Genomic DNA, 283446 nt, shown 5'->3' on the forward strand with positions numbered 1-283446 from the left:
GTTTCGGTTCTGGGGTTGGCTTTTCAGATGGACAAGTTGTCGTTGGTTTTTGAGATGGACAAATTGACGTTGGTTTTTCTGATGGACAAGGTTGGACAGGAGCCATGCTGGTTGGTGAATTTCCGTTCTCCTCCACGGGATCCATATTTAAGTCAAAATTTCTAAAGCATGCTTCTGATGTCTTGCCAATGGAAGGCTTCACGTCATGTTCCGTACCAATTTCCATGCTTTCATTGCTGTGAGTGCGCATCAATGCATCATTATGATGATCATCTTCAGATTTGACATGTGCATTAATCTCTCGATCTGTTGTTCTACTTACTCGGCCACGACCCCTGCCTCTGCCCCGTCCTCTTCCCCTACCACCAGCATGATGTACATTTTCTGCCTGCAAATCATGAAAGGGTACCGTACTCAGCAAAAGAAAGGAAATAACATCAAACGGTTCAAAATACTTCATATAGTAACACTCCTCAGGCAACCAATTCACCTCAAGTGCTAAAGCTGATAACAATTAAGAATGAAATCCAAAAATAAAATCAAGCAAATTCAACATATCAATTTAACTAAATAGTTGGTCTCCAGGCCTCTTTACGGGCTACCAAATTAACATATCAAAATCATGATCAAATAAAAATAGTATCCTAATCCATCTAGGAGACTGCAGGTAGACACCAAAAGCTAGGCTGAAATGCCTTAAGGAAACACCCATCATTTTAATCACTTATATTGAAAATTACGATGACACCTATTGATATGTGCAATCATTAGGAATGGTTTTAAAAAATAATAAATATGGAAAACAAAAGAGATTAAAATGTTACATTTAGAACCAAAGCAATTCGCTCAACTAACTCGTACGTTTAGCATTGGAAGGAGTATTTAAAAAAAAAAGAGAGAGAGAGAAAGTATGCTAACCCATCTAGGGTACTAAAATGGGACCATAAAACTGAGGACCAGATGCCTTGGTTAATTCCAGTAGCATCCAAATCCTAAATTGACCAAATTGCGAAACAAAAGATCCATAAAGTGACTAAATAGATTCCAGTGCAAACTCCATGGCCAACAGTTTTGACAGGAAACAGGTTTATGTCTTTAGGACAATGGGACCCAGAAAGGAAAGAGCTTGGGCATCAATTTTAAGTGACTACTGACTACCAGAAAGAGTAATAGCCCACTTGAAAACTTTGCTTAACCTCATCACTAAATAAGATTCAACATAAAGATAACCACATAGTGCTTTGCATTATTCACTCAATCACAGAATCAGACATTCCATGCACAATTGACAAGAGTTTGACGATAAAATTTGGAGAGAGAAAAATTGCCTTCTTGAACAAAAACTGAAAAAAGAATTGATATGTTACCATCTTATTTCTTTTGGCATCATCGTCACTGTCATTTCCATCATCATCAACCTTCCTGATAAAATAGTTTCCAAAAATCAGCATACAGAAAGGTTTTTCCAGTAAAAAGAATCTTCTGACCAATAAAAGAAAACCACAAACCTTCTTTTACAGACAGTGCGGTCATCTCCAGAAGTAACGTGGCCACCTAAATCAGGAACCTTGCTGACAATATCTTTCAGAAAATCGAAGACATTAAAAGTCTGTACACATTGTTTTCTACAAAGGCAAAGATACAAGAAACTTAAGCTGTTAGATACAGAAAGGAGAAGGAAAGGCAAATAAACAGCAAATTTTCCAAAAGCAATACATCCCAACTTCTCTGCCTTTTCATTTGCAAATATTTGTTTTCAGATACATATGCAGAAGAATTGATGCAGGGAATTAAAGATAGGAGTGTATTTATGATTTTAGGCATCTTGAATCCAAAACCAGAAAAATCCAAAGGCTTATATGGACAAAACACATCATCATTACATTTGGAACACTCCCATTCTTGCTAGAACTTCATTAAAAACAGCAACATAAAATTGAAAGAAAACATTTTTGTGTACCATACTTACAAAGGGAACATACTAGAATTCATTGAACCAAAATTAATCAGTATAAACAACACTTACAAATGAAAAGAATTCATTGTCTTTGCCCCTCTTCTCAATGTTATTTCATACGTCCGATCACATAAATCTTGCAGGAAGAGCTCTAGTGCTTTAGCTGCAAATAGTTAAAACATTATCATAAGCAAGAGATAACTTGCCACATATTCCCTACACTATGTGACAAAAAATACCATGACTTAGACAGAACTACTCACAAACAAGAAGAGGCACGGCCATGGCAATCTTCCCTACATCCTCATCTGATTGCATAATTTTCTTAATCCGAGCCTGTCAATGATGAGTCCAACTAGTTAAAAAAAAATATGGAAAAAAATAAAATAAGAAAATAATTCGGTTTGATTGAAAAAATGAGTGAAATGGCACTTGGACCAAGAAAAAGAAAAACAGTGACATCACAACTAAAGTTTTTTTTTTTTTGGGGGGGGGGGATATCAGATAAGAATGTTATGGAACAGCTAGCTGTCCTGCTCTAATTCTTGTAAAGGCATTATCAACTTTGATCACAATCAACCACACTGTGTTGTGAAACAAGGACAGAAAGGATACCACGTTCAAAATCTAATAACATTTGAAAATAAACCAAGAAACTTTTCCTAAAAAATAACCCAGAAAATAACCAATCTTAATTCAGACAAATCCATAATGAACTTAAGTGAAAGACACTTTTCGTCGACAAGATAGCCAAACCTCTTATTTATTAACACAGCCAATGAATATAAGCATAAAAATCATCATCTCAAACAAATATCATGTCCAGGGGCAATAGCAAATGTGTAGAGAAAGCATGACAATCCGGTAAGCCCCCCAACATAGAGAAGAAATTGAATATATTAAGCGAATTAAAAAGAAAAAACGAAAAACCACAGAAAGCGCATCCCTCATGCGTGCCATACAAATAAATTGCACCAAGACAACAACCCATCAACATACGCATGTTGTCAATAGACACTTACAAACACCGAAAACCCAAAATATATGAAACCCCAATGAGCAGGAGAGGAAAAAAAATTATAAACCGAATAAAATGATAAGGCGAAGATATAGAACATACGGCAGGGAAACGAGTGTCGAGTTTCTTCCTCATGTCGTCGAACTCTTCTTCAACATTCAGCCGACCGGACAACCGAAAACAGCCGAAAACCCACAAGAACAGAGAAACACCCAGAGAAACCAGACAGTCGCGCGCTGTTTATATAAAACGAAACACCCAGAAACAGGACGTAGAGGGACCGACCATTGAAAGAAGATGAAGACGAAAAGGGAAGTTTTTTTTTTTTTTTTGGGAGGAAAAAAAAGTCGAATCGATTTCGATTGTGGCTGGCTTCCCCTTCCTCGAACCGCTATTTTCGGACCCTCCTACGGTAGAGAAGGGAGGATAATATGGTCTTTACAACTTCTAAATTTGAACATTCTACCATTTCTATTTCTGTCCTTCTTATCCGTGTAACGTGAATGTTACCTTTGACCGCAATATTTTTATCTCAATAATAATTATTTATTTATTTATTTTATTGGGGTTTATTTATTTATTAATATATCTCTGCGCTGTATGGATAACATAGATAGTAATTTATAGAAAATTTTGAATGGAAAATTATTAATTAAATTGTATATGAAAAATTTAAATTTAAATTCAGATTCAGACCAAAAAAATAGACGGAAATTTAAAAATAATATTTATAAAATAAAGAGAAACCATTTAAATTGTACTTGTACTAATAATGTATGTATAAACTAATTTTATTAATTTTCTTGTAGTATAATATATAAAATCTCGCATAATTTTGTTAAATTTGTTTTTAAAAAAATGACATTTTTATACTTCTAGGTAATATAGTGAATATATTAATTTATAAGTTTTATACTTGTTCAATGTTAATTAAATAAGCATAGGCCTTTTAAATTAACTTTTATACTTATTAATGTTAATTAATGTTAAATTTGTAGTATTTCCATTTAAGATAATGAGATATAAAAAATTCATATCTAAATCTACTTTTTCCCATATAACATATCTAAATATACTTTTTAACTGGTTAAAGATATTGATAATCGTCTTTTTCCATTAGTTTGATAATGGTTGATATTTGTATTTGAACAGTAAGAAGGAAAAAACTGTTAATAAACATCAAATTTTTTTAAAAAAGAAATATTCGTGAAATATTTTGAGATGACTTGGGAGCAAAAGAAATAGCATTTGTGAAAAAGAAAGTGAAAGCTGACTAGACTTGTCAGATCCTATTATAGGAAAAAAATCACATATGTCAATATCTATATTAAGTCAGTCATCAAAACGAATTAAACTGGTACAACTGTACAGGTACGTAATTAAAAGGTTTTTTTGGGTCAAATATGAATTTGAAAGGTTAGGACTTATAAGATTATATTGTTAAATTCAATGAAAAAATCAGAAAACTTAACTAGATTATTTGTTTACCAAAAAATTAACTAGGTTATTAGTTCAACTAGTTTAGGAAAATTCTTTTTTTTTTGGCTATTTTTTTTATTTTTTAGTCATTAGTGATTATTTTTTAGATAAATGTTTTCTCTAAGCATTATAATCTTATATAAGAATAATGTGTCGGGGGATAGTGATGATAGCCATTTTATACACGCATGAATGGATCTTGATTTTAATTAGTTATTTTTTCTGTTCTAAATATAAAACCCTTTTTATGGTGTATAATTTTGTCATTCGTGTTGCATTGCAGGCAGATCATGCATGTTTTGATGTTGAAAAACACCTCACAACTGATCATGAATACCATACTATTGCTGCCAATGATGGGCAAAATCCTTATTTTGGATTCGATTTCAAGTGTTTTAATTATATTCAGTTTATAGTTTCTTAATCATTGTTTAGTTAGTACGTTGGCATAATAATTGGATGATATGACGGTTCCTGTTAATGTATCCCTTCATTAATTGAAAGTAATCATGTTTGTGTAAAATATCTCTTCTAATAAAAATTCGAATATGGATTCTTTATATTATGTGGACTAAACACATTTCCATTGAAATTTGGTTATTCACCATGCACAAAGATCCTTACTAAGCGTCCATGGCTGAATGGTTAAATTCATTAAGTTCAATCCTATTTGTTTTGACGTACTATTTATGTCGTTGCAGATGTGATTGGATATGTTATAGCAGTTGGTCAATCAATTAGACTTCTGTTCTATCACTCGTGTAAGACAGCTTATGGTGGACATAGAACTAATTGATGAAGGATAAGTAACATTGCTTTTTAATTTTGTTTGTGCGCGTGTAACTTTTGCTTTGCGTCATGATGTCAGTCAGCTGTTGCAGTGTGTTAATTTAATATATTTTTTCGATACATTGATTTACAAATAGAATTAATACTTCTATCCTTAATAAAAGACTAGTTGAATAATTTGAATAAATTAAAAAATTATTACCTCCGGTCTTTAATATAAGATCCAATTTAACTTTTAATTTGGTCCTAATTATAAGACCCTAATCCATTTTGTCTCTCATATTTATGTATTTTTTTTCCAAGATAGTCTTTTTAATAATAATAGTTCTAGCCAATACATTTAATTAGCAAGGATATTTTAGGAATGACAACACTTATTTATTACAAATAACTAACTTAACTTACTTCCTTAATTTTTTCAAATTAGTCAACTAGGTCTTATAATTAGAACTGGAGGTAGTAGTTAAATTAATTATCTATAATAAATAGGTTTTTTTTAAAATACTCTCACTAATCATGTATATTAGTTGAACTATCATTTGATGAAAACTTTAACATATACAACTATTATAAGAACTATTTTTTAAAAAATGTATAAAAATAAAAAAAAATAAAATAGATTAAAATTTTATATTTAGAACCAAATTAAATATTAAATTAGTTTTTTAGTTAACTTTTTAAACCAACAGCCAAAAAATAGAGTTGACTTTTTAAGCATGAAAATCGTTTTATAAATTACAAAAGCTGAATCAAACTCTTTTTATAAAGAGTCATCCCTATGCAAGATCAAGAAAAAATTAAAACGAGGATACAGGCCGATAGGCGTATAGACAGACACGCTCATCAAGCCGTGCACATGTCAGTAAATTTGGTCGGTGGCAATAAATTTACCAATAATTTATATTGTATTATTCTTTCAAAATTGTCCCTAAAGCAATGATTAAAGAACCGGACCGGACCGGACGGTCGGACCGGTTAAACCGTCACCCGGACTCGTTAACGGCTTGGTTTGGACCAAAAAACCGTTCATATAGTTGAGCCGGATTGGACCGGAGTTGAGCCGTTATTAAGCCGGAAACCGGAGTTGGACCGGGAACCGGAACGGTTTTCAAAAAACCGGACGGTTTTTTAGCCTGACTGAAAAATACTAAAAAAATTTCAAAAAATAGAAGAAAAATAAAAAAAATTGATCCCCTTAAATATCCTAATATATTTTTAGACTAGTTATAACCATATAGTATTATTTCATTGAAAATTTCATATATTGTGGTGTTAAAATCGTGAGTCGCTAGTCTTTTTGTTTCGATATTTGATCTATCTTTTAAAAAAAATATTTTGATTTGAATGAATTGATAATTTGTAATATCATTAAATATTTTAAACATACATAAAATTAAATATATAAGGTTTTAGTCCATTTTCAATGATTTTATTATAATTTTAGATTATTTAATAATTTGATATTTTTCATATATACTAATTACATGTATATAATATTTTTTTAAATTAATTATTGCGTCACCGGTCTGACCGAACGGTCCGACCGATCCGACCGATTGAACCATGACCCGTTGATCTTTACGGTTCGACTTCCGGTCCGGCTTTTAAAACATTGCCCTAAAGCTATTGAAATCTACTACCCCCCCCCCCTCACCTCATAACTAATTAATGTAGCTTAATTAATAACGACGATTTTTATTAAGAAAATAATTAAACGGACGTCTTCCTATGTCTTCAAAATTTTCTCTCTTCTCACTATCTTTTTTAGTTTAAAATTACTTTTGTTTTTTTTTTGTCTCGATAGTTTAAAATTACCTGATAGATTCTCTTTTTTTAATTTAAAATTACTTGATAAATTCTTTTTTAATTATTTTGTTTAACGTGGATCTGGCATACGTGCACGCAACTCAGCCTCGGACCCCACAAAAAGAAAAATGCTGTGAAAAATTCGACTTTCAAGAGGATCCTTCATCTTTCCGCCGTCGAACCGACCTTGAAATTCAAACTTCATTTACAGAAAGTGAGAATTTCAAAGTAGTTAAAGCCCAACAATCTCAAAATATGTCAGAAAGTCGAACTTATCACAGCAACGCCCGAAAAGAATTAGATGCTTGCAAGCTTACCACCAACATCAACACTGGCATCATAACCAACATCAAATCCACACATTTTTTTCCCTGTCATCTTTTCATTTATTTGATTTCTCTCCCTCTCATTCTACAGCGAAGGAGAAGAAACAAACTGTCTGGGTAAACTGAAAAGATCTTTCCCTTCAAATGGAGAACTCCATTCCCTACTAGAACCACCAGATGCTTCAGCAGAAGCTATTCCACCATCCTGCAATCCAGGCAGGGGAACAATGCTCCTATTTGAGTGTGCTGATCTCATTGAAGGCTGACCGCCAAACCCAGAAGCATTTGAGCTGCATATATTAGAACAACTATCCTTTGTGAATGGTGAGAGCCCTACCCATAATGCATTTGACCTTGGTGAAGATAAACCTCTATCTAAAGACCAGTCTATGTTGGCATAATCAAATTGCATTGACCCTCCAGTGCTCCAGTCTATTGGAGATGATGCCCCGGATGTGGCTGCTGATCCTAACCCCGAAAAGAGTCCGAGAGAAGCGGCAGCTGCGAGTGTTGGTGAAGCACCTGTTCTGTTCCCTAGGCTAGTGGCTTGGAGATCTATTGAGTTGCTGCTACCAGGGACAAACTGCTGCTGAGGCTGATAATGAAGTTGGTAGTGCATCTGATTTGAACCGAGATAGCTTGCATTGAGGCTTCTAGTGCTAGAAGCCTGCGGTAAAAAGCCATTGGACCTTATTCCCTCACCGTTCGGATGCCAACTTGCAGCTATACTGGAAGAACTAATGCTTGTGGCTGGAACCTGCTTTACATTTGCAGTTTGAGGCCGTTGCATGACCATTAAGGGTTCCCTAGCTGCTCCAGGTTGAAGGTTTTTGTAATCACCTCCAGCAGCCATATATCGGGCTTCAGACTTACCAGATGGGGCCGCTGCCACCTGCAAAGGTGATGCCAATGAATACGACACAGAAGGATTAGATGACGCACTTGGCCACCTTTTGTCGGCCAGTATAGGAGCTTGGTGGGGCTTGGCCCATTCTGACTTAGGCTGAATTCTCTTTAAAGGCTGCACGCTTTTATTACTGGATTCTGAAGACACCCCAGCCATAATTGCTGCCTTTGTGTAGTTAAAATCCTTCTCATCCTTTTTGAGTTGGTTGGGAGAAGGAATAGGCTTTGTTTGTGGCCTTGAATTCTGACTTGCAACCCCTAACTGCTTACCATTATTAACACTTGGAGTATCACCATTTTCCTCCGGCTTTGGGGGAGCAAATGGCGGGTCCAGCTTTAGTTCTCTCAAGGAATCCGCAGCTTTTTCTAGATCTCCTTCACAGGCCACAACTACTCTTTCTACCTCCTGTTTTGAGCAACTAAACTTGGTTTCCATGTCTGCAATCCTAGCAAGTTCTTCTGATATGTCAATTTTTAAATTACTTCCACCTATGTTTTTATCCTTCTGATTGTCTGTTTCCTCACCCGCTTCAAACAGCCATGCGACTGATTCTTCCATCTTTCCTTCATTCAGAATCAATGCCATTGTTGCTCGTTCATGAGAAAATCCCATAGCCACGAGCTGTTGAGCTAGGGCCTCCAGTTTCCTTGACATAAGATAGCCACTGCAACGTTCATGTAATTCTTGGGCTCGCCTTTCCTTCTGGCGTTGATGTTTTCTCTCATTTTTCTGGCGGATTTTCTCTCGCTTATCAATATCAGCTCCAGGTACTGTTTCCAATTGAGCAGGAGGATTGGAGAGCTTCTCCTTGTGGTCCTCTGACTCACCAGACCAACTATCATTATTTGAAACAGAATCATAATCAACACCAGCAATCACTGACACCCCAGGACGCTCCTCCGTCTCATCCACATTGCGAAAACGGCCATTAGAATGAATTAGGGAAGTAGATAACACTGGTGACATTTCAAGAGTATGAAATGTTCCTAATAATGGGTTGTATGCACTAGCTGGTATAGCAGCCCCTGCATTAACAGATCCTGAAGGCTTAGCAGAACCCTTCTGGGCTTCCTTACCTGCCTTCTTGTCTTTGGACTTGGAACGGGAAGCAGGAGACATGTCAGCTGAAGGCATAAAAGGTTCTGCAACAGTAAAAGAAATAATTTAGAGACTTCATCTAACTTCAAATCAGGAGAATAGCAACATACGACAAACCAAAAGATCAAACATCTTTAACAGTCAACATTTTAGTTAATATCCACACCACTGCATGCAAGCACAGATCTGCTTGCAAGAAAGCATAGTTAAAGGATAAAAATGAATGCTGCAAGAGTGGCAGCACATCTCAGATAATTCAGAACCTGCACCCCCCTCCCCAAAAAAAAAAAAAAGGCGATTGTTAATTGTAAGATTATAATTATAAGTAAGCCAAGAGAGAGGAGGGTGAAATCATTGTAGGAAACTCATACCTAGCTAGAGGGTCAAGAACAATAGTGTTGATTTTTGTACAGTGTAGAAATTGTCACTAATCCTTGTCTAACGCAGCAAACCAGAACAAAGACAAACTGGTAAACTAATAGCAAAGAAAGAAAATTAAAAAGATAACTAGTCTTTCTCTCAAGGGAGAAGAATGAGAGGGAAAGGAAAAGGCAGTAGGGACTTCCTAACTATTCCAAATCCATATCTGCAGTTTCACGCATGAATAAAATAACTTAATCATAAGAATAATAGGACCCTTTGATGCCAGTGACAGGTGGCTTCATTCATGTGCAGTGACCATGGTTGATGCATAGACCCAGTCCCATAGGCTTCCTGTGACATGGCTTGGTACTTAACTACCTAGCTGTATGTGTCCAGTGCTAACGCAGAGTAAAATGAGATCAGATTATTGCAATACCCTATTCTCTCCTAGATACTACCGTATAAAACGAACTCTGGCTGTTTACTCCATTTATAGTTTTACATAACTCACCTGAAAGTATGAAAATGAGAACCTATCCAAAAAAACTGGGCAGGAACATGGTAATTGAGAAGCTTTTAAACTGACTGGCAGCCATATAGGTAGATCATATCTTTAGTCATGGTTTTGAAAGCATGGAACTGCTAGTGCATGAACTACATACTCTACGGCCTACGCATGAATTTCCACATAGACACGGACTTGAGAGCAGCAAGTTGTTAGCGCATGAAAACCCTAATTTAAAACAGTAAATATTTTAACTTTTAAGCACCACACCAAAAATGTTTCTAGCATCAATCAATAGCACTAAACTGCTAGTAAGTTAATACCCAGTTCTCAGTTCTCTGATTCCTTCTCTTAATGTAGCCAAAAACTAGTGGCCAGAATTAACTCTGGCTTCATAACACTCACTTAAACAGAAACATATAACATCTGATTACTCCATATTCAACTTATTGCGTTACTCCCAAACCAATGAAGATGGCCTGCAGTTTAAAAAATAAGCCCTCCAATCCTTTTCTTAAGAGAAAATAATGTTAGATGCTGAAAGACATTGCTCAGTTCTACTAAGGTAAGGTGATCCAAGAAGAAAAGGAAAGAAACCAAAGTGAAACACAGGAGAAGATCATAACAGCCCTAGAAAACCACCTATATCTTAAAACCAGTAAACAGAGAAAACAGTAATTAATTATTCTAGTGAAAAGAACGCTAGCAATCGAACAAAATGCCACCAAGCAGATAAAATCCCGACATGGCAATACATAAGATCAGCGCAACATAACCCACCCACCATCTCATTCAAATTAATATGACAAGCACAACCATATCAGAAATGAAAACAGTCCAAATTTGCAGATTATCAACCGCAAGATATCTGATAAAATTAATTAGTGCCCATTCGCATTCTTCAGCATTTCTATGCCTCCAACAGTTCAACCAAATAATCAAAACAATTTCAACTTTCTGCCAGAACTCTCATCCTACCATTCATATGAAAGAATTCATCTCAGCCCCACCGAATAACTTCTTTAACCATGTATAAAAAGTAAATTCAGAGAAATCAATGGTGGGGGAAAAAAAACAGAAGGATGTAGCAGTTGCAGTGTGCGTCCTATCATCAACAAAATGAGGCATAAAACTGAACTTTCTATTGAACAGAATCTAAAGGCATCTTGTAAATTGCTGCAATGTTCAATGGTAACCTTCTAATAATCTAGTAAACAAAAGAAAACAAGGTAGGGAAGAGAAGAGAGGTGAAATGGCAGAGGGAGAGATATTCTGACACAACACAGCAGATGGACATAGATGCCCACTCGAAGTCTAAGTTAAAAGCCAAATTCATGTTCCGCCTGAAGGCCCCCAACACATTTCCGGCTATCATCTCATGCAATTCGACGACAAAATTAATAAATTCGGCAAGCAGCAACGTCATTGCATTTCCTCAATAGCATGCATAATCAACTCAAATTCCGCCTTCACAATGTCAACCGATCGCTAATGGTTGCGCAATAGGAGAAATTGGTAACCGTAAGATTGAAAATCACAACCATCTCCCAGATGAGGAAAAAGGATGAGAACCAAAGTATCGCAAGCATTTCGCGCTCTACAGGATCCATTATACTTCGCGCTCTACAGGATCCATTATACTTCATCCTATTAAGCGAAACCAATCCAAACTGACCCAAAATTTCTAATTCCCGACCAGCAAATTCGATAATCAATAATGCAGGATTTGAATCACCAAGTTCAACGATCGAACAAAAGCGAAACAAAAAACACACAAAATTCATCCTCCGTCAATCACCAGAGCTGCTAATTTGACGAAGATCATATAACGGATCAAAATGAGGAGAAACAAAATCAGATTCAGTTAAAAGGAAGAAGAAGAACCAACCTTCGGCTTGATGGAAGTTTAGCTTTGACGAAGACGATAAAGGGATCAAGGCGTTGAATGACAAAATCGTTGAGAAGTTTAGAGGGAAGAGAGAGAGATAGGTTTTTCGAGGCTCAAACTGATTTTGGCAGAATCAGGGTTTTGAGGAACTGAAGATCTGGAAATGATAAATAAAAGTGAAATAATATTTTTTTTTCCCTCTTTAAAGTATTATTTTGTCCCCTATATTTTTTATATTTTTATTTTTTGGGCAACATGTTTTATATGTATATATTTTTGGGACACTTACTTTCATTTTCTTTCCAATTTTCAGGTTACCTTTTCAACTGACGTGTATCTTACATCGTGCCTAAAGATGAGCCGTGCATGTTAGAAAAGAAATTACATTTTTTAATACAAAAATCTGTCACCTGTACAAAAATTACTTTTTTAATTACTCATTAATTTTTTTCTCCAATATTACATTCAGCTCTTCAATTTGTTTAATTTTGATTCCGTTTCTTAATTTTGTTTCATCCTACTATGCTCCTATTTATAGCATAAAGAAAGATTTTTTTTTGTTCTATTAATAAGTCATTTCATTAAATTTTTATCATGAATATATTATATTGTCCTTTATTTATTATAATGTGAATAATTATTTTTTTAAAAGTATATATATTAAATAGGAATAGTATTGAAAAGTTACTATATTTTAATAAAGAATTAATACTGTTTAAGGTTTTTTTTTATTTATAAAAAATATTTTAAAAATACCTTATAAATAAGATTAGATAAGCATCTTGGATTACGTGTAATTTTGATTTAGTCCACAATTTTATTTCATATTTCATTTTTATTCTTTTATTTCTGCCTTTGTCTTTGAATGCTTCTTAAATACTACTTCCGATCCTTAATATAATATTCTATTTGATTTTTATTTTGGTTCTAAATATAAGACTCCAATCCACTTTATTTCTCATATTTCAAGATAGTCCTTCTAATAATTATAGTTCTAGTCAATACATTTAATTAATAGGGATATTTTAAGAAAGACAACACTTATTTAAAGCAAATAACTAATTCAATTTACTTTCTTGATCTCCTCAAATTAATCAAATGGTTCTTATTATAATCAGGACTAAAGGTAGTATTTTTGGAATAAATGTTACTTTCGCTTTGAAAGTTTTTACGAGGAAGCCCTTTTTTTTTTTTTTTATTTAATAGCAGTGTTGCCTTGAAAAGTTGCAAAAAGGGAGCAATGGGGATCTATTTGGACGGAGACCTAACAGACGTTCTCCGTATAGGAACTTTTGCTGCGCAAGGTTGGAAGTTTTGCCACGTAGATGAGCCCCAGTGGATTAGCGATCCCCATCATCAATGTCAGACGAAATGCCGATTTCCCTTCAAGCTTTTTGGTGAGGATTGTATTCGCTAGGGCGAGTTTAAAGGCACCACGAAAGTCCACCAACCCACTGGTGGAGAAGAGCATAGAAGAGGAGAAATGGGAGAGTTCTATGGGTATCAAAATTATCAGCAAGTTCGTGTTGTTACTGCTCTGTTATAAGCTACGTTAGAGTGATATATAACGCTCTATTTGCAATGAACAAGGAGGGGGCTATGGAGATTTTCACTATTATGATGAGCAGATAGGAGACAGGGTGATAGAGGTGATAAACGAGCTCATGGGCATGTCAAAAGGTTGCATGAGGAAAATACTGGACAGAGGAATAGATATGGCGATATTGAGGCAATAGTTGGTGAGATGAAGAAGAATAATGGCCTGAAGGTTTTTTTTTTTTTTAAATGCGAAAGTAATGTATGAAACCTTGGTTGTATTATTTGGAACTAGGAAAGTAATGTATGAACTTTTGGTGAATCGATTGATTTTTATGTATGTATTTCCTTCTATCTCTTAATCAGTTTAGCTTTCAAAATCTCTAAGAAGTATATTCTTTGATTCAAGGAATTAAAAATTGGACCGGCTAATGAACCGGTCAAGATAGTGGATTAAGGGTTAGTGAATAAGATTGAGGTCAAACCAAAATCAGACCGGTTATAACTAAAATAATAAAAGTTTTAATTATATAGTAAATATTTTAAATAAAAAATAATATTAGGCCAAAATCATAATAATTTTTTTAAATAATAAAAATTAGTGGCCAGATAAGATTTTCTTTTGCTTCTAGACGGCTAGACCTATATTTTTTTTTTTTCAGTATCCGTTGGACATATATGGTTATACCCATGCATTTAATATTATTAATTTATTATCAACTAAGCAACTAAATTGCATTGGAGGTTGGAATTAAAATTGCATTTATTTGTTTATGTAGCTTTTCAGCTTTGTATTTTCGCCATACAGCAGCAGATTTGACATTGATGATATTACGTTCAATCCCCCACACAAACCCTTCTTTCTTCTTTCAGCCATTTTCTTCTTTTTCTTTTTCTCCTCTCCTTGTGTTCTTTCATCTTCTGCAAAAATCTGGCTGGTGTCTTATTTTTTGCCCTTCTCATCATTGTTCTCCTTCTCCTCTTCATTATTGGTAGGTAATTTCTTTCATGTTTTTTACTTTTAAATTTGTTCTTCATTTGCACACTTCTCTCTCTCTCATTTTCTTTTGCAAGCTTTCGTTTTTCTTTCTCTAGTGAGGAAGTGGTGTCACGGTTGGGAGAGAAAAGGAAGCAACCCAGGTAAACCGCCAACCCAATGGATTAGCCGGGTTCTATTCGAGTTACAGCGGTCCAAAACAGTTTATTTCGAGTTAGATTTTTTCCGGTTTTGAAAAGAATCGGATTGAACAAGTGACTGGTTCGCCGATTTCCGATCTAAATTGACCGGTCCGACTTGATTTTTAATACCATGTTTTGATTCTAATCCATCTCATCCTAATCATCCTTATAATTATCATGGTTATTTTCACCACTATTATTTTCCTCAACACACTTCCCTTCCCCCTTACTTGCCTCAACTTCTCCTTTCTTGTTGACGCCCTATGTACACTTCACCCCACTATCGACAAGAGATGACCCATATGCTATAATCAATTCATAACCCCTTGCATAGACACTCTTTTTCTCTTTCTTCTTCTCATTAAACTCATACAACAAACTATCCAAATAACACTAATAATCAAGACTAGATTCGAAACCATCAATGAGACCACTCTTTCCACTATCCGATGCCATTACCATCTTAAATAAGAGAGTAATTAACCAAAAAACAACAACTAATTAACAAATAAGCCAACTTAGTCTAAAACAAACAAAAGGCTAATATGAACTTTACCTTTTGCAAAAGAAGAAAAAAAAAAAAGTGTTTCCAACCACACTTTTTTACATGGTAACACTAAAAAAGATTCGATTCTTACCTACCTATTGAAGAATCTATGTGCTCATCTCATCCTTTCCTTACTCATACGCCATTGAGACTCGCAACAGTCTACCTCCACTCCCACTTCACACTTCCTCTAACCTTAGCAGAATGACTACTTTTTGTCAACATATAAAACTCTCAGAGTCCTTTTGTCTTTCTCCCTCAACATCTTTTTCTTATCCTTATCTAATTTCTATTTCATTTTACATGTGTCCATCCTACCTCCATGTTACCCATCTAACTAAATGCCACGTCGTTCCCAGGATTCCATCTTTGTGCGATACCATGTCACTTAATGAAAAACATTGGGTCTCCTTCCAAATAGGTCTACGGTGCTCCCTTTTTGCAACTTCTAGGACAATATTGCTATTAAAAAAACTTCCAAGCAATTAGTGCTTCTTTGTAAAAGCTTTCGGGGTAAAATGACTTTTATCCCAATATTTCTTAAAGGATTTTGGGGGATATGTGGGATCCAATAAGCAATTCGATAGATGTAGAATTACAAAACGAATGATACGTAGATATACAGCAAATACACTGACAAAATGAAAGGAAGAAGACAAAAGTTATATGGGAGTTATTGTTCAACATATAAAAACTTACTCCCCCAAATCGTATATAATCCCATGACTCACTTATGGGACGTTATCACAATTTAAATTTTAAATTAATAGATGCATCGGAATTTTTTTTTAAAATTAATAGATAAAACTCTTTATCTAGACCCATATTTTATTTTTATTCACATAATAGCCCCACTTATATTGGATTTGAGTCCTAATCCTCCCAAGGTGGACTTGGTAAAACCCAACATATCTCTTCTGCTTTTGGGTTTTCAATTGGTCTATACTTCCATCTAATTTTTTTTAAAAAAATATAATTATTTTGTTTCTTAAATAATTTAAAATAAAAAATTAGAATATAATGAGAAAATTTAGTTTTAATATGTATTAACCATCTATATTTTTTACTCGGGACTTCCTATGTATTATATATTATATATATTGGCTAATAATTTTCTTAAACAATTTTTTATATGAAGGTTTGGTTAATAATATAATTTTTCGTGACTTCACGTCAATGATGTGAATTAAAATTATTAGGACAATCACAAAATATTTTCCTCTTAATACAGCATGCCCGCGTTCACCTTTTTTTTATATACATACATGATGGCCATTACATTTTATGTACATAAAAATTCACAAGTGTTTTTTAAAAAAACATGACAAAAAAACTGTGAAAATTGTAAAATCATAAATAAGACATTTTCACAAAAATGTGTTATTATATGCAAATCAATTATTATCAAAAACCCAAGTGTCGTAACTGATTTGAAATTTTGTAATTTTTATGGTTTTTATTTATCTTTCTTTCTTTTTAACTAAAAAATTCATAAGTGTTACTGTTGCAGAATGGCGACAAATTTTCGCTTTTTGTAGTTTTATTTGTTCAAAAGGATAAGAACATGCTGCCCATATGGATCCAAGATGTAGCCTTTTTGGGTTTCTTTTTAGAATTAATATTTGGAAACTTTCAATTGATGACGCCCCGCAAGATGGATCTACGCTAAAATATTCAGTGTTGAAAATGTCACAATATCTGACAGAAGCAAAATATAGAAGGGAGATGATATTTTGTATATCTTTTAAGAACCCTTTTTTTGTTTTTACCTTTTAAGAATATTAATTATAATATTAAACACTAAGGTAAGATCAAAGTCTCCATCTACACCTAGTTTTTCTCCCTCTTTCAACCAATTATTTTTGTGTTTGGTCAGGAACACGAATTTGGGTGCTCTGAAATCTACCTTGTATCGATTGTGGGATGTTTGAATTATATTTAAAGAGTGTAATAGAGCTTGTTTATGAAGTTTAAACAGATTTAATCAATGGAATTATTGCGATTTCGAATTTTTGCTGTGAATCATAGATAAAGTGTTGGGGGATTGGCTTTGGGTGTTGGATCTTGCTTTTAAATTTTGAATAATTATTATAGGTAGCTTCAACATGCTTAGTGGGCCAAGAATATGTGACTTGATTGGGAGTTTTGTTAGTTTTCTTTTTCTTAAAAAAAAATTGTCAAATTTCCAGTAAGATTTTGAGGTGTTTCCAATTTAAGTACTCTTCTGGTTTTAAATATAGGATCTAATTATTGAGTTAATTTTGGTCATAAATATAAGACCTATTTATCATATTTATTAATTTTTTCTAAATTACCTTGTGAATACTCCCTCAACCATAATTAAGTAGAAGAAGGAGGATGATATTAATGAAGATGATTATAGTAGTTTAGAAAAAACATGTCATATTTTTTATAATTAACTAACTTACCTAACTTTCTTAATCTAATCAAATTAATTAAATAGATCTTATATTAAGAACTGAAGGAGTAACTTTGGCCATTGTTTCCCACTAGTCCATGGTTGAAGGGTTGAAGGGCTGAATAATTTCAATTTGACTCCTGAAATAAGTTCAATTTGACTCCTGAAATAGATGCAACGCCGGGGATGCATCTCTTATCCTGAGTAAAGCATGAAATTTGAAACTAATTTTCAACTTTACCTCAATCAATAATTTAGGCACATCGAAATTACTTAAATGGGTAGCTCAACTCTCTGCCTAAAATTTTCACGTCTAGAATAAAAGGAACCTTGTTTTGATTGGGAACCTTCTATTGATTTTCAAATCTAAAAAAAATTGAACTTGTTTTGATTGGGAACATTTTATTGTTTGATTCGTTTTATAATTCTTACATAGCATACCAAGTAAAGTATCTTGGCAATTGAAATGGACTTGAAGTACTTCAAGCCTACTCAAATGTTTTACTCATTTGATCTTTTATTTGACTTTGGGTTCTAATTGTCCGTGGCCTGTGATTGTTGTTCGTTAAATCTTGGAATGCTAATTGGGCCTTGTTGCATTATGTGGTGATTGAATTGGATTGTGGCTTTGGATTTGTGTAGGGTGTCGGACTTGTTGGCTATTTTGCTGGATTGCATACAGGTGAAGTTGAAGAAAATCCCAATTTCACTATTTTTTGGAAAATAGATTGATAATTAGAATCGTTAACCACACTATAAAAATTAAAAATTTTTCAATTTATTAGGTACCCAAAAATTTCTCAAAGTCAAAATACTTTTTAGATTACATAGTGAATAACATCATTAAAATCGTTAATATCGTTACAAGAGTAGGTGATCATGTTACCAAAATTACAAAAATATCATTTTTACGATTTCTTGGAAAATAGGTTTCTTTCTTTTTGGAAGGGGGGAATACAACAGGCAAACGTTAGCTTGAAAAAGGCATTACCAAAAAGTTATATATGATCAGTTGATTTCTCTACAATATATCGTTGATCTTATGAAACTCTATTCCTACAATATGAAAGGGTGCTTGGCAAGAGAACGGTCTGACTGTTGTCGTCATGTGCTGCCTTGGCCAAGCAGTTTGCGCAGTCTATGGTTCGCGTTGAATTTGGAAAATAGGTTTCTAATTGCTTTAATTGATAATACTATTGCATGACTTATCAATTATGTTATGAAATTAGAAAAATTTCTGTTTTATAAGGCAATTAAAAATACCTTAGAGTCAAAATATCTCTCAGATTAAGTGGTAAATAGTATTATTAGAGTTGTTAATAGTCTTATTAAAGTTTAAAAAAAATTCATTTTCACAATTTTCTAGAAAATAAATTTTGGCAATTTTATTATCAAATTTGTTAATATTATTACATGACTTATACTGCAATGCAATTACATGAAAATGTGATTTTTCTAACTTAAGTGACACAATTAACAATTCTTATAACAATATTAACAATTATAATAATACTATTCATTACATGATTTGAGAGGTATTTTGATTTTGAGAGATTTTTCAGTGCCTAACATTGAGAATTTTTCAATAAAATAATAGCATTGGAGATTTTAATACTCTCTTCATTTCATAATATAAGACGTTTTTAACTAATTCACACGTACTAATAAGAATAATTAAAAGCATTAAATTTGTGAGGAAGTTTAAATGATTCTCAATATAACGCTTATTAACTGTACTAAATTTCACCATTATATTAATTTCTACTATTTCTTATTATCCTCATCAAATATGGCCATATATGGAAAAAATATTTAATGCGAATATCTTTCTATCTAAGTTTTCTACTTGGGCACCGTTTGGATGCACTTGCAAACCATGGTTTGGAAGCTCAAACCATGGTTTGCACAAAATGCTATCCAAACACCCCTCTCAAAAACCAAAACCATGGTTTTGGAAAAAGCAAAATTTTTTTGCTTTTGGAGAAAAAAAGGAGAGTGTGAGAGCCTATAGGATATGTATCTTATTATTTTTTTTATAAACATATTTTTTTATAAACATATTTAATCTTATATTTTATAAATATATATACATATTAATTATTTATTAATTATATTATCTTATGTATTATTAATTATGTTAATAAAAATATTATTAACAATTTTATTCCTCTAAATTAAAATATATCATAAAATGTATTTTTTCTATAATTATCATATTAACTTATTTCTTTTTTTTTAATAATTTGTATATATAAAAAGTGCTTCTGATAATAACTATCCAAACACTCTCACTTCTCAAAATCACTTTTTCATTAAATCTATTCTTTCCAGAATCTATTCTTCCCAAAATTTATTCTCTAGAATCACTTTTCTAAACCACGGTTTGGTTTCATCCAAACACACCCTTGGGATCTGCAATTAACTTTCCCTATTAATAATATTTTCTGGGTAAATTTTACCTAAAATTATTAAATATTTTTTCCACTATTACTGGATTGCTAGGGCCCACATTATCTCAAAGAATCCGACGTGGGAAGCCCCTGCTTTCACTCACGCTTCCGACTTCCCACTATGGCTCTCCTGTTTTTTCAATTTTTCTACTTCCGGAATACTTGGAACTTTAAACTTCCAATTGAGCTTAACAATTGATGATGTTTTCTTCTTCTCCTTCTTCCTCTTCTCCCACTTTTACTCCTCCTTTCTCTCAGGTTCCAAGAACCCTTTTGATCCCACCAAGAAATCAGCCGCTACCGTGGAAGCTTCCTCCTACAATTCCCCAATCAACTCCTCAGCAAAGCATTTTCACTCCTGCCAGTTTTCTTCCCTGCGCTTTGAGCAGAAACCTCCTTAAATGCTTCGTGCAGAGACAGTCCCAATCCAATGAAGAAAAGGAACAAGAGCGAGATGATCAAGAACTCGAAATTGAGCGGCTATTCTCGAACCTCAACCAAGCAACGTTGAAAAGGGAACCTGGTTGGTGATCTGCATACTCATTTACAATTTCGTTTTTGATATATGAGCTTTCTAATTCTAGTTTCTGAAATGCTTAATGCATCAAATGTCGCTAAGTTATCAATCGGCTCAAAATTAGTTTGTCATTCAAAGCACGCTATTGGATGCTTCATAAGTAATTCAACTACCATTTGACTGCCTTATGGTGTCTTATATCTAAATTTTTATTGGCTTCATTATGTAAATATTAAAAAATACCTTTTGTTTCACTTGAACATTTTTGTCATGTCTTGAGTCATGAGCTGATATTAAATGAGCAGTTTCAATATTGGGATGTTAGGTAAATCCTAATAGCAGCTCTCAAGAGGCGTTACAGATGATCAAAAAAGTGAGATATACTTTCAAGGCTAAAGTTGTTCATCGTCTTAAGACTTACTTTGTGTATTTAATAGCCACAATGCTACATGCTGGTTATATGATAACTGAACAAGAACATTAGATTAAAATAAAAAATTGTATGCTTATACGATTTTTATAATTATTTTTTTATATCCTCAATTATTTGATAAATAAATTTTAACTATTTGAAAAATTAAAATTACGACCTTCTCTCTCCCTGATCATTTACCTTCTGATTTATTCTGTTTACATACGCCATTATGTTATTCTATTCTTTTTAATGTTGTTATAATCCATAGTAAAACCCTGTTTTTGCTACTATCTGTATTTTTCTCGTATTCAAAATTTCCCCTTTCGTTGATATTTCCAGGAAGCTTATCCAGTGCAATTTTCCTGGTTGCAGGCACCACGGTGCGTTAGTTTTGCTTCTTTTTACTGTTGCAAATTTTATTTTATTTCCTGTCTGCATGTATTTGGGCACATATATTTAGAATGGTACTAAATGCCAACTAACTTGGTTGGCTCTTCAAAGAAAATCAAAGAGGAAGAATCACATTCTCCTGTAACTGGAGGTGGCTGATAGTGACTTTTGGTAGCTATTGCATATTGTTAATCAGTATCCTTTATACCCTGGACTTGTCTTTATATTTCTCTGAAATACAGTCTATCCCAAAAAAAAAAAAAAAAGTAGTGATGCTCATATTTGATGTTTACGCTAGATGCGATGTGACACTTTAAATTATGCTGTGTTGTATCTTGTATTTGTGTTCCGTGCCCGTGCGATGTTCATTGTATGGGCCCCTTTTTCTTAGGCTCAAGTCAAAAAAGCCATGGGCTCATTAAGTTAAAATCTGTATCAATATATATAAAATTTATAGGAAGTCGCTTGTCCAAAAATCATAAATAGTGTGAATAATTTCAGGCTCTGTGCAAATGCGCGGGGCCTTCTCTAGTTACTAGAAGGGTTCACATACAAAAACCTGTGTTTTTCCCCATAGTGGCAAAAGTTTGTATTCAAACAAGATAATCTGGATGTCTGCAGCATTTAGCATTATACAATGTGAACCAGCTTAGAAGTAAGAGAATCCAAATGATCTGATTAAAAGATAATAAGAGCCCAGCATGTCAACATTAATTTCAGTTGCTTCAAGCATAAAGAAATGGTACTTTTAAAACATCCTTCTCAAACCTCTCTTGAGAGGAACCTGTTTCTAGAAGCTTGCTTATATATTATAGTCATGAATGGGCAGTAATACTGACAGATGCATATAGATAGAACCAGTGGGCCCCCAGTTTTACGCACAGATTTCAGGGAAGAAAAATGAAGGGAGAGAAAAGAAGAAAAATTGAGAGACAACAGGAACAAAGGGCACTAAGCCCCATGCAAGCTGTGCTTATGTGATTTGTGATTAGTTTTTTGGGGGGAAGTTTTTGTAGGTTATATACATAGATTACTAGAATTGAACACGGGCATCAATATCATCATATGAATGTTAAGGACGGAATCTTCATGCTCCCTTAAACCTCTGCAAATTCATAGCTACAGTGGTTTGACAAAATTTTATGTTTTTTGTTTGTGTTTATTTGATTCATTTAACCATTCTGATTTTCCATATATTTATATGAAAGAAATATCACAGGTGGGAGCTGGAATCCTTGCAATTCCTGCTGTAACACAAGAGTCAGGCTTTTTAGCCTCTGCTGTCGTATGCATCCTCTGTTGGCTATTCATGGTAATAACCCTTGGTGATTTTGCATCAATTCCAAATTATTTGGTATAACCCAATGTTCACTTTGCTGATGAATGGTAATGAATGTTATTGATGGTAAAATCATATGTTTATTTAGATCAGTTTTGCCAGCATTTTCCATTGTGCAAACATATAACTCATTCAAAAAGCTTCAGTGTATATTTTTGCTTTGCCTCTTGGACGAAATAATTCAACTCATTCAAAGGGGAGAATGCATGAGCAAGTCTAAAAAGAATTTATGCAGGTTGTGACAGGTTTGCTCATCGCCGAAGTTAATGTCAATACCATGTGTGAACTAGGTTCTGGTGGTGTGTCGCTGGTAATTTCTCCTTTTTTTTACTCATATACGCTAGCAAAGATTTCACTTGTCTGAAAGTAAGGTTCTTCTCTATTTCCGAAAAGCAAATATAGTTGTCAGCTGGTGGCTGACCCCTTCTCCATCCTAGTTCCTACTTTAGGATCGATGAAGAAGAATTTAGTGAAGGATTCCTTTTATTGTGATTATAGATGTGTAAAAGGGCTATATGAAGTGTCATTGTACTTAAAATATTTAGGTTCTATTCTATTTAATTGCCTGGTTAGTATCTTGTTTTAAATTAATTTCAGGTATCAATGGCCAGGAGAACTTTAGGGACAGCAGGAGTTCAAATTGCATGGTAGGTTCATATATATAATCTAGTATGAAAAAGTGAGGTTGTGTACTATGCTAAGTCAACGTGCAGAATTAGTCAATGCTTCATGGATTTTTAACAATCCTTAGTGGGACTACAAACCTGCTAATTAGTTCAGTTGCATTGGAGCACCACTAACATCCAGTCATAAACAAAGTGACAGTTAAATTATGAAGAAACCTATATTTCATGTTTGTCCGTGCAATTTGACTTCTTTGTTTTTGGTTTTAGTCATTTTATATTTTCTTGTTTCAATCCCAAAACTATCTAATCACATGTTTAAAGTGGTCTGAGCAACTTTCATTGGCATTATTATGTTTATATATATGATAATTCTCATTTTCTTGCAGTTGGTCATACATCTTCATCCATTATGCCCTCCTTGTTGCATATGTAGCTCGTTCTTCAGATATATTGACAAATTTTCTTGGAATTCCCTCGTATGAGTCACAATATCTTCCTTCAATTATTCTAAATTTTGCCTGCTCTTTTGCCTCCCGTATCTATAGTCATGTGACCAGACTTAACTTTTATGTTCCGATTAAATCTAGCACACTTGCTAGATGCTGATAGTGGCATTTTGGCTGCAGATGGGGAAGTGCTACTTTGTTTTCATTGTTTTTCGGAGGCGTATGCTTTTTTGGAAGGTTGGTGTGTATTTCATCAAAGTTTTCACTTTCAGCTTCTGTCAACTCATACCCTTTCGATCGTGGGGATAAAAATAGAAAAATAACAGAAAACATGAGTGCAGATTGATGTAATATTCTCAAGAATATCTCAAGATATTCATCATGTTTAAATTCATAAAGTGTTATCCGAGGGGTTGATTAATTATCACATATGATAAAATTTTAGTAAGATCAGTTGATTGCATTTGAAAAAGGAACCAAAAGAAAATGAGTAGGTTTTCTGTGAATACTCACATTTCTTTTAGTCATAGTTTTTCTATATCTAAGGGTAGCAATGTTAACAAAGAATTCTTCTCAATCTGTAGCCAGCGCTTTATAGGTGCAGTTAACGGGACTCTTGTCCTTGGAATCGTTAGTTCTTTTGCAGCTCTTTTGGTAAGATTCTCAAATCAAGAACTTGAACTCATGCTTTAGTTATATAGTATCTTAATCTTTCCATGTGTATGATCGAAAATCAATTGCAAGAATATATGACGGAAGGTGATAATTGAGAATGAATATTCATTCATGTTATGGTGGAGATTGAATTTTCATTCTTAGGCAGTGGCAAGTGGGGAACTGCACTGGGATGCTCTTCTTAAGGCCAACTTCCAAGCAGCTCCTATGAGTATACCTATTATTGCGCTTTCTTTTGTTTACCAGGTAACATCAACAATCTGAAGTTGTTGAACAACTTGAGATAATCTTAACGCTTTGGTATTGCTTATCCAGAATGTGGTGCCTGTTCTTTGCTCGAATCTTGAAGGGGATTTATCAAAAGTAAGGTGACAAATTTCACTGTCATTTTTTTTTTTTTTTGTGTTTGCTCTAATACATCAAATTTTACTGACTTTGGGAGTCTTCAGTCATGTTGGGGAGAACTTAAAATAATAGAATGAAATATGAAGCTTTAAAAACAGAGACCTTTTATCTATGAGATGGCTAAGTTCTACATTTAGTAGCATGGGATGCTCAATGGAGTATTAAATGTGTAGGTTTTCCCACCTCAATAGTTAGTTTTAGAGAGATGGTCTCTATCTTACTTACGTGCCCATTGTCTCTCTGTTTTTTTTTCCCTCGGTCTGAGATCAAGTTTGAAATACAATGTACGATGTGCAAGACTGTAAAGGGCTTGAAACCTTTTGACACCGAGATATATGACGGTGACTTGTTATCCAAATATCAAAATTATTCACATATCAAAATTAATATCATAATGGTCTGAGATTAACTGCTCACTTGTCTTTGGCTCTGACTAGACCCTTAACTTATGGGCCCACTGCCGACAAGTGGTGGAGCCCTCTGTCTACTCAACTTTTCCATATTAGGCCAATCAACTGGCTCATTCACCCAATCATATGATCCTGTTTATATTGCTTATTAATAGACAAACTCGTGATTGTCTCTGTTCCTCTATCTTGTGTCTTTTTTGGTCTGAAATTAAGTTTAAAATACAACGTACGGGAGGTCTCTGCTTTGCCTATTATTTCAGCCCAAAAAATCTTTAGTGTGAGGGAGCATATTAATTAACAAATTACAACATAACTATCTATGGTCTTTTACCTGCCAACTTATGCTTTTGGTTGAACTGCTCAGCGCATTCTAGATGAGGGAATGCTCTAGATATTCTCTACCCTAAGGATTCTCTTGGCTTATATTTGACTTTTCTAATAATTGCAGGAGTGCAATTGTCCTAGGCACCGGTATACCTCTTGCTCTCTTTCTGGTCTGGAATGCTGTTATCCTTGGAACTGTTGGTAATAATGAAGTGGGAATGGACCCATTAGAACAATTGAGATCCACAAATGGAATAGTTGGAGTAAGTCTCTGCAAAATTTGATACATTTTTTAGCCTGAACTATAATAAAGACACCTGAAGTTTTGGTATCCGACTGTTGAATTTTTGTTCCTCCTCACAACCTGATTCTGCAGTCTATAGTTGAAGCATTCTCGCTTCTTGCAATTGCAACATCTTACATCGGATTCGTTTTGGGTTTGTCAGACTTTCTTGCAGACTGTAAGTGTTCTTTTTTTTTTTTTTTTTTTTTTATGGGTTCGGTAATAATGTAGGGTTGAGAGTTTGATACTTTTTTTGTGATTATCTCTCTTTATGTTTCACTATATATATATGTCTCACATTTTTTAATAGCCTTGGATCCATTTCTTCGTTCCAATAGATGTCAAATAATGTTTAGGCCTTCAGGATTGGATTTTCTGCAGCTGAAATGAGATCTCAACTTTTCATATGCAATGAGGTCCTTTGTTGACTTAAATAATGAAAAGGTCATTTAGGCTACAAACTTGTATAAAATAGAGACCGTCTATATCTGTACTGAAATTTCAAATTAATTGAGTTATGCTGCAACTAGGATTGACCTCTTAATCTTTTGTCCATTCTTTTTAAGTTAAAGAGGTAGATACTAGTGACTTGAGATTTTAAGCAGGATCAAACCTGTGACCTCCTAGTTATAGGGGAGCATCCATGCCATTAGGTTACATGACCTTTAGCATCATTTCTCCATTCTAGTGCATAAGATTGATGAAGAGCTATATAATTTTTCTCATGTTCATCATCTGGATTTTCAGTGTTGCAGTTCCCATCTGGTCAAAACAAGCCCCTGCCATTCGTTTTAGCTTTAGTCCCACCGCTGGTACTCTCATTGTTGGACCCAGAAATATTTTTCAAAGCCTTAGACTTTGCTGGAACCTATGGAGGTATATCTATAATGAATGCCTGGGCATGTCTCTGTACTTTTGTTTGTCGATTATTTTTATCGTCAAGTTAATGTCCAGCCTGAGAAACGGAACTATGTTTATGATTCATTTTTTTCTATATAATTCATAGTTTTTTTTTATCGGGGATTAATTCTGGTGCAGCAAGTTTTTCTCATAGTTTCATTTCAATTTGTAGTGTTGGTGCTTTTTGGAATTATTCCAGCAGCAATGTCCTGGTCTGATAGGTACTCAAATTCGAATTCAGATTCATCTCCACCTGTGAAACTACCTGAGCTCGTTCCCGGAGGGAAGATAACTCTACTTCTGGTTCTTGGAGGTGCTGGATATGTTGTTCTTTCTGAATTGCTTGAGAACTTCCAGAGCCTTCAAAAGATTTAATTTTCTTTTTTCCATTTTTCGACGATAAATGAAGTATATCTTACTATAATGTAAAGGAGTGCCTTGGAATGAGTGGTTCCGTACAGATTTCATCCATCTCTCCCCATCATCTTGCACCCCCAGGCTGTTTCGAATATTTGCTTTGTTTTGTGTCCTTGAAGCAAAAGGATTCAACAGGAACTTAGGTTTTCTTAAATTTATATATTCCTCTGTTTTTTATTAGAAGAGCTATTTAATTAATTTGAGTAAATTATATAATTTTAACAAATGTGATTTGATTTCTCTAAAATAACCTTATATCCAATATAAGTTAATAAGCTAGATAAATTAATTTGAGGAAAAATGATAAATATAAGAGAAAAATTAGATTAAGATATTATATTTAGAATCAATATAAACTCCCCAACTAACTTCTACATTTAGTAACAGAGGAGTATCTTTTTAATGAGAGCATAAAAGAAAAATTTTAATAAATATTTCAAATAAGAGGACAATGTTTCTTATAAATAAGACCAATAGAACTAAATTTTCTTATAAAATGACTCGAGGAAGTACTTGTTTTTACAAGAGCTAGGTTCAAATCTTGTTGTGAAGGTAAGAGCTATATTTGTGAGTAATATTTTGATATTTTTCTAGAAATGTTTCTTATAAAATTTTTTTATTTCCAGAAAGAGGGAAAAAATCGGAGTTTCTTATCAAAAGGTGAGGCGGCGAAGCCCCCTTGCCAATCATCATTTCGAAAGCCTTATGGTTAGCCTATCAATGAATTATTAATTAAATCTTGTTAACAAGTCTTGGCCAAAAAAGGACGAAAATCTTGCTACTAACTTACTCATTTTTTGTTTCAGAATTGAAAGTAATTATTTAAAGAAAAAGCGTATCATAATTTATTTTCTTGAACTTTTGTTGGCAAAACTTTAACTTTTATTTATTATCATTTTCCATTAATTTTTTTTTGTTATTACTCATTAGCAACCTCAATGAACAGTGATAAGACCTGAATAGGTTTGAAGGTTTTTAGTTAAAGGAGATAATGAGCGTGTGTAATGTCCAATTAAACTTTATTTGATTTAATTATTATATTTTATTTCTCCATTCTAACCATTTATTTATAATAGTAATCTATTGTAATAGTAGTCACAAAAGTTACGGTCAGAGTTGGGGGCATTTGGGGTTGGGGTCTTATAAACCAATGATACCAAACATCTCTTTAAATTTTTTAAATGTGTAGTAGCGAATTTAATTTTTTTATGGGCATCTTGGTTGTATAAGTTCTTTTCATTAGGGGAAAGAAGAAAAGGAAAAAAAAAAAAGAGTTGGAGGGATTTGGGCGCGAGCCAAACGAACCACAGGACATGCAAAGATAAAATATATTACTCAATGTATGTTGAATATATAGTGGTGCAAGAAAAGTGAGTATTGCAAGTATTTGAAATCCAAGATACAGATGAGATTTAATGAACATGATCATCTCTACTATGTCTTTAGAAGTTTACTTGAACAAAAAAGGTTCTTGAAAGGTAAAGTATGATAAAAACACATGCCCAATCAAAGTTAACACAAATAGGGTGACCTCAGAGAGTTACATGTCTCAATAGTAACTATACTTAAAAAGCCAAATACATCGCCAGGTTTTGAGAGGTCATCCTTCACACTGGCCAAGCTTGCTCTTGCATCACTAAGTTGTTCTTCTAATGTGCTAATTTCAGACTCCAACTGATCCAGCTGCTTCAACTTGTTATCATGTTCAGCTTGCATATCCATCACTCTCTGGCGAATAGACGCCAGCCACATCTTGTCAAAGCCAAAATAATCCAGGTCATAATATAGATTTGCAAGTTCCACCATCTTTGAATCATCCATTGTCTTAGGAGTCTCTGATTTTAAAAATGCCAACATGTCAGCTAAGGATTTGTACCCCACCTTGCAAATCCTGAGACTCCTTTGTGAGAGTTTCCATTCACATAAATGTGGATATTTGACAAATGCCTCGTCAAGTAAGCGAGCCCGTCTTTCCTTAAATAGACCATGAAAATCAACCAACTGCTCGGCAGGAGCGTGCTCATTTGTTGAAGATGAAGTCAGTGCTTCTGCAATTAGGGGAGTGGTAGTGATGCTAGTACTTGGCGAAAGCACTGTTGGATCTACATGCAGAGGAAGAGACACTCCTTATAACAATGATAACAATTTCGGTTTAACTATTTAAAGTTGGAGAAAGTGGGGAAGTCATAACAATAAGTTGCAATTTATTTGAAGCTTGGAAACATTTTCAACTGAAATTTTGAACTTGTTGCATTATGAGAAACCTGGCAAGATATACTAATTCTTTTGAGCAATTCGAAAGATACCTTTGTATTCTTGAAGAGCTTGTAGCGGGTCCCTCCCAATCTGAGGTTGTCTGTCAATCAACACCTGTAATGGAACCAAAAATCATAGCCTTTTAGGTACTCTTTATGATGTTATCCCATCAAGAAGCAGGTGAAGTTACCTCTGATGGAGTTCTGACTGTTGATTCTTCTGCTGCAGAATCTTTTTGAAAACCGACCTTTGCAATTTCCGTGTTACTCTATGCATTAATTGACAATTGATATATACTAGTTTCTACGTTTAACTTCAGTGATTAACTTAAATTTTATACACCTAAAATGAAACTAATTTATTGATGTAAATGAAAGTAACAGGGCTCGAAATACACCTCTCTCGGGTTCATTGAACCAACTTTTAGATCAAATTCTGATTGAGGATGAACCTCTACAGCGTCTTGAACCTTTGCAACATTTGCATTAAGTTCAACCTGTGGTTCTTCACTGATCAACTCCTGTGTACCAGCCACCATTTTTAGCGTTTTACATTGTATTCTATAAAATGTTATTGCTATAATGAAGAGGGTACTGAGCCTACCTGTGTTGATGTTCCCACTTTTGATCCTTCTAGTCCAGTATCTTTATGAGAACCTCCCTTTCCTATTTTTGTGCAGCTCTGTGCAATAATTTCCAAATGAAAAATTTCAGTTTGTGAGTTACCTTCATAAATGAACTTACTTTGATAAACCTAAAGAAGAACGCCTCAGGTTAAATTATACTCATAAGGTTTAGAGGAGGGAGTTAATACGAGCTCTGAATACTATGGATAAAGCTAAATTTTTGGTCCACATAATTCAAAAGGTCTTAATTGAGCTGTTATAGATGGAAAAAAGAAGTTGATTTAGTGTTTAATTTGCTATTATATTTCTGGCAGTAATTCCTTATTTTTAATATACAAGGCTTACTAGATTTCATCTTATTCATATGTGTGTGTGTGTGTGTGTGTATATGTATGCATGTACAATCCAAATCAATTAACTCGAGTTACTTAAAAAAGTTTGCATCACAAAGCATGTAAGGAAGTTAAAGTTACTTCAGTACCTACTTTTGCTCCGTTTGTTGGCATAAGTCAGACACATGCATAACATCAAAATTCCATATGATTAGATGCATCAGTAAAATTTAGAGTAATTTTTTGGTGTCATAAATCATTCATGTTCATGTCAGGGATTAAATTAACTTGTTAATATATATGGGGGCATAGTTAACAATTGAGTGAAACTACAACAACCACAAGAACAACAATGAAGAAAGATAGTAATAGGAATCAGGATAAACCTCTTGCAGGTTCATTGAATCAACTGGACAGAATTTCTGCTTTGGAAGGCCTTCTTGAGTGCCAACAATTTCAATTTCTTGTGAGTGGGGAGGAACCTCTGCAGCTGCTTGTACGTAGATAAAAAAAACAAAAGAAAAATTCGTATCCATGAAGATTACAGATGGAGGGGGCAAAAAAAAAAAGAACAATTAAGAAATTCATACCAGTAGCATCCTGCTTGGGCAAATGAAAATTTGAACCTGTTGCGATGGATCCACTTTAAATGTCATTATTGCCCCTCTGATTATCTTTATCTATATTAACATCTTGAACATTAGAAGGACAATAGCAAAGATTATATCTTCATTTCAATGAGTTGATCCAGCTTGTGATGGTGCTTCTTCGTCTTGGTGGATGGCAACAACTTCACTCGGATCTAAAGCCAAGGCAGGTGACAAGGAATCTACAGATGGATTTCCAGCAGCTGCCACATCAACTTCTTTGTTTTCTTGACAGCTTGTGGAACTGTGCTCAATCACATTACTGTTGTCCTCTAGTGTTGCATATTCTACTTCCTTGTGTTTTTCTTCTCTCCTGTCCATATCTTCACCATCATCCTCATGGTAATCTTCTTCTTCTTCTTCTGATTGCTATTTTAGAAATAAAAAATTAATTTAGGAGAGAGGTCATATATTCGTATATGGCAATTAGTCACTGCATTGTCTCATTATGTAAAACCGTTTTGTTCCCCTAATTTTTTCCATGGAAATTTTGAAAAGAATCGTTCACCTGGGCTTTCGTACTCTTGTAGCAAGTCGTCTGGCTTCCAAACATGAGCTAATATTTGTTTCAGCTTTGGACAGTCATGCACGTGACATAGCTCACATTGCAACTTAATGCCTCGTTGGATAATGATCAGACTTGGTAGCTTCACTAAATGTAGAACATCGAGCTTAGGAAGCATTTCTTCTGCATCACCTTGGGCAATTTCCTTACTCTTGCCTTTTATTACGTATTCCAATCCAGAGCACTCTGTTATCTCCAAAGAGTTCAACCACGTTAAGGTTTTTGCAGTTGATACTATGAACAACAATCTCAGCCTTGGACATGATTTTACAGTCAGGCTTTGAAGATTAGATAGATTGAACGATTCTGGAAGCATGACACCTTTTACAGCTTTTAACTTATCCCCTTTGCACATATGGATGAGCTCTGGTAGATTTTTCAAACTTAGGAAGAAAAGACTTGGAAAGATAGCTTGTCCACCATCTTTTTCAACTATTGCCTTCCTTTTATGTGCTTCAGCACTATCATCTTTCAGTAGAACTTTCATTCCAGGACACTCTTCTATCTTCAAAGTCTTCATCAATCTCAAGGTTTTAGCAGCTGATACAGTGAACAATGACCCTAAGATCGGACAAGACTTTACTGTTATCTTTTGGAGGTTGCAGTTATCGCTAAATGGCCCTGAAAGTAGTCACACATAGATTCTTTTATATCAGATGTACAAAAATAACATTTATCATTAATCAAGCAAGTATATATGTATGTTCTTTTTTTGTTGCTTTTAAAGAAAAAAGGTGCATATTTAAGTGTACCTGTGTGCTCGCCATCGTAATACTCATGCTCAATGATTTGCTCTACCTGAGAACAATTTTCTATGATTAATTCACGCAATGCTGATGCGTATGTCATTATACGGAGTGAGAAAATGCATTTTAGCTCTCCACATTTATATATTTTCAGTCTTCGAAGGTTGTGAAGTTGTTTGTGATACTCACATATGTACCTCAAATTAGGTAGATTCTCCATAACCAAATTTTGGAAGCATGATAATGATAATGACTTTGATTCCATATCAGTCGTAGGTTCGGTTAAGTGAAAACTGCCTTCCATTTTGTATTCTTCAAGATGAAGGTCTCCTGCTCTTTGCACAACCATGTCGCTGCTTTGTTTTGCTGGAAGTTCCAACTCCTACAAAATTACACACTTGATCAATAAATTAAAAGTATCATGATGAAGAACAAATAATTAACCATTTAAGATGCATTATTCTTATATATATGTGTCTATTCAAACAATCACACGTTAGCATTACCTGCTCCCTAGACTTGCCACCACCTTGCTGAATCGCTACTTTTGAATCTGAATCAGATATGATGCTCAATTGTGGAAGGCCACCATGAAAAGATGCTGGTATGATGAATTCCAAATGTGGACATCCCTGGACGCAGACTTGTTTCAATTTTGGGAAAATAGGCCCTGCTTGAGTAAGTGCATCTTCCTCCTCATCTTTTATTATCTGCTTCAGGGAAATGCAATCTCATACTTTCAGGGTTTCCAACAATACCATAGTTTGAGCGGTAGTATATGTTAAGATACATGTCAAATTTGGACAATCCTCCAATTGCAAGTGCTTGAGATTACAAAAATTCAGCTTGCCCACGGAGACAATACAGCGCAATTCGCTACATTCCACTATAAATAGGTCTTGTAAATTCTCGAAAAGATTGAAAGGAGGCCGACCACAGCTCAAGGCCTTAAAGCACTTCATCGTTCTAATTTTCAGCTTCAGCAACCTCGAGAAAACAGTTGTAGCCTGATTTGTGGTGTCAATGAAGCATTCTATGTTGTCAGAATCATGAAGTAAAATTTCTGTCAACTCGTTCATACACTCTCTTTCTATTGGAATCATGTCAGGGAAGATATTTTTGCAATCTCCTTTGATATTTTCCAAAAACAGAACTTCTGATTTTTCCGCCATATGCTTCATTTCTTCATTTGAGGTAGGGATGTTAAAACCATTTACAGATATGAATTTTGTGATCAAATAATTTTCCAAAGTATCTATGAGACTTCCAATTTCAAGATGATACCTTTGCAGTACCTTAGAGGAGCCAATCTGGTAAAATAATTCAACAACATTATGATCATCTGACACCATTTCTGGAAGACTATTCTCAACAAAATAGAGCTCTTCAAGTTGGGAACATCTGGCTAGCACCTCAAAAGGATTGCTCCCTATTATGCACCCCCGCACTTCCAACAAACTTAACCTTCTTAGTTCTGCTAATTCTTTAGGTAGCTCTGTTATTACACAATACACGAGTTCAATAGTGTCAAGCATCTCCAGTTTTCCCAACATAGAGATGTTGTTCAAGGGCCATCCTCTCAAGCAAACAGTTCGAAGCTTTTTCAACCCAGCCACTGATTGAGGCAAGAGTAGATCTGGGATTGTCCATGTAGATGTATTTATTATGGTCAGCACCTTGAGCTCTCTCGTCTCAATGAAAAAAGTATCTGAAAAATCTGATGTACACCCACCATCATGAGAAACAAACAGAAACTCAAGTTTGGGGAAATTTAATTGATTTGTGTATTCATTTATATCATGACAATATAATCTTGTTGTATCCACATAAACCCTCTCTAGTAAGTCTGTTTGGATCCGGGCCATGATCACTTGACTTTCCCGTGCTAACCGAAAGGCTACGTTACGCACCATGTCATGAATGCACATGTATTGTCTTTCTTGGTCTTCCTGTAGTACCAAATTAGAGTTGATGAGTTTATCAATGATGGCTACCACTTCGATTCTAGCTCTTTCATAAGAGTCAACATCCTTAAATATGCCCAATCCAAATGCAAATCTGATCAAAATTTCCCGAGCGATCTTTGAATCTTCTGGAAAGAGGGCACATAAAAAGAAAAGTGATCTCGCTTCATCATCACCCAAGTGATCGATACTTAATTTCAGACATGTATAAACACTTCCCATCTCACTTGGTATATTGGTTGTTTCATGATTTCTCAATGTCATAAATGCTTCCTTCCAAACATCTTCATCATCACCCAAGTGGTTGATACTTAATTTCATACATTTATAGACATTTCCCACGTCACTTGATATATTTGCTGTTTCATGATTTCTCAATGTCTTAAATGCTTCCTTCCAAACATGTTCTGGTTTGTCTTTGGCCAAAGCAATAACTGAAAGAGGTAATCCTTGGCATTCTCTTGAAATCAGAAGCGCCAAATATTTTGATGTATCTTGTATCAAGCTCGCATTGCTTTCGAATAAAACCCAAGCTTCCTCAACGTATAGGAGTGATAAATAGGTCACTCTTTGACACTCCATCAAGGTATATACACGTTCTGAACGGGTAGTCAAAACAACCTTGCCATTTCTGCCAAGGGGAATCCCAACGTCCTCAAGTTTAAGCACTTCCAATATATCATCCAAAACTAAGAGAATTTTGTCACCATTATTTGATCTCATGGGTAGTCTTTTAGCTCTTGCAGTCTCATCCATGTCATAATCAAGTCTGAAACCTAAATGGCTTGCAATTTGACCTTGAATTCTTCTAATGTCTAGAGGAAAGGACACCGCGACAAAGGCCACCTTATCAAAGAGTTCCAAGCTCTCCACTTCATTGCATATTTCTTTGATCAAGAACATTTTACCGCAACCCGGCATTCCACAAAGACTAATCATGTAAATCTCATCATTTTCCAATGCCGCCAGAATTTCGTTGTACGGCCTTTTTCTAGATTCAAAGATACTGACATTGTCACGGCGCGTGATTCTGGGTTGAGATGGCAAACTGTTTGGTGTCACTGTTAACCTTTCATTGAGCTGGTTCACTGTTTCAGTCATTTCTTCGAAATGCTTGCCTACTTTATATCGAGACAACCAATTAGGAAGAACACCATTACAACAGCTCTTGCTTGCTTCTCCTTTGCGTTCCAACTTCTCCACTTTTTCTATAACAGCTCTTGCTTCTTTCATTTGCACCTGCTGCAGAGGGTCTCCCGATGTCTTAACGCCCGCTAATTTTGACATTAACATGTCATTTTCCTTTCTGAGATCTGCAACAAAAGTATTGAATCGATAAAAATAGCGAGCTTGTCGTACTATTGCTTGCACCAAATCTTTTGCAGACCTGACCCTTGTATTGAATCTCAAGTCTCCAACACTTCCCATTGAAAGCAACTCAGCCCGAATACAAACCATAATACTAAGTACTACTTCCGGTCCTAATTATAAGACCCAGTTTACTAATTTGAGGAAATTAAGGAAGTAAGTTAAGTTAGTTATTTGTAACAAATAAGTGTTGTCATTCCTAAAATATCCTGGCTAATTAAGTGTATTGATTAGAATTATCATTATTAGAAGGACTATCTTGGGAAAAAAATATATAAATATGAGAGACAAAATGGATTGGAGTCTTATAATTAGGACCAAATTAAAAGTCAAATGGGGTCTTATATTAAGGACCGGAGGTAGTAATTAGAAAGTGATTGATGCAATTGTTAGGCTAAGTTATAATAGCGTGTGTGAGTTACCTGCTTCATGGCCTCGTCTCCATCTTCATGTCTCACCTCTGAATCTAAATCAAACATGCCACTCAACCCTGGACATCCCGTTATAATTGCTTTTTCCAATGGCAACTTGGGATCATAATTTTCTGGGCAAATTCTGATGATATTTGACAAGTTAATGAGCTTGAACAGTTTCACCGCTGAAAAGTCAATGCTGATCTCATTCTGGTTTTCATCTTTTTCATGATTATCTTCGCCGAATACATATTGCAACTCAGCAGCATCTTCTATTTCGAGACTCTCCAGGTGCAAAAGACCACTCGCAACAGAGATCGGCAATATGCATTCCAGATTTTCACATCTTTTGACACGGATTTGTTTCAAGTTTGAGAGCGCAGGCCCCACTAACATATCTTCATCATCATTTTCAACTTTTATCATGTACCTCAATTTACCACAATCTGTTAGTTTCAGCGCTTCCAACATCACCATTTTCTTAGCAGTGGATTGTGAAGAGTGATGCCAATTGGCTACAGTTTGTTATAAATAGTTCCTTTAAATTCTCAAAAAGGCCAGAAGGAGGGGGACTTTGGCATAAGGCCTCCAAGGGCTCCATGGCTTCAACTTTCAACTTTTGCAAGTTGGCCAAGAGGATTCTAGTCTGATATAGTTGATCATTTGCGGTGTCAATCAGCCATTTTATGCGATCAGAATCACGAAGCACAAATTCTTTTAACTCCTTCAAACATTCACCTTGTATTGGAAACATGCCAGGAATGATGCTTTCACTATCTCCCTGAATTTTTTCAAAGAAAAGACCCTCTAGCGTCTGGGACAATGCCTGGAATGCGTCATTTGTAATGGAGGCATCAAAATTATTTATAGATATGAGTTTAGACAATGAATCATCCTTGGGAGTATTTATAGAGCCTCCAGTTGCCAGATGATACCTTTTCAGTACCTTAAAGGAGCCAATTTGGTGATAAAATTCAGCAACGTTCTGACCAATCTGCATCAGTTCTGGAAGATGATTTTCAACGAAGTAGAGCTCTTCCAAATGTAAACATTTGGCAAGCACCTTATAAGGTTGCCTCCTATTTTGCAATTCGATACCTCTAACAATTTTAATGCCTTCAAGTTCGCTAATTCTTTAGGAAGCTCTTTCATTACACAATCCAGTAGCTCAATAGTGTCAAGCATCTCGAGCTTTTCAAACATAAAGATAATAATTAATGTCCATCCTCTCAGGCAAAGAGTTCGAAGCTTTTCAAGTCCTTCAATTGATGGAGGTAGCAATAGATTTGGTTTTGTCCCAATTGATGTATTTTCTATGGCCAGCACTTTCAACTTCGTCATCACTTCGAACAACATATCTGGGAATTTCTATGCCATGGCAATATAATCCGTTTGTATCTTTCATATAATCCGCCCGTATCAGGTCTACAATCTGTGTAAGCCCCATAATTACTTGAGTTTTTTTTATTCGCTTCCCATAAAGCCAAGGAATGGAACATGTCATGTAATTTAACGTGCCGTCCTTCCTGCAGTAACAAACAATGGTTCTTGAATTTATCAATGGTCTTACGCACTTTGGACCTAGCTCGTTGATATGAATCAATATCTGGAAATATGCCTAACCCAAATGCAAGTCTGATCAGAGCTTCAATTGCAATTTCTGAATCGCTGGGGAACAGAGCACATAACAAATAATGTGATATCTCTGCCTTATCCTTCAACTCATCAAAAGTAAATTTGAGACCCCTATAAGGATCATCCAGTCCTTTTTCAATATTTAGCGGCTGTTTACGATCTTTCAATGTATCCAGTGCATCTGTCCACGTAAAAAGTTCTCTGCCCCTCGAAGTACTGGCCACAGCTTTGATTGCAACGGGTAATCTGTGACATTCAGCAGTGATCTTTCGAGCCACTTCTTGCAGGAATGGTCCTTTTATTTCACCAGCATACTTTTGGAACAATTCCCATGCTTCGTCTGGCGTTAAAAGTGATAGATAAATCGGTGCATCAAATTTCATCATGTCAAATAAATGTCGGCGCCGAGTACTCAGAAGAACCTTGCAATTTTCACGAACAGGAATCCCTATGGCTTTGAAGTCAAGCACTTGCCACACATCATCCAAGATTATAAGATATTTCTTATCCTCTTCAAATGGCATGGACAATCTCGCAGCTTGATCAGTTACATTCTTCTCCGTCTCAAATACCAAGCCTATGCAGTTCGCAATGCTGTCTTGAATAGCTATGTAGTTTGGAGTATTTGACACAATGGCAAATGCTGTCTTGAGAAGTTTACAGTCTTCCACTTCCTTACGCACTTCTTCTAACAAGGACGTCTTACCACAACGTCCCATTCCATAAAGCCCAATAGTTATCTTCTTATCATCTCTCAGTGCCATTAAGATTTCATTGCACGCCTCTTCTGTGCACTTCAATAGAACGAAATCTTCTGATGGGGGCAGATACTTAAGTGATAAACGATGAGCAGATGATAGCTTTTGCCTCAACTTGCCATTAAGCTGCTTCATTGCTTCCGTCTTCTTCTCTGCATTTTCTTTCCAACAAGATATCGGCATATTCAGTTAGGAAAAACCCCATGGCAACAGCTTTGCTTTACTTCTGCTTTCTCTTTCAGCTTGTCCACTTTGTCTAATAGTTCATTTGCTGCCTTCAACTGCAGCCGAACGTCTCCTGTTGGCTCTTTGCTGTTGGCTCTGTCTTTTCTAAATTGGACTAGCACGCCATCTCTGGTAGCTATTAAGTTTTCTTGTTCATCAACCAGATCTGTAACAAGCTTGCCGAATTCATAAGAATAACGAGCTTGCTGTCCTACTGCCTTCACTAAATCTACTGCAAGCCCAGCCCCAAAATTGACTCCAAAGTCTGTACCCGCCATGGAAAGCAACTCAACCTCAATAGAATTGTAAAAAAGTAAGCCATTTATGCAATAGCTAAGCAAGTACAATAGGGGGAAAAAAATCCCTAGACATCAGAAAAATATAAATTGAAAGCCAATGATATAACAAAGATGTATCTTAATTTATTGGTCTTATTATATATCGAGATTTTAGTCATGCGATTATTTTTTAGATTTTCTGGGGTTGAATTAAATGATAGGTTTGTACTACCTCCCATCTTAAGTAGAAGCAAAATCTAACAAATTTTTTTTTCATTTTTATGATAAGCAAAAGCTACCCATGTTAAGTTGTATTAGTTCATGTTCCCAATTTGACCTCTATTCAAAATTACAACAGATGAATAGTTAGAATTGCGACAATAAATAATCATCATTACTGATGGGGTGTTTCAAGAAAAAAAATCTATCTCATGTACATAATTAAGAAAATAATTAACTTTCTTAAACCTTGTGTGTGTATGTGCATGTAAAAGAGTGTTCACACGTGTTGGTGGAGTTTAAGAACAAGATAAAGGAAGATACACAACGCAAATAAAATGAAACAAAAAAGAGCATACTAACCTTGCTTATGTTTTAGATTTTTGTTGATGGGTAGAAGAACAAAGCAATTAAACCAGAGAAAGCTATATCCAAATACCAGCAAAACAGGCTGCCCAACAACTGCAAAACAAAAAGGTCGAGAACTTCCACAAGAGTCAAGGCACAAGGGTGGATACAAATCTTTGGTATGAAAAAAAAAATGAAAATATATAGTAAAGTGAAATTACTAGCTAGCTAGCTAGTCTCCATGTAAACTATATAGCACTTCCCATCTTTTTAATAAAATGTACATAATTTAATTGCACAGATTAAAAAAAAAAAGGTTAAAATTGATTGAAGGCAGTAAATATGTCACCCATGCAACTTGATTTTCAAAAACACTTTTGTTTATGAAGAGAGAATGAGCAAACCAGTAATTAATATGGAATGAGACTAACCAATAATTAATAACTAGAAAATAATAAAAAATTTTAGATTGACTATAATTGTCTCTTATAAATAGGAGTATGTCATGCTTAAAAAAATTCTCTCATATATAGGATTAGAGGGAGTATTAAACATATTACGACAAATAACAATAATGTACACAAAAGGATGCGAAAATTCATCCAAAATTTATATTTATGTTATAGGTGTTAAATTATGTGGATGTCCATAAACTTTATTAACTCTTGGCTTTTCATATTCTACACTCCTTGGCATCCCTAACAAATAGTTTTTAGGGTTTTCATTCCCTAACTCAAATTTGTAATTGTGCATTTGTGTGAATTAATTTTATTATTTATATTATGCAACTCTTGATTGGATTTAGAAGACTATGAATAGAAGAAGATGCTATGCAATACACATAGGGCACATCTAAGTGAATAAGTTACTCCCTCTTTTCCTTCAATTCTCTCTTATCTTGCTTATCTCATCCTACATCTCTCTTATATTTTAGTACTTTTATAACAATTTACCTCTTCTTTGGAGGTCTTAACTCTGGTGATGCCTGCAACTGAAAACATTGACAGAAGAAGGACAAATAATTGACCGAAACAAAACTGAAAAGAATGGAAGAATCCAGATAAAGAATATATTAGACCATGCTGATGTCAAATTAGAAAGCATAAGCATGTATACATGTACATACGTATGTGTATGTATGTATATGTACATATGTATGTATATAAAATTATACGCTTTTTCCTTCTGTATAACAATAGCACCAACATGCATTCACACCAGGCAAGTTTCATAAATGGAGGTTTCCATATAGTTTACGAGTAGTGTGCCTTGCTGGAGATTTTACTTAACCCTAAGAAGTGCTAACATGTCATGAACACAATACACACTAAATGCATAATAAACATAGAGGATATCGCCAACTCGTGAACTTAACTGATACAAAGCTATATGATAACACCTAATTATTCTGATTTGGTAGTTTGATCTATGCCATGATTGATCATCCATGAACGTTGATAAGATCCTTCCATTTAGCAGCACCTTAATATTTAAGGGTGAGGTTCAAAGGAGGGAAGGCTTATGGTGGATAACACATGAGAAATAGTGATATGATGAATACAATAAAAATATATGCTAACCCTTTTTTTTTTTTCCTCCTGAGTCTTCCGCCCGTGCTTGTCGATAGGGAAGTCTCCTTTTTTTGTTTTTTAAATTTTTGTTGCTTTGTGGAATATCAAAGCAATCAACGAAGGGGAAGCCAATTAAAATGAAGATTCAAAGTGCAAAGCATCCTTAACGTAAAAAAGAAAAAAAGTACAAAGCAATCAGGACGCACAAACTGCAAAGCCAAAGGGAAATATTCGGTAATGAGTATAATACATAACAAGCATGAACAAAAGAACGTGTAAGTAAAAGATGATACATTCATTATTTTTCAGTCTCGGTGTATAATTGAAAGATATAGTACAAGTCAAGAATAAGAATAGTACAGCAAAAGCAGAGTAGCTCCTCATGAAGGAAAATGAAGTGCTGAAAACACAACTCCGGCAACCTTAATTACCGGAGGGAAAGAACAGAGCCAGCTAGAGAGAGAGAGGCGAAGACGAAGATGAGTGAAAGGGAAAGGAGACAAGGGTGTACAATAAGAAAGGAAATATCGTTGTAGCCAAGCTCAATTTGGAAAATTCATAGTTGAAAAGGGAAGCAAAACAAGGAATAGCTTGCCATGTCAACCTTAAAAACAACCCTACATCTCCCACTTTACCCCTAGGCTTTCTTAAGTTCTAATGTTTGCCCTCTTAATTACTGGAGACCATGAAGTCAAATTTCCAAGTCTTTCTTTTAGTAATTTTGTTGACGTATTCTTTGGCTTCTCTCTATATTAATAATAGTAGTAGTAGTAAAAATAATAATCTGTTATTTGTCAATTTGTTCACATTAGTTGATTCCTGCTTGTTTTGGCTTTATTATACCTCTTGCAATATAATAATCCATAGTCACAGGGAAATCATTGAGTAGTAAATTATAATTTCTTCCCATTTCCTTTTCCCCCACTTTATTAATTCAGGTTGTACCATCCAGTATCCACTGAACGTAGAGATGTCATTTTTCTGACGAGGTCATGTTCAAAAAATGGATATATCATGCTAAATTTATAAATATGTTGTCCCTATTTATTTTATTTTACATATTTTTGCTCCTTAAATATAATCGTTACATCAATTTATTTTGCATCCTAAATTTATAAATTTTTTAACCTATCCCCTATTGATTGTACATATATCAAACTGGTCTTCATCGATGGGCAGAGTAATAATCAAAAGGATATTTTAAAAAGAAAATTGACATATATTTATCATAAATAAGACACGCATATCAGCTGCAAATTTTCTATGATCTTAAAGCCTGTCGACATGAAAGTGATAGTATAAATTAATCTATTATTTATTCGTATACAAACCACCGGCTCCATATCCATAGTCTGAAATATTCCGTTTATTTAGTGTCACCATCGTTTAAAAATTAGGGGGGAAAAAAAATTCTTCACATTTCATTGTCCTCCTTTCTGAGTCTCCTGACCCGGCATTAGACAATCCATTTTGTGTGTTTCGTTCAAATAAAGCCATTCCATTCCAATACCAATCCAGATTTCAATGATCAAAAAATTACCACTTATGCTTGAAGGGGTTGTTTTACTACTACTAAATATTAAACCATAATTTCTTTTATTTCTAGTATTTTTTTTTCAAAATATTCTTATTAAGTATCAACAAGCAATGAAATTTAAAATATTAGTATCACTTTTGGCAGTTGCAAATTTTCTATCATCTTGGAGATCATGCAGCCAATCCACATGAAAGCAATATTTTAAAAGTCAGAATCCAGGAATGAAATCACACGAGGCCGATGACTTTGGCTACATGGACCCAACTTCAGGAACTATTTTCCAGCTATATGCAGAATTCTAATATGTAATATTGTGTTTTTCAAAGGGACAAAAATAAGAATATAGAGGTCCCACATGGACTAGCACGTGAAACAAACTATACTATATAAAAACCTTACACAATTGGCAGCAGGCGGGCGGGTGACCCTATCTTGTAACATGAGTGGGGGTATTAAAGTGATGAAACATGGCTCCGGCAACAGCTGGGTTGGGTTGAAGGAGGCAATTAGATGGCCTGCCCGTTCCAAGCGGAGATCGGAGCCATGGGTCCCAAGCGAATGCCTTGGGTCTCGCGTTTTTCTAGGCAAGAGGGCACCGCGTGAGGCTGGTTTCACAGAGGAGCGACAACCTCTGGCTCCTCCCGGTGGAAGGATCGCAGGCTGCTGCTTCTCCAGCCCGCTATGCCTTGTAGGCCTAGCTGCTTGAGCCGTCACTTTTTTGTCCCACCGCTCTGGTTCTTTATTACTTATATATTATTTTACACTTTGCAGAATTTAGACAAAAAAGAACTGAAGGAAGAACGAGATTTTTCTTTCCTTTATGCATGGTGAGCATGTTATCTGCTTGGACCATCACAATTTCTTTGGACCTCCCAGCGATGCTCTGTTATTGCGATTGCTGGTTCTGATTTTTAAAACTCCAAAGATATCAGCTAAGGTTTTGTCCCCGCATTTGCAGAACCTGGAGGTCTGTTGTGGGAACTACTGTTCTCTGTAGTTTTACACATTTATTCTTCTTCCTTGCGTTGTTGTTGTTGTTCTCTTTTCAACATCATCATCATGGTAACGTTCTTGTTCCATATATTAAAATGAACTTGCAAATTTATGAATCAAATACCAATAGTTCAAACTATTGTTTATCAGAAAAGCCAGAAATAGGTCTCGACCAAAATGCAAGGCTTCCCAAGAACCACATGTATATCTTCTATTTTCAACTTTAGCAACCTGGAAAATAGAGTTGTAGTACTGATCAAGTTGAAGATTTGTTGCGTCAAATCAAGTATATTTCACCTCGTGACTATGATAAAGTAGAAATACGGATTAACTCATTCATACATTCTCGTTTTTAATTTTGGTGCTTTCACTGAGAGTAGAATATCAAACTTGACTTAAGAAATTACAAGCTGGTACGAAGAAGACCAATCTTAAGCATTTTCGATGATGCCAAAGGCCGTTTTGATTACATTGAATGGTTATTATCAGAAGTCCCAATAGCGGAGAAAATCGGCTTCCATTGAAAATATAGAAATAAAATTGAAGGAAATGTGGACCAATTTTAATCCGAATGATCTAAGTTTGGTGCTCATCACTACTCAAACTGAATCCAAGTGGAGTATTGCAATAGGGACAACCTTAAAAAATATAATTAGTATCTTAGTCATTTATAATAATTGAGGACCACCCATTACTAACTTTTTTTTTTTTAATTTCAGTTAGTCAAATAATAACACTATAATTCCTTTTAATTATTTTAATAAGCTAGTGAGGAAGCGTCTTAATTTATTATTAAATAAAGGTCATATGAAAAAACAGAGGTGTTATTAATTCAAATATTTTTATTTATTTTTTACCGGCGATTAAAACATTTTTATTTAGAACAAAAATGAATTCGATACAGTTTGTTTTGTATTTTACATGTATGATTTTTAATCAATGCATGTCACGTGTCTTTTTTGGATTTTTAAATGCTATATCTTTTTCTAAACAAAATTAGAAAGACACATGCCACGCATGATTAAATACCCGTGTGTAAAGGATATAACAAACTCTACCTAAGTTTTGCCCTTTTATTTAATCCCCTCTCATTATGGAATAGTTAAGAGAGACGAAGAAAAGTAAAATTAATTAAAAAAAAAGATCATAAGTGAGAAGGGGCTATACAAAAGAGAGATAATTCTGAAATAGTTCTCCTTTCAAGTGAGGGCATAGTACAAAAAAGAATTGATAATGTATTGGATTTGTGAAGGTAAAAGTTGCGGAACAAGGCAATATATATATATATATATATATATATATATATGTATATAAATAAAGCAAGGGAGGATGATGGTATCAACCAAAAGATATCCTAAATTCTAGCAAAGGTGAAAACTATAATGTGACCCAAAGACTTTTATCCAAAAATTTAGATCTACCATGAGAGGTTAAATATTCCTTTTGATTCTAAATGTAGGACATGGATAACTAATGCATATAAATTAAAAAAATTAATTAATTTAATTATTTATAATAAATTTGTTAGTTTTTTTGAAACACAGCTTTATTGATTTGCATTGGAAACTGCCATTACCGATGAAGTCTTCTTTTAGTATGTGCAATCTATAGGATAAATGTTCGGAAAAAGAATTATGAATTTTTGAGACAAAATGGATTAATATCTTTTATTTATGATTAATGCAAATTCCTCAATCAACTAACCCCTACGTTTTGAATTGAAAGGAGTATATGTCCCAATGTCACATTGTAGTTGTATTTTTCCTTAGCTTTCACAATAGATATAAGTCAAACAAGACCCAAAAGACAGTAAAAAGTTTTCCCCCATTCCATTAACGATCGTTGGATTCCAAACATGCCCTTAAAAACAAAATGACTTGGCTGAAAAGAATTGGAGGTATTCTTCCTAAAGCGGTTGTTTCAATTACTGCAGCATGAATTTCAGATATTGAGGTCTTTTAATCTTAACTAGAATCACAACGTATCTAATAGAATCGTGCGTCTCAAATCGAAGGTTTTTAATAACGTAGAGAAATATGATACACGGGAATAACACGTCGAAGATTCAAATGTGAATCAAAGCGTGTGAAGAAGCTTCCCGTTGAGTTCACTAATTAGAATAATTTCAAATTTTGTTGAAGTATCTTGAATGAAATGACTCGCAACAACCACCTAATTAATGATAAAACTTAGACAAGTATTATAATGACATGAATAGTAACAGCACAGGAATTGTGACATTATAAAAGGGCAGCGCTCGCACCTGTACTCTCTACACCAACAGATGATCAGACCAATATCTGAAGACATGAGAGCTCTAAGAAGTAAGCTGGTTGCCAAGTTGTTAGTTGTGCTTTTCATTGCTGTTGAGTTTCTGATCCCAATCTTTCTTACTGATGCGGCGGAGCATCAGGGATTCTCTGGCCGGCCACCTCGAACTCGAAGATATTATATTCGTGAGTCACAAACTGAGGCAGAAGGCGGACTTCCTGAACTTCCATACGGACAGTATAAACCTCCACCTACAGGAGGCAAAATGTGAACACTTTCCTCAGTGAAAATTCGAGCATTGATTTATCACGTTATAAGAGATCAGGTCCTTCCACTATACCCAACCCAACCCCTGTTGGTAGGATAAATATTTATTGTTAGTTAGGATTTCATAAGTTCAAGGCGTGATTGTATTCCGTTGAACTTGCCTATATATGTATTGTTAGTTAGGATTTCATAAGTTTAAGGCGTGGTTGTATTCAGTTGGACTTGCCTATATATATAGAGCTTAGTTTGCAAGACTGACGTGAAGTGTAATGAATTTTTCAGCTAAGCACAGAAATCCTGTTTGAGATACGGGCACTAAATATAAGCATCTGTAATGAATTAATGAAAATTCATTCAGGAATTATTTTGGGCCTGTGCAAATTATCAAGCCCACCACCCTAACGACCGCCAAGAAGAAAGCCGCCAATCATGCTTGAGAATGAGGCTCATGACGAAAGAATAACTCCTTGCTCTTGTGTAATGGGATTGTTTATGGTTAAAGTCGCTTCACAAGTGTGCTTGTTAAGATTTTTTATCTTCTGTTTTTATTCTTAGGAAAAAGATTGTTTACCATCTCAGATAACAGTTTGTCAGTGTGTAATGTTCTTCATATATAAATATAAATATATATATAAAAGTAGTGCGTGCTAGTTTTTTCATTTTAAGCTATGTTCATATTTATTCTCAAGAAGCTAATTTGAACACACATAACAAAATTAATAGTTAGCATCATTCTAAAATTATCAATCTTGATAAACAATTACAAGAAATTAAAGAATAAAGAAAGAGAAGAAAATTCAATTTGAAAACCCTCCAATTGGCCCCAAAACCTTAATTAAAGTTGAAGTTTTTCTTTTTCGCGTTTGCTGTGTGCTGCTTTTATCTTGCACGGGTCGACGCGACATATTTTCTATTCCTTTTTAATTATAAAATATGTAGTTAACTTACCCGCAAGCAATCTGCATGATTAGTTGACTGAAAAGTAAACAATGATGCCTCCCGTAATTAATGTAAGAGTTAAATAATTAATTTATAGATATTAAATAAATTAGTTAAATTAGTTATTTTTAATAAATAGCTATTGTCTTTTCTAAAATACTCTTATTAATCATATGTATTAGAACCACTTCTTAATAGAAACTTCTTAACATATGTAATGACCCTATGTTAATCGCGTTTGCCATGTGCTTCTTTTACCTCGCACGGGTCCACGCGACATATTTGTTCTTCCTTTTTAATTATAAAGCATGTAGTTAACTTAACTGCAAGCAGTCCGCATGATTAGTTAACCAAAAAGTAAACAATATCGCCTTCCATAATTAATATAAGAATTAAATAATTAATTTATAAATATTAAAAAAATTAGTTAATAATAAATGGATATTGTCTTTCCTAAAATATCTTTATTAATTATGTGCATTGGAATTATGTTTTAATAGAAACTACTTAATATATGTAATAACCATATGTTAATCGTGTTTGCCATGTGATTCTTTTATCTCGCATGGGTCCACGTGACATATTTGCTCTTCCTTTTTACCTATAAAATATGCAGTTAACTCATCCGTTAGCAAAGGAGTCCGCGTGATAAGTCGACTTAAAAGTAAACAAGATTGCCTGCCCGTAATTAATATGAGTTAAATAATTAATTTACAGATACTAAAAAACTCAGTTAAATTAATTATTTGTAATAAATGGATATTATTATTATTTTAAATATCCTTGTTAATCAGGTGTTCAAAGATTGTTACAATAACTGGATAGCGAACTGGTTCAAGTCTTGCTAGTATACACTGTCTTTAAGAGTTATTCCGCAACCATAGGTAAATGTGAATACGGCACTCTCCAGGATTAAACGAATCCCTCCTGTAGCAAACAAGGTGACAGAAGAGCAGAAATAGAGGTATAACTCAACAGCAAGAAAAACGAGAGGAGAAAATCGCAAGGGAGAGGATGAATGCTCAAAAGCTCAAGAGTGGTGCATCGAACACTGTATCCTGAACCTTCTTTTATAGGCCACAGAGTATTTGAATGTTGGACACCAACATATGATAATAAACACGGTTAAATCTTCAATTTCAGATGTTGGCAGAATAAACACTATTTATACGTTCAGTTATAAACATTAGAGGCACTCAAAATTGAATTTTTGTATATTGGCAAGCATTAACCCATGGAAAACGGTTTAAGGATTAATGAAGGGATAATCTCGATTTAATGAGGAAGAAAACTCTAATGTTTAGTAACCTCCAGGTAATAAAACATAAACTGACAAAACAAAGGTTTTCCAGTAAGCTCTCTCAACACAATTTAATAATTTATTTTTGTAAAAGTGTTCTGTAAAAGGTGCCTAATGTTGTCTTAACTCGTGCACTGGGGGGGGGGATTGCCAGTTTTCAGATGCGTTTTCCCCCGAAAGACTGTTGTCCTGTGTGCAGGATCCTTCTTCTCCTCTAGGCCCATTCATTAGTGATTTGAACCTTTTTAGTCGCCTTGGGTTAAATCAAAAATAAAACCAAATTATGTAGTAAAGCACAACTCGGGTCATATCTCTTGAGGAGCCTTTTATTAATTCCTAAGTTAACTAAGAGACAAAAGAAATAAAAAGGAGGGGTTTGAAAAAGGATTTTTTTAAATAAAACTAATTATGAAAATAAAGAAATAATTATAAACTACTTTTTTTTTTTGGTATTTTTAAGAAAGAATGAAAAATGCAAATTTGAATTGTAAGAAATCAATAACGAGAATGCTCTTGAGGAATGAATCAATGACTATCCTAGCTTGTTTAATGATATGGGAGCAACTTAAGTGGTTAGGACTAGTTTATATAAGTTATTCCTTTTAAATTAATACTCAACTAGAACATTAATTACTTGTTAAATTCACTTCAAGCATAATCTCTATACAACTCGCATAAAAATCATACTAACAAAGGCATAAACATAAATATATGTATAAACCAAGTACTCAAACTTATAAATACTAATCCAAATCTCAGCAATTCCAATCCAAACCAAGAATTATAACTAGCAATTCCTAGCTTTAAACCAAATATAACAAACTTCAAACCAGAAATCATCAACAAAATAGTCTAAACTAATGACTAGAATTAAACTCCCCTTTGTAGCTCTCAAACTCAAGCCATTGAATTCAATCCCAAAGAGCACAGTGAATTCAGCCTCTCATAGCTCTGAACCCAGTCACAACACGTCCTAAGAATTCAGCAGCCATAAGAGATGATGATGATGGTGGCGATGAGGTATGGTTGCGTTTTTGCCGAAGGAAAAATATGAAAACTGGAGATGATGGATTGTGGTGTGCAACGGTGGTGTATGCGTGAAGGAAAGGGTATTGATGAATGGAATTAAAGGGTGGGACATGAAAAACCTGTTGTGTGCGTGAATGGAATTGAGGGCTGTGTGAGTGTGGTGCCCCTCCGTTTGTGTGTTGCGGTGGTATATATAGAAATAATTGAAGGAGGCGGCGTGGTTTCTATCTTGGAGCTGAAGAAATAGATAGATATGTGAATCAAATATGAAGATATAATCATCTGATTCTTGATGCCCAAGTTGTATTTCCAATTTCCTTTTTTTTAAGGCCTGTAAGAGATAAATTAAGATTCTATCATACAATCCAAAATTAATTATTTAAAAAGATATAAAAATATGATAAGATTTCTTTTTAAATATATAATTTCATGCAATCAGTATTTAATTCAAAATATTCATAATCAATGTAATTTATCTCACTTTAATTGATAAATATCCCCAAAAAGATATTAAATAATATATTAAAATAGGGATTTATCAATTAGCCCAAGAATATGAGATGGTTTATATACACTTGAACCTCCTCTCTCTTGAGCAATGTGGGACTTCACTTTTGACGCACCCACTTATATTCACAACGATCCCCCGCATGTGTCAAAAGGGAACACCAATAGCTAAGTTACACATGGATATAACAGCTTCGAGTCTAGTGTCTTTCAGACTATGAAGCTGACCTTGACCAATAATACTTAGCATACAAAAATGTTAGTGAAGCCTGCTTCTATGAACTAACAACTCTTGGTGTGTACTAGGGGTATTAAGAGGTTCACTACTGATGGTGTTCTTGCACGTTATAACAACCATGTTCGTGCCCAGTTCTTAATGAATACTCTAGAGATTTTGCCACGATTTCATGGGAGCAGCCTCACTCCATATTTGTAGAGGTGATTTCATTAAGTATACCTGTAATAAGCACACCATCGCGTAGGATTATGATGTCATTAAGAGTTTTCAATTAGCCTTACTAAGAAATGCATCCTAGCACTTTCTCACATCATAGGAAAAGACCGTGATTTTATATTAGTGCTAGCGGAACTAATAGACGACTTGTTTTTCTCATTTAAACCTTCTTCATGGGGTCTCTAATCACAAAGATTAGGTTTCCATCATTGTTAATTTCATATTGGCTTAAGTCACATTCCCCTCGATGCTTCAATAATATGTTTCTTCCCTAGGGGTTTCGTAAATAGATCTGCTAGATTCACTTCTGATCTCACAAAATTGATTAAGACTACTCCATCTTTCACCAGCTGCCTCATAATGTTATGTCTCAATCGTATGTGTCTACTCTTACCATTGAAGGTTCTTGTTTCTCACTATAGCCATTGCTGATTGGTTATCACAATGCAAAGACACTGATAGTAGTGGTTTTTCTCCTAATAGGATATTGGCTAAGAAGTTTTTCAACCACTCAACCTCTGCACCAGCTAACTCCATAGCAATTAACTTAGAATCCCTTAAGGACTTAGTTAAAATATTTTGTTTAGCTGACCTCCATGATATTGCACTACCGCCAAGGGTAAATATATAACCACTAGTGGATTTGATCTCCTATGAATCTGACATCTACATAGCGTCACTGTATCCTTCTAATACAGTGAGAAATCCACTACCATAACTTATGGTACCTTTCAAGTATCTCAATACTCTTACCAAGGCAACCTAGTGTTCACTACTTGGATAGTGAGTATATCTGCTCAATCTGCACATAGCGCATTTGCTATGTCGAGCCTAGTGAAGTTTGCTAAATGCAACAGACTCCAAATGATCTATGCATATTTAGATTGAGCAACTGGTTTTCCTTTGTTTTTGAATAAATTCACACTAGAATCATAAGGAGGACTCAACGGATCATCATCACATCCAAATTTTCTAAGAATTTTCTCAACATAATGCTCTTGAGATAGTATAATGCCATTTTCATTTTTTATTTTCTTAACACTCAAAATTACTTTTGCTTCACCCAGGTCTTTCATATCAAAATTAGAAGCAAGGAAATGTTTAGTTTCAAACACAACATCTAGGCTAGTACCAAAGATAAGCATGTCATCCACATACAAACAAAAAACCACACAGTCATTGTTCACAAGTTTGGTATATACACACCTTTCTAGCTCAACAATAGAGAAACCACAATTAGTTAAGACTTGTTCCAATTTTTCATACCACAGTTTAGGTGCTTGTTTCAAACCATATAAGGATTTCACAAGTTTACAATGTTTTCTTGCCCAGGAGCAACACACCCTTCAAGTTGTACCATATAAATCTCTTCTTCTAAATCACCATTTAGAAAATTCGATTTAACATCCAATTGGTAGATAAAAAGCTTATAAACCAAAGCTAAAGCAATAAGAATTCTTATGGAAGAAATTCTCATTACCGAAGAAAAGGTATCAAAATAATTAACTTTTTTTTTTTTAGTAAAAGCTGTTGCTACTAGCCTTACTTTATACTTATTGATAGAACCATTAGAAAAATATTTTTTTTCTTAAAAACCCGTTTGTAATCAATTGGTTTTGCTCCTAGAGGCAAATCAACTAAAACCCAAGCTTTGTTTTGTTTAGAGAATCAATTTCAGCTTGAATTGATTCTTTCCAAAAAGATGCATCCAGAGAAGAGGTCAGCTCATAAAAGTTTATGGGTTCATCTTGTACTAAATAAGTGTAGGAATCATCCCTAAAGGAGATTTCTTTTCTTTGCCTCTTACTCTTTTTTTTTTTGTAAGCTTTCTGCTACATTTTTGTTTGAATTTTCCTCAGAAGAATTTTCAACAACTTTAGAAATACGTCCAGCTTTCAAAGGAAAAATATGTTGAAAAAACTTTGCATTTTAGTTTTAATAGTGGTGTTTTAACCCAAAACATCACTTTTTAAAACTATAAAATGATAAGCTGTACTTTGCTGGGCATATCTGATAAACAAATAATCAATAGTTTTAGAACCTATTTTTTGCTTTTTAGAGTCACGTATTAAAATCTTTACAAGGAACCCCCACAATTTTAAATAATTAAGATTTGGTGCAAAACCTTTCCATGACTCATGACGAGTCTTATTTGTTTTCCTATGGGATATTCTATTTTGTAAAAAATAACCAGACAAAATGGCTTCACCCCATAAGTTATTTGGTGTAGCAGAGCTTATAAGTAAATAATTCATCATTTCTTTTAAAGTTCTATTTTTTCTTTTCCACAACACCATTTGACTCTTATGAATATAGAGGGGTCACTTCATGAATAATTCCCTCTTTTTTGACAAAAATCATTTAATTGCGAAAATTCTCCTCCTCTATTAGATCTAACTTGTTTATTCTTTCTTTCTAATTGATTTTCTACTTTAGCTTTATAAGAAAGGAATTTTTCAAAAGCCTCATCTTTATTTCTTAACAAATATAATTTTGTATTCCTTGAAAAATGATTAATAAAAGTTACATAATATTTTTTACCACCTCTAATCTCTTTTTGTTTCAAGTCACCTAAATCGATGTGTATTAAGGATAACAATTTAGTTTCTCATAGTAGAAAAATATGAATTTTTAGTTTCTTTTGTTTTTGCACATACTTTGCACTTATTAAAAACATTATTTTTAATTCCTGATATTAGCCCAAGATGATAAAGCCTTTTTATATAGGATTTACTTATGCATGTCCTAATCTAGCATGCCACACATCAAAAGAATCAATGTAAAACACAGGCAAGAAAGTAGAAGGTGCATTATCATTCATTTCAGCAATGGTTAGTACAAACAATCCCTAATTACAGTAACCCTTTCCAACGAGAACATTATTCTTTATCATTACGATCTTATCATACTCAAATGACATCTTAACGCTAGATTTCCTAACAAAGCTATAGAGATCATATTAGCTCTAACATCAGGTATATACAGAACATATTTAGTGCTAAGGTCTTTTTACATGTGAGTTTTAGGACAACTTTTCCTTTTCCTAGAACTTTGGTGGTTCTGGACTTAGCTAGATAGATATGATCTTCTCCTTCTTTAAAGGAGGTGCCTGGTAGCATCTAAGTCTACCACTCACTTTTTCACATTAGAGATCACAAGGGTTGGGGAGACAACAACAATAATCTCATCATTATCAACCAAATTCACATTTAGCTTAGGAGGATTTCCACCCTTATGATTACTGTTTTTACCAACCTTTTTCCCGCACTGAGCTACATGGTGACCTGGCTTTCCACAAAAAAGCAATTTCTTTTCTTCTTGAATTTGAGGTTAGAATCATCGGGCTTGTAATCAAAGTTTTTATTTCTAGTTTTAGGGTTATACCTCTTTTCATGTAGATTTACTTCTAACAGATTAGAGCCTTTGTTGCCAACTCTTTTTCTTTAGTTGTCTAGATTACTTTCTAGCTTGTGTCCTCGATCATGGTGTATGTAATTAGGTCTGATAGTGACAATTGCTTTTGCTTGTGCTTTAGTTGTTGTTTATAATCATTCCACAAATTTGGCAGCTTCTCGATGAAGACCTCAGCTATGAACTCATCTGGCAAATTGATCTTCTCAGCTCGGAGCTCTTCCAGAAGCTTATGGTATTCATTGATTTGAATTTTTATATCTTTATCATCATCCATCTTCTATCTATAAAAGTTTCCCACCATAAAATTTTGCTTCCCAGCATTCTCAATAGTATACTTCACGATCAGTGACTCTAGTACCTTATATGCCTCCTTGTACACACAATAGACATCGAACAAATCATTAGATAAAGTGCTAATGAGAGTGTGTTAGCAAACCTTATTTGCATTCGTCCAAGTATTCTTCTAGGCTTGTTCAGCATCTACAGGAGGCTTAGGCTGGGTTAGAGTAGTAGCAACTCCATGCAAGTTAAGAATAGTGTACACACGTTCCTGCCACCATCTAAAGTGCTTTCCAATCAAACACATCAATTTTGGAGACCTCTAGAAATGGTTTGGGAAGCAGCACCGTAGTGAAGAAGGAAGCATGAGCAACATTGATGTTAGGATTAGTATTCCAAGTAGCAGCATCATTATGGGACTCCATAATAACTCTTAAGATTGTTGAAAGATCATTGAAATAACTAGATAGTGAACTAGTTCGAGTCATGGTAGTAGACACTGTCCTTAAGATTTATTCCAACGCCTTAGGTAAATGTAGATACGACACTCTCCACGATTAAACAAGCCTCTCCTGCAGCAAACAGGATGACAGAATAGCAGAAATACAGGTATAACTCAGTAGCAAAGAAATGAGAGGAGAAAATTACAAGGGAGAGGATGAATGCTTGAAAGCTTAAGCGTAGTGTCTCAAACACTCTGTTTTGAACTCCTTTATATAGGCCACAAAGCATTTGAACGTTGGACACCACACTTGTGACAATAAACATGATTAAATCTTTGGTTTCAAATGTTGGCACAATAACACACTATTTACACCTTTGCTTATGAATGTTAGAGGCACTTAAAATTGAAATTTTGGACGTTGGCAAGCATTAACCCATGGAAAATGGTCTGAGGACTAATGAAGGAATAATCTTGATTTAATTAGAAATAAAACTTTAACATTCAATAACCTTCGGCTAATAAAAATAAACTAACAAAACAAAGATTTTCCTTAATTGGCGCACCAAGAGGGGATCGCTAGTTTTCAATTGCGTTTCCCCTTGGTGGGCTGTTGTCATGTGCGCGAGATTCTTCTTCTCCTCTAGGCCCATCCGCTAGCCCAATAATATTTATATTCACTTGAACCTCCTCTCTCGAGCAATGTGGGACTTTACTTTTGACACATCCACTTATATTCACAACATCATATGCATTTCAACTACCTCTTAAGAGAAACTCCCTAACATATGTAATAATCATAGAGATTCTTGGGAATAAAATGAATAAATATTGAAAATAAAATGAATTGGGATCTTATGTTTATAACTAAATTGAACCTCCAACTAATTATTATATCAAGTACAGCATGTAGCAGAAAAACAAAGATACAGGAGGAGAGGAACATGAGTGGTGATATAATATCTCTTACATTGAAATTGCAAAATTATAGTAAGTGAACATAATATCAATAATTACTGATAGTTTTTTTTTTCAAATAAAATTTCAGCAATTTTACTCCGATTTAAAAATAAAATCATGAATTGAATCTTTTGAGAAACTTTGTGAACTATTCTTAGTCAAAAGATTACTCGAGATAATTGTGAGATTTTTCCACAAAAGGGATGTACGGACTTAGATTTGAAAAATTTATGTAATATGCAAAGAGCCATAAAGAAAAGACCGTACGTGTTTGTTAGGAAAGGAACAAAATAGGGAAAACCAAAAAAGCATCCTCGACATGGAACTACAATACTGGCCCGGATTATTCTCAGACGTTAAACTACGGAAATTTTAATGAAATTTATGGATGCAATACAAGTAGGTGGATGGGAAGGACACGGAATTTCGTTTTCTTAATTTCTTTTGACCACTTGACTGAGATATGAAAAGATGTGGTGGTCAAAAAGAACAATGAAAAGATGTGGTGGTCAAAAAGAAATATGAAAGCATGATATGAGAACATGTTTGAATAGGATTCAAACATGTTCGATTTCTTTAAAATCTATTTTCAATAATGCCATCGCAGGCCCCCACCATCCCTTTTATAATCAATCTGTGTTTTGAATTGACTAATAAATTAAGGGTTGTTAATGTTATTTTAAAAAAATGGGTTGTTAAACAACTAACTTCCTGTTTTTTTATAATCAATTTGTCTTCTTATTTCATGCCGCGTCCACTTAATATAAAAATTACTAAACTAATTTGGATTGATTGAAAAAGTAAGATAAATAAGCTACTTATAGTAAATATGACATAATCTCCCTAAAATAATCCTGTCTACTTATAAATGCGACGAGGAGCATTTTGAATTTTGGCTTCATTACTAGTTATCATGGGAAACCTTATCTTTCATTTCTCCTTCATGCTCTTCATGCTTTATCTCATGGTTTGCCCATCTTTATGTCACTCCAATTTTTCTTGCGATGAATTGGCGCTTTTGGCTCTCAAATCTTCTGTTAGGGATCCTTACCATCGCTTGGAAAACTGGTCCAGTTCCTCTTCCATATGCAATTGGTCTGGGGTTACATGTGATTCTAGGCATAAGAGAGTTAGAATACTGAGTCTTGCTAAAATGGATCTCAACGGCACCTTACCGTCGCAGCTTGGCGATATGTCCTTCCTTGTAAAACTTGATCTCAACAGCAACAATTTGTATGGTAAGTTGCCAAAAGAGTTGTTTCAGTTGCAGAGGTTAGAAATTCTGAACCTAAGCTATAATGCATTCAGTGGAGAAATCCCAAGTTGGATAGGAAGCTTATTTAATCTTCAACACTTGATTCTTGGCAATAATAGTTTTGGAAGTATCATTCCTCCAAGTATATCCAATTTGTCTATGTTGGAGACCTTGGATTTGAGCTCTAATTCTCTCCAAGGATCTATTCCGTTTCATATTGGAAGGCTTCAGCATCTCAAAACTTTGCGCCTTTCTGTGAACAAGCTTTCAGGAATCATACCTCCACCTATTTCTAATATATCCTCACTTGAGCGCATCTCTCTGTCTGTCAACGTCCTACAAGGTATGCCTTGCATAATTAATACTCATCTCGTCCTTAATGTAAAACCTATTTAACTAATTTGATTACATTAAAGAAGTCAGATAAATTAGTTAATTATAAGAAATGTGACGTATTTTCCTAAAACACCATAATAATTGTTCTTAATATCTTCTCTCTCCTTCCTACTTGATTATGGTTGAATGAATATCAATAGTAGTTTAAAAAAAATGATAAATATGAAAAATATGTCTTGTATTTAATACCAATGTTAACTCAACAATTAAATCCTATACTAAAGATAGGAAGAGTATGTAATATAAAGCATTTATTCGGTTTCAAAATTCATAGAACGTTGTCTTCTTCAACATTCATTTCACACCATTCTGTTTATTATATCAACCACAGTTCATTCCCTTTCCTTTAAGTTACAAATGAGTTAATATGAAGAGGGGGGAAAAAAGAGTACTGTACTGTAGCGATCATGTAATTTTCTGTCGTATTGCAGGACCTATTCCCATAGAAATGAATAAGCTCACAAAGCTGAAAATTATATACTTGGAAGATAATAAGTTGACTGGCCAAATACCAAGAAGTATTGGAAGCTTGATCATGCTTCAAGAATTATATCTTTCAACCAATAACTTACAAGGTAGCGTAAAATTTTTAACTCATCATAATTTGTCACCATGTTTTTCTTTTCCTTTTAAGGATTTTCTCTATGCATGTCTTTTTTCTTTTTCCTTACTTTTTTTGCCAACAACTCTGCACATGCGTCATTAGGAGCAAATATACATTGATCTTCTTTAATAATATGTGGGAGTTAAAATATATTTATTTAAATGACAATAAATTTTGGTGATCAGCATCCCTTGAAATACATGTCAAGTTGGATGCTAGAATGCAAGGAATTGGGGTAATTATTGACCTTCTATTAGATTTACTAGACAGAATGAGCTTGAATGCTCATCAAGTTGAACATCCCAAGCTCATTAGATATTGGCCATTCATATCTGAATTGGACAGTCCAGATGTGATGATTTTTTTGTTCTTGTTCTTAAAAAATAATTGTTTTGATTGGTATAGAATCTAAATAAAGGTAATCTCTTAACTATTATTTTTTTAAAAATAATTAATTAAAAATTTTAAATCTAGCAAATTTGATGAGTTTAGGGTGTTCATTACCTTTAAGCACCTAAACTGGTTCCTTTAGTGGACACACCTCTGGTGACATTCCAAATTTGACTATACCTGGTTATGTATTAAGAAATTTAATAGATAATTAAACAAATTCCTCCCTCCCACAAAAAATATAAATGATAAACAATATTAAAAAGCAGTGTGCATATATATAACTAAATATCTCTTCACTATCACAAAATAGTTATTAAATTACAAGATTCACATGCCCTCACCTTTGTACAGATCATGAACTATCATAAATTTACATATAGAAACTCAATGTCTCTTATATTGGTCATACTGCAGGAGATATTCCCAAGGAAATTAGCAATCTTACAAATGCTAACAAAATATACTTGGATAACAATCACTTGTCTGGTCACATACCAAAAGGCATTGGAAAATTGACTATGCTTCAAGAGCTATCTCTTGCCAACAATAACTTTGAAGGTACGTGTGTGTGTGTGTGTGTGTGTGTGTGTGTGTGTGTGTGTGTGTGTGTGTGATTTTGTCAAACTGTGAGCGCTCTCCAGTTTTCTTCAAGAGTTAGTGCTTCTGTAACATACTTCCTCTGATCCTATATATAAGATATAAACAACTAAATTATGTAGATAATAAAGTTGGTTAAAAATGATTGACGATAATAAGTATGTAAAAAAATATTTTTTATTTTTGAGAAATTCCTTATTTATGGTGAGAGTAAAATGAGAGATAGAGAATGAGCAGAAAAATGAGGTTTTTTTTTTTTTTTTTGCTTGCAGGAAATATTCCCATTGAAATTAGAAGCCTTACAAATCTGAAAATTATAGACCTGTCAGTTAATCAACTATTTGGCCATATACCAAGAGGCATTGGAAACTTGACTATGCTTCAAGATTTAAATCTTGAAATCAATAATTTGGAAGGTACCTTTCCACCCCCAATATAATGTGCTATTATCATTTTTATATTAATATGATATTCTAGGCGTTAGCATCATATCAATAGTGCTTTTCCTTCTTTTCTTCCCCCCCCCCCCCAATAATGCAAGATATGTTCATTTATGAATATTTTTTGGGGACTATAATATTAGGACTACTTTTCAATAGTTATATTTCTTGTAAGAGATATAATGGCTGCATGACCAAGACATTGACAACATATATACAGTACTAATTAAGTAATAACAAAATGAGTAGCATATTGTTCCACGAGAAAACAATTAAGTATAGTAAGCATACAAGTTGTGCATTAATTGGTGACAAGTGGCTGGTGTAGAATATTCACTTTCTACGTCCGTTATACAAAGAAATCAACATGTTGGCAACATAAAAGTTTTTTTTTTAATTCATAAAAGGTATTATTTTTAATATGTCATCATTTGCTTTCTTATTAAACTACTCTGCAATTAACCAACAATAAAGCTAGCATCTAGAACAAGCAACAGTAAAAACAAACAATATGCATCAAACCAGGAACCAGCAACAATAAAACATGCGTGTATACGAAAAAAAAACAATAAAACATATATGTTTTATTACAAAATCAATAACCAAAGACTAAAATAGTATGAGGTGAAGAAATCTGTAAATTATACTAAAAAAACCAATTATATTCTAAACCATATACAATATCCAGCAACTTAACTAATTGCATTTCACTAGTCGAATGCAATATTTTACTATACCAAGATCAGTTATTGTCCTCTTATACTCATGTTTGTAACGGTTGAATTCAATAGTTGTTCCCCACATAGCAACATATATCTATCTTTAAGATGTCATTTCATTCCCAGTATTCTCAAGATGAAATATATCAGGTTTTCTTCATCTCAGATCACTCGAACTGCTCTTTAAACCCATAACCCCCTATCGAGGGTCAAATTTCTACTTCTGACATCGGACACTTAGAGTGTTTATCCAATGCCACATTGAGCTCCACTTATTGGGTTCAGGAGGCCCAACAGGCTCACCATTAACCATATATTAACAGATCGACATTAGTGATAAAATTAGAGAACAATCACTCAATACTGATTATCGAAAATAGGAACATGACGTCTTAATAGCTAGACATTGTAATTCTATTCACAGCTTTAGTTTTTTTTAACTGCTTCAAACATTATTTTCACTGGCATTTCAACTAAAATTTGTATTCAGGTTCAATACCTATGGAAATAGGCAATCTTCAACAACTTGAAACGTTATTATTATCTCAAAACAAGTTGAACAAGTCTATTCCATCAGAAATTTTCAACATCTCAGCTTTGAAAGTCTTGTCTCTCTCAAACAATTCTCTATCAGGAAGTCTTCCATCAGATTTTGGATATGGCCTTCTTAATCTACAGAGTTTATATTTATGGGGCAACAAACTATCTGGAAGGATCCCAAATACTATATCCAATGCTTCCAAGTTAACCATTCTAGAATTAGAGCAAAATAATTTTGAAGGGGTTTTGCCAAGCACAATTGGGCATTTAAGATACTTAGAAAATCTGTGGGTGCATGATAACAATTTCTCCATAATAGATGATGATTCAAATTCTGAAACTGGCTTTTTTAGCTCGTTGTCAAATTGTAGACATTTGAAAACCCTAATTCTCTCAAAGAATCCATTGCAAATGAAACTTCCCAAGTCCATTGGAAATTTGTCTGATTCTCTACAGACACTGATGATTGACTTCTGCGGGATTAATGGTAGCATACCATTAGAAATTGGGAACCTGTCCAACTTGGTTCAACTATCTTTTGCTGGAAATGTTTTAAATGGATCAATTCCAACAACAATTAGCAACTTACAGGATCTTCAGTATTTGAATCTTGTGGGCAATGAGCTAGATGGCTTGATTGTTGATGAGCTTTGTGACGTTAGAACAATTGCATACTTATATTTATCTCAAAACAAATTTTCTGGAGCAGTGCCTTCTTGCTTAGGAAATCTTATGTCCCTGCGGGAGCTTTATTTGGGCTCCAATAAGTTGATCTCCGAGATACCTTCTTCCTTTTGGAATTTAACAGGCATATTGAAAGTAACCTATCTTCCAACAAGTTAGTTGGAAATCTTTCATCCAACATTGGGAACACGAAAGCTCTCATTCTATTAGATTTATCAAGAAATCATATTTCAGGCACCATTCCGACGACCATTGGTGGCTTGCAAAATTTGGAAGTTTTCTCCTTAGCACATAACATAATGCGAGGGACGATTCCGCGATCACTTGGGGATTTGCTAAGCTTAGTAAATCTAGACCTTTCCCAAAATAACTTGTCTGGTGAGATTCCTAAATCACTAGAGTCAATTACGTCCCTTAAGTTTGTCAACCTCTCATATAACGAACTACAAGGTGAGATCCCAAGTGACAGGGTCTTCAAAGATTTGACAGCTGAATCTTTCATGGTGAATAAAGCACTTTGTGGTGAGCCAAAAATGCAAGTGCCTACATGCAGAAAAGAGGAAAGAAAAAGGTCAATAGCAAAACTGATTTTGCTGAAATTTATACTACCCATGGTTTTGTCAACACTTTTGGTTGTTTCAGGCATTATCCTCTTTCAATGTAAACGAATGAATTCTAGGAATACCATAATGAAACAAGAGTTATCAGCTTTGGGAATGCCTAGAAGGATTTCATATTTTGAAATTTTGGATGCAACCAACAAATTTGATGAGAGTAACTTACTGGGAAGTGGAAGTTTTGGTTCTGTATTTAAAGGAAGGCTTTCAAATGGAACAATGGTTGCTTTTAAAATATTCAATTTTGATTCAGAAGCATCGTCAAAGAGCTTTGAACTGGAATGTGACACAATGCGTAATGCACGTCACCGCAATTTGGTGAAGATCATAAGTAGTTGTTCCAATGTTGATTTCAAGTGTTTGGTAATGGAGTTCATTCCCAATGGGAGTCTTGAAAAATGGTTATATTCTCATAACTATAGTTTGGATTTTCTGCAAAGGTTGAATATAATGATAAATGTTGCATCTGCTTTGGAATATCTCCATCATAGCTTGCCAACACCAATAGTCCACTGTGATTTGAAGCCAAGAAACATTTTGTTGGATGATAACATGGTTGCTCATGTGAGTGACTTTGGAATTGCAAAATTTCTAGACAAAGGAAAGTCTAGGACACTCACAGAGACAATACCTACAATTGGTTATGTTGCACCAGGTAATAATCCAACACCTTTGCTTCTTTTTTCCTTCAATATGAATAATCACGAATTCTTATATAACCAAAAAGCTTGGCTCTTGGGTATTTACTTCATTTTTAGTATATGTTTGTCATTCCTTGAGGCTTAATCTAAGATAAATATAACTTTTGATCTTTGAACTTTTTCTCAATTATTGATTCTGCCTTTAAACTTCAATCTGAAATAACTTAGAACAAGCCAATTCTTATGAATTTTTTTGACTCGAACTAGCCTAATCCTTGCAAATCTTTACAGCTCAATAAACTATAACGGCTGAATTGATTAAATTCTTATTTTGCAATTTGTTTTACGAGATAGTTGATTTTTTTTACTTGGTGGAATCAAATCATATGCAGAATATGGATCTCTTGGAATTGTCTCAACAAAAATTGATGTGTACAGCTTCGGAATAATACTAATGGAAGTATTCACAAGAAAAAGGCCAACAGAAGATATGTTTGTGGATGGCTTGAGCTTGAAGAGTTGGGTAAGTGAATCAATGTCGTCCCGTTCACTAACTCCAGTCATAGATTCCAATTTATTACAAGGAGATCATGATGAAAAATATATTGCCAATATTTTGACAACTACATCCACTATTCTTGAATTGGCCTTGAACTGTTGTGCCAACTTTTCACAAAGGCGTTGCAATATGTCAGAGGTTGTGGTATCATTAAACAAGATCAAGAACGTGTTTATTCAAACATGCCATTTAAAGAAATATTGAACCTATTTGCAATTAATTTGCATTACTGTCTATCTCTCATGTTTAGAAAATGCTGGATGCGATACCTAGTAAGAAATTAATGGAGATACACTGAAGCCAAATATATGAGCTGTAAATTTAATTTATTGTTTTTTTGGATGAGCTGTATTATATGGATTATGAGTGTTTTGATCAATGAGATGTAGGAATCCATATTCTCAAGGTCTCAGAGAAGGTACTGAAGTATTTATGTTCTCTCTCATCATTCCAGTATATTTAGTTCCCTAGCTCTTTTTTGAGGATGTTTCTTGATGCTACATTATATGGTGATTTTTTTTTTATATTTATAAATCCTTATTCGCATTATTATTTCATATTTTGATTATAATACTTTTTGCAAACAAATAACAAAGGTTATGGGAAAGCACTTATAAGTGAGTTTGACAATTTTGACGAGTTAAAAAATGTCATTCAACAACTTTTAAGTAATGTGCTTATCCCTACATTATATATATATATATAAAACTTTGTAATGCACCTACGTAATTGTTCTTTTTTTTTTTGTTGTGCGTGTGAATAAACAATAATAATATTATTTCTTTGAAAAAATACATGTTTTCTGTCAAACAAGATTTTTCCTATTAAAAAATTAATATAAAGGTTTATAAACCTGAAATCATTCACCATAATCAATATATTTTATCATATTATTGAGGTGATTGTAAATTTAAATTTTTTTAATGATTGCTAATTATTTTTTAGTTTTGCACTACTTCTGTCTCTTTATGCAAGTAAAACGCAGTTGTCAGACTCCTGGATGCCATCAAGTTCGTAGGTGTCTGCTTCTTTTCCTTCTTCTCGTTCCCGCCCTTAATCATTTATTGGGATGTATGGGTCATATATAATCAAAAAGTTGAATGTACAAGCCTTCTAATTGTACAATATGACTAACGTAAAATTTGTATGAGAAATGAAAGAAAACCGCTGTCCAGGAAAATCCCTCTGGTCTATTTTTTTTTTTTTTTAAAAAAAACATCATCTTGTAAATGAAAATACAATAGGTTGATTACTTCTGCTCCATGGAACCAGCCTCACGAAATAATTTCAACTATATGTAGAATTCTAACATGTAGGATTGTGTTCTCTATAGAGGCAAAACTAAGAATATTTATTGCAAAACTTATTACTTAGGCAAGTATTTCGAAAAGAGTCGCACATCGAGTATTATAAAAGAAACAAACCAGACGATAACACTCAAGAAGTCGACGCCGGCATGAAACTCAAATGGGGGTACTGAGATGATGGAATATGGCTTTGACAAAGGAACCAACTGCTGGAACCATCGCTTTTTTGTTCTGGCCACCTGCAATGTTATGATTAGTGAATATTTGAAACACTGAATATTGTTAGGAGTTTCTCAGGACATGGAGCGTTACACCATTTCATCATGGAAAACTGAAGTTGGAATATAAGAATGGTAGCCTCAAGTGTTACATGCCTTAATAGAAACCAATAAACTTAAGAAGCTAATCACATCAGGTTTTAGATAGATCACCCTTTATACCACTGGCCAGTTCTCACCTCCGATTCCAATTGAAGTAGTTGCTTCATCTTGTCATCAACTACTATTCGATGAATAGATGCCAAACAGTCGTTCTCAAACCCAAAAGACTCCAATGTAACACAGATCTTCACGTTCCATTATTATTGCGTTTGCTGATTCTGATTTTGAAAATCTCTTAACATGTCAGCTAAGGTTTTGTATTGATCCCTCTGTCCTTTTCTGTAAACCCCAGTTTTGAAATTCATCAATGCCAATGTCCTCTTTTCTTCCTTTTTCATTCTTTCCTATCCTACCCTTGTTCATTTTGTAGGAGTTGGCAAAAAAAAAAAAAAAAAAAAAATCATTCCAGAATTATGAATGGTGTTCTCTGTATTTAAGCATCAAGAACAGAGCAATAACAAGAAGCGAAAACCCAGAATCCTAAAAGTTATGAACCGACAACAGCGAAGCATTCCATGTCAGAATGTGTCGTTGAAGTTAAACTTATCTCCCCATTGATAATGACCCGTTCCTTTCTGCTTGAGGCATTACCATTGATTCTGCCAAATGAGCCATCTTGTTCGATAATAGAAGTTGCGATTGCAAAGGGACTGAATCTGGCCTCTCTGGCACAGGGAGGAGAAAAGAGAGAAGAGGAGGAGGAGGAATTCAAAGAAGAAAATGCCAAGACCGAGTCACTTACATCCGAAGGTGGTCGTTTTGGGGATGAGCTAGCAGTTACGCTCCGGCGTTGCATATTCTTCTTGCTCATGTTTTTGTTGTACTTCAATTTAATTGTAGCATCTCCTCTTCTTGATACAAAAATTAAATAACTAATTTAAGAATATTAGGGTTAATATAATTTTTTATCTTCAAATTTACTCTTATTTTAGTTTTTATTCCCCAACCTATGATTTGAAATGTGAAGAACCAAAACTAAAATGAGAATAAATTGAAAGAGAAAAGATTATATTAACGCTAAATATGATATTACTGTGGCATGCGCGAATTTCTTGGTCATTGGACGGCATGAAATGAAGGAAACTATTTACAAGATATTCATTATGTAAAGTTCTTGAATCACACCTAACCATGTATTGTATTTTTTTTAAAAAATTCTTTTGATCCTATTTACAAAAACTTTAAACTATATTAACTCTTTAAAATATAATAACTTTCTAAATTAATATCTACTCAATATATACACCTTTAAAAAATAATTATCTATATTGTAATAAATAAAGGACAAAATAATATATCCATATTAAAAACTTAATGAAGTGACGTGTAAATAGAACAGAAAAATATTTTTTCTCTACTATATAAGTAGGACCAGAAGAGTTTGACCATTTGTGATTAAAAAATTTGTCATAATATGTGTGCGTATATATATATAAGTAACCTGATGACCTAATGGTACTCAAGACCTTTTTTGAAAACTTAAAAATAAGAACTCCTACTTTTTTTTTTTTTTGGGGGCCAACAGGACTCACACATGTCATTGACCAAAAAGTCCCACAATCCATATATTACAGATCATCCATATCAAAAAGCATATCCATAATTTCTCACTAGGCGTTGCATCCATACATTTCTAAGTGACGACAACGCAAATTAATTACAAATAAGTTTAATATTTGTCTAAGTGACGTCTTTGCATAAACATGTCCTTGATCTTGTTCAATGGTGCCACAACTTGTGATATATTATGTAAACATCTTATTTTTTCCGGGCCCACTAAGTAATAAACAACAACATTAAGAATAATAGAAAATTTCTCTTTGATTCATTTTTGGAGGCCAAGTTTTAAAATCTTCCCAAAAAAAAAAGAAGAAAAATCAAGTAAGAATATCTTTTCTACCATAATGGATAATAAAAAGAGAAGATGTGGTTAATTGTTTATTGACCTCTAAAATATCTTTTCTACCATAATGGATAATAAAAAGAGAAGATGTGGTTAATTGCTGATTGACCTCTAAATTAGAAAGTATGAGGTGGACACATTAAAGAGAAAAATCAGAAAATAAAAATAAAAATAAAAATAAAAATAAAAATCTCTTGTTTAATTTGATTGGTTCCCGAATTGGAAATATTCTTTGGAGCCACAATTATGGAAACAATAAAAAGCAAAAATTAAAATGAAAAATGACAAATTAATAATGATTTGGTGCTTAAATAGGAAGTAATATTATGAGTCATAATTCAGAAAAATAAAAAATAAAAATAAAAAAGAAAATGAGAAATCCCAGCTGAAGTTTATAAATAGGAGGGTAAGGGTTGAGGAAAAACTAACAAGGTTTATGAGAGAAAAGACACCAAGTGAGAAGGCTTCATCTCAGTAGGGTCACATCATGTGTATGGTTCTTTCTTTTCTCCTTTGATGATTTTTGTGCATTCCGTGCTATTTCCTTGCTTCTTGGGTGTTTAACAAAAATGGAAGTATTCAGAAGATAGGCAATATAACGGAAGAGAATAATTTGGTTGTGAACTTATTTGTGGCTTATGACTCACCTTTTTTTAGCAAGCCATAGTTGGGGTCCTCTCTTTTTCTATTCTATTGTCTTTGATTTAATAATTTTATGATGAATTGTTTTCAGTTGATCTTTCTTCTTCCTCTTAAAAGTGTTTCTTTTTTTCAGATCTCTACCATGTGAGGTTTTAAAAACTCTACAAGTATCCTGATTTATTAGTAAACCGTGTAAAATTATGAAAGTTTTCAAGTATACGAATGGAGTTGTACAAATTTTCTTTTTAAAATAAATAAAAAAGAAGTAAAATAATTTTGGCCCAATGTTCATAAACCAAAATAAAATAAAAAGTCCTCTTTTCAATTAAAAAAATAACATATTTTCAAATTAATGTTTTCTTTAGAGCCATGTAAAGTTTTTAGAACCTTTAGAAGCTTGAACAATTATTTTTTCTGTATAAGATTGTAAGAAGCTCCGTAGGAAAATCAAAAGCTCTTTCAAAAATTTTTTTTTCCAAATACCAACAAAGGAATTGATTTTATCAATTAAAAATTACAAACCAACAATAAATATCTTTCTTAAATAAAATGAATAAATATTTTCCTAAAAGATATCAATCAAGTGACACTTATTTTTACCCCCAAATTACATGGACTTTGACTTCTCTAACAGGTACATAGGTCCTAGGTTTTTATTCTAGGTTAAGTTGGCTTTGTAAATAAATTATTTTTATTTTATTTTTTCATTTTTGTAAATAAAAAGTTTTTCTTCTTATTGTTTTTTATTTCTTTTTTAGGGTAATTAAAATATAATAAAAAGCCATATTAATTTTGAATAGCTTCATGAATGGGTGCTGCTTAATACTCCCTCCGTTCCTTATTATAAGAGACAAATAACTAAATCACGTTGATCAAAAAAACAGTTAAAATTAGTTGGGAACAATTAATATGTAAAAAGTATAATATTTTTTCCCATAATGCCCCCGTTAATAAGGAGAGAGAGTATAAGAGAGAACAATTAAATTATTAAAAGAAAGAGAAGTGAGAGGGAGAGAGAGTATGAGTTGGAGACAAAATAAATAGGGGTAAAATAGGAAATCAATACAAAAAAATAGAGACAACTTTTAAGTGTCTCTTATATATGGGAACATACCATAAGCATCAAATGTCTCTTATAATAAGGAACGGAGGGAGTACTTTTTAATGCACAATCGACTCTTGGACCCTCACAGCCATCCTTTTTAAATTTTGGTGGCAACTCTTTTTTCTTGTTTCAACCCCAAAATTGTCTAATCACATGTTTCAAGTGGTCTTAGCAACTTTCATTGGCATTATTTTGTTTATCTATATGATAATTCTCATTTTCTTGCAGTTGGTCATACATCTTCATCCATTATGCCCTCCTTGTTGCATATGTAGCTCGTTCTTCAGATATATTGACAAATTTTCTTGGAATTCCCTCGTATGTGTCACAATATCTTCCTTCAATTATTTCTAGATTTTGCCTGCTCTTTTGCCTCCTGTCTCTATATTCATGTGGCCAGACTTAACTTTTACATTCCGATTAAATCTAGCACACTTGCTAGATGCTGATACTGGCATTTTGGTTGCAGATGGGAAAGTGCAACTTTTTTTTAATTGGTTTTCGGAAGCCTATGCTTTCTTGGAAAGTTGGTGTGCATTTTATCAAACTTCTCTCTTTTCTCGTGTCAACTCATATCCGTTTGATCAGGTTTACTCATTCTCGTGTAGTTTCCATGTTAAAATTGATACCATTGTCTTTCCAATAAAAAATGATAGTGTATTATTGTTTTTGGCCTGAGAAAATGACACCGTATCATAATTGAGTACAAATGCAAAAATTTGTCAAACTACAGTATTTGTAGTAGTTCAATCCAGTCATATTACGTCAATGGTCTCAGAACATCAACGTATATTTAATTATGAGACCCTATGACACTTGTAGATAATCCTTTTTTCTACTGTAATTCTTTTTGGGAAGAAATTTCGGTTTCAGCTTCATATTATTCATGCTTCTGGTTAAGCAGTACATATAGGCCATAGTATAGCAGTCTTGACTGATCAAATAAGAAGAGATAAAAGAAAAAAATAAAGAGTTTTAAAACTTGAAATTAATGGGGATAAGAATAGAAAAAATAACAGAAAAGATGAGTAACGGTCGATGTAATATTCACAAGAATATCACAAGATATTTGTCATGTTTAAATTCATAAAATATTATCAGAGGGCTTGATTAATTATCCCAGATAATAAAATTTTAGTAAGATCGGTCGAATGCATTTGGAAAAGGAACCAAAGGAAAATGAGTAGGTTCTCTGTGAATAATTACATTTCTTTTAGTAATAGTTTTTCTATTTCTAAGGGTGGCTATGTCAACCAAGAATTCTTCTCAATCTGTAGCCAGCGCTTTATTGGTGCAGTTGACGGGATTCTTGTCTTTGGAATCATTAATTCCTTTGCAGATCTTTTGGTAAGATTCTCAAATCAAGAACCATGAACTCATGCTTTAGTTATACACTATCTTAATCCTTCCATGTGTGAAATAAAAATCTTCTGCAAGAATATATGACTGAAAGTGATAATTGAGAATGAATATTCATTCATGTTGTGGTGGAGATTGAATTTTCATTCTTATACTACTAGAAAAAAGACCTTTAACGTCGCAAACTAACGGCAGTTCAGCAGAAAAACGAAGTGGAAAAAAACGCGATGGCATTTTTGTAAATAAGTTGAAAGGTTTATTACTTTCCACGGCGGTTCTTTAAAGAATTTAAAAAAAAAAAAATTTTAACGGCGGTTATACATATAACCGCCGTTTAAAACCCTTTTCCACAGCGGTTCTATATTTAACCGCCGTGGAAAGTCGACTTTCCACGGCGGTTCTATAATTAATCGCCGTGGAAAGTTGACTTTACACGGCGGTTCTATAATTAACCGCCGTGGAAAGTTGACTTTACACGGCGGTTAACTATAGAACCGCCGTGGAAAGTCAACTTTCCACGGCGGTTAAAAACCGCCGTGTTTTCCTTGCCTTTCAACGTCGCCTTTAACAACTACGCCTTCAAAACCGCCGTTAAAAGCCACTTTTAACCGCCGTTAAAAGCCTTTTTTCTGGTAGTGTTAGGCAGCGGCAAGTGGGGAACTGCACTGGATGCTCTTCTTAAGGCCAACTTCCAAGCATCTCCTATGAGTTTACCTATTATTGCGCTTTCTTTTGTTTACCAGGTAACATCACCAATCTGAAGTTGTTGAACAACTTGAGATAATCGCAACGCTTTGGTATAACTTATCCAGAATGTGGTGCCTGTTCTTTGCACGAATCTTGAAGGGGACTTATCAAAAGTAAGGTGACAAATTTCACTGTCATGCTTTGTTTTGTTTTGTTTTTTTTTTTTTTTGGTATTTGCTAATACTTAAAATTTGACTCACTTTTGGGAGTCTTCAGTCATGTTAGGGAGAACTTACAATAATAGAATGGAATATGAAGCTTTGAAAACAGAGACCTTTTATCTATGAGATGGCTAAGTCCTACATTAGTAGCATGGGATGCTCAATGGAGTATCAACTGTGTGGGTTTTCCCGCCTCAATAGTTAGCTTTAGAGAGATGGTATCCATCTTACTTAGGTGCTCATTGTCTTTTTTTCTTCAGTCTGAGATCAAGTTTGAAATACAATGTATGATGTGCAAGACTGTGAAGGGCTTGAAACTTCTTGACACTGAGATATATGACGGTGTCTTGTTATCCAAATATCAAAATTATTCAAGCCCCGGTCGCATAATCGTCTGAGATTAACTGCTTACTTTTCTTTGCCTCTGACTAGACCCTTAACTTATGGGATATTCCCATTGCGTCCAACAATTGGTGGGGCCCTCTGTCTACTCAACGTTTCCATATTAGGCCAATCAACCTGGCTCATTCACCAAATCATATTATCCTGTTTATATGGCTTATTAATAGACAAACTCATGATGGTCTCTGTTCCTCCATCTTGTGTCTTTTTTGGTCCGAAATTAAGTTTAAGATACAATGTATAGGAGGTTTCTGCTTTGCCTATTATTTCAGCCCAAAAGATCTTTAGTGTGAGGGAGCATATTAATTAACAAATTACAACATAACTATATATGGTCTTTTACCTACCAACTTATGCTGTTGGTTGTCTACCCTCAGGTTGTCTTGGCTTATATTTGAATTTTCTAACAATTGCGGGAGTGCAATTGTCCTAGGCACTGGTAGTGCTCTTTCTCTTTTTGGTCTGGAATGCTGTTATCCTTGGAACTTTTGGTAATAATGAAATGGGAGTGGACCCATTAGAACAATTGAGATCCACAAATGGAATAGTTGGAGTAAGTCCGTACAAAATTTCAGGCATGTTTTAGCCTGAACTATAACAAAGACACCTGAAGTTTTGGCATCTGATTGTTGAATTTTGTTCCTCCTCACAACCTGATCCTGCAGCCTATAGTTGAAGCATTCTCGCTTCTTGCAATTGTAACATCTTACATCGGATTTGTTTTGGGTTTGTCAGACTTTCTTGCAGACTGTAAGTGTCCCTTTTTTTTGCGGGGTTCGGTAATAATGTAGAGCTGAGAGTTTGATAATTTTTTCGTGATCATCTATCTTTATGTTTCACTATATATATATATATATATATGTATGTATGTATCACACTTTTTAATAGCCTTGAATCTATTTCTTTTTTCCAATAGATGTCAAATAATGCTTAGGCCTTGCGGGTTGGACTTTCTGCAGCTGACATAAGATCTCAACTTTTCATAAGCAATGAAGAGGTCATTTAGGCTACGAACTTGGACAAAATAGAAACCGTCTATACCTTCTACTGAATTTTCAATTTAATTGAGTTATGATGCAACTAAGATTGACCTTTAATCTTCTGTCAATTGTTTTTAAATTAAAGAGGCAGATATTATCAGCTTGAGATTATAAATAAGATCAAACTCGTGACTTTCAACTATCCATGCCACTAGGCTATATGGCCTTTAGCATCATTTCTCCATGAGTGCATAAGACTAATGAAGAATTATATCATTTTTCTCATGTTAATTATTTGGATTTTCAGTATTGCGGTTCCCATCTGGTCAAAACAAGCCCCTGCCATTTGTTTTAGCTTTAGTCCCATCGCTGGGCATGTCTTAGTACTTTTGTTTGTTGATTTTTTTTTTCCATCAATTTAATGTTGAGCCTGAAAAATGGAACTGTGTTCATTATTTATTTTTCTATATAATTCATAGTTTTTTTTATTGGGAATTAATTCTGGTGCAGCAAGTTTTTCTCATAGTTTCATTTCAATTTGTAGTGTTGGTCAAAATATAGCAGTTGCTCATCAAAGAGTCAGGTGGCAAAACTCGCTGAATTTGTCAACCATCATTTGAAAAATTATGTTTAGCCTATCAATCAATTATTATTTAAATCTTGTTATTAGGGGTATGCAAAAGTCTGATAATCTAGTTCGGTCTGATTTCAACTCAAAGTGGTCTAGTCGAGTCCAGTCTAGTCCAACTAAATAATATGATAAAAGTAGACCAAACTAGTTGGTCAGATTGGACTAGGTTCGCCATCAAGTGGCTAGATCACCTAAACTAGTTCATTTTGGACTAGGAGATTTTTTTCAAAAAAATATTTTGTAAATTAAAATGTTGTTTTTTATTGTTGCTTAATATTGTTAGAAATTCTTATGATTTATAATTAAGTCCTAATGTTTTGGGATGATTTTTATATGATTATAGGTTTTTTGTTGTCCTAATTGGGAATAATATAATTTTTGGTCCTTCAAATTTGCCTTCATTTTAGTTTTAGTCTCTCAAATTTTAAACTATAAGTTTTGGTCTCTTACTGGGTAAAATGGTCCAGATTTTTACTGGATTATAAGGGTCAATGTTTTAACTTAAAATAAATTTGAAAGACCAAAACCTATGGTTTAAAGCTTGAGGGACCAAAACTGAAATTTGGGTAAATTTGAAGGACTAGGGAAAACTAATCTAACAATCCTTATAGTTTCATCATGTTTTAAATTGGGTCATTGTAGTTTTTTTCTTTTTTATTGAATCCTTAATGTTTGCACCGTTAATAATTCCACTCCTTACTGTTAATAAAGCCGTTAATCTAATTGAGGATGGATGATATCGCATATGAGCCTTTCCTCTCCCTCAGTCGACCTCCTTTAGCTTCTCTCTCTCTTCCTCCTTCACTCAATCTACCTCCGTTCCGCACCACTATCTGCGTGCAATTATCCCTTCCACCCTCACCACTCTTTCTCCCTCCTTATAACTTCTCCACCACCCCTAATTCTCACTTTCACTTCCTCTCAAAATAAAAAATCGGAATGAGAGAGGTGCAATGAATTCCGTCTTCCCTTCTTCCTCCCTCTGCTGCTTTTCCTGATGCTTATGTAACGTTGCAGAAGAAGAAGACGCCCAAAAGTCATGACAGCATTGTTCTTCTCTTTTGCTTGGCCATCACTTTTATGGGCTTATTTTTAAGGAATTCAAGTATTGCATTTCTCAGGTGCAGAAATAAATCCATACTACCATAGAGACAAAAAAAATAGACACATGTCAAGCTATGATTTGAAACAAATTATTGTCACCATCATCATCCTAAATAAGCACAAATCCTCGAAAGTGTTTCATATAAGAAACCATAGAAACAGCAAGACTCTGACTTAACATGATGCAAAAAATTCTCTAAGCTTTGGGCAACTGGCCTCATGGCTATCACTATCCGATTGTCATAATTCAAACATCCCAGGAGGATCATGTTCTAAATGGAACACCTGACTTTAAGAGAAATGAAAGAATCACCACGACAATAACATCATAATAGTTGTGCGGGAGCAGAGGTGGACCGAGAGGAGGAGGGAGGGAGAGAAGCTAAGAGAAGTTGATTGAAAAAGACGATGACCTCAAATGCCACGTCATCCATTAATAGCTTTATTAACAGCAAGGGGATTCAATAAAAAGGAAAAAAAACTACAAGGACTCAATTCAAAACATGATCAAACTATAAGGACTGCCATATTAGTTTTCCCTAACCTAATTGTGTTAATTAGTATGAAATCTTGATTCATAAAGGAAAAAGTGAAAAGAAAAAAATTAAGGTTCTGGACTATTTGGACCAATCCAGGTAATCCAATAGACCAAGTCTAGTCCAACTTGACCTTGGATTACTATTGGACTAGACCATTTTACGGACTGTCAAACTCAAATCAGATAAGATTTTAGGTTGGGTTCTGATCGGGTCCGATCTATCACTTCTACTTGTTATCAAGTTTGGACCAAAAAGGGGAAAGTTTTACTACCAACTTGCTTATTCCCCCACCAAAAAAAAAAAGAAGAAGAAACAAATTGAGAGTAATTATTCAAAGAAAAACGTGAAATTTACCCCAAAAAAATCAGAACTTTTATTTATTAGTATTTTTCCATTAATATTTTTTCTCCTTATTACTCATTTGCGCCTCAATCAATGGTGAGACCTAAACAGGATTGAAGATTTTAGCTAGACGAGATAGAATGATATAATATATATATATATATATATATATGTAATATCCGATTGAAGTTTATTTTGATTTAATTATTATGTTTTTTTCCCCCTCCATTCTAACCATTTATTTATAGTAATCTGTAGTAAAAGAAATAACAAAGTTAGGACTTAGGATGATAGTGGGAGGGATCTAGGTTTGAGGCATAAGAACCAAAGAACATGCAAGTATAAAATATACTACCTCCGGTCCTAATTATAAGAGCTAGTTGACTAATTTGAAGAGATCAAGAAAATAAATTGGGTTAGTTATTTGTCCTAAATAGATGTTGTCTTTCCTAAAATATCCCTGCTAATCAAGTATATTGGTTAGAACTACTATTGTTAGAAGGACTACTTTGGAAAAAAAAATGTATAAATATGAGAGACAAAGTGAACTGGGGTCTTATATTTAGGACAAAAATAAAAGTCAAACAAGGTCTTATATTAAGGACCGGAGGTAGTATTATTCACTGTATGATGAATGCATAGCGGTTCAAGAACAGTGATTACTACAAATATTTGAAATCCAAGATAAGATTTAGTGAACATGATAATCTCTGTCATGTCGTTAGAAGGTCCTGGAAAGGTAAGGTATGACCAAAACGTACACACGCCAAGTCAAATTTCACGCAAATAGGGTGACCCCAAAGAGTTACACGTCTCTATACAAACCATGCTTAAAGCCAAACATATCGCCAGGTTTTGAGAGATCATCCTTCACACTGGCCAAGCCAGCTCTTGCATCACTAAGTTGTTCTTCTAAGCTGCTAATTTGAGACTCCAACTGATCGAGCTGCTTCAACTTGTTATTATGTTCAGCTTGCATATCCATCACTTTTTGGCGAATAGATGCCAGCCACATCTTGTTAAAGCCAAAATATTCCAGTTCATAACATAGATCTGCAAATTCCTTCATCTTTGAATCATCCATTGTCTTTGGTGTCTCTGATTCCAAAAATGCCAACATGTCAGCCAAAGACTTGTATCCCACCTTGCAAATCCTGAGAGTCCTCTGTGAGAGTTTCCATTCCCATAAATGAGGATAATTGCCAAATGCTTCTTTGAGTAAGCAAGCCCGTGTTTCCTTAATCATAAAGAGACCATGAAAATCAACCAACTGCTCTGCGTGAGGTGAACATGAAGTTACTGTTTCTGCAGTGAGGGGAGTGGTAGTGATGCTAGTACTTGGTGAATGCATTGCTGATTGCCCAGGCAGAGGAAGAGACCCTGCGGATAAAATTGATACCAATTTCATTATACAAAATTGGAGAAAGTTGGATACTCTAGTTGTAGTTTGCAGCTTATTTGAACCTTGGAAACATTCCTACTGATATTTTGAAGTTATTACATGATGAGAAACCAGGGGAGATATATTCACACTTTTGAGCAATTCGAAAGATACCTTTGTGTTCTTGACCAGCTTGTTGTGGGTCGGTCACAATCTGTGGCTGTTTGTCAATCAACACCTGGAATGGAACCAAAAATCGTAGCATTTTAGGTTGTCCTCTTCATAATGCTATCCCATCAAGAAGCAAGTGATGACGTTACCTCTGATAAAGTTCTGACTGTTGATTCTTCTGGTGCAGAATCTTTTTGAAAACCGACCTTTGCTGTTTCCATGTTACTCTGTGCATTAAATGACAAGTGATATATATTAGTTTCTAAGTTTAACTTCAGCGACGAACTTAATTTTATACACCTAAAATGAAAGTAATTTATTGATGTAAATGAAAGTAACAGGACTCAAAATACAACTCTCTCGAGTACATTGAATCAACTATTACATCAAATTCTTTTGATCGAGGATGAACCTCTGTGGTGTCTTGAACCTTTGCGATATTTGCATCCAGTTCAACCTGTGGTTCTGTATCGATCATCTCCTGTGTGCCAACCATCAATTTTAGCCCATTCTACAAAATGTCATTGCGATAACGAAGAGTATAATGAACCTACCTGTGTTGATGTTCCCACTTTTGATTCTTCTAGTCCAGTATCTTTATAAAGGCTTCCCTTTCCTCTTTTTGTGCAACTCTGCAACAATTTCCAAATGAAAATTTTCAGTTTCTAAGTTACCTTCATAAATGAACTTACTTTTATAAACCTAAAGAAAAACGCCTAAGGTTAAATTGTAACGTTTGGAGGAGGGAGTTGATACCAGACCTGAATACCATGGATGAAGCTAAATTTAATTTGGTCACTATAATTCAAAAATTCTTAATTGAGAAATTAACTCGAGTTAAAAGAGTTTGCATCACAAAGCATGTAAGGAAGTTAAAGTTACTTCAATATCTTCTTTTGCTCCATTTTGGCATAAGGCAGACACATGCATAACATCAAAATTCCATATAATTAGATGCATCAGTTAAACTTTTTTTGGTGTCATAAATCATACATGTTCATGTCAGGGATTAAATTAATATGTTACTCCTCCGGTCCTTAATATAGGACATAATTGTTGAGTTGGTTTTGGTCCTAAATATAAGACCCATTTCTCATATTTATCAATTTTCTCTAAATTACCCCTATAGATACTCTCTCAACCATAATCAGGCAGAAGAGGAAGAGAGGGTATTAAGAAAGATGATTATGGTATTTTAAGAAAAACGTGTCACATTTCTTATAATTAATTAATTTACCTAATTTTTTTAATCTAATCAAATTAGTTAAATGGGTCTTATATTAAGGACCAGAGGAGTCATATATATAGGGGCATAGTTAACAATTGAGTGAAACTACAACAACCACAAGGATAGTTTACTAGGAGAAATTCACCAATGAAGAAAGATGGTAATAGGAATCAGGACATACCTCTTGCAGGTGCATTGAATCAATTGGACAGAATTTCTGCTTTGGAAGGCCTTCTCGAGTGTCAACAATTTCAATTTCTTGTGAATGGGGAAGAACCTCTGCAGCTGCTTGTACTTCATAGGGTAAATATTCAGGGAGCAATCATTGATAAGAAGTCGCAGTACCGCAAGTAGATTTTTTTAAAAAAAATAAGGGATTAAAATAAGTATCCATGAAGATTACAAATGGAGAAAAGAAAAATAATAAAAATGAAGAAATTCATACCAATACCATCCTGCTTGAGCAAGTGAAAATCTGAACCTGTTGCGATGGATCCACTTGGGATGTCATTATCGCCCCTCTGATTCTCTTTATCTATACTATCATCTTGAATATTAGGAGGGACAATAGCGAAGCTTCTATCTTCATTTGAATGAGTTGATTCAGTATGTGATGGTGCTTCTTTGTGTTGGAGGACGTCAACAACTTCCCTCGAACCTGAAGCCATGGTAGGCGACAAGGAATCTACAGATGAATTTCCAACAGCTGCCTCATCAACTTCTTTGCTTTCTTGACAGCTTGTGGAACTCTGCTCAATTACATTACTTTTGTCCTCTAGTATTGCATATTCCACTGCGTTGTGTTTTTCTTCTCTCCTGTCCATATCTTCACCATCATCATCATGGTAATCTTCCTCTTCCTCTTCCTCTTCTAATTGCAATTTCAGAAATCAGAAATTAGCTCAGAAAAGATGTCACACATGAGTCACCGCAATAAGTCAATGTATTGTTTCATAAGTTATGTAAAATGGTTTTTTTTTTTTTTTTGCCCAAATCTTTTCCATTGAAAAATTTGAAAAGAATTGTTCACCTGGACTTTCGTATTCTTGAAGCAAGTCGTCTGGCTCTAAAACATCAGTTGATGATTGTTTCAGCTTTGGACAATCATGCTCGTGACATACCTCACATTGCAACTTAATGCCTCGGTAAATAATGATCAGACTTGGTAGCTTCACTAAATATAGAACTTTGAGCTTAGGAAGCATTTCTTCTGCATCACCTTGAGAAATTTCCTTACTCTTTCCTTTTACTATATATTCCAATCCTGAGCAGTCTATTATCTCCAAAGAGGTCAACCACATTAAGGTTTTTGCAGTTAATTCTGTGAACAATGAACTCAGCCTTGGACATGATTTTACAGTCAGGCTTTGAAGATTGGATAGATTGAATGATTCTGGAAACATGACACCTTTTACAGCTTTTAACTTGCCCCCTTTCCACACATGGATAAGCTCCGGTAGATTTTTCAAACTCAGGAAGCTAAGACTTGGAAAGATAGCTTGTCCACCATCTTCTTCAACTATTTCCTTCCTTTTATCTGTTCCAGCACTATCATCTTTCAGTAGAACTTTCATTCCAGAACACTCTTCTATCTTCAAAGTCTTCATCAATCTCAAGGTTTTAGCAGTTGGTACAGTGAACAACGACCCTAACATCGGACAAGATTTTACTGCAATCTTTTGGAGATTACAATTATCGCTAAATGGCCCTGAAAGTAGTTGCATAGATTCTTTTATATCAGACCTACAAAATTAATTCTACCTCTAGTCCTATTTATAATACCTCGTTTATAGTTTACAAAAGAGGCCTTATAAATAGGACCTGAGGTAGTAGTTATACATTAATCAAGCATGCATGCATGCATGTTCTTCTTCTTCTTCTAAAGAAAAACAAAAGAAAAAAGGTTGCATGTTTAAGTGTACCTGTGTTGTGGCCATCGTAATACTCATGCTCAATGATTTGCTCTAGCCGAGAACAATCTTCTACGATTAGTTCACGCAATGCAGATACGTATGTCATCATCCGGAGTGAGAAAATGCATTTTACCTCTCCACATTTATATATTTTAACTCTTCGAAGGTTGTGAAGTTGTTTGTGACCCTCACTTATGTACCTCAAATTAGGTAGATTCTCCACAATCAAACTTTGGAGGCATGATAATGATAATGACTTTGATTCCAGATCAATCGTAGGTTCAGTTAATTGAAAAATGCCTTCATTTTTGCAGTCTTCAAGATGAAAGCCTTCTGCACCACTTTGCACAACCATGTCTCTGCTTTGTTTTGCTTGAAGTTCCAACTCCTATAAAATTACCCGCATGATCAATAAAATACAAGTATCATGATGGAAAACAAATAATTAGCCATTTAAGGTGCATTCTTCTTAGTTCCTATATTTTTGTGTCTAATAAAAAATCACATTACCTGCTCACTAGACTTGCCACCACCTTGCTGAATCGCTTCTGAGTCTAAATCAGAAGTGATGCTCAAATTTGGACATCCCTGGACGCAGACTTGTTTCAATTTTGGGAAAATAGGCCCCGTTGGAGTAATACCATCATCTTCCTTCTCATATTTTATTACATGCTTCAGGGCAATGCAATCTCGTACTTTCAGAATTTCCAACAATGGCGTAGTTTGAGCAGTAGAATATGTCAAGATAGATGTCAACTTTGGACAATCCTCCACTTGTAAATGCTTGAGATGACAAAATTTTAGCATGCCGGCAGAGTCAATACAGTGCAATTGGCTACATTCCACTATAAACAGCTCCTCTAAATTCTCAAAAAGATTGAAAGGAGGCAGACCATAGTACAAGGCCTTGAAGCACCTCATGGTTTTGATTTTCAACTTTAGCAACCTGGAGAAAACAGTTGTAGCCTGGTATAGCGGATGATTTGTGGTGTCAATGAAGCATTCTATGTTGTCAGAATCATGAAGTAAAAATTCTGTTAACTCGCACTCTCTGTCTATTGGAATCATGTCAGGGAAGATGTTTTTGCAATCTCCTTGGACATTTTCCAAGAAAAGAACCTCTAGATTTTGTGCCATATTCTTCATTTCTTCATTTGAGGTAGGGACGTTGAAACCATTTATAGATATGAATTTTCTGATTCGATAATCATCCAGAGTATCTATGGAACTTCCAATTTCAAGATGGTACCTTCGCAGTACCTGAGAGGAGCTAATTTGGTGAAATATTGTAACAACATTATGATCACTTGACACCATTTCTGGAAGACTGTTTTCAACAAAATATAGCTCTTCAAGTTGGGAACATCTTGCAAGCACCTCAAAAGGATTGCTTCCTATTTTGCACCCTGATACTTCCAACAAACGTAACCTTCTTAGTTCTGCTAATTCTTCAGGTAGCTGCTTGATTACACAAAATAACAGTTCAACAGTGTCAAGCATCTTCAGTGCTCCCAAAATAGAGATGTTGTTTAAGGTCCATCCTCTCAAGCAACAAGTTCGAAGATTTTTTAACCCATCCATTGATAGAGGCAGCAGTAGACTCGGGGTTGTCAATATAGATGTATGTATTATGGCCAGCACCTTGAGCTCTATCATCTTAATAAAAAAATCATCTGAAAACTCAGGTAAACATCCACCATCATTAGATAAAAACAGAAGCTCAAGTTTGGGACAATTTAATTGACTTCGGTATTCCTTTATATCATGACAATATAATTTTGTTGTGTCTTTCATATAACCCCTCTCTGTTAAAGCTATTAGGTTCTCTTCAGGCCCCATGATCACTTGAATTTTCTTTTCCAACATAAAGGCTGCTTCCCGCACCAAGTCGTGCATGCGACAATATTGTCCTTTTTCACCTGCCAGTAGCAACAAAGAAGAGGCGATGAGCTTATTAATGATTGCGCGCATTGCGATTCTAGCAATTTCATATGAGTCAGCATCTTTGAATATGTCCAATCCAATTGCAAATCTGGTCAAAATTTCCAGAGGGATCTTTGAATCTTCTGGAAAGAGAGCACACAAAAAGAGAAGTGATCTCGCTTCATCATTGCGCAAGTTATCGATACTTAATTTCAGACATGCATAAACACTTTCCATATGACTCGATATATTTGTTGTTTCATGATATCTCAATCTCATAAGTGCTCCCTTCCAAACATCTTCTGGTTTTTCTTCCAAAGCTCTAGCCACAGCAATAATTGCAGCAGGTAATCCTTGACATTCTCTTAAAATCTGCAGCGCCAAATCTTTTAGTTTATCTGGTATCACGCCTGCATGCTGTTGGAATAAAATCCAAGCTTCCTGTTCGGGTAGAAGTGATAAATACACCATTTTTTGACCACCCATCAAGATACACAAGTGTTGTAGCCGCGTAGTCAAAACAACTTTGCAATTTTTACCAAGGGGAATCCCTACATCCTCGAGTTTAAGCACTTGCCAAATGTCATCCAAGATTATGAGAATTTTTCCACCACACTCCAAGCTCAGTTGTAGTCTTGTGGCCCTTCCAATCTCAGTCTCTTCTTCCATTCTCAATCCTAAGCAGTCTGCAATTTGACCCTGAATATTTCTAATGTCTGGAAGATTGGACACCACGGCAAAGGCTATCATATCAAAAAGTTCCAGGCTCTTCACTTCACGACACACTTCTTTGATGAAGACTGTCTTTCCGCAACCCCCCATTCCACAAAGCCCAATCATGTAAATGTCATCATCTTCCAATGCCGCCAGGATTTCATCGTACGACCTTTTTCTAGATTCAAACATACTGACATTGTTACCACGCCTGATCCTGGGTTGAGGTGCCACCGTCAACCTTTCATTGACCTGCTTCACTGTTTCAGTCATTTCTCCTAAATGCTTGCCTACTTTATATCGAGACAACCAATTAGGAAAAACACCATTACAACAGCTCTTGCTTGCTTCTGCTTTGCCTTCCAACTTCTCCACTTCTTCTATCACAGCTCTTGCTTCTTCCACTCGCTCCTGCTGCAGAGGGTCTCCCGATGTCCTAACGCCTTTTAATTTTGACATTAACAAGTCATTTTCCTTTCTGAGATCTGCAACAAAAGCATTGAATCGAAAAATATAGCGAGCTCGTCGTATTATTGCTTGCACCGAATCTTCTGCGGTCTTGACCTTTGCATTGAATCTCAAGTCCTCACCACTCAACATTGAAAGCAATTGATCAGCCTGAATAGAAACCACAATGCTAAATAATTAGAAGGTGATTGATGCAGTTGTTAGGCTAAGTTATAATAGAGTGTGCGAGTTACCTGCTTCATAGCCTCGTCACCATCTTCATGTCTCACTTCAGAATCTAAACCAAACATGCCATTCAACCCTGGACTTCCCGTGACAACTCCTTTATCCAATGGCAGCTTGGGATCATAATTTTCTGGGCAAAAGCTGATGATATTTTTCAAGTTAATGAGCTTGAGTATTGTCACAGCGGAAAGGTCGATGCTGATCTGCTTCTGATTTTTATTTTTTTTATTATTACCACAGCCAAATACATATTTCAACTTAACAGCATCTTCTATTTCGAGACTCTCTAGCTGCGAAAGACCCCTAGCAACAGAGATCGGTAACATGCATTTCAGATTTTCACATCTTTTGACACTGATTTTTTTCAAGTTTGGGAGCAGAGGCTTCACTGATATATCTTCGTCGTTTCTAACTTTTATCATATACCTCAATTTACCACAGCCTGTTACTTCCAGTACTTCCAACATCACCATATTTTGAGCAGTGGTTGTGGTGAAGAGAGATGCCAATTGGCCACAGTTTGTTATACATAGCTCCTTTAATTTATCAAAAAGGCCAGAAGGAGGTGGACCATGGCATAAGGCCTCCAAGTGCTCCATGGCTTCAATTTTCAACTCTCGCAAGTTGGGGAAGAGGATTCTAGTCTGATATAGTTGATCATTTGTGGTGTCAATCAGCCATTTTATGCAATGAGAATCACGGAGTACAAATTCTTTTAACTCCTTCAAACATTCACCTTGTGTTGGAAACATGCCAGGAAAGATGCTTTCTTTATCTCCCTTAATTTTTTCAAAGGAAAGACCCTCTAGTGTCTGGGGCAATGCTTGGAATGCTTCAATTGTGATACAGGCATCGCAGTTATTTATAGATATGAGTTTAGACGATGAATAATCCCTTGAAGCATTCATGGAACCTCCAATTTCTAGATGATACCTTTGTAGGTCCTTAAAGGAGCCAATTTGGTGAAAAAATTCAGCAACGTTCTGAGCAGTCGGCACCATTTTTGGAAGATGATTTTCAACAAAATACAGCTCTTCCAGACGTAAATATGTGGCAAGCACCTTATAAGGATTGCCTTCTATTTCGCAGTTCGATACCTCCAACAATTTTAATGACTTCAGGTTTGCTAATTCTTTAGGAAGCTCTTCCATTTCACAATCCAGTAGTTCAATAGTGTGAAGCATCTCAAGTTTTTCAAACATAGAGAAATTGATTGATGTCCATCCTCTCAAGCAAAAAGTTCGGAGCTTTTTCAGTCCTTCAATTGATGGAGGTAACGATAGATTTGGTTTTGTCCCAATAGATGCATTTTTTATGGCCAGCACTTTCAGCTTCTTCAACTCTTGGAAAAACATATCTGGGAATTTTGATGGGCATCCACCATTATTGGACACAATTAGTATCTCCAGTTCGGGGCAAAACAACTGATCCCGAAATTCTTCTGCACCATGGCAATACAATCTATTTGTATCTTTCATATAATCTGCCTGGGCTACAAGCTGTCGAGGCCCCATAATCACTTGAGTTTTTCCCTTTGCTTCCCACAGAGCTAAAGTATGAAACATGTCATGTAATTTAACATACCGTCCCTCCTTGAATAATAAACAGTGGTCCTTGAATTTATCAATGGCTGCACGCACTCTGTTCCTAGCTGCTTCACATGAATCAATATCATGAAATATGTCCAACCCAAATGCAAATCTAATCATAGCTTCAGTTGCAATTTCTGAGTCACTGGGCCACAGAGCACATAATAAATAAAGTGGTCTCTCTTCTGCCTCCAACCTATCAATACTATATTTGAGACATCTATAAAAATCTTCCAGTCCTTTTTCAATATTTAGAGGCCGTCTACGATCTTTCAATGTGTTCAACGCATCTTTCCACGCATAAAGTCCTTTGGGTTTCAAAGTACTGGCCACTGCTTTGATTGCAACGGGTAATCTGTGACATTCATGAGTGATCTGTTGAGCCACTTGTTGGAATGGGTCTTTTATTTCACCAGCATACCTTTTGAACAATTCTAAGGCTTCCTGATTTGTTAATAGTGAGAGATCAATCACCGCATCAAATTTCATCATATCGAATATGTGTCGCTGACGTGTACTTAGAAGAACCTTGCAATTTTTGTAATTTTTGCAATTTTCACTAAAAGGAATCCCTATGCCCCTTAAGTCAAGAAATTGCCACACATCATCCAGGATTACAAGATATTTCTTATCCTCTTGAAATGCCCCTAACAATTTTGCAGCTCTATTACGCACACATTTCTCCGTCTTAAATGTCAAGCCTATGCATTCTGCAATGCTTTGTTGAATAGCATAGTAATTTGGATTATTGGACACAACCACAAATGCTGTCTTGAAAAGTTTACGGTCTTCCACTTCCTTACGCACTTCTTCTAACAAGGAAGTCTTACCACAACCCGCCATTCCATGAAGCCCAATTCTGCTCTTCTTATCATCCATCAGTGCCTTTAAGATTGCATTACGCGCGCGTTCTGTGCACTTAAATAGAATGAAATCTTCTGATGGGGGCACGTACTTAAGTGATTTACAACGAGAAAGTGGTAGCTTTTTTCTCAACTTGTCATTGAGCCTCTTCATTGCTTCCGTCTCCTCTTTTGCATTCTTTCCAACAAGATATCGACATATCCAGTTAGGGCAAACCCCATCGCAGCAGCTTTTCTTTGCTTCTGCTTCCTCCTTCAGCTTGTCCGCTTTGTCTATGAGTTCATTTGCTTCCCGAAACCTCCTCTGAATGTCTCCTGAAGGCTCTTTATTGTTAGCTTTGTCTTTGTCAAGTTGGCGTTCCACATCATCTCTTATTGTTATTAAGTCTTCTTGCCCTTTGCCCAGCTCTGTAACAAGATTGTTGAATTCATAACAATAACGGGCTTGTCGTCCTACTGCCATCACTGTACTTACTGCAAGTCCAGCCGCAAAACTGACTCCACAGTCTGTACCCGCCATTGAGAAAGCAATTTAACCTGAATAGGATCGCAAGAACGTAAGCCATTCATGCAATAAAAATCCATAGACAAAAGAAGCATTTGAAGTTGAACCTATGTGTGATATATCAAAGATATGCATCTATTTTATTTTTCTTGGCCAACAAAGATATGTATCTTAAACTTTGTCTCTCTGTTTTTGTTGGTCTTATATATGTCTTATTATATATCTAGATTTTAGTCCCGCAATTATTTTTTTTAGATCTTTTGGGGTTCACTTAATGGACAGATTTATATTTAATCCCATCTTAATTACAGGAAAAATTTTTATTATAAGCAAAAACTACCCAGTTTTAAGTTGTATTAATGTATGTTCCAAATTGGACCTCTATTCAAAATTACAACAGACCCGGTGAAAAATAAAATATAACAGATGAATAGTTAGACTTGTTATAAATAATCATCATTTCTGATGTGATATTTCAAGGAAAAAGAATCAATTTCATGCATAATTTAAAAATAACTAATTTTCTTAAATCTTATGAGACAATTATTTTTACTTCTATGAGATTGGAGGGGGTATTTTATTAATAAATAATAAAAATACAATTGAATACGATTAGGAAAAAAAATTAATGACACAAAATATTTTTAAAAATACTAAATGACAAATCAAGGTAAATGAATTTTAAAATCCTAAATCAGACCTATTAGTTTGCACTATCTTAGAATTTTTAAATATTGTAAAATGAGATGAGTACTTTTGTATGACCATTGACTATTCTAATTTTGTTATTGATTATTTTTGTTTTCATAGCTGTAGAAACGATTTTTGTATAGTTACTATTTTAATATTATTTTCTTTTTCTTTTAATTTGGAGCTCCATGAGTAGTCAATTAATGAAAAGTTTGTTCTAGTCCTTAAAAAGATCATAATTTTTTATTTTCATATTTACTAATTTTTTTAAAACTACCCCAATCAATTTCACATAATAATATGTCTAATTTTTCAGAACAGTTTACAATGTAATTCATTAAAAGAATGAGTATTTTTTAAAAATTAATATATTTTTTAACAAATAACTAATTTTACTAATTTTTTTAATTCTCATAAATTAATTATCAAGTTCCTATACTTAAAACTAGACATAAGAGGGAGTAGTGTGTGCGTGTTGATAGAGTTCAAGAACAAGGCAAAAAAGAAGAAACACAATGCAAAAACAAAAAGAAAAAAGAAACAACCAAAGAGAAAACAATTGGAGCATACTAACCTTGTATTAGGTCTTTGTTGATGTGTAGAAGAACAAAGCAACTAACCCAGAGAGAGCGAAATCCAAAATACCGACAAATCAGGCCAGAAAACAACTACAAAACAAAAGGGTCGACAACTTCCATAAGAGTGAAGGATGGATACGAATGAATGTACACAGAAGGATATGAGAAAATTATTTCAAAATATATATACACCTCTTCTTCTTGGACATTTCAACTCTATTTGGCGATGCCTTCAACATAAAACGTCCACAGGAAAAGGAAACGAAATCCACCGAAACAAAACTGAAAATAATTGAGGGATCCGAATAAGGAATATTATTAGACCATGCGGAATATTGCTGATGTCCAATAATAAGAAAGCAGAAGCGTGTGTGTGTGTGTGTAAGCTTTCATTATACGCTTTTTCCTTCTGAAATGATAATAACTGCATGCATTTTCTTCACAATAGGCACGTTTCATAAATGGACGTTTCCATATAGCTTACCACGAATTGTGGGGAAAGGGCTTCTCCATTTCCCTTTCATTCCATTTCGATCTCCTTCTCATCTTTAAGATTGCAATTTAAACGGTTCAAATTTTTATATTATAAAAAATAATTTTATAAAATATATTTTATTTTTAAAAAATTATTACAGCTAAAATTTAGTAATTTAATTTTATTTATTTACTTTTTTAAAAAATTAACAATGTATTCATAGTTTTATTATGAAATCTAAATCATTTAAATTACAATCGTGTAGTTAAGATGGGAAGTGAAGGAAAATTGGGAAGGGAAGCGGAGAAATCTCTCTCCCCAAATAGTGTGACTTGCTGGAGATTTTATTTATATCTAAGAAGTGCTACCATGTCATCATGAACACAAAACACCTTAAATGCATAATAAACATAGAGGATATAACAGAAGAGAAATAATGGCGATATGAATCCGACAAAAATATATGCTGACCCTCTTCTTTTTGGAGTCTTCCGTGCCTCTCTCGATCGATGGAGAAGGCTCCCTTTTTTGTTTTCTGTTTTTTTTTTTAATTTTTGTTGATTAGCTGAATATCAAAGTTGACAGAAATCACGACGCACAAACTGCAAAAAAAAAAAAAAAAAAAGGAAAATATTCAGTCTGTAACCACAGGGGGTCAGTTGCCCTTGTCATCTACATTCCCAGCTGCCTTTTAATTTTGGGATTCTTTTTAAATTTTTTTTAGCTTCTTTTTTAACTAGATTTTATATAAAATGAGTAACATTTTAGTTTTTTATTTTCAAAAACTTGTTTCATTTTTTAATTTTCTATGATTTTCAAAAATTTAATACTCTGAGTTTCTTCAAACAACAAGGAGCTAGGTCAACTATTCAATCAAATAATATTGAGCATGTTTTCCATCTTTTTTTGAGAAATAAGTGAGCTACTTCTTCGCAAAATTGTGCTCAGAGTATTCAATATGTAAAGAGAGGGGACGGTCAGTTGCCCCCGTCATCTACACTCTCTGCTGTCCCTTAATTTTGAGATTCTTCTTAAATATTTTTTAGCTCCTTGTTTTTATAAAATTTTATGTAAAATGAGTGACATTTTAGTATTTTATTTGCAAAATTTGGTTCAGTTTTCAATTTTCTATGATTTTTCAAAATTTCATGCTATACTGAATCAGAGTATTAGATCTTTGAAAAATCATAGAAAATTAGAAACTGAATCATTTTTTTATAAATAAAATGTCACTGATTTTATATAAAATCTAATAAAAAAGCTCAAAAAAAAATATTCAGGAAGAGTTTCAAAATTAAGAGGCAGCTCGCGGTGTAGCTCACAAAGCTGACGAAATCCAGCTGACACCCCCACTGGTAACCACAATGATAATAGATAACAGGTATGAGAAGAAAGAACATGCACGTAAAAGATTATATACTATTTCTAGTCCTAATTATAAAGCCTCATTTATAGATTAAAAACTGGATCTTATAATTAGGACAGATGATATAATTCAATGATACTATAAGTCAAGAATCTCAAGATCAAACAACAATCTTTAGAGCTAGCAAAAGCAACAAGTAGCTCCTCATGAAGGAAATTAAGGTGCTGGACACACAGCTCCGGCAATGCTACCAAAGGGAAAGGACAGAACCAGCTGGAGTGCCTTGGATGGAGAACGAAAGAACTGAACCAGAGTTTGGCCAAAAAAAGAAAGAACTGAACCAGAGAGAGATAGAGGTTGAAAACCGAAAGGGAGTCACGATGAAGATGACAGAAAGGGTATACTGAGGAGGGAAGGGGATACGATGAGAAAAGAAGTATCCCTGTAGCAAGGGTAATTTAAAAAATTCACAGTTGACAAAAACGAAAAAGGAAAAATTACAATAATGTAAAACATATTTAAAATAAGTTATAATAAAGGAACAATTTGTAATGATAAGTTTCAAAACAAAAAAATAATAATCTGTTTGAACCGATCATTTATCATTAAAATTTTTTAATAATTATTTTTTTATATCTCACTATAATTCTCCTTAAAAAAAACAAAGGGAGAATGGCTTGCCGTGACAAACTTTTAATTAAAAATAATCCTAGAAAAAAAAGAGCCTACAGTATCAAGTTTTAATGTAGGGGGAATTTCACTGTAGGACCGCAGAAGACAATTAATATCAAAGAGCCCCCAAAACTTTCTGAAACCTCACTGCAGGACCAAGGGACCAATCTGATATTAATTTTTAGAGTGAGATTACAATAATACCCCTCCCTTTTTATTTTATTAAAAAATAAATATTTACCGGAGTTACTGTTCCGGCCACCAGTGGCCGGAACAGTAACTCCAGCGGGACCTCCGGTGGCCAAAGGCTTTTTGTTTAAAACAAAGTCGCCAAGGGAGGGTTTGAACCCAAGATCCCTTGGCACACCAAAAGACTTGAAACCACCAAGCCAAGCAACCCATTCAATCATAAAATGCAAATAAAACTATATATAACAAAATAAACGCAACAGTCCAAATGTAAGTGAACAAGTGAAATTAGACGATTTACAAGTGGAATTCAGAAATTTGCAACAAAAATTAGGTAATTTACAAATAACATAATAGAAGTCATAACCCAAAATGCAAGTATTTAAGTGCAAATGAGCAAGTAAAATTTGAAGATTTACAATAAAAGTTTATGGATTTACAACCCAAATTTGGTAAACACAAGAGAATTCACAACCCAAAATGTAAGTGTTTGAGTGTAAATGAACAAGTAAAATTAGACGATTTACAAGTGGAATTCAGCAATTTATAACAAAAATTAGGCAACTTACAAATAACATAATAGAAGTCATAACCCCAAATGCAAGTGTTTAAGTGCAAATGAGCAAGTGAAATTTGAAGATTTACAATAAAATTTTATGGATTTACAACCCAAATTTGGAAAACACAAGAGAATTCACAACCCAAAATGTAAGTATTTAAGTATAAGTAAACAAATGAAATTAGACGATTTACAAGTCGAATTCAGCAATTTACAACAAAAATTAGGCAATTTACAAATAACATAATGGAACTCACAATCCCAAATACAAGTGTTTAAGTGTAAATGAGCAAATAAAATTTGAAGATTTACAACAAAAGTTTATAGATTTACAAGTGAAATTCGACAATTTCACTTGCTCATTTGCACTTAAACACTTGCATTTGGGGTTATGACTTCTATTATGTTATTTGTAAATTACCTAATTTTTGTTGTAAATTGCTGAATTCCACTTGTAAATGGTCTAATTTCACTTATTCACTTACACTCAAACACTTACATTTTGGGTTGTGAATTCTCTTGTGTTTACCAAATTTGGGTTGTAAATCCATAAAATTTTATTGTAAATCTTCAAATTTCACTTGCTCATTTGCACTTAAACACTTGCATTTGGGGTTATGACTTCTATTATGTTATTTGTAAATTGCCTAATTTTTGTTGTAAATTGCTGAATTCGACTTGTAAATCGTCTAATTTCATTTGTTTACTTATACTTAAATACTTACATTTTGGGTTGTGAATTCTCTTGTGTTTTCCAAATTTGGGTTGTAAATCCATAAAATTTATTGTAAATCTTCAAATTTCACTTGCTCATTTGCACTTAAACACTTGCATTTGGGGTTATGACTTCTATTATGTTATTTGTAAGTTGCCTAATTTTTGTTGTAAATTGCTGAATTCCACTTGTAAATCGTCTAATTTTACTTGTTCATTTACACTCAAACACTTACATTTTGGGTTGTGAATTCTCTTGTGTTTACCAAATTTGGGTTGTAAATCCATAAACTTTTATTGTAAATCTTCAAATTTTACTTGCTCATTTGCACTTAAATACTTGCATTTTGGGTTATGACTTCTATTATGTTATTTGTAAATTACCTAATTTTTGTTGCAAATTTCTGAATTCCACTTGTAAATCGTCTAATTTCACTTGTTCACTTACATTTGGACTGTTGCGTTTATTTTGTTATATATAGTTTTATTTGCATTTTATGATTGAATGGGTTGCTTGGCTTGGTGGTTTCAAGTCTTTTGGTGTGCCAAGAGATCCTGGGTTCAAATCCTCCCTTGGCAACTTTGTTTTAAACAAAAAAACTCTGACCACCGGAGGTCCCGTCGGAGTTACTGTTCCGGCCACCGGTGACCGGACCCCGACGGTGGCCACCTGAGCGCCAGTGGCCAGACCTCCGACCTCCGGTGGTCGGAACAGTAACTCCGGTAAATATTTATTTTTTAATAAAATAAAAAGGGAGGGGTATTATTGTAATCTCACTCTAAAAATTAATATCAGATTGGTCCCTTGGTCTTGCAGTGAGGTTTCAAAAAGTTTTGGGGGTTCTTTAATATTAATTGCCTTCTGCGGTCCGACAGTGAAATTCCCCCTTTAATGTATCATGGGCGTCCTCTCCATTATTGGAGACGATGAAGTCAAATTTCCAAGTCCATCTTTTAGTAATTTTATTGAGAGTTAATACAACTTTTCATCTTTTTAAGTTTATTTTTATTTGGTTTTGATCTCTCAAATTTTAAATTATAAGTTTTGATCTTTCAATTTTTTTATTTAAAATATTAGTTCTTATAATCTAATAAAAATCTAGATTATTTTATCTTTTGAACGATCAAAACTTATAATTTAAAACTTAAAAAATAAAAATAAAAATAAATTTAAGTGATTAAAAATTATATTAACTCAGTTATTGACGCATTCTTCAGCTCTTTTCAAGATTAATATAATGATCTGCTATTTGTCAGCGAGTTCACATGAGTTGATTACTACTTGTTTTGGCTTTATTATACCTCTTGCAATTTAATAGTCCATAGTCGTACCAAAATCATTGAGCAGTAAATTATAATTTGTTCCCATGTCCCTTTTCCCCCACTTTATTAATTCAGCTTATACCATCTACTGAGCATTGAGACGTCTTTTTTTTTTTTGACAAGGTCGGCACTTTTTTTTGTCAGGACAACATCATGTTAAAAAGACAGATACATTATAACGAATTTATAAATATTTTGTCCCTATTTTTTTAAATTTATAATTTTTCAACACTTCTCTATTAAACTATACCACTCCATCCCTTATTATAAGATTTTTTTAATAAAATTATGCGGTTTAAAAAAACAGTTAAAATTAGTTAAAAGCAATTAATATGTAGCAAATGCAAGTTTTTTTCCAAATATACTCCTATATATAAATGGATAAATGTGAGAGAGTAATAATAAAATAAATGAAGAAAGAGAATGTATTAAATGCATTAAACTATAGATAAAATAGATAATAATACATTAAATGTTCAGATAAACTCAAAAGAAATCTTATAAAAAGAGACAAAACTATTCAAAAAATTAAATCTTATAATAAGGGATTGAGGGAGTATATTATATAAAAAAGGGGCCTTTATCAATCACAGAGTAATGATTAAAAAAGTATTTTAAAGATATCAACGTAGGTTTATTATAAAATAATTTATTTTCTCAGGAAATGAGATAATAATAACTTGTAGTTTTATTTTATATACTAACTATGGTTCTAATTATAAAAGCCACTTGATTAATTTGAAGAGATTAAGAAAATAAGTTAAATTAATTATTTGTAATAAATAGGTGTTGTCTTTCCTAAAATATCTTTACTAATCAAATATATTGACTAGAACTACTATTATTAGAAAACTATCTTGAAAAAAGATACATAAATATTAGAGATAAAGTAGATTAGGGTCTTATATTTAGAATCAAAATAAAAATTAAATAATATTTTATATTAAGGACCGGAGATAGCAGTATATATTTGTATTTGCTATGTTCCTATTTATAAATCATTAGTATTCTAAACCTATAAACAAAGGAATACAATATAATAGCAATTTTTTTACTTTTGTCTTTGTTAAAAAAAATATTGATGTGTTTTATATTTTTTTCTCATCCATTTACTTTATTTTTCTCTGTAGTTACTCTATAAATGAATTATATTTAGAAATATTTTTTTTACAAATAATTTATAAATAGAAAGAGGGCAGCAGATATCAGTGGCAAATTTTCTATAATCTGACAACTTGTCACAATGAAATTGGTGATGGTATAAATTGATGTTTATATTTCGTTGACCCACCCTTTGCCGACTCCGTGTTAGGCAGTTCTTTTTCACTCCCGATGGAAGATTCAGGAACGAGCAGCTTAGGAACCCCATCTCAGACCCAAAGTATGCAAAGCTCAACGAATATAGTTGCCCAATACTACCTATAATACTTAATATAAAAGTTAGTTAATTAATTTAAGTAGATTAAGAGAAGTAGTTAAATTAGTTATTTGTAATAAATATATATTATTTTTTCTAAAATATCCTCACTAATCAAGTTTATTAACTAGAACTATTATTGTTATAAGGACTACATTAAAAAAATAAATAAATATAAAAATAAAGTGAATTAAAATCTTATTTATATGAGATTGGATGGGGTATTTATTAACAAATAATAAAAATAAATCGAATATGATTAAAGCAAAAAAAAAAAGAAATTAATGACAAAAAGTATTTTTAAAAATACTAAATGACAAATCAAGGTAAATGAATTTTAAAATCCTAAATCAGACTTGTAAGTTTGCACTATCTTAGAATTTTGAAATATTGTAAAATGAAATGAGTACTTTTATATGGCTATTGACTATTCCAATTTTGTTATTGATTATTTTTGTTTTCATAGCTCTTATGACTGTTTTTGCATAGTTACTATTTTAATATTAATTACTTTTGCTTTTAATTTGGAGCTCCATAAGTAGTCAATTAATGAAAAGTTTGTTCTAGTCCTAAAAAAGATCATAATTTTTTATTTTCATATTTATTAATTTTTTTAAAACTACCCCAATATATTTCACATAATAATATGTCTAATTGTTCGGAAGAGTTTACAATGTAATTCATTGAAAGAATGAGTATTTTTTAAAAATTAATGTTCTTTAACAAATAATTAATTTAACTAGTTTTTTTAATTCTCATAAATTAATTATCACGTTCCTATATTTAAAACTAGACATAAGAAGGAGTAGTGTGTGTTGATAGAGTCCAAGAACAAGACAAAAAGAAGAAACACAATGCAAGAACAAAAAGAAAAAAGAAACAACCAAACAAAAACAATTAAAGCATACTAACCTTGTACTAGGTCTTTGTTGATGTGAAGAAGAACAAAGCAACTAACCCAGAGAAAGCTAAATCCAAATGCCAGCAAATCAGGCCAGAAAACAACTACAAAACAAAAGGGTCGAGAACTTCCATAAGAGTCAAGGATGGATACAAATAGCAATGTACACAAAAGGATATGAGAAAATTCTTTCAAAATGTATATATATACCTCTTTTTTTTGGAGATTTCAACTCTGTTTGACGATGCCTTCAACATAAAACGTCCACAGAAAAAGGAAAAAAAATCCACCGAAACAAAACTGAAAATAATTGAAGGATCCGAATAAAGGAATATTATTAGACCATGCTGAATGTTGCTGATGTCCAATAATAAGAAAGCAGAAGTGTGTGTGTGTGTAAGCTTTCATTACACGCCTTTTCCTTCTGTAATGATCATGACTACACGCATTTTGTTCACATTAAGCAAGTTTCATAAACGGACGTTTCCATATAGCTTACCACGAATTGTGAGGAAAGGGCTTCTCCACTTCCCTTTCCTCCTATTTCTATCTCCTTCTCATTTTTAAGATTGCAATTTAAAAAGTTCAAATTTTTATATTATAAAAAATAATTTTATAAAATATATTTTATTTTTGTAAATTATTACAGCTAAAATTTAGTAATTTAATTCTATTTATTTACTTTTTTTAAAAAATTAACAGTGTATTCATAGTTTCATTATGAAATCTAAATCATTTAAATTACAATCGTATACTTAAGATGGGAAGTGAAGGAAAATTGGGAAGGGAAGCGGAGAAATCTCTCTCCCCAAATAGTGTGACTTGCTGGAGATTTTATTTATATCTAAGAAGTGCTACCATGTCATCATGAACACAAAACACGTTAAATGCATAAAAACATAGAAGATATAACAGAAGAGAAATAATGGTGATATGAATCCGACAAAAATATATGCTGACCCTTTTCTTTTTTGAGTCCGTGCCTCTCTCGATCGATGGGGAAGGCTCCTTTTTTTGTTTTCTGTTTTTTTTCCTTAATTTTTGTTGATTAGCTGAATATCAAAGTAGAAAGAAATCAGGACGCACAAACTGCAAAAGAAAAGGAAAATATTCAGTATGCAACGACAGGGGTCATCAGTTGCCCTTATCATCTACACTGCCAGCTGCCCCTTAATTTTGGGATTTTTTAAATGTTTTTTCAGCTCCTTTTTCAATTAGATTTTATATAAAACGAGTAACATTTTACCATTTTATTTACAAAACTTGGTTCAGTTTTTAATTTTTTATGATTTTTCAAAAATTTAATACTCTGATTTAGAGTATTAAATCTTTAAAAAAATCATAAAAAATTTAAAACTAAACTATTCTTTTGTAAATAAAAGTTATCTAATAAAAAAACTGAAAAAAAATATTTAGGAATAGCCTCAAAATTAAGAGTCAGTTGGCGGTGTAGCTGACAAAGCTGACAAAATGCAGCTGACACCTCAAGTGGTAACGACAATGATAATACATAACAGGCATGAGAAGAAACATGCAAGTGAAAGATGATATATTATTTTCATATGTAATTATAAGATTTTATTTATAGTCTGAAAATAAAATTTGATAATTAAGATTGGAGGAGGTAGTGTTATTTTTCAGCCTGTAGATATAATTCAATGATAGTACAAGTAAAGATCGAACAAGAATATTTAGAGCAAAAGTAAAAGTAGCTCCTCATGAAGGAAACTGAGGCGCTGGATACACAACCCCGGCAATCTTACCAAAGGGAAAGGACGGAGCCAGCGAGAGTGCCTTGGATGGAGAATGAAAGAGCTGAATCAGAGAAAGAGAGAGGTTGAAGACCGAAAGGGAGTCAAGATGAAGATGACAGAAAGGGAAGAGGGCACGATGAGAAAAGAAGTCCCCTGTACAAAGGGTAATTTAGGAAATTCACAGTTGAAAAGAAAGAAAAAAAAGGAAAAATTGCAATAATGTACCATGGAAAAAAATATTAAAACAATTTTATGATAAAGAAACAGTTTGTAATGATAAGTTTAAAAGAAACAACAATTTGTTTTAGCTGGTCATTTGTCATTAAAATTTTTTAATTATTATTTTTTTAACATCTCACTATAATTCTCCTAAAAAAACAAAGGGAGAATGGCTTGCCATGACAAACTTTTAATTAAAAATAATTCTAGAAAAAAAAAGCCTACCGTGTCAAGTTTTAACATAGCATGGATGTCCTCTCCGTTATTGGAGACGACGAAGTCAAATTTCCAAATCCAACTTTTAGTAATTTTATTGAGAGTTAATACAACTTTTCATCCTTTCAAATTTATTTTTATTTAGTTTTTGATATCTCAAGTTTTAAATTATAAATTTTGGTTTCTTAAATTTTTTTATTTTAAATGTTAGCTCTTATAATCTAATAAAAATCTGAATCATTTTATTTCTTAAAAAATTAAAACTTATTATTAGAAACTTAAAAAATTAAAACTACAACTAAAATAAAATTATATTAATTGTTTTATTGACGTATTCTTCCGCTTCTTTCTCTGATTAATAATAATGATCTGCCATTTGTCTGAGTTCACATGGGTTGATTACTACTTGTTTTGGCTCTATTATACCTCTTAGCCTGTAGTCGTACGAAAACATTAAGTGGTAAATTATAATTTGTACCCACGTCCTTTTCCCCCACTTTATTAATTCAGTTTATCCTATCCACTGAGCATCGAGACGTCATTGTTTGACGAGGTCTTTTTTTTTGTCAGGACAAGGTCATGTTAAAAAGACAGATACATTATACTGAATTTATAAATATTTTGTCCCTATTTACTTAAATTTATAATTTTTCAACATTTCTCTATTAAACTATATATAATATAAAGGTTGTCTTTATCAATCACAGAGTAATGATAAAAAAAAATATTTTAAAGATACCAACGTAGATTTATTATAAAATAATTTATTTTCTTAGGAGATGAGATAATAATAACTTGCGGTTTTCTGTTTATAAATCATTAGTATTCTAAACCTGTAAATTAAGAAATTCATTATATTAACAATTCTTTTTGCTTTTGTCTTTATTAAAAAACTATTAATTTTTTTATATTTTTTCTCATCCATTTACTTTATCTTTTTCTGTATTTATAAAGTTAACAACCGTAAAAATAAAAAAAAATCATTAGTTACTCTATAAATGAATTATATTTAGAAGTTTTTTTTTTTACAAATAATTACAAATAGAATGAGGTCAGCAGATATCAGTGGCAAATTTTCTGTAATCTGACAACCTGTCACCATGAAATTAGTTATCATGTTTCGCTGACCCACTGTTTACCGACTCCGTGTTTGGCAGTTCTTTTTCAGGCCCTGTTTGGGTGACACCCAAACCATGGTGTGGGTGATAAGTCACCCAAACATTCACTGGTTTTGGGCAAACCATGATTTTGGACCAAAATTATGGTTTTGGCTCCAAAACCATGATTTTGAAAAAAGCAAAAATTTTTTGTTTTTGAAAAAAAAGGGAGAGTGTAAGATCCTATAGGATATGTATCTTGTTATTTTTTTTATAAACATATTTAATCTTATATTTTAAAAATATATATACATATTAATTATTTATTAATTATATCATCTTATGTATTATTAATTATGTTAATAAAAATATATTATTAACAATTTTATTCCTTCAAATTAAAATATATCATAAAATCTATTTTTTCTGTAATTATCATATTAACTTATGTCTTTTTTTTAGTAATTTGTATATATAAAAAATTCTTCTGATAACAACTATCCAAACACTCTCACTTCTCAGAATCACTTTTTTTACATCTATTCTTCACAATCTATTCTTCCCATAATCTATTTTCTAGAATCACTTTTCCAAACCACGGTTTGGTTTCATCCAAACACATAAGTTTTACTCCCAATAGAAGGTTCAGGAATCCCAACTAAAGGACCAGTCAAAGGAACCCTATCTCATACCCGAAGCATGCAAAGCACATCTAATACAGGACTTCGTTTGGCAGAGTGTTCAAAATCTTTTATAAGCACATTTCATGTAAATCAAAACAAAACTCTTCTCACATACTTGTCTCGTATTCTGTAAATCACTATTAAAAAGCAGCTTATAGTTACTTATAAGCTGTTCCAAACGGGCCCATAATTACCTAATATCACATTCAATATTTTATATAAGAGTTAGTTAACTAATTTAAATAGATTAAAAAAATTAACTAAGTTAGTTATTTATAATAAATATATTTTATCTTTCTTAAGATAATATAAGAGTTAGTTAGCTAATTTGAATAGATTAAAAAACTTAGCTAAGATAATTATTTGTAATAAATATATATTATTTTTCCTAAAATATTCTTATTAATCAAGTCTATTGGTTAGAACTACTATTATTAGAATGATTACTTTGAGAAAAAAAATAAGTATAAGAGACAAAATAAATTAAAATATTAAATAAGCTCTCATATTAAAAATCGGAGACAGTATTAACTTAAAGGTTTGATCTCAAATAAACGTTCACACAAGAGACTCCTATGGTGCATGACTATTTTGTCACATATATACAATACAAATTGGGAGAATTACAATAAGGTCCCAAGTAAAAAAAACAATTGAAAAAAAAGTTCCACAAATTGTTATTTTTACCATAAGACTTGTCATTATAGGCTGTTGAGGTTATTATTAGGATTGTTTGGTAATTATTTTTCTTCTGGGAAACCTAACTGTAATTCCCCATACAAGTTTAATGCCTATGATATGTGCATTCTCCCTGAGTGATGAACAATAAAGCATACAGGCACTCTACATTTTCTTGGCAGCCTGTCATCTATTTGTGCGCCTGTTCAATATGAGTAATTAATGTCAAGTTCACAAGAAGTCTTCATCTCTTTAATTGAAAATTTATTACCATGTTCCTTGTCTATATGAGCACAACTGATGGGGTGTTCGGGAAACTTAAATGGGATAATTAATCTGCAAGTCCTTATAGTTTCAATCAATTTTGAATTAGGTCCCTATAATTTTTTTCCTTTTTATCAGGTCCTTATACTTTCACCTGTTTTTAATTAGGTTCTTGCATTTATTTTTCTTTTTATCAAGTCCTTATAATTTTACTAAATTTTTAATCAAGTCCATATAGTTTTAATTTTTTATTTATTAATTAAGTATAAAATTAATTAAATAGATTAATACTAAAATATAAAATATTAGTAATGAAATTAAATTAATAATTATTTAATAAAAATAAGTAATATAATTAATTAATTCAGGAAATTTTTTTAGAACAATTAATATTCTTTTGCTGGTAAAATTATTATAATAATTTATGAAAAAATTAGTAAAAAAATCTCTGTTTGAAATTTTAATTGGCTAGAAGGACCTGATTTGTGTAAGTGCAAGTATGATCCGTGAGTGTAACAAATCAAGTCCTGGCCAATTAAAATTTCAAACATGGATTTTTTTTTTTACCAATTTTCCCATAATTCATTGCTTTTATAATATTATTGTTTATAAAATAATAGTAAATAATATATACTATTTTATGTTTATAGAATAATACTATTAGAAGTTATAAAATAAAGAATAAAAAATTCAGGGACTTAATTAAAAATAAGGTGAACTTATAAGGACTTGATAAAAAGAAAAATAAATACAAGGACCGAATTAAAAACAGGTGAAAGTATAAGGACCTGATAAAAAGGAAAAAAACTATAGGGACTTGAGTCAAAATTGGTTGAAATTATAAGGACTTGCGGATTAATTAACCCAACTTAAATCATAGTTTAAAAATGATTTTAGATATACGAAATAAAAATATAAAAGTAGTATTATTTTGATTTGCGTGAAAGGACTTTTAAAAGTCCTTTTTTTTTTAATACCAAACACCCATAATTAAACTGAATTTAATGTGTTTGGTACATGTGATTTCTTTTAATGCCCAAAATTATTTTAAAAAGAGTGGTTGAATATATATATATATATATATATATATATATATATATATATATAACACCGTGCCCTCCTTGGGATTCAGATGGTACATATATTGAATGTAGGCACTTTAAATTCTATATTATTTTATATATTTCTATTTTCCCATTAAATCATTGTTTAAGAATTTGATAACTAGAAATTATTTTATATTTTAATTTAATTAACAAACATTAAAAAAATATCCAGATCTTTGACATTTACCCTGTGCTTGCCGTGAGGCAAAAGGAAGAAAGAAAAGGAAATTTTTTTTTTAATGAGCTTGATTTGAAAAATTAGAAAGACAAGGTTTTAAAATTTCAATAAAGAGAAGACATAAGATAAAAGAATAATAAAAATGAACTAAAAGCTTTTAACCTTATTTTTTTAATTTTTTAAATTAAGCTCATTAAAATTTCTTCTCCCCTCCTCTCTTTCTTCCGTTTCCCTATACCAAACGTATCCTTAAGAATGAACACAATCTGAGCTGAGACTCATGACTTCAATTTGTTGTCATATACTATTTTTGTTTCTAATTATAAGATATCGTTTGTAGGCTATAACCTTTAATGGAAAAATTCCGCTGCAAGCTAATCTTATTTTCTTAATAAATTGAGTAGGATAAGGTTTTGATGAAGAAAAACACAAAGCAGAAGAAAGTATGGTTGTGCGTTGCCATTGCCGCTGTAGAAAGTGAATATTCTACACATTGTGACCTACATATATGCCAAATGAGTCAGTCTGTACTTAATAGTTGCTCTAAGCATCCCTTCTTCACCGATCCCAGCCAACTGGGCCACTTATGATAAAAGAGAAAATGAGGACAACTCACTCAAATGGATCCAAAAAGTAACACCCTTAGAGCTTGAACAAGGATTAAGAGTACAAAAATTATGGATATTAACTCAAATAACAAATGAAAATGGCCCAGTTCGCATAATAAATTTTCACAATTTAATAATGAGTTTATTCCCAAGACCTACAACAAAAGAAAGTTTGAGAAACATCTCATTCAGATGCATTTTATAAGATATAATGTAATTATTCTATGTATAAATAATTAATCACATGAGTAACATGGAACCAACTTAGGTCCTGGGTTACTTTTAATTATATATATGTATGTATGCTGGTTACCAATTTTAGTGAGTCATGTGTGAGAGCTTCCCTATCATGTATCAATTTTCAAGGTCTTCATCAAGAAGTTTTGAGCCTAAACCAAGTCCAGACAGACATCATTTACAACTATAGCGAAATGTGTTATTGAACAATATATATCACAATTAGGTAGAACTAAACTACTTATAGACCAGAAAGAAATCCACAAGACTATGTTGCATTATCTGGAAGTGAAGTCGAGGTGAATAGCATTAGGGATCAAGCGCACTCAATATTGTTCATCATGCACATCTAAATAGTTAGACGTTACTAGTATGATTTTACTTATATTTTTGTATTAACTTCACATCAAATATTAATTTCATCGGTTCTTCAATTAACATTTGTATTCCAGGCTCAATACCTATGGAAATAGGAAATCTTCAACAACTTGAGAAGTTATTGTTGTCTTGTAACAACTTAAGTGAACCTATCCCATCAGAAAATTTTCAACATCTCAACTTTGGAAGTCTTGTCTCTCTCAAACAATTCTCTATCAGAAAGTCTTCCATCTGATTTTGGATATGGTTTTTCTAATCTACAAGAGTTGTATTTATGGGGCAGCCAACTTTCCAGAAGAGTCCCAAATACTATATCCAATGTTTCTAAGCTAACCATTCTAGAATTGGAGCACAATAATCTCATGTCCCTGTAAAGCGCTTCAATTGGGCGCCAATAAGTTGATTTCTGAGATACCTTCTTCCTTTTGGAATTTAACAGGTATATTGAAAGTAAACCTGTCTTCCAACATGCTAGTTGGAAATCTCTCATTCAAGATTGGGAACACGAAAGCTCTCGTGCTATTAGAATTGTCAAGAAATCATATTTCAGGCATCATTCTGACAACCATAGGTAGCTTGCAAAATTTGCAAAATTTCTCCTTCGCAGATAATCTATTGCAAAGGACAATTCCGGAATCACTTGGGAATTTGCTAAGCTTTGTAAAGCTAGACCTTTCCCAAAATAATTTGTTTGGTGAGATTCCTAAATCACTAAAGTCACTTACATCCCTTAAGTATGTTAATCTCTCTTGTAACGAACTACAAGGTGAGATTCCAAGTGGCGGGATCTTCAAAGATTTGAAGGCTGAATCTTTCATGATGAATAAAGCACTTTGTGGTGAGCCAAAAATGCAAGTGCCTCCATGTAGAAAAGAACAAAGAAAGAGGTCAAAGGCAAAATTGATTTTATAGAAATACTTAGTGCCTATGGGTCTGTCAGCAATTTCAGTTGTTTCAGGCATTATCCCCTTTCAACGTAGATGAATGAATTATAGGCATATCATGAAACACGATTTATCAACTTTATTAGGAATGCCCAGAAGCATCTCGTATTTTGAAAATTTGGATGCAACCAACAGATTTGATCAGAACAACTTACTAGGAAGTGAAAGTTTTGGTTCTGCATTCAAAGGAGGCTTTCAAGTGGAATAATGGTTGGTGTTAAAATATTCAATTTTGATTCAGAAGCGTTTAAGAGCTTTGAAGTGGAATGTGACACAATGCGTAATGTGCGTCACTGCAATTTGGTGAAGGTTAATAGTAGTAGTTGTTCCAATGATGACTTCAAGTGTTTGATAATGGAGTTCATTCCCAATGGGAGCCTTGAAAAACGGTTATATTCTCATAACTATTGTTTGGATTTTCTGCAAATGTTAAATATAATGATAAACGCCTCATCTGCTTTGGAATATCTCCATCATGGCTTATTAACACCAATAGTTCACTGTGATTTGAAACTAAGCAATATTTTGTTGGATGATGACATGGTTGCTCATATCAGTGACTTTGGAATTGCAAAATTTTTAGACAAAGAGAAATCTAGGACACTCATAAAGACAATACCTACAATTGGTTATGTGGCACCATGTAATTACCCTAAATCTTGCTTCTGATCTTCCTTCAATATGAATACTTACAAATTCTTATATGAGAAAAACTCTTGGGTATTTACTTCTGATTTTATGAGGGAATTTTTTAGATTAAAAGAGAGAGCTACACTTGTTTAACTAATTTTGTATACGTTTCTCAAATACTTCATTCTAAGAAAAATATAAAATTTGATCCTTAAGCTTTTTCTCAATTATTGATCCAGTCATTAGTCTTTAATTTGAAACAACCTAGTCCCTCTCATTTTTTTGACCCAAAGTACAAGTCAACTCTTAGAATTTTTTTTTACTTGAAATGTCTTCGTCCTTGTAATTCTTTATATAGCTCAATAAATTAGAAGGACTAAATTGATTAAATTCTTATTTTGCAAGTTGTTTTATGAGATATTTTTTTTTTAAAACTTTGTGGAATCAAATCATATGCATAATATGGATCTCTTGGAATTATTTCAACAAAAGTTTATGTGTACAACATTGAAATAATACTAGTAGAAGTATTCACAAGAAAAAGGCCAACAGAAGATATGTTTGTAAATGATATATTGAACTTAAAGAATTGGGTAAGTGAATCAATGTCACATTCACTATATCGGGTGATAAGTCAGTTACGAGCTTTTTTAGTAACACTGATCCAAACAAGTAAAAAATCACAAATGAGCTTCAAACCTTCATTTCAATAATTTCTAGGCACGTTTGGGTCTTTAACGGTGATCCAAACAGGCGCTAACTCAAGTCATAGATTCCAATTTATTTCAAGTAGATGATGAACAATATATGGCTAACATTTTAACAGCTACACTCACTATTCTTGAATTGGGCTTGAACTGTTGCGCCAGTTGTTCACAAAGGCGTTGCAAGATGCCAGAGGTTGTGGCATCATTAAACAAGATCAAGGGCATGTTTATGCAAAAATGTTATTTAAAGAAATATTGGACCTGTTTGCAATTATTTTACATTATTGTCTATCTTTCATATTTAGAAAATGTTGGATGCAATACCTAGTGAGAAATTAATCGAGATACACTGAAGACAAATATATGGGCTGTGAATTTAATTTATTGTTTTTTTTGGATAAGCTGTAATATATGGATTATGAGCGTTTTGATCAATAATATGTTAGGGATCCATATTTTTAAGTTTTTAAAGAGAAGGTATTGAAGTATATATTTACGAGAGAATAAGCAAAAAGGACCCTAAAAATTGTAAAATCCCAGATCAGGTATTTTCATAAAAATGTGTTGTTATTTATAATTCAATTATTGTCAAAATCTATTAAAGCGTTGTGACGAATCCTTATTTGAGATTTTGCAATTTTTAGTGTTTTTTTGTCATTCTCCCTTTATTTAACCCATTCAATATAGAGGTACTTATGTCCCATCTCATCATTCCGGTTTATTTACTTCCCTCGTTCGTTTTTGAGGATGTTTCCTGCCGCTACATTATGTATGGTGATTTTTTTTTAATATTTATAAATCCTTATTCACAAGTGAGTTTGATAATTTTGATGAATTAAAAAATGTCATTCAACAACTTGTAAGCAATGTGCTTATCCCATGCTGGAAAATTCCTTATGTTATATATATCACTTTGTAATGCACTCATGTAATTGTTCTTCTATTTTTTTCCAGTGAATAAACGGTACATAATATTATTTCTTTGAAAAAATACATGTTCTGCGTCAAACAAGAGTTTTTCTATAAAAAAAACTAACATAAATTTTTATAAACCTGAAATCATTCACCATAATCAATATCGAGGTGATTGTAAATTTAAATTTTTTTAATGATTATTAATTATTTTTTTTAGTTTTGCACCATTTCTGTCTCCCTATGTAAGTAAAACGGAGTTGTCAGACTCCCGGATGCCGTTAAGTTCGTACATGTCTGCTTCTTGTTCTTCTCTTCATTCCTACATATCCTCAATCACTTAATAGGATGCACAGGTCATATATGATCAAAAAGTTGGATGTACAAGCTTCCAAATGGTAAAATTTGGATGAGACATGAAGGACAATGATGTCCAGGAAATCCCTCTGGTCTACTTAAAAAAACTGCCATCTTGTAAATGAAAATACAAGAGGTTGATTACTTCTGCTCCATGGAACTAGCTTTACGAAATAATTTGCAACTACATATGGAATTTTAACATGGAGGATGGTGTTCTCTAAAGAGACCAAACTTAGCTTTTTGGCAAGTATTTGTAAACAAATCCCACATTGAGTAGTATAAAAACAAACTACACGATATAAAATTCTAGTGACAACGGCACTTCGCGATTTTGTTAACGCTGGCTTGTAACCCAAGTAGGGGTATCAAGGTGACGGAACACGGCTTAGGCATTACTTGCTCTGCACCATTCCAAGCGGAGAGCTGAGCCATGAGTCCTAAGCGGCGGCTTGAGACCTCGGGTTCTTAGACAAGAGGAGGGGCTGCGTGAAGATGGTTTTACAGAGCAGCGACAGCGTCTGGCTCCTCACGGTGGAAGGATCACAGGCCGCTGCTCCTCCAGCCCCCAATGCCCGGTGAGCCTGGCCGCTTGAGCCATCGCCTTTTTCTTTTTTCAGGGCAGGAGTTTCTAATGCACTGAAGCGTTACACCATTGCCACATGAAAAATTGAGGCTGGAATAAGAATGGTAGCCTCAAGAAGCCAATCACATCTGGTTTTAGAAAGATCACCCTTTATACTAGTTCCCAGTTCTCACTTTAGATTCCAACTAAAGTATTTGTTTCATCTTGTCATCAACTACTATTTTTTCAATGAAGAGATGCCAACCAGTCGTCATCAAACCCAAAAGATTCCAATCCAAGACATAGATCTTCATGTTCCTCCCATTGTTACGCTTGCTGGTTCGTCTGACTATAAAAAACTCTCAACGTGCCAGCTAACTTTTGTATTGATCCCTCTGTCCCTTTATGTAAAGCCCAATTTTGAAATTCAACCATGCCAGTGTCTTCTTTTTTCCTTTTTCATTCTTTCCTATCCTACCCCTATTCATTTTGTAGGAGTTGGCCCAAAAAAAAAAAAATCATTCTAGAATTGTAGTGTTTTCGACGTCTCGATCAATAGACACTGTTGAATCATGATAGCCTTTGATTTAATGAATGGTTATTGCTCATTATTGTACTCAATGAGCTTAGCTTAAGATTTATTCTCTTAATATTAATTTGTTTTCCATTAATGCTTATTCATTGTTACAATTCACAAACTCACACTCAACCACCAAAAGAGGGATTTTTTTTTTTTCCCCCCCGAAGGGGGGATATTGCATCCTCTTGGATATAAATGCCGTTTCTCTGTTTTTAAGAAGGCATCAAGAACAGAGCAATAACTTGAAGCGAAAACCCAGAATCCTAAAAGTTGTGAACCGACAACGGTGAAGCATTCCCTGTCAGAATGTGTTGATGGAGTTTAAGTTATCTCCCCATTCATAATGACCCGTTCCCTTTTGCTCGAGGTGTATCTATAATGAATGTCTGGGAATGTCTCAGTGCTTTTGTTTGTTGATTATTTTCATCAAGTTAATGTTTAGCCTGAAAATGGAACTATGTTCATTATTTATTTTTTCTATATAATTCGTTGTTATTTATTGGGAATTAATTCTGGTGCTGCAAGTCTTTCCCATAGATTCATTTCAATTTGTAGTGTTGGTGCTCATTGGAATTATTCCAGCTGCAATGTCCTGGTCTGGTAGGTACTCAAATTCGAATTCAGATTCATTTCTACCTGTGAAACTACCTGAGCTAGTTCCCGGAGGGAAGATCACTCTATTGCTGATCCTTGGAGGTGCTGGATATGTTGTCCTTTCTGAATTGCTTGAGAACTTTCAGAGCCTTCAAAAGATTTAATTTTCTTTGTTCATTTTTGGATGATTATTGAAGTATATTTTAGTATAGTGTAAAGCGGTACTTTGGAATGAATGGTTCCGTACAAATTTTATCCATCTCTAGCCATCATCTTGCACGTTGTGTCCTTGAAGCAGAAGGATTCAACAGGAACTCATGTTTTCTTAAATACATATCGCTCTGCTGCTCTTAAAGTAAGAGCTACTTAATTTGAGTAAATTATTTGAGGACAAAAACTTAGGTATGTATTGTGACATTTTCAAAAAATTCCTATCACTTATATTTACAAAAAACATTCTTTTGCCATAATTTATTTGAATTTGAAATGCCATTTTTCTTCTTTTACCTCGTGGCTGATCATCTTTTTTTGTAGTATCTTCTTCTTTCTTTTGTAGCCTCTACTAATGAGTCAAGTGTATAGAAAGTCATGGTTTTTGTATCAAAACGTAACCAATTAATATAAATCTGCACGACATAGTTACTCACAATAAGTAGCCATATTAACAACTATTGTGGCCTATGTTGATAACATATTCTTTTATTTTACAGTAAGGGTTTCTAACCACAGTAACTTTCAATTTTTTTGACCATTACCCACTAAATCATGCTCAAACATAGCAATATTACTCTTAACCCGCTTACAATATATCCAGAAATAAAGAACACCCATTAACACTCTACTCATCTATGATAAAAACCGAATTTAAATAACCAACACATAGTAAACCAAAAACAAAAGCGAGTTTTGCTAATGGTTGATACAAATGAAATGGGCAAGATTTTCAATTGGAAACGGGGAAGAAACACAATGAAATTTGAATTTGTTTTTCCTCTTGCCTTTTGTAAATAGAGTGCTAATTTTCCAATTGAAACAGGACAACTTTCAGCTGCTTTTGGTGTATCTTACTAGGGTACAGAGGTTTTTTCGCATTTCACTAAATTGCACTCAGGTCTTTTTAGAATTTCGAATTCCTTACCAAGTTTTTTGGCACCTTTTAATAGTATTGTGTTCCATAAAACGTCAGCGTCCTTTCTTCATTTTGTTTCCCAACAACACAAAACTTAGAATATTTATTACAAAAACTTTTAGTGTTGGCCAGTATTTGGAGAGAAGTCTGTAACAATCACACAAATGATCCCCAGATAATATAACTCAAATCAATAATAATGAACCGTTTATAATAGAAATTCTAAGCTCAATACATTTGACAGAGTTAACAATATTAAAGGAAAATAACATAACTCTGATTTAATGGAGATTAAGAAATATAGATTGAGAGTAGCAGGAGAGAATAGAAGATCCAGTCACTGAGATAGTGCAGCTGGCCAGGGAGAAGAGAGACTCAAGGAGGCGGGAAGACTACACATAATTCATTTCACACCCTCCCCTGATGACATCTTGTCTTTTTATATGGCATCTCAACACCTTTTTGCTGCCTCTTCCTCTTAGCATTGGTTCTTCCTTCCTGGGCTCCTCATTGGGCTCCCTATCCTGGCCCAATTCTTCTGTGACCATGACATTACCTCCCCCATTAAAATAGACCTTGTCCTCAAGGTCTAGCTTGGAGAAAATAACTTGAGCAACAACCAAAAGGTCCCATATGGGTGGATCAAGACAATTCCAAATGACCAAATAGTGATGGCTCCAAGAAAAATGAAATGGTGTGTTTGAGGAAATAACACTTTGTTGGAGTCGTAGATATACCATAACAAGCCGTAGAAAAATTAATGGAATCCCAGTTTGGAATTTGTCTTCAATTACAATAGTGTAATCTATGTGTAGGGGAGCCATTTGGTTAGAATGACACAAGGAAACCTCTAAACAACTTGCCTTGATAACCGTTCCTAATGTCCCAAGAGTATGCATGTTGAGAACTACAAGGATAACCGCAGCACTATTATAGAAATGACCCATAGTATTAACACTCATTACCTCTTTGTATAGCTTGGCCATGCAGCCATTACCCGTCTTCAAAATTTGGTCTGAACCTTGATAAACTTTGAGAAAATATTCTTGGTTTACAGATTTCAAGGTGCCACTTCCAGAATTTGCAACAACTTCAGCCCAAAATTTGCCATTCAGTCCGGTCACATCATCAAATATTCTAGGCCCCCATTTAAGATACAAATCTCTAACATGAACACTAACCAAGGCCGATGCAAAATCACTAACCAATGGCATTGAAACTCTCGATATATAATAAGGGTAGCACATTGAAAGGAATGGAACAAAGATGTAGGCATCAGGAATATAGCTCAAATAATTATATGACAAATGATAATGTCCAATGATCACTAAATCAAGGAATTGAAGGACATTTACCATAAAGGGAGGAAGCTCGTGTACTGTCATATGCCAAACTAAGATTAATATACGTCCATGATACACCATTAGAATATTAATCCATCGACCCTCTTGTAACTTCACTATTCCGGCTAAAACCTTTACTAGAAACTCATGACTCACTTCAATAGCATCAATATTTTTCAGGTGTATTTGAAATGATAATATAATATAATTCTCATCACACACAAGCACCTTTATTCCCATCAGAGCATCATGGAAACTCCAAGCTATCAATATTACCATTTGTGTATCCCGAATTGAGGCAGGCAACAAAGGGAATTTATAAATGGCAGCATCAAAAACATAAATGGAATCCAATCTTGTAGCCCAATGCCGACAGTGTATTTTAATCCATAAATGGTCATTGTCAAATAAGAGTTCGTTGAATCCATTAAGAGTCCAAATCAAATAAGAGATAGCAGAAAGAGGAGGCATTGAAATTTCCAGAACATTACCCACTGTCCTCATATCCACCGCATGTAAGAGATATGTAAAACAAGTTACATAAGTCTGTAGAACAGATTTAGATTGGGTATATGCAAAGCGATCAAACTTGTAACATGTCGGCTGCTCATTCTCAGCAAATCTGTGTAATCCGTAAGGAATTTCTATTATTGAGCCAGGATCAAATACCCATTGAACAATCAATCCATGAATCGTGCCCTCAATCTGATTAGTCATCGGTAACAAGGCTACCACTGTCAGAGGAACGAGGCAAGAATGAGGCCGCAGAATTTCGCTATTCTCGTGGCTGTCAGCTAGCTTCTGTCTCTCACTAAGAATGGTGATGCAGCGCCTAGGGTAGCTAAAGGGGAATTGCAGAGGCTGAATTTGGGTTACATTGAAGTTCCCAACGTCACAGTTGATAGAGTTAGTAATTGTACGACCGTTGATAGCCATCTCTTCAGCATCCGGTTTGCGCAATGATAGGAAGTCAGAGTTCACAAAAATGTGACTGTCTATCCCATCTCTCTGTTCTTGTGGACATTTGATATCTGATTGAGAAAAGGATTCATGCGCTGGCAGCGATTGAACTGAGTTTGGTCTCTGCGAAGTTGGAGACTCATAGACTAATCCCGTACTGCTCATGATCCTAGCCATTGTGGCCTCCATTTGGTCAATCCGGGAATAATCCTTCATCACGTCAACAGTAGTCTCAATCTCTGTAAACCGATTAAGAAGTAATGATGTTGTAATCTTATTTGCTTTAAAGCCATCGATCGAAGGAGATCTATCCTTCAAAGTAGATTGTGACTGTTCAGTTCTTTGATTCAAGGCACCGATTGAATTGCTGAGCCTTTGCAGCAGATGTTCCATTCGGTCGAAACGATCATCTATTCGCTTAAAGCGACCCCCAGCCTCATCGATGAAATCATTTACCTTCTTCATATCAGCTTGCAACTCGCTTATAATCGTACTGTCCGCCATTAGGGTGAATAAATCTCTCAACGAAAGCACCAATTGTAACAATCACACAAATGATCCCCAGATAATATAACTCAAATCAATAATAATGAACCGTTTATAATAGAAATTCTAAGCTCAATACATTTGACAGAGTTAACAATATTAAAGGAAAATAACATAACTCTGATTTAATGGAGATTAAGAAATATAGATTGAGAGTAGCAGGAGAGAATAGAAGATCCAGTCACTGAGATAGTGCAGCTGGCCAGGGAGAAGAGAGACTCAAGGAGGCGGGAAGACTACACATAATTCATTTCACACCCTCCCCTGATGACATCTTGTCTTTTTATATGGCATCTCAACACCTTTTTGCTGCCTCTTCCTCTTAGCATTGGTTCTTCCTTCCTGGGCTCCTCATTGGGCTCCCTATCCTGGCCCAATTCTTCTGTGACCATGACAAAGTCCCACGTTGATTAATATGAGAAACAAAATACACAACATAAAAATCTGACACAACCACCAGCTCGCCATGCTAGGTAGTTCTAGCTTGTAACCCGAGCAGGGTCACTAAAGTGATGGAACATGGCTCTGTCAACGCCTGGTTGGGTTCGAGGGGGCAACTGGCTGGCCTGCCCGTTCCAAGTGGAGAGCTGAGCTATGGGTCCCAAGCGAAGCCTTTGAGGCTCATGTTTACTAGACAAGAGGGCACGGCGAGAGGCTGGTTTCACAGAGCAGCGACAACCTCTGACTCTTCACAGTGGAAGGATCACAGGCCGCTGCTTGTCCAGCCCACTATGCCCGGTGAAAAACGAACTTGCAAATTTGTGAATCATATCAACAGGTAAATCTATTGTTTCATGATTTATGTACGTAACTAAGGTCTGTTCACATCTTTTTGCATTACAGGAAATGCGAAGAGAGGATTGTGCAGCTGGGCTTTCATATTGTTGCAAGCCCCCTAGCTCTGAATTTGACTCTATATTAATGGCAGAAGGTCCCACCCCACACTAGAGGTAATATATATATATATATATAAATGTTGTATTACCTGCTTTGTAGCTTGGTCATCATCACCTTGCTGTCTCACTTCTGATCTTCTCCATGATGGTATCTGCCAAATGCATATTTCAACTCATAAGCATTCGAATATGTGAAGACAGACGTCAAAAGTAGACAAACCTGTGATCCTAAACACTTGAGATTGCAGTTCAACTCGTAGCAGAGACTAACTATGCAGTGTAATATAATTAACTGCGCTCCATTATGGAAAAACTCCTCTAATTTATCCAAAAAGTAATACTAGATTTGGAGATGTTTTGAATAGAGGTATTTATAATGGCGACCACCTTGAGTTCTATCTATCATCGTGATTAATTGGATACAAAGAATAATCTCAAGTCTATGGCAATATGTAACTGACCTGGAAATTCATTTTATATCATGACAATATAATCATTCATATCGTTCCTTCCTATTGAGGAGTATTTAGAAAACTGAAAAAAAAAAAAACACTTTTATATCCTAAACTATGGTTTGGGCTTAAAATCATCCAAACAGCCCAAGTTTTTAGAAAATTTTCAGAAAAGTGAAAAAAATGGTGCTTTTGGGATGTTAAATATGGTGCGAGCTGGATGTGGACAAAAAATACCCGTCAGGTTTAAAAGCAAGCCAAAAGCCATCTTAAATGATAATTAATAAGTAAAATGAAGTCAATCGTTAGGCTCATAAAAAACCTTTTTCTAAATTTTTTTTCTAAAAACATATTTAATCTTATATTTTGTAAATACATATACACATAATAATTATCAATTAGTTATATTTTTTATATATTATTTATTATGTTGGAAAAATACATTATGTACAAATTTATTATTTCAAAAAAAAATAAATTAAAATCTATCTTTTATATAATTATCATATTAATTTTTTTTAGTAACTTGCACAAGAAAAAATGATTCTGATAATAATTATTTAAACAATTTTACGTTATCAAAATCACTTTTTTTTTAATAAAATCTATTCTCAAAATAATTTTTTTTCAGAAGTTATTCATTAAACTATAGTTTGGCTTTACTCGAATACCTTTTTAAGTCAGTTTGCATTGTCACGTTGAACCTATCTTTAACCAAATCCTTGGATCCTTGGATTTTACGGGAACCTCCCATTCCGAGTAATCCAATCCCTTTCCAATGCCATTATGAGTTTATATAAAACCAAATCGTTTCATGTGCCAATTGGCCCAACATCGTGACCTTGTGCACCTACTAGTTTTTGTCCTCATTTTTCATTGACCTCCTTCATTTCTTCTCTCTCTCCCATAAATTGTTTTGGTGGTTGTTGACGTGGTTAGCTCAATTGTCCACAGTCAAACCGCCAAGGTATAATATATAAATACCTACTGTTCAAAGTCAATCCCTTTGCAGTATTATCCGCGAGAAAGTGTAAGTCGTAACGAACGCTAAAATCCCATTTAAAATACCAATAATCAATTATAAAACAAACTTGGACAAATATGATCCACTTGGAGGATTCAAATACGTGAAAGTGTGAAGAAGTTTCGCATCTAAGTTGAAACTCGCCGATTGAGTTCATCAAAAGACAATTTCAAATTTTTGTTTAACTCTTGAATTATTGAAAGGACTGATAACAAACACCTCATTGATAGTCAAACTTAGTAAAGTACTATCTCTGGTCTTTAACATAAGAATTTATTTGATTTTTGTTTTGATCCTAAATATAAGACCTCAATCCATTTTGTCTCTAATATTTATTCTTTTTTTCCCCCCTAAGATAGTCATTATAATAATAGTAGTTTTGGCCAATATACTTGATTAGTAAGGATATTTTATGAAAGACAATACATATTTATTACAAATAACTAACTTAACTAGTTTTCTTAATCTATTCAAATTAGTTAACTAGCTCTTATATTAAGGACTGGAGATAGTAATATAATGACACACCAATCGTGATGACGACATAGGAATTGTGACATTATATATGAAAGGCCAGCACTTAGATCTGTGTTCTCACCGATGCGGGGGAGCATCATAGATACTCCTACCACCAGCCAACTATATATTCTTCTAGTCCTAAATATAGGACTCTTATACACACTAGTCTAAGAGTCTTATATTTAGGACCGGAGGAGTATATATAAATTATATGTAAGAATAAGGGTTTGGGGCTTCCAATTAATATGCCTCCCCATTGCCTTTGTAATGTCCTAATCTTCTAAATGTTTTTTTTTATCATTAGATTTCAATGACATTTTGATATCTTGCAGTGATGAAATGCTACAATTTTAAATCTTTTATTAATTTTTAAAGAAAAAATTTATAAGATTATGCTTTTCTTTTGTTTATTTTCTTTGAAAATTATTTTTAAAAAAATTAAAAATGCACCATTTCGTCATTGTAAGATGTCAAAATATTACTCATTTCATCTGAAATCTAATGATAAAAAAAATAATATTTGGGAAGTTTGGACATTGCAAAGTATATTAGAGAAGAGGGTAACAAGAGCACTCTTTACTAGTGTGTAATGCGCTTTTTATTGGTGTTTTATAGATTCAATGCCAGGTGGGTTTTTCTTTTAATAATTATGCCTCTCCCTCTTAACACGTCTTCTTTTCATATTAATCTTCTCATTTCATTTCTCTTTCTCTCTAAAAGCGACAAATTAAGCTTAGCTGGCTGCACTTTACCGATTACGCAAGCCAAGTCTCACGAATTTTATGTTGGAAATTATCAAAACCACTGATTAATTTTGATTATTTTAACCACAATAATGGCTTGTAACAAAATATAAGGTACGTCATTTAAAATTTTTTTTCTAAATTTATCATACTTAAAAATCATGAATTGTATCTTGAGATTTTAGACATAAAACTTGCATCACTTTAAATATGGACAATCTTAGGTTTGGACTCTGTACATTTCAAGTATAACAGGAGTTTTGATCGATCCATTGTGTGGATCAGACTGTAGATAAGCTTATGGAACTGGTTTTAGTCAGAGATACATGTTTAAGGCTAGACAGAGCAATAAAAGAGGCTGCATTTGCATATTGACATGTTATGCATATAACTGTCATGAATTTTAGGTTATGAAGCGTTAAATCTCATACCGTTATCTTAACATTTTCACGTGAGAGATTAAATAAGAGTCAAAGAGGGGCACAGAGGAGTGAGCCTTAAAGCTTTAAGCTATGTTGAGCTCCTCAAACACATGTTATGCTATGTTATATTTAGTTGTTATGATACCAGATTATTTTTATGACATGGTCTATTTTGTTTCTAATAAATACTTAATTGAGGTTAAACCTTTCGAGTAATATTCATAAGAATTAAATACATGTTGATTAAGCTTGTATAGTTTGGGATGGAATCCTAAGTCTTATGTGCTATTTAATTGGGATTTCTAAAACTTTTATTGACAAGTGTTGATTAAATGCTAAGTATGCAGGTCTTGTTGGTCTGTGGCATAAAATATAGCCTCTTCTCCCATATGATCTTTTTTTTATTAGTTTTATTTCTCTTCCTCTGTGTTAACTATGAGCAGACAATGCCATCATGATTCAACAAGAAGTGGCGGCAAAAAAAAAAAAAAAAAGATTCAACAAGAAGTAAATTAAAGAAACAGATTTGCATACAACGGAAGGAATTGAATATTGACTAATGACGAGGACTGCAATAATCCTTCTCTTTCACTTGGAGGATCCCAATGTGAAAGCGTGAAGAAGTTTCCCATCCAAGTCGAAGCTTTACCATTGTGTTCACTCAAAAGAATTTCGAATTTTGAATTCCATTGTTGTTTAGCTCTGGAATCAAACAACCACCTAATTAATAATAAATAAAACTTAAAAAAGCATTATCTTAGCGTCAATAACGACGGAATATATAGGAATAGTGACATTATAAAAGGCCAGCACTCGCATGTGCTCTCTACACCAATAGATCAATATTCCAAAGATGAGAGCCCTAAGAAGTCAGATGGTTGCCAAGTTGTTGGTTGTGCTTTCCATTGCTGTTCAGTTTCTGACGATCCCAACCTCCCTCGCTGATCGGCGGTACTCCTACCGGTGGCCACCTCGAAGATATTATATTCTTAAGTCATCAAGCACCACACTTGATGAGGGAGACGGAGATCCTACCTTTCCATACAAAAAGCATAACCCTTCACGCCCACCAACACCTTACAGGTCCCCACCACCACCTCACATGTCCCCACCACCACCTTCACTCCCACCACCACCACCTTCACGCCCACCACCACCTCACATGTCCCCACCACCACCTCACAAGTTCCCATCTCGACGAGGACCACCACCGAAAGGAAGCCACCATCGCTCCAGAATGAGCCTCAAAACTGAAGTAAATGAGCCATCAAAATATAAGCCACCGCCAAAACTCAAACTGGCTAGCTTATGATCACCGCGAGCTATATGTATCAAAAGCTTTTATGTAAGAATAAGACTATTTTTTACTCATCATGTGTAATGCTCTTTTTATATTTCAAGCACTGCGTGCTTGTACGTATACTCCCTCGGTTATAGAATTATTGTTGTTTTACTTTTAGACTTTAATAATTCAATGCGACATGGATTTTTCTTTTAATATATATATATCTCTCTCTCATCACGTGTTCTTTTCATCTACCATTCTATCCCTATTTATAAGTCACTTGTATTCTAAGTATGAAAATTAAGAAATATATTAAATTGATAACTTTTTTTCATATTTACCCTCATTAAAAAAGGTATTAAAAATATGCTTTATATTTTCTTTCACCTATATACTTTATTTCTTTTTTCTGCATTTATTAAATCAAAAGGAGTAAAATTGAAAAAGGTTTATTGATTACTTTACAAATAAATTACATCAAGGAGGGTTAATATAATCTTTTGTTCATTTGCTCTCATTTTGGTTTGTAGTCCCTTAAGATTCAAACTATATGTTTTGATCTCTCAGGGGACAAAATGGTCCAGATATTTATTGGATTATAGGGATTAATATTTTAAATAAAAAAAACTTGAGCAACCAAAATCTATGATTTGAAATTTGAGAGACCAAAACTAAAATGTGAGCAAATTTAAGGAACAATAGATTATGTTAATCCTATTTCCGAACAAACTTTTTCTTGACAAGTGACTTATAAATAATAACAAAGCAGTATGATTTTTCTATTAATCTCATTTTTCTTTCTCTCTCTATTAAGCCACAGATTAAGCTTTCTAGAGTGCTCTCTTCAGCCACAATTACTCCTTGTGTGTGCGCGAAATAACATCGCTTTAGTCGAAACTGTAAAATTATGTTAACTGAACATAACATCAATAATTGTTGATAGTTATTAGTCACTTAGTAATGTTCATTAGTTTGTTGTAGTAAGAGAAGGGTCACATGTACCTCTACGGCTAAATACAACATGTTGAATGTAAACAATCTAATTTGTGTTGTTCAATATGTTGCAATAACTTGTGGAATGGAGCATGTCCTTACTAGCTTCTCTTGTCGCTACAAAAAAATTGACTTTAGCCGGCGACTTTTAGAAGTTTCAACGGTAACTTTTAAAAGTTTTAGTGGTGATCGTGGTTGAAAATTTTTAGTGGCGAAAAAAAAAAGTCGCCGCTGAAAAACACTTTCAGCACGCAACTTTTAGAAGTTTCAGCAGCGACATTTGTTATCAGTGAAAGCTTGTTTGTCACTGCCAAAAGTGACTTTCAGCGGCGACAAACTATCCCTACCAAAAGTGACTTTCAGCGGTGACTTTTTTGTCGTCGCTGAAAGTGATGCCTAAGAAAATTGGTTTTATTGATGCCACGTCACCACTGGCCACCTCCACCTCATCACTGCCGGTCGCCATATCATCACCGACCGGATGCCACGTCACCACTAGCCACCTCCATGTCATCATCAGCCGCCTCCACGTCGTTGCCACATCACCACTCTCATGCCACGTCACCCCTTTCTGCCACGTCACCTCCCAAATATTTTCACCTTAAATGTGTCTTCTTTAGAGTTCGAACTTGTGACCACCTCCTTTCGTGTCCAATTGTCTTGTCGTTGAGTTGGATTGAATTTGTTTATTATTATTGTAAAATAAAATATATATATTATTAGATTATACTTTTAGTGGCGACATTAGAAAGTCGCCACTGAAAGTCAGACCTTCAGCAACGACACTAATAGTCGTTGCTGAACGTCTACCTTCAGCAACAATACTAAAAAGTCACTGCTGAAAGTACACTTTTCAGCAGTGAAATAAAACTCTCAAAAAGTGGACGTTCAGCGGCGACTTTTTTTCTTGCAACCAAAAGTCGTCGCCTGAACTATTTTTTTTTGTAGTGTGTGCCATTAGGGTTTTCTTTGAACTAATGTTTTCTAATCCAAGAGGTAAGGTTTTTGTTGATTGCTGTACGGTGGACTTTATCTTTTCGTTTTATATAATCTATAATTTTAATTAATTATATATATAGATGCAAATAGTTTTTGGATTGGACAAAATAACATTGTACGTTGTTAGATTTTGAATCTGGCTGAATGTATGATAAATGAGTTTTGGATCTTTGTAATTACGTTTCTGCCTTGCTACGCTTGGTTTTGTGGTTGGAATGTTTCTGGTTAAATGTGTATATACCTTCAATGTAGGGAGGCATTTTGAAAAACAACACACATACCTTAGGGAAATTATGTATAAACAATTTACGGTTATATGGAAAAATGACAAATATATAAATAAATCACTTGGTGGTTATGATTAAAAAAACCGCCAAGTAACACATTATACTATATAGTAACCTAACCTCCTAAAACAACTCTATAACCTCATTCATTGAAAATTTGTATTGTTCAACCATCAAACAGGCTACCCCTTATTTGATAATTAAAAATTTTCAAGTATAGTTTTGGAGTTTAAATGACGTATTAATTGTTACTTGCTATTCTTAACTGTCAAATAAGACAAAAAATAGGGATAACTATAGAGTAATTTTATTTTGTATTTATATTTCATGAGTATATATTTTTCCCATTAATATATATATTGTTTGAATCCCTGGTCCCCAAACTATTTTTATATGTATTTTTCTCCTGGTGGTTTCATTTTTTTATTTTGAAATTTAATTTTTGGATACAAATAGGAGGATGGCAAAGACAATAGGCGCTAAGTAGCTTGGAACTTTATTTTCTTTTGACCACATTAGTGGAAAATGAAAAGATGTTTAAAAAAAAAAAAAAAGAATCTACATTCAAAGAATTTCAACAATATTAGTTGCGGTATTCAAATGGGCTCAAAACATGTTGGGATTCGTGAAAAAAAAAAGTCAGTATCCTGGGGCCCATGCACGAATGAGTGGTGAGAGATCAATTTGAAAATCTCTTCATAAATGAGTCAAAGAAAGTGGCTAAAGGATGTTTGAATAGAAACCAAACTATGGTTTCAGAGTATTTTTACGGCTTACAAAACAAATATGTGAAGGAATTTGTCTCATTTTACGGAAGAATGCTTCTGTAACCATGGTTTGGAGGTTGTCAAACACCCCTTGAATTTATAAATGCCTTGGAATAGCCTATCCTACGCATCTGCTCATATTTACAAGATAAGACAAAATTTCATTACCCAATTTATTAGTGGCATTATTAAATATTTAGCGTAAATATATTACTTTGTGTTTAATTTATTATTGTATGCATTGTTATTTTATTAAAAAATGTATATATATTAAATAGAGATAAAATTAAAAAGTTGTTAATTTTTAAAATAAAGTTAATAAGATTTAAATTTTTCTCGATTTCAATAAAAAATTTTTGAATTGAGTTATAAATAGGACAGGAATATACATTTAGGAGCGAAATCCATTTTTCTAATATACAAACAGTGAAATCCATATTCAGTAAACCCCCCTCCCCAACCATCTCCTTTATAACCAATCTGTCTTTTTAATTGATTAAATAATGTTAAGCCGAAATAAAACCTTTCTCCGGTTTACAGTTTGTTAATTATCTTGCGACCATCACTCTCATCATATTATTTATTGCGAAGCATTAATCTCCTCCTGGGTCTTGAATAGAATATGATAACAAGCCATATCCCGACCAACATGGCAAACCGTATCTTTCAGTTCTGCTTCATCTTCTTCATGGTTTGCTCAGGTTTATGCCAGTCCCATTTTACTAATTCCGATGGAGGGGCGCTTCTTGCTTTCAAATCTTCTGTTAGGGATCCTTACAATAACTTGCAAAACTGGTCCAATTCGTCTTCCATATGCAATTGGTCTGGAGTAACATGTGATTCTGAGAATGAGAATGAGAGAGTTAGAATATTGAGTCTTGCACAGATGGGTCTCAAGGGAACCTTGCCCTCACAGATTGGCAATTTGTCGTTCTTAGTGAAACTTGACCTCAGCAGCAACAACTTGTATGGCAAGTTGCCAAAAGAGTTGTTTCAGCTGCAGAGGTTAGAAACTCTCAACTTGAGCTATAATGCTTTCGGTGGAGAAATCCCAAGTTCGATGGGAAACTTATTTACGCTTCAACACTTGATCCTTGGCAATAATAGCTTTGGAGGCATCATTCCTAAAAGTATATCGAATTTGTCTAAGTTGGAGACCTTGGATTTGAATTCTAATTCTCTCCAAGGATCTATTCCTTTGATATTGGAAGACTTCAACATCTAAAAATTTTACGCCTTTCTGTAAATAAGCTTTCAGGAATTATGCCTCCATCTATTTCCAACATTTCCTCACTCGAGCGGCTCATTTTGTCTCTCAACTTCTCACAAGGTATGCCTTTTGTATAAGCTTTTATTCTATTTCAAAATTCATACTACCTCCCGTATTTAAAGTTACTAAATTATTTGATTATAAATTTGTTTTATGACATTTGTAAAATATTTGCGTATATTATTATATTGTATATCAATTTATAAGTCAAACAAATTGGTTTAGATACTTTAAAGTAACTTGATAACTTTCTTAATTTTTTTAAATTAGTCAGCTGGGTTCTATATTAAGAACCAGATATAGTAATATGTCTAGTCCATCCTCCTCTCTCTATATATATAATTATATATAAATATATATTATCAAATTTCAGAAAGTGTGAAATTTCTGCACCGATGTATAAATGTATCATGTATGCATGTATTATTTAGATTTTTTTTAAGAGAAGAATTTCATATCTTCAAAAGTTGAAACATAAATTGAAAAAATTTCAAGTTTCAAATTTCAGGAGTTTAGGGCGAATTTTTGAAAAGATTTTTTTAAAAAGGATTTCACACTCATCTTCAATAATTTACTGCTACATATATAATAATTTGCAATTGATGTCCCTAATTTTAAACACCAAGCGATATGCAACTTGGACCGAAAAGGAAAAACCTATTCATTTGCCAATAACCTTATAATCAAGACGTTGATACTATCTTGAGTCATGAAATTTGACATTGTTTGGGTTTAGGTGCTTAAAATTTAAAATCAGTGATTATGATTTTTAAAATTTGACCTCATTTTGATCCGCCTAAAGGCTTTTTGTCGTTGGAATAGTAGTTTTGGTCCTTGAAACCTTATTTTAGAGACCCAATGAAAACCAAACTGAAGTCAAAATTTAAGAATTAAAGATTATATTAACCTAAAAAAAAAATTACTCATTTTGTAAGTCAATTATGTTTTAGAAAACTTATGAACTTTAAAAATTCCGGCCCTAAATTGACGTTGCCTTTTTTGCTTTTCTTTTTCTTTTTTTTTTGGTCTAAAATTATCTGATTGGTAATTTGAACATCGCTCAAATTGTTGGATATATGTCAAGAGAAAACAGTAGTGCATTACATAAAATTTAATGTCTTACTCAATTTTCTTTTAATAGTAGTATTTTTTGTACAACAGCTTACGGAACTAACAAAAATATTATTTTTTGTTGCCATATTTCAGGATATATTCCCATAGAAATGAATAAGCTTACAAAGCTGAAAATTATATACTTGGGAGGGAATAAGTTGACTGGCCAAATACCAAGAAGTATTGGTAACTTTATCATGCTTCAAGAATTATCTCTTTCAAACAATAACTTACAAGGTACGCATAAGATTTTAAATCAACATAATTTGTCATTATCTTTTTTTTTTTTCCCTTTTGATGATTTTCTCGACGCATGCATCTTTTCTGTCTTTTTTCCAACAACTATACATACATCATTAGAAGCAAATACATTGATGTTTTATCAACAAGCTCTCAACGTACTAAAAATTGAACCGGTAAATGAACCAAGTAAGATAGTGGGTTAAGGATCAATGGATCAGATTAGGGTAGGTCAATAATAATTAAAATAATTTAATTTAATTAAAATCTATAAATATATACTTATTTTAATTATAATTTATTCTCCTTCGTTCTTTAGCACATCAAGTCTTTTCTGTTTCTTCTTTTTCATGCGCAATGATCAAAGTAATTGACAGGATTAGCAAATTTTTTTATCTCTCTCCTCCATTACTACCCTTTCTCTTTCCCATACAATAAAAATAATAATAGATTAATAGTAATCACTTTCTTCCTTCGGTCATTTCGTCAAAACCCATTCTCAATTCCAAACTTGCGTCTTCGAATTTCTTTAAACAAGAGAGGAGCACCCCGCTAGCAAGTCTCAACTCACCCACAAACTAGAAGGAGTGCACCTTGAGGCTTAGACTTTCAGCAAACTCCATGACTTATCCTTGGTCAGATTTGATCAGTCCCTCTTCTTTGAACTAGGCATCATCTGCGTCTCTGCAAGGGTCCAAGAGGGAGATCTCACTACTAAAATGGAAGAGGGAGTACAAGCAAGAAGCCATTTTGTATGGCAGTGGCATGTAAGGAGAATGACGGCAAGATTTAGGGACGATTGAGTTTTCCTCCCCCCCCCTTGTTTTAAAAAAAAAAACCTGTAACCCACCCTAGCCTAGCGGGTTATTTGGGTTAGTCCTAGGTTACCTCGGTTTAGGTTGAGTCACACCAGTTTAGTTCTTCCCTAGCTTTGTTAATCACTCGGACTGAACAAGTGGCTAGTTCACCAGTTTTCGGTCTAAACAGGCTAGCCTGGTCCAATTTTTCATTCCTCGCAAGCTGTTAGTTGAGATGGTAAGTAGTCTAATCTCCCATAAAGAGAAAAACATGAGTTTGAATCCCGAAAAGTACACTTATTGGGAGAACTTTAACTTTAACACTTCTAACCCAACAAAGATTAGTCTTGAGTCCAAGGCAATTTGATGATAATCTGAACGACTAATAAGTACTATTAGAGTAATGTTAGTAATAAAAGAGGCTATAACCACCAACAAGCTATTCACCTAGTTGAGGTGGTAAGCAACCTCACCCGACAAATTCGAGGAAGCACACTCGTTGGGAAAACTTTAACCTTAAATGCTTCTAGCCCAATAGGAATTAATCTTAAACTCAAAATAGATTTTGAGATACCTTGTTTTTACACAAAAAAGAGGTTATCACCGATTTAAGTTTGAGTCCATATTCTTTAATGCCAGCCAAGTGACTTATTCTTATATACCTTATTTTTTCACAAAATAAAAGAGGTTATAACCGATTTATGTTTGAGTCCATATTTTTTAATGCCAATCCAAAGTAGCTTTAACCTTAAACGTTTCTGGTCCAATAGGAATTAGTCTTGTAGCTTTTTTTTCACTCCTCGAGAGAGGTGTTTGAGTGACTCTTATTATTTTAACGAGTTTTATTCTTATATACCCATTTGCATCCAACCAAAAGTCTTATGATGGAGAAAATCAACAAGATCTCAACATTAAAAGTTAGAATTTTTTATGGCCAAACCTGCTGTGAGAAGCAAAATTCAGAATCTGGAAAAGAAGAGAAAGATTTAGCGGATTGCTTCCTAAGTCTGCAAATTAGATAGTCCTTGCTTCCAAGAAAAACTTCAATTGGCTCTAATACCATATTAAGCATATAAGAACAAATGCCAATGAAATGTCATTAATAAATAAAAGAGATACATTATATTGAACCATCTTTGGGGTATACAATTCTTCCTTGAGGATGACAAACAATTTGCTAAACCCTTGAGAGAGAAACCCATGTTATCCTATCTATAGAGAGAGACCTATGTTATCCTCTCTGTAGAGAGAGTCCCTGGTTACCCTCTCTCATTATGGTGGGAATACACATCCCATCACTAACTAGGTGATTTGTAGAGCCTAACTAGGTGATTTGTCTAACTAATTAACTAGCCACCTTACCATTTCATCCTTCCAACAACTCTACTCCTAAATGTAGTAGTTAGAAAATTGGTTTTGGTTGTAAGACCTTGATCCATTTTATCTTGTATGTTTATCATTTTTCTCTAAACTAATTTATTTAACTTATAAATTAATAATTGTATATGTATAATCTAATGTTAGATAGAGATATTTTGGAAAATTATGTCACACATTTATTAGAATTAAAGTTGATTAAATAATGCTTATATTAAGAACATTGAGGAGTATTGTTTTACGCTACAAATTAAACTTTAATTCATAGCATTATCACTTTATTGTGTTGTCATACTGCAGGAGGTATTCCCAACAAAATTGGCAATTTTACAAATGTGAAGAATATATATCTCGATAACAATCAATTGTCTGGTCACATACCAAAAAGCATTGGAAAATTGACTACGCTTCAAGAGTTATCTCTTGCCAACAACTTCTTTGAAGGTATATATAGTTTGTCAAATTGGAAGTGCTCGGGACTTTTCTTTTACTATGATATTTTTTTCCGGGGCTTTTCTGTAATATCTTATGCATGAGCGGATGTAGTGTTCTTCAATCCTATATGTAATATACAAATAACTAAATTATATAGATTAAAAATTTAGTTTAAATTGTTTAAGGAAGTAAATTTGTAAAATTTATATTTAAATTTTTTAAAAAAATAATCTTATTTATGGAGAAAAAATGAACGAGAGATAAAGAATGATGTGAAAAAGAAAGTGAATGAAAAATAATTGATGCAATAATATAACTAAAAGTGAAGAATTGATTAAAATTTCCAACATCTTTTGTGTTTTATATATAAATATAATCAAACTATCCAAAAACTTTCTCTCTCATTTGTACGATTTATTGAAAAACTTGGTGATCTCCCCGAAATGAATTTCATAAAGTTAAATATGCTTTTTGGCCGCATATCACGAGAGATTTGAAGCTTAAAAACAATACTTCAGTGGGTATATTTAGGCAAGCGGCTTCTAGCACCCCACTCTCTAATGTCTCTTATAATATCACAAGCTCTCAAGTCCCAAATGTATTTTTCTTTTTTATTAATATTTAGATTCTACATAAAATCAGTCATATTGATATCTTATAATAAGTATGAAATGTTATAATTTTGAATTTTTATGATTTTTTAAAATAAATCAAAATTACAAAATTTTGAAGTATTTTTTTAAAAAATCTTTAAAAAAAATTTAAAACTGCATCATCAAAATGTTATTTACTTTATATAGAATTTAATGATCCATAGGGAAAAAAAATATATTTGAAAGCTTTGCGCATTACAAGGGCTATTAGAGAGTGAGACATTAGAGACCCCTTACCCTGGTATATCCAGAGGTTGACAGCTTAGAAAAGTACACGTGTTACCATCATTAAAAAAAAAAAAAATACTCCATCATACTAACACATAACCTAAGTGTTGCTCATTTTACTTGTAACTTTTTATGCATCATCAGCACTAAACATTGCGATTTTTATTTTTGGTTGGCAGGAATTATTCCTAATGAAATTCGAAGCCTTACAAATCTGAAAATAATGGACCTATCAGCTAATCGACTTCTATGCATCAGCATCATTCAGTAGTGCTTTTTCTTCATATAGTTTGCAGCCATAATGCAAGAGATGTTCAAGGGGAGCTATGCCATTTATATGTGTGTATATATATATAGAGGGCACTATGCTACTAAGACTACTTGACTGGTTAAATTAAATCCTTTACAATAATAGAGTTGAGTTCAAAGAAAGAAGCTAGTCCCTCATAATGTGGTGATTTAAAGTTGCATTTCCATGAGGAGATGAGTCCACAACTAGCTTCTAATAAGAGAATACCTATACTTAATCAAAGAAAAAATAGTGTTCATAAAAGAGTGCAAAAAAAAAAAAATGTCAGTTCAACAAAAAAAAGAAAAACATGTCAATATTCTCAATTCAAATCACCACATCCCAACAATCATAGCGTATGGCCACATACATTGATGAACAAACCATTAGTCTTATTAGATCCACTTCAAAATAAATCAAATTGATGCAATACAGTGCGGGGTCCATATCATATTCATGTTAAGGTACCTCTAAAAATTCTTGAGTAACTAAGTATGCAAAATATAAAAATTGACTTTGGAAAAAGGTTGATCTTTTCCTTAACTAACTAATTGACAAGATTAATAAAGATGCAAAGAAGAGTAAAATATTTTTTGGTTTTTAGTTTATAAAAATGGTATGAGTCAAATGAAAACAGGTGACTAGAATGAGATGGTAATCCTCCAGTACAATGATTTAGACTATCATTACTTTAATTAATTTGAGAGTTAGCCAGCTTCAAAAGACTCTAAGGGCCATCCCCTAGACTCAATTCAATTAGAGTAATTAATACCAAGCCATCTTGAGTACCAAAAATGCCATAAGCACTGTGAGAGAAAGGTAGCTCAAACTGATCTTATCAGGTTTTCGTCCTCTTAGATCACCCAAACTACTCTTTAAACCCATAAGAATCCCCTATTGACTATTGATCTTCTGAAAGAGAGAAAAGTAGCTCCATACGCTCTATGACTGAGAATATAAACATTGCAACTTTCTAAACGGCTAACGGAATATTGTGATATGTTGATAAACTTTTTATGCATATTCTCATGTGAAGTGACAGAAGTTCCCATGCTTGTACATTTATATTCTTTTGTGAGGTTTCTACCAAAAATTTTCTAGAATTTTGTAATAAAAATAGTAAAGGATCTATAAACATTTTATATCCAACCTACTGTACGTTAAAATACATTATCTGATTTTACCCAAAAGAAGATTATATTACTGGTAAATAAAGTCTTGATGGATAGCATTAATGACCAAGCACTCAATATTGAGTATCATAGGCACATCTAAATAGGCAGATCGTATAATTTTATTTCCATTTTATGGTTAATATAGAAATAAAATAAGAATCCCGATATATTAGGCGGAATAGGAGGGATTAGATTTATTCGAATTATCCCTTGTAATCTATCTGTTATCCCTTGTAATCTTTCTATAATCATCGCAGCTCTATATATACAACTCTGTACAGTACGCAATGAATATAAGAGTGAATTACTGTGCTCATACCAAGTCTATATGGTATCAGAGCCGGCTGGTCCTTCTCCCTCGTCGACGTCGGCTACATCGTCTTCATCAACCTCCGTATCGAAGGAAACTCAGGTTGGGTCGAACCCCAAGGGAGGCTCGACCACGATGGAGTCCTCTCTTGGCGGCTCCCCGACTACTTCAAACCAGAATGGAGGTCCCCTCGGGTCGACCTCTAGTCACGACAGCTCCTCGGTGGTCATCGTCTCCGAGAAGCTCACCAACTCTAATTACCGTGAATGGGCACAGGCAATGCGTCTAGCTGTCGGTGGTCGGGGAAAGATGGGATTTCTTACCAGTGAGTCGAAGGCACCGAGTGATCCAGCGTCTCCAGCTATGCACCAATGGCTCACCGATAACGCATTGGTTTCATCATGGTTAATTAACGCCATGACTCCTCCACTCAAGCGCAGTTTCATGTATCTTCCAACAGCCAAGGATATTTGGGACGCAGTACGTGACTCTTACTCTGATGGGGAAGACTTCTCTCGCCTCTTTGAGATCAAAACTCAGATTTAGCAATTAAAACAGGGTGCCCGACCTGTTACAGAGTACTGGCTGGAACTCGTCGCACTCTGGCAGGAACTAGATTTAAGTGCGCAGGACGAATGGTCCTCTTCAGTTGACGCTGCCCGTTATCGGCAAAATGTTGAAAAAGAATGGGTCTTCCAATTCCTTGCTGGTCTAAATCCAGAGTTCGATGATCTGCGAAGTCGCATTCTGAGTCGGTCAACTCTTCCATCCACTCGTGAGGCATTCTCGGAAATTAGAAGGGAGGTCTCTCGCCGTCAAGTTATGCTATCCACGTCTCCCCTTGCGACTGTTGAATCTTCTGCTCTTGTCAGTAAGAATGCGGCCCCTGTGTCCTCCACCAAAGCCAAAGTTTCTTGCGACCACTGTAAAAAACTAGGACACACTCGTGATCGCTGTTGGGACATTCATGGTAAGCCGGCCAATTGGAAGCCACGAAAGAATAAACCTCGAAGCTATCAAGTGTCTCAAGATTCTGAATCTTCCCCTCTGTCTGCTGAACAATTAATTCAACTGCTTACTGCCCTCCAAGGTCTTCAACGGCAGAAACCTCCTCCTGCTGCCTTTGCCTCTGTTGCGTCTGCCTCTATCGCTACCTCAGGTACAAATCCTTTTGCTCTCCACACCTCGTACCCCTCCACAAAATGGATTGTCGACACTGGTGCCACTGATCATATGACTTCTGATGCAGGTATGTTTATTACCTACTATCCCTGTGCGGGTCATGAGACAATTACCACTGCCAATGGCACTGGCTCGAATATTACTGGGACAGGGACGGTCAATATTTCTGATTCTCTCCACCTTGACTCTGTTTTACACGTCCCACATTTAGCCTGTAATCTACTATCTATAAGTAAATTAACCAAGGGCCTATTTGGTACATTAGAATTGATTTCGATGGAAATGGAAATGGAAATAGAAATGGATGTGGAGATAGATATGGAAATGGAAATGAGGTTTAAAAGTATGTTTGGTATGGTGTGGAAATGAGATCTAATTTTTATATAGAAAGATCAAAATACCCTCTTAAATTAAATTTTAAAACAAATCCTAATCCTTTGTCTTGTTCACAACTTCAATCAACCTGCACTGTTCAGCAAGATTTCACATCTATGAAGATCTAGCCAAGCCATCGCCAAATATTTCAAGAACTTCAACCATTGCTCATCACCGGTGGTTGTCACTCAACAAAAATCATCCACTAAGCTAGATTTTATGGAGAATGAGGGCTAAAAAATCAAAGCATAGGAAGGAACCCAAAAAAGAATCGTGTCTACAAAGAAGTCTGAAATTGCCATCTATCTCCACTAGAAAAATGAAAGGCGGATGTAGAAGCCCCTTATGAATCTATCCAAGTATTTGGAGGAAGAGAAAAAAGGGCACAATACTGGACAATAAGGATCGATGGAAGCCCGATTTAGAAGAAGACAGTGGTTTGTCGCCGATGATCGGTAAGTCGACGGCGAATTCGGCTTCGGAAGATCAATGAAGCTTCATTTTGAGATTTCTGTGACTTTAATGCTGACGCACAATGGAGAATGGTGGAGGTGGTGCCGTCGTTCGCTTGCACCATTACCGGCGAATATGAAGATTGAAGACCCATATCCACAATCACGACACCTTTGTTTTCCAATCTGTCTGGTGATAATGAAGGTCAAGGTTACTGTTGGGATTATAGTCGAAGGATGACTGAAAAAATATGAATGGCAGAAATGTCAAAAATCTTAATTCCATGGAATTTTTTAGAATTCCATGGGTCAAGTGATGGAAGCCAATTCTGGGCTTTTTGGTGGAATTGGACTCCATGTGGAATTAAAATCTAGCATACCAAACAGGCTAAAATTTGAATTCCACCGTCAATTCCATTTCCATGATCCCCAATTCCATCATACCAAACGGGGCACAAAAGTGCAAATTGTGGTGCTTATTTTTTTCCCACCTTCTGTATCTTTCAGGATCTCTTATCGGGGAAGATGATTGGCACAGCTAGGGAGCATGGTGGTCTCTATTATCTCGATGTCTCTACAGTGGGTGCCTTGTGTACACGCATAAGTGGTTTAGTCTCGTCCTCTAATAATAATGACATTTTATTATGGCATAAAAGGATGGGTCATCCTAGCCTTTCTTATTTACATCGTGTGTTTCCTCAACTTTCTATTAATAAAGATTCTACTCTTCATTGTGATTCTTGTGAATTTGCAAAACATCACTGTACTCCCTTTCCCCCTTCCCGCTACAAACCAACTCGTCCGTTCTCTATTATTCATAGTGATGTGTGGGGTCCATCCCGTGTCCCAAATCGCTCTCGAACTAAGTGGTTCGTTACTTTTATTGATGATCATACCCGCATGTCCTGGGTGTACTTAATCAAAGACAAATCAGATGTTCTGTCTATCTTTATGGAGTTCTTTAAACTTGTTCAAACTCAGTTTAATACCACCATTCAGGTCTTATACACTGACAACGGCACTGAATACTTCAATCATAGTTTAGATCAATTTCTCAAAACCAACGGGATTGTTCATAATAGCTCTTGTCCTCATAGTCCCCAACAAAATGGTGTTGCTGAACGTAAAAACAGACACCTCCTTGAGGTTACTAGAGCCCTTCTCTATACATGTAATGTCCCTAAGTATTTCTGGGGGGATGCTGTGCTCACTGCTACTCATCTCATCAATCGTATGCCCAGTCGTGTCCTCTCCTTTATCTCTCCCTTAGATAAACTTCGTGAAACTCATTCTCTTCCTTATCTCGATCATCAACTCCCTCTTCGGGTCTTTGGTTGCTCCGTGTTTGTTCATCTTCCTCACCCTCCGTCCAAATTGGATCCACGAGCCGTTAAATGCATTTTTTTGGGGTACTCATCCACTCAGAAGGGCTATAAGTGTTATGATCCTGTGTCCCAGCGTCTGTTTGTCAGTCGTGATGTCACCTTTTATGAGACAGTTCCCTTTTATCCCACGTCTTCCATTCAGGGGGAGAGTTGGAGTGAATTTTAGCTCGTGGAAAATGTACCTGAACCCATACCACCATTACTTGAATATCCACCAATTAAACCTGTCCCTCGCATTGATACTGCTCCGTCTGATACTGCACAAGTGCCAAAGGGAGGGGGAGATAAACCTAGCACAAAATTTCACAAGGTTTATTCACGTAGGGGTAAAGAGACTATAGAGACTATCATCCCTGGAGCTCTGCCCGAATCTGATCCAATAAAAGATTTTGAATCCACAAAGGCAGGAAACGCAGAAGATTTACCCATTGCCTTAAGAAAGAAGCCACGCTCTTGTACTAAGCACCCCATCCAGAAGTATGTATCTTATGCTACTCTTTCTCATAGTTACCATGCCTTTATTACTGATCTGGATAGTGTCAGAATACCTAACAATGTATATGAGGCACTTGAGCACCCTGAGTGGAAACAAGCAGTGATGGAGGAAATGATGGCCTTAGAAAAGAATGGAACACGGGAAGTTGTTGATCTACCTAAGGGAAAGAAACCGGTGGGGTGCAAATGGGTCTTTACTCCAAAATATAATGCTGATGGTACTCTCAACAAATTCAAGGCTCGACTAGTTGCTAAGGGGTTCACTCAAACTTATGGGATAGACTACAAAGAAACATTTGCCCCGGTAGCAAAGTTGAATACAATCAGGGTTCTGTTGTCTATTGCAGCTAATTTAGACTGGCCTCTACAACAACTAGACATTAAGAATGCTTTTCTGAATGGTGAGTTGAAAGAAGAAGTGTATATGACACTTCCTCCTGGTTTTGATAAGGGAAGACAGAATCAAGTGTGTAAGTTGAAAAGATCTTTGTATGGCTTAAAGCAGTCACCTTGGGCGTGGTTTGATAGATTCTCCAAGGTACTGAAGGTTGAAGGCTATAAGCAGAGCCTATCTGATCATACAATGTTCATCAAGAAGAACGGAACATTGACAACAATTCTTATTGTCTATGTTGATGATATTGTTCTCACAGGCGATGATGTAACTGAGATGAATAGGATTAAGGCTGCTTTAAATCAAGAATTTGAGGTCAAGGACCTAGGAAACCTGAAATACTTTCTCGGCATGGAAGTGGCACGGTCAAGAAGAGGGATTTATGTGTCTCAAAGAAAATATATTCTTGATCTACTTACAGAAACTGGTATGCTTGGTTGCAAGCCATGTAGAACTCCTGTAATCATCAAAAAGAGTAGTACTAGACGGAGTAGAAAGAAAACAACCTCTGAAGAAGAAGCAAACAAAGAAAAGAAGCGACAGAAAGATGCAGAACCAGTGGACACAGGGAGATACCAGAGATTGGTTGGGAAACTGATTTATTTGTCACACACAAGACCCGATATCGCGTTTGCAGTTAGTGTGGCAAGCCGACATATGCACTCTCCAAGAAAGAAACATATGGATGCTGCATATAGGATCTTAAAATATCTAAAAGGTACACCAGGAAGAGGTCTCTTCTTCAAGAAGTGTGACACTAGAACAGTAGAAATTTATACTGACGCTGATTGGGCAGGAGACCAGGAAGATAGTAGATCAACATCTGGGTATTGTACCTTCCTATGGGGTAACCTGGTAACATGGCAAAGTAAAAAGCAAACAGTGGTATCTAAAAGCAGTGCAGAATCTGAATTAAGAGCTTTAGGTCAAGGCATAATGGAAGGTCTCTGGCTAAGAAGAGTTGCAGAAGAAGCTCAAGTTCAGACTAATGAACCAATAAAAATTTTTTGTGACAACAAAGCAGCCTTGAATATGGCCCTTAACCCAGTACAGCACAGTAGAACTAAACACGTTGAGGTTGATCGGCACTTTATTAGAGAAAAGGTTGAAGATGGAATTGTGTGCTTATCCTATGTGACTTCAAAACAACAAATTGCAGATATGCTTACCAAAGGACTACCGGAAGATTTGTTTGAGAGCTTCATAGGCAAGTTGGACATGATTAGCATCTATGATCCAACTTGAGGGGGAGTATGGTTAATATAGAAATAAAATAAGAATCCCGATATATTAGGCGGAATAGGAGGGATTAGATTTATTCGAATTATCCCTTGTAATCTATCTGTTATCCCTTGTAATCTTTCTATAATCATCGCAGCTCTATATATACAACTCTGTGCAGTACGCAATGAATATAAGAGTGAATTACTGTGCTCATACCAAGTCTATACATTTTTATATTTACTTCATTGGTACTCCAATTATTTGTATTCCAGGCTCAATACCTTTGGAAATAGGCCATCTTCAGCAACTTGAGACATTATTGTTGTCTCAAAACAAATTGAGCGAATATATTCCATCAGAAATTTTCAACATCTCAACTTTGAAAGTCTTGTCTCTCTACGACAACTCGCTAGCAGGAAGTCTTCCATCAGATTTTGGATATGGCCTTTCTAATCTACAAGAGTTGTATTTATGGGGCAACAAACTTTCTGGAAGAATCCCAAATACTATATCCAATGCTTCTAAGTTGACTATTCTAGAATTGGAGCACACTTGGTCATTTAAGATACTTAGAAACCCTTTCGGTGCATGATAACAATTTCACCATAATAGATGATTCAAATTCTGAAACTGGCTTTTTTAGCTCGTTGTCCAAATGTAGAGATTTGAAAACTCTAATTCTCTCAAAGAATCCATTGCATATGAAACTTCCCAACTCCATTGGAAACTTATCTGATTCTTTACAGATGCTGATGATCGACTTATGCGGGATTAATGGCAACATACCATCAGAAATTGGGTATCTGTCCAACTTGTTTAAAATATCTTTTGCTGGAAATGTTTTAAATGGATCAATTCCAACAACAATTAGCAACTTACAGGCTCTTCAGCATTTGAATCTTGTGGGGAATGAGCTAGATGGTTTCATTGTAGATGAGCTTTGTTATATTAGAAGACTTGCATGTTTATATCTATCTCGAAACAAGCTTTCTGGAGCAATGCCCCCTTGCTTAGGAAACCTTATATCCCTACGAGGACTTTACTTGGGCGGCAATAAGTTGAGTTCCGAGATACCTTCTTCCTTTTGGAACTTGACGGGTGTATTGGAAGTAAACCTATCTTCCAACAAGTTAGTTGGAAATCTTTCATTCAAGATTAGGAACATGAAAGCTCTTGTTCGATTAGACTTGTCAAGAAATAATATTTCAGGCATCATTCCATCAACCATAGGCAGCTTGCAGAATTTGCAAAATGTCTCCTTAGCAAATAACATGTTGCAAGGGACGATTTCGGAATCACTTGGGAATTTGCTGGCCTTAGTAAAGCTAGACCTTTCCCAAAATAATTTGTCTGGTGAGATTCCTAAATCACTAGAGCCACTTATATCCCTTAAGTATGTTAATCTCTCTTATAACAGACTACAAGGTGAGATTCCTAGTGGTGGGGTCTTCAAAGATTTGACGGCTGAATCTTTCATGATGAATAAGGCACTTTGTGGTGAGCCAAAAATGCAAGTGCCTCCATGCAGAAAAGAACAAAGAAAGAGGTCAAAGGCAAAATGGATTTTGTTGAAATACATACTACCCACGGTTTTGTAAGCAATTTTAGTTCTTTCAGGCATTATCCTCTTTCAGCGTAAACGAATGAATTCTAGGCATACCATAATGAAACAAGATTTATCAACTTTAGGAATGCCAAGAAGGATTTCGTATTTTGAAATTTTGGATGCAACCAACAGATTTGATGAGAGTAACTTACAAGGAAGTGGAAGTTTTCGTTTTTTATTCAAAGGAAGCTTTCAAATGGAATAATGGTTGCTTTTAAAATATTCAATTTTGATTCAGAAGCTATGTCAAAGAGCTTTGAAGTGGAATGTGACACACTGCGTAATGTGCGTCACCGCAATTTGGTGAAGATCATTAGTAGTTGTTCCAGAGATAACTTCAAGTGTTTGATAATGGAGTTCATTCCCAATGGGAGCCTTGAAAAATGGTTATATTCTCATAACTATTGTTTGGATTTTCTGCAGAGGTTAAATATAATGATAAACACCGCATCTGCTTTGGAATATCTCCATCATGGTTTGTCAACACCGATAGTCCACTGTGATTTGAAACCAAGCAATATTTTGTTGGATGATGACATGGTAGCTCATGTCAGTGACTTTGGAATTGCAAAATTTTTAGATGAAAGGAAATCTAGGACACTCACAGACAATACCTACAATTGGTTATGTTGTAGCCGGTAATATTATCCTCCACCTTTGCTTCTTTTTTTTTCCCCTTCAATATGCATACTCACAAATTCTTATATGGCAAAAACTCTTGGGTTTTTACTCCTAATTTATGAGGGCGTTTTTCAGACTAAACAAGAGATACTTGTTTAATTAATTTACAGCATACGCTTGTCAGATACTTTAAGAAAAATATAAGTTTTGATCTTTGAACTTTTTCTCAATTATTGATTCCGTCTTTAAACTAATTTGAAATAACTTTGAATAAGTCAATTCTTATATCTTTTTTTACTCGAACTAGCCTAATCCATGCAATTCCTTACAGCTCAATAAACTATAAGGGCTGAATTGATTAAATTCTTATTTTGCCAGTTTTTTTAATGAGATGGTTGATTTTTTTTCACTTGGTGGAATCAAATCATATGCAGAATATGGGTCTCTTGGAATTGTTTCAACAAAAGTTGATGTGTACAGCTTCGGAATAATATTAATAGAAGTATTCACAAGAAAAAGGCCAACAGAAGATATGTTTGTGGGTGGATTGGACTTGAAGAGGTGGGTAAGTGAATCAATGTCTCATTCACTGACTCAAGTCATAGATTCCAATTTATTACAAGACAATGATGAACAATATATTGCTATATTTTGACAACTGCATCCACTATTCTTGAGTTGGCCCTGAACTGTTGTGCCAATTTTTCACAAAGGCGTTGCAATATGTCAGAGGTTGTGGTATCATTAAACAAGATCAAGGACATGTTTATTCGAACATGTTATTTAAAGAAATATTGAACCTATTTGTAATTAGTTTGTATTATTGTCTATCTCTCATATTTAGAAAATGTTGGATGCAATACCTAGTGAGAAATTAATGGAGATACACTGAAGACAAATATATGGGCTGTAAATTTAATTTATGGTTTTCTAGGATGAGCTATAATATAGGGATTATGAGCGTTTTGATCAATGATTGTAGGAGTCCATATTTCTAAGGTTGCAAAGAAGGTATTGAAGTATTTATTTAGCCCATTCAGTATTGAAGTATTTATGTTCTGTCTCATCATTCCAGTATATTTACTTTGCTAGCTCCTTTTTGAGGATGTTTCTTGATGCTACATTATGTATGGTGAGCCAAGCTGCTTGAACCATCACCTTTTTGTTTTGGCCACCTGCAATGTTATGATCAATAAATAATTAGTGAAGATTAGGAGTTTCTCAAGACATCGAGCGTTACACCATTTCAGCATGAAAAAATGAAGTTGGAATATAAGAATGGTAGCCTCAAGTGTTACATGCCCTAGGACAAACCAACAAACTTAAGAAGCCAATCACATTATGTTTTAGATAGATCGCCCTTTATACCACTGGCCAGTTCTCACCTCAGATTCCAATTGAAGTAGTTGCTTCATCTTGTCATCAACTACTACTCCATGAATAGATGCCAAACAGTCCTTATCTAACCCAAAAGACTCCAATTTAACACAGATCTTCATGTTCCATTATTATTGCGTTTGCTGGTTCTTTAAAAAACTCTTAACATGTCAGCTAAGGTTTTGCACCGATCCCTCTGTCCCTTTATGTAAAGCCTAGTTTAGAAATTCATCGATGCCAATGTCTTCTTTTTTTCCTTTTTCATTCTTTCCTACCCTACACTTATTCATTTTGTAGGAGTTGGCAAGAAAACAAAAATCATTCTAGAATTATGAATGCTGTTCTCTGTTTTTAAGCATTAAGAACAGAGCAATAACAAGGAGCGAAAACCCAGAATCCTAAAAGTTATGAACCGACAACAGTGAAGCATTCCCTGTCAGAATGTGTTGATGAAGTTAACCTCATCTCCCCCTTGATAATGACCTGTTCCTTTTAGCTTGAGGTATTACCATTGATTCCGCCAAATAAGCCATCTTGTTAGATAATAGAAGTTGCGATTGCAAAGGGACTGAATCTGGCCTCTCTGGGACAGAGGGGGGAGCAAAGAGAGAAGAAGAGGAGGAGGAAGTCAAAGAAGAAAACGCCAAGACCGAGTCACTTACATCCGAAGGTGGTCGTTTTGGGGATGAGCTAGCAGTTGTGCTCCGGCATTGCATATTCTTCTTGCTCATGTTTTTGTTATACTTCACTTTAATTGTAGTATCTCCTCTCCTTGATACAAAAATTAGATAACCAATTTAAAAATATTAGAGTTAATATAATTTTTGATCCATCAAGTTTGTTTTTATTTTGGTTTTGATCCAAAATCTATTATTTGGAACTTGAGCAACTAAAAGCAAAATAAAAATAAATTTAAAGAGCAAAGATTATTATATTAACACTAAAGATTATATTACAATGGCATACATGAATTTTTTGGTCATTGGACTGAAGGAAACTATTTACAAGATATTTATCATATAAAGTTCTCGAATCATACATAACCATGAATTCTATTTCTTAAAAAAATTCTTTTGGTTCCATTTATAACAACTTTAAATTTCATTAACTCTTTAAAATATAATGACTTTCCAAATTAATATCTATTTAATATATAAACCTTTAAAAAATAATTATCTACACTATAATAAATAAAGGACAAAATAGTATATTTATATTAAAAATTTAATAAGGTGACAGATAAACAGGAAAAAAAACCTTTTTTCTCTGCTTTATAAGCAAAACTAAAGGAGTATGACCCTTTGCGAGTGAAAAATTTGTCATAATATGTGTGTGCGTGTGTGAGTAATCTGGTGACCTAATTGTACTCAAGACCTTCTTTGAAAACTTAAAAATAAGAACTCCTACTTTTCTTTTTTTCGGGGCAACAGAACTCATACATATCATTGACCAAAAAGTCCCATAATCCATATGTCACAGAGCATCCATATCAAAAAGCATATCCATAATTTCTCACTAGGTATTGCATCCACACATTTCTAAATGGGATTGTCGATATAGAAATGAGTGATAGACGACAATACAAACTAATTACAAATAACTGTAATATTTATCTAAGTGACATCTTTGCATAAACATGTCCTTGATCTTGTTCAATGATGCCACAACATCTAATATATTGTGTAAACACCTTTTTTTTTTTTTCCAGGCCCACTGAATAATAAACAAAAACATTAAGAATAATAGAAAAATTCTCTTTTATTCTTTTTTGGAGGCCAAGTTTTAAAATTTTCCCAAAAAAGAAAAATCAAGTAAGAATATCTTTTCTATCATAATGGATAATAACAAGAGAAGATGTGGTTAATTGTTGATTGACCTCTAAATTAGAAAGTGTGGGGTGGACACATTAAAAGAAAAATCAGAAAATAAAATAAAGATAAAAATCTCTTGTTTAATTTGATTACTTCCCGAATTGGAAATATTCTTTGGAGCCAAATTATGGAAAGAATAAAAAATTAAAATTAAAATTAAAATAAAAAATAAAAAATTAATGATGATTTGGTGCTTAAATAGGAAGTAATATAATGAGTCATAATTCAGAAAATTAAAAAAGTAAAATTAAAAAGAATATGAGAAATCCTAGTTGAAACCTATAAATATGAGAGTAAGGGTTAAGAAAAAACTGAGAAGGTTTATGAGAGAAAAGACAACAAGTGAGAAGGCTTCACCTCAGTAGTATCTCATCATGTGTATGGCTCTTTCTTTTCTCCTTTGATGATTTTTGTATATTCCGTGCTATTTCCTTGCTTCTTGGATGTTTAACAAAAATGGAAGTATTCAGAAGATAGGCAATATAACGGAAGAGAATAATTTAGTTGTGAACTTACCTGTGGCTTATGACTCACCTTTTTTTAGCAAGCCATAGTTTGGGTCTTCTCTTTTTTTAATTCTATTGTCTTTGATTTAATAATTTTATGATGAATTGTTTTCAGTTGATCTTTCTTCTTCCTCTCAAGAGTGCTTCCTTTCTTTAGATCTTTACCGTGTAAGGTTTTTAAAACTCTACAGGTATCTAAACTTATTAGTAAATTATATAAAATTATGAGTCTCCGCAGATATACCAATAGGGTTGTATAAATTTTCTCTTAAAAGTAAATAAAAAAGAATTAAAATAATTTTGCCCCAATGTTCATAAACAAAAATAAAATAAAAAGTCCTCTTTTCAATTAAAAAAATAACATATTTTAAAAATTAATGTTTTCTTTATAGCCGTGTGAGATTTTTAGAGCCTCCGGAAGCTTGAATAATTATTTTTTCCATATAAGATTGTAGGAATCTCTACAGGAAAATCAAAAGCTCTTTAGAAAAAAAAAAATCTTTTCCAAATAACAACAAAGGAATTGATTTTATCAATTAAAAATTACAAACCAACAAGAAATATCTTTTTTTTCATAAGAAGAAATATCTTTCTTAAATAAAATGAATAAATATTTTCTTAAAAGATATCCATTAAGTGACACGTATTTTTACCGGACTTTGATTCTTCTAAAAGTTACATAGGCTCTAGGCTTTTATTCTAAGTCAAGTTGGCTTTGTAAATAAATTATTTTTTACTTTTCTACATAAAAATTTTTTATTTTTATTTTTATTTCTTTTTTAGGGTAATTAAAATATAATAAAATGTCATATTAATTTTGAATAGCTGATTTAGGTAACCATTATCATGAATGGGTGTCTTTTATAAAAGATTTTGAAAATCAACCTCTTTAAATTTTGGTGGCAACTCCTCTTTCTTGTTTCAACCCCAAAATTGTCTAATCATGGTCTTAGCAACTTTCATTAGCATTATTTTGTTTATTTATATGGTAATTCTCATTTTCTTGCTGTTGGTCATACATCTTCATCCATTATGCCCTCATTGTTGCATATGTAGCTCGTTCTTCAGATATATTGACAAATTTTCTTGGAATTCCCTCGGATGAGTCACAATATCTTCGTTCAATTATTTCTAGATTTTGCCTGCTCTTTTGCCTCCCGTCTCAATAGTCATGTGGCCAGACTTAATTTTTGTATTCCGATTAAACCTAGCACACTTGCTAGAGCGTGATACTGGCATTTTGGTTGCAGATGGGGAAGTGCAACTTTGTTTTCATTGGTTTTCGGAAGCCTATGCTTTTTTGGAAAGTTGGTGTGCATTTTATCAAACTTCTCTCTTTTTCTCTTCTGTCAACTCACATCCGTTTGATCAGCTTTACTCATTGTTGTGTAGTTTCCATATTAAAATTGATACCATTGTCTTGTCAATAAAAAATGATAGTGTATTATTTTTTTTGGCCTGGGAAAATGTCAGTGTATCATAATTGAGTACAAATGCAAAAATTTGTCAAACTACAGTATTTGTAGTAGTTCAATCCAATCATATCACATCAACGGTATCTGGATACCAACGTGTATTTAATTGAGACCCTATGACACCTGCAGACAATCCTTTTTTTCTACTTCATATTATTCATGCTTGTGGCTAAGCAGTACAATGGGGATGAAAATAGGGAGAAAAAAAACAGAAAAGTGTAGATCGATATAATATTCTCAAGAATATCACAAGATATTCATCATGTTTAAATTCGTAAAATATTATCAGAGGGCTTGATTAATTATCACAGATAATAAAATTTTAGTAAGATCAGCTGAATGCATTTGGAAAAGGAGCCAAAGGAAAATGAGTAGGTTCTCTGTGAATAATTACGTTTCTTTTAGTAATAGTTTTTCTATCTCTAAGGGCAGCAATGTTGACCAAGAATTCTTCTCAATCTGTAGCCAGCACTTTATAGGTGCAGTTAACGGGATTCTTGTCTTTGGAATCGTCAGTTCTTTTGCAGCTCTTTTGGCAAGATTCCCAATTCAAGAACTATGAACTCATGCTTTAGTTATACAGTATCTTAATCCTTCCATGTGTGAGATAAAAATCTTCTGCAAGAATATATGACTGAAAGTGATAATTGAGAATGAATATTCATTCATGTTATGGTGGAGATTGAATTTTCATTCTTAGGCAGTGGCAAGTGGGGAACTGCACTGGGATGCTCTTCTTAAGGCCAATGTCCAAGCAGCTCCTATGAGTAGAATGAAATATGAAGCTTTAAAAACAGAGACCTTTTATCTATGAGATGGCTAAGTGCTACATTTGTAGCATGGGATGCTCAATGGAGTATTAAGAGTGTGGGTTTTCCTACCTCAATAGTTAGCTTTAGAGAGATGGTCTCCATCTTACTTAGGTGCCCCTTCTCTCTTTTTCTTCAGTCTGGGATCAAGTTTGAAATACAATGTATGATACGCAAGACTGTGAAGGGTTTGACACTTCTTGACACGGAGATATACGACGGCGTCTTGTTATCCAAATATCAAAGTTATTCAAGCCCCAATCACATAATCGTTTGAGATTAACTGCTTACTTTTCTTTGCCTCTGACTAGACCCTTAACTTATGGTATATTCCCACTGCGTCCAACAATTGGTGGGGCCCTCTGTCTACTCAACGTTTCCATATTAGGCCAATCAACTGGCTCATTCACCAAGTCATATGATCCTGTTCATGTTGCTTATTAATAGACAAACTCATGATTGTCTCTGTTCCTCCATCTTGTGTCTTTTTTGGTCTGAAATTAAGTTTAAAATACAATGTACGGGAGGTCTCTGCTTTGCCTATTATTTCAGCCAAAAAGATCTTTAGTGTGAGGGAGCATATTAATTAACAAATTACAACATAACTATTTATCGTCTTTTACCTACCAACTTCTGCTTTTGGTTGAACTGCTCAGCACATACTGGATGAGGGAATGCTCTAGATGTTCTCTACCCTAAGGATTATCTTGGCTTATATTTGAATATTCTAACCATTGCAGGAGTGCAATTGTCCTAGGCACCGGTATTCCTCCTTCTCTCTTTCTGGTTTGGAATGCTGTTACCCTTGGAACTGTTGGTAGTAATGAAATGGGAGTGGACCCATTAGAACAATTGAGATCCACATATGGAATAGTTGGAGTACGTCCGTACAACATTTCATACATTTTTTAGCCTGAACTATGATAAAGACACCTGAAGTTTTGGCATCTGATTGTTGAATTTTTGTTCCTTCTGACAACCTGATTCTGCAGCCTATAGTTGAAGCACTCTCGCTTCTTGCAATTGTAACATCTTGCATCGGATATGTTTTGGGTTTGTCAAACTTTCTTGCTGACTGCAAGTGTCCCTTTTTCTTTTTGGGGGTTCGGTAATAATGTGGAGCTGAGAGTTTGACAATTTTTTTGTGATTATTTCTCTTTATGTTTCACTATATATATATGTGTGTGTATCACATTTTTTAATAGCCTTGAATCTATTTCTTTTTTCCAATAGATGTCAAATAATGCTTAGGCCTTGGGGGTTGGACTTTCTGCAGCCGACAGAAGATCTCAACTTTTCATATGCAATGAAAAGGTCATTTAGGCTGCGAACTTGGACAAAATAGAAACCGTCTATACCTTCTACTGAAACTTCAATTTAATTGAGTTATGCTGCAACTAAGATTGACCTCTTAATCTTCTGTCTCTTCTTTTTTAAATTAAAGAGGCAGACACTAATAGCTTGAAATTATAAATAGGATCAAACCCACGACTTTGCAGCATCCATGCCACTAGGTTACATGGCCTTTAGCATCATTTCTCCATTGTAGTGCAGAAGGTTAATGAAGAATTATATCATTTTTCTCATGTCACTTATTTGGGTTTTCAGTATAGCAGTTCCCATCTGGTCAAAACAAGCCCCTGCCATTTGTTTTAGCTTTAGTCCCACCGCTGGTACTCTCATTGTCGGACCTATGGAGGTATATCTATAATGCATGCCTGGGCATGTCTCAGTACTTTTGTTTGTTGATTTTTTTCATCAAGTTAATGTTCAGCCTGGAAAATGGAACTATGTTCATTATTTATTTTTTCTATATAACTCATAGTTTATTTTTTTACTGGGAATTAATTCTGCTGCAGCAAGTTTTTCTCATAGTTTCGTTTCGATTTGTAGTGTTGGTGCTCTTTGGAATTATTCCACCTGCAATGTCCTGGTCTGATAGGTACTCAAATTCGAATTCAGATTCATCTCGACCTGTGAAACTACCTGAGCTAGTTCCCGGAGGGAAGACAACTCTATTGCTGGTTCTTGGAGATGCTGGATATATTGTTCTTTCTGAATTGCTTGAGAACTTTCAGGGCCTTCAAAAGATTTAATTTTCTATTTTCCATTTTTTGATGATTAATAAAGTATACCTTAGTATAATGTAAAGAACTACCTTGGAATGAATGGTTCCGTACAAAATATATCCATCTGTACTCATCTTGCACTCCCAGACTGTTTCTTAAAATCTGCTCTTTGTTTTGTCCTTGAAGCAGAAGGATTTAACAAGATACTAGGTTTTCTTAAATATATACTCATTTGCTTCTTAATGTAAGAGTTATTTAATTAATTTTAGTAAATTACTTAATTCTAATAAAAATGACCTGATTTTTCTAAAATATCCCTATACAACATCATATTACATTTGTGCTTATAAATTAGATAAATTAATTAAAAAAATGATAAATATAAAGGAAAAAGTATATTAAGGTTTTATATTTAGGAATAAAATCGACTTTCTATCTAGTTCTTACATTTAGTATCGGAGAAAATTTTTTTTTTAATGAGAGTATAAAAGAAAAATTTTAACAAATGTTTTAGATAAGAAGATGATGTTTCTTATAAATAAGACCAGGAGAACTCTGAAAAAAAAAAATCTTATAAAAATGACTAATGGAAGTACTTGTTTTACAAGAACTAGGTTCAAACGTTGTGGTGGATGTAATAGTTGTAGTGGTAAGTAATATTTTGGTATTTTCTTAGAAGTGTTTTGAATTGTGAGGTCATCTAACTCTGCCAAAATTTCTTATTTTCAGAAAGGGGTAAAATAGGAGTTGCTCATCAAAGGGTTAGGTGGCGAAACTTGCTTAACTTGTCAACCATCATTTGAAAAAGTATGTTTAGCCTATCAATCAACTATTATTTAAATTTTGTTATTAGGAGTGTGCAAAAACCTGATAATTAGGTTCAATTTGATTTTAACTCACAGTGATCTAGGCGAGTCTGGTCTAATTCAAATGAATAATATGATAAAAATAAATTAAACTAGTTGGTTGGGTTTGAGATCAAGTGGTTAGACCACCTAGACTAGTCCATTTTGGACCAGGTGATTTTTTTAAAAAAAATATTTTGTAAATTAAGATTTTTTTTATTGTTATCTAATATTGTTAGAAATATTTATGATTTATAATTAAGTCTTAATGTTTTAGGATTATTTTTATATGTTATAGGTTTTTTTGTTGTTGTTCTAATTGTGTTAATTAGTATGAAATCTTGATTCTCATGAAGAAAAAAACTAAAAAGAAAAAATTAAGGTTCTGGGTACTAGTCGAACCAGTCCAGGTAATTTGGTAGACCAAGTCTAGTCTGACTTGACCTTAAATTACTACTAAATTGGACCAAATTACGGACTATCAAACCTAACCTGACAAAAAATCAAATAAGACTTTAGGTTACACTCTGATTTGGTTAGTTTGTCACCTCTACTTGTTATCAAGTTTGGTCTTGGGGGGAAGTTTTACTACCAACTTGCTTATTCCCCTGACCCCCCATCTGCCAAAAAACAAAACAGAGAGAAACAAATTGAAAGTAATTATTTAAAGAAAAACGATATCATAATTAATTTTCTTAAAATCAACAAGTGAAATTTAAAAAAAAAATTAGAACTTTTATTTATTATTATGGCTAAAGTATACATTTGATCTTTTAACTTTATACATGGTTTTTATCTGGTTTCTTAACTTTAAAAAGTATACTTTTAGTCTTTAACCTTAAATTTTTTTTTCAAAAAATGATGACATTAAGATTTTAAATGTTGATAAAATATTCTCAAATGCTAACATATTGAGTTTAGTTTTCAAAATATTCATTATTGTTACAAAAAATCATCATTAAAGTCTAATAATTTTAGGGTTAAAGGACCAAATGTATGTTTTTTAAAGTTAAAGGATCAAATTGAAACTTTCAACAACATTAAAGGACCAAATATATAGTTTAGCCCATTATTATTATTCCATTAATTTTTTTTTTTCTTATTACTCATTAGCGCCTCAATCAACGGTGAGACCTAAACAGGATTGAAGATTTTAGTTAGGCAAGATAGAATATATAATATATATATATATATATATATATAATATCCGATTGAAGTTTATTTTGATTTAATTATCATGTTTTCCTCCTCCATTCTAAACATTTATTTATAGTAATCTGTAGTAATAGAAATAACAAAGTTAGGATCATAGTGGGAGGGATCTGGGTTTGAGGCATAAGAACTAAAGAACATGCAAATATAACATCTATCATTCACTGTATGATGAATTCATAGCGGTGCAAGAACAGTGATTAGTACAAATATTTGAAATCCAAGATAAGATTCAGTTAAATTGATAACCTCTGTCAGATCGTTGAAAGGTTATGGAAAGGTAAAGCATGACCAAAACGTACACATGCCAGGCCAAAGTTCATGCTAATAGGGTAACCCCAAAGAGTTACTGTACATCTCTATACAAACCATGCTTAAAGCCAAACACATCGCCAGGTTCTGAGAGATCACCCTTCACACTGGCCAAGCCAGCTCTTGCATCACTAAGTTGTTCTTCTAAGGTGCTAATTTGAGACTCCAACTGGTCCAGCTGCTTCAACTTGTCATTATGTTCAGCTTGCATATCCATCACTCTTTGGCGAATAGATGCGAGCCGCATCTTGTTAAAGCCAAAATATTCCAGTTCATAACATAGATTTTCAAATAACTCCATCTTTGAATCATCCATTGTCTTTGGTGTTTCTAATTCTAAAAATGCCAACATGTCAACCAAAGACTCGTATCCCACCTGGCAAATCTTTAGAGTCCTCTGTGAGAGTTTCCATTCCCATAAATGAGGATAATTGACAAATGCTTCTTTGAGTAAGCGAGCCCGTGTCTCCTTAATCATAAAGAGACCATGAAAATCAACCAACTCCTCTGCTTGAGGTGAAGATGAAATTACTGCTTCTGCAGTAAGGGGAGTGGTAGCGATGCTGCTAGTTGGTGAATGCATTGCTGATTGCCCCGGCAGAGGAAGAGACCCTGCAGATAAAATTGATACCAATTTCATCATATAAAATTGGAGAAAGGTAGATTCTCTAGTTGTAATTTGCAGCTTATTTGAATGTTGGAAACATTTCTACTGATATTTTGAAGTTATTAAATGATGAGAAACCCAGGGAGATGTATTAATTCTTTTGAGCAATTCAAAAGATACCTTTGTATTCTTGACCAGCATGTTGTGGGTCGGCCGCAATCTGTGGCTGTTTGCCAATCAACAACTGGAAATGGAACCAAAAATCATAGCATTTTAGGTTGTCCTCTTTATAATGTTATCCCACCAAGAGGCAAGTGATGAAGTTACCTCTGGTGAAGTTCTGACTGTTGATTCTTCTCGTGCAGAATCTTTTTGAAAACCAACCTTTGCTGTTTCCGTATGACTCTGTGCATTAAATGACAAGTGATATATATTAGTTTCTAAGTTTAACTTCAGCGATGAACTTAATTTTGTACACCTAAAATGAAAGTAATTTAATGATGTAAATGAAAGTAACAGGACTCAGAATACAACTCTGTCGAGATCAGTGAACCAATTATTACATCAAATTCTTTTGATTGAGGATGAACCCTGTAGTGTCTTGAACCTTTGCGACATTTGCATCAAGTTCAACCTGTGGTTCTTTATCGATCAACTCCTGTGTACGAACCACCAATATTAGCTTTCTACGTTATATTCTATAAAATGTCATTTCTATAATGAAGAGTCTAATGAGCCTACCTGTGTTGATGTTCCCACTTTTGATTCTTCTAGTCCGTATCTTTATGAAGGCCTCCCTTTCCTCTTTTTGTGCAGCACTGCAATAATTTCTTAATGAAAAATTTCAGTTTTTAAGTTACCTTCGTAAATGAACTTGCTTTTGTGAACCTAAAGAAAAACGCTCAGGTCAAATAAGGCTAAATTTAATACCGGATTTCAATACCATGGCTAAAGCTAAATTTAATATGGCCCCTATAATTTTTTTAAAAAAAATTCTTAATTGAGAAACTAACTCGAGCTACTTAAAACAGTTTGCATCACAAAGCATGTAAGGAAATTAAAGTTACCTCAATATCTGCTTTTGCTCCATTTTGGCATGAGTCAGACACAAGCATAGCATCAATATTCCATATAATTAGAGGCATCAGTAAAATTTAGATCAATTTTTGGTGTCATAAATCATACATGTTCATGTCAGGGATAAAATTAATATGTTAATGTATATGGGGGCATAGTTAACAATTGAGTGAAACTACAACAACCACAAGAATAATTTACGAAGAGAAATTCACCATTGAAGAAAGATAGTTATAGGAATCAGGATATACCTCTTGCAGGTTCATTGAGTCAACTGGACAGAATTTCTGCTTTGGAAGGTCTTCTAGAGTGACGACAATTTCAATTTCTTGTGAGTGCGGAAGAACCTCTGCAGCTGCTCGTACTTCATAGGGTAAATATTCAGGGAGCATTTATTGATAAGAAGTCGCAGTACCGTACGTAGATTTAAAAAAAAAAAACAAGAAGAAAAATAGGTATCCATGAAGATTACAAATGAAAATAATGATAATAATAATAATAACAAGTAAGAAATTCATACCAGTACCATCCTGCTTGAGCCAGCGAAAATTTGAACTTGTTGCGATGGATCCACTTGGAATGTCATTGTTGCCCCTCTGATTCTCTTCATCTATACGATCATCTTGAATATTAGAAGGGACAATAGCGAAGCTTCTGTCTTCATTTGAATGAGTTGATTCAGTATGTGATGTTGCTTCTTTGTGTTGGAGGATGTCAACAACTTCTCTCAAACCTGAAGCCATGGTAGGTGACAAGGAATCTACAGATGAATTTCCAACATCTACCTCATCAAATTCTTTGCTTTCTTGACAGCTTGTGGAACTCTGCTCAATTACATTACTTTTGTCCTCTAGTATTGCATATTCCACTTCCCTGTGTTTTTCTTCTCTCCTGTCCATATCTTCACCATCATCATCATGGTAATCTTCCTCTTCCTCTTCTTCTAAATGCAATTTCAGAAATTAGAAATTAGCTTAGAAAAGAGGTCATACATGAGTCACCGCAATAAGTCAATGTATTGTTTCTTAGGTCATGTAAAATGGGTTTTTTTTTTTTTTTTTTGCCCAAATCTTTTCCATTGAAAAATTTGAAAAGAATTGTTCACCTGGGCTTTCGTATTCTTGAAGCAAGTCGTCTGGTTTTAAAACATCAGTTAATGATTGTTTCAGCTTTGGACAATCACATTGCAACTTAATGCCTCAGTAGATAATGATCAGACTTGGCAGCTTCACTAAATATAAAACATTGAGCTTAGGAAGCATTTCTTCCGCATCACTTGAGAAGCTTCCTTACTCTTTCCTTTTACTACATATTCTAATCCAGAGCAGTTTATTATCTCCAAAGAGGTCAACCACATTAAGGTTTTTGCAGTTAATGCTGTGAACAACGAACTCATCCCTAGGCATGATTTTACAATCAGGCTTTGAAGATTGGATAGATTGAATGATTCTGGAAACATGACACCTTTTACAGCTTTTAATTTACCTCCTTTCCCCCCATGGATGAGCTCTGGTGGATTTTTTAGACTCAGGAAGCTAGGACTTGGAAAGATAGCTTGTCCACCATCTTCTTCGACTATTTCCTTCCTTTTATCTGCTTTAGCAGTTGATACAGTGAACAACGACCCTAACATCGGACAAGATTTTACTGCAATCTTTTGCAGATTGCAGTTATCGCTAAATGGCCCACGTAGATTCTTTTATATCAGATCTACAGAAATACTCCCTCCGTTTCTTATTATAAGAGACATTTGATGCTTATGGCATGTTCCTATATATAAAAGACACTTAAAAGTTGTCTTTATTTTTTTGTATTGATTTCCTATTTTACCCCTATTTATTTTGTCTCCAACTTATACTCTCTCTCCCTCCCACTTCTCTTTCTTTTAATAATTTAATTGTTCTCTCTCATACTCTCTCTCCTTATTAATAGGGGCATTGTTGGAAAAAATATTATACTTTTTACACATTAATTGTCCTCAACTAATTTTAACTATTTTTTTTATCAATGTAATTTGATTATTTGTCTCTTATAATAAGAAACGGAGGGAGTAATATTTATACATTAATCAATCATGCATGCATGTTCTTCTTCTTCTAAAGAGAAACAAAGAAAAAAGTTGTATGCTTAAGGTGCATGTTTAAGTGTACCTGTGTGCTGGCTATCATAATACTCATGCTCAATGATTTGCTCTAGCTGAGAACAATCTTCTATGATTAGTTCACGCAATGTAGATACGTATGTCATCATCTGGAGTGAGAAAATGCATTTTACCTCTCCACATTTATATATTTTTACTCTTCGAAGGTTGTGAAGTTGTTTGTGACCCTCACTTATGTACCTCAAATTAGGTAGATTCTCCATAATCAAACTTTGGAGGCATGATAACGATAATGACTTTGATTCCATACCAATTGTAGGTTGGGTTAATTGAAAAATGCCTTCCATTTTGCAGTCTTCAAGGTCAAAGCTTTCTGCACCACTTTGCACAACCATGTCTCTGCTTTGTTTTGCTTGAAGTTCCAACTCCTATAAAATTACCCCCATGATCAATAAAATAAAAGTATCATGATGGAAAACAAATAACTAACCATTTAAGGTGCATTCTTCTTAGTCCCTATATATGTGTGTCTAATAAAAAATTACATTACCTGCTCACTAGACTTGCTACCACCTTGCTGAATCGCTTCTGAATCTAAATCAGATGTGATGCTCAAATGTGGACATCTCTTTCTATATAGTTTGGCAACATCTGGCCAACTTATGTGATAATTTTGTGGACAGATGCTTGTGATATTTGGCAAGTCAATAAGTTCAATACCCTCAGAACTGGAAGATCAATCCTGCTATTAGATTTGCCTTGATTTTGACCTTCTTCACATCCATGTTTACCAAACACATTTTCCAACAGACCAGCATCTTCTACTTCGAGAGACTCTAGTTGCAAAATGCCACCGAGAAAAGATGCTGGTATGATGGATTCCAAATGTGGACATCCCTGGACGTAGACTTGTTTCAATTTTGGGAAAATAGGCCCCATTGGAGTAATATCATCATCTTCCTCCTCATCTTTTATTATATGCTTTAGGGCAATGCAATCTCGTACTTTCGAAGTTTCCAACAATAAAATAGTTTGAGCAGTAGAATATGTTAAGATAGATGTCAACTTTGGACAATCCTCCAATTGTAAATGCTTGAGATGACGAAAATTTAGCATGCTGGCAGAGTCAATACAGCGCAGCTGGCTACGTTCCACTATAAACAGCTCTTATAAATTCTCAAAAAGATTGAAAGGAGGCGGACCATGGTACAAGGCCTTGAAGAACTTCATGGTTTTAATTTTCAGCTTTAGCAACCTAGAGAAAACAGTTGTAGCTTGATATAGCGGATGATTTGTGGTGTCAATGAAGCATTCTATGTTGTCAGAATCATGAAGTAAAAATTCTGTTAACTCACACTCCCTATCTATTGGAATCATGTCAGGGAAGATGTTTTTGCAATCTCCTTGGACATTTTCCAAGAAAAAAGCCTCTAGATTTTGTGCCATATTCTTCATTTCTTCATTTGAGGTAGGGATGTTGAAACCATTTAAAGATATGAATTTTCTTATCGAATAACCATCCAAAGTATCTATGGAACTTCCAATTTCAAGATGGTACCTTTTTAGCACCTGAGAGGAGCTAATATGGTGAAATAGTGTAACAACATTATGATCATTTGACACCATTTCTGGAAGACTGTTTTCAACAAAATATAGCTCTTCAAGTTGGGAACATCTTGCAAGCACCTCAAAAGGATTGCTTCCTATTTTGCACCCTAATACTTCCAACAAACTTAACCTTCTTAGTTCTGCTAATTCTTCGGGTAGCTCCTTGATTACACAAAATAACAGTTCAACAGTGTCAAGCATCTTCAGTGATCCCAAAATAGAGATGTTGTTTAAGGTCCATCCTCTGAAGCAACAAGTTTGAAGATTTTTTAACCAATCCATTGATAGAGGCAGCATTAGACTCGGGGTTGTCAATATAGATGTATGTATTATGGCCAGAACCTTGAGCTTTATCGTCTCAATGAAGAAATCATCTGAAAACTCAGCTAAACATTCACCATCATTGGGTAAAAACAGAAGCTCAAATTGGGGACAATTTAATTGACTTGTGTATTCCTTTATATCATGACAATATAATTTTGTTGTGTCTTTCATATAACCCCTCTCTGTTAAAGCTATTAGGTTCTCTTCAGGCCCTATGATCACTTGAATTTTCTTTTCCGACATAAAGGCTGCTTCCCGCACCAAGTCGTGCATGCAACAGGATTGTCTTTTTTCATCTACCAGTAGCAACAAAGAAGAGTTGGTGAGCTTATTAATCGCGCACTGCTATCCTAGCAATTTCATATGTGTCAGCATAATTGAATATGTCCAATCCAATTATACGTGTGCACAAGGTGATTGTACGGTTTGGCAAGTTCGGACAAGGTGCGGGCGTGTTGCTAATTAGATGATGAGGCATTTGGCTACCTTAAGAGAGTCATAGTTACTCCCGCCGTTTACCCGCGCTTGCATGAGGGGGGATCCGCCGCATGAAGGGCAATGAATGAGATTCCAGATGGGGGGTGGGGGAGCGCACCAAATGTACCGCACGAAACGTCTGAGAACATCAACCCCTCCACAGTCTTGCTGGTCAAAATTTCCACAGCGATCTTTGAATCTTCTGGAAAGAGAGCACATAAAAAGAGAAGTGATCTCGCTTCATCATTGTCCAAGTGATCGATACTTAATTTCAGAATTTTATAAACACTTTCCATATCACTTGACATATTTGTTGTTTCATATCTCTCAATCTCAAAGATGCTTCCTTCCAAACATCTTCTGGTTTGTCTTTCAAAGCTCTAGCGGCAGCAGTAATTGAAAGAGGTAATCCATGACATTCGCTTGAAATCTGCCGTGCCCAATCTTTTACTGCATCTGGTATCACGCCAGCGTGCTGTTGGAATAAATCCCGAGCTTCCGTTCCTGGCAGAAGTGATAAATATACCATTTTTTTACAATCCATCAAGCTACGTAATTGTTGTAGCCGCGTAGTCAAAACAACCTTGCTGTTTTTAACAAGGGGAATCCCTACATCCTCAAGTCTAAGCACTTCCCAAATATCATCCAAGATTATGAGAATTTTGGCACCACACTCTAATCTCATTTGTAGTCTTTTAGCCCTTCCAATCTCAGTCTCTTCTTCCATTCTCAAGCCTAAGCTGTCCGCAATTTGACCCTGAAAACTTCTAATGTCTGGAAGATGGGACGCCGCTGCTGGGGCTATCATATCAAAAAGTTCCAAGCTCTTCATTTCACGACGCACTTGTTTGATGAAGGATGTCTTTCCGCAACCCCCCATTCCACAAAGACCCATCATGTAAATCTCATCATCTTCCAATGCCGCCAAGACTTCATCGTACGGCCTTTTTCCAGACTCAAACTTACTGACATTCTTATGGTGGAGATTCGGGGTGGAGATGGTACACGGATTGGTGTCATTGTCAACCTTTTATTGACCTGCCTCACTGTTTCAGTCATTTCTCCTAAATGCTTGCCGACTCTATATTGAGACAACCAATCAGGGAAAACACCATTACAACAGCTCTGGCTTGCTTCTGCTTTGGGTTCCAACTTCTTTACCACTTCTATCGCAGCTCTTGCTTTTTCCACTTGCACCTGCTGCAGAGGGGGTCCTGATGTCTTAACGCCTTCTAATTTTGATGCTAACAAGGCATTTTCCTTTTTGAGATCTGCAAAAAAGGTATTGACCCGATAAATAGAGCGAGCTTGTCGTACTATTGCCTGCACCGAATCTTCTGCAATCTTGACCTTTGTATTGAATCTCAAGTCCTCACAACTCGACATTGAAAGCAACTCATCAGCCTGAATAGAAACCACAATGCTAAGTAGTTAGAAGGTGATTGATGCAGTTGTTAGGCTAAGTTATAATAGAGTGCGTGAGTTACCTGCTTCATAGCCTCATCACCATCTTCATGTCTCGCTTCAGAATCTAAACCAAACATGCCATTCAACCCTGGACTTCCCATTACAACTGCTTTATCCAATGGCAGCTTGGGATCATAATTTTCTGGGCAAAAGCTGATGACATTTTTCAAGTTAATGAGCTTGAGTGTTTTCACAGCTGAAAGGTCGATGTTGATCTGCTTCTGATTTTGATTTTTTTCATTATTACCATAGCCAAATACATATTGCAACTTTACAGCATCTTCTATTTCGAGACTCTCTAGCTGCGAAGGACCCCTAGCAACAGAGATGGGTAACATGCATTTCAGATTTTCACATCTTTTGACACTGATTTGTTTCAAGTTTGGGAGCAGATGCCGCATTGATATATCTTCGTCATTTTCAACTTTTATCATATGCCTCAATTTACCACAACCTCTTGCTTTCAATACTTCCAACATCACCATATTTTGAGCAATGGTGGTGGTGAAGAGAGATGCCAATTGGCTGCAATTTGTTATATATAGCTCCTTTAATTTCTCAGAAAGGCCAGAAGGAGGTGGACCATGGCTGAAGGCCTCCAAGCGCTCCATGGCTTCAATTTTTAACTCTTGCAAATTGGCGAAGGGGGTTGTCTGATATAGTTGATCATTTGTGGTGTCAGTCAGCCATTTCATGCAATGAGAATCACGAAGTAAAAATTCTTTTAACTCCTTCAAACATTCACCTTGTATTAACCCTATTCTTGAATTGGCCTTGAACTGTTGTGCCAATTTTTCACAAAGGCGTTGCAATATGTCAGACGTTGTGGTATCAATAAACAAGATCAAGGACATGGTTACTCAAACACGTCATTTAAAGAAATATTGAACCTATTCGCAATTAATTTGTTAATTTGTATTATTATTGAACCTATTCGCAATTAATTTGTATTACTGTCTATCTCTCATATTTAGAAAATGTTGGACACAATACCTAGTGAAAAATTAATGGAGATACTCTGGAGACAAATATATGAGCTGTAAATTTAATTTATTGTTTTTTTGGATGAGCTGTAATATTTGGATTATGAGCGTTTCGATCAATGATACATTGGAGTCCAAATTTTTAGGTTTTTAAAGAAGGTATTGAAGTACTCCCTCTTGTTCATGATACAAGAAGTTTGCTAGAAAAAAATTGTCATAAAAAAATATAAGACGTTGTCAGAAAAATTAATGTAATTTTTTCACTTTTGTCTATGGAGAGAGAAGGGAGAGATGAGAAATAATAAAAATGTAATATTAAAGGCAACTCGATTATTTTTGGGGGCAAAATAAGAAAACTTTATCATTTTAAGCCAAGTTAATGACTAAACTTTTATTTCTCGGTATGCCAAAAAAGTTAACAAACTTTGTACATTATGGACCGAAGAGAGTATTTATTTAGCATATTTAGTATTAAAGTATTTATCTCCCCTCTTATCATTCCAGTATATTTACTTCCCCAATTCTTTTTTGAGGATGTTTCTTGATGCCATATTTCACATTATTATTTCATATTTCGATTATATTAATTTTTTGCGAACAAATAAAGGGTCATGCGAAAGCACTTATAAGTGAGTTTGACAATTTTGATGAGCTAAAAAATGTCATTCAGCAATCTATAAGTACTGCGCTTACATGCTCGAAAATTCCTTACATTCTATATATATATATATATATATATATATATATTCATATAACTTTGTAATGCATTCATGTAATTCTTCTTTTATTTTTTTTGTGTGAATAAACAATAGATAATATTATTTCTTTGAAAAAATACATGTTTTCTGTCACACAAGAGTTTTCTATAAAAAAAAATTAATATAAATGTTTATAAACCTGAAATCATTCACCATAATCAATATATTTTGTCATATATATTATTGAGGTGATTGTAAATTTAAATTTTTTAATAATTACTAATTATTATTTTTTAAATTTTTGTACTCCCTCTCTCTTTTTGTAAGTAAAACCCATTTTTCAGACTCGGGATGCCATTAAGTTCGTATATGTCTTTGTTTCTTCTCCTTCTTCTCATTCCTACCCTTAATCATTTATTAGGATATACAGGTCATACACGGTAAAAAGGTTGGATGTACAAGCTTCCTAATGGTACATAACATAATCTACGTACAATTTGGATGACAAATGAAAGAAAACCGATGTCCACGAAAATCCCTCTGGTCTATAACAAAACCGTCATCTTGTAAATGAAAATGCAAGAGGTTGATTACTTCTGTTTCATGGAACCAGCTTTATGAAATAATTTCCAGCTACATGTAAGAATTGAACATGTTGGATTGTGTTCTCTAAAGAGACAAAACTAAGAACATTTATTGCAAAACTTATTTCTTTCGCAAGCATTTGGAAACGAGTCCCACATTGAGTATTGTAAAAACAAACTACACGATATAAAACTCTCGTAAGAGTATACGGCACATCTGGCCAGGTAATGCTAGCTTGTAACCCAAGTGGGGTTACCAAGGACCAAGGTGACGGAGCACGGCTTTGGCATTACCTGCTCAGGCAGAAGGAGGCAATTAGGTTGGCCTAACTGTCCGTTCCAAGTGAAGAGTTGAGCCATGGGTCCTAAGCGAAGGGTTGATCACAGGGCGCTGCTTCTCAAGCCCACACTGCCTGGTGAGCCTAGCTGCTTGAACCATCGCTTTTTCGTTTAGGCCTCGTTGCGGTGCTCTGTTTCTGCCTCCAGAGAGAGATGCCATTCGACCACCAATGTTATGCCCCAGGCATCATTAATTTAGTACTGGGAAAACGGGCCGGCCCGTTTAAGCCCGAGTTCCAAAAATAAGTCATTTTTTCAAACCCGGCCCGTGAGATGACGGGCTCGGGCTAGCCCGCGGGCTTTTGGTCTTTTTAATTAAAATGAAACTTTTTTTTATTTTTTTGTATATTTTATCAAAATAATAAAAATGAAACAATAAAATTACTAATAAAATGTATAAATATAAATAAAATTGAGTCACAAATATAAACATTATCATGTTTAAACATATATTACAGTATAATAAAGTCTATTGAATAAACAAACTAAATAGAGGACAAACATAAACAACTAAATAAACATTAAGTTCAGTAGATAATTACAATGCGGATGATCTAGTTTGATTATAAATAATTAACAAAAAAGTTTAACTAACAAACATAGTATACATAAAGAATAATCATTTATCATACCGACAAAAAAGAAAAGAGTCCATCATCCTTAGTTCTAAATTTGTTTCTACTATAAAAATGATATAGATCTTTATTTTAGTTTAAAAGATTTTTTGATCAATTATATTTCAAGTATAAAAAATATGGGAGAATGATAAATAAAGACTGTAAAAATTACACATACAGTATTTTAATAGGTTTTGACAACTTATAAATAACAATATATTTTTATGAATATACCTAGTTTTAAATTTTGCAATTTTCATTTTTTTTTGGTTATTTTTCCCACAACTATAGTGATTCTTTTTTTCTTTTTGTGAATGCTATCTATGTGAGCTGCCAAGATAAGTAAAACTAAGAGTATGCTATATTTAAAATGTTAGGGTTTTCTTTTTTAAGTTAAGAAAAAAAGACAGAAATTAAAAAAAAAATTTGGCGGGCCTAAACGGGCCGGCCCGCGACCCTACAGGGCCGGCCCGTTTATTTTTCGGCCCTACAGGGCTGGTCCTTTTAAGCCCGATTTCCCTTTCAAGGCTTCAAAATACAAGTCCGGCCCTTGACTTAAACAGGCCGGCCCGACGGGCTCGGCCCGTTTTCCCGGCTCTAATCATTATTTGACATCTGAAACTGTGAATCTGCTGTATTACACCATTTCAGCTTGAAAAATTGAAGTTGGAATACGAATGGTAGCCTCAAGTGTTGCATGCCTTGATACTAACCAGTAAACTTGAGAAGCCAATCACATGAGGTTTTAGATAGATCACCCTTTATACCACTGGCCAGTCCCCACCTCAGATTCCAATTGAAGTAGTTGCTTCATCTTGTCATCAGCGACTATTCGATGAATAGATGCCAAACAGTCCTTATCAAATCCAAAAGATTCCAATCCCAGACATAGATGTTCATGTTCCTCCCATTATTGCGTTTTGCTGCTTCTGATTTTAAAAAACTCTTAACATGTTAGCTGAGATTTTATATTGATCCCTCTGTCCCTTTATATAAAGCCCTGTTTTGAAATTCATGGATGCCAATGTCTTCTTTTCTTTCCTTTTTCCTTCTTTCCTATCCTACCCTTAATCATTTAGTAGGGGTTGGCCAAAAAACAAAAATCGTTCTAGAATTGTCGTGTTCTCAACCTCTCGATCAATGGACACTGCTGAATCCATGTCAATCTTGGAGTTAATAGATGATTATTAATTCCTCATTGTACTCACTGTGCTTAGCTTATGATTTATTCTCTTGATCTTAATGCTTTTTCCATTATCATGTTTGGCTAATGGGTGTTGTAATGAGAGTCATGTTCTCCTGCAGAATGCTTATTCATTGTTACAGTTCAAAAACTCACGCTCAACTACTGAAAGAGGGAGCTCTTTTTTTTTTTTTGGAGGGGAACTATTGTATCCACTTGGATATAAATGCTGTTCCTCTGTTTCTAAGAAGGCATCAAGAACAGCCGCAATAACAAGAAGCGAAAACCCAGAATCCTAAAAGTTATGAACCGACAACGGTGAAGCATTCCCTGTCAGAATGTGATGAAGTTAAACTTATCTCCCCATTCATAATGACCCGTTCCCTTTTGCTCGAGGTATATCTATAATGAATATCTGGGCATGTCTCAGTGCTTTTGTTTGTTGATTGTTTTCATCAAGTCAATGTTCAGCCTGAAAATGGAACTATGTTCATTATTTATTTTTTCTATATAATTCGTAGTTATTTATTGGGGATTAATTCATGTGCAGCTAGTTTTTCTCATAGTTTCATTTCAATTTGTAGTGTTGGTACTCTTTGGAATTATTCCAGCTGCAATGTCCTGGTCTGGTAGCTACTCAAATTCGAATTCAGATTCATCTCCACCTGTGAAACAGCCTGAGCTAGTTCCTGGAGGGAAGATAACTGTTGCTGGTTCTTGGAGATGCTGGATATGTTGTTCTTTCTGAATTGCTTGAGAACTTGCAGAGCCTTCAAAAGATTTAATTTTCTGTTCATTTTCTGATGATTATTGAAGTACTACCTCCGGTTTTAAATATAAAAGCTAATTGACTAATTTAAGAAGATTAAGGAAATAAGTTGAGTTAGTTATTTGTAATAAATATATATTATCTTTTCTAAAACATCGTTACTAATAAAGTGTATTGGCTATAACTACTATTATTAGAAGGACTATTTTTTAAAAAACAATTATATAAATATAAGAGACAAAATAGATTTGAGTATTATATTTAGGATCAAAATAAAAGTTTAAAGGAGATATTATATTACGTACCGGAGGCACTACATTTTAGTTATACTCTAAAGGAGTATTCTGGGATGAATGGTTCCGTACAACCATCTGATGATTATTGAAGTACTACCTCCGGTCTTAATTATAAAAGCTAATTGACTAATTTGAGGAGATTAAAAAAATAAGTTAAGTTAGTTATTTATAATAAATATATATTATCTTTTTTAAAATATCGTTATTAATCAAGTGTATTGGTTATAACCATTATTATTAGAAGGACTATTTTTTAAAAAAATTGTATAAATATAAGAGACAAAATAGATTTGAGTATTATATTTAATACCAAAATAAAAATTAAAAAAGATCTTATATTAGACACGGGAGGCACTACATTTTTGTTATAGTGTAAAGGAGTACTTTGGAATGAATAGTTTCGTACAAATTGTATCCATCTCTGCCTATCGGCTTGCACGTCGTGTCCTTGAAGCAGAAGGATTCAGCAGGAACTCATGTTTTCATGAGTATATATTGTTCTGCTGCTTTTAAAGTAAGAGCTACTTAAATTGGGTAAACTATTTGAGGGGGGGAACTTAGGTGTGTATTTTGACATTTACAAAAAACTAGATTTACATGTAATAGCATTGATGACAATCAATAATTTTCTACATACTAAATATTTGTACTATTTACATTTGTAAATATTTCTTTGTACACAACATTTGTTGTAGTTCTCTTCAAACAACCATCTTTATCATCAACAACAATCCTCAAACCATCCATGCTCTTTACTCTGGATAACACGACATATGGCTGTCCATGACTGAAAACAGGCTTAGGCAAATATAGACCAACATGCCTTAATGATTGGCCTTGACTTTTGTTGATTGTCATTGCAAATGATAACATTATTGGGAATTGCCTCCTTTGCATTTTAAACGGCCAACGACTTTCAGAAGGATTCATATCCATTCGATGAATTAGAATTTTTTGGTTGGGTTTTGACCCATTCAATGTTATGGCTTCAATCACGCTTTGTCCCATATGAGATATTAGAAGGCGTGTCTCATTACACAGACCTGAAGCTTGATCTATGTTTCGCAATAGCATAATTGGTGCTCCTACTTTCAAGTGTAACTTGTGTGGTGGCATTCCAGAGCATGTAATACTATTTAAGAATTCTGTGGTATAGAGGCTGTCCATTGTATCACTTTCTTGACCAGATTTGCACACATAATCACAGCTGAGGAACTTAAATGATTCTCCTGGTAACAAAGAACACACGTAGTGATTTATTCGATGAACCATTTCAATTGTTGGGGCCAAGATTGCTCTATCATTGAAGTATTCACTAGAAGCTAAATTATGAAGGAGATTTGTGTATGTACTATCCACAATCGCATGAAGTGGGTTGTTATAATTTGTGAGCAACAACTCTTTAGGGATTTCAACTTCTGTAACACCATCACTTGATTCACCTAATTTTCATCACCAATATGTAGCAACCAATTGAAAACCATTCTAATTTTTCTTTATGACTGGGAATAGCAGTTGAAGTCAATCGTATGTTCTTTGTTAACTTCAAAATTCTACAATGATTCCATAAGTATGAGGAATTAATTGAAGCATTAACAATTATAGCTCTTGTACCTTTTGGTATGACCGGAAGAATTTGACGAAAATCACCACCCATGACAATGCATTTACCACCAAATGGTGCATTAGAATGCATAATATCCTTTAACGTTCTATCAAATGCTTCAATACAATACCTCTGAACCATCGGTGCTTCATCCCAAATGATTAACTCTGTGGACTTAATCAGATTTGCTAGTGCTGAGTTTTGCTTTATCCCACATACAGAAGACTCTATGATTTGAATGGGGATTGCAAACCTTGAATGTGCTGTTCTGCCAGATGGTAATAATGTTGCAGCTATTCCACTTGATGCAACTGGAAGTACAATTTCACCTTTTGCACGTAATGTTGTTATCAATGCATTCCAAAGAAATGTTTTGCTTGTTCCACCATACCCATACACAAAGAAAAACCCACCGTCAGATAGATTAACTGCGGACAATATGATATTATATATAAGTAGTTGCTCATCATTCAAACTCTGGGAAAGTGTATTGGCTTCCTCTGATAAGGCTTGTCTATCATAACTCAATTCTTGCAGTATGAGATGGTTGTGTAGATCAATTGTTGGAGTTTCTGTTGGTAACAATAATGAAGGAAATTCATGTAGACTTTTCCCATTTGCATGAAGTAGATTATCAATCTCTTTCAAAGCAGCATTCTCTTTTTCAGATAGAGAGATATGGATATCTACAAAAGACAACCAACCAATAATATAAACATGAATATTCTCCATAGATAAACATACTTTGTATAAAATATAAATTAAAGTTATCGAACCTGATGAGACTGGATCATTATAAGATATGTAAAATAGATCTTCTGAGAGTAGCTTTGATGTTTCCTTCCATACAATGTCAGGTTGTTGTAAAGAACAACATAATAACATGCTTACAAAGAGCCTCCTTAATTGAATTCCAAATGCCCATATGGCTGCTTCCTTGATTGCAGTAATGTATTCATTATCATCTTGTAAGAGTCCCAGAGCAAAACATGCAGATTTGAAATTATCATGAACCATACCATCAACAGTTTTGATATCATCAAATGAGGTGGGACCCCTTATAGTAGTTAGTAACAATCTAAGATAATATAATTCTCCAGATGATGGTGACACATGTGTGATCCTACCAACGGCAAAACCTCTTTCTTGCTGTTTCCATTGATGTTTATCTTTTTGGTAGATGTAATAATTAGGAAATTCAGCATATGTAAGAGTTGAAGCCAACCCGCCATCTTTATTGATTTTCATCCAAGCCAAGAATTGTGATTCACAAATTCTTGGTTTTTCTAATAACTCCGCAACATCATCAGTATTAGAATAAATCACATATTGTTGATTTGGTAGATGAAAACTCAATCTTTCAACAGGAGGAAAACGATGATGGACATCAAATCCAAACATTCACCATGATGCTTCACATGCAGAGATATACCTACAATTGTAATATTGTTTTATTTCATCAATCACTTCGTCTTGATTGTTGTCCTTATCAAATATAGTAGCAACAACTCTATCATTGCCTTTGCTAATATATTGAAATAAGTATTTAATCGAAGTAGATTGATTGCATTTCTCAACATTTATATGTCCTTGAAACATGCACAATAATGTAGCATTATATGGAACAACATAATGATTATCTAAAGGAACACCTTTAACTTCAATTGTTCTTCCATCATTCTTTCTTCTATATGTTGGATAACCATCATCATCAATTGTGGTATCATTGAATTTTTTTGGGAAATACTTGCCACATTTCTTGTCTTTCATGCATGGTGATTTTGGGTTAACAGCTCCACATGGACCATGAATCATGTATTTTTTAATCAAATCATATAAAAGAGGTGAAGAATGCTTATCTGGAATCTCTGCTGAAATAACTTTGTCAATGGCATCCGGATCATTGATCTTATCATCTGGATCAAGAAATAATAATATATGTGCATGTGGCAACCCTCGTTTCTGGAATTCAATAGTATATACCTCTGTAAAAATTAAGATTGGTTAAAACAAATTATATTAAATAAATTTTAAATTTATATAAATATTTTACATGTTTGACGACATTACAAAAATAATAAACACTAACCTACACGTATTGTTCCAAAAATCTTCTTTTCCCTTAATGTTTTCATCAATGACCGTAACTTCATTTTGAAAACTCTAGTCAATATATCTGGACGGTCTGAAGGATTTACTTTATCTTGTTGACAAAGCCTTGTGATTTCTGGCCATGCTGGATTGCAAGTGAATGTTATAAATATATCTGGATAGCCTGCCCATCTACATAATGCCATAGCATCTTGATAATTTTGCAACATATATCTTGCTCCACCAGTAAATGATGAGGGTAATATAATACGTTTCCCAGTAAGTGAAGCATTCCTCTCACCACTTAAAACAGCATCAGATAATCCTTGGTACAAATCAGCTCTAAGTTCTTTTTGATGAGTTCTAACCCAAAGCAGTCTTTGTGACTCAATCATAGTGTAACCATCCACAATGAATTGTTGAAGTAATCTTGATGCATGTAACAATATTGACATCTCGTTTTCTCTTCTCATAAGTCTGTATGTGAAAAATTCTCGTATGCTTAACCTTTTTCTTGACTTTGTAACTGGAAGAGTTTCTTCTCTGTGTTCAATATCATCTCTGTATCCATCTTCACCATAAGGAAACAACAGAGGATGTTGTAGAGGTAAATATGCTGGATGTAATTCATTAATTCGCTGTGGTGTCCCTGATTGCTCTTCTATAATAATGTCCCTGACATTGAACATAATATCTATGTCACCGACAATCAATGCTGCAACTTCAGAAGCACAGGGAAGATTGTAGGTTCGCCCATCATTTGCCCTTGAACTCATCAAGCATAATCTCAAATTTTGACGGTGTTCTGTACTTAAAAATTGTGAAGCAAAACGATATTGTTGTACAAATGGATTAACTTCATCCAATTGAGTCTTTATTTGTGCAACAATTCTTCTATCAATTGTTGATTCCTTTTGGTGTTTACTGGAAAAAAGATAAATATTGAGTTCATAAATTTAAATTTATGAATAAGAAAAATTGAAATGATAAAATAATAAAAATGTAGTAGCAACTAATACCTGACAGCAGCAACTCTGTTTGAGATCTCATTATCAATATCAAATATGTATAGTTGTGAGTACACTGGTTGTGAACCTTCAATTGGTAATACGCTGCCAATATTATGATAATTTTGTCCAGACAATATGAATGAGTAAGGACCTCCACCGGAATTTTTAGAATGATCAATCTTTCCTCCCATAGATGTGAAAGAGAACATGTTATTGTACTGCCTTATATTTGTATGAAAACTCTTTAAGTCTGCGGTATCCTCTTCTAGAAATAACTTTTGGAAGAGAACAGGCGGTGCCTTCAAAGGGGGTAGGACTATTTTGCCTTTCATACAACACATTGAAAATGTATTAACCACCCTTTTTTTTTTATTATCTTTCTTCACTCTTTCATTATACCAAAGTAGGGCTCCACAGAATTTGCATTTATGTATTGGATCTCCCTCATCAATGTATGCTAATAAAGGATAAGAAGTGAATTAGTTTTATGAGGAATAAATTATGGCGTGAAGATTCAAATTTAAAGGAAATAAGATTACCTTCATAATTAATGTCATTCTAGAAACATGTTCTTCTGGTACTATGACCTAAATCAGAATTACTACCTGAGTGGCACGTATCAAAATATGGTCATATTTAAAAAACTATCATATATACTATAATCCATACATGTACACACACACATATATATGTGTGAAAATATGAAATAATAACAAATATAATAGCAAAATTACACGTAGTAACCTGCAACATTGTCAGTGTTTGGAAAATAATCTTCACAATCATCTCTATCGCTAGCATCAATCATTAGATGAATGTCCTTGTAATATTTTTCTTGTGGTGTGAAATCTACAAGAAAAAAGGAAATTACCATCTATGTACAAAACTCCCATCATCACTTTTGTAAATTGAATTAATTATAGGGAGAATGAAAAAGAACAACCAAGAGGGAGTGATATTTATGGAAAGAGATCATAACAATTAAATTTATTTAAAAGAACCAAATATTGAAGTATAAATTTAAAAGCACTATATTGTCCTTATCCAAACGTTCTACACTTTCTCCTATATTTTCTCCTACATTTTATTTTTAAAACTAATATCAATTAATAAAATTCACTAAATTAAACGGACTTTCTTTCACAATTTACAACATGCGTAAAAATCAATGAAAAGATATGCAAAAAAATTTTAGTCAAGTAAAAATCAAAGTTTTCTATTATTTATGAGAAAATTATTTTTAAAACCATTGTAGATTTTAATTAAAATTAAAATATTACATAAAAAATGAAAACTTTAATTTTTATATCACCGAACAATATTTATATATTTTTAATTGATTTTTACATAACTTGTAAACTTTAAAGGAAATCAGGTTGAGTTTAGTGAAATTTATTAATTTGTACGTTAATGATATTTATTCAAGTTATCTGTTATCAAATATACTTTATTGGAGAATAAACATCTGTTACATCTAAACCCATGTGCTTTATGTAATTGTTAATATTCAAACCAATAATACCTTGTCTGTTACATACATTAGAAATGAATGTGACTCTTAAATATATTCTTTGAAATTAATTTCATTGACTAACCTTGCTGTAGATTACTTGTCTTTCTTCTTCTACATGGAGGTTTGTTGACATCATTATTTTCCAGACCTCTATTCCTAGCACTTTTTCGGGTTAGAGGTTGCACTCCAAAATGTGGTCTTTTATGGTTGACAAATTGAAAGTTGCAAATGTCTGTGTCATACAAATATAGGATTAAATAGAATTATTGGTAATAGATATTGAAACATAACACATACCTGTGAGCATATTCCTTTGAAATCTGTCTGTTAGATTGGAAGATACGTTTGTTATATCTTGCAGCATAATAGGTTTTTTTCTTCCTTTATGTAGAACATCAGTGGATGATTGAGTATGGATATCATCTAAAACGTCGCCAAAACCCTGATTTTTTTCAACTCCCATATAAGTATGTGAGTCTTCTTTATTGTTTCCAGCAGAAGATGAACTCGAACAATGGGTTTCAGCTAAATTGATTAATCCTAATAAGAACATAGAAATTAGGACGTGATAAATAGAACATAATACAGGAAATAGGAACATATGTCTATAATTATCCTTATCATAAGAATTTCTTTTTCATGTGTAAAGATAATACCTGACGAAAAGCATCCATTAACATATGATCCATTGCCCATGGATGGTGAAGATGATGTTATGCATTTATCACTATATCTGTGGGTAGATTTCAAATGGAGCTTGCGCTCAAATATATTACTGGAAGACATGGGTTTAGAACATACAAGCTATTCTAATATTCGAGCAATAGTAGCATCTAAAATGAGAGGCAAACAACTTTGTTTTTAATGCAATAGAAACAGGTATGTGTATGTTCTTTTATATATATATATATATATATATAAAAGACGATGTTGATGTTGATGAATAGTAAAAACTTTCTTGACATTAGTTTATAACCATTGGATAGTTTTATTTCAATCCGACTCCTTCAATCTGATTGGCTACTTCACTGTCTATCCATGCCATTCCTTTTATTAAATATTAATTTTTCATATACATATTACTAAGTGAACAGCACTAACACTGTACAAAATTGATAGCAAATGTGTGGGAAATTGATGGGAAGTAACTGTGGCAAATTGATGGCAAGTGACTGTGGAAAACTCATGGTATTCACTTCGACGTTGTATCTGTGCCGTCAAAATAAATGTTACAGCATTATATTATCTTATAGAACAATTCTAATTATTATATATACTATATGCTTGTGCAGACCGAATAAAGATACTTTGATAGCAAAACCAAGATCTAAATTTTATTTCATTTTTATTATTCATTAGAGATACTAATTTTAGTCTTAAATATAAGACCTATTTATTATATTTACTAATTTTTTCTGTAAATTATCCCTATGAATACTCTCTGAACTATAATCAAGTATAAGAGTGAGGGAGGATTATGTTTAAGGAAGATGATTATGGTGTTTTAGAAAAAACATGTCATATTTTTTATAATTAACTAACTTATCTAACTTTCTTAATATAATCAAATTAGTTAAATAGGTTTTATATTAAAGACCGGAAGAGTAACAAATAAATATTTAATCCTATTACAATACTAAATAATATGTTTCATAAGTTTTTAAGCTTTATATGAAGTTTGTGTATTTATTTTCAAATAGCTCATAAGATATGAGTTTTATTCCGCAAGCAAAAGAAATTGCATAATTCATTTCAACATTTGTTGTCAATGGATTCTGTATAACGTATCCTTAAACATAATCCTGATTGTTAAGAGGATGTGTCCTCAAGATCTGAAATATACATTTATATGTGTGTGTGTGTCATCAATGTAACTTCAAACTTTTTATAATATGGATATTCAAATAAGATAAAGTGAATGTTTAAAATTTCAAGTAAAAAAATAAAACATCATTTTTTGCCACCCAATAATTGTTTTAAGCTAAAATTAAAATATAAAAATGTAATTAGCCTATTAGTCTGAATTTTTATGGGAAAACAATAAAGTTAAAGTGAATCCCCGTATAAATTGTATTTTATACTAATATTCTTCCCACAATAACCTATATGATGAAGTCAATCATTTCCAATATATTGTCCTATATTCAAATAATTCATAAACATACGAAATAAAATCATTAACTTGAGATGAGAGCAACTGAACCATGAAAATACAACACAAACGTAAACTACTTTGATTAAATAGAAGCTTACAAAGGTTCATAATGACACATACTAAGGTAAACCACATAAATGATACAAACACAACTTCATCACAGAACTAACTAAAAGGAAATACAAACTTCCAAGCGACAACAGCCACACAAACAACTTTTAAGAACTGCAAAGGATAAGTAATACACTTAACACATATAATATTGGACAAGACACCCATTATCTGTTACACTACTTCTCCAACTTGACAGTTTTCACATGCTTCTGTTCAGTACTTGAGTTTGATCCAGTGTTAGTACCCTCAGCAATAGCATCCTCAACATTCTTCCTCATGACGCTTCTTTTTCTCCCTTTAGCTGGAGGAGCTTTAACACGGTTGACCATATTTGAAAGTGTGACATCCTCTTCAGCAACACATTGTGAAACTAAATCTTTCTCCGCAATTAGAGGAACTCCTTGAGTAACATTCACATGTTCCTGACTTTGTTCCACAGCAGCTTCTGAATACTAAATAAAGCATGATCAACATAATTTATAAATATCACAACAATTGATGGTATTTAAACATATAAATCAGAATTTGAAGGGTCCTTAATTTCCTCAATCTGCTCACAAAATAGTGCATTTAAATGGTGAATATATCTTACAATATGTAAAAAAATGATTTAATCAAATTAAACAAATACCTCAATGGATGCCTCAGTAAATTGATCCATTAAATCTTCACATAAATGATATTGCATTACACTAATACTGGAACTTGGATGTCATTTATTGTAGTCATTCAGTTTAAGAGTCAACAACATACTCTTTCCAACAGGATTGTCCAGATTTTTGGGGAAATCAACTTCCTCAGGATCCTAGTCCATCACAAATCCTTCAATCAGATATAAGGTTTCAATTTTAATCAGGCTAAATCAATCAACATTATTTTATATTTCAGTATACCAACAAATTAGTAAACATATCATATATCAAATTATAAGGATTGTTATACCTCATCTAGAATAACCTTCAACTCAGCGGCTGAATTTTTAATTAACTCAACCGCAAGTTTATCCCAGAATATTATTGAAGCAATTCCTGTCTCATCTTTCATAGTGTAATGAAGCTTCATCCTAAAAACATAAACAAAGTAATACATAAGGTAGTTTATATACTGAAATATCTAAGAATGCATAAACTACCATTTTTAATCAGTGCAAAATATACTTGTGGTCAGTAAACTCTGGTTTCTTCTGACATGATGGGCACATCCAAGTTTCATTCTCTAAATGAAGCTTTATACCACACTTGGAGCAACCTTCATAGATCTAACCATATCTGGTCTCTAACTTTTGAATAATGCACCTAATGACAAAAGTTTCTCCCTGACATACAAATGTACAAAGTTATACTGATTAAACTAACTTATACAATATTGGATTTATAAATTATAAATTATATTTAGATAGTATAACTATCATAAACCTTACTAACCACGGGTTGATCTTTTATGTTTGATATAGCAATCGGGCTTTGGTTGCAATTGATGCTAGTACGTGACTGTTGACTCGGTGGAGTTAGTCTGGGCTGGCTAAGGAAGGACAAACTTGGAGAGCCATTGTCTTTTGAACTATAATATAATAAACAACAACAAATTAATTTATATAATCAATTAAGCGATTAATTGAGCAATTTGATTGAATTGATTGAGTTTATTTGTTAGTTTTGCAAACCTATCAATCATTAGTTGCACTTCCTTGATGGGTGGGTTGAAAAACACCCTTGTGGCATTAAAAGAATTGCAAACCTATGTTGTTCCTATATTTAGATAAGTGATGGAAGAAATAATAATTAGTCACATCCAATAAATCTTGACAACAAAAAGTATTCTATATATAAGGTCATTAAAGGTTATGATATATCTTACCATCTTCTGAAAAACCAAGCCTAGCTAGGTTTAACAACACCACAACAGGTGTCTATGTATTCTGGAGCTGAGACATGAAAGCATCACTGGCACATTCATCAAATAATATACATTCTACATTGATTCCACTGAAATGCATGAACATCAATTATCAATTATTATCATTAGTATCTACATAAGTTGTTGCACAGTAAAGGGAAAAAAACCAGACAAAAGTTACTGAAAGGTTCTGTACTCAATGTCACTCAGCACCATCCTTAATTTATTCTTGGTTTCATTGTCCCGCCAATATTCTTCAAGAGTGCCAATTGATTTGACAAATGCTAAAACGTCTGGAAAATACAGCAACACATGAAGTGTCAATAATTCAGTAACAACATAATGATAATACTATTATTAAAATGAATGAAAATGATGTCAAATACCTATCAAGTATTCAATATTATGCTTCTCATTAAGTTTCTCTATCTCAGCAAGTGGAAAGAAAGAGTAGGAATAAGATGGCATAATGGCAATTTTCTCAGCAACATGTGTTCGTGGAGTTATGGTGATCTTGAAAGCATTAATGGTAGCTCTATATTGGCTAACATTAGTAGAGACCTCAACATTAGCAAAGAAATAAGTCTCTCCTTCAATAATACTGTGGCGAAACTTGTCATGTAAACTTTTGGTGAGAACACTTGCTTGTGTTTTATCCCCCTGTAAAAAAAATAATGATTTCCATTGAACTAAAGCATTAGTATTAGTAATTAGTAAATATAAGTAAAAAAACCACAAGTGACATATGCAATTTGTTAATATTTGTAAAGATAAAGAGACCTCTTTGTCTAATAGAACCATTGTCACGTAGAAGATATCAGCAGATGATCCCTTATGGAAGACATTCCATTTCCTGAAAACTCTTGCAATTATGTGCCACCTATCGGTTCCATCATTCAAATCTCTTAGGAGTGATATACGTGGCATGTTGAATAAAACTAAGAAAGTGTGATGAAAATAAAAGGTTGAAGATTGAAAGACTCTTAAAATAGAAATTCAAAGTGCTTCAATGGTGAGCATGCATGAAGGAAGTAAGTTACATTTATACACAAGCATGGCATTGTAAAAATGAAGCGGGAAAACAAACCACTAAAATTCAATCAAAAATACATGTTTTTCAACGGGATAATATGAGTGGGAAGATATAATGATACTAAAAATAAAAAACTGCAAGTACTTCAATGGTCAAAAATGTTTCAGAATAACTTCTACTGTTATTCATAGGTAGAGAATGAGGTTATATTTACATAGATGTCAAGCAAGATATTGTTAGAAGCAAGAAGCTGTACGAAAGATATCTTTAGATGAGCAGGTTGAAATGATGATTCAGAAATAATAGACACAGTCCCTACTTACATCATGTTAAAATACTGCTTTCATCTCCTTTTGAGTAGGATGTCATTCAATAGATGTGTTATATAAAATTGTATTGCAGTTTGTACAAGGGAGATAAATGATACAGCTTAATAATGCAAATAGTGAGTTTGGAGGTGTGGTCCAATAACAATATAATCCGTAGCTCAAAAAGAGAAAGGCCTCAAACTTTGTATTAAATTTGTATGATGTAGCGGACAATAAGAATAATGATATTCAACTTTTTGACCTTTGAGGCTCAAAGCTTATCTCTTCCCTGTGAAAATGAAACTAAGAGAGAATTTAATATTTCATGATTTGCCTCGTCATACCAAGGTCCACTGTCTTCCTCTGTTTCCTCTGTCAATTTATGCTCCACTAGGTGCAATTTTTTTTATCTATATTTGCCATTGTCAAAATTATTTTTTAAAAAAAAAAGTACAATCCCTTCAAAGTCCAATCTCAAATCGTCCAACAATATTCTCAACTCACTACATTTTAACTCAGGATGTTTACAAAAGTTTACAAAACTATTCGAGACTTGTCTCACAAATTGCGAAAATCTGACATCTATCAGCTATAATGATGCTTTTCTTAGCTGTTCTTCATGTGTTTGATTGTTTAAAAAGGTTAGTATCTCACGACCTTTTCCCCCATTGAATTGATTCTGCATTTACATCCTCTACATTTTACTTCAACTTTACTTTTTCTTTTTCTTTTTATATAGAAAAAAGAAAGAAGAGTGTGAGAAGCAGACTAATCAGGGATTATATAGTCCAAGAAAATCAATCGTACTCTGTACAAAAAAATGAGCAGGCAGAAATGGTTATCAGTGAAGATCTATGAGAGAAGATTTTTTTACAAGCAAAAGGCCATACCGATGATATGTTGAGGTATGCAACTTTAAATGGTTCAGAAAGAACAAAGACTCACCTCCCACTGATAGTAGCTGAAATACTACTTTCATCTTGGAATGAGCAGCATGTCAACTCAATTGATATGGTAAATAAGTAACCCATTAAGTAAAAAAGATATTATTATAGGTTGGCATGCGTAGTTTGAGAACTCAATAGATACAAATGTGAAAGTAAAGGACAACTAAGCACAAAGAGTAACTAAATAAATACAATGAAACAACTTTAAAGCAGTTTGTTGAATTGAGGACTAAGCACAAAGAGTAACTAATGATTTATGTCGGATAATAAAACATAAGATCATATATATGAAACATAATGTTCATTTAAACTAAAATGATAATGATTTATATGAAATATAATGTTAATTTAAACTAAAATGATAATTTCAAGATCATATATATCTTCAAATGTAAATGTAGATAACATAAATATACCTGTCAAGTACATTCGCATCAGTCATCTAGATAGTTGAATCAAAAGCAATCCGTTGGTTTTCAGTCAAGATCTTTCACAAAAGATCTTGTAACTGTTTGGTATAAAATTTAGTCTGTGAGAAGCATATACACAACTAAATAAATATACATGATAAAAACCTTCTTGAGATGAAAGTTAAGCAATACCATACATACTCAGTAAGGATACAGATAGTACAATCACTAAGAAAGTATGGGCATGATTTGTAATGTAGAAAGTACTATAAACATAGAAGGAGAATAGTTAGTGCCATAGTCAGAATACTGTTGCCAAATATCATGACATATATTAGCCCACAAAAAAGATATTGAGTGCAACATAAACAAATAAAAAGATATGAAACAAAAGATCAATAAACTAATCAACTAAATAGAAAATACATCTCAATTTCTCGGACCACACCACAATATACATAACCCACTGCATTTCATGTTCGGATCTCTTTATATAGGACTTATTCATTCCTCTTTCTGATATGCTTAGTTTGCAAAAAAAATAGTGATCACTAGTGTCATCGATCTGTGATCATGGCCCTGTTCACAGCATTTCAAGAGGACTTATTATACAATATACTTGAGAACTGGAGGAAGTGTGGAATTAGGTTCGTTCGAATCATTTGCGGCCCTCTGGAAATAGCAGCAAGAGTTAACATGGCAAATCTCAGCCTTACCAGAAAGATTATAGAAGCAGGAATGACAGAAGTTGGCAACGCTGAGTGGTTTGACCAACGATATATAGCGTTCAGATGCATCTATGGGATTATTAGGAATAAGGGCTTCCACGACATAGAATGGGATCTCTCAAAATGCTACAATCTGGATAACATAAGCTTCTTCTTGCACACAGTACGCATGTATAAGAATTCCCTTTCTATTCAAGTCCCAGATTGTATGAATCATTCATTGTTGATAGACAACATGTTAACAACCTCGTACACGAAGATCTTCCCAGTACGAAGCAACAACCTCGCTCGATACTTTCTCACCTTGACTTAAACCAGAAGCAGAACAGAAGACAGATCAGAGAAGATCACACCATCAGCTGAACTGAAAGAAGAATTGTACTGCTCTATGCTCAACCTACTAGACATACCAGAGGCAAAGACACCGGCAATAGATATTGAAGAAGAAATTTATTGGTCTGCCCTCATCTTACCCGACACACCGAAGTAGAAGAACCCAGCAATTAAGATCGAAGACCAAATAGATTGGTCTAACCTCAGATTGAAACAGATAGGCAAGGAGAAGATGGCACGGACTAAGATCGAAGATGAGGAGATGGGGTCAGCCGTTAGCTTACCTTCGGCTCAAGAGTTGGGTGAAGATTTAGGTTTCGTAACAAATATAGATTAACTTATCTATTAGGAACAAATAATAAATATTAGCTCCAATTAAGTATGAGTTAACTATTTATTGTTATTATTTATAAAAATATAGGGTCTTATTTTAGTTCTAGAATATTCCTGATTTGTCTGGAGTGTCTGTTTACTTTACTATTTTAATGTGTCCCTTGTGTGTGATAAGTATAAATTAAGTTGTGTCTTTTTAATACTTTAATGAAAATAGTTTATTTATATCTCGTCTGAACGTTCCTTCATTGCAAGCTCTTGAGAATTTCAATTTTCTTTATATAACTTTATTATATATATTGAGCAATTTTTTTTTATGGAATTTTTAGTTGAACTTCTATTTTGTTCGGCGTATCGAAGAGATGTAATTGGTTTCAAATACGCTTCAAGAGAAATTGCCAAGAGAGTGAGAAGTTAACTCACAACAGCCAAAAAAAGAATACTTGGTCCAAACCGACGTCACTTTTTTGACCATTTTAACACAAATATCACAATATTTCACGTCATTAATGTTTTTGACTATTAATCAATGATTAAGTATACTTTTAAAAATTTGTAATATCTGATTCATTTAAAAATGAGTCATCTATGATATTATGACATCCAAATAAATTTAATTAATGAGATTTGGATAATATTTTGATTTGGATTTCAATATATTGAATTAAATAAGATTCTTATTGAAGACTCAAATGAAAAAATTAATAATTAATTTTGAATTTGAATAATATGTTAATTAAGATTTGAATATATTGAACTAAATAAAGAGTGTAATAATTAAATGATATGTTAATCAGATGCTTAAATAGAGAAATAAATAATTAATTTCAAAATTTCATGCATTTTTCCTAAATTCTGTATCTGCAATTTAAATCGTATTTGAGTACATAAAAAATCATATTCCTATAAGAAGTGAATCTTGAATCACATTAAAAAATCATATCTTGGGTTTTATTTAACTTTGTTTTTGGTTCATGTTCATGTTTCCTAGATAGTTTAACCATAGTTCAATTATAGATTATTCATTTTGTTAATTTTCCGTTGAGTTTGTAAGAATTAGATTCTGATTGTTCACTTAGCCTTCCATATTAACACTTCATTATCAATAAGAGATTGATAAATGATATTTTAGTAACAAAGTTACTTTTTTTTAACATATATATATATATTAATTATTGGTGTTTGATTTAGCTTTTTTTAAATATATATATTAATTATTAGTATTTGGCCTTTAAAAAATTAATTATTAATAATCAGTAATCAATAATATCAATAACTAATAATACGATGACGGAAGAGTGGGTGAAAGAAAAAGAAAAGAAAGGGAAAGAAAGAAAAATTAAGAAGGGGAAGCGGTGAGGCCGGCAAAGATGGGTAAGAAGGAAGTGTTAGTTGAGATGCGAGCTGACCTGAGTCCGGTAGAAAGGGAACCTTCTTCGTACTTCTTCTCTTTCTCCATCTGATTCTCATTCTCCCCACTGATTAAAGTTTCTAGTTCCTTCATTCTTTTATCTCTTGTTTCCTGAAATTATTCTTGCTTGTTCTTCTTCGTTTTGTTTCTGTTTCAGATTAAAGACCTGAACTTTTTTGTTTTCGATAAGAGATAAACTTATCTTCTATTATGGGTCTTCTTTCTTTTTATGATTATCTATGGGGTAATGCCAGAACCGATTTCTGAATGCTTCCTTGATGAATCAGGGATCGACTAATTAGTGCGGTCATTGGCTTTCGAACTTGCGTTTCTATTTTTTTTATTTTCCTGGGTTTCTGCGAATTTCAGTTCTTTGTTGTTACAGTGGAAATTGTTTCGTGGGTTTTCATTATCATGCAATGTAACACTTCTCCCTCAGATTGCCTATGTCGATCAGCCAATGTAACCTCACTGCAATATCCACCATTTACTTCACCAACACATGGTCCACAAAATTCATTCAAAAATCCAGACACATCTGAAAAATAGTTCGAAATAAAACCGGAAGTTTAAATCAATTCTTGATGAATGATTGTGCTGTTTCATTACGTCCCAAGCATCTATGACTCTCGTCTCCTCCCCAAAGCTATCAAGGTATGTAGAGCTAACCTGTCGTCCATTCATGTTGACAAAGAAACTTGTGATCCTGTAAGGTCGACGCTATCTAAACCTTCCAGCTTCATCGTCTCCCATGGTTGGCGGCATCCAAATACCCTGTTCATTGGGGTGCATATGAAATAGAAGAATCAAACCAGGTAAGTAAATAAAATTTGTGAAGGACGAAAAAAACAAATACATACAATCATAACAACATAAATCACTTCATGAAATAGCAAATGATCGACAGAGGCCAACATGTTCAAAGCTTGCCTCTAACCACGCCCAAATAGCCTCTTCTCCATGAAAAAAATGCAGTGAAACTTACGGATCCAGATCCTCTCAGTAGTGTTTTTCTCAGCGTCCCTCAGTATCTTAACATCCTATCCGTTGAGATGATCTAAAGGCTTACAGTGGACCACATCATCAGACCCATTCTCACTTTCTAGTCCCAAGCCATTCAAAACACGGAGGTCCAATTGTTGGGTGCGACTGACACTGCGTCTTCAACTTTCAACTGCTCTCTCCTCTTTCAAATCCCAACCTTTGATGCGAACTAAGTATCTCCGGCTATGAAGAGATTATTCACGTTTTAAGCTCCGAAAGGGACAGCTCACCTCAATGACGAATGAAGCTAAAATAACATATACCAATACATTAAATTAGTGAAAGAAAAGGGTGAGGCTCTATAATGAAAACGAAGCTCTCTAGGTGCATGCACACATGACGAGAAACTTTGTAGCTAACCTTATCTTGTCTTGGAAAGAATATGGCTGATATAAATCAAAGAATGACGAGAGGATGAAAAAGGAAGGGACAGGATATGGAGGAAGAAGAGTCATTCGGGTACATGAACGGCAAAGCTATTCTTGGCTTTGGGGTTCTATCTCCACAACAACGCCCAATAGTGGAATGACCACGGAGATTCCGCGTTTGTGCCGTCGAATGGCTTGGACCAGGAAGGGAGGAGGACAAAGCAGCTGAATGTTGAAGACGCTGGCTGTGTTAGTCGCAGCCAGCGAATGGAGGCTGTGTTTCGAATGGCTTGGACTAGGAAGTGAGCATGGGCCTGATGATGTGGTGCACTGTGAGCCTTTGGATCACGTGAACAGATAGGATGTCAAGATACTGAGAGACGCTGAGAAAAACGCTTCTGAGGGGATCTGGATCCGAAACTTTACCAGTATGTAAGCCTCACTTCTTCCATACGTTAGATCTGCAAGGCTGATCGGATCTCCCCAAAAGACAGACATGGTTTATCTTAATCAAAATACAAGAGGAAACAATAAAAACAATATAGAATATGATTAAAAAAAAAGGGAAATTTTCGTTTAAGGATCGCAATACATAATTAATTTCAAAGAGCCCTCAAAACTTTTTGAAACTTCACTGCAGGACCAAAGAGGCAAACTGATATTAATTCCACAAAGAAAATGACATTATTGCCTCTCATAATACTTATTGCAGGGTGACATGTAAATGGACTAATTTCAGTTATAAATAAAGGTATGTATATTGCAAATTGACTAGTTCCACTTGTAAATGGGCTCTCTCACACTTATTCACTCACAGACACTTTTTTCAGGTGAAGGAGGTGATATGTAAATGGACTAATTCTAATTGTAAATAAATGTATGTATGTTGCAAATTGACTAATCCCACTTGCAAATGGGCGCTCCCACACTTGTTCACTCACGGAGACCTTTTTCAGGTGAAGGAAGTGACATGTAAATGGACTAATTCCAGTTGTAAATAAATATATGTATGTTGTAAATTGTCTAGTCCTACTTGCAAATGGGCTGTCCCACACTTGTTCACTTAGACACATTCTTCAGGTGAAGAAGGTGATATGTAAATGGACTAATTTTAATTGTAAATATATCTATGCATGTTGTAAATTATCTAACCTCACTTGCAAATGGATTCTCCCATATTTGTTCACATGAGGGGCAATAGGGTCACTTTCTTTGTGGAATTAATATTAGTTTGCCCCTTGGTCCTGCAGTGAAACTTCAGAAAGTTTTGGGGACTCTTTGAAATTAATTCTGTACTGTGGTCCTTAAACGAAATTTTCCCAAAAAAAAAACAGAGGTCGAAAGAAATATGATATCCTTGCTTCGCTGTACTGACCTTTTTATATGGGAAAATTACACTCAGGTCCCACAGAGCACAATTAATATCAAAAAGGTTCCTCGAAATCGCGAAATGATTCTGAAGTCCCTAGGGACCTGTGTGTAATTAATTCTAATTGTGAAATTACCTACTTACCCCTGTTAATTTTATTGCAGCAATTCGTTTACAATCTCAACAGTGGCTATTAACAACCCGAAAAGACGTGATTGACAACCTCGGCAGTGCTCATGACAACTCACTCTGTGGAATGCCAGGGGCGTTGTTGAGATTGTTAACCACCTGTTCTCGGATTGTTAACAGTCACTGTTAAGGTTGTAAATAGGTTCTAGTTTTATTGCAGCAATTCGTTTACAATCTCAACAGTGGTTGTTAACAACCTGAGAAGACATAATTGACAACCTCGGCAGTGCTCATGACAACTCACTCTGTGGAATGTCAGGGGCATTGTTGAGATTGTTAACCACCTCTTCTCGGGTTGTTAACAGCCACTGTTGAGGTTGTAAATAGGTTCAAATTAATAGGGGTAACTACGTAATTTCACAATCAGATTTAATTACACACAGGTCCCTGGGGACTTCAGAATCATTTCGTGATTTCGAGGGACCTCTTTGATATTAATTGTGCTCTGTGGGACCTAAGTGTAATTTTCCCTTTTTATATCCATCTTTGGCTAATAAAACGCGGGATATAGACAACTTGAATTTGAATTCCAAATACCACAGGACTACTTGCAGAGACCTCATAAGCATCATTCAATAACGGCTTGCACACAGCCCATAAATTGAACGGTGAACACAACACTTGAACGGCTTATGAACAGGGAATTAGGTGATAAGCCTTGTTGAAGCCGCATATTATTGATCGGCTTGGGTGGAACACTATTTTTTGTTTCATTGATTCCTATAACTTATATTTATTAAAAAAAAATCTTTTGTCATAATTTATTTGAATTGGAAATGGCCTTTTTTTTTGTTGTCATTTTTCTTCTTTTGCCTCATGTGGCTGCTCATCTTTTTTTTTTTTTTTGGATCTCTTCTTCCTTTTTTTGTAACCTTTACCAATGAGTTAAAGTCATAGAAAGTCATGGTTTTTGTGTTAAAACATAAACAATTGATGTAAACTTACACAACATAGTTACCATTAACAAGTAGCTATATTAATAACTATTGTAGCTTATATTAACAATATATTCTTCTATTTTGCAATAAGAGTTTCTAACCACACCAATCTTCAACTTTTTGACCATTACCCCCTAAATCATGTTCAAATATAACAAGATCACCCTCAACCCGCTCACGATATGCCCAGAAACAGAATAACTATCATCACTCTATCCATCCATAATGAAATCTCAACTTAAATAATCAACACATACCAAACCAAAAATAGAAGCAAGATTTGCCAGTAGTTGATATGAATGAAATGGGCACGATTTTCAATTGGGAATGGGGAAACACGATGAAATTTGGGTTTGTTTTTCCTCTTGCCTTTTGTAAATAGAGTGCTGATTTTAAAATTGAAACAGGGCTACTTTTAGCTATTTCGGGTGTATTTTACCAAGCCACACTGGTTTCACTAAATTACACTCAGGTCCTTTTAGAATTTTAAATTCATTACAAAGTTTTTCAACACATTTTTACAATATTTTGTGTTCCATAGGTGTATTTATTACAAAAACTTTCAATGTTGGCGAGTAATTGGAGAGAAGTCTCACATTGATTGGTATGAGAAGCAAAATACACTACATAAAAATCTGACAACCGACAGCTTGCCAAGCTAGGTAATGCTAGGTTATAACCCGAGCGGGGGCATTAAAGCTCTGTCAACGCCTGGTTGGGTTCGAGGGGGCAACTGGCTGGCCTGCCCGTTCCAAGTGGAGAGCTGAGCCATGGGTCCTAGGCGAAGGCTTTGAGGGCAACGCGTGAGGCTGGTTTCACAGAGCAGCGACTACCTCTGGCTCGTCCAAGTGGAAGGATCACAGGCCGCTGCTTCTCGAGCCCGCTATCATCGAGTGGCATTGCTTGGCAAACACCATCATGATGGCAAAGTTTAGATAATACAAAACGAACTTGCAAAATTTATGAATCATATTAACAGGTGAATCTATTGTTTCATGATTTATGTACGTAACCGAAGTCTTTTCACATTCTTTTTGCATTGCAAGAAATGTGAAGAGAGGATTGTGCAGCTAGGCTTTCATATTGTTGCAAGCCCTCTAGCTCTGAATTTGACTCTATACTAATGGCATAAAGTCCCAACTCCCACAAGAAGTAATATATATGTCATATCACAAGAAGTACTTCTGATCTTCTCCATGATTGTATCTGCCAAATACACATATCAACTCATAAGCAGTCGAATATGTGAAGACAGATGTCAAAAGTAGACAAACCTGTGATCATAAACACTTGAGATTGCAGAAGTTCAACTCGTAGCAGAGACTAACTATGCAGTGTAATATAATTAACTGCCCTCCATTATGGAAAAACTCCTCTAATTTCTCCAAAAAGTAATACTAGATTTGGGGATGTTCTGAATAGAGGTATTTATAATGGCGACCACCTTGAGTTCTATCTATCATCGTGATTAATTGGATACAAAGAATAATCTCAAGTCTATGGCAATACGTAAATGACCTGGAAATTCATTTTATATCATGGCAATATAATCATTCATATCGTTCATTCCTATTAAGGAGTATTTAGAAAACTTATTAAAATAAAAACACTTTTAGATCCCAAACTGTTTGGGCTTAAAATCATCCAGACAGCCCAAGTTTTTAGAAAATTTTCAGAGAAGTGAAAAACAAAATGTTGCTTTTGGGATGTTAAATATGGTGCCAACTGGATGTGGACAAAAAATACCCGTCAGGTTTAAAAGCAAACCAAAAGCCATCTTAAATACTCCTCGAGTCTTTAATATAAAACTCAATTGTATTAATTTTCTCTAAATTACTCCTATAGACACTTTCTCAACCATAATCAAGTAGAAGAGGAAGAGAAGGTATTAAAAAAATGATTATGGTGTTTTAGGAAAAACATGTCACATTTCTTATAATTAACTAACTTACCTAACTTTCTTAATCCAATCAAATTAGTTAAATGGGTCTTATATTAAGGATCGGAAAAGTAGCAACATTTGCGAGCACACGTCCATGAATTACATGCAATTTCTTTTTGGAAAAAAGGCAAAATGATAATTAATAAGTAAAATGAAGTCAATCGTTTAGCACTTAAAAAAACTTTTTCTAAAATTTTTTTCTAAAAACATACTTAATCTCATATTTTATAAATACATATACACATAATAATTATCAATTAATTATATTTTTTCATATATTATTTATTACGTTTGAAAAATATATTATGTACAAATTTATTATTTCAAAAAAATAAATTAAAATCTATTTTTTATATAATTATCATATTAATTTTTTTAGTAACTTGCACAAGAAAAAATGATTTTGATAATAATTATTTAAACACTTTTACGTTATCAAAATCATTTTTTTAAAATAAAATCTATTCTCAAAATATTTTTGTTTCAGAAGTTATTTATTAAACTATAGTTTGGTTTTACTCGAAGACTTCCTCCGTTCCTTATTATAAAAGACATTTGATGCTTATGGCATGTTCCTATATATAAGAGACACTTAAAAGTTTTATCTATTTTCTTGTATTGATTTCCTATTTTACCCCTATTTATTTTGTTTCCAACTCATACTCTCTCTTCCTCCCACTTCTCTTTCTTTTAATAATTTAATTGTTCTCTCTCATACTCTCTCCTTATTAATAGGGGCATTGTTGAAAAAAATATTATACTTTTTACACATTAATTGTCCTTAACTAATTTTAACTATTTTTTTTATCAACATAATTTAGTTATTTGTCTCTTATAATAAGGAACGGAGGGAGTACTTTTTAAGTCAGTTTCCAATGTCACGTTGAACCTATTTTTAACCAAATCCTTGGATCCTTGGATTTTACCGGAACCTCCCATTCCATGTAATCCAATCCCTTTCCAATGCCATTATGAGTTTATATAAAACCAAATCGTTTCATGTGCAAATTGGCCCAACATAGTGACCTTGTGCACCTACTAGTTTTTGTCCTCATTTTTCAATTTTCAATTTTCATTGACCTCCTTTATTTCTTCTGTCTCCTCCCATAAATTGTTTTTGGTGGTTGTTGACGTGGTTAGCTCAAATGTCCACAGTCAAACCGCCATCGTATCATATATAAATACCTACTGTTCAAAGTCAATCCCATTGAATATTCAACAAGAAGTAAATTAAAGAAACAGATTTGCATACAACGGAAGGAATTGAATATTGACTAATGACGAGGACTGCAATAATCCTTCTCTTTCACTTGGAGGATCCCAATGTGAAAGCGTCAAGAAGTTTCCCATCCAAGTCGAAGCTTTACCATTGTGTTCACTCAAAAGAATTTCAAATTTTGAATCAAACACCCACCTAATTAATAATAAATAATAGTTAAAAAAGCGTTATCTTGGCGTCAATAACGACGGAATATATAGGAATTGTGACATTATAAAAGGCCACCACTCGCATGTGCTCTCTACACCAATAGATCAATATTCTAAAGATGAGAGCCCTAAGAAGTCAGATGGTTGCCAAGTTGTTCGTCGTGCTTTTCATTGCTGTTCAGTTTCTGACGATCCCAACCTCCCTCGCCGACCGGCGGGACTCCTACGGGTGGCCACCTCGAAGATATTATATTCTTAAGTCATCAAGCACCACACTTGATGAGGGAGACGGAGATCCTACCTTTCCATACAAAAAGCATAACCCTTCACGCCCACCATCACCTTACTCCCCACCAACACCACCTTCACGCCCACCACCACCTCACAAGTTCCCACCGAAAAGCAAGCCACCATCGCTCCAGAATGAGTCTCAAAACTGAAGTAAATGAGCCATCAAATTAAAATATAAGCCACCGCCAAAACTCAAACTGGCTAGCTTATGATCACCGCAAGCTGTATGTATCAAAAGCTTATATGTAAGAATAAGACTATTTTTTACTCGTGATGTGTAATGCTCTTTTATATTTCAAGCACTGCGTGGCTGTACGTATACTCCCTCGGTTATAGAATTATTGTTGTTTTACCTTTAGACTTTTAGAAATTCAATGCGACATGGATTTTTCTTTTAATATCTCTCTCTCTCGCTCACCATGTGTTCTTTTCAACTACCATTCTATCCCTCACCAAGTGTTCTTTTCAACTACCATTCTATCCCCCTTTATAAGGCACTTGTATTCTAAGTATGAAAATAAAGAAATATATTAAATTGATAATTTTTTTCATATTTACCCTCATTAAAAAAGTATCAAAAATATGTTTTATATTTTCTTTCATCTATATACTTTATCTCTTTTTCAGCATTTATTAAATCAATAGGAGTAAAATTGAAAAAAGTTTATTAATTACTCTACAAATAACTTACATTTAGGAGGGTTAACATAATCTTTTATTCCTCAAGTTTGCTTTCATTTTTGTTTTAGTCCCTCAAGATTCAAACCGTAAGTTTTGGTCTCTCAATGGACAAAATAGTCTAGATATTTATTGGATTATAGGGATCAGCATTTTAAATGAAAAGAAACTTGAGCAACCAAAATCTATGATTTGAAATTTGAGAGACCAAACCCAAAATATGGGCAAATTTAAGGAACAACAGATTATGTTAACCCTATTTCGGAACAAACTTTTTGTTGACAAGTGAATTATAAATAATAACAGAGCAGTATGATTTTTTTCCATTAATCTCATTTCTCTTTCTCTCTCTATTAAGCCACAGATTAAGCTTCCTAGAGTGCTCTCTTTAGCCAATACTCCTTGTAAGTGTGTGCGAAATGGCATCGCTTTAGTCGAAACCGTAAAATTATGTTAACTGAACATAACATCAATAATTGTTGATAGTTATTAGTCACGTAGTAATGTTCATTACTTTGTTGTAGTAAGAGAAGGGTCACATGTACCTCCACGGCTAAATACAACATGTTGAATGTAAACAATCTAATTTGTGTTGTTCAATATGTTGCAATAACTTGTGGAATGAAGCATGTCCTTACCAGCTTCTCTTGTGCCATTATGGTTTTCTATGAACTAATGTTTTCTGATCCAAGAGGTAAGGCTTTTGTTGATTGCTATGCGGAGGACTTTATCTTTTTGTTTTATGTAATCTATAATTTTAATTAATTATATATATAGATGCAAATAGGTTTTGGATTGGACAAAATAACATTGTACGTTGTTAGATTTTGGATCTGGCTGAATGTATGATAAATGAGTTTTGGATCTTTGCAATTGCATTTCTGCCTTGCTACACTTGGTTCTGCGGTTGGAATGTTTCTGGTTAAATGTGTATATACCTTCAATGTAGGGAGGCGTTTTGAAAAACAACACATATGTTAGGAAAATTATGTATAAACAATGTATGGTTATATGGGAAAATGACAAATATATAAATGAATCACTTGGTGGCTATGATAAAAAAAAAACCGTCAAGTAACACGGTATACCATATAGTAACCTAACCTCCTAAAACAACTCTATAACTTCATTAATGGAAAATTTTTACTGTTCAACCATCAAACAGGCTACCCTTATTTGATAATTAAAAATTTTCAAGTATAGTTTTGGAGTTTAAATGACGTATTCTTACTTGCTATTCTTAACTGTCAAATAAGACAAAAAATTGGGATAACTATAGAGTAATTTTATTTTGTATTTATATTTCATCGGTATATATTTTTCCCATTAATATATATATTGTTTGAACCCCTGGTTCCCAAACTATTTTTATCAAGGTACTAAAAACCAGACCGGTCACTAAACTGATTAAGACAATGGGTTAAGAGTTAATGGGTCAGACTGAGATTGAACCGGAATCAGACTGGTACTAATTAAAATAATATATTTTCAAATTTATGTTGGTTATTTTAAATAAAACTAAAAATAAGATATAAAAATAAATGTCAAATGATAATAAATACATAATATTTACATATAAAATAAATAATGTGACTTATTTTGTAATTATAATAATATATATAAGGACAGTCAAAGCTCAAGCATGTTTGTAAGAAACCGCATCTAAAAATAAAATGCAAAGATGATAAAGATTGCTCTTGTTCTACCAAGAGAAAATTTCACTATCGTCGATTCAGACATCTAAAGAATTCTTACTCCAGGAGAAGATTCAGAAAGCCTTTCTTGAGAAATCTGTGTTTTCCGTTGACGCCTTAAAGGTTTTTATCTGGCAAACTTATATTATTAATGTTACTTTAATCTATTTTAAATTTTATTTTTTCTCCTCCTTTTTTATTATTTCCCAGGCTTCTCACGATTTTCTATGTCTGAACCATTAATTCAAATCACATCACTGTCTCTCGTATTTCAATTGTTTTCTTTCCTTCTCGCTCTTTCTTCTTTCTCTGTTCCTTTTCCCTTTCTTTTTCATTTCAGATTCTTTTCTTCCGTTCATCATTTTCATACCTCCATAGTCCAGAGCTCCTTACCTTCGTTTCGGAGACGCTTCCAAGGTCAGAGAAAAGTGAATAGATTAAGATCAACTGACTTGTAGCTGCAAAGGATAAAAAAGGTGAACTTGCAGAGCCAGAAGAAGACGGTGAACTTTCTTTCTGTTTTCTTCTTCTTCTTCTCGGCGCCACAGTTGATAGTTTCTTCTCTTTCTGTTTCTTGTTTATTTTTTTAATCCACCGGGTTGGTCCGCCAAACCTAACAGGTTGTCCAGTTTATGCCCAGTTCATACTGGGTTAGGACGGTTCATAACGGTTCAAAATTTTTCCGGTTTAATTGACAAATCGGAACGGACTAGTGGCCGATTTGCCTGTTTCTGATTTGAACCAGTTGGTCTAGTTCGGTTCAGCCGGTTTCGCAAATACTGATTTTTATATATATTTTTCTCACGGTGGTTTCATTTTTTTTATTTTGAAATTTAATTTTTAGATACAGATAGGAGGATGGCAAAGACACTAGATGCTAAGTAGCTTGGAACTTTATTTTCTTTTGACTAAATCAGTGGAAAATGAACAGCTGTTTAAAAAAAAAAAAATCTACATTCACGGAATTTCACCCATATGAGTTGCGGTATTCAAATGGGCTCAAAACATGTTGGAATTCGTGAAAAAAAAAAGTCATTATCTTGGGGCCCATGCACGAATGAGCGGTAAGAGATCAATTTTGAAAATCTCTTCATAAATGGGTCAAAGGAAGTGGCTGAATTTATTAATTCCTTGGAATAGCCTATCCTACCCATCTGGTCATGTTTACAAGATAAAACAAAATTTCGTTACCCAGTTTATTAGTCGCATTATTAAATATTTAGCGTAAATATATTACTTTATGTTTAATTTATTATTGTATATATTGTTATTTTATTAAAAAATATATATATTAAATAAAGATAAAATTAAAAAGTTACTAATTTTTAAAATAAAATTAATAAGATCTAAATTTTTTCTTCATTTCAATAAAACATTTTTGAATTGAGTTATAAATAGGAGAGGAATATATACTTAGGAGCGAAATCCATTTTTTTTTAATACACGAACAGTGAAATCCATATTCAGTAAACCCCCCGCCCCCAAAAAAAAACCATCCCCTTTACAACCAATCTGTCTTTTTAATTGATTAAATAATGTTAAGCCGACAGAGAAATTTCCAGGATGGCTCACAACGGTGCCTTCCTGTTTTTTCTCGTCAACTTGTCTTCTTATTTCTCAGAAATTTGAAAATCACAGAAAGTCTTTCATTTTTGGATATCGTGTAGATTTTTCGCTTGGTTATAAAATAAAACCTTTCTCCGGTTTACAGTTTGTTAATTACCTTGCGACCATCACTCTCATCATACTATTTATTGCGAAGCATTAATCTCCTCCTGGCTCTTGAATAGAATCTGATAACAAGCCATATCCCGACCAACATGGCAAACCTTATCTTTCATTTCTGCTTCATCTTCTTCATGGTTTGTTCAGGTTTATGCCAGTCCCATTTTACTAATTCCGATAGAGGGGCGCTTCTTGCTTTCAAATCTTCTGTTAGGGATCCTTACAATAACTTGCAAAACTGGTCCAATTCGTCTTCCATATGCAATTGGTCTGGAGTAACATGTGATTCTGAGAATGAGAATGAGAGAGCTAGAATATTGAGTCTTGCACAGATGGGTCTCAAGGGAACCTTGCCCTCACAGATTGGCAATTTGTCGTTCTTAGTGAAACTTGACCTCAGCAGCAACAACTTGTATGGCAAGTTGCCAGAAGAGTTGTTTCAGCTGCAGAGGTTAGAAACTCTCAACTTGAGCTATAATGCTTTCGGTGGAGAAATCCCAAGTTCGATGGGAAACTTATTTACGCTTCAACACTTGATTCTTGGCAATAATAGCTTTGGAGGCATCATTCCTAAAAGTATATCCAATTTGTCTAGGTTGGAGACCTTGGATTTGAATTCTAATTCTCTCCAAGGATCTATTCCATTTGATATTGGAAGACTTCAACATCTAAAAATTTTACGCCTTTCTGTAAACAAGCTTTCAGGAATTATGCCTCCATCTATTTCCAACATTTCCTCACTTGAGCGGCTCATTCTGTCTCTCAACCTCTTACAAGGTATGCCATTTGTATAAGCTTTTATTCTATTTCAAAATTCATACTACCTCCCGTATTTAAAGTTACTAAATTATTGATTATAAATTTGTTTTATGACATTTGTGAAATATTTACGTATATTATTATATTGTGTATTAATTTATAAATGAGACAAATTGATTTAGATACTTTAAAGTAACTTGATAACTTTTTTAATCTTCTTAAATTAATCAATTATGTTTATATTAAGAAATGGAAATGTGTCTAGTCCACCCCTCTTCTCTCTCTATATATATTATCAAATTTCGGAAAGTGTGAAATTTCTGTACCGACGTAAAAATGTATCATGTATCCATGTATTATTTAGATTTTTTTTAAAAAAAGAAGAATTTCATATCTTCAAAAGTTGAAACATAAATTGAACAAATTTCAAGTTTCAAATTTCAGGAGTTTAGAGCGAATTTTTGAAAAGATTTTTTCAAAAAAGATTTCGCACTCATCTTCAATAATTTACTGCTACATATATAATAATTTGCAATTGTATGTCCCTAATTTTAAACACCAAGCGATATGCAACTTGGACCGAAAGGAAAAACCTATTCATTTGCCAATAACCTTATAATCAAGAGGTTGATACTATCTTGAGTCATGAAATTTGACATTGTTTGGGTTTGGTTCCTTAAAATTTAAAACCAGTGATTATGATCTCTGAAATTGGATCTCATTTTGATCCGCCTAAAGGCTTTTTGTCTTTGGAATAGTAGTTTTGGTCCTTGAAACCTTATTTTAGGGACCAAATGAAAACCAAACTGAAGTCAAAGTTTAAGGATTAAAGATTATATTAACCCAAAAAAATTACTCATTTTGTAAGTCAATTATGTTTTACAAAACTTATGAACTTTAAAAATTCCGGCCCTAAATTGACGTTGCCTTTTTTGCTTTTCTTTTTTTTTTTTTGGTCTAAAGTTATCTGATTGGTAATTTTGAACATCGCTCAAATTATTGGATATATATCAAGAGATAACAGTAATGCATTACAAAAAATTTAATGTCTTACTCAATTTTCTTTTAATAGTAGTATTTTTTGTACAACAGCTTACGGAACTAACAAAAATATTATTTTTTGTTGCCATATTTCAGGATATATTCCCATAGAAATGAATAAGCTTACAAAGCTGAAAATTATATACTTGGGAGGGAATAAGTTGACTGGCCAAATACCAAGAAGTATTGGTAACTTTATCATGCTTCAAGAGCTATCTCTTTCAAACAATAACTTACAAGGTACGCATAAGATTTTAAATCAACATAATTTGTCATTATCTTTATTTTTTTTTTTCCTTTTGATGATTTTCTCGACGCATGCATCTTTTCTGTCTTTTTTCCAACAACTATACATACATCATTAGAAGCAAATACATTGATGTTTTATCAACAAGCTCTCAACGTACTAAAAATTGAACCGGTAAATGAACCAAGTAAGATAGTGGGTTAAGGATCAATGGATCAGATTAGGGTCATGTCAGTAATAATTAAAATAATTTAATTTAATTAAAATCTATAAATATATACTTATTTTAATTATAATTTATTCTCCTTCGTTCTTTGCACATCAAGTCTTTTCTGTTTCTTCTTTTTCATGCGCAACGATCAATGTAATTGACAGGATTAGCAAATTTTTTTATCTCTCTCCTCCATTACTAGCCCTTCTCTTTCCCGTATAATAAAAGTAATAATAAATTAATAGTAATCACTTTCTTCCTTCAGTCATTTCGTCAAAACCCATTCTCAGTTCCAAACTTGCATCTTCGAATTTCTTTAAACAAGAGAGGAGCACCCCGCTAGCAAGTCTCAACTCACCCACAAACTAGAAGGAGTGCACCTTGAGGCTTAGACTTTCAGCAGCCTCCATGACTTATCCTTGGTCAGATCTGATTGGTCCCTCTTCTTTGAACTAGGCATCATCTGCCAAGAGGGAGATCTCACTACTAAAATGGAAGAGGGATTACAAGGAAGAAGCCATTTTGCATGGCAGTGGCAGGTAAGGAAAATGACGGCAAAATTCAAGGACTGAGTTTTCCTTCCCCCTTTGTTTTTTTTTTTTTAAAAAAAACCTGTAACTTACCCTAACCTAGTGGGTTACTCGGGTTAGTCCTGGGTTACTCCGGTTTAGGTCGAGTCACACCAGTTTAGTTCTTCCCTGGCTTTGTTGATCACCCGGACTGAACAAGTGGCTAGTTCACTAGTTTTTGGTCTGAATAGGCTGGCCCGGTCTAATTTTTCATTCCACATAAACTGTTAATTGAGATGGTAAGTAGTCTAATTCCCCATAAAGAGGAGAACATGAGTTTTAATTTTAAAAAGTACACTTGTTGGGAAAATTTTAACTTTAACACTCTTAACCGAACAAAGATTAGTCTTTAGTCCAAAGCAATTTGATGATAATTTGAAAGACTAATAAGTAGTATTAGAGTAATATTAGTAATAAAAAAGGCTATATAACCACCAACAAGCTATTCACCTAGTTGAGATGGTAAACAGCCTCACCTGATAAATCCTAGGAAGCACACTCGTTGGGAAAACTTTAACATTAAACGCTTCTGGTCCAATAGGAATTAATCTTAAACTCAAAGTAGATTTTGAGATACCTTGGTTTTTACACAAAAAAGAGGTTATCATCGATTTAAGTTTGAGTCCATATTCTTTGATGCCAGCCAAGTGAGATTTATTCTTATATACCATTTTTTCACAAAATAAAAGAGGTTATAACCGATTTATGTTTGAGTCGATATTTTTTAATGCCAATCCAAAGTAGCTTTAACCTTAAACGTTTCTGGCCCAATAAGAATTAGTCTTGTACTTTTTTTTTCACTCCTCGTGAGAGGCGTTTGAGTGACCCTTATTATTTTAATGAGTTTTATTCTTAGATACCCATTTGCACCCAATCAAAAGTCTTACCAGGAAGAAAATCAACAAGATCTCAACATTGAAAGTTAGAATTTTTTATGGCCAAACCTGCTGTGAGAAGCAAAATTCAGCATTTGGAAAAGAAGAGAGAGATTTTAGCGGATTGCTTCCTAAGTCTGCAAATTAGATAGTCCTTGCTTCCAAGAAAAACTTCAATTGGCTTTGATACCATATTAAGCATATCAGAACAAATGCCAATGAAATGTCATTAATAAATAAAAGAGATACATTGAACCATTTTTGGGGTATACAATTCTTCCTTGAGCATGACAAACAACTTGCTAAACCCTTGAGAGAGACCCATGTTATCCTATCTATAGAGAGAGACCCGTGTTATCCTCTCTCTAGAGAGAGTCCCTGGTTACCCTCTCTCATTATGGTGGCAATATACATCCCATCACTAACTAGGTGATTTGTAGAGCCTAACTACGTGATTTGTCTAACTAATTAACTAGCCACCTTACCATTTCATCCTTCCAACAACTTTACTCCTAAATGTAGTAGTTAGAAAATTGGTTTTGGTTGTAAGACCTTAATCCATTTTATCTTGTATATTTATTATTTTTCTCTAAACTAATTTATTTAACTTATAAATTAATATGTGTATATGCATAATCTAGTGTTAGATAGAGATATTTTAAAAAATTATGTCACACATATATTAGAATTAAATTTGATTAAATAGCGCTTATATTAAGAACATTGAGGAGTATTGTTTTACGCTACAAATTAAACTTCATAGCATTATGACTTTATTGTGTTGTCATACTGCAGGAGGTATTCCCAACGAAATTAGCAATCTTACAAATGTGAAGAATATATATCTCGATAACAACCAATTGTCTGGTCACATACCAAAAAGCATTGGAAAATTGACCACGCTTCAAGAGTTATCTCTTGCCAACAACTTCTTTGAAGGTATATATAGTTTATCAAATTGGAAGTGCTCGGCACTTTTCTTTTACTATGATATTTTTTTCCGGGGCTTTTCTGTAATATCTTATGCATGAGCGGATGTAGTGTTCTTCAATCCAATATATACAATATACAAATAACTAAATTATATAGATTAAAAAGTTAGTTTAAATTGTTTAAGGATTTGTAAAATTTATATTTAAATTTTTTTAAAAAATAATCTTATTTATGGAGAAAAAATGAACGAGAGATAAAGAATGATGTGAAAAAGAAAGTGAATGAAAAATAATTGATGCAATAATATAACTAAAAGTGAAGAATTGATTAAAATTTCTGACATCTTTTAAGTGTTTTATAAATAGAATCAAAATGATCAAAAACTTCTCTCTCATTTGTGGGATTTATTGAAAAACTTGGTAATCTCCCCGAAATGAATTTCATAAAGTTAAATATGCTTTTTGGCCGCATGTCACCAGAGATTTGAAGCTCAATAACAATACTTCAGTGGGTATATTTAGGCAAGCGGCTTCTAGCACCCCACTCTCTAATGTCTCTTATAATATCACAAGCTCTCAAGTCCCAAATGTATTTTTAATTAATAATTAAATTCGACATAAAATCAGTCATATTGATATCTTATAATAAGTATGAAGTGTTATCATTTTGAATTTTTATGATTTTTTAAAATAAATCAAAATTACAAATTTTTAAAGTATTTTTTTAAAAAAATATTCAAAAAAAAAATTAAAACTGCATCATAAAAATGTTATTTATTTTATGTAGAATTTAATGATTCATAGGGAAAAAAATATATATTTGGAAGCTTTGCGCATTACAAAGGGTATTAGACAGTGAGGCATTAGAGACCCCATACCCTGTATATCCAGAGGTTGACAGCTTAGAAAAGTACAAGTGTTAATATCATTTAAAAAAAAAAAACTACATCATACTAACAAATAACCTAAGTGTCGCTCATTTTACTTGTAACTTTTCATGCATCATCAGCACTAAACATTGCGATTTTTATTTTTGGTTTGCAGGAATTATTCCTAATGAAATTAGAAGCCTTACAAATCTGAAAATAATGGACCTATCAGCTAATCAACTATTTGGCTACATACCAAGAGGCATTGAAAACTTGACTATGCTTCAAAATTTGAACCTTGAAAACAATAATTTAGAAGGTATATTTTCACTCTCAATATAAGTTGCTCATTATCATTTTCCGCTTACTATAGATGATATTCTATTTCTATGCATCAGCATTATTCAGTAGTGCTTTTTCTTCTTATAGTTTGCAGCCATAATGCAAGAGATGTTCAAGGGGCGCTATGCCATTTATATGTATATATATAGAGGGCACTCTGCTACTAACTAAGACTACTTGACTGGTTAGATTTAATCCTTTACAATAATAGAGTTGAGTTCAAAGAAAGAAGCTAGTCCCTCACAATGTGGTGATTTAAAGTTGCATTTCCATGAGGAGATGAGTCCCCATTTAGTCCTTTGCAATACTTCAAACTAGCTTCTAATAAGAGAATACCTATACTTAACCAATGAAAAAATGGTGTTCATAAAAGAGTGCATAAAAAAAATAATACATGCCAGTTCAACCAAAAAAGAAAAACATGTCAATTATTCTCAATTCAAAACACCACTTCCCAACAATCATAGCGTATGGCCACATACATTGATGAACAAACCGTTAGTCTTATTAGATCCACTTCAAAATAAACCAAATTAATGCAATATAGTGCATGGTCCATATCATATTCATGTTAAGGTACCTCTAAAAATTCCTAAGTAACTAAGTATGCAAAATATAAAAATTGACTTTGGAAAAAGATTGATTTTTTCCTTCACTAACTAATTGACAAGATTAATAGAGATGCAAAGAAGAGTAAAATATTTGTGGCTTTTTAGTTTATAAAAATGGTATGAGTCAAATGAAAACAAGAGACTAGAATGAGATGGTAATTCTCCAGTACAATGATTTAGACTATCATTACTTTAATTAATTTGAGAGTTAGCCAGTTTTAAAAGATTCTAAGGGCCATGCCTTAGACTCGATTCAATCAGAGTAATTAATACCAAGCCATCTTGAGTACTAAAAATGCCATTAGCACTATGAGAGAAAGGTAGCTCAAACTGATCTTATCAGGTTTTCTTCCTCTTAGATCACACAAATTGCTCTTTAAACCCATAAGAATCCCCTATTGACTATTGATCTAAACGGCTAACGGAATATTGTGATATGTTGATAAACTTTTTGTGCATATTGTCATGTGAAGTGACCAAAGTTCCCATGCTTGTACATTTATGTTCTTTTGTGGGGTTTCTACCAAAAATTTTCTAGAATTTTATAATAAAAATAGTAAAGGATCCATAAACATTTTATATCCAACCTACTGTACGTTAAAATACATTACGTGATTTTACCCAAAAGAAAATTACATTACCAGTAAAGAAAGTCTTGGTGGATAGCATTAATGACCAAGCACTCAATATTGAGTATCATAGGCACATCTAAATAGTTAGGTAGTATAATTTTATTTACATTTCTATATTTACTTCATTGGTACTCCAATTATTTGTATTCCAGGCTCAATACCTTTGGAAATAGGCAATCTTCAACAACTTGAGACATTATTGTTGTCTCAAAACAAATTGAGCGAATATATTCCGTCAGAAATATTCAACATCTCAACTTTGAAAGTCTTGTCTCTCTACGACAACTCTCTAGCAGGAAGTCTTCCATCAGATTTCGGATATGGCCTTTCTAATCTACAAGAGTTGTATTTATGGGGCAACAAACTTTCTGGAAGAATCCCAAGTACTATATCCAATGCTTCTAAGTTAACCATTCTAGAATTGGAGCAAAATAATTTTGGAGGGGTTTTACCAAGCACACTTGGTCATTTAAGATACTTAGAAGCCCTTTCGGTGCATGATAACAATTTCACCATAATAGATGATTCAAATTCTGAAACTGGCTTTTTTAGCTCGTTGTCAAAATGTAGACATTTGAAAACTCTAATTCTCTCAAAGAATCCATTGCACATGAAACTTCCCAACTCCATTGGAAACTTATCTGATTCTTTACAGATGCTGATGATCGACTTATGCGGGATTAATGGTAACATACCATCAGAAATTGGGTATCTGTCCAACTTGTTTAAGATATCTTTTGCTGGAAATGTTTTAAATGGATCAATTCCAACAACAATTGGCAACTTACAGGCTCTTCAGCATTTGAATCTTGCGGGTAATGAGTTAGATGGTTTCATTGTAGATGAGCTTTGTGATATTAGAAGGCTTGCATATTTATATCTATCTCGAAACAAGCTTTCTGGAGCAATGCCCCCTTGCTTAGGAAACCTTATATCCCTACAAGGACTTTACTTGGGCGGCAATAAGTTGAGTTCCGAGATACCTTCTTCCTTTTGGAACTTGATGGGTGTATTGGAAGTAAACCTATCTTCCAACATGTTAGCTGGAAATCTTTCATTCAAGATTAGGAACATGAAAGCTCTTATTCGATTAGACTTGTCAAGAAATAATATTTCAGGCACCATTCCATCAACCATAGGCAGCTTGCAGAATTTGCAAAATGTCTCCTTAGCAAATAACATATTGCAAGGGACGATTCCAGAATCACTTGGAAATTTGCTGAGCTTAGTAAAGCTAGACCTATCCCAAAATAATTTGTCTGGTGAGATTCCTAAATCACTAGAGCCACTTACATCCCTTAAGTATGTTAATCTCTCTTATAACAGACTACAAGGTGAGATTCCTAGTGGTGGGGTCTTCAAAGATTTGACGGCTGAATCTTTCATGATGAATAAAGCACTTTGTGGTGAGCCAAAAATGCAAGTTCCTCCATGCAGAAAAGAACAAAGAAAGAGGTCAAAGGCAAAATGGATTTTGTTGAAATACATACTACCCCTGGTTTTGTCAGCAATTTTAGTCCTTTCAGGCATTGTCCTCTTTCAGCGTAAACGAATGAATTCTAGGCATACCATAATGAAACAAGATTTATCAACTTTAGGAATGCCAAGAAGGATTTCGTATTTTGAAATTTTGGATGCAACCAACAGATTTGATGAGAGTAACTTATTAGGAAGTGGAAGTTTTGGTTCTGTATTCAAAGGAAGGCTTTCAAATGGAATAATAGTTGCTTTTAAAGTATTCAATTTTGATTCAGAAGCTATGTCAAAGAGCTTTGAAGTGGAATGTGACACACTGCGTAATGTGCGTCACCGCAATTTGGTGAAGATCATTAGTAGTTGTTCCAGTGATGACTTCAAGTGTTTGATAATGGAGTTCATTCCCAATGGGAGCCTTGAAAAATGGTTATATTCTCATAACTATTGTTTGGATTTTCTGCAACGGTTAAATATAATGATAAACATCGCATCTGCTTTGGAATATATCCATCACGGCTTGTCAACACCGATAGTCCACTGTGATTTGAAACCAAGCAATATTTTGTTGGATGATGACATGGTTGCTCATGTTAGTGACTTTGGAATTGCAAAATTTTTAGATGAAGGGAAATCTAGGACACTCACAGAGACAATACCTACAATTGGTTATGTTGCCCCCGGTAATATTATCCTGCACCTTTGCTTCTTTTTTTCCCCTTCAATATGCATACTCACAAATTCTTATATGGCAAAAACTCTTGGGTTTTTACTCCTAATTTATGAGGGCGTTTTTCAGACTAAACAAGAGATGCATGTTTAATTAATTTACAGCATACGCTTGTCAGATACTTCAAGAAAAATATAAGTTTTGATCTTTGAACTTTTTCCCAATTATTGATTCTGTCTTTAAACTAATTTGAAATAACTTCGAATAAGTCAATTCTCATATCTTTTTAAACTCGAACTAGCCTAATCCTTGAAATTCTTTACAGCTCAATAAACCATTAGGGCTGAATTGATTAAATTCTTATTTTGCAAGTTTTTATGAGATAGTTGATTTTTTTGACACTTATTGGAATCAAATCATATGCAGAATATGGGTCTCTTGGAATTGTTTCAACAAAAGTTGATGTGTACAGCTTCGGAATAATATTAATAGAAGTATTCACAAGAAAAAGGCCAACAGAAGATATGTTTGTGGGTGGATTGGACTTGAAGAGCTGGGTAAGTGAATCAATGTCTCATTCACTAACTCAAGTCATAGATTCCAATTTATTACAAGACGATGATGAACAATATATTGCTAATATTTTGACAACTGCATCCACTATTCTTGAGTTGGCCCTGAACTGTTGTGCCAATTTTTCACAAAGGCGTTGCAATATGTCAGAGGTTGTGGTATCATTAAACAAGATCAAGGACATGTTTATTCAAACATGTTATTTAAAGAAATATTGAACCTATTTGTAATTAGTTTGTATTATTGTCTATCTCTCATATTTAGAAAATGTTGGATGCAATACCCAGTGAGAAATTAATGAAGATACACTGAAGACAAATATATGGGCTGTAAATTTAATTTATTGTTTTCGAGGATGAGCTATAATATATGGATTATGAGCATTTTGATCAATAATTGTAGGAGTCCATATTTCTAAGGTTTCAAAGGTGTTGCAGTATTTATTTAGCTCATTCAGTATTGAGGTATTTATGTTCTGTCTCACCATTCCAGTATATTTACTTCGCTAGCTCCTTTTTGAGGATGTTTCTTGATGCTACATTATGTATGGTGAGCCTAGCTGCTTGAACCATTATCTTTTTGTTTTGGCCACCTACAATGTTATGATCAATAAATAATTAGTGAATATCGGAAACTCTGAATATTATTAGGAGTTTCTCAAGACATGGAGCGTTACACCATTTCAACATGAAAAACTGGAAGTTGGAATATAAGAATGGTAGCCTCAAGTGTTACATGCCTTAAGACGAACCAACAAACTTAAGAAGCCAATCACGTTATGTTTTAGATAGATCGCCCTTTATACCACTGGCCAGTTCTCACCTCAGATTCCAATTGAAGTAGTGGCTTCATCTTGTCATCAACTACTACTCGATGAATAGATGCCAACCAGTCCTTATCAAACCCAAAAGATTCCAATTTAACACATAGATCTTCATGTTCCATTATTATTGCATTTGCTGGTTCTGATTTTAAAAAACTCTTAACATGTGAGCTGAGGTTTTGTATTGATCCCTCTGTCCCTTTATGTAAACCCCAGATTTGAAATTCATCAATGCCAATGTCTTCTTCTTTTCCTTTTTCATTCTTTCCTATCCGACCCTTATTCATTTTGTAGGAGTTGGCAAAAAAACAAAAATCATTCTAGAATTATGAATGCTGTTCTCTGTTTCTAAGCATAAAAAACAGAGCAATAACAAGAAGCGAAAGCCCGGAATCCTAAAAGTTATGAACCGACAATAGTGAAGCATTCCCTGTCAGAATGTGTTGAAGTTAAACTTATCTCCCCATTGATAATGACCCGTTCCTTTTTGCTTGAAGTATTACCATTGATTCTGCCAAATGAGCCATCTTGTTCGATAATAGAAGTTGCGATTGCAAAGGGACTGAATCTGGCCTCTTTGGGACGGAGGGAGGAGCACAGAGAGAGGAGGGGGAGGAGTAGGTCAAAGAAGAAGACGCCAAGATCGAGTCACTTAAATCCGAGCATGGTCATTTTGGGGATGAGCTGGCAGCTGTGCTCCGGCTTTCATATTCTTCTTGCTCATGTTTTTGTTGTACTTCACTTTAATTTTAGTAGCCCTTCTCCTTGATACAAAAACCAGATGGCTAATTTTAGAATATTAGGGTTAACATAATTTTTGATATTTCAAGTTTGTTCTTATTTTGGTTTTGATATCAAAACCTATAATTTGAGACGTGAAAGATCAAAACTAAGATGAGAACAAATTTAAGGACTAAAGATTATATTAACCCTAAATTATATTGCAATGGCATATGTAAATTTCTTGACCATTGGATTGCATAAAGCAAAGGAAACTATTTACGAGATATTTATTATGTGAAGTTTTCAAATCACACATAATCATGTCTTCTATTTTTTTTTTAAAATATTCCTTTGGTCCTATTTATAATAACCTTAAACTGCATTAATTTTTTAAAATATAATGACTCTTCAAGTTAATCCCTCTTTCTTTTTTTAAGATGAAACAAGGGTATCCCCAAGTTATATTGGACTTGAAACTAATTGCAAATTAATCCCTTTTTAATATACACACCTTTAAAAAAATAATGATCTATACTATAATAAATGAAGAACAAAATAGTATATCCATATTAACAATTTAATGAGGTGACATATAAATAGAACAAAAAAAAACTTCTCTATCTGTCTTATAAGTAAGACCAAAGGAGTAACACCATTTGTGATTGAAAATTTGCCATTATATATATATATTAGTAACCTGATTACCTAATTGTGCTCAAGACCTTCTTCAAAAACGTAAAAATAAGGACTCCCATTCTTTTTTTTTTTTTGGCCAACAGAACTCATACAGATCATTGACCAAATGTCCCATAATCCATATATTACAGATCATCCATATTAAAAGCATATCCATAATTTCTTACTAGATATTTCATCCAGACACTTCGAAATGGGATTGTGAATATAGGAATGAGTGATAGACAACAATACAAATAAATTACGAATAAGTTTGATATTTATCTAAGTGAAATCTTGGCATAAACATGTCCTTGATCTTGTTCAATGATGCCACAACCTTGATATATTGTGTAAACATCCTATTTTGTTCGAGCCCACTAAATAATAAAAAAAAATTAAAAATAATAAATAGAAAAATAGAAAAATTCTCCTTGATTCTTGCTTGGAGGCCAAGTTTTAAAATCTCCCAAAAAAGAAAAATCAAGAAAAAATATCTTTTCTATCATAATGGATAATAAAAAGAAAAGATGTGGTTAAATATTGAATGTCCTTTAAATTAGGAAGTGTGGGTTGGATACGTCACATTCTAAATTTTAGACCTAGAAGTACCAAAATTAATCTGAATTGGACAGGCTACTAGACCCTCTTTGGCAGAGGTCCCAGAGATTCCTTAGAAGGACAGCATGATTTCGAAGGATTAAATTGCAAAGAGAAAGTTTTCCGGGATTGAGAACAGAGGAAGTTAGAAACTGAGAAGAAGTGTTAAGGCCCAGGAATAAGAAATAGAGATAAATATGGGTCAAAGGTTATGTTGGAGGCCTCAATGAGGTGAATTTTGAGGTTAAGCCAAATCAGGGGCAAAATTATAATTTTGTAAAGTTTTGGGTTGTAAGGGCAAAAATAAAAATTATGCCTGAAAATCCCAGAAAAATGGTAAGTTAAGGCCTGAACACTTCAGAAAAATTCCAGAAAAATGAAAATAAGGTTCAGAGTCTCGTATGAGGCTAACAATGATGAAAATACCCCTAGAAGGAAATTGTGGAATTCCCAGGGTTTTGACTGATTTGGAATATTTTCAAAAATAAATTATTTAAAGTATAGGGAGGCCTTAGATAATTGGAAGAAAATGAAAAAAAAAATACTTGAGGAATTATCACAGGTTGTAAAAATAATTTCGTCCCCAGAAAGTGAAGAGGTTGGCTTTAATAGAATTTAAAGCATATTTACATGCTATTCGAGGAAAGCCAAAGTTAAATGTCTAGAGGTTGACTTTTGATTTAAGAAAAATTAGAGGAATTCTTTGTGATGAATGAATAGTATTGGTACCCAGAGATAGATTCTCAGAGCTGTGGACCGGTAGAAAGAATTCGGTCAAGATCACTCCGAAATAAATATTATTAATTATTTTAGTGGAAGAACAAGGGAAGAGCATCACCCTCTCTTTGGGCATGTTATATAATGCTATGTGGATTTATTTGAGGAGAGAAAATGATGCCATAACATATCCCAATGGTCCCGGGAAAGTCATGATCTCAAAAAGTACCCTATACGGTGTAGAATGACAAGATAGATGAAGGAATGCCTAAGGATTGTATTTTGCACGAATTTTAGATTAATTTCCTCCCTTTTTAATTCCAAAAATGATGAAGGAATATAGAGGAGACAAGTGTATGGTTAGATGGGAAAAGAAGGTATTACGCGTACGGCTGGATGCAAGACACGTGTACGGTTGGATTAAAAGCATGTGGATTGATGATGTAAGCATGATGTTATGGGACACTTGTCACCATAAAATTAAAAGAGAAAATGGATGGTCCAGATCAAGCCACATATTTTTAAGATTAACGACCCAGATTCAGTCTTGTTTTCTATAAATAACCCCCTCCCCTCCCTCATTTTCGTCCAACCTAGAGGAAAACCTTGGAAAAGTTCTGGCAAAATAGTTTCTAGAGAGAGAAAGAAGAGGGAGAAATAAAGGCCAAGTGGTCATATGCAAGATCAAGCTCTAAAACAAGGTATGTTCATGGTTTTGATGTAGTTTTCACTATCCTTGTTGTTGTTGAGCTTGGTTATGGATTTTAATGATTTTTGGGAACTTGAAACCCTAGGGGGTTATGCTGCATGAAATTCTTAAGGGTAGGAGAAGATGAAATTGATGTTAGAATAATGTTCAAAGGCTTGAAAGGAACACAAATCAGGCGGTTTTATGCTGAAATTGGTTGAATTTCATGGTTGTGTACCTTAAGGAAATGTTTCGGTCAGACCTGGTTCTTATGCCTAGGATGTGATTTTGATGATTTTTATGCTTCCAATGTGTTTAAAATGAAAAATTGTGTGGGGATAAGATGAAAGAATAAAGTTGGAAGCATTGGAGTCAAGACTGGAAATTAAATGACAGATTTCGGTTTTGGCCTAGGACCAGGGCAAGGAGCTGCATTTTGATGAATCTAAGCTTATATTTGGATTCCTTGGGTAAAATTGTATAGGATTGGCCTAAGGGAACAATTTTTACAAAGCTATAACACTATATTATAAATTAAGGAAAAATAGATTAAGTTTAAGGACATAAGTCTTCCATATTGTGTAATTCTTGGCCCTAATGAGTAATGTGACCCTTGTGGCTGTGATTAAGACCTTGATGCATCCAAGAGAAGGTTTGGATATGGTTGAGCAAGCAATCTTAATAGTGAGAAGCAAAAAGGAGTAAGAAGAAAGCTTAAGGACATAAGGTAGCAAACTTGACCTTACTCTTATGTGCTTGGTATTTGCTTGCATGTATGACTTGTTTTTATGTTATGAACTAATGTGTTTTGATTGTGAATGCGTTTGAAATATGCCATAGGCCTATGTGTTCTATGATAAATGCACGATGATTTCTTAACATGTCATTCTGTTATAGAGGTGTTAAGTTGCAAGCATGTTATAAATGCCAAGCTTGCCATGTATGTTTGGGTGGTTATTATTTACTACTAAGATTCTCCCGAATCTTACCCCTCATAACCAACTATTTAGGTCAAGTATGATGGACAATGATTGCATGAAGGAGAACATGAGAAGGAAGGAGAAAAAAATGGAGAATTATTCATGTTAATAAATAAAGCTATTGGTTAATGTATAATTCTCTTATTATGTAAATTATGTATATGAATGCCAATGATGCAATGTATTTGTTTAGAATTTTTATGGCATGAATGGAAAGGTATAAGAATGAATGGGAAAGGATAGGGCCAAGCTATGCATGCCAAAACAATAAAAAGAATTAAAGCAAGAATTGTCCAATGGATAAAACGTAGGTCTTAAAGCAGTCAGTTTTCAGCTCTAGTTTGAGCTATCAAATGTATGAGTTAAGCCATGAAACTTGGCAAACATATTATACACATCCTAAGCTTTAAAATGATAGGTAGATTACCTCAATTGGATGTGTACACTAAGAGATACAAATTTCCAAAATTGAAACAAGAAATCTGAAAGACCTAGAATTAACCTAATGAACAGTGATTTTCATGGAATAAACTGTATGAATTGGGCAAGGATAAATCCAGTTTCATGTTTTTCTCCTCTAGAGAATTGAAAGAGTTTCAAGTAGAATTTTAGAGCACCTCAATATGATTCTTATAGAATTAGTTATGATTTTTCGAGATTGGACCTATAATCAGAAATTTAAACAGTGAATAGTAACCCGAGGACCAATTGTAAATTTTCAATCTACGGGCTTCTTTTGTGATCTGCTGAGCCATAACGCTTCTAAGTGCATACTTTGAGGGGTTAAAGAAAGGATGTTTCAATGCTTGTTTTAATTCTTTTTCTTGTTTTGGCATGCATAGCTTGGCCCTATCTTTTCCCATTGATTCTTATACCTTTCCATTCATGCCATAAATATTCTAAACAAATACATTGCATCATTAGCATTCATATATATAATTTACATAATAGGAGAATTATACATCAACCAATAGCTTCATTCATTAATATGAATAATTCTCCACTTTCTTCTTCTTCCTTCTCATGCTCTCCTTCATGCAATCATTGTCTATCATACTTGACCTAAATAGTTGATTGGGGAGGGGTAAGATTCGAGAGAATCTCAATAGTAAAAGATAACTACCCAAACATACATAGCAAGCTTAGCATTTATAACATGCTTGCAACTTAACACCTCTATAACAGAATGACATGTTTGGAAATCATCGTGCATTTATCATAGAACACATAGGCCTATGATATATTTCAAACACATTCACAATCACTACACATGAGTTTATAAAATCATATAACATAGAAACAAGTCATACATGTAAGCAAATACCAAGCATATAAGAGTAAAGTCAAGTTTGTTACCTTGTGTCAGAGAATCACTCCCTTTTCAGAGAACAACTCACCCCTAATAGAGCTACGTTAACCCTAAGCTGGAGAACCAGCTCTCAAATTGAGAGACATTCTATGGCCAAGACTTGCCGGTTACTTAATCTCTATCCCAACACATTCTTTCATGTCAAATCTCTATTAAGGGAGCCTTTCAACTTGACTCATTCGATCACTATAGCAGTGGTATTTATAAAAGAATACTATTTATCAAGTATATAAGCATAATCGGGCTCTAGGCATCATCAGGAACTTACTTATCTCTCTTTATAAATCAGTTTCTAGTGCAACCATTAGTTTTCACATTCTCATCTATTTATGTTCAACTCTTATGTTGAACTCTATCCTTAAGAAGGATCTTGCCTAACTCTACTCTTTCTAACTTTCTTTACCTTTTGACCAATCATTTCTATGATAAGGTATTGATCATGATACACTAATCGCATCACATAGCAAATATTTAATCACCTTGCTGTGTTGTGTCCAAGCCAGGCACCTCACTTATCATCAATTTTTCATTCAATATCATCTAATCTCTATCCCTGTTGGTTTACTATCCTTTAGGGGTTTCTACCTCTATTCAGGGATTTGAACAAACCATAAGCAACTTGTCCTATTACCTTGCCTCTATTGAGGTCACATCAATTACTTAAGGTTTAGGTTGTCGTCCTTCTTCCCTATTAGGGTATAGACTTCTACCCTTATTAAACTTATTATACTCTTAGCCATTACTCTCTAGGGGAGTTTTTTGACTTTGACTTATACCCCAGTTAAGCTTTCTTAGCTCAATCATTCCTTTTCTCGGGAGAATCTCTTAGCAATGACTACCTATCTCTTAGGTTACTTTCTATCATTCCTTACTTCTCCTCTGTGTCCATTTCCCCTGGAGAAATCACCTTAATCTCATAACCTTAGTTGGACCAATTCTAGTGACCCATCACTTTCTTTGATAGAAATTTTACTCATACCGGGTTTTGCTTGAACCAGTGCTTCGTTTATACCTTTATCAAAACCTTTACTAGAGCCTTTGTTCTATTTAAACAATTGCCAAAACCTTTACTATGATACCAAAATGAAACATTCAATCTTTAACCCCTCAGAATATGCATTTGGAAACGTTATGGCTCAAGTGATTCACAAAACAAGCATATAGATTGAACTTTGTGATTGGTTCTCAAGTTACTGTTTACTGGTAAATTTTAGATTTTTAGTTCAACTTTGAGCAATCATAACTCTTAGCACACACATTCATTTTAAATGATCTATCACTTGTTTTAAATTTCGGGATGTGTACTTTAATCATGCCAAATTTCATGGCCAAAGTCAGTCATTTGTCATACTTCTACTCTGTCAATATTTTGTTGCTTAATTAGAGATAGCTTATCCCTTAACTTGCACTAACAGTTCATGATTAAAACTTTCCATACATAATAACATTCCATTCATACACTAACTATTCCCATACATTATCATAGCTAATTACACAAGCCAACATTATCATTTATCATCACATACCATCAATGGTGGATTTACAACATACATTGGTATATACAGTGTATAACATAATACAACAATTTTCCTAAATCTTTTCTTCTTTCCTTGCTTCCACTTCAGTATCCTTCGCTTGATCATATCACCTATTATGGTTGGTTAAGAGATGGTGAGATTCGGGAGAATCTCAGTAGCAAACAATAACCATCCCAAACATACATGACAAGTTTGGCATTTATAACATACTTGTAACTTAACATCTTTATAACATAATGATATGTTTGGAAATTATCATGCATTTATCATAAAACATATAGGCCTATGACATATTTCAAACACATTCATAATCACAACACGAGTTCATAAAATCATATAATATAGAAACATGTCATACATGCAAGCAAATACCAAGCACATAAGAGTAAGGTCAAGTTTGCTACCTTGTGTCTTTAAACTTTCTCTTTACTTCCTCTTGCCCTCTTTTGCTACCAACCATTAAGGTTGCTTGATCAATCTTTGCCATTCATCTTCCTCAATGTCTCATGACCCTAAATGCATCAACACATCATTTCCATTCATTTATTAGAGCCATGGTAATCAACAACATCAACACTTTGTTTTCTCTGAACTATATTAACTTATAACTTTTGAGCTTGATTTACAATATTTTTAAAATTAATTCCACATGCTACTCCTATATAATTTTGCATGCAGAATCTATTTCTAAGCTCAAAATCAAACTCCTTCCCTATGAACCAACCTTGACCGAATAGTATGCCTTTAGGATCTAAAATTTTCATTTTCAATTCCAACGCTTCCAAACTTGTTTTCTCACCTTTATCCCGTACAATTTTTTTATTTTAAATATGTTGGAAGTATTAAAATAATCAAATCACATCCTAGGCATAAGATCCAAGTCTGGCCAAATTAGTACTCAAGTTGTACAATCATGAAATTCAACCAATTTTGACATAAACCACTTGATTCTTATTCCTTTCAAGCCTTTAAACATTATTCTAACATCAATTTCATCTCCCCTTATTCTTAAGAATTTCATGTAGCATGTCCTCTTAGAGTTTTAAGCTCCCAAAAATCATTAAAATCTATAACAAAGCTCAGCAACAATAAGGGTAGTGAAAACTATATCAAAACTATGAACATACCTTGTTTTAGAGCTTGATCTTGCATATGACCACTTGGCCTTTCTTTCTCCCTCTTATTTCTCTCTCTAGAAACCATTTTGCCAGAGCTTCCCCAAGGTTTCCTCTAGGTTGGACGAAAATGAGGGAGGGGAGGGGGGTATTTATAGAAAAAAACACTGAATTTGAAACGTTGATCTTAAAAATATGTGGCTTGATCTGGACCGTCCATTTTCTCTTTTAATCTTATGGTGACAAGTGTCCTATGACATCATGCTGACCTCATCATGATGACATCATACTTACATCATCAAGCCACATGTCCCCGATCCAACCATACATATGTTTTGCAGCCGGTTGTACACGTGTCTTGTATCTAACCGTACACGTAATACCTTCTTTTTCCCATCTAACCGTACACTTGTCTCTTCCATATTACTTCATCATTAAGGCATTAAAATAGGGAGGAAAAATTCATGCAAAATACAACTCTTAGGTATTCCTCCACTATCTTGCCATTCTACACCGTATAAGGTACTTTTTTGGTTCCTGACTTTCCCGGGACCACTGGGACATGTTATGGGACTATTTTCTCACTTCAAATAAATCCACATAGCATTATATAACATGCCTAAAGAGAAAGTGATGCTCTTCCCTTGTTCTTGCATTAAAATAATTAAAATAATTAATAATATTTATTTCGGAGTGATCTTGACCGAATTCTTTCTACCAGTCCACAACTCCGAGAATTTATCTCTGAGTACCAATACTATTCATTCATCATGAAGAATTCCTCTAATTTTTGTTAAGTCAAAAGTCAACATCTAGACATTTGACTTTGACTTTTCCTGGATAGTATGTAAATAGGTTTTAAATTCCATTAAAACCAACCTCTTCGCTTTCTGGTGACGGAATTATTTTTAAAACCTGTGATAATTCTTCAAGTATTTTTCTCCCATTTTGTCTGATTATCTGAGGCCTCCCTATACTTTAAATAATTCATTTTCAATCACATTCAAAATCAGTCAAAACCTTAAGAATTCCACAAATTCCTTCTAAGGGCATTGTCATCATTTTTAGTCTCTTGCATGCCTCCCAACCTCATTCTTATTTTTCTGAAATTTTTATTAAGTGTTCAAGTCTTAACCTACCATTTCCCATTTTCTTGGATTTTTCTGGGATTTTCAGGCATAATTTCTATTTTAACCAACCCAAAACTTAGTAAAATTATGATTTTGTCCCTGGTTTGGCATAACCTCAAATTTACCTCATTGAGGCTTTCAACATAACCTTTGGCCTACATTTATCTCTATTTCTCATTCCTGGGCCCTGAGACTTCTTCCAAGTCTCTAACTTCCTCTGTTCTCAATCCTAGAAAACTTTCCTTTTGCGATTTAGTCCTTGGGAATCCTGTTATCCTTCTGAGGAATTTCTGGGACTTCTGCCAAAAAAAGTTTAGTAACCTACCCAATTCAGGCTAATTTCGGTACTTCTAGACCCAAAATTTGGGATGTGACAATTATCTCCCTCTCAAAAAAAATTTCGTCCTCGAAATTTTTGGGTCAAACCTCTATCCTTACTTTTAATGAGAGATCAACTGAAGAGAATATCCTCACTTATACTCAACTTTGGCCTCTTTAACTTTTCATTATACCTTATTGCCAGGTTTCAAACTTGGAACTCACGCTAACATAGCTTTCCCTTTCTTACTTTTCTGTCTTATTTAGTTTGAGTTCCCTTGTTGGAAATATTCTTTGAAGCCACAATTATGAAAAGAATAAAAAAGAAAAATTAAAAAATGACAAATTAATGATGATTTTATGCTTAAATAGAAAATAATGTTATGAGCCATAATTGAGAAAAAATAAAAAATAAAAAGAAAATGAGAAACCCTAACTAAAGCTTATAAATAAGGTTTCATGTCAATAGGATCACATCATGTGTATAGTTCTTTCTTTTCTCCTTTGATGATTTTTGTATATTCCGTGCTATTTCCTTGCTTCTTGGGTATTTAACAAAAATGGAAGTGTTCAGAAGATAGGCAATATAAAGGAAAGAATAATTTGGTTGTGAACTTATTTGTGGCTTATGACTCACTTTTTTAGCAACCCATAGTTGGGTTCTTCTCTTTTTCTATTCTATTGCCTTTGATTTAATAATTTTATGATGAATTGTTTTCGGTTGGAGTTTCTTCTTCCTCTTGAAATGGCTCATTCACCAAATCATATGATCCTGTTTATATTGCTTATTAATAGACAAACTCATGATTGTCTCTGTTCCTTCATCTTGTGTCTTTTTTGGTCCGAAATTAAGTTTAAAATACAAATGTACGGGAGGTTTCTGCTTTGCCTATTATTTCAGCCCAAAAGATCTGTAGTGTGAGGGAGCATATTAATTAACAAATTACAACATAACTATTTATGGTCTTTTACCTACCAACTTATGCTGTTGTTTGAACTGCTCAGCACATTCTAGTTGACGGAATGCTCCAGATGTTGTTTACCCTAAGGATTGTCTTGGCTTATATTCGAATTTTCTAACAATTGCAGGAGTGCAATTGTCCTAGGCACCGGTATTCCTCTTTCTCTCTTTCTGGTCTGGAATGCTGTTATCCTTGGAACTTTTGGTAATAATGAAATGGGAGTGGACCCATTACAACAATTGAGATCCACAAAATAGTTGGAGTGAGTCCGCACAAAATTTCACATATTTTTTAGCCTGAACTATAATAAAGACACCTGAAGTTTTGGCATCTGATTCTGCAGCCTATAGTTGAAGCATTTTCGCTTCTTGCAATTGTAAGATCTTACATCAGATTTTTTTTGGCTTTGTCAGACTTTCTTGCAGACTGTAAGTGCCCCTTTTTTTCTGGGGGTTCGGTAATAACGTAGAGCTGAGAGTTTGATAACTTTTTCATGATTATCTCGCTTTATGTTTCACTATATATGTGTGTGTGTGTGGGTATCACATTTTTTAATAGCCTTGAATCTATTGCTTTGTTCCAATAGATGTCAAATAATGCTTAGGCCTAGCGGGTTGGACTTGCTGCAGCTGACATAAGATCTCAACTATGTAATGAAAAGATCATTTAGGGTACGAACATGGACAAAATAGAAACCGTCTATACCTTCTACTGAATTTTCAAGTTAATTGAGTTATGCTGCAACTAGGATTGACCTTTAATCTTCTGTCTATTGTTTTTAAATTAAAGAGGCAGACATTATCAGATTGAGATTAGAAATAGGATCAAACTCCTGACTATGGAGCATCCATGCCACTAGGCTAGATGGCCTTTAGCATCATTTCTCCATTGTAGTGCATAAGACTACTGAAGAATTATATCATTTTGTCATGTTAATTATTTGGATTTTCAGTCTTGCAGTTCCCATCTGGTCAAAACAAGCCCCTGCCATTTGTTTTAGCTTTAGTCCCACCGCTGGTACTTTCATTGTTGGACCCCGAAATATTTTTCAAAGCCTTAGACTTTGCTGGAACATATGGAGGTATATCAACAATGAATGCCTGGGCATGTCTCATTGCCTTTGTTTGTTGATTTTTTCCATCAAGTTAATGTTCAGCCTGAAAAATGGGACTATGTCCATTATTTATTTTTTCTATATAATTCATAGTTTTTTTTATTGGGGATTAATTCTGGTGCAGCAAGTTTTTCTCATAGTTTCATTTCAATTTGTAGTGTTGGTGCTCTTTGGAATTATTCCAGCTGCAATTTCCTGGTCTGATAGGTACTCAAATTCGAATTCAGATTCATCTGCACCTGTAAAACTACCTGACCTAGTTCCCGGAGGGAAGATCGCTCTATTGCTGGTTCTTGGAGATGCTGGATGTGTTGTTCTTTCTGAATTGCTTGAGCACTTTCAGGGCTTTCAAAAGATTTAATTTTCTTTTTTCCATTTTTTGATGATGAATGAACTATATCTCAGTACTCCTCCAGTCTTTAATATAAGACCCATTTAACTAATTTGATTAGATTAAGAAAGTTAGGTAAGTTAGTTAATTATAAGAAAAGTGACACATTTTTCCTAAAATACCATAATCATCTTTTTTAATACCCTCTCCCTCTTCTATTTGATTATAGTTGAGGGAGTATCTATAGGGATAATTTAGAGAAAATTGATAAATATAAGAAATAAATCTTATATTTAGGACCAAAACCAACTTAAGAATTGAGTCCTATATTAAGGACTGGAGGAGTATAATGTAAAGAAGTGCTTTGAAATGAATGGTTCCATACAAAATATATCTATCTCTACTCATCTTGCACCCCCAGATTGTTCCTTAAAATCTGCTTTTTGTTGTGTACTTGAAGCAGAAGGATTCAACAGGAGCCGAGGTTTTGTTAAATACATACTCATTTGCTTCTAGCTATTTAATTAATTTCAGTAAATTATTTAAATCTAATAAAAGTGACCTGATTTTTCTATAATATGCCTATACAACATCATTTTATATATGTCCTTTTAAATTTGATAAATTAATTAAAAAATAATAAATACTTTCTATCTAGTTCTTACATTTTTTTTTATCAGCTATCTAGTTCTTACATTTAGTATAGGAGAAGTATTTTTTTTAACGAGAGTATAAAAGTAAAATTTTAATAAATGTTTCAGATAAGAAGATGATGTTTCTTATAAATAAGACTAGGAGAATTCTGAAAAAAAAAATCTTATTAAAATGACTCATGGAAGTACTTGTTTTACAAGAACTAGGTTCAAATGTTGTGTTGAAGGTAATAGCTGTATTGGTAAATAATATTTTGGTATTTTCCTAGAAGTGTCTTCAATTGTGAGGTCATCTAAATCTTATTTTCAGAAAGGGGGAAAATAGGAGTTGCTCATCAAAGGGTCAGGTGGCGAAACCGCTTAACTTGTCAACCATCATTTGAAAAATTATGTTTAGCCTATCAATCAATTATTATTTAAATCTTGTTATTAGAGGTGTACAAAAGTCCGATAATCCAGTTTAGTTCAACTTCAACTTGAAGTGATCTAGTTGAGTCCGGTCTAGTCCAACTAAATAATGTGATAAAAATAGACCAGACTAGTTGGTCAGATTGGATTGGGTTCAAGATCAAGTGGTTAGATCACCTGGACTAGTCCATTTTGGACTTGGTGATTTTTTTTAAAAAAATTTTGTAAATCAAAATGTTGTTTTTGATTGTTACTTAATATTGTTGGAAATTCTTATGATTCATAATTAAGTCTTAATGTTTTGGGATGATTTTTATATGATTATAGGTTTTTTGTTGTCCTCATTGTGTTAATTAGTATGAAATATTGATTCCCATAAAGAAAAAATTGAAAAGAAAAAATTAAGGTTATGGACTATTTGGACCAATCCAGATAATCCGATGGACCACATCCAGTCCAGTTTGACTTTTGATTATTAACGGACTGGACCAGATTATGTATTGTCAAAGCCAACCTAATCCAAAATCATATAAGACTTTAGATTGGGTTCTGATCTGATCCGATCTATCAATTTTGCTTGTTATCAAGTTTGGACAAAAAAAGGGAGTTTTACTACCAACTTGCTTATTACCCCCACCAAAAAAAAAAAAAAGAAACAAATTGAAAGTAGTTACTCAAAGAAAAACGATGCCACAATTAATTAAAATCAACATGTGAAATTTACAAAAAAAAAAAAAAACTCAGAACTTTTATTTATTATTATTTTTCCATTAATCTTTTCTTTTTTTTTTCTTTTTACTCATTAGCGCCTCAATCAACGGTGAGGCCTAAACAGGATTGAAGATTTTAGTTAGACGAGATAGAATGATATAAAAAGTATATACGTAATATCCGATTGAAGTTTATTTTGATTTAATTATCATGTTTTTTCCCCCTCCATTCTAACCATTTATTTATAGTAATTTGTAATAATAGAAATAACGAAGTTAGGATCATAGTGGGAGGGATCTGGGTTTGAGGCATAAGAACTAAAGAACATGCAAATATAACATATATTATTCAATGTATGATGAATGCATACCGGTTCAAGAACAGTGATTACTACAAATATTTGTAATCCAAGATAAGATTCAGTGAAAATGATAATCTCTGTCATGTCGTTGAAAGGTTTTGGAAAGGTAAAGTATGACCAAAACGCACACACGCCAAGTCAAAGTTCATGCAAATAGGTTGACCCCAAAGAGTTACACTTCCCTATACAACCATGCTTAAAGCCAAACGCATCGCCAGGTATTGAAAGATCATCCTTCACACTGGCCGAGCCTGCTCTCGCATCACTAAGTTGTTCTTCTAAGGTGTTAATTTGAGACTCCAACTGATCCAGCTGCTTCAACTTCTTGTGATATTCGCTTGCATATCCATCACTCTTTGGCGAATAGATGCCAGCCACATCTTGTTAAAGCCAACGTATTCCAGTTCATAACATAGATTTTCAAATTGCTCCATCTTTGAATCATCCATGGTCTTTGGTGTCCCTGATTCTAAAAATGCCAACATGTCAGCCAAAGACTCGTATCCCACCTTGCAAATCCTGAGAGTCCTCTGTGAGAGTTTCCATTCCCATAGATGAGGATAATTGACAAATGCTTCTTTGAGTAAGCGAGCCCGTGTTTCCTTAATCATAAAGAGACGATGAAAATCAACCAACTCCTCTGCGTGAGGTGAAGATGAAGTTGCTGCTTCTGCAGTGAGGGGAGTGGTAGTGATGCTGCTACTTGGTGAATGCGTTGCTGATTGCCCTGGCAGAGGAAGAGACCCTGCAGATAAAATTGATGCCAATTTCGTTATATAAAATTGGAGAAAGTTGGATACTCTAGTTGTAGTTTGCAGCTTATTTGAACCTTGGAAACATTCCTACTGATATTTTGAAGTCATTAAATGATGAGAAATCTGGGGAGATATATTAATTCTTCTGAGCAATTCAAATGATACCTTTGTATTCTTGAGGAGCTTGTTGCGGGTCGGTCACAATCTGCGGCTGTTTGTCAATCAACACCTGTAAATGGAACGAAAAATCATAGCATTTTAGGTTGTCCTCTTTATAATGTTATCCCATCAAGAAGCAGGTGATGAAGTTACCTCTGATGCAGTTCTGAGTGCTGATTCTTCTGGTGCAGAATCTTTTTGAAAACCGACCTTTGCTATTTCCATGTTACTCTGTGCATTATATGACAAATGATAGGTATTACTTTCTAAGTTTAACTTCAGTGATGAACTTAATTTTATAAACCTAAAATGAAAGTAATTTATTGATGTAAATGCAAGTAACAGGACTCAAAACACAACTCTCTCGAGTCACTGAGCCAATTATTACATCAAATTCTTTTGATTGAGGATGAACCTCTGTAGCGTCTTGAACCTTTGCAACATTTGCATTAAGTTCAACCTGTGATTCTTTATCGATCAACTCCTGTGTACCAACCACCAATTTTAGCCTTTTACGTTGTACTCTAAAAAATGTTATTGCTATAATGAAGAGTGTGATGAGCCTACCTGTGTTGATGTTCCCAGTTTTGATTCTTCCAGTCCAGGATCTTTATGAAGGCCTCCCTTACCACTTTTCGTGCAACTCTGCAATAATTTCCAAATGATAAATTTCATTTTCTATGTTACCTTCATAAATGAACTTATTTTGATAAACCTAAAGAAAAACGCCACGAGTTAAATTATAAGGTTTGGAGGAGGGAGTTGATACCAGATCTCAATACCCATGGATAAGGCTAAATTTAATTTGGTCCCCATAATTCAAAAATTCTTAATTGAGCAGCTATAGATGGGGGGAAAAAAAAAGAAGGTTTATTAACTGTTTCATTTGCTATTATACTTCTGGCAGTAATTCCTTAAATTTTATATACACGGCTTATTAGATTCATCTCCAAATCAATTAACTTGAGTTACTTAAAACGGTTTGCATCACAAAGCATGTAAGAAAGTCAAAGTTACTTCAATTTCTTCTTTTTCTGCATTTGTTGGCATAACATCAAAATTCCATATAATTAGATGCATCAGTAAAATTTAGATTGATTTTTTTGGTGTCATAAATCATGCATGTTGATGTCGGGGATCAAATTAACATGTTAAGATACATGGGGGCATAGTTAACGATTGAGTGAAACTACAACAACCACAAGGATAATTTTTTAAGAGAAGTCCACCAAATGAAGAAAAATAGTAATAGGAATTAGGATACGCCTCTCGCAGGTTCATTGAATCAACTGGACAAAATTTCTGCTCTGGGAGGCCTTCTTGAGTGTCAACAATTTCAATTTCTTGTGAGTGGGGAAGAACCTCTGCGGCTGCTTGTACCTCATAGGGTAAATATTCAGGGAGCATTTATTGATAAGAAGTCGCAGTATAATACGTAGATTTAAAAAAAAAAAAACACAAAAGAAAAGAGGTATTCATAAATATTACAAATTGGGAAAAAAAAAAAAAAAAAAGAAAACCAAACAAAGAACAATTAGAGAAATTCATCCCCGTACCATCCTGCTTGAGCAGGTGAAAATTTGAACCTGTTGCCATAGATCCACTTGGAATGACATTATTGCCTTTCTGATTCTCCTTATCTCTGCTATCATCGTGAATATTAGAAGGGACAATAGCCAAGCTCCTATCTTCATTTGAATGAGTTGATCCAGAATGTGATGGTGCTTCTTTGTGTTGGAGGATGGCAATAACTTCACTAGAACCTGAAGCCATGGTGGGTGACAAGGAATCCACAGATGGATTCCCAACAGCTGCCCCATCAACTTCTTTGCTTTCTTGACAGCTCGTGGAACTCTGCTCAGTTACATTACTGTTGTCCTCTTCCTCCTCTCCTTCTTCCTCTTCTAATTGCAATTTCAGAAATCAGAAATCAGAAATTAACTTAGAAAAAAAGTCACACATCAGTTAGAGCAATAAGTCAATATATTGTTTCATAAGTTATGTAAAATGGTTTTTTTTGGCCCAAATCTTTTCCATTGAAAAATTTGAAAAGAATTTTTCACCTGGTCTTTTGTATTCTTGAAGCAAGTCTTCTGCCTTTAAAACATCAGTTAATGCTTGTTTCAGCTTTGGACAATCATGCACGTGACATAGCTCACATTGCAACTTAATGCCTCGGTGGATAATGATCAGACTTGGTAGCTTCCCTAAATACAGAACATTGAGCTGAGGAAGCATTTCTTCTGCGTCACCTTGAGAAACTTCCTTACTCTTGCCTTTTACTACATATTCCAATCCAGAGCAGTCTATTATCTCCAAAGAGGTCAACCACATGAAGGTTTTTGCAGTTAATACTGTGAACAACGATCTCAGTCTTGGACATGATTTTACAGTCAGGCTTTGAAGATTGGATAGATTGAATGATTCTGGAAACATGACACCTTTTATAGTTTTTAACTTGCTCCCTTTCCACACATGGATGAGCTCTGATAGACTTTTCAAACTAAGGAAGCTAAGACTTGGAAAGATAGCCTGTCCACCGTCTTCTTCAACTATTTCGTTCCTTTTATCTGCTTCAGCACTATCATCTTTCAGTAGAACTTTCATTCCAGAACACTCTTCTATCTTCAAAGTCTTCATCAATTTCAAGGTTTTAGCAGTTGATACAGTGAACAACGACCCTAACATTGGACAAAATTTTACTGCAACCTTTTGGAGATTGCAATTATCTCCAAATGGCCCTGAAAGTAGTTACACGTAGATTCTTTTATATCAGATCTACAAAAATAATACTACCTTCGATCATAAAGAAAAACAAAAGAAAAAAAGGTGCATGTTTAAGTGTACCGGTGTGCAGGCCACCGTAATACTCATGCTCAATGATTTGCTCTAGCTGGGAACAATCTTCTATGATTAGTTCACGCAATGCAGATACGTATGTCATCATCCGGAGTGAGAAAATGCATTTTAGTTCTCCACATTTATATATTTTTACTCTTCGAAGGTTGTGAAGTTGTTTGTGACCCTCACATGTGTACCTCAAATTAGGTACATTCTCCATAATCAAACTTTGGAGGCATGATAAGGATAATGACTTTGATTCCATATCAGTTGAAAATGCTTTCCATTTTGCAGTCTTCAAGATCAAAGCCTTATGCACCACTTTGCACAACCATGTCTCTCCTCTGTTCTGCTCGAAGTTCCAACTCCTATAAAATTACCCGCATGATCAGTAAAATAAAAGTATCATGATGGAAAACAAATAATTAGCCATTTAAGGTGCATTCTTCTTAGTTCCTAAACGTGTGCGTCTAATAAAAAATTACATTACCTGCTCATTAGACTTGCCACCACCTTGCTGAATTGCTCCTGAATCTAAATCAGAAGTGATGCTCAAATTTGGACATCTCTTTCTATATAGTTTGGCAACGTCTGGCCAACTTATGCGATAATTTTGCGGACAGATGCTTGTGATATTTGGCAAGTCATTAAGTTTCAATACTTTCAGAACTGGAAGATCAATCCTGCTGTCAGATGCGCCTTGATTTTGACCTTCTTCATGTCCATATTTGCCGAACACATTTTTCAACAGACCAGCATCTTCTACTTCGAGAGACTCTAGCTGCAAACGGCCACCGACTAAAGATGCTGGCATGACGAATTCCAAATATGGACATCCCTGGACGCAGACTTGTTTCAATTTTGGGAAAATAGGAGCCGTTGGAGTAATATCATCATCTTCCTCCTCATCTTTTATTATATGCTATAGGGCAATGCAATCTCGTACTTTCAGAATTTCCAACGATGACATGGTATGAGCAGTAGAATATGTCAAGATAGATGTCAACTTTGGACAATCCTCCAATTGTAGGTGCTTGAGGTGACAAAAATTCAGCATGCCGATAGAGTCAATACAGCGCAATTGGCTACATTCCACTATAAACAGCTCTTGTAAGTTCTCAAAAAGATCGAAAGGAGGCGGACCATAGTACAAGGCGTTGAAGCACTTCATGGTTTTGATTTTCAGCTTTAGCAACCTGGAGAGAACAGTTGTAGCTTGATGTAGCGGATGATTTTTGGTGTCAATGAAGCATTCTATGTTGTCAGAATCATGAAGTAAGAATTCTGTTAACTCACACTTTCTGTCTATTGGAATCATATCAGGGAAGATGTTTCTGCAATCTCTTTGGACATTTTTCAAGAAAAGAACCTCTAAATTTTGTGCCATATTCTTCATTTCTTCATTTGAGGTAGGGACGTTGAAACCATTTATAGATGTGAATTTTTTTATCCAATAATCATCCAAAATATCTATGGAACTTCCACTTTCAAGATGGTACCTTCACGGTACCTGAGAGGAGCTAATTTGGTGAAATATTATAACAACATTATGATCATTTGACACCATTTCTAGAAGACTGTTTTCAACAAAATATAGCTGTTCAAGTTGGGAACATCTTGCAAGCACCTCAAAAGGATTGCTTCCTATTTTGCACCCTGATACTTCCAACAAACTTAACCTTCTTAGTTCTGCTAATTCTTCAGTTAGCTCCTTGATTACACAAAATAACAGTTCAATAGTGTCAAGCATCTTCAGTGTTCCCAAAATAGAGATGTTGTTTAAGGTCCATCCTCTCAAGCAACAAGTTCAAAGATTTTTTAACCCATCCATTGATAGAGGCAGCAGTAGACTCGGGGTTGTCAAATATAGATGTATGTATTATGGGCAGCACCTTGAGCTCTATCATCTTAATAAAAAAATCATCTGAAAACTTAGGTAAACATCCACCATCATTAGATAAAAACAGAAGCTCAAGTTCGGGACAATTTAATTGACTCGGGTATTCCTTTATATCATGACAACATAATTTTGTTGTGCCTTTCATATAACCCCTCTCTGTTAAAGCTATTAGGTTCTCTTCAGGCCCCATGATCACTTGAATTTTCTTTTCCAACATAAAGGCTGCTTCCCGCACCAAGTCGTGCATGCGACAATATTGTCCTTTTTCATCTACCAGTAGCAACAAAGAAGAGGCGATGAGCTTATTATGTTGATTGATGCTTCAATTATTTTTTAGAGTCAATTATTTAATTATTTTATTATCAGTTTGAATAAGTCAAAGCCAATCCCATGTAATCCGATATCCCCACTCGCCCACTCTCTTTTATTTATTATTTACATTCAGTTTATTTTCAGAAATTTAGGCGTGCCCTTCAAGTCAGTGTACGGTTATATATTTGCTGCAATATTCATCAATAAATGAACACAAAACATCATTTTGGTGCTGTCAAGAGAATCATTAGTTATGTTGCAGGCACTATTGATTTTGGAATTTGGTACTCAAAAATATCAAATTTCAAATTATTTGGCTTTTCTGATAGTGATTGGGCAAGTTGTATTGATGATAGAAGAAGCACTTGGGGATATGTTTTCTCCCTTGGTTCAGGTGCTATTTCATGGAGCTCGAAGAAGCAAGACACTGTGGCTTTATCCTCATTTGAGGCAGAGGATGCAGCAATAACTTCAGCAGCCTGTCAAGCTGTGTGGCTTAGAAGATTATTAGCAGATTTTCTTCAACCACAACAAGATGCAACAGAGATTTATTGTGACAACAAATCATCCATTGCAATGACAAAGAATGCAGCTTTTCATGGCAGAATGAAGCACATTGATATCCGGCACCACTTCATTCGTGATCTTGTAGCAGATGGCACTATTGCATTGAAGTATTGTAGAACAACTGAGCAAGTTGCAGATATAATGACCAAGTCACTCTCTATTGGCAAAGTTGAAGATTTCATATCGCAGATGGGTGTTTGCAGCTTTGAAGCAAAGGGGAGTGTTGATTGATGCTTCAATTATTTTTTAGAGTCAATTATTTAATTATTTTATTATCAGTTTGAATGAGTCAAAGCCAATCCCATGTAATCCGATATCCCCACTCTCCCACTCTCTTTTATTTATTATTTACATTCAGTTTATTTTTAGAAATTTAGGCGTTCCCTTCAAGTCAATGTTATATATTTGCTGCAATATTCATCAATAAATGAACGCAAATTCATCAGCCTTTCTATTATGTTATTTTACTACACCAACATATTAATGATTGAGCGCACTGCGATTCTAGCAATTTCATATGAGTCAACAAATCTAGTCAAAATTTCCAAAGGGATCTTTGAATCTTCTGGAAAGAGAGCACACAAAAAGAGAAGTGATCTCGCTTCATCATTGCTCAAGTTATCGATACTTAATTTCACACATGCATAAACAGTTTCCATATGACTTGATATATTTGTTGTTTCATGATATCTCAATCTCATAAGTGCTCCCTTCCAAACATCTTCTGGTTTGTCTTTCAAAGCTCTAGCCACAGCAATAATTGCAGCAGGTAATCCTTGACATTCTCTTAAAATCTACAGCGCCAAATCTTCTACTGTATCTGGTATCACGCCAGAATGCTGTTGGAATAAATCCCAAGCTTCCGGTTCAGGTAGAAGGGATAAATACACCATTTTTTGGCAATCCATCAAGCTACGTAATTTTTGTAGCCGTGTAGTCCAGACAACCTTGCAATTTTTACCAAGGGGAATCCCTACATCCTCGAGTCTAAGCGCTTGCCAAATATCATCCAAGATTATGAGAATTCTGGCACCACACTCTAATCTCAGTTGTAGTCTTTTAGCCCTTCCAATCTCAGTCTCTTCTTCCATTCTCAAGCCTAAGTAGTCTGCAATTTGACCCTGAATATTTCTAATGTTTGGAAGATTGGACACCACGGCAAAGGCTATCATATCAAAAAGTTCCAAGCTCTTCACTTCACGACACACCTCTTTGATGAAGAATGTCTTTCCGCAACCCCCATTCCACAAAGACCAATAATGTAAATGTCATTATCTTCCAATGCCGCCAGGATTTCATCGTACGGCCTTTTTCTGGATTCAAACATGCTGACATTGTTGCGGCGTTTGATCTTGGGTTGAGGTGCCACTGTCAACATTTCATTGACCTGCTTCACTACTTCAGTCATTTGTCCTAAATGCTTGCCTACTTTATATCGAGACAACTAATTAGGAAAAACACCGTTACAATAGCTCTTGCTTGCTTCTGCTTTGCGTTCCAACTTCTCCACTTCTTCTATCATAGCTCTTGCTTCTTCCACTTGGTCCTGCTGCAAAGGGTCTCCCGATGTCTTAACATCTTTTAATTTTGATATTAACAAGTCATTTTCCTCTCAGTTTAAATTCTAGGAAGAAGAGGAAATATTTTAATGAGGCGCACTGTTCACAGGCGTTTGTATTCAATAAATAGGTAGGGTAATGAACCCTAGAATGTACAAATGAATGCCACGTATGTATGTACTGTGTAAAAGTTACAGAAGACTCTAGAATATTAAATAACAGATTGCTATTTACAATTGAGCCTATTGTTAATGGGCTTGGATTGAGGATAATATAATGCTTTAACATTCCCTCTCAAACTGGGCCCAGGAGAGATTATTAGGCCCAGTTTGTCTCTGAACATCTGGAACTTCGATGAAGAGAGTGCCTTGGTGAATAGATCAGCCAACTGATCAGAGGAAGGAATATACTGAATGCGTAGCTTTCGATCAAGCACACTATCTCTCAGATAGTGTATATCAAGCTCGATGTGTTTTGTGCGAGCATGATAGACTGTATTTGAAGCAAGAGCTAAGGCACTTAAATTATCGGACCAGGCAATCGGAGGATTCTTCAGTCAAATGTTGAATTCACCAATGAGGGATTGAATCCATGCCAATTCAGTTGCAAGATTTGCAAGGGCTCTGTATTCTGATTCATCACTTGACCAAGCTACTACTTGCTACTTCTTAGTTGACCAAGAGATGAGAGAGTCACCGAGGAATACACAGTACCCACTTATCAATCTGCGATCATCCGGGCATATAACCCAATTAGCGTAAGTGAAACCTTACAAGGTAAGATGAGTACTGGGTTTTACATGCAGAGCCAGATTAGTAGTTCCCCTGAGATACCGCAGTATTCTCTTGAGTGCCTGCCAATGTATATCAGTGGGTCGAGATAAAAATTGACTTAATTTGTTTACTGCAAAAGTGATATCCAGTCGAGTATTGATCAAATATTGTAGTGCTCCAACGGCTTGTTTATATAGTGTAGGATTCTTCAATGAATTTCCATCTGATTTCGAGTAGTGCTTATTCACCACCATAGGAGTTGGAACAGGGGAGCAATTTGCGATACTGAATTTCTCCAGGATATTCATAATATACTTTTCTTGTTTTAAGTATAGCCCGGTAGCATCTTTGTAAGTCTCTACTCCAAGAAAATGATGTCCCAAATTCTTTAAGGCAAAATGTGAGTTGAGCTGCTTGATAGATAATTCCAGGATTTGATTTGAATTTCCAGTCACAACAATATCATCAACATATATCTGCACATAGATAACAAACCTTTTTTCTTTGATAAAGAATAAAGAGTTATCACTCTTTGAATGATTAAAACCCTAGGAGTGCAGGGTAGATTTTAGCTTGTCAAACCAGGCTCTAGATGCTTGCTTTAGTCCATAAAGAGCTTTGTTTAGAAGGCACACATGATTAGGAAATTTTGTTGACACAAACCCTTCAAGTTGCTTCATGAGAACTTCTTCTTGCAAGTCTCCATTTAAAAAGGCATTATTGATATCTAGCTGCCTTATTTGCCAACCAAAAGTCACAGCCAGAGTAAGAACAAAACGTAGTGTTGATGTCTTTAGAACAAGGCTGAAAGTTTCGTCAAAGTCTATGCCTGGACATTGTTGAAATCCCTTTGCCATGAGCCTAGCTTTTAGGCTTGAAAACTGAGCCATCTGTATTTGTTTTCAGTCTAAAACCCCATTTGCAATCCATTAGTTTTCTATGTCCTCGATAAGACACTAATTTCCATGTGTTATTTCTGATTAGGGCATTGTACTCATCTATCATTGCTTTTCTCCAGTCTTCTGATTTTAATGCTTCTGTAACACATGCAGGTTCTTTGAGAATAATTGAATCTGTACTAACAGCACCAACATAGGGCTCCTTGGGTTTGTAAATACCCATTCTGCTTCTGGTTACCATCGGATGTCGCATTAGAACTGGAGCTGTATCATTAGAAGAAGGAGAGGTGGATGGTGAGGAGGAGTCAAATGATGAACTTCCTTCTGCAGCTGTATTTCTGATTGATGATAGTTGGTGGTTGTTTCAGTCTGGTATGGATGGGCTTGAAGACTGAGTGGGAAGCTGACTCTGTTGTCTAGATTCCTCAGCAGCAATTTGTGGTTGAGTAGGAATTGATGGTAATGGCAGTGTTGAGTTTTGAGAAGCATTATGTTGATTTCCTGAATCTAAAATTGGACATTTAGTTGGAAGGGAGGAGACAGCTGGTTTGAAGAATTCCCTTAGATGCACCAGCTCTTCAGGTAACCTTCTTTTATTAATAAATCCTGTGGAAAAAGGAAATTCATCTTCATTAAAAACAACATGTCTAGAGATATATACTCTTCCATTTAAATCTAGACACTTGTAACTCTTAAGAGAGTTACTGTAGCCAATGAAAACACATCTAGTGGTTCTGAATTACAGCTTGTGGTTGTTGTAGGGCCTGAGACAGGGATAACAAGCAGACCCGAATATCTTTAGAGATTCATAATCAGGAAGTTTACAGAATAATCTCAGGAAAGGTGAGCCTCCTCCTAAAACAGGTGTTGGCAACTTGTTTATTAATTTTGTTGCTGTATGAAATGCCTCCTACCAGTAAAATGGGGGCATTTTTGCCTGTGCTAGTAAGGTTAATCTAGTCTCAACTATATGCCTATGCTTTCTTTCAGCTCTACCATTTTGTGGTGAAGTGTGAGGACATGAGTGCCTAAAATGAATTCCAAATTCTTGCAACGAGGTGGTGAACTTTCATATTCACTACCCCAATCACTTTGCACTATTTTTATTTTGCTGTCAAACTGTTTTTCTGCATAATTTTTTAACTGAATAAATGCATTTAGAGCTTCATTTTTAGATTTCAAGGGAAAAATCCAAGTATACCTGCTATAATCATCTAGGAAGAGTATGTACTATCTAAAACCATTCATGGAGACTAGTAGGGCTGGTCCCTAAAGGTCTGTATGTATAAGCTCTAGTAATTTGGATGCACGGGAGGTTGAAACCTTAAATGGTAGATAGTGCATTTTTCCATATTTGTAAGATTCACAAAAGAAAGAGTCATCCTCATTTCCAAAATTTACTTTAAGATTACATTCACTAATAAGCTTGTTCAAAATTCTATTACCATGATGACCAAGTCTACAATGCCAAAAACTTTTATTGAAATTTTTAGTCCTAGATGCTGAATCTTTGACTCTTTTTTTTTGCTATGTAAACTAGAGCTATTGTCCCATCTTTCTTCTTTTCACAGATTCTGAACATACCACCATCAATTTGTTTTCCCTGAAGCATAATTTCCCCTGTTTCCTGGTCTTCCACACAAACACCATGTTTATTAAATATCACATTAGCATCATTGTCAGAAGCCACTTTGTAGAACTTAGAAGGTTCTTTTTAATTTTAGGAGTGTAAATAACATTATTCAGTTTGACCTTCTTTTGATCAATATTCTGAACAGTGGCTGAACCTATTTTTTTGACTTTCAGCTTAAAACCATCACCAACAATAATATTCATCTTACCAAAGGGAGTAGCAGGATCATCAAGTTTGGCTAGATCCTTAGTGACATGGCTTGTTGCTCCACTCCATATACTAGGAATCATCATTAACAGTCTCTGGAGTTGCCCAATAAGCACTCTCGTAATCAGAATAGGAGTTGGAACCTTTATTGCCTTTCGTTTTCTTACTTCCAAGTTTGACAAAACATCTATCATAGCGATGAAAACAAGTATCCACTGTGTGACCCACCTTATAACATAGCTGGCATCTGGGAGGAGCATCATCATTGTTGTGGTTGAAGCATCCACTGCCTCTGTTGTTTCTACCTCTGCCTCTTTTGTTACGGTTTCCTCGGCCTCCACGCCAAGAGTATCGTGGAGCAAAGTTGTCTTTAGCTCTAGCAAGGTTCATCGTAGTTGAGTTTAGTGACAGCTAGGATAGTTGATTGAGTTGATCCATTCTACTCTCATAAGTGTACAGTGAGGTTGGCATGTCAAACCAGCTCAGATCATCAGCTTTCACTTGAAGTTAACTTGCCCTTAATTTGTCGTTTTGGGGTTACTCCAAAAATTAACCAAATTAATATAATATAGTGCACAATCCGGGTTGTATTCACTTTGAGGAGCCGAAAATGGAATTAAATTCTAGTAAATAAATACAAGTAACCTAAACTATAAAAAGGGATTTTTGATTTTGAAAAACTGTTAATTAAATACTACGAATCAAATTAAAATAAAAATATTTTTTTTTGTTTTTATATAAAAGTGATTAAAATGAATGAAGATTAAAGAAATGAAAATGAGACACACAAGTAACAATGATAATAATCAATCCTCCAATTCAACAATGTAGGCAATCGTCACCTTAAAAGATGTGGGAGTTAAAAACAATGAATTAAGAATTATAATTAAGCTTTTAATCCAACAACCGAGCTACCTCGAGTTGCCACAAAATATTTTCCTAAAATCCCAACTTACTAATTGCAACCAGAATAGTAAACTGGGATTAAGGATGCTAAAAACCAATGCTTAATTAGAACTCTTAAATCCAAAATAACAGAATTAAAGCTAGCAAGAGACAATATGATCCAAAATTCTAAGCCACCTTAGAAAATCACAATATATTAACTCCAAAATCAATACAAATGTCATAACCACAACACTATAATTGAAATCAAAACTATAAACAGCTCAATGTCAAATGCTAAGCAATAATTCAGTCACAATAATCTCCAAATATAATCAGATTAAGCAATACAATTATCCCAACAATTAGAAAAACTATCATAAGACCTAGGAATTGTTAAACAATTATTAAGTAAGAAATTAAAGCAACGAAAACTCCCCTTTGATGATCTAAGCTCCTGTCATTGTTGTTGAATTGGAAGATTATGAAATTAGCCACGGACAGCCATCAAAATTGCTGTAATCAAAGCTCTGTTACGGTCTGCCATGGAGGAAATGACGGAACAGTGGATGATTTCTTTCTTCTTCGTTGCTGGAAGCAGTGAAGAAGAAGAAGACAATGCCGTTGAGCCTGCTGGTTTTGCTGCGCCCAGGAGAAGAAGAAGGTGAAGGCGCCGGTGATGATGGATTTCGGTGAATATGGAAGATGATAATTCAAAGTGAAGAAACAGAATCTGGAGGTGCAATCGCTGTTAAGCTCTGGTCCTTCACTCTCGGTCACCTCTCTCCCCTTCGTTCTCCCTCTCTTCTCCGTCGTCGCTGGTGCCCCCCTCGTGTTCCGCCTCTCAGCTAGCGTGTGTATCCCCTGCTCGTGTCTCTCCCGTGTGTTGCTCTGTTTTTTCGTCGCCCCCAGCTAGCGTGTGTGTGTGTTTCGTGTTCAACCTCTCCTCTCCGTCTCGTGTTTTTGCACTGTCAAGTTGGTTTTCTTTTGCCGTCAATTCCCTCCAAGATGATGATTAATTGGATATTAGGTTGGGGCAAAACGCAACGTTTTGCCCCCTTATTATTATTATTTTCTTTTTTCTTTTTTTTTTCTTTTTTTGAATCTTCTAAGAACCTGCAAGCAAAATTCAAAGATAAGGTAGCATTAATTGTCCTAAAAAATCAATTAGTCACAATTAAACCAAAATATAACAATTTTACCCCTATAAAATAATAATTCAAAATAAAACATATTAAATCAATTAATCAATCAATTAAGGTCAAAAGGGACTAATTAAGTTGACAAAACCCATATAAAAGATATCAAAATATATAAAAATAATTAAGTTTGTCAGTGACAAAGTTGAACTACAATGGGATTGTATTCAGTGTCAAGACCGGCAACAGCTTGAATGATGAGATCTGAAAGCTGCAAAGGACTTCCAGCAACAGTAAGTTGATCTGCCAGAGCTTTCATTTTGGATAGATATTCACTCATTCTCATGTTTCCTTTCTTGGTGTGTTGCAGCTCAGATCTAAGCATGAGGAGGGTTGATTTTGTATGAGCACTAGCCATTTGCTTTGTAGCAGCCCAAAGTCCAGCTGGGCTTGAAACATTTGTCATCTCGGATGAGACTTCCAAGGTCATTGTGTTGAGTAACCATCCGAACAATAGCTGATCCGCTAACACCCATTCTTCAAACTCTGGATTCAGCTTTGTTTCATTTCCTTCAGTGAAAAACTGAGAAGGGCATTTCTTAGTGCCATTGATAAAACCCTCTAGCTTATATCCTTTGATTATGGGCAGAACATGAATGACCCAGACTGGATAATTGGTCCTATCCAGCTTGACTGAACAGCTTTGGGTCAGGGTGTTGTTTTTCTCAGTCAGCTTTGCAATCAGTCATGGCTATTAACCTCAGTGGCTCTGATACCAAGTTTAAATTGTAGGAAGATGAAATATTTTAATGAGGCGCACTGTTCACAGGCGTTTGTATTCAATAAATAGGTAGGGTAATGAACCCTAGAATGTACAAATGAATGCCACGTATGTACTGTGTAAAAGTTACAGAAGACTCTAGAATATTAAATAATAGATTGCTATCTACAATTGGGTCTATTGTTAATGGGCTTGGACTGAGGATAATATAACGCTTTAACACTCTCTAAGATCTGCAACAAAGGTATTGAATCGATAAATATAGCGAGCTTGCCGTACTATTGCTTGCACCAAATCTTTTGCAGTCTTGACCCTTGTATTGAATCTCAAGTTCGCACCACTCGACATTGAAAGCAACTGATCAACCTGAATAGAAACCACAATGCTAAGTAATTAGAAGGTGATTGATGCAGTTATTAGGCCAAGTTCTAATATAGTGTGTGAGTTACCTGCTTCATAGCCTCGTCACTATCTTCATATCTCAGTTCAGAATCTAAACCGAACATGCCATTCAACCCTGGGCATCCCGTTACAACTGCTTTATCCAGTGGCAGCTTGCGAACATAATTTTCTAGGCTAAAGCTGATGATATTTTTCAAGTTAATGAGCTTGAGTATTTTCACAGTTGAAAGGTCGATGCTGATCTGCTTTTGATTTTGATTTTTTTCATTATTACCATAGCCAAATACATATTGCAACTTAACAGCATCTTCTATTTCGAGACTCTCTAGCTGCGAAAGACCCCTAGCAACAGAGATCGGTAACATGCATTTCAGATTTTCACATCTCTTGACACTGATTTTTTTCAAATTTGGGAGCAGAGGCTCCACTGATATATCTTCGTCGTTTCTAACTTTTATCATATACCTCAATTTACCACAGCCTGTTACTTCCAGTACTTCCAACATCACCATATTTTGAGCAGTGGTTGTGGTGAAGAGAGATGCCAATTGGCTACAGTTTGTTATAGATAGCTCCTTTAATTTATCAAAAAGGCCAGAAGGAGGTGGACCATGGCATAAGGCCTCCAAGTGCTCCATGGCTTCAATTTTCAACTCTCGCAAGTTGGGGAAGAGGATTCTAGTCTGATATAGTTGATCCTTTGTGGTGTCAATCAGCCATTTTATGCAATGAGAATCACGAAGTACAAATTCTTTTAACTCCTTCAAACATTCACGTTGTATTGGAAACATGCTAGGAAAGATGCTTTCTTTATCTCCCTTAATTTTTTCAAAGGAAAGACCCTCTAGCGTCTGGGGCAATGCCTGGAATGCTTCAATTGTGATACAGGCATCCCCATTATTTATATATATGAGTTTAGACAATGAATGATCCCTGGAAGCATTTTTGGAACCTCCAATTTCTAGATGCTAACTTCGTAGGTCCTTAAAGGAGCCAATTTGGTGAAAAAATTCAGCCATGTTCTGAGCAGTTGGCACCATTTCTGGAAGATGATTTTCAACAAAATACAGCTCTTCCAAACGTAAATATGTGGCAAGCACCTTATAAGGATTGCCTTCTATTTCGCAGTTCGATACCTCCAACAATTTTAATGACTCCAGGTTTGCTAATTCTTTAGGAAGCTCTGTCATTACGCAATCCAGTAGTTCAATAGTGTGAAGCATCTCAAGTTTTTCAAACATAGAGATATTGATTAATGTGCATCCTCTCAAGCAAAAAGTTCGAAGCATTTTCAGTCCTTCAATTGATGGAAGTAACAATAGATCTGGTTTTGTTTGAATAGATGCATTTTTTATGGCCAGCACTTTCAACTTCATCAACTGTTGGAAAAACATATCTGGGAATTTTGATGGGCATTCACCATTATTGGACACAATTAGTATCTCCAGTTCTGGGCATAACAACTGATCCGGAAATTCTTCTGCACCATGGCAATACAATCTATTTGTATCTTTCATACAATCTGCCTGGGCTACAAGCTGTCGAGGCCCCGTGATCACTTGAGTTTTTCCCTTCGCTTCCCACAAAGCTGAAGCATGAAACATGTCATGTAATTTAACATACCGTCCCTCCTTGAATAATAAACAGTGGTCCTTGAATTTATCAATGGCTGTACGCACTCTGTTCCTAGCTGTTTCATATGAATGAATATCACGAAATATGTCCAACCCAAATGCAAATCTAATCATAGCTTCAGTTGCAATTTCTGAGTCACTGGGCCACAGAGCACATAATAAATCAAGTGATATCTCTTTTGCGTCCAACTCATTAATACTATATTTGAGACATCTATAAGGATCTTCCAGTCCTTTTTCAATATTTAGAGGCCGTCTACGATCTTTCAATGTTCTCAATCCATCTTTCCACGCATGAAGTTCTTTGTCTTTCAAAGTTCTCGCCACTGCTTTGATTGCAACGGGTAATCTGTGACATTCGTAAGTGATCTGTTGAGCCACTTCTTGGAATGGGTCTTTTATTTCACCAGCATACGTTTTGAACAATTCCAAGGCTTCCTCATTTGTTAGTAGTAAGAGATCAATCGGCGCATCGAATTTCATCATATCGAATATTTGTCGCTGACGTGTACTTAGAAGAACCTTGCAATTTTCACGAACAGGAATCCCTATGTCTCTGAAATCAAGAAATTGCCACACATCATCCAGGATTACAAGATATTTCTTATCCTCTTGAAACGCCATTAACAATTTTGCAGCTCTATCACGCACATATTTCTCCGTCTTAAATGTCAAGCCTATGCATTCTGCAATGCTTTGTTGAATAGCATAGTAACTTGGATTACTGGACACAACCGCAAATGCTGTCTTGAAAAGCTTACGGTCTTCCACTTCCTTACGCACTTCTTCTAACAAGGAAGTCTTACCACAACCCCCCATTCCATGAAGCCCAATTCTGATCTTCTTATCATCCTTCAGTGCCCTTAAGATTGCATTGCGCGTGTCTTCTGTGCACTTAAATGGAATGAAATCTTCTGATGGGCACACGTACTTGAGTGATTTATGACGAGAAAATGGTAGCTTTGGCCTCAACTCGTTATTGAGCTGCTTCATTGCTTCCGTCTTCTCTTTTGCTTTCTTTCCAACAAGACATCGACAGATCCAGTTAGGGCAAACCCCATCGCAGCAGCTTTTCTTTGCTTCTGCTTCCTCCTTCAGCTTGCTCACTTTGTCTATGAGTTCATTTGCTTCCTCAAACTTCCTCTCAGTGTATCGTGAAGGCTCTTTATTGTTAGCTTTGTCTTCGTTAAGTTGGCTTTGCACATCATCTCTTATTGATATTAAGTCTTCTTGTTCTTTACGCAGCTTTGTAGCAAGATTGTTGAATTCATAACAGTAACAAGCTTGTCGTCCCACTGCCGTCACTATACTTACTGCAAGTCCAGCCGCAAAATTGACTCCACAGTCTGTACCCGCCATTGAGAAAGCAATTTGACCTGAATGGGATCGCAAGAACGTAAGCCATTCATGCAATAAAAATCCAAAGACAAAAGAAGCATTTGAAGTTGAAAGCCTATGCATGATATATCAAAGCTCTGCATCTATTTTTTTTTTTTTGGCCAACAAAGATGAGGATCTTAAACTTTGTCTGTTTTTTTTTTTGGTCTTATATGTCTTATTATATATCTAGATTTTAGTCCCGCAATTATTTTTTTTAGATTTTTTGGGTTCAGTTAATGGACAGACTTGTATTAAATCCCATCTTAATTACGAGAAAAAATTTTATTATAAGCAAAAACTACCCAATTTTAAGTTGTATTAATGTAGGTTCCCAATTGGACCTCTATTCAAAATTACAACAGATCCGGTGAAAAATAAAATACTCCTCCGGTTCTAAATATAAATCCCTCATACACACTAGTATAAGGGTCTTACATTTAAGACCGGAGGAGTATAACATATGAATAGTGAGACTTGCTATAAATAATCATCATTTCTGATGCGGCATTTCAAGGGGGAAAAAAATAAATTTCATGCATAATTTAAAAATAACTAACTTTCTTAAATCTTCTAAAACAATTATTTTTACTTGTATGAGATTGAAGGGGGTATTTTATTAATAAATAATAAAAATACAATTGAATATGATTAAAGAAAAAAATAATGATACAAAAATGTTTTTAAAAATACTAAATGACAAATCAAGGTGGATGAATTTTAAAACCATAAATCAAAGCTATTAGTTTGTACTATTTTATAATTTTTAACTATTGTGAAATGACATGAGTACTTTTATATGGCTATTGACTAATTTAATTTTGTTATTAATTACTTTTGTTTTTATAGTTCTAGTGACAATTTTTATGTAGTTATTAACCATTCTAGTTTTGGTATTGATTACTTTCGCTTTTAATTTGGATCTCCATGAGGAGTCAATTAGTGAAAAAGTTTATTCTAGTCCTAAAAAAGATTATAATTTTTTATTTTCACATTTATTATTTTTTTCCCTAAACTACCCCAATCAATTTCATATAATAATATGTATAATGGATCAGAACATTTTACAATGTAATTCATTTACAGAATGAGTATTTTTTTAAAAAAAATTAATATGCTTTTTAACAAATAACTAATTTAACTAATTTTTTAATTCTCATAAATTGATTATCAAGTTCCTATATTTAAAACCAGACATGAGAGGGAGTAGTGTGTGTTGATAGGTTCCAAGAACAAGACAAAAGGAAGAAAAACAAAAAGATAAAAAGCAACAACCATAGAAAAACAATTAGAGCATACTAACCTTTTACTAGGACCTTGTTGATCTGTAGAAGAACAAAGCAACTAACCCAGAGAAAGCTAAATCCAAATACCAACAAAACAGGCCAGAAAACAACTAGAAAACAAAAGGGTCGAGGACTTCCATAAAAGTCAAGGATGGATATAAATAGCAACGTACACAAAAGGATATGAGAAAATTCTTTCAAAATGTAGATATATACCTCTTTTTTTTGGAGATTTCAACTCTGTTTGACGATGCCTTCAACATAAAACGTCCACAGGAAAAGGAAAAGAAATCCACCGAAACGAAACTGAAAATAATTGAGGGATCCGAATAAAGGAATATTATTAGACCATGCTGAATATTGCTGATGTCCAATAATAAGAAAGCAGAAACGTATGTGTGTAAGCTTTCATTACACGCTTTTTCCTTCTGTAACGATAACTACGTGCATTTTCTTCACATTAGGCAAGTTTCATAAATGGACGTTTCCATATAGCTTACCACGAATAGTGAGGAAAGGGCCTCTCCACTTCCCTTTCCTCCCATTTCTATCTCCTTCTCACCTTTAAGATTCCAATTTAAACGGTTCAAATTTTTATATTGTAAAAAATAATTTTATAAAATATTTTTTTTTTTTAAAATTATTATAGCTAAAATTTAGTAGCTTAATTTTGTTTAGTTACTTTTTAATAAAAATAACAATGTACTCATATTTTTATTATGAAATCTAAATCATTTAAATTACAATCATCCAGTTAAGATGGGTAGTAAAGGAAAATTGGGAAGGGAAGTGGAGAAATCTCTCTCCCTAAATAGTGTGACTTGCTGGAGATTTTATTTACATCGAAGAAGTGCTACCATGTCATAAACACAAAACACGCTAAATGCATAATAAACATAGAGGATATAACAGATGAGACATAATGGTGACATGAATCGGACAAAAATATATGCTCACCGTTTTTTTTTTTTTCGGGAAGTCTTCCTTGCCTGTCTAAATAAGGAAGGCTCCCTTTTTTGGTGTTCTGTTTTTTATTTCTTTTTTTGTTTTTGTTGATTAGCTGAATATCAAAGGGAAGCTAAAATAGTGAAGAATCAAAGCAGAAAGAAATCCGGACGCACAAACTGCAGAAAGCAAAAGGGGAATACTAGTATTCAGTATGTAACGATAGGACGGGTTGGACCGGGCTGAGGGGAACTCCTGTAGATGCAACTGGAACAAAAATGATATTTTTAAAAATGATTAAAGACCCCAAAAAAAATAAAAATACAAGAAAAAATTGATAAAGAAACATGTATTTTTTTAGACAGGGGATGCTTGAAAATTGTGTAACACTACAAGTTGTTTAATGGTGATTGGCGAAGAAAAGATTAGGGATGAAGATATTTAACAAACTGAAATTTAACTTTAAGAAATAAGAAGCAGATCTAAAATCTAAAAACTATAAACAGCAAGTTGGCTTCAATCTTCATCTTCAGTTTAATCTCTTCAATTTCGCTCAGATCTGACTATCAAACACTCAAATTACCCTCATCTTGAACAGTTAACCAACCCAAGAACAATGAAGGGATGAGAGGAAATGAAGAGAGAGAAACAAGGAAATGATGAAATGAAGTCAAGAAAGTGAAGTGACTACCAGAGTCTGGAGAGCATGATGGGGTTGAAAAGTCATAAGTAGGGAGGAAAAAAGAACACCAGACCGGGTTAGACCATTTGGGCCAGAAGGCAAGCCCAAAACTGGTCTGACCCAATAGTTTAACCCAGTCTGGTCTGCTTGCTCCTTTTGTTTTTTCAGGCTAATGTTTTTTAGACCTGGGTCGGTCAGCTTGGGGCCGGAACGGAATTTTGTGAAAAATAGTTCAAATTTCATATTATAAAAAATAATTTTATAAAATATTTTTTATTTAAAAAAATTATTATAGCTAAAATTTGGTAGTTTAATTTTATTTATTTAATTTTAAAAAAAATCAACAATGTATTCATAGCTTTTTATGAAATCTAAATCATTTAAATTACAATCTTATAGTTAAGTAAGATGGGATGGGAAGTGAAGGAAAATTGGGAAGGGAAGTGGAGAAATCTCTCTCCCCAAATGGGGTGACTTGCTGCAGATTTTATTTATCTCTAAGTGCTACCATGTCATGAACACAAAACACGCGAAATGCGCAATAAACATAGAGGATATAATAGATGAGAAATAATAGTGATATGAATCCGACAAAAATATATGCTGACCTTTTTTTCTTTTGTTTTTTTTTTTGGGAGTCTTCCATGCCTGTCTCGAAAGGGAAGGCTCCTTTTTTTTTTAATAATTTTTTAACATTTCTCTATTAAACTATATATAATATAAAAGGGAAGTCTTTTATCAATCACAGAGTAATGATAAACAAAAATTTAAAAAGATTAACGTAGATTTATTATAAAATAATCTATTTTCCTCGGAGATGAGATCATAATAACTTTTGGTTTTATTTTACATAGTATATATGTGTACTTGCTATATTCTTGTTTATAAATGACTTGGTATCCTAAGCCCTGCAAATTAAAAAATATATTAAATTAATAATTTTTTGAACTTTTGACTTTATTAAAAAAAGTATTATTAATATATTTATATTTTCTCCCTCTCATTTATTTTATTTTCTCTGCATTTATTAAGTTAACAATGATAAAATTAAAAAAAATCATTAATTACTTTACAAATGAATTATATTTAGAAGCATACTTTTTTTTAACAAATAATTTAGGAATAGGAAGAGAGCAGTAGATATTAGGAAAAATCTTAAAAAAGAAAGACCATTAAATTTCAAAATTCTAAATCAGAAATTACTATAAAACTATGCTGTTATTTGCTTTTTGAATGTCATCATTTTTTTTTTACAATTAAAAATTTTGAAATTTAACAGTCATCTTTTAAAAATTTTTAGTAACAAATTTTCTATAATCTGACAACCTGTCACCATGAAATTAGTGACAATATAAATTAATGTTTATGTTTCGTTGACCCACTCTTCTCTGACTCGGTGTTAGGCAGTTCTTTTTCACTCCCGATAGAAGGTTTAGGAATCCCAATTAAACGAGCAGTTTAGGAACCCTATCTCAGAACCAAAGTATGCAAAGCTCAACTAATATAATTACCTAACATTAACCTGAAGGAGCGACCTCAAATAAACATTCACACAAGACTTCTATGGTGCATGATTATTTCATCACGTATAAACAACACAAGTATAATGCTTACGATATATACTTTCTCCCTAGGTGATGAACAATAAAGTATATAGGCACTCTACATTTTCTTGGTAGCCTGTCCTCTATTTGTGTGCTCGCTAATTGTGAAGAAGTTTCCCATCCAAGTTGAAACTTGACAATTGAGTTTATTTAAAGGATTTCAATGTATTTGAACTCCATTGTTGAACTCTTCAATGAAAGGACTAATAATATGACAACCACCCAATAATAAATAATAAAACGTAGAAAAGTACGTAATATAATGACATCTCTCTTGCCTACGTCCGGCCTCATACCCACATTTATATTTTTTTTTAAAAGAACATGAGTGAATTGTATAACAAAATTTATTTCTTTGTATCCTATAATTGACTAGAGAGAGGGAGACGTGCAAAAGTTAATTAAATAAGTATAAAATATTCATAAATTTAATCAAATATATCATGATTTCCAATAACTTGGACAAATTAAATATGATACATGTGGAAAGATTCAAATTAGAAAGAGTGACGAAGTTTCCCATCCAAGTTGAAACTTGACCATTGAGTTTATTTAAAGGATTTCAATACATTGGAATCCATTGTTGAACTCTTCAATGAAAGGACTAATAATAAAACAACCACCTAATAATCAATAATAAAACGTAGAGAAGTGCGTAATATAATGACATCGATAGTGACAACGCATATAGGAAGTATTGTGACATTATATATAAAGGGCCAGCACTCGCATCTATCTGTGCTCCCTGCCACAATAATTAAGATAAGAGCCCTAATAAGAAGTAAGATGGTTGCCAAGTTGTTGGCTGTGCTTTTCATCGCCGTTCAGTTTCTGATGATGCCAGCGATCTCTCTTGCCGATGCGGTGGAGCATCGGGGATCCTCCGACGGCCGTCCTCATAATTCACCATGTGAAGGAGATGGAGCTCCTACGTGCAGCTGCTTTCCGTGCGGAGATTATCACCCTCCGCCACACAACTCACCTTACTTCGGCCCAACGAACAAACCACCACCACCCAAAAGAAGAAAGCCACCAAGCACGCTTCAGAATGAGCCTCAAAACTGAAGTAAAAGATGTTCCACAAAAGTCACCATCAAAATATATGAGGCAATTATTAGCTTATGTGATCACTGCAATCTCTATATGTCTAAAGCGCGCGCGCGCGTGTGTGAATAAGTCTACTTTTTATTCATGTACGTGTAATGCTCTTTTGTGTATGTATATTATTGCTACCTCTGGTACTTAATATATACGATTTAATCGACTAAATTGAAAAAAATTAAAGAGTCTAAATAAATCACTCATTCATGTCATGTGCCGTTTTTTATAACCACTTATTATTCACACTAATTTTTCATTTTAACTCCATTAACAAATCCTAACATTAATTTCTCTCATGTTAATTGGTGTATTATTTTCTTTTCTTTTTAAGTGTTTTTTTGTAGCCTGCGCTAAACAATACACGTTCTCTGATCCCACTTGGCTTATCCCATCTGTTTCCCACGGGAAACTTTTTAGGGAGAATCATAACAAAATCCCAAGGAAAAAAATACTTATAAAAACAAGTCCATGAAGTTATTATTTCTTACTTTGAAACATGTCATTACAGGTTGTTTTTATTGTTATTGAGACTTTTAATAATTATTTTTCTTTCTTGGGATCTTATTATAATTCTCCCGACTTTCAGCCATCTGTCTCCCCCACAACTACAACCAGAAGGTTCTCATATTTTCAGCAACTACCCTCTAATTTAAAAAAGGGGTTAAAGTATACCTAATATCCTAAAATATTTTGTCAGGTACATCCAATAACTTTAGGTATTTTATAGCGCACCTAGTACTTTAAATATTTTCACAGGTGTGTCTAGCACCTTAAATTATATTTAGGTACATCTAACACCTTGAAACAAAAAAATGCCTTTAGATGTTAGATGCATCTAAAAAAATATTTTAGGATACTAGATGTATCACAAAATATTTTAGAATATTCCTAAAAAAATATTTCAGAATACTTGTTGCAAATTTACCTGTTTCTTTTTAAAAAATAGATAATCAGCGTACGTATATGCTTGTTGCTGCCTTATTAAATTCTTCCATTGAATATACACCTTATTCCTTCGATCTTTTATTTCGACTTTTGAAAAGTAAAAAAAAAAATCCTAAAACCGGGAGATTTTTCATACGTTGGGCGCATAAGAATTTGTTCTTAGGAAAATAAATATATTTCTAGATTTTGCAACTCTTGGAATGGCAATATCCCTCTGTTTGTAATGTGTATCCCTTAAAATTAGAATGCTCCATTGTAAATCACTTGAAAAGTAAATGTGTCATAGTCCGTTCTAAGTCTATTTAAAATATAGATGGATGTGTCATTTTGCCATTTTGTTCTTTCTCTGCCTTCCTATGAAACATATTCTCAGTGCAATAATAGAAAGAATTTATTTCCGTGTCTACCAACAAGATAGATTATTATCTAAAGACTTGGAAAATGGTTGTTGTTGACAACTAGTTAACGTGTTGGATGATAACAAATATATTAAAATGTTGGGTGTTAGTATATACATTCATACACACATTTTAAATATTTCTTCTAGTCCGAGATTCTGCCAAAGGTGAAAATGATAATGAACCAAAGACTTTTATAGGTGAATTTAGGTCCTCCATGTGAGAAGTTAAATACTCCCTCCAGTTCTAAATGTAGAAGGTAGATAACTAATTATTTACAAAAATTAATAAAATTAGTTAAATTAGTTATTTACAATAAATGTGTGTTAATTTTTTAAAAATACCCATCTAATCAATTGTATTAAAAACTCCCATCATTAATGAAAAACCCCCCTTTTAGTATTTGCAATCAATAAGATTGTTCAATTTGAGAATATAGATATGGACGACAAAGTAGATAGATTGAAGTATTACATTTGAGACCAAATTAAAGTAAATCAGTGTGCTACATATATTAGCATCAAAATGAGTATATGCCTGAATACCATATTGTAGTTGTACTTTCCCTTTCACAACAGATCTAAGTCAACCAAGACCCTACATTTCATTAATGATTTGCTTGAGTGAACCAAGGTTTGCTGAACTCTTCCAAGGTCTCTAATAAAATTTCAAAGCGTAACTGTGAAGAAATTTCCCATCCAAGATGAAACTTGACCTTGACTTTAAGTTTATTAAAAGAATGTCAAAGTTTGAATTCCATTTGGTTGAACTCTTCAATGAAAGGACTGAGATAACAACTACTAAATTAATAGTGAAACTTAGGAAAAAGTATTAATAACGACATCAATAGTGACAACATGTGGATTGTGACACTATGAAAGGCCAGCACTCCCATCTCTCTCAAGCTGATGCCACCTCGAAGCTATTATATTCATAAATCATCAAACATCCAAGATATATCATCTTAAAGTAGTTCGAAAACACATTTTTCAACCATGAAAAAGGTGCATTGGAGCGAAGTTGCAGAGTTCTACTCTGAAGATTAACATCGTAGGATTATATTTCGACTTTTTTCGTTGTTTCTTTCTCTCTTTAAATCTTTATTAAAATTACAACGATCTCTTCTTTTTCCTCAAAACCTAACTTTAGATTAATTTTTAACACCGTTAATAATATTTCGTTACAAATTTGAAATAGAAAAATATTTGAGGTTTACATATATTTTGATTTCAACACATACAGTGAAATCCATTTTCAATAATGTCATTGCAGGCCCCCACCATCTCTTTTATAGTCAATCTGTCTCTTTAATTAATCAATAAATCAAGGAGTGTTAGGCAGACAGAAATTTCCCTGAGGGATGCGTCTCGCAATTGCCTTCCTGGTTTTTCCCCTGATCAAGTTGTCTTCTTAGTTATTTCTTATTTAAATTTTGGGTTCAATACTAATAATTGTGAAGCATTATAATCTTCTCCTGGGTCTTGAATCTAACAAGCCACACGCCTTCCACGAAAATGGGAAGCCTCATCTTTCATTTCTGCTCCATCTCCTCCATGGTTTATCTCATGGCTTACCCAGGTTTATGTCAGTCCAATTTCACTTATTCCGATGAATTGGCTCTTCTTGCTTTCAAATCTTCTGTCAGGGATACTTACAATCACTTGCAAAACTGGTCCAATTCGTCTACCATGTGCAATTGGTCTGGGGTTACATGTGACTCTAAGCATGAGAGAGTTAGAATACTGAGTCTTGCAAAGATGGGTCTCAGTGGAAGCTTACCCTCACAGATCGGCAATTTGTCCTTCCTAGTAAAACTTGATCTCAACAGTAACAGATTGTATGGTAAGTTGCCAAAAGAGTTGCTTCAGTTGCAGAGGTTAGAAATTCTGAACTTGAGCTATAATTCACTCAGTGGAGAAATCCCAAGTTGGATAGGAAGCTTATTTACACTTCAACACTTGATTCTTGGCAATAATAGCTTTGGGGGTATCATCCCTCCAAGTATATCCAATTTGTCTAAGTTAGAGACTTTGGATTTGAATTCTAATTCTCTCCAAGGATCTATTCCGTTTGATATTGGAAGGCTTCAAAATCTGAAAATTTTACGACTTTCTGTGAACGAGCTTTCAGGAAATATGCCTCCATCTATTTCCAACATGTCCTCACTTGAATGGATCTCTTTGTCTCTTAACCTCTTAAAAGGTATGGCTTGCAATAATTACTATGTGATACAAGCTTTTATTCTAGTTTGCTCAAGTGAAAATTTTCAGTTCATGTTTTTAATTTTGTTCGTTCTATCAACATCTCGTTTTAATTTTATATTTTGAACTGACAGACCAAAAACTTATCCATTATTAGTAAATGAATGCGCTTTTGAAGGACAGATTTTATGTAAATTTAAGTGTTTGAACTATGTTCATGTTCCATGTAGATCTCAACTTTTATACAGCAAAGTAATAGTTCTGCTTCATTTTAATTTTATATAATTGAATACTAGGAATTAAAAAAAGCAAACGCTAATTATATATGTTTCTAAAAGTATAGTCATATTTCGAAACCTACTCACTCTCTAATTCACATATTATGAAAATCCTCCGGCTCTAAGGCAACGTTCTTTTTTCTTCCCTTTTTTGTGTGTCTAATATTACATCTGATTGGTAATATTGAACACCCCTCAAATTATTGGATATATATCAAGAGACCACAGTAAGGCATTCCAAGAAAAGTTAATGTCTTACTCAATTTTTTAATAATATGTTTTATACAACAGGACTCACAAAATTATATTGTTATTTTCTGTTGCCATATTGCAGGGCATATTCCCGTAATGGATAAGCTTACCAAGCTGAAACTAATATATTTGGAAGTTAATAAGTTGACTGGTCAAATACCAAGAAGTATTGGAAACTTGATCATGCTTCAAGAATTATATCTTTCAAACAATAACTTAAAAGGTAAAATTTTAACTCATCATAACTTGTCACTATCTTTATTTTCTCTTTTTAATAATTTTCTTTGTTTACATGCATCATTAGAAATAAATACAATATTGATTTTGATTAATAATATATGGGAGTTAAAATATATTTATTTAAGCCATGATAAATTTTGGGGAAGCAGTCCCTGAAATATATGGCAAGAATTGGATGATAGAATTAATGCAAGGAACTCAGAGTGTAATTATTGACCTTCTACAGATTAAGGGGATATATCTCAAGTGACATATTCTTGGTTTTATCTACACGTGTATATATATTTTGCCAACATATTCTTGGTTATATATATACTTAGGAGAGGGCATTTTCATGGCTAGCATATATATGAGCTACAGCCTAGAAGATATATCAAATTTCCTACTTTAATTTAACTAGTCTTATTTCATGACTTTTATTCTGTGGGATTTTTAAAATTAAAACCACAAAATAAATTCATAGGAATTCATTATCTTTTAAATTTTTAATCAAAATTCTCCTTTATCAAATTATTAAATTATATTTATAGAAACATATAGTAAGTCAACAGATAATTTTTTCAAAAAAAAATTAAGACAACAAAATTGATTGTATTTTTTAATATATAAATGTACATATATTGAAATAGTTTTTATAATTTCTTTGATAAACTCAACTTTGCAAAGCTTCTGAAAATATATATATATATATATATGTGTGTAGGACTAATCATGGGCAGAGCTAATTGATGGTGGGTCTCCTCAATCGATGTTTTAAGAATTGAACCAATTAATTAATCATTTTTTGCTCCTTAACTGAGGGCGTAAGAAATGGCTTGGGTTACGTTTTCAAAGGAAGAGTAGATGGGAAAGAGACATTATATTAATGTAAAATAAAAACAATACTTTTCAGATATTTCAAAGATCCAATGCAATATGCATACATATAAATATATGCACTCCATTATATACGTTTTTTTGGACAATTCTTTCTCCTCATTAGAGGAATGTAACTTTAATTGCAGTTCATTTTTCCTTTGATATAATTGTTTAATGCTACAAACTTCACAGTATTGTGTTGCCATGCAGGAGATATTCCCAAGGAAATTAGCAATCTTACAAATGCGAATAAAATATACTTGAATGATAATCAATTGTCTGGTTACATACCAAAAAGTATTGGAAAATTGACCATGCTTCAAGAGTTATCCCTTGCCAACAATGACTTAGAAGGTATATACTTTTATCAAATTGAAAGTGTTCTCCACTTTTCTTTTACTGTGATTTTTTTTTTAATTTTTGGTAGGGTTTTTTCTGTGATATTTTATTCATGACTATCAATAGAGTTGGTAGTTTTGCACAGCATTATTGAAGAAGTTGGTAATCTTCCTGGAATAAATTTCTTAAGGAAAAAGTGTCTATGATCCTCTAATTTTCTGCAAAAGTTTTATTTTGATCATTTAATCGTATAAAATATCTTGTTAGTTCTCTAACTTTAGTATGGTAAGTTTTATTGAGAAAAACAATATTGTCATTGAAATTTTAAATATTGAGAAAATATTCACAAATACTTAAATATTAAATTTAGATGTCAAAAAGCCTTAAATATTAAATTTAATTTTTAAAATAATAATGGTTGATATAAAAAATATTATTTGAAACTAATGTTATCAGGATTAAAAGATCTAAAAGACATACTTTATAAAATTAAGAAACTAAACTTAAATATTATATAAAATTAAATAATGAAATGTGTACTTTTTCATTTCCTAATGTTAAATGTGGTTTGTTTGGCAGCATATATAAGAGATATTTGAAACTTGACAAGAACTTCAGTAGGTATATCCTGAGTTTGAGAACTTAGAAACTTAACAGCAAAATAAAAAAAGTGTTATCATCATTATTGTCTCTAAAAAGGAAAAAAAGGACTCCATCATACTGAACATGACCTGGGTCTTGCGCATTTTATTTATAGCTTTTTACCCATCAACACTATAAACATTGTGATTGTTATTGCTTGCAGGAAATATTCCCAATGAAATTAGAGGCCTTACAAATCTGAAAATTATGGACCTGTCAGTTAATCAACTATTTGGCCACATACCAAGAGGCATTGGAAACTTGACTATGCTTCAAGATTTATATCTTGGAAGCAATAATTTTGAAGGTATATTTTCACCCCTCAATATAATGTGCGATATATTGTCAATTTTCGGTTAATATGATATTCTATGATCGATCATCAGCATCATATCAGTAGTAGTGCTTGTTCTTCTTTTGTTGCCATGTTAATGCAAGAGTATGCGTCTGCGTGGGTGTATATATTTATTTACTGGGGACTAAGACTACTTCAATGGTTAATTGGTTATACTTCCTCTTGTTTTGTCCTAAATGTAAGTCCTATTTTGTAATGTAGTTTATGCTACAAAATGAATCTTATATTTAGGATTGGAGAATTATTTCTTTTAAGAGATATAGTGACGTTGACTACACACCACTAGGCATTAGATATTTGACTATGCTTCATCAAGGTTTTTTATACCTTCATCTTAATAGTTTCAAAGGTAAACTTTTTTGTTTTGCCAACTAGAAGGTAAACTGACAAATCAACATATTGAATTATTTTCATAAATATTGGGAACATAATGAATGGCTATAGTACTAATAAGTAATTGATACTAACTTTGGTCTTTAATATGAGAGCAAGATAACTAATTTGAAGATATTAAGAAAAGTAGTTAAGTTAGTTTCTTGTAACAAATATGTGTTGGCTTCCTTAAACTACTCTCTTTAATCATATCCATTATATTGGAATCACCGCTTTGTTGGAAACCCTTACAATCAGAAGGGATATTTTGGGAGGAAAACTATAATTTGAAAGATAAAGTAGAATGAGATCTTATATTTGGAACCAAATCTAATTCCCAACTAGCTCTTATATTAAGTACCAAAGTTAATAATAAATTGAGTAGGATATGGTTTTCATGATGAAAAACACAAAGCAGAAGAAACTATGGTTGTGCGTTGCCACTGATGGTGTAGAAAGTGAATATTCTACGCATTGTGACCTATATATGCCAAATGAGTCAGTCTGTACGTATTATCTGCTCCAAGCTTCCCTTCTTCACCGATCCCAGCCAACTAGGCCACTTATGATAAAAGAGAAAATGAGGACAACTCACTCAAATGGGTCCAAAAAGTAACACCCTTAGAACTTAAACAAGGATTAAGGGTACACAAATTACGGATTAACTCAAATAACAAATGAAAATGACCCAGTTCACATAATAAAATTTTCACAATTTCATAATGAGTTTATTCCCAAGACCTACTACAAAAGAAAATTCGACAAACACCTCATTCAAATGTATTTTGTAAGATATAATGTAACTATTCTATGTGCAAATAACTAATCACATGAGTAACGTGGAACCGACTTGTATATAATATGGTTACCAATCATGAGTAGTCATGTGTAAGAGCTTCCCCATCATATAGCAATTTCCAAGGTCTTCATCCCAAGAAGTTTTGACCCAAAACCAAGTCCAGACAGATATCAACAATACAAATCACAATTAGGTAGAACTAACCTACTTATAGACCAGAAAGAAATCCACAAAACTATATTGCATTATCTGGAAGTGAAGTCAAGGTGAATAGCATTAGTGACCGAGCACACTCAATATTGATCATCATGTACATCTAAATAGTTAGACATTACTAGTATAATTTTATTTATCTTTTTGTATTAACTTCAAATCAAATATTAATTTCATCGGTTCTTCAATTAACATTTGTATTCCAGGCTCAATACCTATGGAAATAGGAAATCTTCAACAACTTGAGAAGTTATTGTTGTCTGGAAACAACTTAAGTGAATTTATTCCATCAGAAATTTTCAACATCTCAACTTTGAAAGTCTTGTCTCTCTCAAACAATTCTCTATCAGGAAGTCTTCCATCTGATTTTGGATATGGCTTTTCTAATCTACAAGAGTTGTATTTATGGGGCAACAAACTTTCCGGAAAAATCCCAAATAGTATATCCAATGCTTCTAAGCTAACCATTCTAGAATTGGAGCACAATAATTTTGAAGGGGTTTTACCAAGCACACTTGGGCATTTAAGATACTTGGAATCTCTTTGGGTGCATTATAACAATTTCACCATAATAGATAATTCAAATTCTGAAACTAGCTTTTTTAGCTCATTGTCAAATTGTAGACATTTGAAAACTCTTATTCTCTCAAACAATCCATTGCATACGAAACTCCCCAAGTCCATAGGAAATTTGTCTGATTCTCTACAGACGCTGATGATAGACTTCTGCGGGCTTAATGGAAACATACCATCAGAAATTGGGAATCTGTCCAACTTGTTCAAGCTATCTTTGGCTGAAAATGCTTTAAATGGACCAATTCCAACAACAATTGGCAACTTACAGGCTCTTCAGCATTTAAGTCTTGTAGGCAATGAGCTAGATGGTTTGATTATTGATGAGCTTTGCAAAATTAGAAGACTTGTGTATTTATATCTCTCTCGAAACAAGTTTTCTGGAGCAATCCCGTCTTGCCTAGGAAATCTCATGTCCCTGCAAGCGCTTTACTTGGGCGCCAATAAGTTGATTTCTGGGATACCTTCTTCCTTTTGGAATTTAACAGGTATATTGAAAGTAAACCTATCTTCCAACATGCTAGTTGGAAATCTTTCATTCAAGATTGGGAACATGAAAGCTCTCGTGATATTAGAATTGTCAAGAAATCATATTTCAGGCGTCATTCCGACAAACATAGGTAGCTTGCAAAATTTGCAAAATTTCTCCTTAGCAGATAACCTATTGCAAGGGACGATTCCGGAATCACTTGGGAATTTGCTAAGCTTAGTAAAGCTAGACCTTTCCCAAAATAATTTGTCTGGTGAGATTCCTAAATCACTTGAGTCACTTACATCCCTTAAGTATGTTAATCTCTCTTATAACGAGCTACAAGGTGAGATTCCAAGTGGCGGGGTCTTCAAAGATTTGAAGGCTGAATTTTTCATGATGAATAAAGCACTTTGTGGTGAGCCAAAAATGCAAGTGCCTCCATGTAGAAAAGAACAAAGAAAGAGGTCAAAGGCAAAATTGATTTTATTGAAATACTTATTACCCATGGTTCTGTCAGCAATTTTAGTTGTTTCAGGCATTCTCCTCTTTCAACGCAAACGAAGGAATTCTAGGCATACCATAATGAAACAAGATTTACCAACTTTAGGAATGCCGAGAAGGATCTCGTATTTTGAAATTTTGGACGCAACCAACAGATTTGATGAGAGTAACTTACTAGGAAGTGGAAGTTTTGGTTCTGTATTCCAAGGAAGGCTTTCAGGTGGAATAATGGTTGCTGTTAAAATATTCAATTTTTATTCAGAAGCATTGTCTAAGAGCTTTGAAGTGGAATGTGACACAATGCGTAATGTGCGTCATCGTAATTTGGTGAAGATTATTAGTAGTTGTTCCAGTGATGACTTCAAGTGTTTGATAATGGAGTTCATTCCCAATGGGAGCCTTGAAAAATGGTTATATTCTCATAACTATTGTTTGGATTTTCTGCAAAGGTTAAATATAATAATAAACATCGCATCTGCTTTGGAATATCTCCATCATGGCTTGTCAACACCGATAGTCCACTGTGATTTGAAGCCAAGCAATATTTTGTTGGATGATGACATGGTTGCTCATGTCACTGACTTTGGAATTGCAAAATTTTTAGATGAAGGGAAATCTAGGACACTCACGGAGACAATACCTACAATTGGTTATGTTGCACCAGGTAATTATCCTAAACCATGCTTCTTATCTTCCTTCAATATGAATACTCACAAATTCTTATACGAGAGAAACTCTTGGGTATTTACTTCTAATTTTATGAGGGAGGCTTTTAGATTAAAAAAGAGAGCCACACTTGTATAATTAATTTTGTATACGTTTCTCAAATACTTCAATCTAAGAAAAATATAAATTTTGATCCTCAAACTTTTTCTCAATTATTGATTCAGTCTTTAATCTTTAATTTTAAACAACTTAGTCCCTGTCATTTCTTGACTCAAAGTACATGTCAATTCTTATAAATTTTAATTTTTCACTTGAAAAATCTTCATCCTTGGAAATCTTTTATGGCTCAATAAATTATAAGGGCTGAATTGATATTTCTTATTTTGTAAGTTGTTTTATGAGATAGTTGATTTTTTTCACTTGGTGGACTCAAATCATATGCAGAATATGGATCTCTTGGAATTGTTTCAACAAAAGTAGATGTGTACAGCTTCGGAATAATACTAATGGAAGTATTCACAAGAAAAAGGCCATCAGAAGACATATTTGTGGATGGGTTGAACTTAAAGAGTTGGGTAAGCGAATCAATGTCCCATTCACTAACTCAAGTCATAGATTCCAATTTATTACAAGGAGATCATGATGAACAATATATTGCTAATATTTTGACAACTACATCCACTATTCTTAAATTGGCCTTGAACTGTTCTGCCAATTTTTCACAAAGGCGTTGCAGTATGTCAGAAGTTGTGGTATCATTAAACAAGATCAAGGACATGTTTATTCAAACATGTCATTTAAAGAAATATTGAACCTATTTGCAATTAATTTGTTAATTTGTATTATTATCGAACCTATTTGCAAGTAATTTGTATTATTGTCTATGGAGATACTCTGAAGACAAATACATGAGCTGTAAATTTAATTTATTGTTTTTTTTTGGATGAGCTGTAATATATGGATTATGAGTGTTTCGATCAATGATATATAGGAGACCATATTTTTAGGTTTTTGAAGAAGGTATTGAAGTAGTCCTTTAGTTCATAATAGAAGACGTTTGTTAGAAAAAATTGTGATAAAAATATAAGAGACTGTCAGAAAAATTAATGTAATTTTCCACTTTTGTCTATAGGAGAGAGAGGAGAGATAAGAAATAATAAAAATGTAATATTGAAGGCAACTTCATTATTTTTTAGGTGTAAAATAGGAAAATTCTATCATTTTAAGACAAGTTAATATCTAAACTTTTATTTCTTGGTATGTGAAAAAAGTTAACCAACTTCTTATATTATGAACTGAAAAGAGTATTTATTTAGACCAGTCAGTATTGAAGTATTTACCTCCTGTCTTATCAATCCAGTATATTTACTTCCCCGATTCCTTTTTGAGGATGTTTCTTAATGCTACATTTCACATTATTATTTCATATCTTGATTATATTAATTTTTTGCAAACAAATAAAGGGTTATGCGAAAGCGTTATGAGTTTGACAATTTTGATGAGTTAAAAAAATGTCACTCAACAACTTCTAAGTGCTGTGCTTACATGCTGGAAAATTCCTTACAATATATATATATAAATATATATATATATATATATATATAACTTTGTAATGCACTCATGTAATTCTTCTTTTATTTTTTTGTGTGAATGAACACTGGATGATATTATTTCTTCGACAAAAATACATGTTTTCTGTTAAACAAGAGCTTTTCTATTAAAAAAAATTAATATAAATGTTTATAAACCTGAAATATTCACCATAATGAATACATTTTATCATATAATTGAGATGATTGTATATTTAAATTTTGTAATGATTACTAACTATTTCTTTTGGTTTTGTACTCCCTCTGTCTCTTTGTGCAAGTAAAACCTATTTTTCAGACTCCGGATACCATTAAGTTCGTACGTGTCTTTGTTTCTTCTCCTTCTTCTCATTCCTACCCTTAATCACTTATTAGGATGTACAGGTCATATATGATAAAATGGTTAGATGTACAAGCTTCCAAATGGTACAATTTGGATGAGAATTGAAAGACAACCGATGTCCAGGAAAATCCCTCTGATCTATTAAAAAAATCGTCATCTTGTAAATGAAAATACAAGGGGTTGATTACTTCTGCTCCATGAAACCAGCTTTACGAAATAACTTCCAACTACATGTAGAATTCTAACAGGTCGGATTGTGTTCTCTCAAGAAAAAAAACTAAGAATATTTATTGCAAAACTTATTACTTTGGCAAGTATTTGGAAACAGGTCCCATATCATGTCGTTTAAAAGACAACTATACTATATAAAACTCTTAGTGACGGGGGCGGCACGCCGGCCTTTGTAACGCTAGTTTGTAACCCAGGTGGGGGTATCCTAAAATATTTTATTATGCGTGTAATATCTTAAAATATTTTTTTAAATATATTCAGCGTTCTAAATTATATTTTGATACATCTATCATTTTAAAGTATTTGTTTAACTTTCTCCAACACCCAAAATTATTTCTTAGTGCATTGAGCACCCTAAATGGTTAAGTGTAAAATGACACTAAAAAACACTTTAAGATGCTGTGTGTACAGGAAAAAATATTTTAGGATGTTAGATGCACCATTAAATTATTTAGTATGATGGATGTATCTTAAAAAGCATTTCAAGATACTCTATGCACCTTAACCCCAGCTTTTATTTTACATCAGTCTTTTAGTGATGCATATTTTTATATTTCCAAAGTTATTATCATTTTATTTCTTGACAGTCATTTTTAAAATTTATCGATGACTATCAGTTTATAAAGCAAGCAACCATTTGGTTAATCTTTTTCAATAAAAAATAAATTGTTTTAAAAGAAAATTTTTGAAAACTTAATATTTAAAATTTTAATAATAATTTTTTAAAAACTAATTGTCACTGTAAAATTAATTAATCTTAAATCAATCAAATTTAATCCTTACATGTGATTGTTTATTGACATAATGGTTTAAAGTTTTCAGGTTTATAGAATGAAAAAGAATTTGCATTTAATTTTTTTCCCTTCACTAAGAGCGTCTACATTATTCATAGAGATATAAAAATATGCATCACTAAAAAACTGATGTGAAATAATGGCTAAGTTTTCTATTTTTCTTATTAATAAAAAAAACGGCATTTAATTGATTTCTTAAAAAATGTTTTGGTGGTGGGAGGGTCTCACAAATAGGGACGAATAATTATTCCTCCTCTCATTTGAACGTTTTTGCCTTTATCCATCTGCCAAATCCTCTTCGTCCTATTTTTTTTCATTCCAACTTTCTCCTCATTTGCTGGAAACGGTGCTGTGTGTAAGCAGCGGACAGGCAGTGAACAGGCAGCGGGCTTGAGACTGGTTTCGCAGATCAGCCGACAACATCTGGCTCCTCACAGTGGAAGGATCACAGACTGCTGCTCTCCCAGCCCACAATGCCTGGTAAGCCTAGCTGCTTGAGCCATCGCTTTTTTGTTTTGGCCACCTACAGTTCTCACTTCCCGTTCCAATTGAAGTAGTTGCTTCATCTTGTCATCAACTACTATTCGATGAATAGATGCCAACCAGTCCTCATCAAACCCAAAAGATCCCAATCCCTAACATAGATCTTCATGTTCTCCCATTATCGCGTTTGCTAGTTCTGATTTTAAAAAAACTCGACATGTTAGCTGAGGTTTTATATTGATCCCTCTACCCCTTTATATAAAGCCTTATTTAGAAATTCATGGATGCTAATGTCTTCTTGTTTTTTTTCCCCCATTTTTCCGTCTTTCCTATCCTACCCTTAATCATTTAGAAGGGGTTTAGGGTTTATGATTTATTCTCTTGATCTTAGTACTTTTTCCATTATCATGTTTGGCTAATAGGTGTTGTAATGAGATTCATGTTCCCTTCATTGTTACAGTTCAAAAACTCACGCTCAACTACTAAAAGAGGGAGCTTCTTTTTTTTTCCTTTGAAGGGGGGATGTTGTATCCTCCTGGATATAAATGCTGTTTCTCTGCTTTTAAGAACGCATCAAAAACAGAGCAATAACAAGAAGCGAAAACCCAGAATCCTAAAAGTTATGAACCGATAACTGTGAAGCGTTCCCTGTCAGAATGTGTTGATGAAGTTAAAGTTATCTCCCCATTCATAATGACCCCTTCCCTTTACTCGAGGTATATCTATGTTCAGCCTATGGAGGTAAATCCATAATAAATGTCTAGGCGTGCTTTTGTTTGTTGATGATTTTCATCATCAGGTTAATGTTCAGCCTGAAAAACGGAACTATGTTCATTATTTATTTTTTCTATATAATTCCTTGTTATTTATTGGGGATTAATTCCGGTGCAGCAAGTTTTTCTCATAGTTTCATTTCAATTTGTAGTGTTGGTGCTCTTTGGAATTATTCCAGCTACAATGTCCTTGGCTGATAGGTACTCAAATTCGAATTTAGATTCATTTCTACCTGTGAAACTACCTGAGTTAGTTCCCGAAGGGAAGATCACTCTATTGCTGATTCTTGGAGGTGCTGGATACGTTGTTCTTTGTGAATTGCTTGAGAACTTTCAGAGCCTTCAAAAGATTTAATTTTCTTTGTTCATTTTTGGATGATTGTTGAAGTATAAAGGAGTCCTTTGGAATGAATGGTTCCGTACAAATCTTGTCCGTCTCTACCTATCATCTTGCACCTTGTGTCCTTGAAGCAGAAGGATTCAACAGGAACTCATGTTTTCTTAAATATATATCGCTCCGCTGCTTTTAAAGTAAGAGCTACTCAATTTGAGTAAATTATTTCAGGACAAGAACTTAGGTATGTATTGTGACATTTACAAAAAATTCCTATCACTTATATCTACAAAAAAATTATTTTGCTATAATTTATTTGAATTTGAAATGGTTTTTTTTTGGTCATTTTTTTTTCTTTTACCTCATGTGACTGCTCATATTCTTTTTAGTCACTTCTTTCTCTTTTTATAACCTCTATCAATGAGTCAAGTGCGTAGAAAGTTATAATCTTTCTGTCAAAACATATCTAATTAATGTAAATCTACATGACATAGTTACTAGTAACAAGTAGCCATATTAACCGTTATTGTGGCCTATTTTGACAACATATTCTTTTATTTTACAGTACTAACCTTTAACTCTTTTGACCATTACCCACTAAATCATGCTCAAACATAGCAATATTACCCTCAAGCCGCTTACAATATATCCAGAGATAGAGAGCACTCATCGACACTCTACTCATCTATAATAAAAACTGAATTTAAATAACCAACACATACTAAACCAAAAACAAAAGCAAGTTTTGCCAATGGTTGATACAAATGAAATGGGCGAAATTTTCAATTGAAAATAGAGAAGAAACTGGATGAAATTTTGGGTTTACTTTTCCTCTTGCCTTTTATAGGCAGAGTGCTGATTTTCAAATTGAAACAGGGCAACTTTCAGCTGCTTTTGGTGTATCTTACTAGGCTACAGAGGTTTTTTTTCACATTTCACTGAGTTCTTTTTAGAATTTCGAATTCCTTACCAAGTTTTTTTGACACCTTTTAATAGTATTGTGTTCCATAGAACGTCAGTGTCCTTTCTCCATTTTGTTTCCCGACAACACAAAAATAAGAATATTTATTACAAAATCTTTTAATGTTGGCCAGTATGAGAAACTAAATACACTACATAAAAATCTGACACAGCCAACAGCTCGCCGAGCTAGGTAATTCTAGCTTGTAACCCAAGTGGGGGCATTAAAGTGATAGAACATGGCTCTGTTATTGCCTGATTGGGTTCGAGGGGGCAACTGGCTGGTCTGCCCGTTCCAAGTGGAAAGCTGAGCCACGGATCCTAAGCGAAGGCTCTGAGCCACCGTGTGAGGCTGGTTTCACAGAGCAGCGACGACCTCTTAATCTTCACAGTGGAAGGATCACAAGCCGCTGCTTCTCCAGCCCGCTATGCCTGGTGAGCTTAGCGGCTTCGGCCATAACTTTTTCGTCCCACAGCTCTGTTTCTCTGTTTTTGTTGTTAAAATATCATTTTGCACTTTGCAGAATCTAGACAACAAGAACTGAATGAAAAACGAACTGTAAGATTTTTCTTCTTCCTTGTGTTGCTATTGTTGCTCTCTCATCATCGTCATTGTCAACATTATCATCATGACAAAGTTCTTGTTGCATAGCACCTATTGCTGCCCCTTCATCTTCCAAATCCAATTTTAGATAATATTAAACGAACTTGCAAATTTATGAATCATATCAACAGGTAAATCTATTGTTTCATGATTTATGTACGTAACTGAAGTATTTTCACATCTTTTTGCATTCTAGGAAATGTGAAGAGAGAATTGTGCAGCTGGGCTTTCATATTGTTGCAAGCCCCCTAGCTATGAATTTGACTCTATATTAATGGCAGAAAGTCCCACCTCCCACTAGAGGTAATATGTGTGTGGGTGTGTGTGTGTGTGTTGTATTGCCTGCTTTGCAGCTTTGCCATCATCACCTTGCTGTCTCACTTCTGATCCTCTCCATGATGGTATCTGCCAAATGCATATTTCAACTCATAAGCAGTCGAATATGTGAAGACAAATGTCAGAAGTAGAAAACCTGTGATCATAAACACTTGAGATTGCAGAAGTTTAACTCGTAGCAGAGGCTAACCATGCAGTGTAATATAATTAACTGCACTCCATTATGGAAAAACTCCTCTAATTTCTCGAAAAGGTAACACTAGATTGGGAGATGTTTTGAATAGAGGTATTTATGATGGCGGCCACCTTGAGCTTTATCTATCATCGTGATTAATTGTATAAAAATAGAATAATCTCAGGTCTATGGCAATATGTAACTGATCTGGAAATTCATTTTATATCTTGGCAATATAATCACTCATGTTGTTCATTCCTATTAAGAAGTGTTCGGATAATTAAAGGAAAACACATCGAGATCCCAAACCATGGTTTGGGCTTAAAATCATCCAAAGAGCTCAAGTTTTTAGAAAATTGATTTTTGCTTCAAACCATGGTTTGAGGCTGGAAATCCAGGTTTTCAGAAAAGTGAAAAAATGTTGCTTTTGGGGTGTTAAATATGGTGCCAACTTGGTGTGGACAAAAATAACATTCAGGTTTGAAAGCAAACCAAAAGCCATCTTGAAGAGCAACATTTGCAAGCGTGCAGTTAGTTCTAGCAATATATGTGGTGTTTTTTATTTTCGGAAAAAGGCAAAATGATAATCAATAAGTAAAATGAAGTCAATCGTGAAGCTCTTAAAAAATCTTTTTCTAAAATTTTTCCTGAAAGAATATTTAATATTATATTTTATAAATACATATACACGTAATAATTGTCAATTAATTATATTTTTTTCATATATTATTTATTATGTTGGAGAAAATATATTATTTACAAATTTATTATTTCAAACAAAAATATAAATTTAAATCCTTTTTTATGTAATTATCATATTAACTTATATTTGTTTAATAATTTGCACAAAAAGAGATTATTGTTATGAAATTAACCAATAATGAAAATAGATTGGAGAAGAGAAGTAGACAAGAAAATGAGATAATAATATTGTATTCCTTCACTTGCTTCACTTGCACTACAACACAAATGACATGCCCTATTTATAGGCATATTCTTATACATAGGTTACAATTGTCCTTAAATGACAAATAGTGGATAATCAATCCCATGAATGTGAATGGAGGTGAGTTACAAGAGTGAATGGATAGTGGAGGAGTAATGGATGGTGGAGGTAGTGGAAGTTATTTGGAGAAGATGAAGAGAAAGGGGTAAATGGACATCCACATAATATTCATAACACTCCCCCTTGGATGTCCATTATACAAATATGTGCCTCGTTAAAATACTTCAACTAGGAAAAACCCTGTGGGATAAAAACCTAGTAGAAGAAAAAGAGTACACATTCACTGATACACTATTCGATGCTGCCTCATTAAAAACCTTGCTAGGAAAACTCAATGGGGAAAAACCATAGACAAGGAAAAAAGAGTACAGCGTGTATTAACTCCCCCTCTTGATAACATCAATTGATATCCTTGAGTCTGTGACATTCGATATCATGAACAAACTTTTCAAATATTGTAATAGGAAGTGACTTGGCGAACAAATCTGCTAGATTTTTATTTAAATGAATTTGCTGGATATATATTTCACCATCTTTTGGATATTGTGAGATAAATACTCCATTTGGAATTACCAGTATGTGAATCAAAAAGAATCTAGAATTATATTCTAATGTCTTTGGTGAAGAACTATATCTTACCAGTAAGTTAACAGCAAATGAAATGTGACGTCATACATGACTGTTATGGTACTTCTGGACCTATGATTTGGTACTTCTGGACCAAGTAGTTCTTCATCACCTTCTCAAAATATATAAGGTTTTTTATTTACCTCCACAAATCTCACAACCATCAAAGTATATAATAGATGTGATTTATCCATATAAAAACACTTTAAGGCCTTTCTTGTATCAATTATTTGATACACAAAAATATTCATTTCTCAAGTATTCAATTTGCAATTCAAGGCAAAACTTTGTTCTTTCCAAGCCCTTCATTTCAAATTCTTTCTTTAAGCAATCCATAGCTTTTGTAAGCTCTTCAAGAGTTCTAATAATATTTATGTCATCAACATAAACAATTATAGCAAACTCACTTTCAGATCTTTTCATAAAAATGCATGGGCAAATTGGATCATTTTTATATCATTTCTTCAACCGATATTTACTTAGTCGGTTATACCACATATGCCCTGATTGCTTCTAGTAACTTATTTAACTTAATCATTGTTCTCAAGAACTTGAATTGTATGCTTCTGGCAAGTGAAATCCTTCAAGAAATTTTATATATTTTGATCCAGAACTATAAAATGGATCATAAATACTGAAATTATTTTAATCTTCATAATATTTCATATACTGACAGATTTTCTTATATATGCTCCTGGCATATTTTTTATCCTTCAAGGATTATCATGTAAATTTCACTATTAATGATCCTCATCCAGGGTCATAATAATATCTAACAGGCACATTTCATAACTATCAGACTATTCAAATATGTAAAATTATATCCACCACAAAGTAATATGTCTCATTATTTGTGAAAATCTATATTTTCACATAAACGCCTATATATTCTATAGAAATTTTATATGTGTTGGGACTACAGGCCCATTTTCACATATCGAAATAATATTTTCATCATGTCTTTTCCCTTTTCTTTTTCTTCTTGGCCAAATTTATATCTATTTTGTATGATAGATCTATACGTAAGATCCTCTTTTTATCATGTGATATTCTTATGAAAATCATTGTCGACAACTTTACCTTTTCGGTTCCATTTTTTCTTTTGTGACATAACTTGTTGAGATCTCTTTCTTCCTTTTCAGGTACCTGAACCTCTTCTGAGGTTTTATAATTAGTTATGTCCTGACACTCTTCTAGAGTACATGCCTCCTCAATACAACTTCTAAGTTGTATGCTCCTCTTTATTCAAGATATTTATATTGGAACCGATTAACCTCTCATGCTTCTGGCATGTCTTAATATTCAAAATAATTGGAGCATTTTCAGCTAGAATAAGAGATTTAAAAATTTTCATTCAAGTCAGTAAAATATTTTGTAGTATTTCATGAATGCAATTTTGATGAACTTCTAGTCCATACTAATATATTTGAGGATCTATATTTAATAGTAATAATGCATTCCATGCATTCTCTTTTCCAGCGACTCAATTTCTCCCCCTCATGTTAGGAAAACTTTGTCGAATAACAGTCAAATAATTATGTAGTATAAGTCTCCTAAATCCATTTGCTTCTTTTAGGAACATTATTTTGTTCCATTTAAAAACAAACAAGAAGAAGGAGGTTCTTACCCAACATATGTCCCAACTTTCTTTAAATATCCATCTATGTGCATTGTGGTGGATTGGTAAGAATAAATATTGTACATTTCAATCTTTAGATGGAAAATATCTTGCTCCTGACCAAAAGCCAATTTTATTGGGAGAATTGTGTTGCCTTGATGTCTATAAGTGCTGCAATATATCAAATATGCCAACACTAAAATGGAAAAATTTGTTCTCATAAATATTGATCAAGCTATTCACGGAGGCATTAACAAATGATTTTGCTAGATCAATTTGTTAAGCAGGCTTTTCAACATTAAAAGCATGATATATAAATTCACTAGCATCTTTGAAATCAAGTTTTGGGAATCACATAGTCTGGAAATATTTATCTAAATAATCTTGCAAACTTCAGATTGCAAATTAGTATCAATCACATATCTTACCATTTTATATAGATGCATCTATCAAATATTGAATACTTGTATGGCTTATGTGCTTCTAAATGGGCCCATATATATTTCCAGAGATATAGTGATTCATTCAAAAACAAAACATAACTAGTGATATTTTATAATCAATTTTCTTTGAGAACAAGCAGCACATACGGATTCTTAAAAATGTTGGCTATTCGGAAGAATCTTCTGATTCTTCAATGGATATCAATACATAATCTTCAATAATTATATAGTTTAAGATGATCAAACAAGTCATGCCAACAATAAATCTAATTATATCAGTAAACTTCTGGTTTACTGTACCATGTTTCGTTACCAATAATAAACTTTTCAATATAACATATGATTGATGATATCCATTTATGAAAAATATATCCAATATCAACTCATACTTGTATTCCAACAGTGTTTCCCTTCAAGATTGAGTCATTCAAACATGATTCCTTTATTCATATATTTCATAAATAGCTGCTAGCATAAAATAGGTTAAAGCCAATAACCTATCTTTTGCTTGGAAGCTCAAGTACTTCTTAGTTCATATATAGTTACGGACTTTAATCCAATTATACTATAATATTTACACTCTTTAAAGAACCAAAGTTGTGATGTAGATCTATGGATCATATTTTTCACTATCAATACTTTGTCTGCTCATAAAGAAAAATCAGTATTAATTATTCTAGAACTATATTAATACTATTGCATATAGTTCTTCAGGAACTATATAATTTAAGAGGAATATGAAAGATAACTTTATTTATCAAATTATGACAATCTTGCCATGCCATCTGTTACTACGACAAGATGGTCTTTTATCAAATAATTATCAAAACGTGATGTGGCTTCTGGCCATCTAATCACAAAATCAAGAATACAATGGTTGTTAGCCATTCATTTATATGTTTAATATTTTACTTTCTAAGACAACAATTAACTAATATTGGAGATGATAATCATATATAGAATAATGTTATAGATGAACATAAACCTTATAGCAAATCAAGAAGTATAAGAATAGTAAGATCATAACAATATAAGAAAAGTAAGAAGTAAAAATAAAAATTTTCATATCTCAATATGATGAATAAAATATTCGATTGCTAATGAATCAATATGGTTAATATGCAAAACCATCTTTGTTCTAAATAAATTGGAGAAATCTTACCAAACTCTTCGGATCAAACTATCTTCATTCAACGAACAAAACATCAACATGTATCAACTAGAAGCCATGAACTCAGATAGTAGAGTCTCGTGCTGATAACGTGTTATGAAATTAACCAATAATGAAAATAGATTGGAGAAGAGAAGTAGACAAGAAAATGAGAGAATGATATTGTATTCCTTCACTTGCTTCACTTGCACTACAATACAAATAACATGCCCTATTTATAGGCATATTCTTATACATAGGTTACAATTGTCCTTAAATGACAAATAGTGGATAATCAATCCCATGAATGTGAATGGAGGTGAGTTACAAGAGTGAATGGATAGTGGAGGAGTAACGGATGGTGGAGGTAGTGGAAGTTATTTGGAGAAGATGAAGAGAAAGGGGTAAATGGACATCCACATAATATTCATAACAATTATGATAATAATAATTCAAATACTCACTTTATCAAAATCTATTAATAAAATCGATTCTCAAAATAACTTTTTTTGTTTTAGAAGTTATTCTCTAAATCATGTTTTGGTTTTACCCAAACAATTTCTAATTCAGTTTGCAATGTCACTATTGAACCTATTTTTAACCAAATCCTTGGATCCTTGGATTTTACCGCAACCTTGCATTCCATGTAATCCAATCCCTTTCCAATGCCATTTTGAGTTTATATAAAACCAAATCTTTTCATGTGCCAATTGGTCCAGCATAGTGACACTGTGCACGTACTAGTTTTTGTCCTAATTTTTCATTGACCTCCTTCATTTCTTCTCTGTCTTCTCCCATAAATTGTTTTTGGTGGTTGTTGACTTGGTTAGCTCAAATGTCCACAGTCAAACCGCTATGGTATCATATATAAAGATCTACTGTTCAAAGCCAATCCCTTTGCAGTATTATCCGCGAGAAAGTGTAAGTCGTAACGAATGTTAAAGTCTCATTTAAAATGCCATAATCAATTATAAAAAAAACTTGGACAAATATGATCCACTTGGAGGATTCAAATACGGGAAAGTGTGAAGAAGTTTCGCATCCAAGTTCGATTGAGTTCATCAAAACACAATTTCAAATTTTTGTTGAACTCTTGCATTAATGGAAGGACTGATAATAAACACCTCATTAATAATCAAACTTGGTAAAGTACTACCTCCGCTTCTTAATATAAAATTTTGTTAGATTTTTATTTTAATTTTAAATATAATACTCCAATCCATTTTGTCTCTCATATTTATGTATTTTTTTTCAAAGTAGTCCTTTTAATAATAATAGTTTTAGGCAACACATTTGATTAATAAGAATATTTTAGGAAAGACAACACCTATTTATTACAAATAACTAACTTAACTTATTTCCTTAATTTCTTCAAATCAGTTAACTAACTTTTATAATTAGGACCGGAGGTAGTATTATAATGCATCAATCGTGATGACATAGGAATTGTGATATCATGAAAGGCCAGCACTCGCATCTGTGTTCTCTACAACAACTATAGACAATCAATCTCTCTGGCCGATGCGGCGGATCATCATAAATCCTCCTACTGCCAACCACCTATATGTATAAATTACATGTAAGAATAAGGGCTTGGGGCTTCTAATTAATACGCCTCACCATTGCCTTTGTAATGTCCTAATCTTCTAAACGTTTTTTTACCATTAGATTTGAATGACATTTTGATATCTTGTAACGATGAAACGCTACAATTCAAAATCTGTTATTTTTTTTAAAGAAAAAATTTCTAAGATTATCCTTTTTTTTTTTTATTTTCTTTGAAAATTATTTTAAAAAATTAAAAATGCATCATTTCGTCATTGTAAGATGTCAAAATATTACTCATTTCATCTGAAATCTAATGATAAAAAAATAAACAAATAATATTTGGGAAGTTTGGACATTGCAAGGTATATTAGAGAAAAGGGTAATAAGAGCACTCTTTACTAGTGTCACTACAAAAAAATTGACTTTCTTGTCACCACTGAAGGTATAAAGTTGCTACTACAAAGTTGTTGCCATAGCAACTGTGGTTGAAAACTTTTAGTGGCGACAAAAAAGGTCATCGCTGAAAGACAATTTCAGCGGCGGCATTTGTTGCCACTAAATGTGACTTTCAACGGTGACTTTTTTGTCACCACAAAAAGTAATGCCTAAGAAAAATTGGTTTTACTGACGCCACGTCATTGCCGACAAGAAGCCACGTCATCACTAGCCACCTCTACGTCATTGCCACATCACCACTCTCATGCCACGTCACCCTCTCGCCACCACATCACTGCCCAAATATTTTCACCTTAAATGTGTCTTCTTCAAGATTCGAACTCGTGACCACCTCCTTGCGTGTCCAATCTTCTTGCCATTGAGCTGAATTGAATTTGTTTATTATTATTGTAAAATAAAATATATATTATTAGATTATACTTTCAGCAGTGATATTAGAAAGTCACCACTGAAAGTCAGACTTCTAGCGGCAACACTAATAGTCACCACTGAAAGTCTACTTTCAGCGGCGACCCTAAAAAGTTGCCGCTGAAAGTGAACCTTTCAATGATAACATCACCACTGAAGGTCACATATTCAGAGGCAACAAAAAAAGTTGCCACATTACACTCACACTAATTTAACTATATTCATCTCTTCCTCATAAACTTAACTATGCTATCCCTTTCAATTCCAATGCATTCCTCTCACACACACCATCTCACTTTCAATTATACTTTAATTACATATTACATCTCTCTCTCACACACTCTATCTCTCACTACCTTCCCATCTTTTCTTATCTCTCAAATGTACATCTCTCTCTCATGTATGCTTGCACCCCATTCCTCACACACATTCTTAATTCTATCTTACATATATAATTATAACATCTCTATCTCATACACACCCCACCCATTCTACCTCCTCCTTTCTCTCTCACTCATTACATTAACTCTCTCCCTAACACAGCAATACATAAAAAAGCTTTGGTTATTTAGAGTTAATTATATCAATAAAAATAAGGAAAAATTGTAAATAAAGACCCCAATATATAAAATTGTGATTTGGGACCCTCAATTTGGAAAATAGCAAATAAGGACCCGGTCCTACTTTTGTAAATATGAAATCATGATGAAATGTCTGAAATGCCCCTTAGTCAAATGACTAGTTCACTTTAGCGAATGACAACTTTAGTAAACCAAATCACAATTTAGCTGAGAGTATGTCAAATGACGAGTTGACTATAGGAGATGGCAAGTTCACTTTAGCGAATGATAACTTCAGTAAACTAAATCACAATTTGGCTAAGGGACATTTCAGACATTTCACCCACATTTCATATTTGCAAATGTGAGACTTAGTCTTTATTTGCTATATTTCAAATTCAGAGTCCCAAATCACAATTTTATATATTAGGGGTCTTCATTTGCAATTTTTCCTAAAAACAATTATGATATAAATATAATAACCATTAATAAAAATAATAAAAGAAATTTGGAAAATACTTTCAGTGATGATTAAAATGTCACTGTAGAAAGTACCTTCAGTGGCGACTATCTTGTGTCGCTGTTAAAAGTATTTTCTGCAGAGTACTTTTAGCGGCGACATTATTTGCCGCCACCAAATTTGTACTTTTCATCGACAACCACATGAAGTCACTGCAGAAAATCCTACATTCAAAGTCACCGCCGAAAGTCATCGCTGAAAGTGATTTCTTTTCTTGTAGTGTGTGTAATGCGCTTTTTATTGTTGTTTTATAGATTCAATGCCAGGTGGGTTTTTCTTTTAATAATTATACCTCTCCCTCTTAACACGTCTTCTTTTCACATTAATCTTCTCATTTCATTTCTCTTTCTCTCTAAAAGCCACAAATTAACGTTAGCTTGCTGCACTTTACCGATTACGTAAGTCAAGTCTCACGAATTTTATGTTGGAAATTATCAAAACCACAGTTTAATTTTGCTTATTTTAACCACAATAATGGCCTGTAAGTGTTCGAGAAATCAACCAAAAACCAGATCAAATTACAAGAGTTATTATGAAATATCTCTAACCATTTCACTGGAACAAAATAAAGTTACGTCACTTAAAAATAAAATAAATTTCTAAATTTATCATGCTTGCAAATCATGAATTGTATCTTGAGATTGGAGACATAAAACTTGCATCACTTTAAATATGGACAAGCTTAGGTTTCGACTCTGTACATTTCAAGTGTTACAGGAGCTTTGATCGATCCAGTGTGTGGATCAGACTGTAGATAAGCTTATGGAACTGGTTTTAGTCAGAGATACATGTATAAGGCTAGGCAAAGCAATAAAAGAGGCTGCATTTGCATATTGACATGTTATGCATATAACTGTTATGAATTTTCGGTTATGAAACGTTAAATCTCATACCGTTATCTTAACATTTTCACGTGAGAGATTAAATAAGAGTCAAAGAGAGGCACAAGAGGAGTGAGCCTTAAAGCTTTAAGCTATGTTGAGCTCCTCAAACACATGTTATGCTATGTTATATTTAATTGTTATGATACCAGATTATTTTTATGCCACAGTCTATTTTGTTTCTAATAAATACTTAATTGAGGTTAAACTTTTCGATTAATATTCATAAGAATTAAATACATGTTGATTAAGTTTGTGTAGTTTGGGATAGAATCCTAAGTCTTATGTGCTATTTAATTGGGGTTTCTAAGACTTTTATTGACAAGTGTTCATTAAATGCTATCTTGTTGGTCTGTGGCATAAAATATAGCCTCTTCTCACATATGGTCTTTTCTTATTAGTTTTATTTCTCTTCCTCTGTGTTAACTATGAGCAGACAATGCCATCATGATTCAATAAGAAGTGGCGGCAAAAAAAAAAAAAAAAGATTCAACAAGAAGTAAATTAAAGAAACAAATTTGCATACAACGGAATGAATTGAATATTGACTAATGACGAGGACTGCAATAATCCTTCTCTTTCCCTGAAAATTCCAAAACCATATGGAACAAGCGAGGAGGTTTCTAACTTGGACGAGTATGATTCACTTGGAGGACCCCAATGTGAAGGTGTGAGGAAGTTTCCCATCCAAGTCAAAGCCTTCCTATTGCGTTCATTCAAAAGAATTCCATTTTGTCTAGCTCTTGAATGAAACAACCACCTACTTAATAATAAATAAAACTTAGAAAAACATTATATTGGCGTCAATAACGACAGAATATACAGGAATTGTGACATTATAAAAGGCCAGCACTCCCATGTGCTCTCTACACCAATAGGTCAATATTCTAAAGATGAGAGCCCTAAGAAGTCAGATGGTTGCCAAGTTGGTTGTGCTTTTCATTGCTGTTCAGTTTCTGACGATCCCAACCTCCCTCGCTGATCCGCGGTACTCCTACCGGTGGCTACCTCGAAGATATTATATTCTTAAGTCATCAAGCACCACACTTGATGAGGGAGATCCTACCTTTCCAAACAAAAAGCATAATCCTTCACCCCCACCACCACCTCACAAGTTCCCACCTCGACGAGGACCACCATCGAAAGGCAAGCCCCCATCGCTTCAGAATGAGCCTCAAAACTGAAGTAAATGAGCCATCAAAATATAAGCCACCGCCAACGCTCAAGCTGGTTAGCTTATAATCAATGCAAGCTATATGTATGAAAAGCTTATACGTAAGAATAAGGCTTTTTTTTCACTCATGATGTGTAATGCTCTTTTTATATATCAAGCACTGCGTGCTTGTACGTATACTTATTCCTCGGTTACAGAATTATTGTTGTTTTACTTTTAGACTTTTGTTTTAGAAATTCAATGCGACATGGATTTTTCTTTTGATATCTCTCTCTCTCTCTCTCACATATCACGTGTTCTTTTCAGCTACCATTCTATTCCTATTTATAAGGCACTTATATTCTAAATCTGGAAATTAAGAAATCTATCAATTGATCGATAATTTTTTTCCATATTTAACCTTATTAAAAAAGGTATATACTTTATCTGTTTTCTGCATTTATTAAATGAACAGGAGTAAAATTGAAAAAAAGTTTGTTAATTACCTTACAAGTGACTTGTATAATCTTTTGTCCCTCAAGTTTGCTCTCAGTTTGGTTTTAGTCTCTTAAAATTCAAACTATAAGTTTTGGTCCCTCAAGAGACAAAATGGTCCCGATATTTATTGGATTATAAGACTCATATTTTAAATGAAAAGAAACTTGAGTGACTAAAATCTATAGTTTGAAATTTGAAGGATCAAAACTAAAATAAGGGCAAATTTAAGATGCCAAAGATTACATTAACCCTATTTAGGAGCAAACTTTTCTTTCCAAATAACTTATAAATAGCAACAGAATAGTATGATTTTTCTGTTAATCTCATTTCTCTCTCTCTCTTTATTACACCACAAATTAAGCTTCCTGGAGTGCCCTGTTCAGCCATAATGACGGCTTGTAAGTGTGTGCGAAATAATATCGCTTTCATCGAAACTGTAAAATTATGTTAACTGAACATAACATCAATAATTGCTGATAGTTATTAGTCACTTAATAATGTTCATTAGTTTGTTGTAGTAAGAGAAGGGTCACATGTACCTCTACAGCTAAATACAACATGTTGAATGTAAACAATCTAATTTGTGTTGTTCAATATGTTGCAATAACTTGTGGAATGATGCATGTCCTTACCAGCTTCTCTTGTGCCATTAGGGATTTCTTTGAACTAATGCTTTCTGATCCAAGAGGTAAGGTTTTTGTTGATTGCTATACGGAGGACTTTATCTTTTTGTTATATATATACAAAATCTTCTTATATAATTTTAATTAATTATATATATGTGCAAATAGGCTTTGGATTGGACAAAATAACATTGTACGTTGTTAGACTGTAGATAATTATGTATAAATAATTTACGGTTATGTGGAAAAATGACAAGTATATAAATGAATCGGTTGGTGGTGATGATAAAAAAAGGGTCAAGTAACACATTATACTACATAGTAACCTGACCTCCTAAAACAACTATATAACCTCATTAATTGAAAATTTGTATTGTTTAACCATCAAAGAGGCTTCCCCTATTTGATACTATCTTCGATCTTAATTATAAGACTTCGATTATAGTCTATAAATGAGTTCATATAATTAGGACCGATTATAGTAATTAAAAATTCTTAAGTATAGTTTTTGAGTTTAAATGACGTACTCTTACTTGCTATTCTCAACTGTCAAATAAGACACAGAATAGGGATAACTCTGGAGTAATTTTATTTTGTATTTATATTTCATGAGTATATATTTTTCCCATTAGTATATATATTATTTGAAACCCTGGTCCCCACTCTATTTTTATATGTATTTTTCTCATGGTGGTTTCATTTTCTTTTTACTTCGAAATTTAATTTTTGGATACAAATAGGAGGACAGCAAAGACACTAGCGGCTCGGTAGCTTGGAACTTTATTTTCTTTTGACCCCGTGAGTGGAAAATGAAAAGATGTTAAAAAAAAAAAAACAATTATTAGTTGCGGTTTCAAAAATTCGTGGAAAAAATGCCTGTCTCTTGGGGCCCATGCATGAATGAGTTGTAAGAGATCAATTTGAAAATCTCTTCATAGAAGAATCAAAGAAAGTGGCTGAATTTATTAATGCCTTGGAGTAGCCTATCCTACACATCTGGTGATATTTACATAATAAGAGAAAATTTCATTACCCAATTTATTAGTCGCACTACTAAATATTTAGCATGAATATATTACTTTATGTTTTATTTATTATTGTATATATTGTTATTTTATTAAAAAATGTATATATCTTAAATAGGGATAAAATTAAAAGGTTATTAATTTTTAAAATAAAGTTAATAAGCTTTAAAATTTTTCTTGATGCCGGCAAAACATTTTTGAATTGAGTTATAAATTGGACGGGAATATATATTTAGGAGCAAAATCCATTTTTTAATACACAAACAGTGAAATCCGTTTTCAATAAGGCGCCCCACCATCCCCTTTCCAATCTGTCTTTTTAATTGACTAAATAATGTTAAGCCGACACAGAAATTTCCAGGATGGCTCACAACTGTGCCTTCCTGTTTTTTCTCGTCAACTTGTCTTCTTATTTCTATTGATTGGCTAAGTCAAGCTTTGATTTTTGGATATTGCGTAGATTTTTTGCTTGGTTACAAAATAAAACCTTTCTCCGGTTTACAGTTTGTTAATTACCTTGCGACCATCACTCTCATCATAGTATTTATTGCGAAGCATTAATCTCCTCCTGGGTCTTGAATAGAATCTGATAACAAGCCTTATCCCCACCAGCATGGGAAACCTTATCTTTCATTTCTGCTTCATCTTCTTCATGGCTTACCCAGGTTTTTGTCAGTCCAATTTTTCTAATTCCGATGAAGTGGCTCTTCTTGCTTTCAAATCTTCTGCCAGGGATCCTTACAATCACTTGCAAAACTGGTCCAATTCGTCTTCCATATGCAATTGGTCTGGAGTTACATGTGATTCTAAGCATGAGAGAGTAAGAGTATTGAGCCTTGAAAAGATGGGTCTCAAGGGAACCTTGCCCTCACAGATTGGCAATTTGTCGTTCTTAGTGAAACTTGACCTCAGCAGCAACAACTTGTATGGTAAGTTGCCAGAAGAGTTGCTTCACTTGCAGAGGTTAGAAACTCTCAACCTGAGCTATAATGCTTTCAGTGGAGAAATCCCAAGTTCGATAGGAAGCTTATTTATGCTTCAACACTTGATTCTTGGCAATAATAACTTTGGAGGCATCATTCCTGCAAGTATATCCAATTTGTCTACGTTGGAGACCTTGGATTTGAATTCTAACTCTCTCCAAGGATCTATTCCGTTTGATATTGGAAGACTTCAACGTCTCAAAATTTTACGCCTTTCTGTAAACAAGCTTTCAGGAATTATGCCTCCATCTATTTCTAACATTTCCTCACTTGAGCGGCTCATTTTGTCTCTCAACCTCTTACAAGGTATGCCTTTTGTATAAGCTTTTATTCTATTTCAAAATTCATACTATCGCCGGTCCTTAATAAAGGAAGTTAGTAAATTACTTGATTATAGCATATATTTTATGACCTCTCTAAAATATTTATGTATATTATTATATTGTATATCAATTTGTAAGTGAGGCAAATTAGTTTAGAGAAAAATAATAAATATAAATACTTTAAAGTAATTTAATAACTTTCTTGGTCTTCCCAAATTAGTCCAATTATAGTAAGGACCAGAGGTAGCAATATGTCTTCTCCACCTCTGTCTCTATCTCTATATATGTAGATATTATCATATTGTAATGTAATGAATTTGTTAGATGAATTTCATATCGTCAAAAGTTGAAACATCAACTGAAAAATTTTCAAATATAAGTTTCAAATTTTCAGAAGTTTAGTGTGAAGTTTTGAAAATATTTTTTTAAAAAAGATTTCACACTCATCTTCCATAATTTACTACTCCATATATAATAATTTGCAATTGAGGTCCCTCATTTTAAACACCAAGCGATATATAACTTGGACCGAAAAGAAAAAACCTATTCATTTGCCAATAACATGATAATCAAGCTTCCTTATAGGTAAAAGATTAGGAGTTGGTTAGTATTTACCTCTCTAATTGAAAAAAAAAGTAGTGTTGATACTATGTTGAATCATGAAATTTAACCTTGTTTTGGTTTAGGTCCCAAAAATTTAAAATCAGTAATTTTGGTCCTTAAAATTTGACCTCATTTTGGTCCACCTAAAATTTTTTTGACTCTGGAATAGTAATTTTGGTCCTTGAAACCTCGTTTTAGAGGTCAAATTAAAACTAAAATGAAGTCAAGTTTTAAAATTTAAAGACTATATTAACCCCAAAGAATTACTCATTTTGTAAGTCAATTATGTTTTACAAAACTTATGAGCTTTAGAAATTACAAAATTCCGGCTCTAAATTGCCGTTGCCTTTTTTGCTTTTTTTTTTTTGGTCTAATATTATCTGATGGTAATTTTGAACATCGCTCAAATTATTGGATATATATAAAGAGATAACAGTAATACATTACAAAAAATCTAATGTCTTACTCAATTTTCTCTTAATAGTAGTATTTTCCATACAACAGCTTACAGAGCTCACAAAAATTTTATTTTTTGTTGCCATATTTCAGGATATATTCCCATAGAAATGAATAAGCTTACAAAGCTGAAAATTATATACTTGGGAGGTAATAAGTTGAGTGGCCAAATACCAAGAAGTATTGGGAACTTGATCATGCTTCAAGAGTTATCTCTTTCAAACAATAACTTACAAGGTACGCATAAGATTTTAAATCAACATAATTTGTCATTATCTTCTTTTTTTTTCCCTTTTGATGATTTTCCCCGGGCATGCATCTTTTCTATCGTTTTTCCAACAACTATACTTGCATCATTAGAAGCAAGCACATTGATTTTTTATCAATAAGCAATCAAGGTAAAAAAATTAGACTGGTGAATAAACTAGTTAAGATTGTGAGTCAAAAGTTAGTAGGTCAAATCTAGTCAGATCACTAATAATTAAAATAATGTAATGTAACTAACATCTATAAATATATCCTTAGTTTAATTATATTTTTTTCTTTCCTTCTTCAGCACATCAAGTCTTTTCTCTTTCTTCTTTTTCATACGCAACGGTCAATATGATTGACGGGATTGGCAAATTTTTTATCTCTCTCCTCCATTACTACCCTTTCTCTTTCTCATATAATAAAAGTAATAACAAATTAATAATAATCACTCTCTTCCTCTATCATTTCCTCAAAACCCATTCTATTTTCCAAACTCGCGTCTTTGGATTTCTTTAAACAAGAGAGGAGCACCCTGCCATCAAGTCTCAACTCGCCCACAAACTAGAAGGAGCGCACCTTGAGGCTCAAACTTTCAGTAGCCTCCATGACTTCACCTTGGTCAGATTTGATCGGTCCCTCTTCTTTGAACTTGGCATCGTTTACGTCTCTGCAATGGTCCAAGAGGGAGATCTCACTACTAAAATGGTAGAGGGAGTACAAGGAAGAAGCCATTCTATATGGTAGTGGCAGGTAAGGAGAATGACGGCAAGACCTAGGATAAGAGTTTTCCTTTCCCCCTTTTTCTCTAAAAATAAACCTGTAACTCGCCTAGCTCAGCAAGTTATCCGGGTTAGGCTGGGTTGCCTCAACTTAGGCCTAGTCACACCAGTTCAGTTCTTCCCCAGCTTTGTTGATCATCTAGACCGGACAGGTGGCCGGTTCGTTGATATTTGGTCTTGACATGTCGGCCTGATCCGGTTTTCAATTCCATGTAAGCTCTTAGTTGAGATAGTAAGTAGTCTCACCCACCGTAAGAAGGAAAACATGAGTTTGAATCCTGATAAGTACACCTGTTGGGAGAACTTTAATCTTAACAATCAAAATCCAATAGAGATTAGTCTTGAATTCAAAGTAACTTGATGATATTCTGAAAAACTAAAAAGTAATATTAGTAATAAAAGAGGCTATAACCACCAACAAGCTATTCGCTTGGTTGAAGTATTAAGCAGCCTCACCCGACAAATCCCAGAAAGCACAATCGTTAGGAGAACTTTAACCTTATACGCTTCTAATCCAATAGAAATTAGTCTTAAACCTATAGTAGATTTTGAGATACCTTGCTTTTTACACAAAAAGAGGTTATAACCAATTTAAATTTAGGTCCATATTCTTTAATGCCAACCAAGTGAGTCTTATTCTTATAAACCTTGTTTTTTTTTTTCACAAAATAAAAGAGGTTATAATCGATTTATGTTTGAGTCGATATTTTTTAATGCCAATCCAAAGTAGCTTCAACCTTAAATGCTTCTAGCCCAATAGGTATTAGTATTATACCTTCTTTTTTTTTGGCTGCTTGAGAGAGCCATCTGAGTGAGTCTTATACGTATAGTGAGTTTTATTTTTATATACCCATTTTCACCCAACCAAAAGTCTTACCAGGGAGAAAAATCAACATCTCAAGTGTGCAATACTTTCATATGATGTACTTGAGATAGGTATGCTACTATAATAATCAAGAAGCGAAGTATACTTCATAATTATTTGATTTCACACTCAAGAGGCGAAGACTTGGCTTACAATGCTGCATGGTTCTTAAAACTGATGAAGACTGGTTCTTTTTTCAAGACTTTGCAACATGAAGATTTCATTACTCGCCGGGAAATTCCACCATTGTTTGGGGTAGAATTGCCCAATAAAATGATTCTTGAAACGTAGTCAAACTTTGAAAGTTCGAGTGAAAAATCGCAACGGTAGATTTTACTTTAGCAAATGTTGGCATGCATTTATGAGAGACAATAAGCTGGAGAATATTGATATCCTGATTTTCAAATTTATTACAAATAAAAATTCAACACTAAGAGTTAAAATTTTTTATGGCCAAAGCTGTTATGAGAAGCAAAATTTAGAATCTGGAAAAGAGAAAGATTTTAGTGGATTGCTTCCTAAGTCTGCAAATTAGACGGTCCTTGCTTCCAAGTAAAACTTCAACTGGCTCTGATACCATATTAAGCATGTAAGAACAAATGCCAATGAAATGTCATTAATAAATAAAAGAGAGACATTGAACCCCCTTTGGGCTATACAATTCTTCCTTGAGGATAACAAACAACTTACTAAACCCTTGGGAGAGAGCCATGTTATCCTATCTCTAGAGAGAGACCCATGTTATACTATGTCATGTTAAAAAAACATAAGATACCGTTAGTTAGTTAGTTAGTTACTGAGATTCTGTTTTATTTTTCATTTCTGTACACTAGCCATTATACTCAAGGGACATAACCCATAAAAGGGGTTCCTAGATCATTTGTACCAGTGATGATTATTTTCCAGAATTGAATACACTCTGAATTCTTCAATCTCTCCTGACCTCTCTATTCTCTCCTTCTCTTTTACTCTCTTCTCCTTCTCTCTAATTTCCTCTATTCTCTCTGTTTTTCTTCCCTTTCCTTTCCCTCTCTCTCGTTCTTTTTCAATAACATAACAGTGGTATCCAGAGCTAGTCTTTCCTCGGCCCTACCCCACTACTTAGTTCTTTCTCCCTCATTCCCAATCAATTTCAAGTTCTATCGAGGAACGTCTCCGTCAATAAATTAAAAGAGGCCCTTCTTGGCTTGTCCATGTAGCTGCAAGAACTTATACCACAAAAAGACTTGCTTCATCTTCGACATTGAGGGTCCATGGCAGGATTTAATTCTGAATTTGACGTGATTTCCTCCAAACTCTCATTGCCTGAAGATTGGTTGGTCGATGCTTACATCTCGGCACTGCAAGAAGACTATGTTGAACCAGTACATCTGTTCTTGCCTCGGACGATGCGCAAAGCAAAAAGCCTCGCAAGAATGCAGGAGCTCACTTTGCAATGTAAACGCAAGAAGAATGAGGCCCAAGAGGTATTTGTTGAAATGCAAGAATCGTCTAGCGTCAACGAGCAACCGCAGAAGAGTCATCCAGATGTTTGTGAAGACAAGTGCAAGAAACCCATAAAGATGTTGTCAACAAAAGAAAGAACGCTTGAACCACTTGTTCCTCAACAAGAAACCGAGGGCAATGGTGCAGCCAAAACCACGCGACTAAGCTTCTTGGAGCAAGCGCAGACGTGTTCACATGTAACACGAAAGACCGAAGACGCGAAGGTAAGCCCAAACACGATGACGAATGGAGTTGTGGTCGCTACGCATGGAGTTGTTAATGCTCTTCGCAAACCAGAAATGTGGAGTAGCGTGAAAATCAGCTCTGCTATTAATGGTTCTCTAAGTGTCAACTCTGTTAAAGGATCACAAGACCTTTCGCACGCAACGCACAGGTGGAGTAGCAAAGAAATCACATTTGCGTGTGGTGGATACCAGCCATTACGATCGCGTTTTACAAAAATGTGTTCAGGATTGTCTGTGTCTTCAAACTCGATGAATACGCGATTGACTTGGAGAAGTGAAGACTATATGTGACTTTCAAGGCAAACTAAACAGGTTATGGATTGTCGTGGAAAGCAAAAGCTCATTTTGAAAAGTCAAATGCCCAGCCGTCTCCCGACTTCTCTGTTCTCTCCTTCTCTTTCTCTCTCTTCCCTCTTCTTCCTCAAATTCCATAACATCCTATCTCTAGAGAGAGACTCATGTTATCCTCTCTCTAGATTTCATTTTGAAACGGTGGAGAAGCTCCTCCAGATAGCGTCCAAAAATAAGCTACTTTTGCTTATAGGTCAATTACAAAAGTAGCACATCCAAACGATGAATTTTACTCAAATAAGCCAGTAACCTCAGTTACACACTTTCCCAAGTGTTTTTGGCTTCTCCAATGACAATCCAAACATGCCCTAGGTCATTTGTAGAGCCTAACTAAGTGACTCGTCTAACTAATTAACTACCCACCTTACCATTTCATCCTTCCAACAACTCTGCTTTTAAATATAGGAGTTAGAAAATTGGTTTTGGTTGTAAGACAATCCATTTTATCTCACATATTTATAATTTTTCTTCAACCTAATTTATTTAACTTATAAATTAATATATATATATATATATAGTCCAATGTTAGATAGAGATATTTTAGAGAAATTATGTCACACATTTATTAGAATTAAATTTGATTAAATAACTCTTATGTTAAGAGCACTGAGGAGTATTGTTTTATGCTACAAATCAGACTTCATAGTATTATGATTTTATTGTGCTGTCATACTGCAGGAGACATTCCCAACGAAATTAGCAATCTTACAAATGCGAAGAATATATACCTGGAAACCAATCAATTGTCTGGTCACATACCAAAAAGCATTGGAAAATTGACAACGCTTCAAGAGTTATCTCTTGCCAACAACAACTTTGAAGGTATATATAGTTTATTAAATTGGAAGTGCTCGGCACTTTTCTTTTACTATGATATTTTTTTCGTGGGCTCTTCTGTAATATCTCATGCCTAAGCAATCAATAGATATAGTGCAGAGAGTACACTTTCTTCAATCCTATATATAATATACAAAATAACTAAATTATATAGATTAAAAAGTTAGTTTAAATTGTTTAAGGAAGTAAATATGTAAAATTTATATTTAAATTTTTAAAAAATAATCTTATTTATGGGGAAAAAATGAACGAGAGATAGAGAATGAGGTGAATAAGAAAGTGAATGAAAAATAATTGATGCAATAATATAACTAAAAGTGAAAAAATTGATTAAAATTCCCAACATTTTATAAATAGAATCAAAATATTCAAAAACCTTCTCTCTCACATGCAGTATTTATTGAAAAACTTGGTGATCTAATCAAAGTGAATTTCATAAAGTTAAATATGCTTTTTGGCCGCACATCACCAGAGATTTGAAACTTAATAACAATACTTCAATGGGTATATTTAGGCAAGAGGCTTCTAGCACCCCACTCTCTAATGTCTCCTATAATATCACAAGCTCTCAAGTCCCAAATATATTTTTCCTTTTTATTAATAATTTGATTCTATATAAAATCAGTGATATTGATATCTTATAATAAGTGCGAAATGTTATAATTTTGAATTTTGTTACTTTTTTAAAATAAATCAAAATTGCAAACTTTCAAAGTAATTTTTTTTAAAAAAAAGGTTAAAAAAATTTAAAACTGCATCATCAAAATGTCATTTTATTTTATGTGGAATCTAATGATCCACGGGGGAAAGAATATTTGGGAGCTTTGCGCATTACAAGGGGTACTAGAGAGTGAGGCATTAGAAACCCCTTACCCAAATTAGTATATCCAGAGGTTGACAGCTTAGAAAAGTAGAAAGTGCTACTATCACTAAAAGAAGAAAAAAGACTCCATCATACTAACACATAACCTAAGTGTTGCTCATTTTACTTCTAACTTTTTATGCATCATCAACACTATAAACATTGCTATTTTTATTTTTGGTTTGCAGGAATTATTCCCAATGAAATTAGAAGCCTTACAAATCTGAAAATAATGGACATATCAGCTAATCAACTATTTGGCCACATACCAAGAGGCATTGAAAACTTGACTATGCTTCAAAATTTGAACCTTGAAAACAATAATTTAGAAGGTACATTTTCACTCCCAATATAACGTGCTTATTATCATTTTCCGGTTAATATATATGATATTCTATTTCTATGCATCAGCATCATTCAGTAGTGCTTTTTCTTCTTATAGTTTGCAGCCATAATGCACAAGATGTTCAAAGGGCGCTATGCCATTTATTTGTGCGCGCGCGCGCGCACACATATATAGAGAGGGGGGGCACTATGCTACTAAGACTACTTGACTGGTTAGATTTAATCATCTACAATAATAGAGTTGTGTTCAAATAAAAGAGCTAGTCCCTCACAATGTGGTGATTTAAAATTGCTTTTTCATGAGGAGATGAGTCCACACTTAGTCCTTTACAAACTTCGAACTAGCTTCTAATATATAAGAGAATACCTATATTTAATCAAAGAAAAAATAGTGTTCATCAAAGAGTGCATAAAAAAAAATACATGTCAGTTCACAAAAAAAAACATGTCAATATTCTCAATGCAAATCTCCACATTCTAAAAACCATAGTGTGTGGCCATATACATTGAAGAACAAATTAGTTGCATTAGATCCACTTCAAAATAAACCAAATTAATCCAATATAGCGCACAACTAATACCATATTCATTTTAAGGTACCTCTAAAAATGTATAAGTATGCAAAATATAAAAATTGACTTTGGAAAAAGATTGATTTTTTTTTCCTCTCAACTAACTAATTGACAAGTTTAATAAAGATGCAAAAAGGAGTAAAATGGCTTTTAGTTTATAAAAATGGTATGAGTGAGATGAAAACAAGTGACAAGAATGAGATGGTAATCCTCCAGTACAATGATTTAGACTATCATTACTTTAATTAATTTGAGAGTTAGCCAGCTTCAAAAGACTCTAATGGCCATCCCTAAGACTCAATTTAATTAGAATAATTAATACCTAGCCATCTTGAGTACTAAAAGTGCCATTAGCACTGTGAGAGAAAGTTAGCTCAAACTGATATTGTCAGGTCTTTTTCCTCTTAGATCACTCAAACTGCTCTCTAAACCCATAAGAATCCCCTATTAATCTTCTGAAAGAGAGAAAAGTTGCTCCATACACGCTAGAGAATATAAACATGCAACTTTCTAAACGGCTAACGGAATATTGTGATATGTTGATTCCCAATCCACCAAAACTTTTTATGCATATTCTCATGTGAAGTGATAGAGAGAATAAACAAAAGAAAGGTAAGTTCCCATGCTTGTACATTTATGTTCTTTTGTGAGGTTTCTACCAAAAGTTTTCTAGAATTTTATAATAAAAATAGTAAAGGATCTATAAACATCTTATATCCAACCTACTGTACGTTAAAATACATTATCTGACTTTACCCAAAAGAAAATTACATTACCGGTAAATAAAGTCTTGGTGGATAGCATTAGTGACCAAGCACTCAATAAGTATCATAGGCACATCCAAATAGTTAGATAGTATAATTTTATTTACATTTTTATATTTACTTCATTGGTACTCCAATTATTTGTATTCCAGGCTCAATACCTTTGGAAATAGGCAATCTTCAACAACTTGAGACATTATTGTTGTCTCAAAACAAATTGACCGAATATATTCCATCCGAAGTTTTCAACATCTCAACTTTAGAATTCTTGTCTCTCTCAAACAATTCTCTATCAGGAAGTCTTCCATCAGATCTTGGATATGGCCTTCCTCATCTACAAGAGTTGTATTTATGGGGAAACAAACTTTCTGGAAGAATCCCGAGTACTATATCCAATGCTTCTAAGTTAACCATTCTAGAATTGGAGCAAAATAATTTTGAAGGGGTTTTACCAAGCACACTTGGACATTTAAGATACTTAGAAACCCTTTCGGTGCATGGGAACAATTTCACCATAATGGATGATTTAAATTCTGAAACTGGCTTTTTTAGCTCGTTGTCAAAATGTAGACATTTGAAAACTCTGATTCTCTCAGAGAACCCATTGCGTATGAAACTTCCCAACTCCATCGGAAACTTATCTGATTCTTTACAGATGCTGATGATCGACTTCTGCGGGGTTTATGGCAACATACCATCAGAAATTGGAAATCTGTCTAACTTGTTTGAGATATCTTTTGCTGGAAATGTTTTAAATGGATCAATTCCAGCAACAATTAGCAACTTACAGGCTCTTCAGCATTTGAATCTTGTGGGCAATGAGCTAGATGGTTTCATTGTAGATGAGCTTTGTGACATTAGAACACTTGCATATTTATATCTATCTCGAAACAAGCTTTCTGGAGCAATACCCCCTTGCTTAGGAAACCTTATGTCCCTACGAAGACTTTACTTGGGCGGCAATAAGTTGATTTCTGATATACCTTCTTCCTTTTGGAACTTGACGGGTATATTGGAAGTAAACCTATCTTCCAATATGTTAGTTGGAAATCTTTCATTCAAGATTGGGAACATGAAAGCTCTTATTCGATTAGACTTGTCAAGAAATCATATTTCAGGCACCATTCCATCAACCATAGGCAGCTTACCAAATTTGCAAAATGTCTCCTTAGCAGATAACATATTGCAAGGGACGATTCCGGAATCACTTGGGAATTTGCTGAGCTTAGTAAAGCTAGACCTTTCCCAAAATAATTTGTCTGGTGAGATTCCTAAATCACTAGAGTCACTTACATCCCTTAAATATGTTAATCTCTCTGATAACAGACTGCAAGGTGAGATTCCTAGTGGTGGGGTCTTCAAAGATTTGACGGCTGAATCTTTCATGATGAATAAAGCACTTTGTGGTGAGCCGAAAATGCAAGTGCCTCCATGCAGAAAAGAACAAAGAAAGAGGTCAAAGGCAAAATGGATTTTGTTGAAATACATACTACCTATGGTTTTGTCAGCAATTTTAGTTCTTTCAGGCATTATCCTGTTTCGTCGTAAACGAAGGAATTCTAGGCATACCATAGTGAAACAAGATTTATCAACTTTAGGAATGCCAAGAAGGATTTCGTATTTTGAAATATTGGATGCAACCAACAAATTTGATGAGAGTAACTTACTGGGAAGTGGAAGTTTTGGTTCTGTATTCAAAGGAAGGCTTTCAAATGGAATAATGGTTGCTTTTAAAATATTTAATTCTGATTCAGAAGCTATGTCAAAGAGCTTTGAAGTGGAATGTGACACAATGCGTAATGTGCGTCACCGCAATTTGGTGAAGATCATTAGTAGTTGTTCCAGTGATGACTTCAAGTGTTTGATAATGGAGTTCATTCCCAATGGAAGTCTTGAAAAATGGTTATATTCTCATAACTACTGTTTGGATTTTTTGCGAAGGTTAAATATAATGATAAATATTGCATCTGCTTTGGAGTATCTCCATCATGGCTTGCCAACACAAATAGTTCACTGTGATCTGAAGCCAAGTAACATTTTGTTAGATGACAACATGGTTGCTCATGTGAGTGACTTTGGAATTGCAAAATTTTTAGATAAAGGGAAATCTAGGACACTCACAGAAACAATACCTACAATTGGTTATGTAGCACCAGGTAATTATCCTACACCTTTGCTTCTTTTGCTTCCCCCTTCAATATGCATACTCACAAATTCTTATATGACAAAAACTCTTGATTATTTACTTCTAACTTATGAGGGATTTTTTCAGACTAAACAAGGGAGCTATACTTGTTTAAGTAATTTACAGTATACGCTTGTCAGATACTTTTACGTTTTGTTCTTTGAACTTTTCCTCAATTTATTGATTCTGTCTTTAAACTAATTTGAAATAATTTTAATAAGTCAATTCTTTTATCTTTTTTAACTTGAGCTAGCCTAATCCTTGCAATTCTTTACACCTCAATAAACTGCAAGGGCTGAATTGATTAAATTCTTAGTTTGCAAATTGTTTTTATGAGATTGTTGATTTTTTTTTTTACCTTGGTGGAATCAAATCATATGCAGAATATGGATCTCTTGGAATAGTTTCAGCAAAAGTTGATGTGTACAGTTTTGGAATAATACTGATAGAAGTATTCACAAGAAAAAGGCCAACAGAAGATATGTTTGTGGATGGACTGAACTTAAATAGTTGGGTAAGTGAATCAATGTCACATTCACTAACTCAAGTGATAGATTGCAATTTATTAAAAGGAGATCATGGTGAACAATATATGGCTAACATTTTGACATCTACATCCTCTATTCTTCAATTGGCCTTGAATTGTTGTGCCAATTTTTCACAAAGGCGTTGCAATATGTCAGAGGTTGTGGTATCATTAAACAAGATCAAGGACATGTTTGTTCAATCACGTCATTTAAAGAAATATTGAAGCTATTTGCAGCTAATTTGCATTATTGTCTATCTCTCATATTTAGAAATTGGATGCAATACGTAGTGAGAAATTAATGGGGACACACTGTTGAAAAATATATGAGCTGTAAATTTAATTTATTGTTTTTTTGTATGAGCTGTAATATATGGATTATGAACGTTTTGATTAATGACAAGTAGGAGTCCATATTTTTAAGTTTTTAAAGAAGATATTGATGTATATTTACTTCTTCCCTAGTTCCTTTTTGCGGATGTTTCTTGATGCTACATTACGTATGGTTATTTTTTAATATTCATAAATCCTTATTCACGTTATTATTTCATATTTTGATTATAATACTTTTTGGCAAACAAATAAATTAAGAGTTATGGGAAAGCACTTATAAGTGAGTTTGACAATTTTGATGAGTTAAATAATGCCATTCAACAACTTGCAAGTGATGTGCTTATCTCACGTTGGAAAATTCATTACATTATATATATAACTTTGGAATGCACTTTTGTAATTGTTCTTTTTTTGTGTGTGTGAATAAACAATACATAATATTATTTCTTCAAAAAAAAATACACGTTTTCTGTCAAACAAGATTTTTTATATTTAAAAAATTATTACTTCTTCAATATATTTTATCATATTATTGAGGTGATAGTAAATTTAAATTTTTCTAATGATTATTAATTATTTTTAGAGTTTTGTACTTCTTCTGTCTCTTTATGTAAGTAAAACGCAGTTCTCAGACTTCTGCACGCCGTTAAGTTCGTACATGTCTGCTTCTCCTCCTCCTCCTCCTCATTCTTGCCCTTAATCATTTGTTAGGATGTACAGGTCATATATGATCAAAACGTTGAATGTACAAGCTTTCTAATGGTACAATATGACCTAGGTAAAATTTGGATGAGAAATGAAAGAGAACCGATGTCCAGGAAAATCCCTCTGGTCTATAAACAAACCGTCATCTTGTAAATGAAAATACAAGAGGTTGATTACTTCTGCTACATGGAACCGGCTTTACGAAATAATTGCCAACTACATGTAGAGTTCTAACGTGAGGATTGTGTTCTCTGAAGAGACAAAACTAAGAATATTTATTGCAAAACTTAATTACTTTCGCAAGTATTTGGAGACAAGTCCAAATCGACCACTATAAAAAATGAACTATACGATATAAAACTCTAGCGACAATAGCAGCACACCGAGCTTGGCAACGCTAGCTTGTAACCCAAGTGGGGGTACTAAGGTGATGGGACACGGCTTTGGCATTATCTGGTCGGCTTGAAGGAGGCAATTAGCTGGCCTGTCCATTCCAAGTGGAGAGCTGAGCCATGGGTCCTAAGCGAAGGCTCGAGGCTCGTGGTTCCTAAACAAGAGGGCACTGCGTGAGGCTGGTTTCACAGAGCAGCGACAACCTCTGCCTCGTCACAGTGGAAGGATCACAGGCCGCTGCTTCTCAAGCCCACAATGCCTGGTGAGCCTAGCTGCTTGAACCATCACCTTTTTGTTTAGGCCTCCTTGCGTTGCTCTCTTTCTGCCCAAGAGAGAAAGATGCCATTCGACCAGCAATGAAACTGTCAATCTGCTGTGTCACGCCATTTCAGCATGAAAAATTGAAGTTGGAATAAGAATGGTAGCCTCAGGTGTTACATGCCTCAACACAAACCAATAAACTTAAGAAGCCAATCACATCATGTTTTAGATAGATCACCCTTTATACTACTTGCCCAGTTCTCACTTCAGATTCCAATTCAAGTAGTAGTTTCATCTTGTCATCAACTATACTCTTCAATAAAGAGATGCCACCCAGTCCTTATCAAACCCAGACGATTCCAATTCAACACATAGATCTTCATGTTTCTCCCATTATTATTGCGTTTAATTTGCTGGTTGATTTGAAAAAACTCCTAACATGTCGGCTAAGGTTTTGCACCGATCCCTCTGTCCCTTCATGTAAAGCCCAGTTTTGAAATTCATCGATGCCGATGTCTTCCTTTTTCCTTTGTCGTTCTTTCCTATCCTGCCCTTATTCATTTAGTAGGGGTTGGCCAAAAAGAAAAAAAGTCTACAACTGTAGTGTTTTCAACTTCTCGATCGGTAGACACTGTTGAATCCATGTTAGCCTTGGAGTTAATGAATGATTATTCCTCATTATTGTACTCACTGAGCTTAGCTTAAGATTTATTCTCTTAATATTAATACTTTTGTCATTGTCATGTGTAGCCAATGGGTGTCGTAATGAGAGTCATGTTCCCCTACATAATGCTTGCTCATTGGTCAAAAACTGACGTTCAACTTGTAAAAGAGAGAACCTTTTTTTTTTTTTTTTTGAAGGGGGATTGAGGATACTAGGGACGGAGAGAGGAGCAAAGACAGAAGAGGGCGACGAGGTCAAAGAAGAAAAAGCTACGATCATGTCACTTAAATCCAAACATCGTCGTTTTGGGATGAGCTAATAGTTGTGCCTTGGCATTGCATATTCTTCTTCCTAGGAGTGTGCATGGGTAGGGCTAGGCAGGACAGGACCCCAACCGGGCTGCATCTACCTGGCCCTACCAAGTAGAAGCCCAAGTTATTTTGGGCTGGGCTAATGCGATTTGGGCAGGGCAGGCTTTCCTTGTCCAAATTTACAACTTGACTCATAAAATTTAAAATATTGCCGTATGTCCTAACAGATATCCATGCTTTAAGAATTTAATAATATCCATAATTTATTAAAAACAAGACAATAAAAAATTGTAATTAAAGCCTCAAAGTCCAAATGATTTGCATCGATCTCCACAAAATTGAGAAAATAACAAAACATATTAAAAAAAATACAAACTATACTAACATATTCAATTATATTATTAACTTATAGTTTAATATAATTTATAGACATCTATATATTACATTCAAATCAGTATAATTAGTATCATTTCACGATATATGAAGTAATATCAATATGAAAAAGTTAAAAAACAATTATAGTACACAGCAAGGCATTTTTTTGGTAGGCTCGGGTGGGCACACGGGGCTATTGAGAACACCCCTGCTTCTTGCTCATGTTATTGTACTTCACTTTCACTGTACTACAGCCAGTCCTTAATATAAGAACAAGATATTTAATTTAGCAATATTAAGAAAATTGGTTAAGTTGGTGACAAACTCAATTATTTTATATATTTTGATATCTTTTATATGGGTTTTGTCAACTTAATTGGTCCCTTTTTACCTTAATTGATTATTAATTGATTTATTATGTTTTATTTTGAATTATTAGTTTATAGGGGCAAAATTGTCATGTTTTGATTTAATTATGATTAATTGATTTTTAAGGACAATTAATGCTACCTTATTCTTAAATTTTGATTGTAGGTTTTTGGAAGATTTAAAAAGTAAAAATAAAAATAAATAAAAAAAGAAAAAAATAATAATAAAAGGGGAGCAAAACGCAACGTTTCCCCCAACCTAATATAATATAATTCAATCTTCTTCACCGAGGAGCGAGAGGCGGACACACAAGCAAGACGCAACACGGAGCCGACGGCGTGGGAAAAGGGAAAAAAAAAAAAAGAAAACGCGAGGGGGGCTTGGCGTAAGGAGATATAACGGCATTATTCATCTTCATTCTTGAACCAGAGGACGCACACACAAGGACCTGGGACTCACGCGAACAGAGTCTTGACGGCACTGGATGAGAGACAGCGAACAGAGTGGGGCGTGAACAGGGAGACGTGAACCAGATCAGCGAACAGAACAGAGCAGCTGGACAGCACGAGCTTGACGACGGAGGAAAGGATTCACGCTGAATTCTTCACGCTGTTGTTCTTCCATGGAAGCTTGCAATAGAGTATTGAATATGGCATTCCTTATGGCAATCCGTGGCTAAGGTTTCATAATTCTCTAATTCAACAATAATGGTAGGAGCTCGGATCATCAAAAGGGAGTTTAGTTACTTTAATTTCCTGTCTAATAATTGTTTAACAATTCCTAGGTCTTAGGATAGTTATTATGATTATTAGAAAATTTTGTATTGTTAAATCTGATTATTTGTGGAGATTATTGTGACTGGATTATTGTTTAGCATTTGACATTGGGTTGTTTATAGCTTTGATTTCAATTATGATGTTGTGGTTATGACATTTGTATTGATCTTGGAGTTAATATATTGTGATTTTCTGAGGTGGCTTGGAATCTTGGATCATATTGTCTCTTGCTAGCTTTAATTTTGTTATTTTGGATTTAAGAGTTCTAATTAAGCATTAGTGTTTAGCATCCTCAATCTCATTTTACTATTCTGGTTGCAGTTAGTAAGTTGGGATTTTAGGAAAATATTTTGTGGTAACTTGAGGTGGCTCGATTGTTAGATTAAAAGCTTAATTATAATTCTTAATTCATTGTTTTTAACTCCCACATCTTTTAGAGTGATGATTGCCTGCGTTGTTGAATTGGAGAATTGATTATTATCATTGTTATTTGTATGTTTCATTTTCAGTTCTTTTATCTTCAATATATTTCAATCATTTCATATAAAAACCAAAAAAAATATTTTAATTTCAATTTAATTCAAGGTGTTTACTTAGAAATTATCAAATCAAAAATCCTTTTTAGAGTTTAGGTTACTTACATTTATTTACTAGGATTTAATTTTATTTTCGACTCATCAAAGTGAATACGACCCGAATTGTGATTAGATCAGCCTGAAAATGCTCATTTTTTTTCCTCAAGCTGTGTTTTTTTTGGGTTGGGTAGGGTATTTTTTTGGTAGGCTCAGGTGGGCACACCGGGCTATTGGGAACACCCCTCCTTCTTGCTCATGTTATTGTACTTCACTTTCACTGTACTACAGCCAGTCCTTAATATAAGAACAAGATATTTAATTTAGCAATATTAAAAAAATTGGTTAAGTTGGTTATTTGTTACAAATATGTGTTGATTATATTTCTCTAAACTCTCCTCTTCAATCATGTCCATTAGATAATTAGAATTATTTCATGGTAGGAAACCTTTACAATCAATAGCGATATTTTGGGAAAAAATGTACTCCTTTGGTTCTATTTATAGGACAGAGAGAGAAAGCATTTTTTGGTCCTATTTATAGGGCACTGAGAGAATTTTTTGTATGGATGTACAATTTTACCCCTCATTTATTATTGTATTGACTTTGTTTATATGAGGTATAATATGTATTAAATAGAAATAAAGTTGAAATGTTGTTAAATTTTAAATGAGAGTTAATGAAGTTTAAGATTTTTCTTGGTCTATGTGAAATATGCCAAAAGTGCTTTATAAATAGGGCCAAAGGAGTAAGACAATGTAAATTGAAGTCTTATATTTAGGATCACATCCAACTCTCAACTAACTCTTACTCTTATATTATACTCCTCCGCTCCTTAATATAGGACCCAATTCTTGAGTTAGTTTTGGTCCTAAATATAAGACTCATTTCTCATATTTATCAATTTTTTCTAAATTACCCCTATGGATACTCCCTCAACCATAATCAAGTAGAAAAGGAAGAGGAGTATTGAGAAAGATGATTATGGTATTTTAGGAAAAATGTGTCACTTTTATTAAAATTAACTAACTTACCTAACTTCCTTAATCTAATCAAATTAGTTAAATGGGTCTTATATTAAGGACCGGAGGAGTACTACATTCTGTTGTTAATATAAGAGTTAGTTTAACTTTCAATTTGGTCATAAATATAAGATCCTAATCTACTTTGTCTCTCATATTTATTCAGTCTTTTTTGAAGTAGTCCCCGTAGTAATTGTACACGTTAAAGATTTCATCAAATGCTGAAGCTAATAATACACTTAATTACTAAAGGTATTTTAGAAAAAACATAGCACCTATTTATTACAAATAACTAAATTAACAAACTTTTTTAACCTACTGGTTTTTATATTAAGAATAGGAGGAAGTATTAAGGATTGGAGGTAGTAATTAATCGTCAACATATTCATCATTTTTACGGTTGAATTATCTTTACAGTGCCATCATTGGTAATGCCGTTGAGTTTATATAAAACCCAAATCTATAAAATTTCTAAAACACACATTTATAATAAAACTTACAGAATTATGTATAATAATTTAAACTAGATATGTTTTTCCCGCGCGATTTTAATCGAAGCCTAAAATAAACTTCGTTGTTTTTATATTTATACATAGTACTATAAATTTTATATTTTAAATGATAATATTATATTGGTTATTTATTTTTTATTTTTTAAATTGATAAAGATTATATTGCAATGGCATACGTGAATTTCTTGATCATCGGACTCTATTTGAATCAATCATGATTTAATTATGTTTTAATCTATGCTATCTATTCTAAATAAGGAAATACAACAATAATAACAAAAATGCGTGGAAAATTGATTTCAAAGAAAAATAATAATAAAATTAACTAAAAATGTAAAGTAAGTAAACATAACGATAACTATAATTTTATGAATAAAAATAAAATAATCACAATATCTATTAACTTAGGATTAAAGTGTACCCAGTATCCAGAAATATTTTCGGGTGCAATTTTGGCTCTCGTATAATAAAAGTAGATAAACTTCACCCTGATTAAA

The 283446-nt window shown here is 33.8% G+C and overlaps 10 protein-coding genes, 1 long non-coding RNA gene and 1 pseudogene across 12 annotated transcripts in view; 6 read left to right on the top strand and 6 right to left on the bottom strand.

Moving 5' to 3' along the window:
* The window catches only part of LOC114755296 (dr1-associated corepressor homolog), a 3676-nt gene extending 340 nt beyond the window's left edge, over nucleotides 1-3336 (bottom strand). The window contains exons 1-6 of the mRNA XM_028944167.1: nucleotides 3078-3336; nucleotides 2221-2293; nucleotides 2027-2120; nucleotides 1509-1625; nucleotides 1368-1422; nucleotides 1-388 (exon numbers count right to left, since the gene is read on the bottom strand). The exon at nucleotides 1-388 is cut by the window's left edge and continues 340 nt beyond it. Coding sequence (XP_028800000.1) covers nucleotides 1-388; nucleotides 1368-1422; nucleotides 1509-1625; nucleotides 2027-2120; nucleotides 2221-2293; nucleotides 3078-3110 — 760 coding nt within the window. The 5' untranslated portion in view covers nucleotides 3111-3336. The remainder of the gene's footprint in view (nucleotides 389-1367; nucleotides 1423-1508; nucleotides 1626-2026; nucleotides 2121-2220; nucleotides 2294-3077) is intronic.
* Nucleotides 3337-7362: 4026 nt separating this feature from the next.
* On the bottom strand, nucleotides 7363-12274 carry LOC114755293 (uncharacterized). 2 transcript variants are annotated; one of them, XM_028944162.1, is made up of 2 exons: nucleotides 12137-12274; nucleotides 7363-9424 (listed from the first exon to the last, which is right to left on the bottom strand). In XM_028944162.1, the coding sequence occupies exon 2, from the start codon at nucleotides 9414-9416 to the stop codon at nucleotides 7461-7463; it is 1956 nt and encodes a 651-aa protein (XP_028799995.1). In that variant the 5' UTR covers nucleotides 9417-9424; nucleotides 12137-12274; the 3' UTR covers nucleotides 7363-7460. The 2 variants fall into 2 exon arrangements, with proteins under 2 accessions (XP_028799995.1, XP_028799996.1); XM_028944163.1 differs by lacking the exon at nucleotides 12137-12274 and adding an exon at nucleotides 9547-9621.
* An 8159-nt stretch (nucleotides 12275-20433) lies between these two features.
* LOC114755316 (tyrosine-specific transport protein-like) lies at nucleotides 20434-27473 on the top strand. The gene is made up of 14 exons (XM_028944183.1): nucleotides 20434-20790; nucleotides 21539-21579; nucleotides 22809-22901; nucleotides 23164-23238; nucleotides 23526-23575; nucleotides 23941-24030; nucleotides 24181-24237; nucleotides 24585-24654; nucleotides 24820-24921; nucleotides 24991-25043; nucleotides 25939-26077; nucleotides 26191-26275; nucleotides 26845-26973; nucleotides 27170-27473. Exons 1-14 carry the CDS (start codon nucleotides 20466-20468, stop codon nucleotides 27370-27372), a joined length of 1512 nt encoding a protein of 503 aa, XP_028800016.1. The 5' UTR covers nucleotides 20434-20465; the 3' UTR covers nucleotides 27373-27473.
* Nucleotides 27474-31361: 3888 nt separating this feature from the next.
* On the bottom strand, nucleotides 31362-36007 carry LOC114755297 (probable disease resistance protein At1g61190). Its single transcript, XM_028944168.1, has 5 exons — nucleotides 33440-36007; nucleotides 33092-33295; nucleotides 32883-32967; nucleotides 31783-32460; nucleotides 31362-31636 (listed from the first exon to the last, which is right to left on the bottom strand). The coding sequence occupies exons 1-5, from the start codon at nucleotides 36005-36007 to the stop codon at nucleotides 31362-31364; spliced, it is 3810 nt and encodes a 1269-aa protein (XP_028800001.1).
* A 1663-nt stretch (nucleotides 36008-37670) lies between these two features.
* LOC114755298 (disease resistance protein SUMM2-like) lies at nucleotides 37671-38906 on the bottom strand. The gene has a single exon (XM_028944169.1). The coding sequence runs from the start codon at nucleotides 38904-38906 to the stop codon at nucleotides 37671-37673; it is 1236 nt and encodes a 411-aa protein (XP_028800002.1).
* A 17763-nt stretch (nucleotides 38907-56669) lies between these two features.
* LOC114755299 (probable LRR receptor-like serine/threonine-protein kinase At3g47570) lies at nucleotides 56670-63626 on the top strand. The gene is made up of 8 exons (XM_028944170.1): nucleotides 56670-57354; nucleotides 57839-57925; nucleotides 58819-58962; nucleotides 59274-59417; nucleotides 60651-61538; nucleotides 61619-62656; nucleotides 63035-63165; nucleotides 63591-63626. Exons 1-8 carry the CDS (start codon nucleotides 56670-56672, stop codon nucleotides 63624-63626), a joined length of 3153 nt encoding a protein of 1050 aa, XP_028800003.1.
* A 1822-nt stretch (nucleotides 63627-65448) lies between these two features.
* On the top strand, nucleotides 65449-212457 carry LOC114755300 (tyrosine-specific transport protein 2-like; annotated as a pseudogene).
* Nucleotides 146227-147082, bottom strand: LOC114755317 (uncharacterized). The gene is made up of 4 exons (XR_003741301.1): nucleotides 147007-147082; nucleotides 146771-146848; nucleotides 146624-146687; nucleotides 146227-146448 (listed from the first exon to the last, which is right to left on the bottom strand). It is a non-coding gene; the product is annotated as an uncharacterized LOC114755317 (long non-coding RNA).
* Nucleotides 186942-196717, top strand: LOC114755321 (receptor kinase-like protein Xa21). Its single transcript, XM_028944187.1, has 6 exons — nucleotides 186942-187297; nucleotides 188417-188560; nucleotides 191018-191161; nucleotides 192199-192342; nucleotides 193761-195764; nucleotides 196178-196717. Exons 1-6 carry the CDS (start codon nucleotides 187027-187029, stop codon nucleotides 196540-196542), a joined length of 3072 nt encoding a protein of 1023 aa, XP_028800020.1. The 5' UTR covers nucleotides 186942-187026; the 3' UTR covers nucleotides 196543-196717.
* Nucleotides 212458-227320: 14863 nt separating the features above from the next.
* Nucleotides 227321-229345, bottom strand: LOC114755301 (probable disease resistance protein At4g27220). Its single transcript, XM_028944171.1, has one exon. The coding sequence runs from the start codon at nucleotides 229343-229345 to the stop codon at nucleotides 227321-227323; it is 2025 nt and encodes a 674-aa protein (XP_028800004.1).
* An 8493-nt stretch (nucleotides 229346-237838) lies between these two features.
* LOC114755304 (putative receptor-like protein kinase At3g47110) lies at nucleotides 237839-249653 on the top strand. The gene is made up of 8 exons (XM_028944172.1): nucleotides 237839-238526; nucleotides 239138-239278; nucleotides 240364-240507; nucleotides 241298-241441; nucleotides 243080-245083; nucleotides 245530-245660; nucleotides 248406-248522; nucleotides 249417-249653. Exons 1-8 carry the CDS (start codon nucleotides 237839-237841, stop codon nucleotides 249651-249653), a joined length of 3606 nt encoding a protein of 1201 aa, XP_028800005.1.
* A 15183-nt stretch (nucleotides 249654-264836) lies between these two features.
* On the top strand, nucleotides 264837-277091 carry LOC114755305 (receptor kinase-like protein Xa21). The gene is made up of 6 exons (XM_028944173.1): nucleotides 264837-265512; nucleotides 266682-266825; nucleotides 271244-271387; nucleotides 272453-272596; nucleotides 274098-276101; nucleotides 276514-277091. The coding sequence occupies exons 1-6, from the start codon at nucleotides 264837-264839 to the stop codon at nucleotides 276879-276881; spliced, it is 3480 nt and encodes a 1159-aa protein (XP_028800006.1). The 3' UTR covers nucleotides 276882-277091.
* Nucleotides 277092-283446: the final 6355 nt, after the last annotated feature.

The sequence above is a fragment of the Neltuma alba genome, unplaced genomic scaffold (assembly GCF_004799145.2).
Source record: "Neltuma alba isolate B1F8T4 unplaced genomic scaffold, ASM479914v2 tig00010248_pilon, whole genome shotgun sequence".
NCBI lineage: Eukaryota > Viridiplantae > Streptophyta > Magnoliopsida > Fabales > Fabaceae > Neltuma > Neltuma alba.

Coding starts and splice junctions, on each gene's coding strand:
- LOC114755305 (XM_028944173.1), top strand. CDS start 264,837: ATGGGAAACCTTATCTTTCATTTCTGCTTCATCTTCTTCATGGCTTAC. Junction 266,826..271,243: donor TTCAAACAATAACTTACAAG/GTACGCATAAGA, acceptor GTCATACTGCAG/GAGACATTCCCAACGAAATT. Junction 276,102..276,513: donor AATTGGTTATGTAGCACCAG/GTAATTATCCTA, acceptor AATCATATGCAG/AATATGGATCTCTTGGAATA.
- LOC114755316 (XM_028944183.1), top strand. CDS start 20,466: ATGATGTTTTCTTCTTCTCCTTCTTCCTCTTCTCCCACTTTTACTCCT. Junction 20,791..21,538: donor AACGTTGAAAAGGGAACCTG/GTTGGTGATCTG, acceptor TGATATTTCCAG/GAAGCTTATCCAGTGCAATT. Junction 25,044..25,938: donor GGGGATTTATCAAAAGTAAG/GTGACAAATTTC, acceptor TAATAATTGCAG/GAGTGCAATTGTCCTAGGCA.
- LOC114755301 (XM_028944171.1), bottom strand. CDS start 229,345: ATGGCGGGTACAGACTGTGGAGTCAATTTTGCGGCTGGACTTGCAGTA.
- LOC114755298 (XM_028944169.1), bottom strand. CDS start 38,906: ATGCCGATATCTTGTTGGAAAGAAAATGCAGAGAAGAAGACGGAAGCA.
- LOC114755293 (XM_028944162.1), bottom strand. CDS start 9,416: ATGCCTTCAGCTGACATGTCTCCTGCTTCCCGTTCCAAGTCCAAAGAC.
- LOC114755321 (XM_028944187.1), top strand. CDS start 187,027: ATGGGAAACTTATTTACGCTTCAACACTTGATTCTTGGCAATAATAGC. Junction 188,561..191,017: donor TTCAAACAATAACTTACAAG/GTACGCATAAGA, acceptor GTCATACTGCAG/GAGGTATTCCCAACGAAATT. Junction 191,162..192,198: donor TGCCAACAACTTCTTTGAAG/GTATATATAGTT, acceptor TTTGGTTTGCAG/GAATTATTCCTAATGAAATT.
- LOC114755297 (XM_028944168.1), bottom strand. CDS start 36,007: ATGGTTTGTATTCGGGCTGAGTTGCTTTCAATGGGAAGTGTTGGAGAC. Junction 33,296..33,439: donor AATTGCGCTGTATTGTCTCC/GTGGGCAAGCTG, acceptor TCCCTGAAGCAG/ATAATAAAAGATGAGGAGGA. Junction 32,968..33,091: donor GTGGCAAGTCTAGGGAGCAG/GTAATGCTAACG, acceptor GTAATTTTGTAG/GAGTTGGAACTTCCAGCAAA.
- LOC114755299 (XM_028944170.1), top strand. CDS start 56,670: ATGGGAAACCTTATCTTTCATTTCTCCTTCATGCTCTTCATGCTTTAT. Junction 62,657..63,034: donor AATTGGTTATGTTGCACCAG/GTAATAATCCAA, acceptor AATCATATGCAG/AATATGGATCTCTTGGAATT. Junction 63,166..63,590: donor GCTTGAGCTTGAAGAGTTGG/GTAAGTGAATCA, acceptor AATGAGATGTAG/GAATCCATATTCTCAAGGTC.
- LOC114755304 (XM_028944172.1), top strand. CDS start 237,839: ATGGGAAGCCTCATCTTTCATTTCTGCTCCATCTCCTCCATGGTTTAT. Junction 239,279..240,363: donor TTCAAACAATAACTTAAAAG/GTAAAATTTTAA, acceptor GTTGCCATGCAG/GAGATATTCCCAAGGAAATT. Junction 245,084..245,529: donor AATTGGTTATGTTGCACCAG/GTAATTATCCTA, acceptor AATCATATGCAG/AATATGGATCTCTTGGAATT.